We start from the raw sequence: 288,358 nt of genomic DNA, 5'->3' as shown, positions 1-288,358 counted from the left end.
TTGAATTATAAATTTCACCCTATGAAATCCATCATAAAGATATAATACTTGAGGAATTTCTTTTCCTTTGGTTTATTTTTCCAAACATTTTGAGAAAATGAGATGGCTATCTGCCGTTTCCTTATTTTTTTGCAGGAAAGCTAAGGGTTGTTGACTTCCTCTCCCCTCCCTTCCTTCCTTCTTTCTGAAGGTACAGAACTCATCTGAGAAAAGAAGAAAAAAACCCAGAATGAATTGATTGTTCCTGTTCTCTTTCTTAAGTCATTTGGAACACTCTCCCTCCACGTTTTCTAAATGCACTGCAGCTGCCACACGAGAAGTGACAACTTTGCCAATTAGGGAGCAATTACAAGCATTGGGTCATTACCATTGTCCGGTCAGCATCTGGTAAGTTAAACTTCCAAAATTTCTTAAGGCAGCATGTAAACTCTTAATAAATGAAAGTTGAAAAATCAAATACATGCTTCTTTGTGGGTCCCAAGCAATTCAATTTGGCAGGAACTTAGTATGTGTGTTTATGTATCTATGTGTGCATTCTGCAATTAGCTATGCAGTACTCCATTTTCTAGATGCCAGATCAAACAGTCTGAAATTTAAGAAAGAGGTGACAATTTTTACAACTACAGTAAACATTTTAGAGCCTCCTAAAAGCTGCAACCCTTTTTGTTTTAGTGCATTTCCTGATGCGAATGACATGCTTCAGATCTTCATGAAATCTCAAAATAATTCATCCGAAAAATGCAATTGCTTGTGGCCCTTAGTAGCTAATTCATTTAGCTGGGCTGCATAGGGGGCCTGAATGATCTCTTTAAAATTTTCTATTTTTAAGCAGAAGGTGGAAGCTATAATTACATGAAGAGGGCCTTGTGTATAAAGTGTTAATATCTCAAGTGCTCTCTTTCCTGAAAGTGTACAATACGGATGGCCCAGCCACTTTGCATCATAAGGAGCAAAAGATTCTAGAACCTATTTTAGAAACAAATGCCCCAAAATCTAGGCAACATTTCTGTTAAGTAAATTCCAGTTACAAGTTTGTTCTGTTCAGTCATGTATTGTATCCTCCCAGTATCTTGTTGACTGCAATTTTAGCTGTATTTTTTAAATTATACGCCGAGACACCTAGGAGTAAGCCTTACTTTCATACTAAGGTGCAGTAACTTCCTTTCCTTCATTCTGAAGGCAGAGCAATGTTGGTACTTAGGTTTAAATGTGAAGTTTTCATAGCATACCGAAGACCCAGTTTTCTCACATCTAAGCTGTCTGGAAATTATATAATATTTATCCATTTTCGAAATGTGTTCCATTGTACAAAATTGTGGTTATTTCTCAATAAGGATATGTTGTTACCAGCCTCAATATTTTAAGTGAAGAGCCCTCTTTCTCAAGCTCCAATCCTGTTCAGGCTAATCATTGTTGAACCAATTGCAACAGTTCTGAAGAAACATACCTAGAATTGTACTATGCACTATGTACTATGATATTTGGGGATATCAGAATTGGGTTGCAAAAGTCTGAATTGCCACTAAGCAAAGAGATACAAGAAAACTTTAATTCCACACTTACTTCTTAGTGATTGTCTAGATTTTTCCAGCCTACACTTTCTGGTCTTAACTAAATCTGTGCTTCTAAAATGAGCCCTTTTCCAGAATCCTTTTCATATTTTGTTGCCTAAAGTTTGTCAAGAATTCGTAACTGCCAATTTGCAAGAAAGACTTCAAAAACAATTTATTCACAACAAGAATGCATTTGATTGTTCTGACTGAGATTTTATCTGAACTGTGACTTCTGTGCATTTTTAACAAGTGCTTTGCTGGGTTTTTGTTTTAATGTTGGTTTTATTAATTGTTTCTTTTATTTCATACATCAGTTTTGCTCTTCCATGAGCAAATATAGAAATATTTTAAAATAAATAAATAAATCTCCCCAAAGTTTGGGATTAAAAACAAGTCCATGGCAAAGTGGGAGGGTTTTTTCCACATATGACATCATATGTCATACAATGTTTTAACATATTTGTTGGAATTTTTAAAGGTATGTATGCCTATTTAATTGATGGACTTATTGGCTGTCTTTCTAATGAAATTTCCTTTGGTTGAGGTAAGCGATACAGGAGAAGTTAACATTCTCAGATGCATAATTATGACCTGAGGCATAATTCAAAATAACTGTAATCTTTGGAAAAGTTCATATATGGGTCAGTGCTTAATCTATTAAGAGTTATATTAATCTTTAGATCATATTTTATATTTTTAAATATAAAGTAAAAAAATATTCTGGTAGCTAGTGCTTCGTGTGATTCATTCTGCAGGTTGTTTTAGAGTGAGAATTGACAATTCAATGACAATCAGAATAGAAATAAAATAAAACATTCAATTATTATGTTATAAGGAAAAAATAACTTCTTCAGGCAGACAATTTAGTGTGCTTTTTTTGCTGAAAGATGTGCTATCATGCCTTTGTACCTTTAAAAGTTCAAAAATACAAAATTAGAAATTTTAAAAAATGAGCAAACATTGGAAACTTTTAAATGAGCAATAAAAATACAGTATATAAATGTTAATTGAAATAAAGTCCAAAATACAAAGCCATATCAAATAGCAGAGAGAGAGAGAGAATGTTCAGTATTACATGCAATATTTAATTATTTAGTGAATAGGAAAGGCTCTTTCAAACAATGTTGTTTTCAGTTAATTCATAGTAATCTTCAAAGGTAATGCTTTTTTGGATTTGCACACTTATAGTTAAAGCTGCTTGGAGAGTTGGTCTTTACACCTTGGATGAACCCAACTGATTAAAACTTATTCAATAAATTAGGCTTAAGCAAAACACAGTTTAGCACAATGTATAAGCCAGAGCAGTGGCAATTCCCAGTGTTCTTGATAATGGTTATTTATCAATACAATTTCTAGCCCACATATTCCTTGTTAACGAGTCATGATGAATAGTTTGAAAAATAATACCATAAAGCATTCTTAAAATGATTACAAGAAGATGATGGTGAGAGTTCTCTGAAAACTCACACTGCTAATGATAAAACCTCTAACAACCTTCCTACTTAAAATCATGATCAGCTAGTGTTATATTGGACCTAAGCAGAACTGTAGTAGAGAGTCTATTTTAAATAATTTGGCCTTGAGTCAACCCTGAAATGAGTCCATTAAACAGAAAGAAGAAGATTGTGCTTAAAGGAAGAGGAAGATAAACCAAGAACTAGATGAATTTCCATAAAAGTGAGAACCACATTTGAGGTTAAATTGGCAGATGTTTTAGGAAATTCTCTGAAGATCCATGTAAGTAATTACCTTCTGGTGTAGGTTTCACTTCCCCTGAATTAGTCATGTTGGTGAGCAATAGAACTGCATCAGAGTATGAAGAGACTATGCCATTATATCATTGGAGTCTTCTTTAGGGTTACCAAATCTGGACTTCAAAAATTCAGACAAATCCTGATTGTGAATAATATTTAAGAGGAGGAGCTTTCTTAAACATTGGCAATGATGATACCTGGAGATCAGAGACCAGGCAATCAAGTCACAACTACAATATAATCAGTGAATGATGGGCAGAAGTGATATGTATATGATCTATGTAAGAAGGAATAGTCTTAGACGTGGTCACAGGGCTAACCTCTGCATCAGAGATGGTGTTCAGCCAGTTCTCTCCAGTTCAGGCTCCGCTCACCCACTCCAACGGAATGCACGAGCAGTGCACATGGCAATGCACATGTGCAGATGCACATATGCTCACATTTATGAACCAGTAGGGAAGATAAGTGAATCTCACCGCTACTCTGCATCCATGTGCATATCAGTATTGACATAGCTAGCACTATGCCACTGCGAGAGGAAAAAGACTGTTTTCATATTGGAGTGCCTCAGCTAGACTTTGTCGTACCCCGAGTGCCTAGCTGGTACAAGATGGGCACTGCAGTATGAAGTACAGTCATGCTTTCCATGAATGTTAAGTGAGCTGTCCTTATGCCACAGCAGACGGGTTATGTAGATGTGGCTTTAGTCTTCCTCAGAGTCTCCCAAGTTGCTACATGAATCTGGAAATTACATCAGACAGTACACAAGCTCCTTACAGAAATGGAACGTATACTGTAAAACTCAGGAAAAAAACTTCCATATAAAAGGGACACCAGGTGGGTGGGTGGGTGAATGGGGGAATAATGAATAGCCTGTGGTTCATTTTTTCAAGATTCTGTTTACTAACTGTTTATGATTGTTTGTTTTCCTATCATGGTTTTATACTTTTTTAAATTTGGAATTTTCTTGATTTTCTAAAAAATAACTCTTTTTATCCCCTTAGCTGGGATAATACTTGCAAGCAACTCAGTGGGGATCATGTCCTTAATATATGATATTGCAGTGTCAAATGAGGACAGCATCTATTGTCCTTACTCTGAATTGTCTTCATAACAATGGCTATATTAGGATAGGATGAAGTTGGTTGAGAATGAGAGCAGTAATTTTCCATCTCTTGAACTTGGCTATGTGGAATCATTCCAAAAAACAAATTCTACTTCAAGAGAACGATAGAAACATTCCTTTTCTTTGAATTGCTGTTAGAGATTAATCATTTCTGTGCCTGCCTATAATTCATTCTTTATAGATGACCAAAATGCATTGTTTTGCGACGTGTAAAAATGTTGAAAAAAGCCACTGCTCATCCTAGCTCAGCTTGGCCCAGAGATGTCTAAAACATTTTAGATTGTGGCTGGTATATTCACTTTGTGTCAGTAGCTGTCCTTCCAAGAAGCAGTACAATACAGGCTTGTATATCTTGAACTCTATGGGTGATAGCTTTGCTCTTCTGCACATAGACCCAACCATGAACATCAGGGCTGTGCAAAACTCCAAACTGAAGTCAGAAAGCTTCTGCATCTTCTTAAACCAAGCTCACATTTTCCTATGAATAGGAAACACTCTATTTGTTGAGGGTCACCAGGAAATTCCAGAAAAAGAGGCAACTACTCTAAAGACAGATGGTCTGGGAGCCCTAATACACTCAGTATGTTCTAAAACAGTGGCCCCCAACCTTCTGGCACCAGGGACCGGTTCTGTGGAGAGAGGTTTTCTGAGGACCAGAGGAAGCATGGTATCATGTGCTGCCTGCATTCCATAAATGGGGCTTTGCTTGTTTCCAGGACCCGGTTTCTGGCATGCTGGTCCACAGACCAGGGGTTGGGGACCCCTTTACTAAAACATCTTTTCCCCCTCTAAATTTGAAATTCTGCAGAGCCCAAATTCATGGAGTTATTGAATTGCCAAAGTAGTTATTCATCTTATATAAATTTGGCCATGTTCTATGTCAAACTTTAAAAGGGTTTTCAGATCTTCGCTTCCACTTTAGTAACTTACATATAAAGTAAAAGAAAAAAAAGGAAGTGATTTATGCTGGGAAAATACTTTATGCTGTAGCCTGAATCAATACCTGAAGGTAATTTCCCATAGAGAACTGAGATGTTAGTCTTCCTATGTGCACATCTAAGACATGGCTGAGTGGTGGACTCTTTTGTTACTTTCAATTCATTCCAGGTAATGATTATTGGCAGCTTTTAATGCAAACAAAAGTGGAAGTAAAATCAGAAGCATAGCAGCTGATTCACTTAGCAACTGCTTCGCTTAACTATCAAGTTGTCAGTTCCATTTATGGTCACAGAATAAGGACTACCTGTAGTTTAAGACAATACAGACTAAGTTGCTATGGGGGCTCAAATAAAAAATTTGCATGCATAGCCTTATAGGCTTATAGAGTGCTGCTGTGAGCTGGGGGGGGGGACAAAAACAGCCTGTTTTTTGCTCATTTCTGCCCTCCCCAGCCCCCAGGAGCTCTCTGAAAGCCTCCATAAGGGTATTCACAGCCATTTTGGTCAAGGGGCGTGGCTTTGGGTGGCAAAACATGCTGTATTTGGTGTATAAGACGCACCCAGATTTTCAGCCTCTTTTTTGAGGAAAAAAGGTGTGTCTTATACTCCGAAAAATATGGTAGGCTTATAACACTTCGTGTAATTACTTTTCAGAGATTTAGACACATTGTTGAGTTATTATTTTGTCTATTTTTCCTGTCTGGCTATAAAATCCATGCATGCATTTAAATATAAAGTGAGAGGCAGTGATAAGGCCCATGTCCTCCATGGATGTTCATACATTGGGTGCAAATTCACCTGTGACTTTGCCATAATCAGAAACTCCAGTGTAACCAGGTTTGTCGTAATAAAGGATGCTTGGTCAACTGACTTACAAAGCCATTAGGATTATAGGTGGTCCTCATTTACCAACTGCCTTGTTTATTGACTGTTCACAGTTACGACGGTGATGAAAAAGTAATTTCCTGATGAATCTTTGCTATTACAATTTTCATAGCTCTATAAAGCAAAGCAAACTGAAATAAAATTTTAAGTGCAATCAGGGTTTCTATTAGATACTGCCCCGTTTAATGACTGAGTTGCTGGTCCCAATTAGGGCCACTAAACAAGGATTACCTGTACATCCTCCTCCTTCTGACTTTTTCAGCCCTTATGTACGGTAGCTAAATGGCTAAAAAGAGTTAAATTTCTGATCCAATCAGATTTAGAATTACTTTGTAGGAAGAATGTAGCATAACTGTCTTCTAGTGATATTTCTTATACAACAGCAGTAAGTTAAACCTTGAAAGTTTGGGGCATCCTAGTGACTGGGGCCAATATTTTTATGGCTGCTAATGCAGAACACACTTCAATATGATAACACGTACCTAATGAATGTGCATATCTGCAGCTATTCTTATTTCTTTAGATAAAATAGAATCTTTGCTGTAATCTTTACCGCCTAGCCCTTGCTGGAAAATTTTTCTATTTTTTAAGAAAAGCTCAGGACAACACCTGGCTAACTTGGCCTATGTTGTGCAGGAAAGCAGCTTCAGACTTGGTTAATATTAGGATGGGAAGACATCAGGAATTCTAACACTGTGAGCTATGGTCAGAAGTTAGAAAACTTGAGCGAACCACATCTGGATTAATGAAAAGAAAATAGAATTCTTACGTTCATACATTCTCAGGCTGAGTTGAGGTCAAACAAGAATAGAATTTTTAATCTGTTTAAATAGATGCAAGATATGTCCATTCAGGATTACGGGTTCTGTGGTGGGATTTCTAGCCAGACAAGAGGGGCAGTGTAAAGAGGCTGTCTAGCTTGGAGCTGCTCCATGGGAGGAAATGACAGAGATCATACTCTTGAAGCCTTTATCTACCTTTCCCAAGAGAATGCAGTTAGCCTGGTGAAATTCTTGTAAATAGAAGAATAACAATAAAGAAACTACTTTGGCCTATTCACCGAATTGTTCTGTTTCTTTGCACCTGACAGGTTCTTATTAGTAGTGCTAATATTACTATTAGGGATGCAGTGGTTCAGTGGCTAAGACTCTGAGCTTGTCGATCAGAAAGGTCGGCAATTCTGCAGTTCAAATCCCTAGCGCCGCGTAACGGAGTGAACTCCTGTTACTTGTCCCAGCTTCTGCCAACCCGGCAGTTTGAAAGCATGTAAAAGTACAAGTAGAAAAATAGGAACTACTTTAGGTGGGAAGGTAACAGCGTTTCTGTGTGCCTTCAGTGTTTAGTCATGCCGGCCACATGACCATGGAGACGTCTTTGGACAGCGCTGGCTCTTTGGCTTTGAAATGGAGATGAGCACTGCCCCCTAGAGTCGGGAACGACCAGCACATATGTGTGAGGGGAACCTTTACCTTTAATATTACTATTAATTTCTGTAAACCTAGAACTCCTGACAAAAGTTCCAGGGGCTCTGGAGAGCGGGAATCTCTTTGAAAACGAGTGGAAGGAACTAGCCAATTCTGGAACTATTTTGCCATAGAGTTAGAGTGTTGCATCATTTGTCCATATCTTGCACAAAATGACTGAGATTATCTTTGGAGACTGGCAGAGACATTTTCAACATTGAAAAGGATTTTCAAACAAAAAATAAAATTGGAGACATCCCATATCTCAGAATGGAAGGTGGGGGTACAAAAAGTCAAGATGGCTGTTGTGACCACATGATCAAAGTTATAATCCTTTACATGATTGATTGCACATAGTGCCACAACTTTAGTTATCTACACCCACACCAGGGGTGGCTTCCTGCCAGTTCTAACCTGTTCTATAAAAGAGGTTCCACAAATCTACCGTGCCATTTAGAACCGGTTCCAGCTCCCTTCCCCAGCCCATCCACACCACACTTGCCCTGCCCGCTGCTCACTGATTGGCTGGTTCACCAATTGCCCCACCCACCTCTAAGAGTCCTATCTAAACCTTATAGTCTTAAAGCTGCCACTTTTAACATCCCTGGGTTTTTTTTTCTATAGGGTTAGGGGTGCAAGGGTCTTGTAACTTGACAGCTTTAAGACTTGCGTGCTTCAAATGCCAGTTTCTGAGCCAACATTTTGGTTGCTAAGAAAAAGCGTTGTTAAGTGATTTTCATCACATTTTACAAGCTGGCCACGCCCACCCAGTCACATGACTGGCAAGCCACTCCCACTCGGTCACATGGCCGGCAAGCCACTCCCACAAAGCAGGCCACATCTACAGAAGAGGTTCTAACAATTTTTGAAACCCACCACTGACCCACACCCAGACCCACCCACCCACACAACCATTAGACCCCCCCCCTCCCGTTCCATTCCATTCTGCTGGGAAAGGGATTAACAATTTCTCTTATGAAACAATGCTACCAATATCAAGCTATTCTTTATCCCTGCCACTTTGGTCACGTTAGTTTCCCTTGTTCATCATGCTTTACACAATTTACAATACAAATTTGGTTTTTTAAGGAAGCATGTTTTAGGAACAGTGCCATTATTTTTATGAAAATAGATGAGGTGGGGAGAAAAAAGTAAGGTTCTGCTTTAATTTTGTATATTTCTCAGATCTGAATATTTTAAATTAAGTAATCTGTAGCAAAATATTATTTTAATAATTTACATTATATTTATTACTTAATAATAAAGAATGCATTTTCTTATTTCCTGAAATTTGAGGGAGATACAGAAAGGCTCCATTCCCTGTCCAGCATATATTTAATTTGAATTATGTATTTAGTGCATGATTTAATCTGTTTCAAAACAACAGAGGCAGAAAGAAAATAGAGGATGTGTGTTATTTTATGCACTGTCAAATACAGATGAAGAGAGAATGTTGTTCAGCAACAGAAATGAGAGTATGAATATCCACATTCAGATCTGTTTCACCCCCTATTAAACCATAATGCAGTTTATTTGTTTATTTGAGGATAAATCAGTCTTGACTCCTAGCAACTGCCTGGATAAGGCCCTGTGGTTTTCTTGGCAAGATTTTTAGAACCAGTTTGCTATTGCCTGCTTGCTATTGCTAACAAGCTGGCTTTGTGCTTAAGTCACGACTAGAACTCATGGTCTCCTGGTTTCCTAGCCCGGTACACTACACCAAACTGACTCTTTTTATTTGTCTTTTATTTTATATTAAACAAATGTAGAGATTGTGGTAGCATATACTTAATGTTATTTATGCAATGCATTTGTGTTCTGCTGTTTGTCTGGAAGCTCAAGGCAGTAAAAAGAGGAGACTTCTCAAGCTCCTCACATTTATCACCCTTAAGACAGCCGCTAAAAACATCACACTTGTAGGACTCAATCTGGGTCCATCACCGGAACCAGAGGTTTAGTCTTTTGAGTTTCCGGACTCAAGCTGGTGCCCATCCTAAGAAAACTTCTCTCTACTTGAATGTGTGTGGCACATTCCTGTAGAGAGAAATCATTTGAGGATGGCTCCAATATGAGTCTGAAACAGAGGTGGTATTCAGCAGGTTCTGACCAGTTTTAGAGAACTGGTAGTGGAAATTTTGAGTAGTTCAGAGAGCCAGTAAATACCACCTCTGATTGGCCCCATCTATAACTGTTCTCTGCCACCTGAGTCCCAGCTGATCAGGAGGAAATGGGAATTTTGCAATAACCTTTCCCTGAAGTGGGGAGGGAATGGAGATTTTGCAGTATCCTTCCCCTGGAGTGAGGAGGGAATGGAGATTTTTCTGTATCCTTCCCCTGGAGTGAGGAGGGAATGGAGATTTTGCAGTATCCTTCCCCTGGAGTGAGGAGGGAATGGAGATTTTGCAGTATCCTTCCCCTGGAGTAAGGAGGGAATGGAGATTTTGCAGTATCCTTCCCCTGGAGTAAGGAGGGAATGGAGATTTTGCAGTATCCTTCCCCTGGAGTGAGGAGGGAATGGAGATTTTTCTGTATCCTTCCCCTGGAGTGAGGAGGGAATGGAGATTTTGCAGTATCCTTCCCCTGGAGTGAGGAGGGAATGGAGATTTTATAGCATCCTTCTCCTGTCACGCTCATCAAGCCACACCCACAGAACCTTTAGTATATATTTTGAATCCCACCACTGGCCTGAAAGCTTGGAAAACTAAACCTCCTGTCCCTGTGACCGATCCAGATTGAGTCCTGCAACATTATCATAGGACATGTATATTTGCCTTCATTTATCGAAGTCACAGTGGTTCAGTATTGACTTTGCCTTCGTAGAAATAATTTACTACAATTGATATCTCCTTTATGCTTGGTTCAGGCTAAAGTGCATTGAGTGATGGCTTTAGAATTAAATGACTCTGAATTTCGGGTGAAATGGACGGCAGGATTGCTATGTCCCATAACATTTGATTTCTCATAGTAGTAAGAAATATATATATATATATAAAGATTCCTCTTCTGTATACTTCAGAAAACTTGAAACAAAAGATCACGCATGGACTCTTGTACTTTAAATCATTCTAGTGCAGATAATGATTTTGGAGATATGATTTTATCAAGAAGCATAAGAAAAGCTGTTGTATCTCGCTGCTAACTTTTCAAGGTACAGGAAGCTGGTCTTCCCTTGCTATTGCACTTGGCAGCATTTTTAGTATTTAACACTTACTTCCTACACTTAGAAATAAGAACGTTGTGTACAAAAGGAGAGAATGGAGTTCCAGTCCTCTAAAAATGATAAATAATTACCTTTTCTTTTGAAAAAGTATAATAAAACAACATTTTCAGTGTAGATACAACATTTTCTTCTTGTTATCCAAGATAAATGTGATTCATGCTGAAGTCAACTGCTATTCCCACTTCTGTGGTGTTGCTCATAGTTTAAAATACATTAAAATTTAATGTGGATGTCGCTACTATTCTTTTAAAAGGATGACAAACCACATAAAGTTAAAAACAACTCAAAGTGCACAAAAGCTATTCCTCATTTTACACTTCTCTCTAACAATATGCAACATGCATAGATAAACACACCAACCTGCAGCCTTGAAGGGCTAAACTATATACCAGTGATGGCTAATCTTTTCCTAAATATGTGCCAAAAGTGTGTGTGTGCGTGCGTGCTATCGCGCATGCACGCATGCCCACTCACCTGCGCATGCACGAGGGACCACCCACTGGGGAATTTTCACCCTCCCCAGGCTCTGGAGGCTTTCCTGAAGCCTGGGGAGGGCAAAAACAGCCTCTCCCGGCCCTCCAGAAGGTCGAGAATTAGCTGGCCAGCACGCGCATGCACACCGAAGTTGAGAGCTGACAAGGGCTTCCATGCCAGCAAATATGGCTCCACATGCCACCTGTGGCATGCGTGCCATAGGTTTGCCATCACAGCTATATACTATTAGGGACTTCACTTTGAGTGGAGATCCCCGTCTCTTTCTCTCTCTTTCCATCTCAGAAAGCAACTGTAGAAAACATTGATTTGGATGGTGGGGGGGCTGTCACCCCAAAGGACAGAAGTAAAGGATTTGCCCCAAAGTTAACATGGCAGAGAAAATATGCTAATATAAATATACATGAAACTCAGCAAATCCTGGTGGCTGCCTGGAAAAGTGCTGCCATTTTCTTGTCAAGATTTTTGGATGGTTTGCCATTGCCTTTTTCCTGGAGTTGCCCAAGGACATCTGGCTGGCTTTGTGCCTAAGACAGGACTAAAATCACAGCCCCCTGGTGCCTATCTTGATGCCTTAACCACTACACCAAACTGTTTCTTTGTCTCTATTTCCTAATTCTATGTAAAGAATAGAATTATAGACAAGCATGCAGAAAGCCCATAAAATTTCTCAGACTTTGTCCTCCAGCTGTCTATTGGGGTATACAATAATATAATAAAGAGTAAGAAAAACAATATGCTCTCTTCTACAAAAGCTGCAATTTAGTATGAAGTGGAAGCAAATGCAGTATCTACTTCAGAAACATGGTACAATGGTGAGAATCTTTGGTTGCAGTAGTCACATCAGGTTTACTCTTTGGCATGGGAAGTTATATACATAGTAGAGCAGGTTTACATATTGTAATTTCCACTTCAACAAAGGGCATGCAGTGGTGGGATTCAATTTTTTTTTTACTACTGGTTCTGTGGGCATGGCATGATGTGGCTTGGTGGACATGGCAGGGGAAAGATACTGCAAAATCCCCATTCCCTCCCCACTCCAGGGCAAAGATACTGTAAAATCCCCATTCCCTCCCCACCCCACTAGCCTGCTTTCCAGCTCCGTTCTCCTGTGCAGAGCAACAGAAGACCCAGCCGATCAGCTGGGACTGTGATCAGCTGGGACTAGAGAGGCAGCGAATAGCTGGGGGCAGAGCCGAACTGTTCAAAATTTCCGTTACCGGTTCTCCAGAACCAGTCAGAACTGACTGAATACCACCTCTGGCATGCATATGGTACACTACCTTTGTAAGGTTGTTTAATGTTTTAAACTCTCTCCCCCCTCTCCCTCCCCCTCTCTCTTTCCCTCCCTCCCTCTAACTAGTTAACTAGCTTGGATTTGACCCAAGTAGTTCAGGGTCCAACTCACAGAGCAGGACACACACTCAACCTCGTATTTCTTTCAGGGCAGTGGAGACGTGAGCCTTCTCTGTGGCTGCTCCGACCCTGTGGAATCAGCTACCCCCAGAGGTCCGGACCTTACCCACTCTCATGGCCTTCAGGAAAGCTGTTAAAACCTGGCTGTTCCAGCAGGCCTGGGGCTGTTGACCTTAGTGTTAAGATCCAGCCCCGATTAGAACGAATGCGTGTTGTGAATTTTAATCTATTCTTTTTGTTTTTCTTTTCTTTTTTTCCCTCCTTCTATGTAAGCCGCCCGGAGTCCTCCAGGATTGGGCAGCCTATACATTTAATTAATTAATTAATTAATTAATTAATAATAATAATAATAATAATAGCTATTTTAGTTAGTTAGCTATGTACCTCATCTGTCTGTCATCTGCAAATAACAGTGACCTCAAATTTTTCCCCCCAGCTATGCACTAGAAACCAGCATGGAACTTTGAATGTATACATTTCTATCTCTACCATGACATATTTAAAGAATGATCTTTCTTTTCTCTGTTTATTATGCACAGATGTCTAGAGCTCATGCAGATGCATTTAAAGCCCATTTGGCCCAAAGGTGATGATTTAATGTGAGTACAGATGCTGCACTATTGATCCTTAAACCTTAAGGTTATGTATTTGTTACACATTTATTGAACAAACATAAAAGAGGCTAAATAACTAGTGGATAAAAAGGTCTGAATGAATTTGTTGGGCAGAATATAGCACTGAAAGGAATACCCAAAGGTCCTAAATTCAGGGCACCAATTGAAGCACACAGCACCCATCTTTCATTGTCTGCTTGCTAGTTTCTGCAGCTGGTAAGAATCTGCAAAATCAATACTTAGGCACGTACAACATTTATTTATTTATTTATTTACTTACTTACTTACTTACTTACTTACTTACTTACTTACTTATTTATTTATTTATTTATTTATTTATTTATTTATTTATTTATTTATTTATTTGACTTATATACCGCTTCATAGGGCTTTCAGTCCTCTCTAGGTGGTTTACAGATTTTTAGCAAATTGAGTCAGCAAATTGCCCTCACAGTCTGGGTCCTCATTTCACCCACCTCGGAAGGATGGAAGGCTGAGTCAACCTTGAGCCGGTGAGATTTGAACCGCTGAACTGCAGATAACAGTCAGCTGAAGTGGCCTGCAATACTGCACCCTAACCACTGTGCCACCTCGGCTCTTACCTTTACCTTTCACTGCATTAAACTTTTGGTACATGTGATCCTTCTCAAAATTACTAAATTATAAATGTTACAGTGATAGAAAAAAAGTAGAAATAATGACATACATGGGGAATAAACACATGGTATGAATGCCATTTATTTGATAGTATTGTTTCTGCCCTGCTCGGTCCATTTTTTAAATTTTTGTTATTCTTATATTTGGGGACTGTGACCTTCTACTCTTCTACTACTCAAAGACTAAAAGTGACCCACATAATGTGATGGCAGATCTTAAGGGGATTCCAAGAGAGGTTTTTCCCAAGTTTTACCTGGAGATTATAGACCTTGACATGTTCTGCATACAAAAGAAACATCTAGCTATGCATGAAACTTAACAGGTTTCAGGACATGACTTACTTTCTCTGAAACTAGCATTACTAACTAATCCACCAGCTAGCAAACCAGTTAAACAGCTTAGTAATTAAGGCAAATTGCAACTGGCCACACTAGGATATTTTGAGTGTGATCTCCCCCCACACCTCCCCAGAGCTGTGACACATTTTGCCACTGAATACTGAGTTTTAACTGATGGGGTAAGGCAAGCTACGAAGTGCTTGCTAATAGCCATATGAACTATATTTAATTAACTTAATTGCAACTGACATTTAATTCAATCAAATAGCATTTGGGTATTTTGTTTAGGACTGCCACACCCTTTTTCCTGTGTCCCTAGGATAGTAGTCAGAGCCTAAGTATGGTTCTCGGCCCAAAAGGAATATACAGCATGAATTGAGGAGCAGGATGGTGGCCTAAAATAGTTATTTCCAATTCTATGATCTTAATGAACAGGAAGCTGAGTATGTGTGAACTCTTTTGACATTGAAAAGCACATCTAAATGCAGCCATAGTGGGGCAGTAGAAGTAACCCTTATCAATCAGTCCTTATCAGCAATAGGAATAGCTCTTATCGGCTTGTCCTCATTTTTTAATGCATGGAAGAATCGTGTGGGGTTACATGGCATATAGCTATAATAAACAACTACATAAGGTTGACCAGATTTTTCATTAAAAACCACAAAGACTGACAAATGACAGAACCCAGGTTTCTGGCCTAAAAAAGGAAACCTGGGGCTAAAAAGAGAAAGCAAACAAAACAGGATAGAACACCATATTTTGTGTTAAACTGTGATTCCACTCAGTTACACGTCACATCAAATAACAGCAAGCAAGAACAGGATTGTTTTTAAAAAAAATGTTATTTATTATTTGAAGGAAGCTAGATCATCCAGGAGAACTTCAATGCAATGAAGAAAGAGGACACACATTGCAAGATGGACAATGTACAAACCTTTTCCTTTGCTCATTGCTTGGATCCTATCGTAAACACCAATATAGCTTCGCCCCTCAGTGAGGAATTCAGGACACAGCTTGCCCAATTTGGATACAGTCCTCCCACAGACTTAGAAAACTTCAAAAGCTCTCTGGAAGGGGGATCTCGTAAACGTAAAAGTATGCCAACAAAAGTGTCTTCCACTGCCCCTCCAGGAGATCCCACATCTCAATTGGAGAAACCGGAAGAAAATGTTGATGGAGGTTCTCCCAGCCCCCCTTCAATATTTCAGCACGAATCCACACAGCCAAAGTACAATGGTCACATGATCGACCTCTGCAACCTTGGCTATCACTTTTATAGGACTCTGGAACATTTTGGGACACAGCCTATCAAAGAAGAACCAATGAAGCCCCAGGTTCTATGGCCTGGCCCCACCACTTTTCTGCAGGCTCCCTATTCATACTATCCCAAAATTCATCCTACTCTAATGTTTCCTTTTATGATTCCCCCAGATTTGCATTTTAGAAATCCTTTCCCATTGAAAAGGCCCCCAGAGCCTCCCTTTAAAAGGGTTGAGTTAAATGAGCAAGCTGAAAAGAAGCAAAAGGTGGAAAGAGTAGACGTCAACATTCAGATCGATGACAGCTATTACATTGACGTAGGAGGGGAGCAGAAACGCTGGCAGTGCCCCATGTGTGACAAGTCTTACACATCCAAATACAACTTGGTCACCCACATCTTGGGGCACAGTGGCATCAAGCCCCATGCTTGCTCTCGGTGTGGCAAGCTTTTCAAGCAGCTGAGTCATCTGCATACCCATATGCTGACTCATCAAGGCACTCGACCCCATAAGTGCCAAGTGTGTCACAAGGCCTTCACCCAAACTAGCCACCTGAAGAGACACATGATGCAGCACAGTGACGTCAAACCTTACAGCTGCAGGATTTGTGGAAGGGGTTTTGCCTACCCCAGTGAGTTGAAAGCTCATGAATCCAAGCATGAGAGTGGCAGAGAAAATATCTGCATTGAGTGCGGCCTTGACTTCCCGACTTTATCTCAGCTGAAGAGGCACCTAACCACCCACCGAGGTCCTGTTCAATACACTTGTACCGAGTGTGACAAGATATTCCAGTATCCAAGTCAGCTGCAGAATCATATGATGAAGCACAAGGATATTCGCCCTTATATTTGCACTGAATGTGGCATGGAATTTGTGCAGCCACATCACCTGAAGCAGCATGCCTTAACTCACAAGGTAAGCTAATGCCAGGGATTCTCCAATAGTTGTGCTGGAGGGGAGGGGACAACACTTTTTTAAGGACCTGCTAAAATGCAAATATTTTTAAGCACTTCTAAACTGAAAGTAACAGAGAAGTCACTTCCAGATTACCACCATGTTTACTTCTCCCTAACCTCAGAAACACTTTCAGTCTCAGTAGCAATGATCCTCACTGCAACCAATCTTGAAATTTCAAGAACAGCATACTTGTGGCTGCTGTCCAATAGATGTCTACAAATTGACATCTGGACAATTTCACCCTCTGTCCTTATATGCCAGTCTGCTTATTTGACATTTTTTTTTGAAACACCTGACTGTGCTTTTAATTGTATCATAAAAGAGAAGCCATCTAAACTCAATTAAAACCCAAAACAAAACACAGCACAGCATCACAGCAGCAAGCCCGCTATGGGAAAGGAAGAGAGTGAAGGAACGCTACGGTAGATAAAATAAGAGTTCCCTTAAAGGGAAAACAACTGAACCCAAACCCCAAGGTTTGCAAAGATAGATTCCTTTTCCACTGTGGTTGAGCCAAAGTGAATATTCTCAGCTGCCCAACAGAGGAGATGATCTTGATGACAAGCACAGCCAATTCAGGTTTGGCATAGGTACCACATGTGGAAGACACTTGAGGCTCCAACTTTGCCCACATATCTGGTAGAAAGCTTCACAGAAGCCAAAAGATCTGAGCATGTCCCATTAGATCCAGCAGATAGGACATGCTTTGCAAGTTCCATCTGCAAAAGAATGAGTTCAAGACAAGTTGTGCCTTGGCCACGAAAACCAGCTGTGTGGGGTTTTGTGCAGAAAAAAATATAGAAAGAGAATGTATTGCATATGTTTGCTCCCTTGAGTTATTTTTAAAAATAATAAAGATGGGATATAAATCAATACAAAAATAACATAAAATAATAAAGGACCTACTTTGATAGGTGCCAGAGAGTGGACCTCCTCTGCCTTGATACCCACTTTATATAACATTCTCCCTCCTGAAGCTAGGTTAGCTCCATTCCCATTAGTGTTCAGAAAATCCATCAAGACCTAGTTTTTTCTAGGGAGGGAGAGAGAGGGAGAGAGAGGGGGGGAGAGAGAAAAAACTTAAAACTTATAGCCATGACCACCGGAAGTGAATACTATCCATTTGGATAGTATTTCCTATTGGTGATCCTGTGAATTAAAACAATAATTATTGAGAGAATCAGGCAGTAGGATACGATAACATTCCAAATATGTTCTGTAATAATTGAATTAAAATAAATATTCATTATAGAAACAGGTAATTGTGAGTGATAATTAAATTGCTTCTTTTTTTGGTTTATAGAATAATTTTAAAGTAGAATTGATGGAAAGCTTAGGGACAATAATACTATAATTCTCATTAGTCAGTATTATTTTCTAACTATAGTTATGAGTTTTTGAGCCAAGGTAAAAAGTTTATTTCTTTATATTGTACTTTTGCAACAACAACAATAACAACAACAAACCAAAACGAGCAGAACTTGGGCTATTTTAGCACAAAGATTTGTGACATTTGTCAATACTGTGGGACGTTTTATATTTTATTCCTAACACTGTTTCCATTTCCCCTTAAACATTAGTAGAATCTATGTTACTCCACTGAATAATTGACAGTCAAGCTGAAACTAAGTTAATCAAGTAAAAATAGCAAATGGGGAAAAAACATTTCCTCAGATTTTCTTAAACTGCCAAATAACTATCCAGACCTAGTCCACATATCAAAGGAGAAAGTCTGTAAATACAGAGTTAATTAAAATGGTCTCCCAGAGGAACTGCATGTTTCCAAAAATAAACATCATAGATGACATGTACCTAGCCACACCCACACCCATCAAGTGTCACCGTTAGGCAAACCTCTTTGCTTTTAGAAATAAATAATTCTCTTACCTCACAGTTTTCTGGAGTTCATTTTTATTTATTCTTGTGCAACTCTGGCTCAAGTTGGAGCTCGAAATTATTTTTCTGAGAATACGCTACTTATTTATTTAATAAGTTTATTTTTCAGAAACTAAAAAACCAGCCAGCATAATAGATAGCAGTCTTATCTGATCTGCCATCCATAGTTTATTTTATTTATTTATTTCATCAAGAATGGATTAGATATCAGATATAAGTGTAAACATGATTATGAATACATGAAATGAATACGAATACAAGGGAATATAAGTTCTGTAGTTCCGATTTGTTCTGATACAAGGGAAATCAGGTTCTGATTTCAAATTAAGGCTGGGAAGCACTTTGGATACATTTCCAAAATAATGCTTGGTACACAGACACCAAATGCTACCACCAGAACTAGAAACATGTTAATAAGAAGTCATGAAAAAGAAGTAACATCTTGATATATGTAACGGGTGAATTATTAAAAAGTTTGAATTAGCATATCATTGGTTGGAGTCAACATATTTCTTAGTTTTTTTCCCCACCAGACATTATTATTGCAGACTAAAGGGCAATCATGATCACAGAACTGAAATAAAAAGCAACCCTAGTAAAAACCAAGATCAAATTTAAAATAGAAAAATTTTCGGGGTTAGGAATCATCACTTACTTCATTCTTATGTTTTTCAAGGGTGTGAAAGAGCACAAGTGTGGAATCTGTGGCCGGGAGTTTACGCTACTTGCCAATATGAAAAGACATGTCTTAATTCACACCAATATCAGAGCCTACCAATGTCACCTCTGCTTTAAAAGTTTTGTGCAGAAACAAACTCTCAAAGCCCATATGATTGTCCATTCAGACGTCAAACCTTTCAAGTGTAAGGTGAGTATTTTTTTTACCTAGGTACATAATCAAATGAACAAAAAGGTACCAAAATGTTTTTTTTTAAGTCACTGGTGGAGAAGACCTGAGACATTCATTATAAGTTGCATGATAAACAGCAAAAACAACTTGTCATAAATATTATTATGTATGTGGCTAGCTGACATTTGCACTAATACAGATATGTAAATATCAATATTATTGAATTCAGAGCACATAGATGATTTAATAAGACCTCAAAATAGCCCTTTTCATACATCATCATACAAACCAGTATGATTCACTTTCATGATGCCCCACATCTGCTTTCCTATGCTTGCTGGTAAGTTTGACTCTTAAAAGGAAGGAGATAAATTCATGTTTAAGAAAATTAGAATGAAGACAGTTTGTTGAGCTGTACCACACAGCATTTGTTTCCAATAACTCTCACCATGCTTTAAATCAGGGGTCTCCAACCTTGGCAACTTTAAGCCTGGCTGGGGAATTCTGGGAGTTGAAGTTTGCCAGGCTTAAAGTTGCCAAGGTTGGAGACCTCTGATTTAAATCTAACCAATAAGTCCTCCACTTTGGTGTGAATTTGTAGTTTACAGGAACTACTGTACTTTCAACCAACCATTGTTCAGAGAAAGCTAGCCAATACCAGAACACTAAAAAGACTAGCCAGTCATTGTTCACTTGCTGTCCATGCCTGAGCATCCTCCCTTCCCAGCACTCCAATAATCAACAACAGCCCCTCACTCACTCTTTAAAAAAATATTTGTTTGGTATATAATGGTGCTATTATTCTAGCAAGGCCTGAAAAATGCTTTGTCCAAGAAACTCCTGATTATGGATCAAGCAGCAAAGCTACATTTGAAATCCCAATGGTGTTTTTTCAAGAGGCAACTGGACTTTCCAGTTTTTCTTTGAAGATGGTTCAAGAAGGTTGGATGAGAAGTGAAACATCTTCAGAGAAAGATCAGAAAGTCCAGTTGCCTCTTGAAAAAGCACCTTTGGATCAACCATGACCTGGATGACTGAGAATCTCCATAGACATTTAGCGATACACTGCATTTGAAATCTTTTCCCAAAATGGATTTACTAAAACAGGATAAGTGTCACCTGTAGATGACATTAAAAAAAAGCTTCCCCCCCCCAGCACTGTGGAAATAGACCTAGGATATTACAGCAGATCATTGTTAATTTGCTATTAACATTGTGTGACAGGATAGAGATCTATAAAGCAACGGAAGCAGGAGAAAGTCAGTGCATTGCTTCTCAACCTTAGCAACTATAAGACTTCAACTTCCAGAATTCCCCATCCAACATGGGAGTTCATTCTTCATTATTAGAAAAGAGACATTAATGAATCTTAAGCTAACATATTTATGAACTTTCTTCCTTATCATCTGGTGTGAGTGATCTCTAAGTATTTAAAAGAAGTATTTAAAAGAAACAAACCTGAGCAATTTCTCATATCAAAAGGTTGGGAGCAGAAGCTGAACTACTATTTTACTAATAACAAAAGAAGTACTTATACTAGACCAGGATAATCCACTTGTTGTGTTTGTCATTCAGTGCCAATCCACAGCTAAGGGTAAACAAAACAAGCAGTGGTTTCTTTGGGGCATTTGAGGGAGTTGCAAACAGCTGCCATACATAATTTGCCAGGTAAAGCCCCACTCCTATTCTGGACTGTGGCATGACATTCAAATCTACAATACAAGAAACGGGGCTTGGATGGTTTAAAAGGGATCAAGATTAGGCAGCAAGAATATAGAGTCCGCGCTTTTGCGGATGATTTGGTCATAATATTGGAACAACCGCAGGAATCTAGTATGGTTTTAATGAATATGATTAATCAATATGGTCAAGTGTCGGGCTTTAAAATAAACTTAGGAAAAACCAAAATATTAGCTATAAATATGAATATTAAACAAAAGGAAGAATTAGGAGTGATGCTAGGATGTGAGGTAGTTAAAAAAGTCAAATATCTTGGAGTTAACATTTTAACTTCAAATGGGAAATTATATAAGCATAATTATGAACCACTTTGGCATAGCATACAGACAGAGATGAAAAAATGGGAGAAATTACAGTTATCTTTGCTGGGTAGGATAGCGGCAGTGAAAATGAACATTTTACCAAAATTTTTATTTCTCTTCCAAATGTTACCTATACTTAAAAAAGATGCGAACTTTTTAGAATGGCAGAAGGGTATCAACAAATTTGTGTGGGCAGGAAAGAAGCCGAGGGTAAAGATGAAAATAATGCAAGATGTACGTGAGAGAGGAGGATTGAAACTACCTAATTTAAAAATATATTATGATGCAGTGGTATTATCTGTAATTAGTGATTGGATTCACTTAACCAATGATAGAATATTGAACATTGAGGGACACGATCTGGTATTTGGTTGGCATGCTTACCTGTTATTCAACAAAAAATTGGATAAGAACTTTAAAAGTCATATTTTAAGAAATGCTTTATTGCGGGTCTGGAAGAAATACCAATATAAATTAAATGACAAGATACCCATGTGGGCAATTCCTAGACACGCAATTGAAAATATGAATACAGCACAAAAACAGGACAGAATTACCTACAGACAGCTTCTTACCTCGGAAAGGGGGGTATTACAATTAAAATCTTTAGAGGTATTAAAAGAGGAGAAGGTAGTTCAAACATGGTTCCAGTATGGGCAATTACAGGCTAGGTGGAAAATAGATCAAAAAATTGGTTTTATTCAAGTTGAGGATAATCTGTTTAAACAAATAAGAGATCAAAGCTTAATGCATATAAAGAGGATATATAATGTATTAATACAGATGGATTCGGAAACAGAATTAGTTAAAGATTGTATGATAAAATGGGCTCAAAATATTGAGGAACCAATAATGTTGGATACATGGGAAAGAATCTGGGTAAGAAATGTGAAATTTACACAAGCTCAAAATCTGAGAGAAAATTTTTACAAGATGTTCTATAGATGGCATTTAGATCCTAAAAAGTTGGCTTCTATGTATCCGAATGTACAGCCTAAATGTTGGAGGTGTGGTTCTCTCGATGCTACATATTATCATATATGGTGGACCTGCCAAAAGGTTAAAGCATTTTGGATAAAAATATGGTGGGTCATGCAAAATGTTTTTAAAAGAAGGATAAAGTTTAGTCCTCAGTTATTTTTACTAGGTATATGTACTGACTTTACAGTGGTAGAGACCAATTTGATTCTGCACCTGATAACTGCAGCAAGACTGTTGGTGGCGCAATATTGGAAGAAGGAAGACTTGCCTACAATTCAAGAATGGACATTGAAAGTAACAAACTTAGCTGAAATGGCTAAAATATCGGCATATCTCAAAGATCATTCAAATGAGAGATATAAACGAGACTGGAAAAAATGGATTGACTATATACAAAATAAATATGGGACTAAGAAATTCCAGTTAGCCTATGCTTAAGATCAGAAATGATTTAAACTGTTAAAAGTCAGTTCAGTAAGAAGAAGCTAAGGTCAATCTAGAATGTCATTAATTTCTTTATTTCTTTTTTCTCAATAGATTTTAGACTGTGTTAGTTAAAAATCCATACCGTGTACGGGTTCTGGGAAGTCGGGGGGGGGAAGGAGGAGGGGGGGTGGGGGGGGTGGAGGGAGGGGTACACACAACAAAAAAAATTGTACTTCAATGTCTTAATGATTGACAAATGATGACATATTTGTGTTTTTTTTTAAAGAAAAATAAAAAAGTTCTGTTAAAAAAAAAAAAAAGAAATGAAACCTACAAAGACATGTGCCTATACACAGTTGTTGTGGCCCAGCAGAATCTGGTTGAGCTGCTGATGGACTCGGATAGCGAGGAACCATTTGAGTCTGCCCTGGAAGATGTGGAGGACCCTGGGCAGGGTTTAGACTCAGAGAGGGACTAGAGAGGCTGGTTGGCCACCAGGAGGCACCTGAGGCATGGAGCAGTGGGGAGGATCAAAGGGAGTTTGTCCCTGATGCTAGATTGAGAAGGGCTGAGAAACGGAAGCAGCAACTCCGTAGGCAGACTCACAAAAGATGATTAAGCACAGGTGGTTGTTGATTGGCCCCTCCCAAGAGCGATTATAGGTGAGGCGTTGGGAGGGGACATTTGCAGGAAACAACCGTTCGAGTTAGTAGTTAAGAAAATCTATCTGTGTATTCTAGCTGTGTATGTTCATTTGAACTATCTGCGTTGCTTCGTTTGAACTATCTGGGTTTGCTGCAGAGCTACTCTATTGAACGTGAGTTGCCTGGGCTCTCAGCCAAAGGATTCGTTATCTCAGTAATTGAACAGTGGCAAACAGCCAAGCCTGTGTTCTGGTTTATTCACAGGCCGGAGGGGTCAGAACACACGGTTATACTATTAATTTGATTTTCCAAAAAATATTCACTTCTGGAATACATAGGCAAAGAGAAAGATTATATACTACTTAGCATGATCAATAGATAATGTTAATCTGTTATGTAGGTGATAATTCAATTTTTTCCCACTTTTCTGGAGATGAAGTGGACTCACGAAATAGAGCCATAGTTTCATTGTGTCATTCTTTGACTCTCCTGTTGCTGCACTAAATCTTTCTCCACTCTTCTGCAGTGTTGGGTTTGCTGTTCCCAGAATTCTAAGTGTTTAAGGCCCTATTTGCTAGGTATTCTGGGAGCTACATTAATAATATATTAATTAAATATCAAATAGGAGAAGACAGACTGAAATGAGAAAGCATTAAAACTTGAATGTAGACTTTGTCTTTGAATTTGGTTTTATTCTTCATCTTGAGATTGCATTTCATAGCACTTAGTGTAATTGCTAGTCTGCTGATGATAAATGTATCTGACATTTGTATTGCACATTTCATTCCAAAGGGAGGTCAAGGATATTTAACAATTTGATATACTGGCTAAACACATGAATCAGTCTGTGCATGTTGCCTTTTTTATCAATACAAAATATCAATTATGCCTATACCTAAAGACAGAAAATATATTAGCAACACTAGAGGACACAATGTCACATTTTAAGTAGGATAATATTAATTGAATTCCAGCATAACTCGCACAACCGTGTCAAAATGACTCTATTGCAAATGCCATTAGGTTTTCAAGGAAATAGCTGAATCTTCTGGCAAGCTGCAGAACTTTCCCTGTCTTCATCTTTCATCATCAGCACCCTCTTGGATGGCAGCTGTTTTTTTATTTTGTTTATTTATTTTAGTTTGTCAAACATGTAAAAGATAACAGGTATAAGTATAAACATAAATATGAACACAGTAAATGTGTACGAATAAATGGAGACCGTAGGACAGGGATGGTAGGCACGCTGGTGCGTTTATGGACGTCCCTTACAGATCTCTTAGGAGTGGGGTGAGGTCAGGGGTGGGTTCCTGCCAGTTCTAACCTCTTCTATAGAACCTCTTCTACAGCGCCGTTTAGAACCAGTTCTAGCTCCCTCTCCCCGCCCGTCCGCACATCATCAAGATGAAGAGCGAGAGGAGGAATTCTGGGAGTTGAAGTCCACAAGTCTTAAAGCTGTCAAGTTTGAACACCCCTGGGTTTTTTTTTCTAAAGGGTTAGGGGTATAATGGTCTTGTAACTTGACAGTTTTAAGACTTGCACACTTCAATGCCAGAGTTCCTGAGCCAACATTTTGGTTGCTAAACAAGAGCGTTGCTAAGTGAGTTTTACCACAGTTTACAAGTTGGCCATGCCCACCCAGTCACATGACTGCCAAGCCACTCCCACCCTGTCACATGTCTGGCACGCCATTCCCAAAAAGCAGGCCATACTTACGGAAGAGATTCTAAAAATTTTTGAAACCCACCACTGGATGAGGTCAACAGTAGACAGTAAAAGATTGAAGCTGTAAGGGTTTGGGGATGTAACAACAGAGTCAGGTAGTGCATTCCAGGCATTAACCACTCGGTTGCTGAAGTCATATTTTCTGCAATCGAATTTGGAGCGGTTTACCTTGAGTTTGTATCTATTGTTTGCTCATGTATTATTGTGGTTGAAGCTGAAGTAGTCATTTTTCTAAAGTAACTTTTAACGTAAATTTTAAAGTAAAAAAAAGTATTTTTTTCTAAAGTAGTCATGTTTCCAAAGACCTCCAGTGCCACTTAATCTCCTGTTTATTGAATGAGGTAAAAAAAAAAACCTTTTACCTCAACTGTGAGTTCAGGTTAGGATTGCTTTACTCCCCCTTTTTTTTTGCCCTCGTAGCCATGTGCCCAGGATGAGCACGTGGCTGTAAGAAGAAATAAATATGAACTGTTACTAGGGCATTGGTGACACACTTTGATCATTTCTCTCCTTCAGGAAAAGGGGAAATACATTGCAGGAATGGAATTCTCATTAGGCTTTTGTGAACAGGCCAGACTCTGCTCCTTTGGCTCCAAAGCCAACACTATTTCAATGCCATCCTGAGGTGCAACAATCATCTCATTGCTTCATTTTTGGCTTCTCCTCAGTCTGGTCTGTTGACAGGAGGCCTCTGATTTTCTCCTGGAGGTCCTGGAATTGCTTTTTGGGTGAGACTTTTTCAACTGGACTTGCTTTGGGAGGCCCCAGAATTGAAGCAAAGAAGAGCAAAGCAGAACAAAGCAAACTTTAGTGGAGTTTTTTAGCATGGTATCTTTGACAGGTATATTTAATTCAAAACAATGGGCTGTTTTGAGCAGCAGAGTGGGCTGACACACAAAAAAATGATGGAAGATAGATGAAGATTTAATAGTGCAAATACTGCAATTATATATTTGTGTCATTGATGGGATTATCATCATGAATGCATCATTTGCCCCTCATCCTAATTGATGCTCTAAAAACATCCATTGCTTGTAGTCCTGTCAAAACGAATCACTTTTTCAGTTTTTCATAGGGATTCAAGCAATAGAATGAATTCCACTTATCATATGTTACCACCTTCATAAGAGAATGGCTACAAGGTTGGGGAGAAGTGCTTGCTCACCTCAAAAAATAAGCAGGACCAAGGCAAAACCTAAAATTCATATGCAAATTAAATTAATTAAACACACAGGATTGATCTTCTTGTACCTAATCAATTCCACCTTCCAGGATATTAAACATTGTACCATAAATTGGGAAAATAATAGTCCTACTGTATTCTGCAGTGATCAGGTTCTTTGAGTATTATATCCAGGGGTGGGCATCAAAGCTAAGAAATGTTCAGGCATACTAGAGGAGGTGCAAAGAAAGGCCATGAAGAGGGTTAAGGACAGAAGCAAAATTATGCAGGGAGCCATTGGGATAGAATGATAAAACACCATTCCCCCCCCCCAAACACCATGCAGCCATGATGGAGAACCTATGGCATGCAGAGCCCTCTTTGCCGGCATGGCAGCCATTGCCCCAGCCCAGCTGCACTGCGCATGTGCGTGCACCTCCCGCTGGCCAGTTGGTTTTCGGGTCTCTGCCATACATGCGGAGAGCTGCCTGCATGGGAGGTGCTCACATTGCATTTTGGGACCTTGTGCAGCACCTCTGTGCCCCATTTTGGCTTCCAGGTTGGTGCAGGAAGTCTTCCAGGCCCAAAATGGGACACGAGGGGCACACTCCCCCCCGTGCCCCATTTTGAGCCTTGAAAGCCTCCTGTGCCAACCTGGAAGCCAAAAATGGACCGGGGGGGCAGAGTGCATGCATGTAGGGGCGTGGGTGGGTCGTGTGCATATGCGTGGGGGGCGGGGCATAGATGGGGCAGTCAGGCATGCATGCATAGGGGGTGTCGGGGTGCACACGGGGGGTTGGCATGCAATGACAGAAAGGTTAGCCATCCCTGCCATATGGTGTCAGAGGTAATCCATGGTGTGTTTGCTATTATCCTGAAATGGGATAATGGTTTTAATTACAGGGGGGCAAATTTAATCTGAATGTGACAGAAAAAAATACTAATAATGAAAAGAAGAGAATGGTGGGTTTTCCTTTCCTGGAGTTGTTCACGGAAAGGCTAAACAACTGTCTTTAGAGATGTTTTAAACCAGATTCCCATATTGAAATGAGAACCAAAGTCCTATCTAAAGTCCTAAATGCCCTTTTCTAAGGCTTTGATTCTATGATAATCACTTGTACCATGGAGGAACTTTAGAAAGTCATATGAAACTCTGATGTTTGCCTTTGAAGCAGACAGTTGGGAAACAGAAAGCACAAGATATACTGCAACTGTAGTTTACTATATTGATAAATGCTATAATAGCAGAATTTTCAAAGCTTGATAGCATTTATCCTTCCTTCTTACACTAAACGAGGTCAGTCGTGAGTTTATTCCTTGCAATTTTCTGTTTTCTTGTCTAATTTCATGTTTTGTTACCTACTTTTTTGAGGACATTTCTGTTCTCTACTACACATGAAACCACAAGTAATGACTTAACTATAGAAAAGTTAAGTATAGAAAAACCAGAAAATAATCAGCCTTTTGAATATATCTATATTGCACCAATTAACTTTGTCAAATGATTAAGAAGGATGGGGGCTTATGCAGAGATAAAATGGATATCCAGTGGGGGGCAATTTCTGAGGCTCCAAAAACCTTGCGCAGTCCATTCCTAATGCCTACCTGGAATCTACCTGGCTGTGCACTTCAAGCAATTCCGGGCAGCTGGGCATAACCACTGCAGCTGTTCCACAGCAGTTTAAAGCAATCCTATGACAGAAATATTTGTAATGACTTTTAATTGGAGAAGGATCTAGATAGCCAACACTGCTGTTGGCATCAAAGTTATCCCTCTGGAACGAACTCCCCATGGAGATTCGAACCCTCACCACTCTCCAGGCCTTCCGCAAAGCCCTTAAAACCTGGCTGTTCCGACAGGCCTGGGGCTAAAGAACTGCTGCCCCCGTCTCGAATTGGTATGACTGTTGTGTTTTAATTTTGCATTGTTTTTATGTCGTTTTAAATTCTGTTTGTATCCCCTTTCCTGTTGAGCTGTGAGCCGCCCTGAGTCCCCTTCGGGGGAAAAGGGCGGCATATAAATAAAATCAACATTAACATTAACATTAACATTAACATTGTTAGCAAACTCACCATGGTCTACTGGTATGAGAAGATGCATACTATATCAATATCAACTCTTGTCTAGAACATCCTCAACCCTGGATTGGGACTAATGTTTTTAAAAGTATAATTTTATCACTTTAAAAACAATATTCCTTGTATTACTTCTCATGTAAGGTACTTATATCCTTGTGATTCATGCATTGGATAAAGATATCTGTGCAGGAGGGAAGAGGAGCGTGATGGCTCAGTACTTAAGATACTAGTTTTGTTGGCTAGAAAGTTAACAGTCCAGATTTGAGACCTGAGCACCGTGTGACGGGGCAAGTTCCCATTATGCACCACTTCCTGCCCACCTAGCAGTTTGAAGGCATATGCATATGCAAGTAGATAAATAGGTACCACTTCGTTAAGAAGGTAACAGTGCTCCGTGTGTTTTGACATATACTCATGCTAGTCACATGACCATGGAAGGGTCTTTGGACAAACCTGGCTCCCTGGGCTAAAAAATGGAGATGAACACCACCCCCTAGAGTCAAACATAACTGGACTTTTACCTTTTTGAGGGAGGGGGAAAAAAGCATAGAATCAACCATCTGATCTTTGTTGCACTGAATGGTCAGATCAGTGGTCCCAAACTTGGCAACTTAAAGACTTGTGGACATCAACTCCAAGAATTCTCCAGCCAGCTACATGGACTTCAACTCCCAGCTATGCTGGCTGGAGAATTCTGGGAATTGAAGTCCACAAATCTTAAAGTTGCCAAGTTTGGGGACCTCTGGGTCAGATGGAGACAAAACTAAGATAGTCAATAGAGAGAAGGAAATCCCATGGACTGATTTTAAACCTTGAGAGTTTTGTTCCTGAAGAGTTTCAACAGGCAGAAACTGGCCACTTGGAGAAGGGGATCGGCCTGCTTTCAAGAACCCCTGGAGAATTGGCGCTGTTTGGCTGGCCTTCAGCAAGTTCAGGCAGTGACCAGATAGCCGCTTTTTGGCACCATGCTCCTCCTGAACAGAAGGAAGGATATCGCTGTATGAGTGGCTTGCTTAACAATGGCTTGCATGTCCCCAGGGAATGGCCTGCAAATAGATTTCATCTTGCTTTCTCTTGTACTTTTCGGAGCTTCCTGTTTTCTCACGGCCCTTTTGGACACTTTGCAGTCTTTCTCCCTCTCCCTCTCTCTCTCTCTTGCTTTCAGGAAAGGAACACCCTTCTTCTTAAACTGTCTTTTTAAAAAGAAGAAAGAAAACAAGGGTAAGAGAGCACAGCAGTGGCCTTTCTACCTCTCTGCAGGCTTGGGCTTTCTTGGACTTGTTTCTCAGAGCAAAACAAAACAGCCTGCTTTCCTACAGAGCTGATCACAAAGACCAGATGTGGCCTGAGGGCAGAAGAAAGACTCTGTCGCGAATATTTCCTCATTACTGGGATTTTTTTCCTTCTCCAAGGAGCAGTGCTATCTGCTGGATCTCATACTAATCCAGCCAGAGATTGCAGTGTTTAGCTTACAAATAATTACACAAACTTTCTTTCCAAGTGCACCCATGTAGCTAATGCTTGAATGTACTAAAACAACTGTCCCCCGTCCATGTCAATACACATATTTGTGCACGTGTAACAACCCCTCCCCACCCACAAACACATGTCTTTTGCTGTTGACTCATCTTAACTGTTGTCAAACATTTGAGATTCTTTGTTTGCTAATTTGCAAAAGGATTATAATTCCAGACGTTCAGGCTGATGCTAGAATGAGTCTTTATTCTATAATTGCTAGAGTAATATTTTCTAAAATAGAATGCTGAATTATATTCAGCAATGTCCCTCAAAATGTACTGAACAATCTGGGACAACTTTTATAATAACCATGGGGTTCCATCATAAGCTATTAATTTGTCCAAAATGTGCTTGGGTTAGTTTCAGTTGTAAAGCAAAGTGAAGACTTCATGGTTTAGCAATTAAGAAGGGCCTCAAATGACCTTTAAGAGAATGGTAAATCAGGAAAGCAGCAGAAGATGGTGCCAAATGTTCACAAAGATATATCAAGTTATACCATGAGTGATGTTGCTTGGCACAGCATCTTTTTTTCCTTTCCTCCATTTTAAACAACATTTCATAGCAATAGGACCGATTAGAATGGGTTGTCTATAAAGAATAGAATAGAATAACAGAGTTGGAAGGGACCTTGGAGGTCTTCTAGTCCAACCCCCTGCTTAGGCAGAAACTCTACACCATTTCAGACAAATGGTTATCCATTCTCTTCTTAAAAACTTCCAGTGTTGGAGCATTCACAGCTTCTGGAGGCAAGTCATTCTACTCATTAATTGTTCTAACTGTCAGGAAATTTCTCCTTAGTTCTAGGTTGCTTTTCTCCTTGATTAGTTTCCACCCATTACTTCTTGTTCTACCCTCAGGTGCCTTGGAGAATAGTTTGACTCCCTCTTCTTTGTGCCAATCCCTGAGATATTGAAACACTGCTATCATGTCTCCCCTAGTCCTTCTTTCTATTAAACTAGACATACTCAGTTCCTGCAACCATTCTTCATGTTTTAGTCTTCAGTCCTGCCCTCAGGTGCTTTGGAGAATAGCTTGACTCCCTCTTCTTTGTGGCAGCTCCTGAGATACTGGAACACTGCTATTATATTTAGGATGCCTACAATTACCTAGATATACATTGTTTCATTTTGCAAAATGTGTACCAATATCATAGTTGGCTTTGAATTGTTCTAAAAAGAATTAAAACACTACTGCTAGACTGACAAACTTCTGCTGAACAATTTATCTTCTACAAATTTGTTTAGTAGAAAAGTTACCATATACTTAGGATGGAATAAAACGAGCCTTTAAAATGACATAATTGCTCTTACATGCCAGTGAGTATAGTGCGGTTTCTATTTAAAATATCTCAAAAGTTAGCAAGCAATCAATTCATATAAAATATATAGCCTTTGTGTGAACTACTCTAAGAATATTCCAACAGAAAAAGCCAAAATGCATTTCACTGGTCAACTTTCCTCATTGAGCTAGCCTGCTTTAGTATGATAATAGTTTTTCTCCCTTCCTTTTCTGGCTTCCCAGTAAATCCAAACGTTTGCTAAAGAGTCCATTAAATATTAGCTGGAAAGAAACATGAGCAAATCAAAGATTAAATAGGAAACAGAAACATGCTTGAAGAGGAAATACAGAACTTCCTTTTCATCTGTTTAGTTTTCCTGTAGCATTCCATGCATTTTCCCTTCAACAATAGGAATCCCAATTGTAAACACACACCATCTCCTAGAATGGTTAGCCCCCGACCTGACATATTCAGATATTGCATTCCCATCACACCATCTAGGAATGGCAACTGGGCAGGTTGGAAGAGACAGTCCATTCAACCTTGAAGGAACAACTTCCAAGAAGATAGTTTTAGAACGAGAGCAATCTGAATACAGTTGTATGATTTCTCAAATAGGCCTAAGACAATTCAGTAACTACTCTGCAATAAACTGAGTTTGTCCTTATATTTACTCAGCCAGCCTCCAATATGAATACTTGCCTGCTATATTTATATTTTTAGGCTATAATTTTGTTTCCAGCTGAAAGAATATTCAAAGCCCCCTATTCTATCCATTTTAGTGAGTACAACATTACATTTGAATGAATGAAAGAGAAGCACATACAATTTAGCTATAAAGACATTCCTTTTTCCTTGAAGACTTATCTATTTGTGATGGTTGAGTTTCATTCCTTATAGAATGAAATTAAGTGATCCCCCCATTTTTTTGGGGGGGGGATCTACACCCTATAGTCAGCCCTTAGATTCATATCTCAGACTTCATCTTTTTTGGCCAGGTCAAATATTTCCTAACTGACACATTGTAAAAAAAATACATTGGGGTAATTTCTGTCAAGCCTCTCAGAACCAGAAGCTTCACAGGCAACAATTTCAAGACATATTTTTTGAATAATTCATTTTATTTTCAAAACTAGAAAAGCCTAATCTGACAATTTAGAGAACTGTTCATTTTTTGATTGAGATTAAAAGGAGGCAATAGAAGAAATGTTGCAGATTTATGATTTAGAAAGAGAAACTGCAGAACTGTGGAGAAGTTGACTTGATGTAAACAGGCTACCTCTGAAAAAACAAAACAAAACAAAATCTCTTTGAAAAACAGATGCCTCACTTTGATTCTCATTGGTCTTTTGACAGCTGTGTGGAAAAGAATTTAACCGAATGCATAATTTAATGGGGCACATGCACTTGCATTCTGACAGCAAGCCATTCAAATGCCTCTACTGTCCCAGCAAATTCACCTTGAAGGGGAACCTCACCAGACACATGAAAGTCAAACATGGAGTCATGGAAAGAGGATTTCGTTCTCAAGGTAACTAGGTTTATTTGCATTGCATCCAATAACATAATGACATTATTTTGCATCTAGAAGTTGCTGAATTTCATTTGTGTAGCAGAATCAGAATCATGTCTTTAGTTGAACCAAATTTTTCCAAATAGAAAGAGGCTGTTTGGCAGGGTGTCAAACTCGCATCATCATATTGTCGTCACATGATATATCGCGACTTTACCTCCTTTGCTAAAATGGGGGTGGGCGTGGCAAGCACATCAGAGATGGCTTCCTGCCAGTTCGTCCTGGATCGGGTGAACCGGTAGTGGCAGCAGTCGGGGGCTCTGCCCATCCACACGGACGCTTCTGTGCATGCGCAGAAGCATCGTGCGAGCATGCAAGCATGAGCGAGTGCACGAGCGAACTGGTAGTAAAATACATTGAAACCCACTATTGCAGCATGTGATGCATCTGGCCCTTGGACCACAAGTTTGACACCCCTCAGCTATGTGGCTATGAGGTAGCAAAGTCCAAAGTTGGAAGCAAATTCTATTGGCTGGGTTAGCTCATTATATTTAGCCATAGTTAGCTTTACCACATTTGTTAAATTGATTGACTTCACATACTGCACCGTCATGGTTTACAAATTATAATGAAATTGCTTGATTCACACATTGTGCTAGAACAAAACCTATGAAATTCAGTAAGGCTTAGTGCAGTGGGTTGAATCCAGCAATTGTAACCTGTTGAATCTGATGAAAGATGAGTATAATGTCTTGTCCTTTTGGCTAAGATTGTATTATATCTGAACCAAAAGCAGTTAATGACCTAAAACGTGACTTGCTCTCAATTTTCAGGTGCCCAGGTGATTTTCAGCATTGTTGGAAATCTGTGTGTACAACAAATGCCTCACATTCATGATTATTCGAGCTACAAAGACATTAGTTCTAATGAGAAAAAATAATAATCCTGCTCCATTAAAAATGTTGAACCCTCACTCCTGGCAGTCATAGTTAACATGCTTACTAGGTCTCTTATTGATAATGAATATTGGGAATTGGATAGGTAGTCCTGGATTGACGACCACGATTGAGCCCAAAATTTCTGGTGCTCAATGAGGCAGTTAAGTGAGTTTTGTCTAATTTTATAAACTTTTTTTTGTCATAGTTGCCAAGCGAATCACTGCAGTTGAATAGTTAATAACACAGTTGTAAAGTGAGTCTGGCTTTCCCATTGACTTTGCTTGTCAGAAGGTCACAAAAGATGGGCACATGACCCATGACACTGCAACAGTCATAAATATGAGCCAGTTGCAAGCATCCAAATTTTGATCATATGACCATCATGGGGATGTTGCAAAGGTGAAAAATGGTCATAAGTTACTTTTTTCAGTGCTATTGTAACTTTGAATGATCCCTAAATGAATGGTTGTAAATCAAAGACCACCTGTAATTAACTAACATTTGGAAGGCCAAGTGAATTTTCTAATAATGTTGGTTCCATGAATAATATAATAAAATCAAGTATTATCTAGAATTTCTACAATAGGCCAAACTAAACCAATATTTCTGCTATTAAAAACTATTCAAAATTGCCAAGAATGCCAAGTGAAATTACAAAGAACCCCTTTTTTATCTTCCCTACCATAAATTGCAAAACAATCATGAGACACACATTGAATTATTCTGCACAACACTGTAGATCAGAGTCACTGTAATTACAGAATTGACACGGAATGGTAAATGTATCCATTAATGCATTTGTCTTCTTCAAAAACATCCTAGGTTTTACAAGGGAACAACTGAGACTATCACAAACAGATGCCTCAAGAAGCCTAGAACAGGAAGAACCTTTTGACCTTTCCCAAAAGAATCACAGGCAAGGACTTTCCTTTGATTCTGACAGGGAGACTGCAAAAGACAATTCAAGCCATGATGAAGAAGACAATTGCCACAGGGCAGAGCAGTATTCTCCTCGCATGCATGACAAAGGCAAAAACAGACTACAGGATCCTCCAAGCGAAACTGAAAATGAGGTTAAGGATTTCAGAGAGTCATACTGTGATGGAAAAGAGAAAAAGTTCAAAGACATCACTGAGGACAAACATGAAAACAAAAGGGAGCGAAGCCAGGTAGAGAGAGACTTTGTGAATAACAATGAGGAATATCACTTCGAAAGTAATAGATTCACTCAGTCTCTATCTGACTATTTGTACTTTCAACATAGGAACAAGAGTTTGAAGGAGCTGCTGGAAAGTAAAATGGAGTCACAAGCTGCTTTTCTGGGGATCTAAATGGACATCACTGAACAGATCTCTGGGGAAATGAAGGGTTTTCAGAGTTTTGGGCTAATATGAACAATAAAATTTACCAAGACTGGTAAATGATTGCAAAAATTATAAAAAACAAACAAACCCAAACACCCTAGCAAAAGTAATTTAAAACAAATATTCCTTTGTTCTTTCAGTTCTTCTGTTTTTACACAGTAATATTTTAAAGATTAATTTAATCTGTCATTCTCTTCCTAATACCTTGTCCCAGTATTTGGACCTGGTCTGCATGTTCAACAGAACAAAGTGGAAGAGTCCTGAGGTAGTAAGTATAATAGATGGTATACAAGATAATCTTTTAAAAAAATGTTTCCCTATGTGATAAGTTTTTTCCCCATCACAACTTTTTCCAGTCTGCACGATCCTTATTTTTGTTTGTATATTTATTTTGTTTGCAGGAAGTGAAGCACATGTGAATCAGCCACCTGAAGTGTTTAGTCTCTAACTCAAGATACCACCATTTGATTCTGCCAGTTAGGTTGCTCAGTCCAGGCCTCAGTTCCAGGCTCTTAATATTCTGTCACACTCTGGCAAAGCCAAGAACCAAGAACATGAGCAGTTCTGCCTGAGATGAAGAACTCAGTTTCTTATTCCAGACACTGAAAGAATAGGCTTAGCCCAGTGGTGGGTTTCAATTTATTTTACTACCGGTTCGCTCGTGCACACATATGTGCTCACATGACACTTCTGTGCACGCACAGAAGCTGCACATGTGCAGAAGCGTCTGGGCAGGTGGGCGGAGCCTCCCACCACCACCACTACCAGTTCACCCGATCCGGGGCAAACTGGCAGAAACCCATTTCTGGCTTAGACTCTTGGTGATGGTATCTGTTCTTGTTTCCTGTTTTTATACATTAATATTATAGAGGTTAATCTTTCCAAACTCTTTCACCATAACCTGTCTAGTTTAATAACCCACACTCTGCAGATAACCCTTAAAGGCCTTCTTTTCATACAAAAGCTGTCGGTTATAAAATTGCTCTTTTACTATATTAGGGGTCAGTAACCCATGACTTTGGAGCCACATGTGGCTCTTTCATCCCTCTGATGTGATTCCCTGTCACTGGTTGGCACCACAATTTTTAGAGGACCTTCTGGTTGGGGGGGAAGCATGGCGCACCAGGAGGAGACTCTATGGTGAGGGGCGGATTTTCTGGTCGGCTCCACAATTGATAGGGCTTTCAGTTAGGACAGGTAGAAAAATGATGCCACGCTAGGAGGAGACTCTATGGTGTGGGAACTGGACTTCCTTTCAGCTCCAGAATTGAACAGGGGGCTTCCTGTTAGGATCTCTGTGGCTTTGTGTGTTTTCTTTTCTGTGGGAAATGGGTCCAAATGGCTCTGAGTGTTTAAAATTGGCAACCCCTGTACTAGATCAATATATCCTACCATGAGAGAAAGAGAAGTTTATTTCAGTTCTGGAAGGGGTTTGTTTTGTTTTTTATAATACAGTTTTGTGTTCTGACTCCCTCCTCCCTCCCGTAACGAAAGCCGAGACAAGCTTAATTAGAATGTCCTTTAATACTTTGCCTTTTGGTGGGAACATGGATGGGCCTGTGTTGATTCCTGGCAACTGCCTGGACAAATCATTGAAGTTTTCTTGCAAGATTTTTGAAACTGGTTTGCAATTGCCACTGTCACCCATTTGGTTTCATACCTGTGGGAATAAATTCAGTCTCTTGGTTTCTAGCTTGATGTCTGAACCAGTGCACAATATGATAGAATTTGCTGTATAGCTGCAATAGATACTTAAATGGATTAGAGTGCCAGTCCATATCTTCATAATAGTCAAGTCCATTCAGTGACACACATACCTAGAAAAGCAGCCAAGGATGCAAGAATGCTGCATCATTGAATTGACCAATTATTATATTGTAGTTAAAGTTTGATTATTTTCTCCATACTAAAAGATGCACCCCAAAATATTTTCTTGACAGATCAACAAAAATAAGCATTTTTATGTAATATTGTGATATAGGTGGTCCTTATGTTTCCATAGATTATTTTATGTGGAGATAACTAATTGTTCTTCATGCGGGATAAGTATCTATAACATCTTCTAGGAGGTTGAATTGCCCTTTTAATGATTTCTATAGGCTGTTTGCTTTACTTGTAGACTATGCTATATTTGCACTGTAAGATTATTAAGGACAATACAATCTCAGCATGGGTTTGTTAACCTTAAGTGTCCCATATCTAAATTACATCAGCTAAATACCTTATTCTACTCTTCAAAAATACAATCAAGGCAACTATTGACTAGATCTGCATTACGAAGTTTCAAATCACTGAATGTGTCGTGACTTTACATGGGCTTTATGCTGGACAGTAGAACTTATGTGAAGTGTTCAAAATAGATCCTTTGCAGCATTTGAATGTGCGAGCAAAGCACTCCTATTCAAATAATTAAAGGAGATTTGTCCTCTAGAAGGTTTGCCACAGCTGCATTGAAGACTGTCCTTGACGATTTGTGTGTGCCTGTGCAGACAACTTCTGTGGAACTGCCAGTGAAGGAAAGTGACAGACATCTGGGACAGACTTAGAAGCAGCTGCATAGGCCTTCGAAATGATACAACTGCCTTATCACTTTGAGAAGAGATGCAAGCATCCTTTGCAGAGCACAATTCCAAACACTTTGTACGGCTATACTGGGGAGAATAATTTAGTGAGACAAAAACATACCCAAGAGCATTGCCCCCATTAAAATAATTTTAAGGGATCTCTGGACTATAAAATTTACTATATCTCATACATATTATATGAAGAAGGAAATTCTATACTGTTTTAGTAATCAGATAAGGAGAAACTTGCACACAGATCTCTGTGCAAAGTAGAATTGTCTTATTCTTTCAAATTGTGCAAAACCTAGCCATAAAAAGGGCAAGTGTTCTTTAATTAATTCAGATGTAGTAACTAGAAAATTAATGTAAAAAGATGAGCACTATTTTTTTTATGTATTTAAACCTCCCATTTTATGAGGGCAATCTTTACCAGTGTCCTTATAATCTCTGAAGTCTCATTTCTGCTCCTTAGTAATAATTCAATCCTGACCCTCAAGTGGTAGAAATAATGAGGGAATTCAAGAACGTAACCCTTTCTCTTCCCCTTTACAATAATTGATTGAATGAGTGTGGAAATATTTTCAACAACAGAAAACTCAGAAATATGGTCCTATAATTAAAAGTTTGTAGATATTCTCAGTCATCCCGGTCATGGTTGTCCCAAAGATGTTTTTTCAGGGGGCAACTGGACTTTCTTAGGTTTTTTGTTGTTGTTTGTTTTTTTTTCTCTTAAAAAAAACCCCAAGAAAGTCCAGTTGCCCCCTGAAAAAGCACCTTTGGGATATGGTCCAATAAGTTGTTTTTTTTTAAGAAAATGAAAATGCTGGGCAGAGCATTATTTGGAAGTGTCCATGTGCCCATATGGCCTAATAAGGCATAATAAGGTGCAATTTACTGGATGGTATAGAAGGGACGATAGCTTCATGGTACTTTAGTATTTGTAATTTGTAATATTGCCCATAGCAGCCATCTTGAGAAGTTTCCTTACACAGTATTTTGCAAGACTTCCTGCAACCTGATCATGAAAGGTTAGGGAAAACTGTTATAATGATTACAATGTACTCTGCTCTAACACTTCAGCCATTTAACATTATCAAGACACATTTGATTCATATACTATTAGTGTAAGGCATCTGGGTTGATAGGTAAATCAGAGGAGGGCAAGTAACAGAGTATGTATTATATCAGGGTACAAACTCTGCCCCTACTTATTATATATTACATCACAATGCAAATAGAAATAATGAAATTTGCAACATAACACCACAGAACGTGTTTTATCATTCTGGTGTCACTAGGTTTAGGATATTATAGGATCCTATGGCTATTAGGACTTGGAAAGTAAGTCATACAGAGTTCAGTCGACTTAGGGACAAACTAGAAATTATATGGTGCTAATACATTTCCTCCCCATTCAAATATCTTCAGAGAAAGGATTTCCCTGGTAATGGCAACAGGACAAGGAAAGGCAAATTGCTCTTCTCTGTTTATCTGATGAACCCAAAAATCATCAACTCATGCACCCATTATTTTCTTTTGCATTTTGAAAAATCTATATGGTATTTGTATGTAAAGCTACATTTACCATCAGGGCAAATTTGGCGTTTGCTTTAAAGTACAGAAATGAGAATTATGTTAGAATACAATTTTTCAATTGGTAACTTTGCTTCTGTGTTCAGTATGCCTTCCTTACATTATGTAAGTATGTGTGAATATGATTATGGCCTTAGTTTAGCTTATGGCAATAATATGATCTGCATCTTATTGAATCCCAGTACTTTGATATTAGAATGAGAACTTGTCTGTGAAAACGTCAACAATAAACAATAGGCATGCTTCTTTCGTCTCATTGGATACAAGTTGGAAAACTTTATTGTACAGACCTGTACTGGCTAAGGGTATGTTTAAATGTAGCTGTTCAATTAGGATTGTATGACTTTTTAGAGAAGTGGAGATGGTATTTGACCTTTGGTCATTGTGCTTGGAGATGCACTCTAATAACAAGCAGAAGACAAATACAGGCCAAAATAAATTTGTCATGGTGGTTTCTCATTATGTCCATGATAATTTTCCATAAAGCATTACATTAACATTTCAATTTGGCAGAAAAACTTCAGCAGTTGTACTTAGGCTTGGGAGATCAGCTTAATTTCCCCATTAAGTAATATGGAAACCTCCCTAACCTACAATTAAGGTGTGATAAATTTGCTTACAATTTTATTCATAAAACAAAAACAATCCTCCTGGCTAAATTAAACAAGTTTTCTATACAGACTGACCTCTTGCAAAGATGTGAGATACTAGCTAATTTTCTTATCATGTTCCTTTTGATCCTTGGTAATTGTAGTTTTGTGCACTCTGTAATAGGAGTAGATTCACAAAGCTATAGTTGCAGTATTCTTTATAGTAAATCTTAAAGGTATCCCTAAAAATAAGTATACGTTATAAAAGAACATGCAGTACCAGTAGTCCCTGACAAGTTGCTTAATGGCCATTCAAAGTTACCATGGTCTCAGGAAAAGTCATTTGTGACCCGTCCTTGATATTATGACTATGACATCCCGCCTGCAGTCACATTATCTTGTTTTGTAAAAAAAAAATGCCATTTTTTTTAGCAAAAAATGCCCATTGGATAAGTTGAATCTGGACTTACAAACACAGGATTCATTGAATGACTGCAGTGACTTGCTTTACAACTGTCATAAAGACAGTTGCAAATCAAGTCCTGTCACGTGATGACTGAACTTAAAAATGCAATGACTTACAACCACAATTCTGGCTCAGCTATGCTATTATAATTCAAGAACTACCTGCATGTGATACAGGGATTCTGGGGAGCTGCATAGAATCCTGCAAGATGCAGTGGTACATAGCAGGCAAGTAAAAATTGGAAAGAAATATTGATTGCCTCTCATTATAAGTGGATACAACTAAGACAAGAAACAGCATCAAGCAGCCTGGTGATCAATTAGCAAATGGCATTGGCCTCAAAACAGCAGACCTTGGAGAGCTCAGATATATTCAGAAAGTGGTAAAAAGAGTGTTCCCAATTAATGTTGAAAGATAGTCCCTATTTAGGTATCTCAAATCTTTTTGATTGCCTAGTATAAGATTGCAATTTTATTTTCACTATTAAGTATTAAGGAGAATGGTACCATAGTGAATTAAATAAGTTAATTAGATGTTGATAGTTATACATCTATATAATTTTTCTCAGCAATCAGGTGATTCCTATTTCTTCATCCCTTTATTCTGTTGAAATTTTTGCCCAGGGGTATCATCTCTGACATCTTACTGTTTTGTGGTGCTGTTCCATTTTGTGGGTGATGGTGCAAATCTTGAAAGTGTAATTTAAAATATAATATTTATATTAGGCCCATGTTATGTTGAATAGAATTCTGCTATTTGTTCACTGTATTGTGTTTACTAAGCTGAATAAGGTGTAACATTAACAATTTATATTTTATCTACTTAGCGTGAGCTTTATAAATAGAATTCAGCCAAAGTTCCAATTTACTCTTGATATCTAATAATTCATTTCAGAGTTGCATGTAAAATATATTTTGTTAATTTAAATGAAATAAAAAATAGTCAAATCATTGGTCAACTGTAATTTCTTTTAAGTACATACAGAAACATCAGTGATATCTTCCAGATATACCACCAGGCTCAGTTTTGATGTCCCATACTGCTTTCTTCGAGAAGTAAACGCATTCAGAGAAATCTTTTACTTGGCTTTATCTTCCATCAGTGACATCAGCATTGGAGATTTAGGAGATTATGACAATATTTTAGTTCATTTACTGAAGGTAGATGGAGATATGAAGCAATATGAATTGTACTGTCCATCTAAGATCTATTCAGAGAAGTCTGCACCAAAGCTCTTTCTCAGCCTTTCTACAAAAGTTTCTTTTGTTTCTAAAAATGCTCCTATTGTTTTTTTTTCTGCACATAGACCCCAAATTCAGCCTTTGCTGTGGGGGTGGAAAAGCAAGAAGGAATGAGTCATCTTCTCAACTATAGCCCTTACATTCCAAGCATTAGAATGACTTAAGAAAATTGTTGAGCTATCCATGAATAGAACTGATCATTCTGCCTACATCATTACTTTGTGCAGATGCCAGTATTCTTCTGGGAAGTTAATTATTCTCTCTGTGTGCATACAGACCTGAATATTTTTGATGCCATCATTGTAAAGATGCATAGATCTGATTAATTTACCACACTAAGACATTTGTCTAACCATTGTTTGTTAAATATTAACAGAGGACTGATGAAATATTTTGGGATTCCAGTAAAATAAACATGTTCTATAAAATTATAAAAGGAACACACATTTTTAATAATACTAATACGTGTGTGTGTGTGTGTGTGTGTGTAGGTACACACACACACACACACACACACATACACACACACACACACACATATATATATATATGTTATATTTATGCTGATAAATAAATAAAGGGAGACTAGTATAGATCTATTTCAAGCTATTTAGCTCTCATCAGCTAGCCATACCCAAGTTTGGGAATCGAACCTGTGCTCCATTGCCTCCCAGGCAGGGAGTTAACCATTTGAGCTACAGAGAACGACTCCTTATCAGCCAGCCAGGGTGGGAGGTATATACTTAAAGTCACAACCCCTGGTATGCCCAAGTGTGTGTGTGTGTGTGTGTGTGTGTGTGTGTGTGTGTGTGTGTATATATATATATATATATATACATATACATATACATATACATATACATATACATATACATATACATATACATATACATATACATATACATATACATATACATATATACATATATACATATATACATATATACATATATATATATATATATATATATATATATATATATATATATATATATATATATGTTTTCTGAGGTTTTTGCGGGTGTTAGTATGTAGGTCTCTAGTTGTTCGGGTTTTCTCCCGCGTAGAATTGGAGATGTCTTGGCGACGTTTCGACGAAGTCTCATTCGTCATCTTCAGGCGGCTTCAGACTACTTCAGGTTTGGTGTTTCCATATATATATATTTCTTTGTTCATACAAACAAACACCATCCAGAAACACTTGTTTATGAGATGGTAAGTCATATAAATATGATGAAATAAATAAATAGTCAAATTTCAGTAGAATTATAATTTGCAAATTAAAAATGCTAGATGTAGAGTAATCTTTGATAAAGATATACATTAAATCTGGAGACAGGAGAAACTGTCAGAAAAAAATCGAAATAAGCTTGCTTTGATTGTGTTTGGCAAACTCACAGTTTTCAAGTTTCTGTTGTAATCTTCTATACTATAGCAACAAAGCAGCAATTTTGTAATCTTAACTAAGTATTGGTAGATGCCAATACTTTATTGACCTGTTTTTCCTAAAAGTAACAAAGATTGAGCTCCTTAAAAAATAGTGAACATAAAATGATACTAATATAAATAATGACTGGAACACAACATGAAAACAATGTGCAACAATAGGACAATTTGGAAGGCAAAGGTTAGTAATTGTAGTTTTGTGAAGTGTTCATTTCAGGGAACAACATGAATGGAGAAAGGTTTTGATTGTGTACTTTGGAAACACTGTAAACTCGTCCAGCATGTGGAGGAAACTCTGTGCCTTTGATAGCTGGGAGGGACCACCATACTCTCATGTGGCTTTTAGTGTTTCCGCTTTGCTAGATGCAACAACAAATTTTAAAGGGGTACAAAAGGCTTGACCTTTTTATAATATATTTGTTTCAGCATCTTTGTTGGCAGTTGAATTGAGTTCCTTTTGCCTAATAGACCATCTCTGAGAATTCCCTATGGTCTAACAACTCGGTGAAGAAACAGACAGTACACACAGAATTTGTTCAATTAATACACTGTTATAATTTGCTTCTCCATGTTGCATTGCATACATTAAGGTTTACACAACCTACTAGGATATAACTACACACATTGTGTTACTCACTACATATGAATCCCACCCATAGCCATAGGACAATCCTCCAGATTGGTACCACCACTGGAGTTTTGCAAAACTGAGCCTATGACGTATGTGAGGCCTGTACTTAATAATTGGCATCACTACACTTGTATACTGGAGCACGCAGTCAGAGATCTTTGTTGGATCATTTCCAACTCTGTGGAGATGCTTGATCTTAACGCAATAATCATCATCCAGATACATTTTAAGCTGAAAAAGAAAAACCTTTTTCTAGAAAAAGGCATACTTATTTTGCTACTGACAGGCATGTATCGTATTTTTGCCTAGTGGTTAAGGCCCGACGCTAGAAAGCAGGAGATCATGAGTTCAAATCCCATCATAGCCATGAAAGCAGCTTGATGACTTGATGACCGGATATCTCTCTCAGTCCAACCCACCTAACAGCCAAAGCAATATCAAAATCTCACCATCTAATAAAATGATTACAAAAAGAATAAAGCCATCCTGTCACTACCATTCATTTTTTTCCTATGTCTGCATGGGGAGAATGTATTGGTTACAACAGGGGTCCCCAAACCCTGGTCCGTGTACCTGCACCAGGCCGCAACATGCCAGCAACTAAGTTGCGCAAACAACTGAAGCCCCATCTGTGGGATGCAGGTAACACACGAAATCACAAACCCACTGGTACATGGAAAAACTTATCTCCATGGAATTGGTCCCTGATGCCCGAAAGGTTGGGAGCCACTAAGTTAAAGAATATGATTTGCACAGAGTTCAGATCAGTGGTGGGTTACAGGCGGTACGCCCCGGTATGGGCATACTGGAGCCTGCCGGGAGCACCAGGTACCTTTCCGGTACGGTGCTCCGGAGGGCTCACCCGCCCACCCGGGCTCCTTACCTGTCCTTTAAGCATTTGGCACTTCCACGCACGTGCATGGTACTTATGGCCCATGTGCGACACTCCACCGAGCAGCTGGAGCGTCGCAGAGGCTTGCAGAAGACTCACAGGCAAGTACGATGCATGTGCATCCATGTGGGTGATGCTGGGGCCGTTCCAACCATACTGGTTGGAAAGGAATCCGGAACCCACCACTGGTTCAGATGCATTTCTTGATATCTTCATCTAAAACATGGGCATATTGAAAGATGATGTCAGAAACGCAGTCTGTTCTAATGTCTGGGTCACTTCCAATTAGAATACAACCCCATTGGGCTTCAGTATTTATTATACTGGATAGAGCTAATGGAACTGGAATCTAACAGCTGAAGGGCTTTAGGGTGCTCCACTCTGGGATGGACAAAACTGGACAAGACAGAGAAATATCCTGAGCGACAGAAAGCAGCTTCCTTTGTTTCTCTTATCTACACCCTGGCTGCTTCCTTGTGTAACTTCCCCTCACAGTAATATCTAGCTTTGTGCCCTGAAATTTTATAAGAAAGTTTTAACATCCTTCAGTTTAAGGGCAGAGGAGTAACTAAATCCCAGCACACAATTGTCCTATTAGTTATGGAACGGGATGCACCCAAAAAAGGTGTCTTGAGACCCTTGAACCTTGAAAGATCTATCAACTGTCAGATAATAAAAGACAATCAAATGTGTTGTGTGACATATTTCCGTCAGGTCTGTTCTTCTCATCCCACAGTTCGGCAGGTGATAACCAAACCACAGTTGTAGAGTTCTAGTTATAGACACACTTCAATACTTAAATGTTGAGTGGCAAACAGCCAATTTGCTACCAGTTGAGTTATTCGCACTGCAATAGGAAGCAATTTTTATGATGTGCACACTTCCTTCTTTTTTTTTAAGCCAGGCAACAATCATAGGTATCTATGAATATTATATAGTAAAAGAAACTGCACTTTAGAAATAGAAAATGTCCATTGTAGGAAGCTCATGTAAGTTCTAACCTTTTATCCCATCACTCTGAGAAGTTAGGATAGGAAGTTCTAGATAGCATTTATGATCTTCCTAACTTGTTAATATTAGGGTTTATTTTGTGGCCCAGCAGGAGCCGTTGGAGCTGCCACCAGACTCCGACAGTGAGGGGCCCTATGAGTTGGCTCTGGAGGAAGTGGAGCACCCTGGACAGGGTTCCGACTCTGAGCAGGGCGCAGAGAGGCTGGTTGGCCACCAGGAGGCACCTGAGCCTTGGACCAGTGGGGAGGAAACAAGGGAGAGTGAGCCGGATGCCAGCAGTGAGTTGTTCCTGGATGCACGGCACCGAAGAGCTAATAGGCATCAGGAACAGTTGCGCAGTTACAGGAGGTAATTGCACTCAGCTGGTGGTCATTAGGCTCCTCTCCAGACTATAAAAAGACTGCTTGTGCACAGCCTCTCTTGCAGAAGTCAATGCAGGAATTAATGTCGGAGAACATTATTGTGAGCTTGGTAGGCTGGATTGCTGCCCTTTGGGGAAAAGGGCGGCATATAAATGTAATAAATCCAATCCAAGCCTTATCTGTTCTGGATTGCTGCCCAAGCTTGTCTGTATCGGTTTGCTGCCAAGGACCTGTCTGTCTATTAATTAAATGCCGTAACTTATCTTTGGCTCGGAGTGTGTGTTGGTGTGGGACAAGGGGGGTCAGAACAGGTTTATAAAGCTAAAAGAGAGTCAGGAAGATGAAACTGCTTATTTCTCTCAACTGTATATTTAAAAACTACTATTTTCAGTTGTGCTTTTGCCAGTGGTTTTAGCAAGAGTTGCTTGCTAAAATTTGAAACAGATTTTCCTAAACTGGGATATTTAGTTAAGACTGTTATTGGCATTTTTTTTTAACAATCTCAGGTACTTCATTGTTAAAAATGCTTTTTTTCACACTTGATAAAAAAACGAGCACTTAGAATAGAACATAATAGCAGAGTTGGAAGGGATCTTGGATCTTAGTCTAACCCCCTGCATAGTCAAGAAACCCTACACCACTTCAGACAAATGGTTATTCAACATCTTCTTAAAGACTTCCATGTTGGAGCATTCACAACTTCTGGAGGCAAGTTGTTCCACTGATTAATTGTTCTAACTTACTTGGCTGCCCGATGTATCTCAACTCTCTCCCTAAATTGTGAAGTTTGCTGGTTGTAAATCAGTTTTTCATGGCATTGTAATTTTGAATGATTGCTAAATAAATAGTTGTAAGTTGAGTGTTACCTGTAAATATCTTAAATAAGATTTCAGCCAATGCAAATCAAACACAACTGGTTATCTCAGTTGGAATAATTTGAGAAATATCATCCTTTACAAGTTTCCTGTATTTGCATGTAGAACAAGTCAGAGGTGGGTTCTGGCTAATGCTACTGCCGTTCGCTCAGAGATGTGCATGTGCAGTACTAAAAAAATGCTTCTGCACATACGCAGAAGCAAAAAACAAGATGGCGTCAAGAGAACCAGTTCGGGGGCGTGGCAGGCTGAGTTACTACCTACTCAGCCAAACCAGACCGAACTGCTAGGAACCCATCTCTGGAACAAGTGCAGTGCTACAATTTCTGCATCTTACTAAAAAAGATTATACTAAAGTTTTGCTAGATTAGAGCCTTGATGGTGGGAGAATGCTTGTATCTATGGTCCCATCTGGGATGACTGTGGCATATGGAAGGTGGAGATCATTACAAACAACACCAGAACAAAGTAAAACAAAAAAGATATTGATCTTTTTTTTCAGACAAAGGATCAGCAAATGTGAGGTTAGTTTGGGGTATCATTTAAATTTAAATGCAATTGTCAGACTTTTCGATTAAAAAAAAGTTAGAATGGTTAGAAAATGATGCAAAAGAAAACTCTGAGTATTCATGCTAGAAACCATACTTTGAATGATAGATCTGTCATTAATTTTGAAAATCAGAATTACGCTTCCAAAAATCTAATATATTCATTTGTAGGATTTAGCTACATTCTTAAAATTGCAAATGATATTTTATACTATTGGAGAATTGAAGTTAAAAAGGCCTCTAAAGGGGATCAAACAGGATCCCCACAGAGTGATATAAAAACGATAAGGGAATTTGGCTGCTCCCTTTTAGTAACATATAAGAGGTCTTTTGAAAAAGGGATATCTGTAGCATATTATGATGTTGGTAAAGTTCTGTGAGCTATTATCCAAATTACCCTTATTAGATGTAGATCTTAAGATATGACAGCTGCGTTTACTACTAAAAGCATTACTTTCAACAATTAATGTTGCACAGTTTTGATCTATGAAAGCACATCCAATCTCCAACAATATTAAATGATTTAGCATTGTATTACAATAATAAAATAGAAGCAATAGAATGCTTCTTTGGAGATATAAAAAGTATTTGGCATAGTACAACATAGGCTATAAACAAAGGGATTTCCATCACATTTTATTTTTTGAATGAAAAGGGAATATTTCATATTAAAACTTGGCAAAGATGCTCCTTATCTCTTAATATTTAGCATAGTGCTGGAAACATTGGTATATTTAAGAAGTCATCCTGGGCCATTCTGGATATTTGGACCTCAGCAAATGAATGTACGATATTGCTATCAGTAATGTATTGGAATGAAAATAATATAGAAAACATACTGTTACAAGCCCAGGGAGTTATTACTTGGCAAAATTGAAATCTTGGCAAATACTTTGACATTATATAAAAGTAGTTATGTTTGTTCCATTTAAGAGAGTTATAGATATTGAGGACTTATTGCTAAGAAATTAAAATTTGTCTATAGTTTTCATGAAAAATTGATTAACTGAATTACACACACTCACAAATGTATTAATCTCCAATGGATTCCAAAGAAAAACAATTACCAACCCTAATCCAAAGGGAGACTCCCCCCAAAAACCAAGACACAGAACAGGACAACGGCATCGCCCTCCTCCCTTACATCAAAGGCACCACAGATAAAATCAGCAAAATTCTCCACAAACACAATATCAAGACAGCCTTCAACACTGACCAAAAAATAGCCAACATCTTAAGAAACCCCAAAGACAAAATCCAGCTAGAAAACCAAGGAGTCTATGAAATACCATGCAAAATCTGCCCTGCAACATATATAGGACAAAGAAACAGGAGAATAAATGCACGCATCACAAAACACAAGAACGCAGTAAGAAAAAAAGAAAAAACTTCCTCCCTTTTCCAGCACTTTAAAGCTACAGGACATGAAATTCATTTTGAAGGAATCAAGTTAATCTCCAAAACAGAACAGTTCAACAAGAGAACAATTATGGAAGCTATCGAAATAGAGAAACATCCCCACAACATGAATAAACGTGATGATACCTCCTGCCTACTAGACATCTGGAAACCAGCCCTTGTCAACAAACGAGCCCCACCCACCACCCAGGTCATTACAACACAAAACAACAACGGACACATAGCCAGCACCAATCTACTAATCATGATACAACCACACAACCAATCATTCCACTTATTGAAACAAAGCCAGCACTCCACACACACACATCAAGATTTATAGAAAGACGGCAGCTCCGACCATGCTTTAAGCCCCTAACCCAGCCTGAAGATGTCAAATGAGACCTTGCCAAAATGTTGCCAAGACAATCTCAATCTTACATGGGAAAAGACCCGAATACAATAAGACCAGCATACTTACACCTGTGAAAATCTACGAAAACATATATGTCGGCCCAGCTCAGCTCCGTCGTGCATGTGCATGCACCTCCCGCTGGCAGCTGGTTTTTGGGTTTTTGCTACGCATGTGTGGGGGTGAGATGCATGCAAGAGATGCGTTTACATGTGTGTGGGGAGTGGCACACACTGGGAGGGTCGCATGTGCAGGGGGCAGGGCACATGGGGAGGGTAGACACACATTGCATTATGGGTGTGCATGTGCACTTGTGCTTTTGGCACTTGCCGCCAAAAAAGTTAGCCATCACTGCTCTAGTGCATCCCATGTTGGAGAGCCTCAGCACCAGGAATGAAAACTGGAACAACTGCAGAGATAAAGATTATAGTCTTTGCCTCTATTATACAGGAGATGGTGGGTGGGAGGTATCAGCCTGAGGTTAGGAGTTCACATAACACCCAATGTTAGTTCAGTGGGTAAAGTTAGTTTAACTCCAAACAATGTGGGGTCTGTTTTTAATTAAATTTAGCCTTGGCAGGTTTTGTGGAAACCGTCACTTAGCTCCATTTTGGCGTTCAAATGACAAATTTGTCTCACATCCAAGACTCAGTTCAGCATGTTGTATGAATGGTCTTTGTATTAGTAAGTCTTTTTTTCAGTTGAACTAGGTTGCCGAATTCTGGTTATTGCTCACAGTTACACTGGCACTTTCCATCTCATTTTTTTTCACTCCAAAGTGTGTTGGGCTGTTTCTCTAAAAGCTGAAAGAAAGGGGAAACATCTGATTATGATGTCAAAATAAGACAACATTTTTCAGAACTTTCATGTTGTTGGCTTCCCTGAAAGACACTCAAAATGAATAGGAAAGAATTTCCTGGGGAAAACGCTGGAATGCTTAGATAAAAAAGAGGAAATGACTGAAACAAATCGTGGCCTCTCCAGTAATGGTGAGCCTGTGATTATTGTCTCTTGGTACAAAGTTCCAAAATGGTTACAAATAAAGGTATTCTGTGTGACTGGTGTGCATAGGTCAATATATGCATAACTATACTATTGAAACAATTGTGACTTATGCTATTATGCTATTCATCTCAATGCCACACTGACATGCTGGCCCGCAATTCAAACTGTAATCCTGATATTCTCAGGTCTCCTGAAATTTCACAACTTAACTTTTGCTGGCCTAAAATATGGTAAAGTGCATGTGGGGTGGGGTGGGGTGGAGTGCCAGAAACATCTCCTGATAAATACAGCAAAGGGGAGCTGTTCTCATTCCGTGTACAAAGTACACTAACCATGCTCACAACAGCCTCATTTCTGCAACATGCACAAGCCAGCCAGCCACCAAATCAAATATTCCCATAACGGGAAACTGTACAAATGGTTTGATAAGAAAGACAATGAGAATTAAGATATATAAATGAGATATTTTATTGACTTAAAATGACTTAGGGAACAATTTAAAAGAGATTATGATGTACAAAGGCTAAGTAACAAATGAGATAAGATATATATTAGAGATGAGAATTCACCTACAAGTAATATCAATAGACTACAGTGTTGAAAAAACTTCGACGATCTGATAGGAAAAATCCGTTATGAATACCTGCATAGAATTAGTAATCTAGCTTCATACTGTTTCTTTTTTTCTTTTCTTTTCTTTTTCTTTTTTTCTTCCCTCTTTTCTTTTCCCTTTCCTTTATTTACTTACCTTAGGTAGATATGTAGATAGGCAAGATGAGATGAACTATGTATATATATGTATGAATTTTTGTCATTTGCGTTGTAAACATGTAATGAGTTCTATTTCTTTTTTTGTATTTTGTAAACTTTGCTTTTTTACAACCTTTAATAAAAATTTTTGAAATCTTAAAAAAAAAAAATTTCCATAACAGATGCATAATATCTGAGTCATTGGTTTGAGACCCACTGAAATCTCATCTACTTTTTCAGAAACTGACTTTTTATCCCTTGCATTAAATGTTATGGCCAGGACATCATTGGTCACTTCTCAGCATCCAGACAGGCAGGAGGAGGAGGAGCTTGGCTTCTGCAGATAATACCTGTTGGGTTGGGAAGTCCTGCCTAATCTTGGCAGATATTTTTTTTTTGTTTTAGAGGTTTTTGTTTGTTTGTTTGTATGTTTGCTTGTTTGCTTTAGTGGAAAGGCATGCTCTGTGATAGAGCAATGCTCTTTCTCGCCTTTTAAAAAAATGCTGGTATAAAAATTGGGTTGATGCACAGGATTCAAACATTCTCATAAATGATTAATTGAACAGGGTTAAATTATTTTGTGCATGATTGAGAGTATTTTGGGCTAATTCAGGAATCTCATATTCAAAATTATTATGAGTGCTACTTGGGGATTTAGTTCAATAGCTGGACAGAAGCATACCCTACTTTCTTTGGATCTTTTCTTCTCCTTCTTCTCCTTCCCATCTTGCTTGCCATCTTTCTCACTTGTCACCCAGGTGCTAGTAATGGGACACCTCTTCCTTCTCCTTTTCCTGGGAGGGTTCCACCCTTGTAGTCTATTCTCTCTTGCCAGGCTTGCTCCTGCTCCTGCTCAGTATGCTTGTCACTGCCTTGAAGGTGGATCTGCCATGAAGGATGAGAATGAATTGGCCTTTCTACAGAGCAGGACAATTGCCCAGTGCAGCCAACCAGGACTATTAAATGCCAGGAGACTCATTAGGCTGGATTCGTATTGTGGCCCAGTCTGTGCATCTAACATTACTAGGCTGTGTCCTACAGTCCAGAAAGTTATTTTAAGGCCACAATAAATGTCTTGAAAAGTGTCCATGCTTGTTTGGGGGTCCCCAACTAAATGTGGTAAGATACTTGACTGATTTAACTTATTTCTTTTCGGTGTTTCTACAACCATTGTTTCTTCCCTCCACTTCCAAATGACCAAGTCGAACATATTAGGAAAATAGGACGAATGCAAAATATTTTTAAAAGTGTAGAGAAACAATAACAGTGCTCTTCTAATCGCCACACAGTCTGGGGAGTCTGCTCATACTTATTAAGCAGGTCACACATCTGTAAACAAACCAGATTAATATTTTAACATTTGTTCAGTTCCCAAATCTACACCTTCATCCTACATTTATAACTTTCCTTTCCTCATTTATTTCTACTCTACACATATAATTCTTAATACACTTCTCTAAAATACCCCAACATTTCCTCACTTCAGTTTCATCCTCAATCATTTCACCAGTTTTATTTTTAAACCTTTTACTCTCCTGGACGTCTTGTTTGATTTTATTTGTTCACTTCTAAAACAATTTCTCTTTTTATCAAAACTGCTCTGCAGATTTTTTTAATTTTCATTGTTCCTTATCCTTTTTGACTATATTACTTGAAAATGTCTTTTTCTTGTGACTGGAAACCACTTATGGACTTTTTGTCTAAATGAGGAAAATAACATGATGTATGGTTTTGAAGATTAAATAAGATAGATTATACAATGTCATGATGTAACCTTAGAGAAAGAGATAAATATATAATAGTGCTTATAACTATTGTACAGATGAGAAGCCACCTCTTTCCAAGGTGGCGCAGTGGTTAAATGCAGCACTGCAGGCTACTGCTAGATCAGCAGGTCAGCGGTTCAAATCTCACTGGCTCAGGGTTGACTCAGCCTTCCATCCTTCCGAGGTGGGTAAAATGAGGACCCAGATTGTTGGGGGCAATATGCTGACTCTCTGTAAACCGCTTAGAGAGGCCTGAAAGGCCTATGAAGCGGTATATAAGTCTACTGCTATTGCTATTGCTATTTTCCTTTATTTTCTAATTTTCTATTATTATTATAGCAATAGCAATAGCAGTTAGACTTATATACCGCTTCATAGGGCTTTCAGCCCTCTCTAAGCGGTTTACAGAGTCAGCATATTGCCCCCACAGTCTGGGTCCTCATTTCACCTACCTCGGAAGGATGGAAGGCTGAGTCAACCTTGAGCCGGTGAGATTTGAACCGCCGAACTGCAGATAGCAGTCAGCTGAAGTGGCCTGCAGTACTGCACTCTAACCACTGTGCCACCTCGGCTCACATTATGTGGTTAATCTTTGGTGAGATTCACAGCCTTTGGGGCTAGTTGGTAGCTCAACAGCTCGAGTCCTGACTAAGGGCCTAGGAACTGTTAAGGTAACGTCGGAGGATATAAGCTGTTCCAAGTAGGGTGGTTTTTTGTAGAATCAGAATGTTCAAGTCTGATAAATTTAAAAATTCCAAATAGCAAGGTAGCCCTTTGGGTATTGCTCCAAGGGCTCCAATTACAATCGGGACAATACATGATTTCTTTTTCCACAGTTGCTCAACTTCAACTTGCAAATCCCAGTATTTTGTGATTTTTTCTTGCTGTTTATCTTCAATTCGTGCATCTCGGTATTGCAATGTCAATGAACCATACTTTTTCTTTTCTTTTCAACTATTGTTATGTCAGGTGTGTTGTGGATCAAGTGCCTGTCATTCTGAATTCTGAAGTCCCACAAGATCTTAACTTTCTCATTCTTTAAAACCTTCTGAACCTGATGTTCCCAGTGGTTTTTGCTGAACTCAAATCCAAACTTTTGGCACAATCTCCAGTGAATGATCTTAGCAACGCAGTCATGGCGTTGTAGGTAGTCAGTTTGTGAAATTTTGCTGCACCCACTGATCAAGTGGTTGACTGTCTCGTCTTTCTCATTAAAGAGGCGACATTTGCTGTTGAGTTGAGTTGAGTTTATTAGACTTGTATGCCGCCCTATTCCCAGGGGGACTCAGGGCGGCTAACAAACTAAAGGGGATGGGGGTGGTAACATGTTGAATTATTGCCTTCATGTAGTTTGTGGCTAGGGCTTGTTCTTGAGCTGCCAAAATAAAGCCTTCTATTTCTTTTTTCAGTGCTCCTGATCTTAACCAGTTCCAAGTTAACTTTTGGTCAGCTTTGCCTTCAATATTTTTCAAGTATTGGCTATGCATAGCTTTGTTTTTCCAATTTTCAGCTTGCTTCTCAATTACTTCTTTCTTATATTCAGCTTTTGACTTAGTTGTCTTTAAAAGGCCTCCTTTATTTACTTCCTTAATCATTAGTTCTTCACTTTTCTGGATGTAGTCATTAAAGCTGTGTTTTTCTTCTTCCACAGTCTGTTTTACTTGTAGGAGTCCTCGACCATCCTCTGCTCTTAGTAGATATAATCGATCAATATCACTTTTAGGGTGCAAAGCATGATTCATTGTCATAAGCTTCCTTGTTTTTCTGTCCAAATTGTCCAACTCCATCTGGGTCCAGTCAATTATTCCTGCAGAGTATCGAATCACAGGTATAGCCCAGGTATTTATGGCTTTTATGATGTTTCCTCCACTCAATTTGGCTTTTACTATCTTGTGAATTTGTCGAATGTACTTGTCTGAAGTTAATTCCTTGACTTTATTATGCATTAAATCTGAGGCCTCTAAAATCCCCAAGTATTTGTAGCCTTCTTCTGGTTTTACTGCCTTTATCATTTCTTCATTCTCAAGTTCTATTCCATCATCTTCTATGACCTTTGGTTGCCATTGTTGCACATTTGTCAATTCCAAACTGCATACCAATGTCTTGGCTAAATTCTTTTGTGCTTTCAATTAATAAATTCAGTTCAGCTTTTTTTTTACCAAACTGCTTCAAATCATTCATGTACACCAAGTGTGAAATTTTCAGTCCTTTCTTTGCAAGTTCATATCCATAGTTCATCTTCTTCAAAATGATTATCAGGGGTAGCATTGAGAGTATAAAAAGTAGGGGTGAAATGGAATTGCCCTGGAAAATGCCTCGTTTAAGTTCAACTTCACCCAGTACTTCTTCATTAGCTATAAGCTTCGTTTTCCAGAGGTTCATTGAAGTTTCCATGAATTTTTGTATGTTGCTGCTGATGCCAAAGATTTTCAGGCATTTCTTGATCCAGCTATGGGGAACTGAATCAAACGCTTTCTTTTGGTCTATCCAAGCCATGAACAGGTTGGTTTGTCTTTTCTTTGAATTCTTTAGGATTAATTTGTCAATCAACAGTTGGTCCTTTGTTCCTCTTGAATTTTTGCAGCATCCTTTCTGTTGTACAGGAAGCAAGTCATTTCTTTCCAAGTATCCATAAATTTGGTTTGCAATGATACCAGTAAGGAGCTTGTATGTTATTGGTAAACAGGTGATTGGCCTGTAGTTTCCAGGATCCTTTCCTTTTTCTTTATCTTTTTGGATCAAAAATGTCCTTCCAGTTGTCATCCATTCATTTCAGGTATTTTTAAGAACTGGTTCATTTGGCCTGCCAATCTTTTGTGCACACTTGTAAGTGCCTTTAACCAGAAGCCATGTAGCTCATCTGGTCCAGGTGCACTCCAGTTCTTCACTTTTCTTGACTGTCTTTGCACCATTTCTTTTGATATTTTCATCTCTTCCATTTTATGCACTTTAATAGAATCCTCAATCTGTTTGATCCGTTTTGCATTTCTGTTGTGCTTCTTGTTGTTTTCCCAGAAATTCTTCCAGAATTTCAGAGCTTTCTCTTTATCAGGCTTTTCATTTGTTGTTACTCTATCTACACTTTCTTTTCAGTTGTTGTTACTCTATCTCCACTTTCTAAGCTCTTGTAAAACAGGTGCTGATTTGCTCTGAACTGTGAGTTTTCCTTGAATTGAATTATTTGGTTTTCATATCTTTTAATCATATTATTATTATTATACAATTGTATCACAGCGGCCAGTTGTTTTGCTGGATTTGGCATTGATTACTAGTCGGGCCCCACCCAGGGGCCTAGGACGTTGTAACGTATTTTCGTAATATGCATGCAGTTCCAAGCAGTGCGGCTTTTTGCATTTGACTGATGGTGATTTTGTCAATTTTTAACTGTTTTAAATGTAATTCCAGTGCTTTTGGGTTAGCACCCAGTGTGCCAATTACCACTGGAATTACCACTGCTGGTTTGTGCCAAAGTCGTTGAATTTCAATTTTTAAGTCCTGGTATTTTGCGATTTTTTTCATGTTCCTTCTTAGCGACCCTGCTATCACCTGGTATTGCGATGTCTATGATTGTGACCTTATTTTTCTCAACCAGTGTGATGTCTGGTGTATTATGTGCCAGTATTTTGTCTGTTTGTATGCGAAAATCCCACAAGATCTTGACCATCTGATTTTCAGTGACTTTTTCAGGCTGATGTTCCCACCAGTTTGTTGCTGTTTTAATATTATAATTTTTGCACAGATTCCAATGGATCATTTGTGCTACTGAATTGTGCCACAATTTATAATCAGTCTGCGCAATTTTTTTACAGCAGCTGAGTATGTGATCAACAGTTTCATCAGCTTCTTTGCAAAGTCTGCATTTGGCATCATCAGAGGATTTTTCGATTTTGGCCTTAATGGCATTTGTGCGGATAGCTTGTTCTTGCGCAGCCAGGATTAGTGACTCTGTTTCTTTCTTTAATGTACCTGTTGTTAACCATAACCAAGTTTGTTCACTGTCCACTTTATCTTTTATTTTTTCCAGAAATTGGCCATGCAGTGCTTTGTTCTGCCAACTCTCCATTCTTGATTTTATCACATGTTTTCTGTATTCTTGTTTCGTCTATTAGGCCTTCAGTAGTTTTTTGTTCTTTACTTCGATTAATAGATGTTCTTGACTTTCTTTTAAATAATCAGCCAGTGCATGTTTTTCTTCTTCAACTGTTTGCTTCACTTGTAATAATCTCTGCCACCTGATTTTCGGGGCAGGTATAATCTATCAGTATCACCACGTGGATGTAAACTGTAGTGCATTGTCATTAGTTTCCTGGTTTTTCGGTCCAAAATGTCCAAATCAGCTTGTGTCCAGTTAACTATACCAGCTGTGTATCTTATAACTGGTATTGCCCAGGTATTTATGGCCTTGATTGTATTTCCACCATTCAATTTAGATTTCAAAATTTTCCTAACTCTGTTGGTGTACTCTCCCCTGGCAATAGTTTTTACTTCTCCATGCTTGATGTTATCCAACTGCAGAATGCCTAAGTATTTGTAGGCTTCATTTTTGTTGCATTTAATTAGTTGGCCATTGGGCATTTCAATTCCCTCACATGCAGTGATTTTGCCCCTTTTTATGGATACAGTGGTGCATTTTTCCATGCCAAACTGCATTGAAATATCTGTGCTGAATATTCGGACTGTATTTGTCAATGATTGGATTTCTATTTCTGACTTTCCATAGAGTTTCAAATCATCCATATATAGTAAATGCGAAATTTTTTCAGCTTTTTTGGCTGTTTGGTAGCCTAATTTCATTTTTTTTAAGATTACTGATAGTGGGATCATTGCGATGATAAAGAGAAGAGGTGAAAGTGAGTCACCCTGGAAAATTCCTCGCTTGATATTAACCATTCCGTAGATCTCATTCCCTACTGCCAACTCAGTTCTCCATTGTTTCATTGCCTTTTCAGTAAAGGATGTAATATTTTTGCTAATGCCAGTTGTTTCTAAGCATTTTATGATCCAACTATGTGGCAGTGAGTCAAATGCCTTTTTGTAATCAATCCAGACCATATTCAAGTTCGTTTTTCTGTTCTTACAATTTTCTAATATCATTTTAACTATTAGGAGCTGATCTTTTGTGCCCCTGCTCCTTCTTTTGTTGCCTTTTTGCTCTACTTTTCTTTGGTCTATTGAGCCACAGCACTGGGGTTTTACGGGACTATTGCCGTCTTGGAAGGAGAGAGAATTTATAGGGCCAGCCCAGTCCCTTGCAGGGGTCGCCGTTTCTGGACGCCCCCGGTCTCTACAACTTTGGGGTTTTGGGTTCCGTGAGCTGTTTGCATTACTTGGCGGTGGGAGGAGTAACATCACGCCGGCTGCAACGGTGGTGGCTTCTGGCCTCTCTACCTGGCTTCTCTACCTGGCTTATCGAACTTTTTCTACCAGGCTTATTGAACTGCCTCATTGGGGCTGTGTGAGACCATCATCATCTTGGAGGGAGAGAGAACGTATCGGAGCAGTGTGGGGACTGAGCAGAGTGGATGGGTGGCTTCCCCCGACGCTGCACCAGCCCCTCCGGATGGCCCCTTTTTCCATCCAGCCTTACTTCCCTCCCAGCATTGCCTCCTCCCTTCTTTATCCCTGCCCAGTCAGGTGGCTCCCTGGATGCATTTTATTTCCTGCCTCCCTTTGCTTCGGTGAGGCTCTGCCTTGTGTCTTCCACGTACCATCTGGCGCCCCCTTATGGTGGGTTTTTAATTTCCAGCCACATCTGATTGTGGTGTTTGGTTACCCAGACTTGCTAGCCAAGTTCCATCTGTCTTTGGTCCTGCTATCTCAGTTCCATCTGGTTCCAGACCTGCTAGTTCAGCTTTATTTGGCTTCGAGTACCATCAGCATCATTACCTACCACTATTATCCTGGGAACTCTATTTGGAGCAGCACTGGTGGAAGACGACCTCCTATCCCCTTTATTTATTCCGGACTCTTTGGACTTATCCAGACCAACAGAAGAGGGGAATACGAACTACCCCCCCGTATACCTTCTCCGGACTATAACTGGACGCTAATCACAACATCTATTTTAATTACTTTAATTATGGAGAGCCATTTGGCTCGATCTGGACTCGCTTTTTAACAACGTAATAAGTGCGCAATTCTATTTTTTTCTTCCTTTTTCTATCTTTTTCTATCTTTTTCTTACTGTGTTTGGGATATGTTAGGAGTATGTATGAGATTGAATGAATGATCCCACTTTTTATCATTATTATTGTTGTATTTTTGTGTTTTAATCACCACGTGGGGATTGTTTGAGTGAGTGAATGAGTATGTATGATTCGGAGGACCTGGTGGGATTTGCGGGGGCCACCGGAGTGGTTGGGGGAACTACATCCACGGGAGAGGGTCGGAGCATTGCGGTCATAACAGGGAGAGGCAGATACGGCGGGGACTTTAGGGCTGGCCATTACCGGGGAAGGAGGGTTCGCTATATCACAGAGATCCCTCCTTCTGGCCCTATGAGTCCCACTCCAAGGTCAGATGGCGCGAGTAGTCAGGACCCTGGCCTCAGGCTGTTGTCGCTAAATGCCAGGTCTGTAGTTCACAAGGCTCCCCTCGTCCGGGACTTGATAACAGACGAGGGCGCAGACCTGGCATGTATTACTGAGACATGGCTGGGCACGGAGGGAGGAGTCCCCCTCGTAGAGATGTGACCAGACGGATTTCAGGTGCTTCATCAGCCGAGAGCCCAGGGAAGGGGTGGCGGTGTGGCTATTGTAATCCGGGAGTCTTTAGTACCTCGTAGGATCCCTGCTCCGGAGCTTGTCGGGTGTGAGTCCCTACTGGTGACACTGGACCTCAAGGGTCAAGTGGGTTTGCTGCTTACGTACCTGCCTCCCAACTGCGTTGCAGCAGCCCTCCCCTCGCTCCTCGAGTCAGTAGCCGAGCTGGCAGTTGAGTTCCCTAGGCTTATGGTTCTGGGGGACTTCAATTTGCCTTCGCTCGGTGAACACTCTGATGGAGCGCAGGAGTTCATGGCTTCCATGACAGCCATGGGCTTGACCCAGGTAATTCGAGGCCCAACCCACTCAGCGGGTCACACGCTCGACCTCGTATTCCTCTCAGAGCAGTGGAGTTATGATCTTGGTCTGAGGGGAAATGAGATCATTCCCCTGTCATGGTCAGACCACTGCCTACTGAGGCTAGACTTCCGGAGGCCAAACCCCCACTGTAGGGAGGAGGAACCGACCAGGTGGTTCCGCCCCAGGCGACTTATGGACCCAGTAAGGTTCCAGACGGAGCTTGGGGTTATTCCAGATGCTCTCGCCCACAGTTCGGCGGAGACTCTTGCTGCTGCCTGGCACTCGGCAGCATCAGAGTCTCTGGACCGGATTGCGCCACTACGGCCCCTCCGGGTCAGCGGCCCACGGAGGCCTCCTTGGTTCACCGAGGAGCTCCGTGAGATAAAGCGCTGGAGGAGACGCCTAGAGCACCTGTGGAGGTCCGATAGGTCCGAGTCGAGCCGGGCACTGTTGACATCTTGCACCAAGGAGTATATTCGGGCTCTAAGAACAGCCAAAAGATCACACATTGCCTCCTTGGTAGCGTCCGCCGAGTCCCGCCCAGCCGCCCTGTTTAGGATAACCCGCTCCCTCCTAAATAGGAGGGAGACGGAGAACCCCTTACAGGGTAAGGCTGAGGAGTATGTACAGTTCTTGGCGGACAAAGTTGCTCGGTTTCGATCGGACCTGGACTCCACTCCTGCAGATCCAGCCGAGACACAAGGGAATGATCTGGCAGACCATCTCTGGGTTGAGTTTCAGGATGTTGCCTCCGGGGATGTGGACAAGGCTATGCGAGCTGTGAGTGCCTCCACCTGTATACTGGACCCGTGTCCCTCCTGGCTGGTTGCCAACAGCAGTGAGGTAACACGAGGCTGGATCCAGGCGGTTGTTACCACCTCTCTTCGGGAGGGGCATCTCCCCACCGCGCTGAAGGCGGCGGTGGTGAGACCCCTCCTGAAGAAACCGTCCTTGGATCCAGCAGTTCTTAACAACTACCGTCCAGTCTCCAACCTCCCCTTTGTGGGGAAGGTTGTTGAGAAGGTGGTGGCCTTCCAGCTTCAGCGTACCTTGGAGGAAGCTAACTATCTTGACCCCTTCCAGTCTGGCTTCAGGCCCGGTTACAGCACAGAAACCGCTTTGGTCGCATTGACCGATGATCTCTGGAGAGCCAGAGATGGAGGCTATGCGTCAATCCTGGTTCTCCTTGACCTCTCAGCGGCTTTCGATACCATCGACCATGGTATCCTTCTGCGACGACTGCGGGAGGTGGGGGTGGGCGGCACTGTTTTGCAGTGGTTCTCCTCCTACCTCTCGGACAGGTCGCAGTCGGTGTTGGTGGGGGGGCAGAGATCGTCCCCGAGGCCCCTTACTTGTGGGGTGCCGCAGGGCTCGGTCTTATCCCCCCTACTATTTAACATATACATGAAACTGCTGGGCGAGATCATTCGGAGGCACGGGATAAAATACCATCAGTATGCGGACGATACACAGTTGTATCTGTCCGCCCCGTGCCAACTCAATGAAGCGGTGGAAGTGATGAGCCGGGGCCTTGAGGCTGTCAAAGACTGGATGAGAGCTAACAAACTGGTGCTCAACCCGGAAAAGACAGAGTGGCTGTTGTGTTTTCCTCCCAATAATTTGGCTAATGTTCCATCAATCAGGCTGGGGGGACAAAATTTATACCCCTCAGACAGGGTCCGCAACTTGGGAGTCCTCCTGGACCCATAGCTGAGTTTTGACCATCATTTGTCAGCTGTGACCAGGGGGGCATTTGCTCAGGTTCGCCTGATGCGCCAGTTGCGGCCCTACCTGAACCGGGAGGCACTCACAACAGTCACTCGAGCCCTTGTGATCTCCAGGCTGGAATACTGCAACGTGCTCTACATGGGGCTGCCCTTGAAGAGCATCCGGCGACTTCAGCTAGTCCAGAATGCGGCCGCGCGAGTGATCGTGGGCGCACCACGGTTCGCCCACATAACACCGATCCTCCGTGAGCTGCGCTGGCTACCTGTTGATCTCCGGGTGCACTTCAAGGTCCTACTTACCACTCACAAAGCGCTCCATGGTAGTGGATCTGGCTATTTGAGAGACCGCCTTCTGCCAATTACCTCCCTGCGTCCCATCAGATCGCACAGGGTAGGCCTCCTCCGAATTCCATCCGCCAGTCAGTGCCGACTGGCGACTACGCGGAGGAGAGCCTTCTCAGTTGCAGCTCCGACGCTATGGAACAATCTCCCCGTGGAGATCCGCACCCTCACCACCGCCCAGGCCTTCCGCACGGCCCTTAAGATCTGGCTATCCCGTCAGGCCTGGGGATAAAAAATCTTAGTTCGTCCCCTCCCGAATGATGAATGAATGTTGTGCTCTATTTTTAATATTATGTATTGTCTTATGTTTTTTGTCTTTGTACTCCCTTCCCCGTGTTTTGTAAGCCGCCCTGAGTCCCCTCAGGGAAAAGGGCGGCCTATAAATTATAATAAACATTCCAAACATTCCAAACATTACTGGCAAGATGTTGTTTGTTTCCAAATAATCCATCATGTTATCTGCAATAATGACTGTGAGTAATTTGAAGGTTGTTGGCAAGCATGTTATTGGTCTGTAGTTTTCAGGTGTTGTTCCTTTAGTTGCATCTTTCTGAATCAGGTATGTTTTTCCAGTTGTCAACCATTCATCAATTTGGCCCTTTTGTAAAATTTCATTCAGTTGCCTGGCCAATATTGCATGTAAACTGGTCAGATATTTGAGCCAGAAACCATGTAATTGGTCCTTTCCAGGTGATGTCCAATTCTTTACCCTTTTAACTCGATTTTTGACCATCTCAGTTGTTATTTCTAATACTTGCATTTGTTTGTTGCCAATGCTTTTCTCAAAGTCATGTATCCACTTTGCTTCCTTGTTGTAGTCCTTTACATTTTCCCACAATTCTTTCCAGAATTCAACTGTGGCCTGTTTTTCTGGTTTTTCACTTTTGGTGTCACCATTCACATTAAGACTTTGATAAAAATGCCGTTGGTCTGATCCAAATTGCTGATTTTGTTTATATTAGATGATTCGTGCCTCATATCTTTCAATTTTTCTAGCTGTTGCTGTTATCTGCTGTTTTACAATCTCTACAGCTTCATTGATATTTCTTGTATCCAATCTATATCTTCTGATTAGCCGATCTATGATTTTGTTGTTTTTAAGCCATTGCTCATGCATGTTCTTTAAGTTACTAGCATCTGCCCTTAATTTTTTGATTTTTTGTTCTAAACGGATTTTCCACTTTGGCTTTGATGCTTTTTCTGTTGTGTGACTAGGTACTTTAATTTTAATGCCTAGTTCATTAGTGACTATTACAGCTGCGCTGTACATTAACTGGTTTGTTTCCAAGATGGATCCCGGTTCAATTGTTGAAAACACTGCATTAACCATTTTCATGATAGGGGCCAAAATTTTCTTAGGCACAGTTTTTAGTGATGGTAAACGTTGCCTTTCCTCATTAAGCAGAAAATGCTCCATGATCTTATCCTTCAATTCTTTTTGTTTTTGAGTTAGTTCATCAGTTGGTTCAGTGATAACTGGTTCTAGTGGTGGTGATGTTATTTCCTCCCCAAGAGCTTCTTCTGGGAGTTCTACTATAATGTCTTTAGTTGTGTCTTGAATATCAGTTATTTCCACTTGTGATATTGTTTTTTGGATTTTGCAATTTGCCTGAATTTCCTCATGTTCAACTTCACTAAACACTTTATTTCGTATAATAAATCGCCGTTGGTCTGCTAGTCGTTGTTCACTAACATTTGAATCTGGATATTGTTGTTTCCATAATTCATACATTCGCTTTAAATAGCCTCTTTTTTCTGGCTCTGAGTTGTAGTAACAGGCCATTATGGTACGGTTTTCATCTGCACTATATTTTTGTCGTTTTGTTGGCTGGTCCACTTGTAGCCCACTTGTCGATGGATGTCCAGGGACCTCAACATCCGCCGCGGCCCTTGTTAACCCGCGCGACGACCGATGCGGTATGGAATTCTTATTTGTTTTTTTCACCATATTGTATGGGTTGGCGGGTTTTTTTTACGGGACCAGATGCCAACCTGACCCCAACCCTCCTCCTTTCTCATCCGGGCTTGGGACCAGCAACAGCGGAGTTGTTGTTGTTGTTATTATTATTATTATTATTATTATTATTTTCATCATCACTTTTAGTTCCCTGATTTTTTTATCCTACATTAATTTGTTTTAATTTTTACCTTTGATTTTAAAACTTTTAATAAAATTATATACAAGAAAATATAATTTTCTCTCTACAAATGTTATATGCCATCTTTTTTTCATCCCCAATCTTCCAGCATTTTCTTAAATGCATGTTCTTTTATTCACAATCTCTTTCACTTCAACATTTCACCAAACATTGTTTTTCATACTTCCCATTGGCACAACACAATTTTCCCCCCAATAGGTTTTAGGTAGCTTTCGCATCCTTTTTTTTCTTACATCCACTTTCTGTTCATTCTCTTGGGAAATCAATCTACTTAACACTTTTTCAGACAGGACTCACATTTTCTGTTCCTGAAGTCAAAACACTTTCACTCCTGTTGGTGTCACTTTTTAAGTTTTCTTCCATGTCCATTTCTCTTCAAGGTACATTCTTGGTACTGTTCCAAAATCAATACTTCAAATTTCCCTCATATTCTCTACTAAGGAATTTAAAGCAATTGTGTTTTCAGATGTAGTATATCTATTCTTTATCCTGTTTACATATGTATAGATGTAGTCTTAAATTATATACTTAAAACAAATGTAACTTTTTCTCAGCATTTATCACTGTCATTATCCTTAGACTCCAATTGCCCAATCACTTTTTCTGTAATTTGTTCATCTCATTCCAACCCATCCATTGAAATCACAACAGAAAAACCTGACTATTTGTTCAAAATGATCCACAATTATCCATCATATTCACATCTGGTTCTTTAGTTATAATCATTCAATGTCAACTAAAAAGCTTTTACACATAATATTTGAATTATCTGTTATATCTATTTAATACAGTATAATGCCACAAAGTCGTGATGCATAATAGATAGGAAATAGTGACAATCAATAACTATATGGAGAATGGTGTTGGTGTTATCAAAACAACCACAATTATGGATCAGAGAATTTTGTTCTTAGAAAGTCTGGATTTTCTTAAATCTCCATCTTGCAAAGTCCAAAAGTATTTATATTATAATTAAATCGAAGCTAAAACTTTTCCTTTTAGAACTAATGGATAAATACTAGTTAGAAAAAAAGCATGGAAATTATTTATATACCATTAATCCGGCAAGATTATTATATGCCACTTTACTGGGAAACAAAATTAGTTATTTCCTAATTAAAGAATGGCACTCAATTAACCATGTATTGTAAAAGAACTGAAGTGGTTGGTGTTAGCTACATACATTTGTACTGCAATTTATTTTAAATAGCAATATGCTGGTCTTGGTAAACATGATTAACCTTCAATTTATATGAAGATAGGCCAGTTTAGCTATAATTGTTTCTGCCTACTGCTTTGCTGTCTAGATACATTTCATGCAGTGTTTTCCCCCAAAAATATACTACTGTTTCACCTATTTCATTGAATGAAGTTCCTGAAAATGTGCTAGCTAAATTTCATGTTACTCACTGTATCTTATTAAAAGATCTGACCTTTGTGGTAAAAAATATAGAAATATCCATTTGTGGAAAATAAATGGATGTGTCCCTGTTTGATTCAGGTTGTATTACTGATTGTGGATTTGTGAAAGTCTTTCTGATCTGTTTTATTTAAATTCAAAAAGCTTGTTTATTTTTGCTTAGTAGTAGTATATGATAATTTTGGCAACAAACAGTTTTAAAACCCTGGTTTTTCATGCTGTGTAAATCCAACCACTCTGTTCAGTGATCTTACCATGTAAAAGGAAATCATCACTATATTTCAATGTTTCTATGATAGGGCAAGAGAAGATGGCTTCTAAATTAAGTCACAGTTTTCTAACTATGAGGTATTGAATAAAGCATAATTACCTAGGCTTACACAATATCTTAAGCCACGGTTTAGACTTAGAAACTATACAGTAATGATTGGATTCCTATGACACATTTAAGTATTTTTAAATAGTGGCTTTTAATTTGTATAAAGCAAATTTCCTTCATCATTTTGAATAAGCAGTTAGTTTTACTTTGACTCAAGGCCTATCTCAAGACTTAATCTTAGCTTTTAAATCCTAGTACTTAAAGTTCCACTTTCATCTGGAGATATTTGAAATACACAGAATATTGGAGCTGAGTGCATTTGCTGTCAATTGTTAAATCTAAAGATGACTGCAATGGCCTACTATGAATTATCTGAATTGGGGGCCCCAAGCCATTTCTCGCCAGGCTGGTCTACAACATAAGCATTTAAGGCATTTTTTCATACCAGTCATGAGTTAACATTTACAAATACTCTGTTTCAGAAAACATTAACAATAATAAAAGCATTAGTAAGTTAGGACACAGGACTTAAAATTAGATATTGATGTATCTGTTCATTTGAGGTGGCCCACCTTTTAAAAAAAGGTTTCTAAATTGAAAAAGTAACTATTTTTCATGAACATGTCAACTGCTAATTCCTTATTGGTCAGATATAAATGCTAAAAGTGAGCCAGTTCTTGGAAGAAAAATTGAAACTCTCTGAGTTTATGAAAATCATTAAGTATATCTTGGTTGAACTCTTTTGAGAAAAGGTGATATGTTTCTAGAAGGATATTTATGCACTGTAAGAGATTTTAAAAATTAGTTTAATGAAATTTGTCACTTCTTAGCCCTTCTTTTGAAGGAGATAATATTGAATAGTGTGACTTGATATGGTTCAAATATGTAATGATTCGAATTTAAAATGAATACTATCAAATTGCAGAATAGCAATATAATAGTAATATAATTTGTATATTAGAATAATGTGGTATTTTAATTAATAGGATTTTAAACGTTACTTTCCTTTTCTTGTCTTTTTTTCATCTGTTTTGTTTGGAATAATAATTTGTTTGTTTGCTTGAGGCTTTTACATTTTTAAAATTACTTTATATTTTGTTTTAAACATAATCTGTTATCTAATAATTATGAGAGACAGTGTGGTATAACAGTTAAGGTGCTGCACTAGGAATGGGAAGGACTTAGGTTCTAGTTCTTCCTTAGGCATGGAAGCTGGTTGGATGACTTTGGAGTTTGGACCAGTCTTTCTCTCACAACCCTACATTGGGAAGTCAAAAAAACATCTGTCTCCCAACCTATATTGAACCAGTGTGGTAGATAATGACCTCATAATTTTCAGTGAAGAAGTCTTCATCTTACAGTGTATTCATTCTGATTGATTATAATATGAATGTATGTATGTGCACACACATTCATTATACATTAGTATCAATATGTAACACATTTTAAGAAAATTAATTGTAATTGTTTAAAATTAAATTAAAACAAAAATACCAGTTAGGCTTAGATTTTTATGTCTAAGCTTGTCCCTATTTGTCTAAGCAATAATAGCACCAAATCAATCTTGGATGATCTGTAGGTAACAGCTGGTTAATATTTGGATGGAACCCATCCAAGATTATAAACTAGATTAGGAAATCAACCCCTCTTACTCCCAATTTTGAAGAATATTAAACTACGTCTGTATTGTTATCAAGAAATAGGGTTACAAAATATTCTTCTGCCTTTTTTGACATTAAAAGAATAAATCTTATTTCAATCTTCAGAAAAACCCATAAGACTTCAAAGCCACAATCTATCTTCATTGCTAATCCTGGTTCCTTTCTAAAAGGTAGTAAAAGTACAACAGAACATATTTTGCGGTCTAAATTTCCCCTGAAACTGCTTAACCACAGGGAGGATTTTATACAGGCATCACTCTTTTCTATTCCAGTTCTCTCTTTTTTTGGACACTCTGAAATGAGAACTATCAAAGTTTGACACATAAATGCATTCTTCCCAAAGAATGGGCTGCTTTATTTCTCTTCCTCCCCACAATGCAATTATTTTTAGAATGGCAAAACAAAGTTTCTGTTAAAATTTATATATTTATGCTCTACCCCATTAATCGATCATTTCCAACTGTCCAAATATTTTGGACGACAGGTGTTAGCAAGGATGGGTAGTCCTTGACCTATGACCGAGGTGTCAAACTCATCGCTTGGGGGCTGGATCTGGCCCATGGAGCCATCCTGGAAACAGTGACAGACCAGCCCATGGTACTTCTCCAAGCAAAAATGGGCTCCCAAGCTCCATTTTTGGCTGCCATGGCCTCCTACAATCCTCTGCCAGCTTGGGAGCTCCGTTTTCATTGGCAGAGGGTTGCAGGAGGCCGTGGCAGTCCGGAAACGGGAGCCCATTTTCGTTGGCAGAGCACTCGGGCCACCACAGGTCCCCGACTGGAGTGACATCAAGCTGGCCACACACCCCCTGGCCTCCTGAGGTCAAGCACAATCCTGATGCAACCTTCAATGAAATTGAGTTTGACACCCCTGACCTATGACCACAGTTGAACCTAAAATGTCTGTTGCTGAGACAATTTTTAGTGAGTTTTGCCCCATTTTATGACCTTTCTTGCCACAATTAAGTGAATCACTGCAGTTGTTGTTAAGTTAGTAAGTGAAGTGAATCTGTATTCCTCATTGCCTTTGCTTGGCAGATGTTTGCAAAAGGTGATCACATGACCCTGGGACACGGCAACCATTGCCAAGCTTCTGAATTTTGATCACGTGACCGTAAGGACGATGCAAAGGTCATCCTTTGTATGAAAAACGGTCATAAATCACTTTTTTCAGTGCCTTAGTAACTTTGGTCATTAAACTGTTGTTAAGTCGAGGACTACCTGCATTTGACACATTATCTCTTGCAATTTTGAGAAGACTGACATGCAATGGCAGAATAATCTAGGAATCTACTTCATATTGCTGATCTACTTTAGTATCGTCTCCAGTGATTGACAGCAACTTGCCAGTCTTGAACAGATAAAGTATTCCTTAACCTTAAGTGGATATGCTTGGATAAGCCAGGGATGTATTTGCAGATTTTTAGTAGTTTTTCAGTTTATCGCCATCCTTTCCTTCATCTTTCAATAAAGCATTTCCATTTGTACATGAATAAAATATGTTCTTGGGTCAAACTTGACTCCTGATGACAACAACCATGCAACCATTTTTTAAACAATGCTAAGAAATAGGTATTTCAGCTCCTCAGTACTCGGCTAGTATTATGAAGAAATATAGAAGCCCTTGGGTTGTTACAGTAGGCTTGTCTGATCGTAAGCCTCTCCTTAAATGACAGATGCAACTGAAGAGTGAATATCATTCCAAAATAGTGAGAGATAAATTCAAAAGGAGACAAAAGATCAACTCACTGTGATATCACCTTTTGCTGCTTTGTATATAAGCAACTGAATAATATTACTATAATCAGGGCCGGATGTTCCTATAGGCTAACTAGGCTTCAGCCTAGGGCCTCAAGATCAAGAGGGGCCTACATTCAAATTGTTAGCAAAATTAAAATTCCACTATTCTAAAAACAGTGAACACTAAAACACTGAACCGAAAATAAGGAGAAATTCTACGCGTATGACTAATAAACAAACATAAAAATGTATTGGTTAAGATCATTCCAGCGCAGCGGCAATTGGGGAGCCCGCCCATGTTCCCGGCATCGGCGGTCGGGCAAGAGGCGCGGCCGCTCCCAGTAGCCACCCCGTCGACACAGAGCCCACCAGCAGCCATGCAGGTGAGGGTGAGGGGGCCGAGCTGGGCAGCTGAGCGCAGCGGGGAAGGCGGCTGGCCTCGCTGCCTTTGCCGCAGAGCAGAGCAGCCCTCCGTCGGGAGGCCAGCTATATATATTGATATATATTGATATATCACAGTAATGATGTATTTTATTGACTCTCATGTAATTTACAAACTTAAAAATGGGAGGTGAAAGGGCCTTAAAACCTGGCTGTTCCGGCAGGCCTGGGGCTGATGAGTTCTCATCCCCGCTCAAATTGTGTGGCTGTTGATTCTTTTTAAATTGTTTTTTGTATTTTGTTGCTTGTCCTTTGTTTTGTACTATCCCCCCCCCTTGGTTTGTTAGCCGCCCTTCGGGAATAGGGCGGCATACAAGTGAAATAAACCTTTGAACCTTTGAACCTCATAAGTGGAATAGCCTAGGGCAGTGATGGGCAACCTTTTTGGCGTGGTGTGTCAAAAATCGGCAAAAAATCGAGCATAACTCGCGTTGTGTGTCACTTCGACAAAAACATAATTTTGCGCAATTTATAGTTTAAACTACAAAAATGTATAATTGCAATATATAATTGTATTTAATAAACCAAAAACAAATTATTTAACATACCTGCTTAGTAACTTCTTTGTTAAGCGCTTTTGCATGCTGAGCTATGGAGTGAGCAATGCTCAAACTTGCAGAGTTTAAATTTGTAGAGCCTTTCATAAATTTAAGGATGGAGTTAGATTGGCTCTTATAAAGGTGTAGCTTCTTGGAAATGTATTCCCTCCTTTCATCCTCACTTTTTTCCAAGAGCTGGGAATGATTAGATTCAAAATGTCTATTTATATTCCACGTTCTGTTTACTACCGTTTCAGTACATAGAACGCAAAATGATCTGCCATTTTTTTCTATAATGCCATACATCTCGCTCCATGTCTCTTGAAAGGGTCGGCCACTGCCACTACCACTCCCTTTACTTAACCTTTGTTTTTTATTTTTTGGGTGCTCCATCAGTGGGCCAGTGACAGCAGATAGAATTATAGATAGCCAATTAGGGGTTAACTAGCCTAACAAGCTAACACAACCTCCCCCTCACTTATCTCAGTTATTGTGGGCAATTACAAGTCCATGGCACCCCAATAGTTGCTGCTAATGGCGCTCACAGTTCCCGTTGGCACTCCGCTGTTCCCTGCTGTGGTGCGGTCGTAACCGACAGTCCCAGGAGTAGACTCTCTGTGCCGGCCTGACTGGAGAGAGGCGCGCACTGTTCGCGTGCTCCTCTCCTGCGGGTCCTCCCTCGCCGCGCTGAAGACGTGTGTGCGCACGGCACGCACGCCTTACCAGCAGCCCCTGCGCTCAGAAAGGGGCGGCGGCGATACATTGAGTGTGGGCGGGGGAGATCACACGTCCCGCCCCCCCATTCCTCCAGCACAGATTCTTTCATCCTCGGCGGCCGTGCAAGAGCCGAGGATGAATCGCATGAAATCCTGTGCATGTCACCCCAAATGGCTACGCGTGTCAGCACTGACACGCGTGTCATAGGTTCGCCATCACTGGCCTAGGGCCTCTTTTCATCTAAATCCGGCCCTACATCCTATAATTGTATAATTATTATATCTTTTGGTTCAAACTCAATTATCAGTTTTTAAAATAAGGTCTCTCTTTTAAGATGTTCTATTTTGGGAGGGGGAACTTTCACCCCCCCTCAATATTTATTTATGAATCTTATCTGACTTGTCAGCTTTATTTTAAACACTACCATCAACTGATGATGTCAAACTTCTCTTACTTGGAATGAACTCCTAAAAGCAATAAATGGGGGGAAAAAAGAACTTTGTGAGTGAAATCCACAAGTTCAAGGTGACAAAATATGAAAATAGGGACAAGAAACTACCACATGAACATAAAGGTTATGTTCAGTTCAGTGGTGGGATTCAAAATGTTTTACTACCAGTTCTGTGGGTGTGGCTTGGTGAATGTCACATGGCTTGGTGGGCATGGCTTGGTGGCGTGACAGGGGAAGGATACTGCAAAGTTCCCATTTCCTCCCAATCAGCTGGGACTTGGGAGGCAGAGAATAGATGAGGGTGGGGCCAGTCCGAGGTGGTATTTACGAATTACCCAAAATTTCTGCTACCAATTCTCCAGAATTAATCAGAACCTGTTGAACACTACCTCTGGTTCAGTTAGAAATCATGTTTAAAAAGATAGAGATAGTCCTTTTATTAGGCCCAATGGAGCTACATTGCTTTTTACCAGGTCTATCTACTAGGGCTGTATATAAAGTGTGTCTTAATGGGCAAAATAAAATACAACAATGGGAACCTCTGTGCATTCAAGTCTGCACGTACAGGACAGATACTTCATTTAATTTAGATGAAAATAGAGGAAGAAAGGAAAGCCCTTTTTGTTCTTGATGTTACTCAATTCTTAGGAATTGGGGAATCTTTGCTGAGCATGCTCCAATGCTTCTTACCACATTACAAGGTAGTTCAAGACAGTTGTATAGCTGATTCATGTCCCAAGAAACAATAGGCTTGCTCTTTTGGAGGTAATTACTGCCAAAGCAGACCTATTTCGGTTATTACTTTAAAAAGACTATTAATTGACACTGATAAGCGGCAAGTGGAAAACTAGTTATTTTGCAGCCATGCATGTTGTTTCTCAACATTCAGTATTTAGGATGACTTTAAAGCTCTCTAGTATGTTTTGTAAACTATTGAGATCGGTATTTCAAGATTATGGAAACAGATTGAAAATGCCATGGGATAATACAACACACTAAATAACAGCTTGCTTAATCATGGTTTACAGCATACATTATACTTATCTTGCTTTGCACAATGTGTTAAGCTATACCTAGGGCCTGAAGCAACCCGATTTGCACCCTCAAGGTCCCTGCAGACCTTGGGCCTGCTTTCCCATCCTTCTGGGTCCCATATTCTCTCCTACCCATCACCAATCACTTTTTGTAGATCTCTGGAGCTCATACTGGGGAACAACAGGCCACTCTGCCCCTTAGCATCCCTGCAGGTCACGTGACATGGCCCTGGACGAGGGTGCCATTTTTGGAGAAGCCACATTGCAGAACCATGCCTCATAGCCTGTAGGAATGTTGAGGAGTGGAGCAGCCTAGTGTTCTTCCCCAACATTTTTTCCAGAGCTCTACAAAAGGTAGGTGGCAACTCAAACCCTCTTCCCCACCCCTCAGTTTCTCATTTATCTTCTGAAGATCTTCAGAGCTCGCATTAGAGGAGAGCAGGCTGCTTCACCTATGTGAAATGTGGCTGCTCCAAAACTGGGGCCCACTACCTGGATGGAGCCATGCAGCCTAAGGAAGCTGAGGAGTGGAGTGGCCTGCTTTCAATGCGAACTCTGGAGCTTTACAGTACAGAAGGTACCGTAAGTGAATGATCAGTGATGGAGGGTGATGAGGAAGGTGTGCAACTCTGTGGGTTGGGAAGCAGGCCCAAAGGCTGCAGAGAGTTGGGAGGGGGGAAAGCAGGCCCAAGACATGTAGGGACCCAGCAAAATGGGATGGGGGAGATAGGCGTGGGAGATACTGCTGTAGCTTTTCTGTGGTCGGTCGAAAGGGTGAACCAACCCATATTTTGTGCAGGTGAATAAACTACCTTATTTTTTGGAATATAAGACGCACCAAGATTTTGAAGAGGCAAATTAAAAAGTTTTGCTCTGCAAACCTCCCCAAAATGGCCCATTTTTCACAAAAATGGACCCGTTTAAAAAAAGGGGGGGGCACGAATAGCCCTTAGGTGGCTTGTAGAATGTTCCTGGAAGGGTAGGGGGGATACTGAGTAAAAATGATCCCTTTTTTGTCAAAAAAGGACATTAGGAAGCTTATAGAGTGATCCTGGGGGCTGGGGGGGGCAAAATTGAGCAAAAAATGCCCCCTTTTTTCTTCATTTCTGGCCTCCCCAGGCCTCAGGAGCTCTCTGAAAGCCCCCTACAAGCTACATGCAGCCATTTTGATGAAGGGGTGGGGTTTCAGAAGGGAAAAAAAATGCTGTATTCAGTGTATAAGACACACCCAGATTTTCACTCTCTTTTTTGAGGGAAAAAGGTGCATCTTATACACTGAAAAATATGGTAAGCCTGGCTGATAAGGAATGTCTTCATTTTCTCTTAAAAGTGGAAAATTGGGACTAAATCTAGTTCTTGAGGGAATGCATTATTCCTGTTTGCAGGTAATGTGGCAAGTCCAAAAGATCTATCAGATAGGACACCAAAGTTATTATTTGCCTGAAAATGTGGTCTCACACGTGAAATTCAGAATCGTTCCACACCTAGAAACACACTCAGTGTATTTCTGATTTTATATTTAACTAATTTTTGTAACACGTTTATAACATATAATACGTTTTTTATATTGCCTCCAATATAATTTGCATTCACATTCAAATCAGATGAATTGTTTTACAAATGAATACTGCACCCTCTACTGTCTGTTTCAGTATTTTGACAAGACATTAAAAAAAAAATCAAAAATTCAGTTCCTACATTATCTCTTTTTTAAAAGTTAGTTTTAAAACATTATTTGAAGATAGGAATACATAGAAATATGTTTTGTTACTATATACAAATCTATCTAGAGGAAATTAATAAAATCTTGTTGATTTGTGTCTGAAACAGACATTACACATATAGTTCAGACTGACCCCAACTAGTCTTAGTTCAACAGTGCTTATTTCCACCTGAGACTGCTTAGGACAGTGTTTCTCAACCTTGGCAACTTGAAGATGTCCGGACTTCAACTCCCAGTTGAAGCTGGCTGGGGAATTCTGGGAGTTGAAGTCCGGACATCTTCAAGTTGCCAAGGTTGAGAAACACTGGCTTAGGATCTCAGCTTCCTGGATATTTCCATGTTTAGTATCATATTTATATCTACCAATCTGTCACTATAGTTTCTGCAGCTCTTGCTCCATTGAGTGTTAAGGATCCCTTTTCCTAGAAGATGACTCCTTATTAAGATATTATGAAATATGTTTCCTAAGCAATACTGAGGCAATTCTGAATTTTGGTAAACACACTCAGATGAAAGTAACGATGTATACGTGCTAAAAAAAATAAGGAACTCTCAATCCAAGTTAGCAAGACAATTTGAAATCAGGCAGGACGATGGAAGAATTTGTTATAAATTGGTAGGCTCAGGGAAAAGTGGAGGGAGGGAAGAACAGAGAGGACAGGCATTTTGTAAGGTCTTCCCAAATCTTTTACAGAAGTTTCCAAAAGGTTTGCTTGAAAGCATACAAAGCCCATGCCAAAATAACTAACTATGGCTATCTGAATGAGTCCAATGGTCTTAGCTCCCACTATACAATGAACCATAAATTAACAATATAAACTATATATTACAGCATAATGCCATATCATGAGCCAGTTTGCTGTACAGATAGTACTTGACTTGTAACTGTTCATCTAATGATAGCTTGAAGCTAAAAGTGCTAAATATGATCTGAGACCAGGGGTGAAATGCTACCAGTTCAAACCGGTTTGCCTGAACCAGTAGTAAAAATTGCAGGCGAGCTCGGTAGCAGGTTCTGCCCACCCAACTGGATGTCCACGTCTGTTTTTTATGCTCTGCGCATGCATGGATGTCCTGCGCATGTGCAGAGGTGTGTGCTCGCTTACGTTGCTATCAAACGGGTAGCAAAGGTTAAGTTGATTTAACCCCTGCCTAAGACGCACCCTCAAAGTTGTGACTGCCACCCCACCGCATGGTTACGTGATCACAATTTTTTGGTGTGACCTTTCCAGCTGGCTTCTGACAAAGTTAATTGGTGAAACCAGATTGGCTTAACGCCCAAATTTTTCAGTGAACAACAATCACTGAGGTAAAATGATTTTAAAATTGGATTCGGTCATGCAATGACTTGCTTTACAACCATATCAATTTATGATAAATTCTGGTCCCAATTGTGATTGTAAGTTGAGGACTACCCATAGAGGTAAAGGTGCTCCTTTAGAAACCAGTAGACTGAATTGTAGGCCTCTCTTAGTTGAATGATTGTAGGCTAGTCACTTTCAGTACCATTCACCTCATAAGGTGGCTATTGTGGGGAAAATTACAGATAGGGGTTTGAGACCGAGTGATCAATATAGGATAAAAACATAATAATTCACAAAATAATTATATTTTAGCAAACCACTTTGGTGAACTCAATCCAAATGTGTCTTATTTGGCTTTGATTTAATAGTTATGTAAATCTAGGCTCTGTGATTATAGTTTGCCATATTGAATAAATCTAGTTAATTTGGTTACTAACACAGTCATGCTTAAGTGACCATGGATGATTCCTGGTCCTTGTCCTGAAAGCCAAATTGTGCTAGATCTGATTTGTATTTATTTTGTATTTGAAAGTATGGCCACCAATCAATATTTATTCCCATTTCAGCCAAATTTTCCCTGGAATTTAGTCTATTTTGGTCATCTAACAGCTGTTTGTAAATAACATTTTTGTCAAAATTTATCAAATTTGGGTATATCAGGGCTTCCATCGGGGATATCCATTTGGGTAGTTGGATATAGAATTTCCTTCTAATTTCCAGCCAATCCTTAATCAGTACCCCTCTTAAATGGTGTCTTCTAAAATAATTGTGGACTTTATTTCCCTCACACCATAAGTAATTGTGCCACCCCCATTGCAAGTCGTGGCCCTCTATCGTTAGGATTCTTTTATTTTATTAGACTTATTAGACTTATATACCGCTTCATAGGGCTTTCAGCCCTCTAAGTGGTTTACAAATTTTTTTTAGCAAATTGAGTCAGCAACTTGCCCCCACAGTCCGGGTCCTCATTTCACCCACCTCGGAAGGATGGAAGGCTGAGCCGACCTTGAGCCGGTGAGATTTGAACCGCTGATTTGTTGGTTAACATTACCCACTCTTTTATCCACATTGTTGTTGCTGCTTGATGATATGCTTTCCATTCTGGTAGGCCCATTCCACCTTGCGCTCTTTTATCTTGAAGATGCTTATATTTTATTCTAGGCTTTTTGCCATTCCACACAAACTTTCGTACCATTTTATCCAAATCGTTATAAAATTTTTCTCCTAATTTGACCGGTGCCGTTTGAAATAAATAGAGTATTTTTGGCAAGACATTCATCTTGATTACTGCGATTCTTCCCATCAATGATATTTGTAGCTTCGACCAATTTTTAAAATCTTTTTGGATGTTTCATAATAGTTTATCATAGTTATCTTCTTTTATAGAAGAGCATTTCGCAGATAGCAAAATCCCTAAGTATTTGACCTTTTTAGTTACCTTTAATTCCATTGCTTTCTCTAGTTCTTCTATCTGTTTTTTGGGAAAGTTCTTTATAATCATTTTTGTTTTTTCCTTATTTATTTTTAATCCGGCCACACGCCCAAAGTCCTCAATGTCCTTCATTAATTTCGGTCCTGAGATTAGAGGGTCTTCCACAATAAAGACCATGTCGTCAGCGAAGGCCTGTGTTTTATATTGTTCTTTTTTTATGGTCAAACCCCTAATTTCCTGATTTAATCTTATCTGATTTAGGAGTACCTCTAACGACATAATAAATAGTAATGGGGAGAGCGGACACCCTTGTCTAACACCCTTTCCGATTCGTACCCTCTCTGTTAATTCTCCATTAATTATAATGTTTGCTAATTGCTGTGAATATATAGTTTCTATAATCTTAATAAATTTGTCGCCGAATTTCATCATTTTTAGTTGTGTGATTAAAAAATTCCAATCTAAGTTATTGAATGCTTTCTGCGCGTTGACAAAAATTAATGCTAATTGTTTCTCAGATCTTGTTTCGTAGAATTCCAAGGTGTTAATTATTATTCTTGTATTGTTCCGAATGTGTCTTTTAGGGAGAAAGCCGTTTTGGTCCGAATGGATGTTTTGATTTAATATTATTTTTAATCTTTCCGCCAAAATTGATATAAAAATTTTGTAATCCGTGTTTAACAAGGATATAGGTCTATAGTTTTGAATTTTACTACTATCCGCCTCTTCCTTTGGTATTAGGGTAATGAAAGCTTCCCCCCATGATTTTGGAACCTTACCGTTTTGTAGTGCCTCATTAAATAATTCTAATAATTTGTCTTCTACGGTATTTTGGAGTTTTTTTATAGATTTCCGACGGAAGCCCATCTGGACCAGGTGTTTTATTGTTTTTTTTGTTTTTGAATGGCCTTTTTCAATTCCTCTTGTGTAACTTCCTTGTCAAGCATCTCTCTCATCTCCTCCGGCAAGACTGGAAGTTTCTGTTCCATTAGGTATTTTCTGATGTCTTGTTCACTAATTTCGTCCGGTTCATATGGTTTCTTATAGTAGGGGGGGATGGTTTGTTTTTTTCCCCCCGGCGCTCAGTTTTCGCTTTCAAGGTGTCGCCCTTCTGTTGTCTCTATCAGTATGCCTCAGCACCGCCTCACCAGAGTTTTAAAGCTGATTCAAATCCTCGTGACTCGCAGATCTTTTCCCCCTTTTTCCCACGAGGAAGACAGATCCAACCGACTGTCTTTCTCTTCACCATCTCGCCCACTGTTAATCCTCCAAATTTAAATATTCAAAAACTCAGTCCTTCTCTATCCGATCTGCCACTCGGCTCTCTTAAATCTTTCCCTGTCCGTCTTTACTCGCCGCTTCAGCTCAATGCACCCATTTACGTATCCGTGCTCAGAACAATTAAATTATTAATTTCTTCAAATTTAGGTTCTTAAATCAAGGTCTTTCGTTTACCATCTTTCAATCCGATATGTTCCCTGCAGCTGTCTTTCCCTTCCTTGTTAAAGGCTGGCAGTCACGTCTTCTGGTCGGCCATTAATCAGCCGATCTCCTTTGCACTCGATCTGAGGGAGCCTCTCGCTTCGTGGGAGAGATCGCCTTTCTCCCTCCGCTGCTCCGATGCTTCCCCTCTCCACTGGTCCTCGCACCTCGAAAAGACCTTGCCTGCTACAGCCACGCTCGTGCAAAAGGCCGGGCGAACCGAGCAGAGGATCTGTCAGCAGCTCGCACCGGCGTGATGCCAAACCGGAAGGCTTTCAGGACAAGGACCAGGAATTGGATAAAATCTTAATAGGACCAGACGAGAAATTAATCTCGAAAATATATAACTGCTTGCTGATCCGACCATGGATGAATGTGATATCTTAATAGCCCCCAAAAGCCCAGTGAACTTTGAGGCTAAGTGCGGGCCTGAAGTTGCATCTCTCTAGCCCAAGACTATATAACACTATTTAACAGAGGTTCTTCCCTTTAGTGAATTGCTCAAAAGAACAGAACAAAGGAAAGTCCTTTCTGTCTTCTCCGTACCACTTTCTCTCCAATAGAAACCAATGAACATGACAATATGGAATCAAGAAAAGCCTTGATGAGCTTGTCAAACTCTAATTTTCCCTGCAGTTTGTTTTAACTGTTTTTGCAGAATGCCTACTATGAAGTTATGTCAGGTCTTTACATTATTTACTTGGCAATATACCAGCAAAACCATTCGTATAATTTATGAATATCAACATTCCTCCAAAAAATCCCATATTAAATGAAAATCTTGTAAGAGAGGCAGGCGTATTTTAGGAAAGAATTCCTGGTGGAGAAAGTGCGTTCAATCCGTTAGCAGAAACGACTGAAGAGGCTGTAAAGTTCGTTGACTCCGTTTTGTTTCTTTCAACAGCTGCATTTTGTACCCTTTGGGGTGAGGGACCTCACACAGCAGGTCATCCAGAGTCAGTTCATTTATCTGTCCTGAGACTTTTAACTTGTTGACAATTTCTTCAAACTGAATAATGAAGTCTGGATTGAGTTCTAGTTTTTCTCTGGCAGAGATTATCTGGAAGATTACAACAAACAAACCACGATCAATATAGAATTGTTCTTTTCTATGCCAAATCATGATAAACTTTGACCAAATGTACAGAAACAAGACCCTAATCCAGTGATGGTGAAACTTTTTCGACTCGTGTGCCAAAAGCACACACATGCACACTATCACGCGCATACATGTCCACCCCCATAATTTTATGCCCCGCCCTCCTGCCGTGCCCCTGTGTGCATGAACCCCCCACTGCCCCACGCATGGTTTTCTTGGAGACTGTGGAGGGCGAAAATGCCCCCCACCCCCCAGATTCCCTCCAGAGGCCAGAAATGGCCCATTTTCCGACTTCTGGTGGGCCTGTAGGTCCGTTCTTCTCCCTCCCCAGGCTCCAGAGGCTTTCTAGGAGCCTGGGGAGGGCAAAAAATGGCCCAACATGCAAACTCAAAGTTCAGGAATGGACTTTTGGATTGCCCTTTGGGCCGTTTTTCTCCCTCTGGAAGGCGAAAAACAGTTGAAAATCAGCTGGCTAGTGCACATTGTAGTTGACAGGGCAACACCTCACATGCCCTCAGAAATGGCTCCATAGGTTTGCCATCACGGCCCTAATCCAATTCCTCTTGCTGATTTGTTACGAAGGTGCACTACACCTGGGAAACACTATGCATCAATGCATATCTTGGGCAGCTAAAAGCCACAAGCTGCAGAAGTTTTAAATTTGTGGATATCCTAAAATATTTGTTAAAGGTAAAGGTTCCCCGTGCACGTATGTGCTAGTTGTTCCCGACTCTATGGGAATGGTGCTCATCTCCGTTTCAAAGCCGAAGAGCCAGCACTGTCTGAAGACGTTTCCGTGCTCATGTGGCCAGCATGACTAAACATTGAAGGTGTATGGAACACTGTTATCTTCCCACCAAAGGTGGTCTCTATTTTTCTACTTGCATTTTTGCATGCATTCGAACTGCTAGGTTGGCAAAAGCTGGGACAAGTAACAGGAGCTTACTCTGTTACGCGGTGCTAGGGATTCCAACTGCAAACCTTTCTGATCGACAAGCTCAGCGTCTAAGACACTGAGCTACTATATCTCTGTAAAATATGTGTTAATAGTGGCTAATTATGGTAGATAAGAAAAACATTCCTAAGGGTAACCATGATCAGCAAGCTCTATCAATATGTTAAGAAGCTGTTTAAACAAATGCTTATTTCAATTTTTTTCAGATTGATTTGTTTATAAATAAACGATTCTCACTATTTACAGTGTAATTTACTTTGGACTGAAAAATCAGGAACAGCGGTGTTTTCTACTGAATTAGTAATACTTTTAGCTGATATAAAGCAAATAAAGTATACAGTAGTACAAATCATCTAGCAAATTTCAGCGAGATGTGGGAAATAAGCACAACAGCACAGGTACATTTATTCCTGGTATAAAATGATTTCCAGTGATTTATTCCTTTGAGCTGCATTTAGGGTGACATTTCCCTGCTACATAAACAGCTCAAAAGAGAAATTAGTAATATAGTTCATAGTGCTTTCCGTATGCAGCAAAAAAGGCTACAAAAGTGGTGTGTGTGTGTATACACACACACACACACACATAAATATACATACATCAAGATAGCCATATATACATACATACATACATACACACACACACACACACACACACATATATATACACACACACATATACATATACATATACATATATATACGTACGTACGTACATACATACGTACGTACGTATGTAGTATTTGTGCTGATAAATAAATAAAGGGAGACTAGTATAGATCTATTTCAAGCTATTTAGCTCTCATCAGCTAGCCATACCCTTACTGGGATTCGAACCTGGGCTGTATTGCATATTAGGCAGATGTTTCAACCACTAAGCCACAGGCTCTGATCGGTTATCAGCTGACCCAGGGAGAAAGGTATATATTTAAAGTCACAACCCCTGGTATGCCCCAATTATGGGAGGAAGCTAACTGCTTCCATTCTCTGTCCATCGGCTCATCACAAGAGACCATCCAGACAGAAAGCCCAATATTTTAAATGTAACAAAGGCAACACACACCAAGATAGCCCCCCACCCTGCCTGAAAGGAAATATAGAGAGCTATAGTTCTAGCTATAAAAAAAGCGTGCTTCTATCAAATAATTTTCACTTACCACATCCTTACAAAAATTAGGTTTTCTCACAAAGTATGTATCAATTTTTGAAGCTTTTTCCAGTGTTTCCACAAGATTCTTTAGATTTCCAAAGGCAGCCAAAAGAAGAATCTTCAATACAAACACAGCAAAAGAATAATGCTTTAACAAGTTCTGGATTGTTTCAGAAGAAAAATCTTCCAAACAGGCAGGTCAAAAGTTTTAGTACCAGTAGCCCTGATGATGATCAATCAACTGCACTGTTCGTAAAAGATGGAGAATGTGGTACCCTTATGGATTCTACAGCTATTGCTGATCATCAATTGTGGCAAATTCCAGGTATACATTTTTCAATATAAAACTTGCATTATAAAAGTGACAATAAAAGTTGGGATATAGAACCTTTCTGTTTCTTTTATTATTCTATTCACAATAATAGACAGAACTAGGACTGCAAGGCAATCAAACCAGTTAGTCCTAGAGATCAACCCTGACTGCTCTTTAGAAGGCCAGATCCTGAAGATGAAACTCAAATACTGTGGCCACCTAATGAGAAGAAAGGACTCACTGGAGAAGAGCCTAATGCTGGGAAAGATTGAGGGCAAAAGAAGAAGGGGATGACAGAGAATGAGGTGACTGGATGGAGGAACCCAAGCAGTAGGCGTGATCTCAAATGGACTCCAGAGGATGGTAGAGGACAGGAAGGTCTGGAGGAACATTGTCCATAGGGTCACAATGGGTCGGACTTGGATACAACTTTGCAACTAACAACAAAAAGGGAAAGAACATGCTGGAATTGAAACTTTAGAGCAACCTTCTCCATGTTGACAATCTCCTCCTCAGGAGATTCGGCCCAAAATAGTGGTGAATGTTATGCTAAAAGGGCTGCTTAGGAACATTCTTGCTATTACTATGGAAATTACCATTGCCCTTTAAGTCCAAGACATTACAACAAACCAATAAAATTGGAATGAATGTGAGGGAGGAATGGGAAGGAATATGTGAAGAAGAAATTGTTTTGTTCCTAAATAAGCATTAGATTTCGGATTGTCTTGTATCTGCTGTCCCTTCCTCCATCTGCCCCTCTTCCTACCACTCCCATAGATTTTTGTATCTTCAATTTTAAGCAAATATATTTTGACGTAGTGGCTATGGCATCGAAACCACTAGAAACCGGAAGATTGAGTTCTAGCCCCGTATTGAGTCAATCACTTTCTCTCAGCCCTATGTAGGAGGCAATGGCAAACTACTTCTGAGTAACCTTGCCAATAAAACAGTATAGACTTGTCCACCAGGCTGCCTCCGAGAATCAGACACGTTTAAATAAATAAAAATGGAATACTAACGGCTCCTGTTTTCAATGGCATATCCTCTCTGAGATTATCTCTGCTTGCCCACTTTTTACTGTTCTTTCAACATCTTGTGTGTTATTTACTCCTACATTTGCTGCCATGGAATTTTTTTTTATTAACAAAAGATTTTAAGAAGATTCCTTTGAACCTTATTACTGATGTGACTTATAGAAATGTCAGCACATTTGAATAATTTAACCATTGATAATTTAAATATAGAGTTGATGAACAGTCAATGAAGAACAGCTTGTTTTTTTTTTCCCAGCATTGCCATAAAGCAAATTAAAACACTTGAAGAATTAAGGACATAAAGAAAACAGTATGGCAGACATATTTTAATTAGCGTTTGAATAGAGCAGGCTAAATTACTATATGTTGTTTAAGACAAGGAATATCCCCTCTCTTAAAAAAATACCATCAGAACTTAGAACACACAAATTAATTGCATTTACCTTTAGATTATCATATACTATACTTTCAGTGGGCTGCAACTGTGAAAAATAGTATTGGGCCTTCAAAAAGTCATTCTGTAGAAGGAAACAAAAAAGAATAATTACTAATGCTTTAAAATATTGTCTAACATTTTATTTAAATCCTAACATTCAGCTCTCACAACATCTCAATAATAAATAGACTTATAGTATACATATTGTTCTAAATCAGAAGTAGTATTTATTCAGTCAATGACCAGCAAATTTAAAAGAGTAACAAAACAAAGTAATACAGCATATAAGACAAATCACATGATATAACATTCATACCTCTATTACTGTATTACTACATTAACTGCCCAAGTAATGGTAAATTTAAAAATGTAATATAAATATCCCAAAGCAACTCATTAAAAATAACTACCTAAAAGTAGTATTAGGGATAAATGTGAAAACTTCTTAAACCAATTATTTCTTTAATTGCTGTCTTGTTTTCATTGCAGCAACATAAAATTTCACTAGTGGAAATAGTGGGTTTCAAATCGTGGAGAACATAATTCCGATAAAATTTATATACTCTAGCTAGGACCATTTCTATAAGGGGTTGACATATAAATAGACCTTATTTTCCTTTAAAATTTACAATATAATAATATGTGTAAGATGGTTTCAACTTTTTTATCACCATGAAGAAATGTGCTCCAGTATGGGTATTTTGTTTTATCTGTCTTGGAATAGTGCTGATGGAAGAATGTTGACTTTAAAAAAATCTCAATTTAGAGAAAGTGAAGTTTTGTAGGTCACAAGCTGACTCCCATGCACCCTTATTTATTCATATGCTATCATGTTGGGACAATCTGTTGACTTCCAACCAAGACTGATTAGCATTCAAAATGCCTTTCAAATAGAAATCCCCAACCCTGGCAATTTAAATGTATTAATCTGCTCTATGCCCTTCTACTCTCCATCCAGTGAGCAATATATTGAATCTCCCGATGGTGAACTCCCATTTTCCGTCACAGTTAGTCGTGTTGACTAAAACTGCTGGGAATTGGAATTCAACAATGTCCAGGGGTTGACTTTCACATTCATCACTGTTATATGCTGTTCAACTCACTCTAAGGCCACCTCAAAACTGACAATATTTGGGCCCTCTAGCTTTTGGGAGTTTTTCATCTTTATTCTGGGATGAGAAAGCATTTTCCCATTCAAGATTGACATAGTCTGAGGGTTATCTTAAACTTAAAGTGTAGAGGGAGGTTGTGGTCATAGGGCCTTTCAACAGAAAACATTTGGTTCTACCAGTTCCTGGATTTGGACACAGAGGCAATCACTGATGTTTTAATCACCTCAAAAATACATTACTGCAGTGCACTCTTCAAAGGTCTGCCCTTGATGTCCATGTAGAAGCTACAGCTGGTTTAGAATGGGCATGCTACAACATGTCCATGTAACTCCCAAACTCCACAAACTATACTAGTCACTAGTTGGCTTCTGAACGCAATGGCTCGTTACTGTCTAAAAAGCCCTTCATGGCATAAATGCCTAGTTAAAGAGACAGTCTATCTCTATGTCTATGCATCTGCTGAGAATGAGAAGAGTAAGTGCGCTGTGAGTCCCTTCAATAAAACTATGTTATCTACTGGAACCTAGGAAGTATAATTTCTTGTGGGTGCCTTTCTGGGGCAGCATCCCTGTTGTAACCCATATGCCCTCCCACTGATGATGTTCAGAAGGTTGTTGAAAACCTGTCTGTTCTCCAGGCCTGGAAGGTAGGATGAGGTTAAGCACCTATTGGATGTTTTATCTGTTGCATAGAGTTTGCCCGCTGGATTCTTACAACTTGTTTCCTTAGGTTTTTTTAACTGTTAATCCCTTTTTAAGCATAAGCCACAGTAGTAAAGTTACTGTACATACCAGTGGTGGGTTCCAGGTCCCGTTCCAACCGGTATGGTTGGAACGGGCCCAGCGGCATCCACATGGACGCACACAGGGTGCATGCATGCGTCTTAGCGTCTCCGTGAGCCTCCGTGATGCTCGAGCTGCTCAGGAGAGTGTCGTGCAGATGCTGTACGTGCCGTGCGCGGAAGACTTAAAAGACTGATAAGGAGCTCGGGCGGGCAGGTGGGACCTCTGGAGCACTGTACCGGAATGGTATCCGGTGCTCTGGGCTGGCTCCGGTACGCCCGTATCGGGGTGTACCGTCTGCAATCCACCACTGGTACACACACATCCAAGGATACAGCCATCAAACTGCACTGAGAGTAGAAATAAATAATCCTGTACCTGTTTCAGACCAAGTGCTACTATAAAATATTGTGTCCTTCTTGAAAGCTCATGTCCATGGAGATGTTTATCTTCAAGTAACGTATTCACAACTGTCCAAGCTTCTGGACTGTTCTGCAGGGTGCAAGATTTTTAATATATGTACAATTACAACACAGAGATGTTAGACCTTTACTGAATTTTAAGTGCTTGGGCTGTGAAAACTGCACAAAATTCTTTTAAAATTTTGTGCTAAAAAAACCATTCACTGATTATAAAAGCAAAACCAAACTGAAAATAGGCCATTTATAAACTCCTGTGGAAAGTGGAGCTCAATGGATACCCCAGTCTGTTTAATTGATTTGTGAACACATCAGGTAAGCTAATATTCTCTAATGGAAGGCCATTTATTTCTGGAAATCAATAGGTAGCAAACTTCAGCAAGCCTCTGTGTCAGACACAAGTAAAGGAAGAAGCATATCTCCTATTATTTCCAAGCTATTGAACTGTCTATTGTTTCTTGAAGGAGGAAGAGATCCGGATGGAGAAAGATAAATATGTAAATACTGTATGTACTTTTCCTCATAGAAAGCAAGTTTAATTTATTATTAAGATACTATGGACATTATTTTTTATATTAGTCAAAAAACCTACCAAATGACTGTGATACATACCTGTTTTGGTATATCCTTTATAAAGACTACTGCAGGATTTTATATTACTGAAAAGATCTGCTTTTGTGTCTCATAGTTTTATGTAACTATTGATAGCTGTGATGCTCTTTACACACTGTGTATCTGTGCTATGGTATTCACAGCTCATGTGGCAATTTAAAGAAATGATCCTTCTTCCAAGACAAATGGAAGAAGGATCACGCTGTTAGCAGCTACTTATCTTGATGGCTGAGAATTACCTCTCGAATTCCAGGTAGCTAATACATCACATAACAACGCCACCATAGATTATAAAGATTATCCTCCTTGAGTCATCTTTGAGTAAATCTCACTGGCTATATGTGACATTAAACATTGGTTTGCTAAGTCGTAACCTGAGGCAACAAGCCTATTATGTTCTTATGTCAAAATAGCAAATGCGATAACAATATTAAACACATTTATCTTAAGTTTTAATTTTTAAAAATCGTATTTATTTCTATTTCTTTGTCAAATTTAGATATTTTATATTCTTGATTCATCTACGTCAAGGGTGTCAAGCTTTATTTCATTAAGGGCCACATCAGGGTTGAATGGGCGTGGCCAGGGTGGGCATGGCCAGCTCAATGTCACTCATGTCGGGGGCTCCTGTGGTGGCCCGAGCGCTCTGCTTACAAGCTCCGTTTTTGGCTGTGATGGCCTTCTGCAACCCTCTGCATGCAAAAACAGAGCTTGGAATGGCTGCACACGGCCCTCCCAAGTCTGTTTTTGCTAGCAGAAGCACTGCGGGCCACTCCTTTGCTGTTTCCAGGACGGCCCCACGGGCCAGATCTAAGCACCCCACAGGTCGGATCTGATCACTGGGCCTTGAGTTTGACACCTCTGATCTAGAACTATATGCAAAATATGCAACTTTCCACTTCAGTAGCTATAAAACACCATCCGTTTAACTCCAGGGAAATCACCAACACAGAGAGAAAAAGAATGCAACCATTCAATGATATTCTTTTTATGTTTAGTCACAAGAAAAAGAAAGACTAAGAAAAAACCCCTAAATTAAAGAGGAAACATAGACACAAAATCATATTAAACACAATTTAAACAATATATATTATTACCAGTTTGTAGCATATTGCAAATGCAAGCAAGTAGGTGTCTTGATTGAATCTTATATTTTCCCTGTCCATTTTTAATAGCACGTTCAGAGCATCTGTGGAATATAATTTTAATTTTAAGCTTTCTTCAGTATTCATAATTAATTTCATATTCCAACTGTTAATTAATAATATTTGTAACTGAAATAAATTATTTATTTAAAAAAACAACACTTGGGAGAATCAATTACATACCACTAGATTCTTTCAGGGTTCCTTAGTGTTATTTGAGCATGGTTGCTTTGTTTAATTACCAAAACTAGGTAACATCACATTATCAGATAATGTTGCCTATTTTCAGTAAGGAAACATCTGCAACAAAACAACCAAGCTCAGAGAGCATCAAGGACTCCTCATTTCAACCATGAACTCCTCTATCAGTACTTGATTCTTTATTTTAACTCAGGTATTCCCAACTTTTTGGGCAAATAGGTTCTTTTGGGACATATGAATGCCTGTCATAGACACTCATTCAAAAATTCTGCCATAGTAAGAAGCTGATTTATACAATGCTTGCCATGGTGGGTGAGGCAGTTAAAAAATAACAATTTAGCAGGGGACAAACTTGGGAAGTTTTTCCTATAGTTATCTTTTCCCCATCTCTCAATAAAGGTAAAGGTTCCCCTCGCACATACGTGTTAGTCGTTCCCGACTCTTGGGGGCGGTGCTCATCTCCGTTTCAAAGTCGAAGAGCCAGCGCTGTCCAAAGATATCTCCGTGGTCATGTGGCCGGCATGACTAAACACCAAAGGCGCACGGAATACTGTTACCTTCCCACCAAAGATGGTCCCTATTTTTCTACTTGCATTTATACATCCTTTTGAACTGCTAGGTTGGCAGAAGCTGGGACAAGTAACGGGAGCTTACTCTGTAGTGAGGTGTTAGGGATTCGAATTGCCAAACTGATTACCTTTCTGACCAACAAGCTCAGCCTTAGCCACTAAGCCACCACATCCCACTTTCAATAAGCATATCTTTCAATAAGCAAGAAAATTTTCAGAGGAATCATTGGAATATATCTGCTTACCACTTTTACTTTCTAAGAATGCCTATGGGATTCAAATGCATTCTTGCAAGCCAAGAGGTTACTGCAATGCAATTAAAGAATGTATTCAAAATTACATTGGGTGGAGCAGGGACCTGGTAGGTGCCAAGGTGTGTGGTTATGAAGAACATTCTCCATTTTGGGGATGCAATTAGAACATTTATACTTAAATTCTAAGATTGCAATAGTTCAGTGGAAACCATACATATAACATAATAGTAAAGCAATATGCTATGTGATAGCAAAAAACTTGATGCATAATTCTGCACCTGAATCATGCTAAATATATTTCCAGAGAATCAGTGTCATTACAAAATGCTCAATAATTAAAAGGTGTAATAAAAAAATTAAAAACATTAAAAGTGATAGACATCTTGCAAAACCTCATGGCAACTTGTCTTGAGATTTGGAATTGTTATAAAAAAAGAATTTTGATTCCATTTTGGAGGTCCGTGAATATCTAGAAGTAAGTGCTGTTGTAATTTCAGTTTTAAATGTCATAAAGCTGAAATGCTATGCAGTTTCTTGGAATTAAGTCTTATTGTTAACTCTTCCTTTCTATTAGACATTTACATTCAATGTCATGTGCCATGGCAAAATTAATGTTGTGGTCTGACAAAATTCAATCTTGTCAAGGCTTAAAAGTTTCCATTCTGCCTCCCCCACAGAGTAAAAAAAAATTAAACTCCAAAAATGTATCAAGTATCATTATGTTCACTGAATGAAAACAAACATCTAATGAACAGAGACTTAAGAAAGCTACAATTATTTTAAGAGATGTATTATAGCTCTGTAATATCCAAAAGTAATCATGCAAAATATATTAGATCAAATTATTCAGTGACAATTGTATTATTATGTGATTAATATTATCTTTCCCTTTACCTTCATAATGGCCCTTTTCAAATAACATGTCCATTAATATATTGAATGATGTGTAATCTCCAAAGAAACCATTTAGAGTCTGAAAAGAACCAGAAAATATAACTGCGTTGACTATTTTCATCTAAATAATTGTTTCCACGGAAATAACTTTATTCATAATACTTGAGAAACACTTGGATAAAAATTCAGGACTTTACATTTCAGGATCATTTTCTCAAGCACGAGAAATGTCATCATTATCAAAATACATTTATCACCATAGTGCTTCTGAAAATAAATTATCCAATAGTGATTTGGTTTAAAGGTGATTTATTAGAAGACTGTTAGAAAAGTTCTTGGAAATGCAGATCATGGAATGTGTTCCTTTGGATTTTAATCATAGACTAGAGGAGGCTGTGCTCAAACCTTGGAGTAATCCCCAGTGAAACAAGACTTATTTCCAAGCTTGTAACTGGCAAGAACAAGGATGAAGAAGTAACTAGGATTTCAGAAAGGTATCTTTAATGTTAATCCGAGATAAGTACAAAATCTTGGAAACTCTTAAGAATTTCTCAATCTTAGTTATAGTGAATTGATTAATTTTCTTGAAATGCTTGTTCTTGTATCTATCAGCTGGTGGATGAGTTCCCAGTTATGAGATGAGCATTCATCCATCTTCTTCCCTGCTTTTCCACTATCCTTCACTCCAAGTATAGCATAGGAAAATCTCCAAACTTTTGTCAGATTCATTTGTATAACTTGAGGCTCAAGATTCCAGATGTTCCAGAAATTTAAATGGAGCCCAAACTAAACTGATGGACCTTAGAAAACTCCACTGATTTTAAGACGGTGGCATAGGAAAAATGAATTGCCCTATGGATTGAATTTCATGATTAGAATCATAGAAAATAAAAATAATTCAAAGATAGTCCTGAATTTCACCTGGTCTTTGATGAGTTCCAGTGCAACTGCTTCAAGGTCTAGTTCATAACATAACCTCATAAATATAGGTCCAAATCTGAACTCCCCAAAGGCTCTGTTGCTGTTCTCTTCGTGATACCTGAATAAAAGAGAGTTTTTGTTATGATGATGATTTCAGCCTAAAGATCAGACAGAGAGGATAGAGCAGGGGGTCACCAACTGGTGGTCCATGGGAAAATTTTGGTGGTCCACAGAAAAATCTTTGCATTTTTGCATTTTTTATATTGCACTAAATCAGGGTGTCCTCAAACTATGGCCCCTGGGCCGGATACGGCCCGCTGAAGAATTATTCCTGCTCGCTGAAGGGATGGGGTTCTTCAGGCACTTAGCTTGGCTGCCTGTTTAGTAGCTCCAACCCTTCCCTCCCTGGGAATCCAGGTGCTTGAGTGAGTGCTGTATGAAACTTTGGCCAGGCTCCTCGAAAGACAGCATTTGCGGGGGGGGGGGGGGGGGGGGGGGGAAGAGATCTAGTGCCCGGGCTGGCTACAAGACAAACATTCATTCTTGGCTGTATTTGAGATTCTTAACTGCAATGGACAGCAAGCCTAGGATTGTTCACCGACAAATGCACGAATGACAAAAGCGCGGCGAGAAAACTGTGATGTCAAAATCGCACCCACATAGGCGCGCCAACAGAAGCATGCCATCAACAAACAATGCGAAAACAACGTAAGACCCCTAAACCTAACCCTTACCTTAACCCTAATCGCGCTTTTGTGGGTGCGGTTTTGTGGCCACGCTGTCGACATTGCGGTTTTATTGGCGCGGTTTTGTTGCCGTGCTGTTGTCGGGTGCTCATTTGTCGGGTCACGACCTAGGATTGACCCCAGGCATTTCTCTTCACTAACAGGCAGCCAACTAAGTGCCTGAAGGGCCCCATCCTGTCACTAATTCATATTAGTGGTCCACGGGATTTAAAATTATGAATTTAGTGGGTCCCTGAGGTCCGAAAGGTTAGTGACCCCTGGGATGGAATATATTCATACACTATATTGCCAAAAGTATTTGCTCACCCAACCACATAATCAGACTCAGTTGTGAGCGAATACTTTTGTCAATATAGTGTACCTCAATATGAATCTTCAACAAGATAGGATCCAAGATGTTGGGAAATTTGATAGTTACTTGCTTAGTTTCTAGAAAACCTACGTCATTCAATACCATTCAACAAAAAATAGTGACAAGAGAAGAGTTTATATAATAGTCTCCCAAAAGTAGCTCTTTTCTATCAAATAAATTTTGTATGCTATTAAAAGATTCTATATGGTTTTCTTCCCTTTTACTATGTTGTGGTTTACATTATTTCCATAAGAATGAAATGTGAACAACCAATCCCTTGTTTTACTAATGTACAATACTGTTCTGAAAAAGACAAAAATAAATCATATGTAAAATAATTAAGAATAGTCTTATTATAAAACTTCCTGATTGTAACCTGATCAGAAATAGACCAAAGATAATACAAATGAATATATGCATTACTGAATGACTCTTACCTGTATATGGTTCTTTTGACTAATTCTATTTCATTTTTTGATTGACATAGATATAATACATTTATTAATTCGGGTTTGAGGATGAGGGCATTGTTTGCTAACTTTTTTTCAACAGTTTTGAAAAATGCATCTGAAATTGAAAACAAAATGTAAATTGTTTATATTGTATTCAATTGTATTTATAATCAACTACTCAGGTTACACATAATATTGCAGAATTGACAGAATAAAATGAAGCTGACTGTTGCTTTGGTTTATATCTAGGATGATGTAACTTCCCAGTTTATCTGGAACAGTCAGTCCCCTTTTGTAGAAAGTATCCTATACATCAGACACATTCTCCAAGCCAGGAAAATATGCTGGTTTCCAGACTTTGGCCCAATGCAGCAGGAACAAAACACAAACAGCCAGAAGCTCAAGTTTGCCAGAATAACAGCATGCTCATCTGAGTCACAGACCAGGAAACTGCATCTCTTCCCTGATCATGATGAGGGCTACCAAATATGGTCTACCAAAAAGCCTCTAGATCAGTGTTTCTCAATCCTGACAACTTTAACTCCTGTGTACTTCAACTCCCAGAATCCTGGGATTTTCTCCAAATGTACTGTACTATTCTGAATCTGCTGAGCATCAGGACCTGGCCAGTTTCCTAAAGCTAATGCCCTGTATAGAATAACACCTGGCTACAAACATCTAAAAAGTCCCATTAAGGACAATACCTGTTACAAGGTAACTTTTCAACTTGTAAAGCGTTTCCATGACTATTATCAAGTTGACATTGAAGGGAGAATTCCATGCGTACCTTCGGCCAGAGTCGGATCTCATATTTCTACAGCAGGCGTGTGAGGCGCAAAGGTTCATAGCCTGCTTCAGCACCTCCTTGGTGGATGTGATTTATGACACAGACTGAGGGGAGGGGTGACACAGGGGTAAAGTTCAGATGCCATTAAACGGAAATCAGATTTGGCTCCGCAGCAGAAGAAAATGCCAAAATTTTGCTCCTAATAAATGACTGGATTTCTTTTGAACTTTGGCTTGAGGCTCGTAATTTACTTAGGGCATCTTTTGGAAACTTCACACTGCCTCCTGGTTATCAATTAACAAACTTTTGTGTGAGTATTGAGTCTGGTTGTGATTTCAAAAGAACCCATGATATTTCTTCTGTGATTTGATTGCAGTTGGGACTTATCCATTTGATAGTACAAGATCTCAAACATACAAGAGTTATCATGCTTCAAAAATAATTTTAAAAAGTGCTTTGAACCTAGGATAAATATAATGCTTTTCTGCTACTCATTAAAACATTTGTTTCTTTTTTCAAGTTTCCATATAAACCCAAAAAGAGAACTGCTTTAAGAGTCCCTTTAAGGACTCCATTCACTGAAATAGCTACACTGTGTTTTCAAGCTTTTAGAGAAGACAAAGCTGCTTTAATAGTTAAGAGAGGTGTTTGCACAATATTTGAAGCATATTTTATGAATCACTTTTGAATAGTGCATATCTCTGACATATACCTAATAAAAACTTCCAAAGTATTTTGGTATTTATTTATTACTACATTTATATACTACCAATCTCTATTGGTAGTATATAAATATAGTAATAAATAAATACATTTATTCTTAGCAAGAAAATACAGTAGTCCTTGACTTACAACCATAATTGAGGCAAAATTTTCTGTTTCCAAAGAAGACATTCGTTACGTGAGTTTTGTCCCATTTTATTACTTTTCTTGCCACCGCTGTTAAGTGAGTCATTGCAGTTAATTAGTAACATAATTGTTAAGTGAATCTGGCTTCCCCATTGACTTTGCTTGCCCGAAGGTCGCAAAAGGGGATCATATGACTCAGGGACACTACAGCAGTCATAAATACGAGTCAGTTGCAAAGCATCTGAAATTTAATCGCATGAGTATGAGGATGCTGCACCATTTGTAAGTGTGAAAAAGGGTCATATGTCACTTTTTTTCAGTGCCATTGTATCTTCTAATGCTCACTAAATGAACTGTTGTAAGTGGAGGATTACCTGTACAGCATTGCACTGCATATAAATATTATTTGGGGAGGGGGGGGTTAGAAGCTTAAAGAGACAGGAGTACCTTAGCTATCATACTGGATGGATAAACAAAAAATTATAGACCCATATCATTACTTAATATAGATTATAACATTTTCACTAAAATATTAGCGGATAGGTTAATGTTGGCTATTCAGCAATTGATTCATAATGATCAAACAGGTTTTATTCAAGGGAGACAAATGAGAACTAACGTAAGACTAATTCTCAATACATTAGAATACCTGGGAAAGAACAACCAAATTCCTGCTGCGCTTATATTTTTAGATGCTGAAAAAGCCTTTGATCGAGTGAATTGGCAATTCCTGTTGAAAATATTGCAAAAAATGCAAATAGGAGAGCACTTTTTACAATCAATTAAAGCAATATATCAGGAAGAAACAGCTCAAATCATAATTAATGGGAATCTAACAGATTCATTTAAAATTGAGAAAGTTACAAGGCAGGGTTGTCCCTTATCCCCATTATTGTTTATTATAACTTTGGAACTATTGTTGAATAAAATACAAGGTTCAGGGGACCTACAGGGAATCAAGATTAGGCAGCAAGAATACTGTATGGATAAACAAAATTATAGCTTGTACATGGCAGATTAAAATTATGCTCCTTAATTTTAATTTGCAAATGATTATTTGATGTAAATACCTTTTTGTCCATATATTTTATATTCATTTTCCAACTTCTTTTCTTGAAATTTACGTAACTGCAGAACATCTTCTGTTAACAAGTAACGTTTTGCTGAAATTGGAACAAGAAAATACAGTAGTGTTTTATTTATCCTAAAAATAATTAGTTTTAACCTTAATTAAATAACCATTATTTCCAACTAGAAAAATAATACAAGATCTTAGAAACTTTTTCCTTTATGCAATATTAATCTGACATATCATGATTTTAAGCATTCTATTGTAATACTTAAATAGGTTTCCACTATTATCACTTCTTACATAACAGTAAAAGTCAATCAGCTTTTGCAAAATAAATGTGAATAAGTTCAATTCCTCAAAAAAAGTCAAGTCTCAATCATATAAACTCATCATTCTGATTTCTGATGCTCCCTGCCCGCTTCCCAACAAGAATCTCAATGGGGAAGCCGGCAGGAAGTCAAAAGTCACTCCACTCTGTTTCTCTATTTAGGTAAGGAAATATCTCTGAAAGGCTGACCCAACAAGGCACAGGTTGCCTTCAATAAGCTTAATATATATTTAAAAACAGAGAAAAAATATAAAAAGATTTTTAAAAAATATAAAAATAAAAAAAAATATTGTCCTATCTATGTGTGACCTGGTCTTATCCACTTTTCAGTATTTGTCTGCTAAATACAGTCTTCATGAAAAAAAAAAGTTAAGTGTGACTCCTGGACATTAAACACTGTCCACCACATCGTAATAATGGATCCAATTTATATCTTCACAATATGATCTACTAAATCCGTGTACACATTCCTTCGTTTATTCCTATTCACCCATTCCCATTCATACAATACATACTTGCCTAGTACTGTTAAACTTGTTTCTTGTATTGTTTGATTTTGACAACACATTATATAAACACAAAACATATTCTCTTTGTACTTGTGGATTTGCCTTCCCTAATTTGTCTCTCTCTGGATGTTGTTGGAAAAAATTCTCAGAGAACGTTATCAAAGAAGTTCTAGTCTGAAATAATAATTAGCAAATAATTAATATCCTCCCTCTCCTAAACTATATTTCCAGAATACACTCTGTGCCAAATTGGGAGTAGCATGAATGTTACCTTGAGCTACTGAACAAAAAGTGAGATAAAAAAATCAATCAAGTAAACACACTATTGGTATTAATCCAGAATTAGGCCCTGACATTTGGGGTTCTTATGCAACAATCTGTAACAGAACTGATTTATTTCTAGTTCAGTTGCAGAACAAATAAATTCACAGAAAGGGCAAACTTTTCATTGGCAATAACAAACTCTTGTATTTCCAGTAGTGGAAATGTTTGCCTCTTCTGACCTCAGGGGTTTCAGTTGATGCAGCATCAACTTCACAAGTCCTAAAGGGGAAAGGTGGCTTGACCACTTGGTTAATCCCTTGCTCATGACCACCTGAATGCACATTTGGTTGATTCTGCTGAGTCTGATTTTGATTCTATTTCAAAACAGAAGCCAGGATTGATCAGGATTATTCTCATTCTAGAGTTTTACAACTGTTCCCATGAGTATAGTAGAGTCTGGGGTGCAATGGAGCCTGGAATGAAATTGACACGAATCCTTTTTTTGCAGAAGACCTGGTTATCTCCTGAAGGATTTTGCTGTTAACAGCTGGCATTGACAGATATCAGGCAAGAAGAGTCCAGTAACATGCTCCCAGATTCAAGATGTGTCCATTTGTCCAAAAGGATGATCTAGCCCAGGGGTCTCCAACCCCCAATCTGCAGCCCAGTACTGTTGAGAAGTGGACCACACAAGCAGCGGGAGAGTGGGCAAAGCTTTATTTGCGCATATGTGGGATTAGGCTGCTGTGCACAACCATCCTCTCCCCCTTGTCACCGCTGCCGCTCCGTTGGGGATTGCTGATCTAGCCCAATCTAGACTTTTCTTGCTGATTTACCTGATCATTGCGATTACTTAGGTTTATTTTTCAAATGAGTTGTTGTAAACTGGATAAATGAAAGTGGCATTAGCATCAACTAAATATCAACAGAAACTCTTTAATATTTGAAGCATGCACATTTTTATTGTAACAGTCATCTACATTATAATTATCACCTGCTTAAAAACAAAAAACCCATGTAGAATTAATCAGTATGTGCATATTTCATTTGTATTCAAAGCCTATAGTACATAAAACATGGCCTTTTGTTTGAATAAGGTTGTATAATTGAGATCTGCATATGTGGATCTAACTGGGTAAGTTGTAGTGGTTCTGTTTTTTACTCTATTTCATTATGTATGGTCTTATTGTTTTGAATGTTGTATATTGATATGGTTCCCACTTAATCAATGCTTATTATTACTGTCACCTAGAAGTTTAGGTTTCAAAATTAGCATCTTTAAAATTATATTGGCATTTTAACAAGGAAATCTAGGTCTCTTTTTTAACTTTAGGAAAACATGTTTCTTTCTAATTAGCCAAGCCATTTCTTTTGGTATGTGAGCAACAGAGGGCACATTCTGAAAGTCCTTGAATACACTTGCAAGTTTTAAGAAAGTTACAAACCCAACTGGGAAAGAGTAATGCACACCCTTTAAATTTGCCGCTTGTGAAATGTTACCTAGAACGAATGTTTTACATGTAATTAATATCTTTTATTGTTTGATCACTTTATTTCTCATGTATCATATATATCCAATGTATGTATAATTTATTTCCTAAAAAGACTTCACTGCCCTACCCCTTTAATAATGCTTTTTGCTTGCTTGAATTTCTTGGTGATTCCTATTTTTAGGTGGGCAAAGAACCCTTTTGCAAAGGCAAAAACTGTCTCTCCCAAAGTCTTAAGCAGCTCCGCGTCAAATTCGGGGTGCCTGACTTTAGAAGCCACGGAGCTCGGATTGACTTGCTTCAATCATAAAATCACGCCTGCACAGGGCAACTTTGTCCAAGCACCTTCCAAGGAGGCAATATTACTTATAAGATTTTTATGGCCATCCGCCTTAAAATACATCTTTGGGCGGCTCACAATAGTGGTTGTTGTTATTTATGGATTATACATTAAAATCTCAGAGCTGCAAAGCAACCTTTCCATGTATTCGATCGCTTTTTAAAGAGGGACCTAGGATTTCCCACCCCCTTTCTTTTCTTAACACCGGTTTCAATGTACCTCCTTGAAAGCAGTTCCAACAGCCAACTCGGTCCGCAACCAGCCCGCCGGCCGCGGGATATTCGGCTGTCTTTCGCAGGAGTCGACCCGAGGTTCTAACTACCAGCGCAGCCATTTTACCGCCGGGACATACGAAGAACCGCTATAGGCAAGGAGGCGCTAACGGACCGTCCAAGAAGTGTGCTCTTCTTTCCCTTAGTACTCTATGGTCACATAGGCTTTCGCTTAAAGCAGGCGTGGGAAAACTGTGGCCTTTTTATGACATACGGACTTCAACTCCCAGAATTCCTGAAATCAACTATACTGGCTCAGGAATTCTGGGAGTTGTAGTCCACATGCCATAAAAGGGCCATAGTTTCCCCACCTCTGGCATAGAGCCTTTTAAGCCCTTGGTCTGGACCGCAGCAGCAAAGGCGTTTCTTCCCTTTTGCTGCTCCTCCCATCTGGATCATAGATGTGATACGCGCCAAAATGGCAGCGTTCGTGTTTCAGCGTGGGTTACTGCAGAGCCGGACTACGGTGAAACATTGGGCGGCGACAGGTGGGTCTCTTCAGATGGGATAGAAGATGGGAATCTGTCAGTTTCTTAGTTCTGGAGGGTTTTTTTAATTGAGGGGTTTACGGGTGTTTTTGAATCAGCGATTTGATAGCCAGTGACGATTTTTATAGACCATTTATTTAGGCTGACTCCTGGTTCAGGAGTCTTTATTCCTACTAAGAATCTTTGCATAGAATGAAGCTGCACGTCAGAATGTGCTTTTCTCTTTAATATCCACGTGGAATTGCTGAGGATGAAATCACGGCCAGCTTAGCCTTTTGATTTTCTTATGTGTTGTTACCTAGCCTTCTTATTTCAATAGAAAATATGCCACCCTCCATCAAAGTCAAATGTCTGTCATATTACACAACAATGCTAGATCAGTATCAGTAAGAAGAAAGGCCCCTGTCATGCTAATTCATCATTTGTTTTAATCACAGTTTGTTGAATATGCTATTGTGGTCTGGTTCCAACATTGCTTTAAGACAATGCTAGATTCATATATTAAGTTACACTAGTATGGTTTTTGAAGTGGCTTAAAAGTGCGAAAGAAATATATTTTCTTTTAGGATATATATCAAACAAAGTGTTTCAGTCAATGATCTTTATTGCTGAATGCTGAAATGTAAAACAGGACTGCTAGAAAGTTAAATGAGGGGTAAGGTTGACGTTGGTGTCTTAAACCTTTTGGGACAAAAAGTTGATATTATTCCTTTATTGATTTGAATTGTCATGGGTATAGTGAAACTTATGAAAAATGTTTCTTGAGCCAATTACATAAAATACTTTATTTTTAAATTTAAGTGACTTCCTTTAAGCCTATCAATATAATATACAGTACACTATATTGACCTATTTCATGTACGCTGAAAAAACAGCATAGTTCATCAGAAATGTTCAGAAATTAGTTTAACTTTTTTCATAGAGAGAATATGATCTGGGGAAATTTTCACCAATTTGGGTGTAGAACATTGATTGCAAGCAACTCTATGGGCTGAATAGTTTTTAGCGCTTTTACAATAAAAGAGTTAGGAGCATACAGAGCATTAATCTATTTCCCTCATTATCCTCTACACAACAGGTAGAAACCTTTGGGACAGGTGGCCACATTTGAAAGATTGAGAGTGTGGTATAAGTTGTCACACAGAACAGCTGTTGTGAATAATTTGGCCAATGCAGGGGGGAAAAAGCCCACCATAACAACCCAATAATCTATCTAATCCCTCTTTATCATTGTAATCCATCATTTTAGTAATTCATCTTTTTTGTTTTCCAACAATTGTATATACGCCATTTATGGGTCCCAAAGGTTTTCTGGGAAATAATGATCTTGTTACAAGGGGGTGCCTTGCTTTACAGTCTGTTAGCTTTCATCAATATTGTTAACACCTGAACAAAAGTCAGATGTGTAGGAGCTAGGTATACGCATAGTCCTTGGCTTGGGACCACAATTAAACCCAACATTTCTGTTGGTAAGTGAGACATTTGTTAAGTGAATTTTGCCCTGTTCTACTACATTTCTTATCACAGTTGCTAAGTGAATCACTGCAGTTGTTAAATTAGTTACATAGTTGTTAAATGAATCTGACTTCCCCATTGACTTTGCTTGTGAGAAGGTCATAAAAAGTGATCACATGATGCCAGGACATTGCAGCTGACAAAAGTAGGAGTCGCCAAGCATTTTGATCTCGTGCAGCAGTAGTAAGTGTGAATAATGGTCATAAGTAACTTTACAACTGCCATTGTAACTTCGGACTGTCACTAAACAAATATTGTACTTGTGTACATCAAAAGGGGTAGTGCCCATTTCTGGTTGCAGGTTTTAGACAGGGCTCCTTTATGTAACAATGTCAGTGATGCAATTCTGTCCTGTTTAAAAATAAATCCTATATTATTCCACAGAACAAGGACACAGTTTCTTCACATCATACAGAAAAGATAGCCTGGACATTGACAAAGATTTTTGTTTTTCATTTTTCTTAGAATATTTCTTAATTTAATACTTCTCAATATTGTATATGGATATTTTCCAAGCAGTGATATTATCTTATGCCCTAATTTTATTTGATTTGGAACCTTTTTATCTGGATCATGTGTGAACTGCTTAAATTTTCCTTGTAAGTACAGGTAGTCCTCAACTTATAACCATTTGTTTTGTGACCATTCATAGTTACAACAACACTGAAAAAGTTACATGACAATTTTTCACACAACTGTTGCAGCATTCCCATGGTAACATGATCAAAATTCGGACCCTTGACAACTGACATGTATTGCACTGTCCTGGGTCATGTGATTACCATTTGTAGTCTTCCCAGCCAGATTCACTCAATGACTACATGATTCACTTATCAACTGTAGCAATTCCCTTAACTGGCAAAAAAGATTGTAAAATAGGTCACAATTCACTTAACAATTACCTTGCTTAGCAATGGAAATTTCTGGCATAATTGTGATCATAAGTTGAGGACCACCTGTAACCATTCACAGCAAGCTGTATTGACCCTGAGTGGCAGCAAAAAGAGAAAGCAATCAGGTATTTTTGTGGCCCAATAAATCTGTTTATATTCACTGACCATACTGTTAGAGATAGTATGATTAGCTGCCAACCTAGTAGAAAGGAATTCTAATATGCTGTAATTTTTTACTGCGTCTGCCCCTTTGCAATGTAATAGGCCGAGGTATAAGTTATGGCCCTACTTTTGTTCAAGGCTGCCCAACAAGCTAGCAGTGCTTTGTTGGGAGCCCAGTGTAAACTGTACTGTTTGCATGTTGTGTCTTCAAAATGGTTTGGTTGGTTAGTTGAATTAAATTTTGGCTGCAAGATTTGATCCCCGTTTTATGGAATTTCTTTCTCCGCTCATATTGGCACTGCACTCTTAACTCCTCCTGTGCTGTGTTCATACTGTTTTCCAAATAGTTGGAACATAGATTAAGCTATAGCAACATTGCTTTTGGAAACTTTTCATGGACTTCACTTGGTGAAGGTTAAAATAAGATTTAGATATGTGTACATAATAAAGAGAGCAGGTCTTCAGCATATTAAGTCTTGCCTGCTCAAAACCATTGAGTATGTTATTTCAGAACTTCCCATCACTGCTTTCTGAATCCTCACTGAGTGCTTCTTAACAACTAGATTTTCACTTTAGGGTTTAGGATCACAGATTTTTTTTTTAACATTTTAACATTTATTCTAAAGAAATATTGGGAACGTTATTGGAAAATTAGTTTCTATATAAGGTGTTACTGGGTCAATTTTTTGCATTTATTAGAACTCTAGAAATAAACTGCATACATTTATTTATATCTTTTTATACTTTATTCCTATTGATATGTTTGTTCTTATAATTCATACTTTCTATGTTTTTATTCTGTACAATTTGAATTAAAAATGGGAATTGTATGTCATTCAGAGTTGACTTAAAATGCAGTAATTTGTTAGTCTTATAAATAAAAAAGCTTTTGTACCAATATCAGATGCAGAGAATTGCTATTTTGATTAATATCTTTTGAACAGATTAGTCTTTCAACTTTAATTAACCTTTTTATGGAAAATGCTATATAGTCATCATTGGACCACTTGAATAAATCATAATATTTATTGGGTAAGATCTATTGAATGTTATAGAAATATAATTTATGGTGAAATTGTGAGATATTTTAAAGCTATAGAGTTGACAGAGATTCTATCAGGGTTCCAATTTTTATAGAATCTGAATCCCAAAGGATGATAGAAATTAAACGATTTATAAAATAATAATTGCTACCATACAAATTATTATCTGGTACATTTAATGTAATTAATATAATGCATAAAAATAGATGACTAATGATTTTTCAATGTGAAAATCTTCTAAAGGACTTTCTTTGATCTCTTTTATTAGGTAAAAGATGTATTCTTTCAGCAGCATACGTGGACAGTACAACATGGGAACAAAAAAAAAAGGAAGAGCACAGCCTAGGTAAGGAAATGAATGTGTATTGTTTTTTTTAAACTTGGGCTTACATGAGTTAACATAATGGTGAACTATGATCTAGACTTAAATTTATTACTATTCCACATGCTGATTTCTCAAAGCAAGAGTGCCTGCTTCACTTTTTTTAATGTGGGGGCTAAATACTTGAGAAAGCAATGATGACAATACATTATGCAACAAATTTTAATAATATTCATTTCAGTCAGCAATGTTTTAGTTGTAATAAAACCCAAAGGGACGTGAATGGGACACAGGAATGTATGGCAGCTTCTTTCCCTTTTCTAGATAATATATATGTTGAATATTCTATATGTTATCAGGTCTTTTTGCATCTCTTTTTATCTATGGTCCGTATCCTTAGCTGTCTCTTTCATGGTAGAGGAAACATGCAACTTCCTGATACGGGGAAATAGGTTAATTGTTTTTCACATTACCAAGAGGACATTTATAGACAGCAGTATTGTCTCTTCTAGCCAGCAGCAGTTTTCCATCATCTCAACAGCTCCAATCTGGAGATGCTGCTGCTTCTGTTTACAGTTCAGTAGTCATTAGAGGCTAACAAATTAATTGTAGCAGAACTTTCATAAAGTTCTTATGTATACCAAAATATAACATTGGCAGCAAAATAGGCTGAAATATTAGGGGAAAAGCAGCCAAATTAGGACATTCGACTGATTGAGGGAAGATAAATTAGCTTGCTAGGTATCCATTTGCAAATCACAGTTGTGCAGTGTCTCTTACTTGAACGCAAGATGGCACTGTGTCTTTCTGAGTGGTAGCATTTCTCAGTCAAGAGAATCACAATTTGTCCAACAATGGCCAGTCAGGCTAACTTTATAATGCAGGGACTAGCTCTCTGCAAGAAAAAAAAATCTTGTGTGAAAATCAAATAAGAAAACTTAAGTTATCAAAAAAAAACTAGTATGAAGGAGAAAAATCCAGCGATGAGGATGCTTTCTGGTAATATAGAAGGCAGTCTACAATTTAGCCTTAAAATCCTATAATTCTAGCTGCGCTATGCAGGAAATCAGAAACTAAAGCCTGTAGACCTGGATGCTAGATTTAGATTGTTAGATTAAAGTCTAGGACTCCTAAAGTGCTGTTCTTAGAAAATCTACCTGTTCTACTTCAGGCCAGCTAGGCAACAAAACTGACAGGGCTCAGTATTTGGATTCTCCCCCCCCCCCCCCCCAAACACCATCACTCTGCTAAACAAATAATTCCCTCAACACTGTCAAACTATATACTAAGTGTGCACTACTGTTAATCTTCTCATTGGTCCTATTACCCATCTCCTCCTGCTTATGTCTGTATGACTGTAACTTTGTTGCTTGTATCCTTACAATTCATATTGATCGTTTCCTAATATGATTCAATTGCTTATTTGTACCCTATGACTATCAGTAAGTGTTGTACCTTATGATTTTTGAGGAATGTATCTTTTCTTTTATGTACACTGAGAGCAAATGCACCAAAGACAAATTCCTTGTGTGTCCAATCACACTTGGCCAATAAAGAATTCTACTCTACCTCTACCTCTACCTCTACCTCTACCTCTACCTCTACCTCTACTCTACTCTACTCTACTCTACTCTACTCTACTCTACTCTACTCTACTCTATTTTGCTCAGTTTAGGGCTGTTAGGCACAGAGAAACCTCTGGAGCAGACTAAAGGATGGATTCTTAGACAAGATGAAATAATAAAATAATTAATTATAATACATAATGATAAACGTGTGAGACTAGGTTTTTAACTAATCATTAGGAGAAACACTGCAAGTCTAGGAGAAAGAATGTAGTGTCTTCTTTGGTAAGTTATAGCTGTCTCAAAAAAAATACTATAAGAGTTTACCTAAATGCCAGGTTTTTATAGTGCATTTGCCCAGAGTAGGCTATTCCAATGAACTATGAAGGAGTGTTCTTATGCAGAGACAAAAGTTGTAAATTTCTGATTGTCTTTTTAAAAATGGGCTATTCTATCCTTTTACATTCAAATTGATCAGCGCTGATCAGTTTGTAATCCAGTTAATTTCAACATGATACTTACATACTTATTGCATTTCTCTAATGGAAGTGTCTGAGGAGGCACTATTATAAGGCAAAGGGTCACATTTGGAAATGGAAGGTGAGAATAAGCAGATTCCCGAAAGCCATATTCTGTAATAAGTTTATATCCTTCCAGTGTGGCTGCTCTACTAGATTTTTTCCTCCTTCATACATCTGAACTGAGATGGGTTTGCCACATTGCAGCAGGGCTGTTTCTTCAATGTGTATATAGAAGACTTTTATGATGTAGAGACAGTTTGTTGAGAGGGGGAGGGGGGAGAATGGTGTTTGGGCTTTTCATTGATTAAAAAAAGTAGGATGTGCTAAAAAAAAAAAAGGCATAGTAAAGGAGAACCAAAATGATTTATGAAAACAAATCATATCTGGATTTTTAACCCAGAAAAAGACACTTGGAAGCACTTTATACAGTTATAGATGATGCTGAGAAACCAAACAGTTATTCCCCCCCCCCTTGCTATTCTCATCATGAATTCAAGACAAAGAAAAAGGTTATCATGGCACATAGTTAAAATAAATTTAGGTTATAATGATGACTTCCAATATGAAGCGTAAGCCTGTCAGTGGCCATTAGCAAACAATGGGTCTTGCTGGCTCAAAGATCAGATGCAGCACGTTGTGGATACTGGTTCTGGGGAAACAGCTGAATGAGGAAACTACGTTGTCTTTTAAGTCTAAGATCCTGGACTTTGTAATCCTTGCTGGTTCAGACCAAGGACTGCTCTTATATTCTTAATCTGGTGAAGCAGGAAAGCTGCTACATCTTCCAAGGTTTTTATTTAGAAGATTCAGCAAAATACATTTGAGAAGTATGGCATATTAATGCTAATGCATTCAAATTACTTTTATGAATATTCTTCATTTAAAGGAATTTTCTGCTCTGAAGTGTCTTAAATACTGTAACACTTATGCAGACTTTATCCTACACTTTCATTGAATATTGACATCCTTACAGAAACGACTTACAAACTGTTTTTATGCTGATGCAGTTCCATTAAAAAATGCGCTAACAGCACTGATCTTTTTTGAAGAGTATGCCAGCAGCTATTACATAGTAAGCCTTTATTGACTGGTGCTGCCTGGACCTAGCTTTGAACCAGTAATTTTTGGGAAGTGAAAAGCTTTATCTCCTGTTACCAGTCCCTTGAGCCACTAATTTGTAAGAGCAGGAATCTTCTATGACAGCTTTAAGGTAAATTTAATCAATAGGCAATTTTAGATTTCATTATTTTAGGAGGTAATAGTTAACTATTGAATGGATGCCATTTAGAACTGGTTACGATTTTCTTTAGTTTATTCATGAGATTTCCATATAATATTCCAACATTTAAAAAAGATAAAATAGGCCATGTTGAGTTTTATACATCATGAAGCGGTTAAACTATTAAATCGTATTAAGCAGTTTTCCAGAATAGTTCCACTGACTTTACAACTTTTTCTTTTTTAGCTAGGTTTCTTCAAAAGAATACAAATTGAAGTGCTGTTTTCTGTATTCATTGGGTTGATTGATAAATTTGATCTTTGTGCAGGGCTGATCTGATCCTTCATCTCTTGAATTATTATGTTAATGGGAACTGACCTGTCTTCAGTTGCCTTTGAATACTACAACACAGTTTCTGGAAGTTTAACTGTATCAGAATACAGATATAATGTCATATATAACAATAGTTGTTTCAAGGGTTTTGTTTTAATCAAATATTTGAAATTAACAGTTGCTGCATTGGCAATCAGGAGTTCAAATTCTGTCTAAGCCCTGAAAGCTGGCTGGGTGACTCTGGGCAGTCACTCTCTCTCAGCCCAACCCATCTCAGAGACATAATTTTACATAGTGACTGCTTTGCTTAATGACCAAGCAAACTGGTGAGGCCCGCTGCCATTTGTTTTTTTTAAAAAAACAGACACAATAAATTCACTACTGCTAAACATTGGCACTGCCAGGAAGGATATACTGTGGCCATTGCCCCAACATATATGCTGCCAGAAACCCTCAGGCCTCACCTACATCACCAACTCCAGTGTTGCTGCTGCTGCTCTGCTAGCCGTCAAACAGCTAATTGATGCACCAAATATTGCTTTATGGCCCATGTGACTTTTTAATTCAATAATGTGACCCTGCCCCCCACCCCCAATGAATTGAGCAGGTGTGTTTATTCTCAGGCCTCGATGACACTTTATTGCATTGTAAAGATGTAGCACGAAAGGCAGTTTATTTAGCCCAGCTTTTGGAATGACTGTACTTTGTTTTCATTTCTTTCTTTCTTCATCCAATAACTTTAATGAGTAAAAACTAAAGATACTTTTCTGCCCCCCTGCAGCTGATTTAGCCAATTTGATGGACAGAACCTATGAAAAAAAACTACCGGTCAGCTCTTTAACATTATTTCGGGTAAGAACATGACATCCAATTCAACAAAAATAACCCAGATAAAATAAATATCTTGGTATTTTAAACTACTGTAGTATTTTAGTTGAATTGCTACATGCATATAATTGCTTTCAACATATAAACTATGAGCGTTATTTAAGATTTTGGGAGAAGTAGTTAGTTACTTTGACTTGTTGTGACTTATTGTCTCATATACTGCAGACATGGCTTTCCTTGGATAGATAGATATGTCTGTCCAAACCAAAGCTATCCAGATATGTGGGGCCAAGACAATCTCAATCTTACACGGGAAAAGACACGAATACAACAAGACCAGCATACCTACACCCGTGAAAAATCTACAAAAACATATATATATATATATACAAACACAAGAACGCAGTAAGAAAAAAATAAAAAACTTCCTCCCTTTTCCAGCACCTTAAAGCTACAGGACATGAAATTGATTTTGAAGGAACCAGGTTAATCTCCAAAACTGAACACTTCAACAAGAGAATAATTATGGAAGCTATCGAAATAGAGAAACACCCCCCACAACATGAATAAATGTGATGATACCTCCCGCCTATCAGACATCTGGAAACCAGCCCTGGTAAACAAACAAGCCCCACCCATCACCCAGGCCGTTACAACACAAAACAACAATGGACACACAGCCAGCACCAATCAGTACCAATCTACCAATCATGATACAACCACACAGCCAATCAATCCACTTACTGAAACAAAGCCAGCACTCCACACACCCCCATCAAGATTTATAAAAAGACGGCAGCGCCAACCACGCTTTTAGCCGAAAACACCAGCCTGAAGATGGCAAGTGAGACCTTGCCGAAACGTTGCCAAGACAATCTCAATCTTACACGGGAAAAGACCCGAATACAACAAGACCAGCATACCTCCACCCGTGAAAATCTATGAAAACAAATATATATGAATCAAAGCAATCCCCAATTTCTGGAGGTTCCTGAATTTGTTCCTAGTAATACTGTCGTATTAGTATTATGTTAGTATATATAGTAATAATAAGGCTAATATTAATAATTATCATCATATATACATAAAAGGGATGCATTCCTTATTTCAAGACTATTTCCTCATAAAAAGGAAGGTTAAACACAAAAAATAATATTTAGTCTAGTTTTTAGTCTTCTTTTAGGTAAAAGTAATAATTGCAGTTCAAGAGAAAGTGCTATAGTGATAATTTTATCTGTATGCCACTTTAAAATGATTTTTTTCTATATTGCAGTTATATCTGATCATGCTATGTTCAGCCATATCTGAGTGACTGTCGATGATGTATCTGGAAGGTCATCTCTAAACTATTTTTTCCCTTAGTTTATAGATAACATTTCTTCACGTGAGCATGTGGATCAAACTGAATATTATCTATACAAGTAAGCCACCATTTTAGTTTTATAACAAAATCATGTATTTTCACTGCACACTTTGTTCTCAGCTCTTGGCTTCAAGTAGTTAAATCATACATTGCTTGAGATTCTGATCATCATTCTGGATATCGGTGATGTCTAGGGATCCACAATGCACTCATCAATTGTCTGTTAGTAAGTATGATTTTGATCATGGAGACAATCTTCTCATTGTGGTGATTTCAGAATGAGAAAATGGCAGTGGTGTTCTCTAAAGCACAGGTCCCAAACCTTTACAGCTTTGTGGAGTGGAGGTAGGTTTCAGCAGGTTCTGACCAGTTCTGGAGAACCAGTAGCAGAAATTTTAAGTAGTTCTGAGAACCGGTAAATACCACCTCTGACTGCCCCTGCCCCCATCTATTCTTTGCCTTCCGAGTCCCAGCTGATCAGGAGGAAATGGGATTTTGCAGTATCCTTCCTCTGCCATGCCCACCAAGCCATGCCTACAGAACTGATAGTAAAAATTTTTGAATCCCACCACTGGGTTTCACACACATTCTGCTTGTGCAAATGCAGCTTTGCACGCTTGCCTGCCTTTTCCACGGCCTGATTGTCAACAGGCCCAGTATCAGGCTACAGACTGGTGGTTGGAGTCCTCTGCTCTAAAGCAACACTGAGCCTAGATGGCATTTAAACAACCATGACTGTAGAGGAAGCCAATTATTCATGCCCCAGAGTAACGCTGGATCTCAAGGCTTATCATATTACTAGAGATTCCTCTCACAACTCTGAAAAATGAAAAAAAAAAAAAAAGTTTGAGCTGCCTACCAAAGTCTGCTGAGATATATTAATGGTTATATGTAACAGTCTATTTGGCATGCCATATTCCTTCAAGTGTTTGTTCCAATTTTGGGGCTGATTTATTGCTAAGTATATCTGTGGCATAGTTATCAAATGCGGAATAATTGATATTTCACTTTGATATGACAAAGTTTAGCGTAAATGTGACAAATTTTAAGAGAGCCAATGTGACATTTTAAATGTGTTTAAAGTATCGGACTAATGAAATAAGCCAATTATCATTCAGAATTAACAATTAAGAGTTTCCATCTCATCAGAGAAAGCCTGTCTTTATTGGAACAGATCAGGCTAAATCTGACATTTTAAGAGACCCCAACTTCAGGTATTGTGCTAGTTCATGTGCAGAATTATAGTCCAGAAAGGGTTTTCAGATTACATTTAATTCCATGTCAGTCTTGTTTAACAATACAATTTATTTTTAAAAATTGATTGACGTCTATCCCATATCTAAGTCTGTAGTACTTCTAACGAAAGAATTATATGCAATTTTCACTATGAGCATGAGAATCCAGCGTCTACTAACATATGCAAAGCCACCCTGTATACTTGACAGAAATATAAAGGTTTGTAATGCTTAAGTGGGGACATGGTGGCTCAGGAGCTAAGACGCTGAGCTTGTCGATCAGAAAGGTCGGCAGTTCGGCGGTTTGAATCCGTAGTGCCGCATAACGGAGTGAGCTCCCATTACTTGTCCCAGCTTCTGCCAACCCAGCAGTTCAAAAGCATGTAAAAATGCAAGTAGAAAAATAGGAACCACCTTTGGTGGGAAGGTAACAGCGTTCCGTGCGCCTTCGGCATTTAGTCATGTGACCATAGAGATATCTTCCGACAGGGCTGGTTCTTCAGCTTTGAAACGGAGATGAGCACTACCCCCTAGAGTTGGGAACTACTAGAACATATATGCGAGGGGAACCTTTACCTTAATGCTTAAGTTTTGGCAAAAGGAAATGTTGATATTTGTTTAATTATAAATGAATCAATCTTCAAGAATTGTTGAGCTTTATGACATTGCCACCAAGTATCCAAACAGGATCCAAAGTGGTAATTATATTTCCGGCAATTTTTGAATATGAACACAAGTAGTCATCAACTTTTGTCCATTCTTCAGCTCTTGTTCAAGGTTATTGTGGTGCTGAAAAAGGAACTTACTACCTGTCCTCAAAGTTTTGGCCATTGCAGTGTCCCCTTAGTCAAGTGATCACAATCTGGGCATTTGGGTACCCAGCAGCTCAAGAGTGTGATTATTGCAGCAAACTGCATCATATAATCACCATTTGCAACTTTTCTTGTTGGTTTCCCACCAGCCAAGTAAATAAGAAATAAATAGGTCTGACAGCTGCAATATCCAGTTTGTTCTCCTCTTGTTGCATATAGCATATAAGCCGATTCTTTAGTTGGGAAGTTTCTGGCTCCTTCCTTTCCTCAAAGTAAAGTTGTCCAACATGAGGAACCACCTCTATTGTGTTCCTGGAAAGAGAACTGAATCACAGCCAGCAGCATAAAAGGGTGGGCAGTCTGTTTATTCAGCCTGATATGGGTACTGTATTTTTTGGAGTATAAGATGCTCCAAAGTATGATGCATCTAGCTTTTCGGGAGGAAAACAAGGAGGAAAAAATCTGCCTCTGCCTCCCAGCAATTTGCCTCCTTGCAGCAAACAGGAAACAGCAAAAAGTACAGACAATATACATTGCTTGTGGTGTTACATTTCAGACTATACTGGTACAGATGCTGTTAAAAGTGATGTGGCTTTCTGGAAGTATATGTTATTCTCTGCTATTTAAAAGATACAATCGGATCAATCATTTATTTAAAAAAGCTTCTTCATTTTGTTAAGTTGTCTAGAACAATAATAAAGCAGTCTTTAAAAAATAAGTATAATAATTTGAACATTCTATAGGTATTTATAGTTATTGACTTACCTCCTTGCAGCAAGCAGCCTATTTCAGTTTAGCCTGATTAGAAGAAAAAAAAATCTGCCTCTGCCTCCCCGCAATTTGCCATCTCGCAGCAAACAGCAAATTTCATTTTCAATTTCAGCACTGGCCTCCCAATGATCAGCTGTTTCAGGCTGCAAGGATTGCCATAGCCTATTGCCGCCTCTGCAAGCCCCATTTTCCCGTTTGCTGCAAGGAGGTAAATTGCTGGGAGGCAGACGCCAAAGGGTGGGCTGGTGGGTGAGTAGGGCTACATTTGGTGAATAAGACGCACCCAAATTTTCACCCTCTTTTAGGGGGAAATAGGTGCATCTTATATTCTGGAAAATATGGTAATTTCGGCAGACACTTCCTCCATAGGCTTTCTCTTTGTCATCCTCTGGTACCTGTCACTTCCCTTCACCTTCTTTCCAATCCCTACACTGACCTTTTCTTCAGAACAGCCTTTATGCATAGCAAGCACTGAGTCTACAAGCATTTAAAATTAGAAACTGAGGCTTACTCCTGAGGAGGCTAGTATTCCCTTAACCACAAATGCTATATTTCTGTATCAACCCCCTTCTGCTTTTTTGCTTTTCTTCCTTTGCTTGTTCATTTAAAAAATAATAATTAATTTTTAAAAAAACAATAAACCTTGTGATATATTTCCATACTCTTTTTTTCTTTCTTGAGTTCCTGGTTTTCCATTCCCAAATATCATGGCTCATGGTTTCTATAAAAACAAGAGTTTCAACTCTTAGAAAAGATTATGATGTGCAACAGTGACGGGTAATCAGCTATTCAACATAAGTCCTTAGAGACCACTGCCATTTGCATATCTTCTCAGCATCAGAAACTTTTAATTATTGCTTCGTTATTAGCTAGCTTGCCTATGTAGGAACAGCTGGTAAATGGAGTTGAGAAATTATAGAAAGGTCAGCAGTAGCTGAAAATTACAGATGGCAGCCAACGTGGTATGGTAAACAGTTCTGGCAATCTGCCTGCAACATGTATTGGGAGATGGCTGTGATTTTAATATATGCAGACACTGTGCATATCTCTGCATATGCTTTTTTTTAAAAAAAAAATCGAATCTTTCTTTTTTTCCCCCCCCTTTGTGAAGGCCTGCAATGTCATGAGGAAATTTAGGATTTGGTAATTACTGCATGTGAATTGACAGGAGGTATAGGATGGTTCTGATGGCCCCCAAATCATATCAGATTAACGAATGCTGGCTGAAATAGTCCACACAACTAAAAGTTGCCAATGTTGAGAAGCACCAGATAAAAATGGTTGTGGCAAGACATGGTCTTGTATGGAAGGGTTTGCAAGGCAATCCCCAAAGGATATCTGATTATCCATTACATGCAATGTTTTGGTCCTGTGCCTGCTTAGAAGAGTAAGTAATTTATACAATGCGTTAGTTTTATGAAACTCATTTTTTCAGTTCTACATCTATGACTGTTCAGTAAAAATGATTGTGAAGTGTAAGAAAGATGTTTTTTTTTTTTAAAAAAAAGCTCTCTATATTGGTGATGCTTATAAGTGGGAATGGGGTTGGGGCTGATGTACTGTATGAGGATTGTGACTTTGATTTTTCATAGGGAATGATGGAATTGAACTGTGGCCTACTGTTCCTTAACAAAAAGTTGTCAGCTGAAATATGGATGTTCCTTTGAATCCTAAGCTGCTAGGATTCTTTCCTTATTCCCCCCCACCCAATCTGAAAAATGGGAATAGTCAGATTCTGTTGGGCATTCTGAGGGATTGAGTAACAGACTAAGGAATGTATTCTGGGACGGGGCCATGCAAAGCCATCTGGTTACTCTGTCATATCACCTGAAAGCATGGTACTCATGGATATTTGGGGGGGGGAGGTTTAGAGTGGGAATGGGAACAGGTGGCTCCTAAGAAACAATCCCCATCCTTATCCTTTAGAGCCCCCAACTATTATCTTACCAAATTGATCTAAAGGTTCTAGAAGGGCATGTACTGGTTTTGTTATCTATGCGATACTCCCTTCCTGAGCCAAAATTAATTTTGGCTCTTTTAATTTCAAATATTTATTTGATCCTCAGTGAAGGAAAACAAAATGCTTGCTACTGTTGCTGCCAAGGCCCATGGCTCATGTTCAGGAATTAACTTCATTCAATCAAGCTCCTTTTTAATCTATTGTGTTCTAAAACTGGTATGTTTTTGTCCATTCAGATAACTTCTCTCCCTATAGCATAATGCAAACAATGCAACTTTTTTTTCTTTCTCCTTGTGCTCATAAATGTATTCTTTTACCCTGTATTTCATTCACTATTCGGTTCTTATGGACCGACTGCTTTCTCTTTCTTTCTTTCTTTCTTTCTTTCTTTCTTTCTTTCTTTCTTTCTTTCTTTCTTTCTTTCTTTCTTTCTTTCTTTCTATCATCATTATTATTATTATTATTATTATCTATCTATCTATCTATCTATCTATCTATCTATCTATCTATCTATCTATCTATCTATCTATTGTGAAAGTGGACCACTCTGTGGTGTTTCATCTTAAGCCACAGGAAAAAATATGTCGGTGGTTCTAATAACCAAAGAAGGCAGATGGAGCTAATTGTACAACAATTTATAGTTAGAGTCACTGCACCTCTTGGGTACAATCTAAGCAGAAAAACATGGCTTAGTACAGTAAGGCTTTTAAAATTAATTACATATTCATGAAATGTGGGCAATGTGACTATAGCATTGAGTTGCAGCACAGCTGGATGGTAGCCATCTTGGGTGCATCATTAATCAGAGAGGCTGATTTAGATAACATATTCATGCTGTGTTTCCAAGGGAGAGCTGTTCTTTTCCCCCTCCCTTGTGCCCCCCTGTGTGGGAAATTAAACATCATAAGCCTGGGTCCATGTGTTCTTAATCTGTGTTTGAAATGTAAAAGAGTATGCCATGAATTGTCAACAATATGTGTTTTTAATACAATGCTGTCATTCAGTTTTCTTGACTTTTCATCCCCTCCATTATATTTCTGACATTTTACATTTGGTGCTATGCTGGGGGCAGGCATACATTAGAGAATATGGTTGTCATATTGAAGAATTAGAAGATCAAATAGTTAGCTGTGACAAGTGCGGCGGCAGCTGCCTCACCTCATATTAATGAAGGAGGGAAGATGGGAAAAATTGCACTAATGTGGTTTAAACCTTGGGTGTATTTTGGATTAATGGCAATGGCTATTTCTCCTATTTTATTTCAGTGCCAAAGAGTTTTGTTTTTTTTACTTTACGAAAAACTTAAAATTTTCTAGGTGGTGTGCAAAGTTTTTTTTTTTAAATTTAAAAACAATGGCTGATGCCAGCCAAATTCAACTGTGTAAATAATAGAAGGGATGGAATGAACCAACAACCCAGCACATTGAAGCATTTCATAAGGGTTTCTATAAACCAGAATGCGTTCTAATCTTAAATAGTGGAATACAAACAAATATTTGTACTCAGGTGCACTGAGGGAGCTCAATCAATCTCATTGGACATATATGGTTGACTGACAATAAAGAAGAATTATTATTATTTGATTAAAAATGTAGTTGTTACACATGTAGAAATAGAGCATTTGAACTCAGTATCTTTTGAAGGATGTGGTGTTAAATATCAAAGTGGGTTAAGAAAATGTGAATTTAATTTAAAAAAAATCACTGTGATTTAGAATGGATGGAAATCATTCCATATGCATTATGTACGTTATATTAAGAACATGTTTCAAGATTTCTCATTCACTTACTCTTGCACTTTTACATAAACTTTTATTCAGTTTTCAAAGGCCTTCTTTAAATATTTCTGACATATGCTGGTTGATGCCACATAACATGTTTGCAATGTGAATCTTTGATTCTGTAGGTTCGTGTAAGCATTAAATTTGTTTACTGGTAGTTGGGTTATGAGCAGAAGTGCTTATTCATATTTAAGAGTAGCAGCACAAAATGTTTATCATAGCGAAGAACTGTTTAAAAAAACTATGGCTCAATATACTGGCTGGTAAACAGTGGTGGGTTGCAGGCGGTGTGCCCTGGTACGGACGTATGCTCCGGTATAGGCATACCGGAGCCTGGCCGGAGCACCGGGTACCGTTCCAGTACAGTGCTCTGGAGGGCCCACCCGCCCGCCTAAGCTCCTTACCTGTCCTTTAAGCCTTTGGCACTTCCGCGCACGTGCATGCGCAATGCTCCGCCGAGAAGCTGGAGCGTAGCGGAGGCTTGTGGAGGCATCACAGGTAGGTATGACGCATGCGTGCACCGCACGTGTCCATATAGGTGACGCCGGGCCCGTTCCAACCATACCAGTTGGAACGGGATCCGGAACCCACCACTGCTGATAAACCATAACCCAGCACTCCCCAACCTTTGTGGCTTGGTGGGGCAGCTGCGAGAGAGAGAGGGAAACTGGGCTGCGCGAGCAAGCATGAGTGGTGGCTGGCGGGCACATGCATGGAGACCTTGTGTGAGTGGCAGGGCAGTGTGCATGCGTGTGAGTGCCCACCAGCCTGCCTCTTGCAGAAATTGAGGTGTGCACATGTGCGCTCTGACAAGCCACTCATGCGACACAATTCTAAATAAGTTACAGCCTGGTATTGGGCCGTGGCCCAGAGGTTGGGTACCCCTGCCGTAACTCATCTTGATTGCTTTTACAGCTTATAGATATTAACTAAAAGATTTTTGAGCTTCACCAGAAATACAGGTTTCTGTCATGGCTTATGCAATTGTTAATATTGTGTTATTAAAGTTACAATATCATACACTATATATTCCAAAGTAGGAATTTAAATATTCTGAATAATTTGATTATAATAAGACAGCAACAAGTTTCATACTCTGGCTTATGGAATTTTTCCAACCCCTTTACTAGCATTTGGCCGTAGGAGGCATCTATAATTTCTTCCATATTTTGCCTGTATCTGTGTGTGCTTCTTGTTTCCACTTGGGTTCCATTTGTACGTTAGTGTATTTGTGCCCTGGAAAGCATGGGGCTGTTGCGCATGCTCTGCTCTCAGCCATGGGGACCAAGAGGAAGCTGGGTGGGGGGTTTATAATGGAGCAGCTGGCAACGTTCCAGGACCCCACCCAACTAGTTCTCCCATCAGGTTATGTTGATGATTTTTTTCTGTAATGTTTGTCTCCACCTGCCCAAGAGAGACCCAGCTCATTCTCTACCTCACTCTTTGTTGTTTTCTCCCACCATATAGTACCAAATTTGGACCTGTTCGGTTCAGTTTTGAGATTATCCTGCTGATGGACAGGCAGACATTATCCCCAATAATCTCATTTTACAAAAATTATTTCCAAATTTCTACTGAGTTGAAAAGAGAAGAGAGAGAGAAAAAAGCTTGATATAATAAGAGGAAAATTGTCTTGCTGGAATGTTACTTTAAAGTTACTGTATTGTGGTCATGCTGGGAGTATGTCTTACAAGGTTGCTATAGCAACAGCTCACCCCACTGTTCTCTAGTGCTTTCCTTGGTCTATTATAGTGCACATTCTAATACTAGGTTATTACAGGTTTTTTTTTTCCAAATCCAGTCATTTCCAATTAAATGGCATCAATAGTGAAAATCTTTATTGACTTTTTTTTTTACTATTAATAGATTTGTTTAAACCTAAATACTTCTCACTTTACTTTTGTAAAGCATTTCATGTTCAAGAAATTTCCCACGGTTTTCATTTTTCTTTGTGTTTTATGTTTTGATAATTTTTTTTAAAAATTGGAATTGAAAGAAATATAATGAAAATAGCATTGTTTGTATACAGGCTGGGGAAAATGCTTTTTGTAGTTTTTCGTTTTAAAATGAACTACTTTTAATATCTTTTTCCCAGAGAGCAATTATTATTGAACTTTTATGATATATTGATTGAAAAAAATGTCAATGACTATCATGATGAGGCAGGGGAAGGAGAAGAAGTTGCTTTTTGTTTGCCCTTAAAAAAAAGAAAAGAACACAATGTTTTGAGATTCCTTGTTTCCTCTTTCCTGCCTCAGATTTCATAGCTGGAGGGAAACAAGACTTTCTATTTCTCTCTGTTTGAAGCATCCCATTTAACATGCCTTTAAAAAAAAAGATATGTTACATGTGGGGCCTATTTCCCTAAGTGTAACTGGATTGTTTTAAAATAAACCTAGAATATGTTTCCTTTTCCTATTTTGTAGGGTTTAGAGTTACCCAGGTTAATAAGTGTAGGGAGCCTTTTATTGTAAGAGCTCATGGGTTGCAGAGACAAAGGTTTGAAAAGAAGTACAGGCACGTACATGCACGCCATACAAATGGGATGCAGGGTTGACATAGGCTAAGTGACAAAAGGAAAGCTTCCTTTAGTTATGCATGATTAAAAAGGAACCATCAAGGAGCAACCAGCTTTGGGAGGCAGTTTTCTTTGATGGAGATGCATGATCAGTAAGTGCCTCTAGGCTTTCTCCTACCGCTTAGAGCTTGCAGTGGCAGACAAAGGAGATTTCTCGGTGACATCCTTCCAAATCCTCTAAGTTAAGCCTGCCTAGATTCTATTTGATCATTAAGCTTTGTGCCTAAAAATATGCATGGAAGAAAGAATTTTAGCATTTTGAAGCTGAACCTTTAATGTGCCGCTTTGAATTGCCTTTGGAAAAAGGAGGCAAATCTGAATTGATCCAAGAGACCGGCTTATTTTTAGTTGTTTGGAATATATGTTTGTTTTCTTGTTTCTTCTCAAATCATTTTAGACTCTGAAGCAAACAAAAATGCTTTTTTTATGAAAGTAAATGAAATATGTACTAGGACTGTGGAAAAGTACAGAAAGCCATGCATTTTGTACATTAGCAAAGTGCCCCTCCTCACAGCAGGGAGACAGCTGTAAGGATCTGGATCCATGGAAGGATCAGCACAGCTGTTTCAACCATTGTCTAGACTGTGTGTATGTGCACAGACAACACTGCTATCGATAATGCTAGCAAAACAGTTGTGCATTTATAAAGATGTGGAGGCTGGAAAAGTCTTCCCAAAAGTCACATATGGCTTTCTGACATAGCCACTTGAGTGCTTCAAAGAGGAGCATTTTGTTTGCAATAGCTGCTTTGAAAAATCACATCTCCAAATGCTGCACATAGGCAAAGATTCATAATGAGCATAAATTGGAGTGGTTCTACTGATTTATATTTCACCTTGAATGCATCTTGCTCATATACTTTCTAGATTGGACCAGACTATAACATGGACACAGCACATATACTGTATGTTCTCAATCTGTGTCATTGGATGTTTTTAAAAATAGTCTCTCCCTCTTCTTTAATTTCAGTTAATTTATGCAGCATTTGAGAATGGAAAGAAAATATTAAAACCAGAAGTAGTACACATGTATTCCTGTATGTAATGTTGTTGAAATTGATGGTACATAAACAATTGTATTTGAGCGTATCAGTACAAAAAATTACCACATGGTGGCACCGAACAAAACTTTTAAGTTGCATATAAAAGAAACATAAGATGTATACAAAAGAAACATTTCCCCGTAACTAAATCTTATAATCATTAGCTGAATTTACTTTTGTATTTACTTTTAGGTGAGGTAAATGACTATATTGACTCGTAATTTCATAAAATATTTCAGTTTAAGAATTAGTAACAAAACATAAAAAAACACACCAAGTTGCTTTAGAACCTTATTTCAGGTTTCCCTCATTTATTTATTGCTTAAATTTAAAATAAGTGTATTAGTTTTCACCTTCCATTAAGATGGCACCTCTTAACTCATTAGTTGATTTGGATAATTATTTTCTTTGGATCATTCAACTGGTAGTATATTGACATCTTTTTCCTAATTTAAATAATAGGAAATGACTATCATTTTTCTCCGCATTGATATCCTCTGTGTTGGATTCCCTAACCTAGACATTCTCCAATCTAATTTTTAAAACTCTTCACTCAGTAAACCTATTGCTAAGAATTGTGGGAAATTGAGTCTAATGAATGTTTACGGATTGAAGAAAACTTCTCTATGTTAGCACCATAAGTAATTAAATGTAAAAAAGGATAAGATCTTTCTTATCTTCCCTTGCTTCCACTTTACACAACTTTGTTCCTCTTTGCTGGTTATCTCTTTTTATTCTGTCTCTGTTCTTCATTGGTGCTTTAGAGAGCCTTTCTTGTCTTCCTTCACTTCAGTTATTGTCCCTTACACTTTCTTCTCCTTCTAGTTATATTGTGAATAGCCCTCTGGATATGGAGCATTGTTTTTCCCTCCCTATCAAGAGTCAAATAGCTGATGGCATTCTTTCTGGGAACATTTCCATTGAAAGTCATGCTTGGAGAAGCTGAAATTGAAACTGGTTTTCCCTGAAAGTTCCTTAGGTAGTTCCTTCAAAAGCCCAAGGAAGTTGCAATTTTGCTTTTTCCAGGTATTCCTACCAATGAAAAAAACAATAGTAATTGCAGGAATTCTGGGAATGCTATCTATTTTATCAGTTGGAGAATGCTTCAAGGATCCTCTGGCATGCATATGTTTTTATGCACCCGATTCTGTGGCAGCTAGTGAACTGACATAATTGTTCTTCATGAAGCACAAGGTTAGAACACTGGACTGCAGATTGGCAGGCTTGTGTTCGAGACCCATCGCTGCTGCAGGGCAGGGTAAGCTGCCATCATACACTCCAGCTTCTGCCGACCCAGCAGTTCAAAAGTGAGCAACTGTGAATAGATTAATGGGTACCACTTCAGTGGGCAACTCCATGGGGACCCGAAAGGAGCCCACTGGATGCCCCCTGGACAACAGTGACATCACTGGCAAATCTTTTCACTACAGATGCATTTCAGTGCTTCCGACACTTCATGCTTTCATATCTTCCTTTCTCAGCATCTAAAGAGTTAGCTGTAGTAGCAAGTGATTACTGTATGCCTATTTTAGTCATTTATCCAGTCTCATTCAAAGAGCCAGAATGATCTAGTGATTAAGATATTAGGCTAGAAACCAAGGGACTGTGAGTTATAATCCCATTTTGGGCTGAAAGCCAGCAGAGTGAGTTTAGGCCAGTCACTCTCTGTCCTACTCGCCTCACATGATTATTGTTGTGAGGAAAATAGGAGGAAAGGTTTTGGGATATAAATGGGATATAAATGAAAAATTTATATCCCATTTAGTGGGATATAAATGAATAAATGTTCTTTCCATTTTGAAAACAGTACATTTGTTACAATATCTTGCCCTAATAATGCTCAGGAATTATTAAACAGGAAATGGGCTTTAGTACCATGGATAGTCCTATGCAAATAATGGGTGTCTGAAATTTAGTTACAGGTAGTCCTCTAGTTACAACCATAATTGGGATCAGAATTTAGGTTGTTGAGCAAGGCAGTTGTTAAGTAAGAGGTGCCCAATTTTATGATCCTTTTTTGCCATGTTGTTAACTGCAAATCATTGCAGTTATTAAATGAATCATGTTGTTCAGTGGCTTCTCCCATTGACCTTGCTTGCCAGAAGCCAACAGGGAAGGTCACATATGGCAATCACATGACATCAGGATACTGCAACTGCCGTAAATACATGTTAGTTGTCTAGTGCCCCAATTTTGAAGGTGATGCTCTGATAGTTGTAAGCACAAGGACCAGTCATAAGTTACTTTTTTGAGTGTGGTTGTAACTTTTAAATAATCATTGAATGAATGATTGTAAGTTAAGGACTACTTGTACTGTATACTTTTTTGCTGGCTTGTGATACACTATCTTTCCAAGGTTCTCTTCTCTTCCAAGAGTAGGGAGCTTTCTAAATATAGTTATCTGAAGGTTTTAGATCTCATTGTATATGGGTCTGAAAAGCTGCACTATAATGTGTGTGATGCGTGTCATTTAACCGTACTCCCTTGCTAAATAAGGAATTTAAAAAATAACAATCAGTTTGATGGTTCTGAGATGTAATGTATCAGTTTGCTGGTTGTTAGTATTAAAATATGCTTGATCTGATCTTCTAACAATAGATTATTAGAAATTAGAGGGGTATAAATAGCAGAAAGCCACAGAAAAAGCTCCTGATTGTCCCATTCAGCATATAAAATGTGGTAGAGGCTGTCTTTTCATTCGATCTATGTTTACCCTTTGCCTTGATTCATAAACGTAAGATACATTCTATATTCCTAGTTATTGTAGATTGAATGTTTCTTTCTCCTGACTTGAGGCCTTGAACACAACCTAATTATACCCTATTCAACAAGCAGAGAGACACTTTAATTATATCCTGTTTTGGAAGGGAACAGAGAGATACTTACTACTTTGTCAGCTGATTCTGCGTTTGTGTGCATGCAAATGTGTATGCAAAATATCTGACATAGCAGTTACTGAACATTGTTTACATAAAATCAAGATAAAATAGAAAACTTTTCAGAAATGGGAATGACCTTGGGAGACCGAGTAAAGAAACACTACCTAAGGAATGGAAAGCTAAGTGAAAGCATAGCATATGACTGCATAATGAGCAGAACAAGAGGCTAAGATAGGGCCTTCCTTAAGTTATCAGGCTGTGAAGATGATGGTGGGAGAATTGTACATTCAGACTTCCAAGATTCTGTTAATATATCTTTACAATAAAGTAGAATTAGCTTATCTGTCGGTGTTTCCTATCTGGTCTCCCTGGTAAGGCTGAAAGAAACTCACTCTGAATTGAATATTGGTTCTGTAGGGAAGACTGCACATCCTGAGAATCATATTAGTAGTAATCTGGGCGCAGTAATGTACAACAGACCTCTCCAGCTTGCTCCTATCCCAATGTGTTATACCACTTTATCACTGAACTTTGCCAATCTGGCACCACCAAGGATCGTGAATTGTGCCATCAATATGTGTTGGCAAAATAGCCGTTTTCAGAATAAATATTTTTTTTCACCAACGTTTGAAACAATTTTGACAAATCTTTCCTCAAGAATCCCCCAGATCCCTGCTTTAATGCCCACCCTCCAAATCCAGAAATAGAAAGGAAAATAAATGCAGTCTCAGGCTGGATTATATTTGCCCAATCCTGAATTATATCTTTCTTCCTTACTCCCAGACAACATAGCATCTATACCAACTGGGGAAAGTTGGATCTGTATTTCAACAGATCTGTGCAGTGCCAGTTGAGGGAAAGCATCTCTATCTATGATAAATAAACAGACTTCTCTTTCAGCTTTGCTTATGTGGAGCCAAATTGAGAGGAATACTCTCAGTCCAAACATCTAGTGGGAAGATTGGAATTACAAAGCACTATTCATCACATACAAACTCTCAGCTATTTACCAGAATTCTTCTTCTTACATCTTAGTTAAAATTGTAACTGATTTTATTTCTAACTAGGTAGTGATACAAATTTGTTTTAAAACAAAAAAGACTCTTGCCAAATGCTTTAAAATGACTGAAATTGTGTTATGAAACATACTTTGTAAAAACATATCGTACCAGAGAAATGCACAGAGTAAATATTATATGTTGTATAAATATTTCAAATAGTTAAACATATTTAATATGAAATAATATTAAATAATAAAAATCAATGAAGTATAATTATTTAAATGTTACATTCATAGGCATTCAACTTTTTGCTTTGAAATTATTCACATTACACTACTTGAAAACCTCTTAAGAGGTGGTGATCCAGTAAAAGGCACACCTCTTACATTATTTACAGGCCAGAATTTATGTGTTGAAAGGAATCATACAGCAGCAAAAGTCTTGAAACAGTTGACTCTTAAACAAAGGCTTGAACCAGTTATCTCTAAATATTCTCTTTTTCAGTGCCTGAACTGTGTTTTTTAAAATGGAAAATTATGAATAGTCCAACAATTTAACCTTAAATAAATCACTATAGTGAATGGTTTGTTTTACGTGTATACATATATACAAGGTATAGATTTTTAATCATTGCATATGACCTTTACATACATGCAGTTGTATACATGCCAATAATTTAATTAGCTATTTCTTTTCTTGTATCTGATCCTGCAGCAACTGAGATTATGATGTGTAAATTTACCATCCCCTTTATAACATCTTTGTGTTCTCCAGTGACTTTTGGGATCATGATATTCTTTCTGCTTTATAACTGTATTCAGTTATTCATATTTTAATCATACTGTGTAACTAGCAACTCAGTACCAATTAGATAACTGATTCATCAAATCATAATTCAGTTTGATGGTATATAACTGATGTTTCCTTCAAGCAATCTTTAAGCAGTCCTCTAATGAAAACAAATATAGAATTTTCTTTGTTCTTAATACCATATCAGAGTTCAAGTGGAAGTGTGTGTCAAGCAATTAGATCAACCAAATGGAACTTTATAACTTGATTTTGACTGAGCCTTTTTATTATAAAATTAATTTGAAAAGAAGGAAGGGACAGTGATTCTCTTTAGAAATTGTGTGCATACAAACAATTCCATTGTCAGTGCTTTCATATCATAGCTTCCTTTCTTGGGAACAGAAGAAAACAACTTGGCTGTGTATCCAACCACTCTATTCACTGAACAACATACCTCTTCTCCCCTTGGTAATATATGTAGCCTTCAGCCATAAGGGACAATTCTGAGAAATTCACTTGACAGTAGTGAAAAGGGATGGTGGCTATAATAATCTGATAAATGTTCTGGAAAGCATGCTCATTCAGATGGAAGAATCTTTCTTGTTGTTAAATAGTGCTGCAGTTTGGCTTCAGGCTGCTTTAGCATCTGTGGATTAGTTCTGTTCATTCATCCTGATCTTCTGCAAAAAAAGGGATATGGACTAAGGCTCCCTGTCATTTAGAAGCAGGGATTCCTAGACCTTGTCATTCATAGTTTATATTGATCTTAGAACAATGGCAGAAAATGCTCTAGTTTATAAGATTATTCTGACTTTTACTAGAATCTGTGGAACCATCATAACTGGACATTCTTAGAATTAAAGAAATTTGAAGTCACAAATTAGCTCTGAGTAACAAAGATGAAAGAATATTAGACCTTCTAGCTAATGCAACACCATGAGTAATGGCTTTTTGTCCCTGATTTTGGCAATATAATTTAAAGTAAAAGAAGTGAATTTTTTTTTGCTTTAGAGCAACCAAAATTGAGAAATTCTGGTTGAATTAGCTACTTGGAGATTGATCAGTAAATTCTAATTTATTTTTACCCAGTTCTAATTTAAAGGCTTCGGTCAGTGGGTCAGACAATTATAAGGTATGGTTTGGAATTTTGTTTTCTGCTATTACAAGTTGTTTTTTGTTATTAAATTGGATGTTTCCTATTTTTAAACTGTTGTCTGCCCTGAAAACCTTATGATACAGGCAGAGAATGACTAGGAATACACTCTACAAACTTACCATGTCATGTTGCTGTCACATGACATTTTGCAACATTTTTCCCATTCGTGGAGCTGGAATGGGTGTAGCCTGCGCGTAACGCATCCTGCCCACGGTCTCCCAGTTTGATACCCCTGTTCTAAACATTTTACCATATTTTTCTAGTTTTAAGATTATGGAATGATAAAATCCTTTAGAAATGTAATAAGAGCATGAGAGTTCATGAAGAAGAATTAGAACATTTAAGATAATTGTACGTTTTTTGTCTTCCTTTTCATAATCCAAGTTTGCAAACCACTGGCATTCATTGTAAAATAGCTCTGTAGCCTTAAACTGTTGTGGTATTTCATCAGTTCAGACAGTGGTATTTTTCTTTTGGTTCACTTTTGGCAATAAATTAAAACTTTCTCTGAGAAAAAAAGTTCATTTGTCTAGATTGTATCCCAAAGATTTTATCATTTGAGCTTGCTTCAAATGGTTTATACTGAACAATTTTAGACTATCCATATTTGGATGCTTCTATCAAAAAAAATATTTCATGCTTGGGACCTACAGTATTTTACAGATTTATCATCATTTTCTTTAGAATTATCTTCAACAGTGTTTTTATTGATCCTTGGTTATGCAGGTGAAATGTTTTGCAGCCATTCTATATCTTGAATATGAATTTTAGATTGGTCATTTACTTTGCCATATACAATTGAAGCCACTTTAACAAAGTACAACTTTAATTTACTTTTTTACTCTCCAGCTCTCACAAATTAGTTTGAAGCTGACTCCTAATTCTGTTCATTTCTGCTGCCCTCAAAATACTGAGAATGAGTAGGAAGCACTACAAGCCTCTCACTTTTCTATCTGGATGACTTACAGGAAAGCTCAACAGCTCAAACATCTTGACCCACTAACAAAAATTCCCATCTCCCCAGAAAAATAAACTCTTAGCACCATTTCCCCATTCAGTTATAAATATATATTTCCCCTGTTGAAAAGCTGCCATTACTACTGTTTCTCTTAAAAAGTATCAGCTCTCTTTGGCTGGAAGGATAGCAGGATGATACAGGTAGTAAGGACAGGTAGGACAATTCATTTAGTGACTGTTCAAAGTTACAATGGCACTGGAAAAGTGATTTATGACCATTTTTCACAACTACAGCGTTGCAGCATCCCCATAGTCATGTGATCAAAGTTTAGATGCTTGGCAACTGGTTCATATTTCATGTTCTCCTTTTTTGCACCACCTCACAAGCAAAATCAGTGAGGGACGCTGGATTCACTTAACAACCAGGTTACTAACTTACCAACTGCAGAGATTCACTTGTGGCAAGAAAGCTCATAAAATGGGGCAAAACACACTTAACACATGTCTCACTTTACAACAGAAATGTTGGGCTTAACTGTGGTCGTAACCAGAGGAGACTCTATTTTTGCAGCCAAATTCTTTTCGATATAACCATATACATAAGTTGTAGATGTTACCACGAAGACTGTAGAATTGTAAAACACTCTGGAGGATGAAGATAGGACTCAGTGATCAGGTTGCCTGTGTTTCTTCTCTAGCATAGGTAGGTTGCTGCAGATACTGACCTTGGGGCATGCCTGCCCGCAAGAACTGGAAGGAGTGAGGAAACAACATCAAAGCCAAGGCTAACTGTCAGATTTAATGTACAAACACACACACACAAACAAAGAAGGACACAAAAGACTGGGAAGTCTAGAGCCAAGCTAAGAGCAGCTCAAGGCATATACAGAGTGAGCTTCAAAGACTGCTTGCATGTTATAATTCCTATCTAGATGCTCTGCTCTTCTTCCCAAGATATAATCAGTCATGGACAATATAAAATAAAGAGAGAGTTGTATTTTATGTTGTTTGATTTTGCGGGAGGAAGTGGTTGAGCAAGATGCTTTCAATTGCCTTGTTTTCTTAGTGTATCCACTTCATTCCTTTGCTGCTGTTGCCATGGCTTATTAGTTTGCCTTCCACTAGGATCACATCCCACAAGTCCTTAGAAGCAGAAGACGATATCTGGAGCGCTTAGAATTCGTTTCCTTGCTCTTCTCATTATTAACTTTTTTCAGTGGAAGCAGCAACCACAAGAAGGAGAAAGTAGCAAACCAGAGCCTAGGCAAAGAGGTGACCGGTAGTGGATCCTTCCTTGAATAGGGAACCCCTCTAGCAACTGCCCCCAAATGTCATCTCTGCAGCTAATGAAATCAATAGATGAAACAGTAGCTCGATTTTTGTGGTGCAAAAGCTAATTCAATAAGATTTGATGATGTAGCCCAGGAGTGCCCAACTCAAGGACCAAGGCCCGGATCTGGCCCACAGGGTATTTAGTTCTGGCCCGCAGTGCTTCTGCCAGCAAAAACGGGCTCTTGGGCTCTGTTTTCGGCTGCAACCCTCTGCCAGTGAGCTTGGGAGATCTGCATGCTCTGTTTTCACTGGCAGAAGGTTGTAGGAAACTATGGTAGTCGAAAACAGAACTCGAGACCCCATTTCCGCTGGCAGAGTGCTCAAGCCACACAGGCACCCTTGACAGGAGTGATGTTGAGCTGGCCATGCCCCCCTCTGAGCCCCTCCCGAGGTCAAACATAACCTAATGCGGCCCTCAATGAAATCGAGTTTGACACTCCTGAGGTAGCCTATTTATTTTTCTTCCATTTTGGGTGGTTTTGCCCAACTTTAGCTTCTCAGGTTAAAGTTGAAATCCTTAGCAATCTAGCTTCTTACCCGTCTCTTTGTGCAGTTGAAAAAGCTGTTTTTAGAGCTGCTTTTTTGCACTTCCAGAACAGCTTATTGGAGAGCATTTCTCTACTCTTGAAGAGGGTCCCTAGGGGACCTCTGGTCAAGCAGAAGCTCCTCTAATGATCATACATTACAGAGAACTAATTATTTCAGGGCGGATCCTTCTGCAACCATAACAACATCATTATCACATTAGGATGTTTGCAGAACATCCTCTCTCTGTGTCTCTTGCATTTTGATAGCTGTCAAGTTCCATATAGTTGAACAATTCAATTTAAGAACATAAATTTCAGAAACACATTCTTTCCGCCAGCCAGTGATAAAAGCATCATCTTGAAAATTGTAAAGAAATCGCCTCCAGGCTGACTTATGCAAGCTAATTAAACATTTGAAATATTTGCTCCCCATGTCTGGGCTATGCTGCCTCCTCTGACACAACTGAACTCTTTTCACCTGCTTGTCACAATGGGGATTAAAAGCAATTCCCAGCTATTCAATACTATCCAGGGAGGATTAAGCAATTATGAATGCTACTGGTACAAAGTAAAATTGAATGGAATATTTCAGATGGAGGTTGTTTGTTATTTAATTCATCTGAAAAAAATAATAATTGCAGAGGGTGATTGTTTTAATATGAATAATAGTTGGTTTTGGTAGTGAGTCCCTGAGGAAGAAAGCTGCTTTGAATCTAGCTTGCTTTTACATGTTTTTTTTTCCCCTGCAGTTTTTTTTCTGGTGGCTAATTGTGACTTTCTGTTGCATTGTATCTGATTATTCTGTTCATTTACATTTTAGAATTTAAACGGCGCTTCAGCTGAAATATAAAGTGAGAATGTGACAAAAGATGTTTTGAACTGCATGTCTCTCAAATGCTGTAATTTTCTTGATGGGCAGAATTGATTGTGATTGCTAGTTGACAGCTGGCGCAATTGGATTGTGAAGTATGAAATGGCCCAAGTAATTAAAACTTTAAAATTAGGAATTTGCAAAATGTTATTTAGATATTTCAAATCCAGATGATTTACATTTTGAATAAGTAGCTGTTTCAGTGTTTAACTGAGAATTATACGCCTTTAAAAATTAGAAGCATTGGCAGTATTGAGCTGAACCAGTTATGGGTAATAGGGATCACAAATGGACTTAATTATCTCATAAATTGGTACTCTTTAAGTATCAATAAATCTTTCTTTTCATACTGCTTATTTATAATTAATGTACTATACCTTGCAATAAATATACCTTGCAATTCAGCATTAACCTCCATAATTCTAGATGTTTCTGTCATCACTTAGGTTTCGTCACAGTCCTAATTGCTTTTATTTAAGAGACTGGATCATCCACAGCTGGATTAGGAAGTGCCTTAAGTTTGGTGCACAGGATAAAGCTTTGTACACTCTACAAAACAAGGTTTTTAAATTTTATTATATTTTATTTTGCATGTAAAAAAAGGAAACTAACGAGAGAAAAACAAATGTCTTTACAAAATCATACTTTGCTTATGTACACATCAAAACTAATGTTACATAGGAAATTCTTGACATTTTATTTATTAAATTTATTTATTTATTAAATTTATAGGCCGCCCAATCCCGGAGGACATGTTACACTATTAATTTTTATAACAGTCTTCTTAGCATGCCTAAAAAATTGAAAAGAAAAAAAAATGGAAATGTTTATAAACATTATGTGCAATCCAGAATTTGCAGTCCTCATATTGGGCTTCCTAGTGAGAGCAAATCTGGTCCAAACAGAGCAAAAAGGAAGTTGATCAGGCCATTATATAATAGATGAGAGAATCATAAAATTTTTACAACCATGAGTGCATATGACTTCTATTTCCATTTGATTCTTTCCAAACCATTAATACTTAGTTCAAAAGATCCAGAATATCTACAAAAGAGAATAATTCTTTTAGAACAGTATTAATATATGAAATAGTTGAATAGAAGGGACCCCTTGGCACAGGGCCACATTAGGTGAGTCTCATATCACGTCAAAACATATTGATTACCATATCTGCAATAATGATCTGTACCCATCTAGTTTTATATATGTATGCAAATGTCCAACTGACACAAAATAGTGATTTTTTATTTAAATATAACTTTAGAATTAGAGAACTGTGACACACAGATACCCAAATAGTCTTCCATTCACATTTGAACACTATAATTCCTTTCTCCATTTCTCTTTATGCTTTTAAATTTCTCAGTATATTCTAACAAGGATTCATAAATAGTTATTGTAGGCTTTATTTGCAAAAACATATTAATCTTTTAACATAAACGTTTAAAAAGGGGACACATTCTGTAGCACTTAAGCTATATATCTGGATGCCAGGAAATATTGTTATTCAAAAAATTGCTAATACTTGGATTGCAATTACCATGTTTTCCCGAAAATAAGACAGGGTGTTATTTTCTTTTTACACACAAAATATGGCTTGGGCCAGGGCACCTCCTCTGCCACCGCCTGCCGCCACCGCCATCCCAGCATGGCTTTTTCAGCGGCTTCCAAACTGAGTCTTCTGGCTTTGGCCGCTCTGGGCGTATGCTCTATAGTTGTACGCTCTGCTGACAGCCAGCCCACAACCATAGAGCGTACACCCGGAGCGGCCACTGCCAGAAGACTCATTTGAAAGCTGCCAAAAAAGCCATGCAGTGGAGGTGCTCTGGCTCTGCAGCGAGAGTTGGGCCAGGGCATCGTGAGACTGGGAGGCGTGCAAGTGGGAGCAGAACAGCCGCTCACGTAATCCCCCTCTCCAGCCGTGCAGAACGCCATTCAATGGCATTTGAAAGGCGGCAAGCTGCGAGAGCTGGGCAGCGGAGAACAGGCACTCACATGGCTTGGCGATACCCCTAGGTCAGTGAATGGTGCTGTGCCCAGCTGGAAAGGGGGTTTGCCGGGTGGATGCTGTGCCCGGCTCTTTGGGAGTTCGCTCGCAAGAGAGCAGCCATCCGGCAACACCCCCTCTCTCTTCAGCCAGGCACAGCGCTGCTCACCAACCTAGTGGTATCTCGAAGGCGCCAAGCAACACGATCACCTTTGCCACCCCCACCCCCCAGTTCCCGCGGCTTGGCACCTTTGGGATACTGCTAGGTTGGTGAGCGGTGCTCTGCCTGGTTGGAGGTGGAGGGGTTGTCCAGGGGGCTAATTTGCGGGGGAGGGCTTATATTTTTGCCCACCAGAAAAATGTGGCAGGGCCTTATTATCAGGATATGTTGTATTTTCGGGGAAACATGGTATTCAAATAATGAGCATGTCTGATTTCATCTAATTAATGAATGTATCAATAGCAATAGCACTTAGACTTATATACTGCTTTACAGGCTGAGTCAACCTTGAGCCTGGTGAGATTTGAACTGCCATATTGCAGGTAGTCAGCAGAAGGAGCCTGCAGTACTGCACTCTAACCACTGCCTCACCGAGGCTCTAATATATTAATACATTCCACACTGCATCTGAGTTCCTCAATAAAAGGATTACCTTGCTATTTTAAAATTTAAAGTAAGAGTTATTTTTACTTGGTTTTTTTATAAAGAGCATTAATTAGTTATGCTGAAATTCAGAATAGATACAGCACTTCATTTTATATCCTCTTCCTTTTTTACATATTACGTATATGATCTGGCACAAGTAAAGAAATACTTTCTTGATTTCAAGAAGAGTAATTTAACCTCTGCTTAGGTCTCTCTCACTGAAATCCATCAGTGAATACCGTTAACACTTTTGCCTAGACTGCGATTAACTTGTGTATTAAGGGATTTGATAAATAGCTTGATTTATTTAATCAGACTGCACACACTACAGCAGGGGTGTAAAACTCATGGCGCTATCATGTGACGTATCAGGACTTTCCTCCCCTTCGCTAAACATAGCATGGGCGTGGCCAGTATGTGACACATCCGTTCCATTGGCTGGAGGTTTGACAGCCTTGCGCTACAGTAAGCATTTAAAGGAATGATTTCTATTTAACTGAAAACTGTTTTGAACAAAAACAGAAATATCTGTCTGAGCCACTTGCCTGTGCTCCAAGAGCCACATTCCTTGAAGTACTGTCTTATGCTTTTGTCTGGCACTCATGTTAGATTTTTGAGGTCTCCTGCTTCAGCAGTACAAAGATACTTCAATGTCAATGTGCAATTAAAGGAAATGGTTCTTATTGCTAAATATTTTGAAGGCTTGGATGAAAGGATAAAGAAACATGTTCTTCTTTCCTGGTGTGCCAAAGCTTAGCAGGAAACAAAAGGAAATGGCAGAAATTTCAGACTACCATCTCTCCTTAGCTTGGAAGGCAAAGGCCATTTATATAGTGTGTGTTGGAGAATATAATACATGCCCCTGTGAGAGCTCATGTCTGTGATTAATGAAAAATAAGAGTACTAATTTCCCCGTAAAAGTTCACAAGTAGAAAGTGGCTGGGTACATTCACATAGCCAGATGGTTATGTGTCCTAATCTCCAATGATAAAAAGAAAACATAACATGAGGTCTGCTGGATGTATAGTTCAGCCCCTCTTCTTGATTAAAAGATTAGCTTAATGGAAGGGAGGTGGGAAAGCTGTCATGGATTTCCTGAAGCATAAGTCAATTAATGCTGCCTCAGCTGAAGTAGCATTTTTCAAACTTGGTAACTTAAAAGATGTGTGGGCTTCAGCCCCAGAATGCCGGGAGCTGAAATGTACCAAATTTAATGTTGCCAAGTTTATAAAACACTGATCCTGTGCTAGCCAGCGGGTACAACAACTGTTTTCTTCCAGCACAAGCTGCTCTGCAAATTCTTTCTTATGTTCCCATGTCCAGCTATGAAAGCGAAAACGAGCGGAATGCATACTGATAGACAGCTCTTTAGATTTGCTCAGCCATGTCATGCATTCAGGCCACTATTCAGAAGTACTAGAAGTACGGCATTAACACAACTTTGTTCTCTTTTCATTTTTTTCCAGGTCCAGTTTGGAATAATTCCAGATAGTTTTACCTTCAATTTATTATTGGATTCTTTTATAAAAGATGAGAATTACGAAAGTAAGGAACAAATATTTATTGAGCATTAGGTATTATGTATATTTCAAGTGTTTCACCCTTAATGTGTATTATGCATTTCTATCTTCCTGGACATGGCCATTTTGGAGCCTATTTCTTTATAACTAATTTGCCATGATTTTAGGAATAGATTTTTTTTTTAAAAAAGGAAAGGGATAATAGAAGTAAAGCAGGTGGCAAGACTGTATGCAATGACTGAATTCTTCTCATAAAAAGATATATAGATGGTCCTCAAAATATAAACATTTGTTTAGTAACTGTTCAAAGTTACAGCTCTGAAAACGTACAACTGATTTTTGCCCCAGAATCCCTGCAATTACATGATTAAAATTTGGGCAACAAAGTTAGGGATATTAAATTAAACCAGAATAAAAGTGCAAGTGGTGCAAGTTCATTTCATATGTTGTAAGTGTCTCCCCATCATTTTGCACTTCCAAATTGACTTTTTAAATATTACTGAAAGAATTAGATCAAGTTGTAAAAGTTAGCAGATATTTCAACAGAATATTCTACCATTCTGCAGTTTTAGGGATTCAACTTCCCTTTGCCAAACCAGCTTTCTTTTTTTCAGGTTGTGGGAAGGCCATAATATCATGAATAGGGAACAGAATTGAATTTTCATTCCAATATCTTCCATACTAGAAACAGTATAACAATGAGTAAATGGGACTTCTCTTGGAGGGATTGCGTGATCAGTTTATAATGAATTTTGGATGTGATCACCTGGATTCTAGAAAAGACAAATCAAGATGTATGCCCAGGAATAAAGCTGAACAGCAGGAAAATTAAAAACTTCAAAATCAGATGACAATGATAGTTTAGGTAAAGAAAACCAAAATATTTCTCTTTCCTTAATTAATAAATCTGATAAATGGTATTAGTATAGGTATTTAATTTGTATATTAAAAGTATTAATGTGTGAATTCAGTCAAGTATATACTGTATATATCAGTTATGAAATGATATTAATTTTACATTCTCTTTCTTTCCCTATAAAGTCACTGGGATTTTTAATTATTTGTTTATGTCATGTTAATCTGAAATAAACATATGTTCATTTCTATAAATACATTGGTGGGATAATTATTGTAATATATTTTAAGCAACCATTTTAATGCTTGTTTTTATTGTTTTTAGATGCTATGGCTGCAGTGACTGAGATAATGATACAGGAAGATTTTACTAAGGTGTCTACCCAACTTCTCTCTCTTTATACCATGTACAAATATTTGGCAACCAAATCAGAACTTACGGTAAGCTACTTGCATAATGAAACGTTTGTGGTTATGACTAAAGAATAATATGATTCAAAAGCCGCATGTCTGTACTTTCAAAATATGATTTAAAGCCAAGTTGAAGAGATTTAGTGTTTTTAGGTGTAATTTAAGTTGCCAAGCTGTGCCAGCTGGTATATGGCCCTTGGTTGACCCCTTGGTTACTCTTCCTTCTCCCCAAACATCTTGTTTTCATAGTTTTTTTTAAAAAAAACCGAACTAAAAAAATAGTCTTGTGTAAAAAAAAATCCTGAAAATATATACTCTCTTCCTAAACTCAGTGAAGCTCAGTTTGTATCTGAGATTTTAAAGAAGTCTTATATTTACATCCACAAGTGAAGGAAGTTGCTGTTTTGTGCCTGTCGCTGTTTTCGCATTGCTGTCCGCGTTCTCTGTGGGACGGAGAACAGGTATAGCGAGAAAGGGAGGAAAGAAGGGAAAAGAAAGAAAAGAAACGTTTCCAAGTTGAAGTTAGTTCCACATGACATTATGGACATGCCATAAGTTGTCATAGCAACAGTTTAGAACTGCTTTGACGTGAGTTCATCCATGTTTTCTTTTTTGAACTTCAGAGCAGGGGTGTCTAACTCTGGCAACTTTAAAATTGTGGCGTTCCCCAAATTGGCTGTGGAATACTGGGAGTTGAAGTTCATAGGAGTCTAGTTTACAGCCCTGATATTCCCTGAAGGCTACCTACCCAAATATTAACTAGCCTGCTTAGAGTTCAGCAAGTCCTCAAATGATACCTAAACAAGACCCCTGCCACTTGCTGAAGCACATTACAGATAAGAGAGATACTTTGGTTAACAGAGAATTGGGAGGGCTGTATAACACTTTTCGACTTTCACATTTTTCATGCAATATTTCCTATTTTCAGTGGGAAGAAGAGAAAAATCTTGGAGCATCTCTGTTGTTAGTGGGCCTCAAGCAGACTAACACTATAGGATTTAGTTCTCAGCTATATGGTCTTGCCCTTCTTGGTAAGTTTTAACAAATATTTAATTAAAAAATATTTCTGAATTGCTTTATTGGTTCGTTTGGAGTAAATGGAATTTCTTCAATTAAGTACTATTATGCCTTGATGCAATACAAAATAAAAACTAAATCAAGTTAAGCATATTGGCAGTCAGTCCACATAATGCAAAATTCACCTGGCTGGCCAATGTCCCACTGAATATTTGAAAAGCCTAAAAGGTAGGATCTATCTTTCTGTCATCCTCTCAACCACCTTCCCACAAAAACATTCATCTGAAAAAGGGGATAAGTGGTAACAAGTAAGCATTATTCTTTAGTTATATATGAGGAAGTCTGTTGCTATTTTCTAATTAGAGCCCCAAGATTTTCTATGTAGCATTATAGATTCCTTTGCTGAACCCTCAAATTCACTTACTAAGAACATTACTAGGTATTGGTTTAAAGCTGAAGAGGGCCTGGACCCACCTTTAACTGGGGCCAGACTGCTCAGAGAAAGATATATTTGAAATGTCTTCCTTGTAGCCCAGTTTCCTTAAAAATTCTACTTGTACGTGTGGGAAGTTATTTCTGTAAAATCAATTATTATTTAGTATGTATTAGGAACCATAAATTAACATTTAAAGAAGAGAGAATGTTCCCTCTAGGGTAGTCTCTAATCCTTCTATTCATTCTGGCATTTATCTTTTGATTAAAATTCAGCATACAATGTCTGAATTCCCTCTATTTCAGTGTCTTTTATATTTTACAATGGCTTTATTGTATCCATTAAAATTCCCTATGAATAGCTGTTAATTGGCATACTACCTTCAGGTGAGAGAGAGGCTTTATCAAAAAGTGTTAGATAGATACCCTTCTGCATGCATTGTTTCTCAGCTGTGATAAGAGCGAAGATGACACATCAGGATTAGATGCTGAACCTGATTTTACCTTATGGTACAGTTTAAAAAGTGGCAGTAGAGATCAAAATCGTAAACCAATTAGCATCACATTTTTATCCCACTTCGGTTATCCTTTTAAAAATCTGTCTTTGATTAGCATTATTCAAATCTTTAAAATACATCCCTGAACAGTTTAAAAAGGAATTGGCTTTAGCAAATCGCTTTACTTCTGTAGACAAAAGATTCACCTGAACATTCTGAAGGTCAGAAGCTATTTTCTGTTGTGCTATATGCATTTTGCAATTATGCCAGATCTAATGGAATATATTTGTAAAAAGAATAAAAGATGATCATTTATTTATGAAATGTATATGCTGCCCATTTCACTTTCAAGCAACATTCACGTGCATGCAGGGACCCCTTTTTAGTTATATTGGTGATTAGAGGTGGAGACCCTGTGAGAGCTGTATGCAATGAAATTTCACTTTAATGTATGCCGATTAGTGTACATTCAAAGTGACAATAGTCTAAGTCTATACCTGGCTTATAATATTACTGTATATTTTAATTTTCCAATGTTTGTAATTGTTTTTTACTTTATTTTAAATCTGTTTACCACCCAAAGTCACTAGTTGAGATGGGAACTGTATCAATCAGTCAAATAAATAAATAAGAATATAGAACTTAATCTCAACCAGGCCAAGAAATACTTATTGAAACCAGACACTCTTTCCAAGAAGAACTATGCAGATGTTGTTTTAACATTGTTTAAAAGCCCTTTTGGTGAATTGTAGAGAACTATGAAAGGAAAGGGAGACACTCAAAAGCATTCTGAATGGATTTCTTGACCATCCCTCTGGGAATTTTGTATAGCAGGGGTCCCCGACCCCCGAGCTGCGGATTGGTACCAGTTCATAGCCCATTGGGAACCGGGGTGTGCAAATGGCGTGTGAGCGCACAAAGCTTCATTTGTGCATGCCCGGGATCTAGGTTGCTTGCAAAAGCATACTCTCCCACTCCTCCCCACCACTGCTGGTCTGAAAGGTTAGGGACGGCTAATATACAGTACCTCCTTCCTGCTTTGAATCTAACTGCAATAATAGAGGAGGAGATTTTGTTGTTATTATGGCCTACATAGAAGAAGGTGTTAAACTATTCCTTTCCATATGCTATAATTTCAGTTAAATTTTCTGCCAACCCACTAGGACTCCATATTCATTTTATAAAGAAAATGCTGACATACTTTCTAGTATCATATTCATCACCACATCTTTTTGATCCCATGCGTTAGCTGTGTTTTCTGGTTTAAGCAACAGAGTAAACAGCTGTTAAATCACAGGTAAAGTGGAGCTACAGAAAGGATTGCGAGCTGTTTATCACCTAATGCCGCTCATGTGGACCCCGGGATATCTGAACAGAGCCTTGAAAGTAATGGAGGATGTGGCCTTGCTTCCTGAAGATGTGAAGCTTTGCCAGGAAGCAGTAAGTGAAAACGCATTTAACCAAATGTGTCCTGATCTATTTGGGACTCAGCAGCTGGGTCGCTACTATTCTTGGCACTGTTTTATATAGGTTGAATATGCATTGAAGTATTTCTTCAATGAATACTAATGTATCAACTGGGACTAAGAGTGTCATACAACCTTGGGCGTGGTGGTGGTGGATGAAAGTGCTACCTCTGCTTTTTCAGCTTTTCAATTGTTCTTTTAAATTCTGTTTTAATTATGTTTATTAATTATTTAAAACTATGGCTTTTATATGATTTTATTTATTTATTATTTGCAAATTGTCAGAATCATGTCAGAATGATGGGTAGTACAGAAGATAGATAGATAAATAAATGATTTATCCTTTAGAGAGAAAAAATTTCCAGAAAGCCCAAATAAATTATTTCTTCACCCTTACCTGATTGCTGCTTCTGCTTCTGACAGTTATTGATAATGCAACTGATCTTTCCTATTCCTTTCCTATTTCTAGTAACTCTTCCCGCAGTGCTATCAACTTCTGGAAAACACATTCAAAAACTCATAATACAGAGCCATTCAAATTTCCATCCTGACAGGCCTTTCGTTTACCTGTTATCAAAGAAAGGGCACAGGTACACGATTCTGTTGAAAATCATAGGCAAGCCTTCTGTTTCCAAAACAGGAATTCAGATAGAAATTATATAACATAATACATTGTAATCTCTTCTTGCAATTGTTGCAAAGATTCGAACTATTATCAGCAAAGAGCATCTGTGATTTATTTGGAGTCAGTAATAAAATCAATAATAATTTCAGAAAGGCCTGGTCTGCTTCATCAAATAGCAGTCTTCAACCATTACACAAACATGAAAAAAACCAAACATTCGTAAAATTTTCATTCTTTTAAAACTATTTTGGTCGTTAAATATTTGTTATATATTGGTGTTTTATATTTTCAGTTTATGTGCTTTCCATAATGTTAAGCCCTTTTCTGCAGTTAAAACCACGTGTTTTGGAAAAAACCAAAACCAAAAATTAAGGTATTACATCCTATTTTCAATCCATTCTGTTGTTCAGATTTAATTCCTAACTTTCGTTCGGCTTTTAATTTTAATGTTATGTTCACAAAATGTTAAGGAAGATGCACAAACTCTGAAAAGAAACCCACACACATAACACTTTTTAATGTTATTTTAAGCCATCCACGGCATTTTTTGCTCTTTTGCTGCAAAGGTTGATGTTCTGGCAGACATTTTGCACCCAGTACCTGAGCCCGAGGTTTCTCCAGAAGACCCCAAGGATTCAGAAGAAGCACCAAAGCAGATACCGCCAGAAGAAAATGAGGCGCTTCGTCTGCCTGAATACCTAAACCGTTTCAAGGTATGCAGTTTCCTTCCACTTCTGGGTTTTTTCCCCTCCTGAAGAAATAAGACTTCATGGCTACCCCACTAGTAATGGCACCAGGTTCTTTGGTATTGGTGCTGAGCTACATTCTTACTGTTTCAGACAGGAAAATCATGTTCAGTTCATTTTCTTATTACCTGGTTGCTGAGAATCTGTTTTTGCTTTTCACACCTGCCTTAATAAGTGAAACTCCTAATAATTAAAATGCAATGTCACTCCTAACCTCATGTCCTTTGCATCATATATCTACTGGAAAGTTTCCCCGTAATTCTGATTACATTATCGGATATAGAAAATGTGTATCACAGCATCATATTTATTCTTTTTAGATCCTCATCATCTCAGAATGCTTTAGATTTATTACCTTCCTTCCTTTTACTAATTATTGAATTACGTCTTTATGTAAGTGATTACATAGAGCTGATATAGCTTAATGGTTAGAATGTTGGACTACACCTCTTAGATAAAGACCCAAGTTGAAGGTCCGTTTGCTAAAGGACTTAAAAATGTTATCTAAATCTAATTTCTTCATACAGTAGATTCTGTATGGTTTCTCCTATGTATACTGTCATCTCCTAAGAAAGGCTAGATATACTGTACTCCATACTGTATATCTTTTAAGGCAGAGGTGTCAAACTCAATTTGATTTAGGGCTGCCTCAGGGTTGTGTTTGACCTTGGGGTATCGGGGCGGCGTGCCTGGAGGGGGCCTGGCCAGCTGAACATCACTTATCGAGGCTCTGTTTTCAGCCGTGACAGCCTCATACTGCCTTCTGCCAGCTAAAACGGAGCCCAGGCAAGCCACGCACAACCTCCCTGAGCTCTGTTTTTGCTGACAGAGGGCTGCAGGAGGTCATTGCGGCTGAAAATGGAGCCTGGAAGAGCCACGCACAGCCCTCCCGATCTCCATTTTCGCTGGGAGAGGCATCATGGGCTGGTTCTTCATTGTTTCTAGGGCAGTCCTGTGGGCCAGATATAAGCACCCCACGGTCTGGATCTGGCCCATGTGCCTTGAGTTTGACACCACTTTATTAAGGGCTCAATTGAAGTTTAAATAATCAGAAATCACCAGGATTCAGAAAGGATTATAAAATACTGAATGTTTTATCAGTGACTTAAAATATCTGCTTCCGTGCGCACAAAGTCCAGCTGACTGGCTCACATGTGTGCACAGGAACACAGAAGAGGAGGCAGCAAGGCCGTGCGTCCCACGCAGGATGGCCTTGCGCGCCACTTCCGGCATGTGTGCCATAGATTCACCACCATGGCATGAGGGCATTAAATTAAACCAAAAGAGTAAGGGTGGCAAAAGTCCCAAGTCCTAATATGCATCCAAAGATTAGGACAAAGAAAGCAGAACATAAAGGAGAATTGGAGACTAGGATGAGTTTTACACAATACGAAGTGTCAGTAGATCAGAATGCTGCTACTTCTGCACTAATACATGGCGATTGTGAAAGAAATAGGGAGAACTAGAGATCCCAATTCAGGAAAACAAAGACAAATATAAAGTGATGGGTATCATTGAAACATTGGGATGATAGTCATGATTGGCACATAGCCATGGCAGTCTTTAGTTTATTCAAAAGTAATAGGCCCAAGAGGAAAGAGGGAGAGATGCTACACAGTACATGAAAGAAAAATGTACTTGAACAGAAATTCAGCAGAGCATGTTGATAGGATCTAGGAATAATGAGAGAGAGAGAGAAAATGACACCACTTTGGGAGTTTTATATAGACCACCAGGGCAAGCAGAAAAATAAATAAATGACGCCTTTCTGCATCTGGTAACCAGTTTTCAAAGATGTATGCAGTAACAATGTTTCTTAGTTTTCCGTTATTTTGATAATCTGATGGGAATCTAAATTTGCCAAGAGTTAGAGGTCCAAATTATTCTTGCCCTCCCTTACTGAGAGCTCCATTGGGCAGAAGGTGGAAAAAACAACTGGGAAATTCTACAAAATGGTATATTACAAGTACAGACTCAAACAGTCACCACAAGAAAGAAAAACAGGAATGATTTAAAGAGGCCAGCATGAATACATGCAGACTTCACTAAAACATTAAAGGAAAAGGGGGATGGAAGGAGGGGGACGTACCTGAAGATGATTGCAAGATGGTCTTCTAAAATTGTAGGAATAGAATAGAATAGCAAAATTTCAGAATGAGCTAAAACTTGCAGGAGATATAAAAATAACGAGTGTTCTTGGGTATGCAGAACTACTTGACTCCTGTTTTTGTGACTGTCTTCCGTTAGAAGGGGAATGGAGCCTTAAGCGGTCAGAATTATGCCACGAGAAATAAGGGGAAACTGCAGTATAAGATAGGCAAAAGAGAAATAAATTAAACCAGGGTCAGATAAATTATGGAAGATACTAAGCAAAGGCGATTTCAAAGTCATTTTACTAATATTTGAGAACACTAGGAGTAAAATTTCAGAAGCTGAGAGGAGATCAAATGTCATCCTCATTTTCCAAAAGAGAAACTATAAACTACCAGCCTTCAGTCCATCTGAATCAATGAGAGTTATATTTTGGTGATTCAATTATTCTCTTGAATTCCTGGAAGAATTAAAGGTCATATATTAATATGATAGAAAATGATTAACAATGCATTTCTACAAAGAATTAAGAGTCCTTTATTTAGTAGGTTGCAGTCTAAGAAATTTAGAAGACTGGTTTACTGTGCATCTTATTTGACCATATTACTTTAGATAGTTATTAGTTTAGTTTATTGATTATCCCATAGGCCATATCAAAATACAAATTTCAAGCGAAATGATTAATAAAATTCTATCAAAACAGTTTAAAATGAAATTGGCATAAAATACAATGATTTAATTTATAGATAAGTAACATCAGATAAAATCATATTTCAGTATCACCCCTAAAAATCTACCATTATTAAATGTCATTCTTATTAAAAGCCAATGCCGGCTAATCCTTAGGTTAATGAATTATATTAATTCATTTACTGTAAGTATCTTTACTGGGAAAAAAATACACATGGAATTTTAAAATTGCTGGTGTTCAAATTTTCTGAGATAGTTTTCTTCTCGTTCTCTGGGGTGTTTCTCTTTTAAGGCAATTAAGTTGCCTTCTGAACATCAAGCTGTCCTATAAAATATCCCTAATTACAAATGACCCTGCATCTTAAAGCACTTAAGTGGATTTTTTTTTTAATGATTCATCAGTGCAGTGTGTTGCAAGAAATACTGCACCATCTATTTGATGATGGAATGTCCTGTCTGGCCAAGGTCCCTCCTTTCAGCCCACTCTTCTATACCCTGGAGGCAGGATGAAAGCATTTTCAACAGCTGCTTACACAGAGCTGAGCATAACTTCAAAATCACCTTTAAAGAAAAGGCCATATATAGGAATCTACAGCGCAATAGCATAGAGAAGCTGGGATCTCTTCATTATACAATTAATACTTTAATTATTCCCATCTGTTAGCTGTAAAGTTGGCTGAAGTAACTTGGCATAAGTCTTTGCCTCAGCAGGGTGCCTAAGGGTGGGACCAGAGAACTCTAAAACATTGGCATGGCTGGCAAGCCATTTGACAATTTTAGGGCAATGAGCTTTTGTTAAGCTTTGTTAATGCTTTTAGAAGCTCAGCCTACTCCAGTACTTAGCCAAACGAAAAACTAATAAATTTGGTCTCTGCTTTGTATTACTAAATAATATATTTTGGGTTTTTTTTTAAAAAAAGCTATATGTCATTGTATATGTTTATGTATTGGATTTATAGGGCTTTCCAATTCAAACAATGTGAATCTGGAAGGGTAGATTACAGCAAAAAAACAAAGATTAAACAAACACAAACAACAACAATACCCCATCGCATAATGCTAAAAAGCCTATCCAATATTTGAAATATAAACCATTTGCTTCATTTTTCCTTTTGGGAAAGGCTGAATGCTCATTTATTGTGGCCAGGGCGATTTTCCAAGAATAAATATGAATCAGCTGTAGTAGGCCTACTTACAAAATGTGAAATTCCAGTTCCAACGGAAGGAAAGATTATATGGCCCAGATTCACTGTTTCTTTTTCTTTCTCCCTCTTATGCCTACCATGACAGGAGCTGAATTCTAAACTCCACTCCCTTGGCAAGGTGGAATCTAGGAAGCTGCTAACCCTGACAACTCAACTTGTTGAAGAGAAACTACCAGCCTCTGAAGAGGAAGACATTACAAAATACAAAGAGAAACTTGAGGAGTGGGAGAAAGAAAAAACGATGCTGATTGAAAGGGAGCAAGAAATGAAAGAAAAGGCTAAGGAAATGATGGAAATTAGAAAAAAAGCAAATGCAGCCACATGATGCTTTTGCTGACAGACATCCATTATGCCTCAGATTGTCTTGGCAATAAACAGAGTCTCATCCCGTCTTGTACCTTATACAAACTTGGCCTGTCCACACATTAAATCTTTACACAATCCAAGCTATATGTCATCCCCTTCTCCAGAATCTATTATTACTACTGTTCCTCTGAAAGTATACATTACCTCTGTTGTGTCTGAGAACAAAGGTTTGTCATTTTATCAAATAGTTCCTTTCTAAAATGTTGAGGTGAGCAGTGGTGGGTTGCAAATCGCGTTCCAACCAGTACGGTTGGAATGGGGCCAGCGGCATCCTCATGGATGCGCGCAGTGTGCATGCACACACGGACAGTGTGTGCATGCGTTCAAGCGCTTCCGTGATGCTCCAGCTGTTCCATGGAGCGTTGCGGAGGCGCTGTATGCACCATGCGCCTGTGTGGAAGCGCAGAAGCCTTTAAACTCCGGTAAGGAGCTCAGGTGGGCGGGCAGGCCCTCTGGAGCACCATACTGAAACGGTATCAGGTGCTCCGGGCTGGCTCTGGTACTCCTGTCTGCAACCCACCACTGGTGGTGAGATAGTACATTCAGAAGAACCATTTCATTGTCAGCTTGTGCTATTTTTTTTTTATGATAGTTACTGACAAGAATTGCTGATATTTTAGAAATCAGAGAAAACAATAAATGTAATTTGAATGTGTACATATATTCATGCATATTTTGTTATTTCTAGATCAAAGGAGAATTTCCCAACTTTCCAACTTGGGAGTTAAAGAGTAGTTCAGAGAATCAGAAAAAATCTATTCTGCCATGATCTGTGGATATTAATCTGGATCAGTTCTTCTCAACCCTTGAAATACCATATTTTTTGGAGTATAAGACACACCTTCCCCCCCCCCCCAAAAAGAGGGTGAAAATCTGGGCGCATCTTATACATTGAATGCAGCATTTTTGGCCTCCCAAAACCCCACCCCCTTTGGAAAAATAGCTGTGCATAGCCTTTAGGAGGCTTCCAGACTGTTCCTGGGGGGCTGGGGAGGGCAACAATGAGTGAAAAATGGAACACTCTGGAAGCCGCCTAAAGGCTATGCATGCCCTTTTTTTGACCAAAAACGGGCCTGTTTTCGAAAAAAAATGGGCCATTTTTGGGAGGTCTGCAGAGTACAAAAACTTTTTTTAAAAATTTGCCTCTTCAAAATCTTGGTCCATCTTATACTCCGAAAAATACAGTAGGTCAGATTGCAACTCCTATTACTAATGAATATGAGAGAAAGACGCTGACCTGGACTCTACCTAGGAAGGCACTATACATCTTTTCAACAAAACATAGTAAAATCTCAATAAAATAAATATGTTCATTTTATATGTCAATCTTCTTGCCAAAGTTGTTGTTTTAAACCTCAAACTAAAAAACGCCACTAGGCGCTAATACACCTGGCGCTGTCCAAAGATGTCTCCGTGGTCATGTGGCGGGCAGGACTAAATGCCAAAGGCGCACGGAACAGGAATGCAATATATTTAGTTCCTGATCACTGATTAATTGGTTTGTTTGTTTTTAATTAGCATTTTGTATATCATTTTTATACCTTTGTTTACTGGTTTATTGTATGCCATACACTTCCTCATTGTTCAAATTGGGCAGCTATTTATAAACTTTAAGTATACAGGTAGACCTCTACTTATGACCACAATTGGGTCCAACATTTCGGTTGCTAAGTGAGAAATTTGTTAAGTGAGTTTTGCTCCATTTTACGACTTTTCTTGCCACAGTTGTTAAAAGAACCTCTGCAGGTGTTAAGTTAGTAACATGGTGGTTAAGTTAATCCAGCTTCCTCATTGATTTGGTTGTCAGGAGGTCGCAAAAGGACATCACATGACCTTAGGACATTGCAGCCATCATAAATATGAGTCAGTTGTCATGGGATGCTTAAATGACAGCAATAAAACCATCATAATTTATTTATTACATTTTTACAGTCCTCATTTCACTTACATACAGCAACTTTTGAGTGGTTTATGATATGATAAAAAATAAAAAAGTACTACAGGACAATTACAATTAGAAGAATTAAATAAAAAAGTTAAAAACCAAGGTAGCCTGGAAGTGGGAATCTTCTCTATCAGATGTCTCCCCTATCAGTGACCCAGACCAAGTGGCAAAACCAAGTTTTCAGGTGTGTGTGTGTGTAGACCTTGCCTCCAACAGGAGACTTCCTGAGAGTGGGGCCCACAACAGAAAAGGAATTGCCATCACTAAGCACTAACTCATCTGATGTTGCCCTTTATGTCCTTGATACTTAGCAGAAGGCAATTCCAGTTCCAATTGTCATTGTTAACCTAAAACTATCTGCATAGTACATTGTTGCATTATGTGCCAGGCAATCTTTGAGAAACATTTTAGAGCAAGAAGGCCACTAGGAAGGAACCTGTTACTTTCTAAGAACAATATTGCATTAGATGTTAAAGAGCAGCTAGGATAAAATCATTTGGAAGAAGTTGTTGCATCAGATACTGAGGTCTAACTTATACTGATTTATGGACTGGACCATAGCAACTACTAATGGGAATTGCCCTCCATCATTCTAGTTTTGTTGGAATTCCAACTTTTATCATTTATTACCGTTATGGTTTCTATCTTTTCTACCACCCAATTTGCCTTTGATGTCTTTTATTCAGTAAATGTCACAAATTAGCTGCTTCAGCCTCTCCAAACTTGCTTTCCTCATTCCAGATTTTCTAGAAATCTCTATCAAATTATTTGTTTTGGTTTTTTCCTTTTCCCCTCTATTTCCTGTCTTAGTCAAATGATTAGGCAAACAAACTAAAAAGTAGCCTTTAATCTAGTTTTAGAGAGAACCAGTTTAGGGTAATAGTTAAGGCAGCAGGCTAGAAACCAGGAAAGTGAGTTCTAGTTCCCCTTTGGCACAAAGCCAGCTGAGTATTCCTCCATAAGACACTCTCGGCCCTAGGAAGGTGGTGTTGTCAAGAAACCACATCTGAAAATCTTGCCAAGAGAGCCGCAGGATCTAATCTAGGCAGTCACCAAGAATCAACACTGACTGGAAGGTGTTTATGTACCAAAAATGTGTCTGCATTTTGGAAATGATGTCCTGCATAAACTATGAATTCAATTTGACATTTGTTGAATGAATGTTGAATGTTGATTTTATTTATATGCCGCCCTTTTCCCCCGAAGGGGACTCAGGGCGGCTCACAACTCAACCAGGGAAGGAGGGATACAAACAGAAAATTAAAACAACACAAAAACAATACATAATTTAAAATGCACAACAGTCATACCAATTCGAGACGGGGGCAATAGTTCTTTAGCCCCAGGCCTGTCTGAACAGCCAGGTTTTAAGGGCTTTGCGGAAGGCCTGGAGGGTGGTGAGGGTTCGAAACTCCACGGGGAGTTCGTTCCAGAGGGTCGGAGCAGCCACAGAGAAGGCTCTCCTCCGGGTAGTCGCCAGTCGACACTGGCCAGCGGATGGAATTCGGAGGAGGCCTAATCTGTGGGATCTAATCGGTCTAGTGGAGGTAATTGGCAGCAGGCGGTCTCTCAAGTACCTAGGTCCAATACCATGAAGGGCTTTATAAGTGACGACTAGTGCCTTGAAGCGTATCTGGAGACCAATAGGCAGCCAGTGCAGCTCGCGGAGGATAGGTGTTACATGGATGAACCGAGGTGCACCCACGATCGCTCGCGCGGCTGCATTCTGGACAAGCTGAAGTCGCCGAATGCTCTTCAAGGGCTGCCCCATGTAGAGCACGTTGCAGTAGTCCAGTCTAGAGGTCACAAGGGCGAGTGACTGTTGTGAGGGCCTCCCGGTTCAAGTAGGGACGCAACTGGTGCACCAGGCGAACCTGGGCAAATGCCCCCCTGGTCACAGCCGACAAATGGTGTTCAAAAGTCAGCTGTGGGTCCAGGAGGACTCCCAAATTGCAAACCCTGTCTGAGGGGCGTACTGTTTGACCCCCCAGCCTGAGAGATGGAACACTTGGCCAATTAGTAGGAGGGAAACACACCAGCCATTCGGTCTTATCTGGATTGAGTACAAGCTTGTTAACCCCCATCCAGTCCCTAACAGCCTCGAGGCCCTGGCACATCACGTCAACCGCTTCACTGAGTTGGCACGGGGCGGACAGATACAGCTGCGTATCGTCTGCATACTGATGGTATTTTTGCCATTTGCTTATAACTGAGGGAGAATTCAATTGTGCCACATCATATGACTAAAAGAAAATGTTATCGGCAAGATTTATGACTGTGACCTTATGATCAGTGATCACTTCGTTTGGTCTTCCGGAGGATTTTCAGCAATGGTTATGAGCTGCATAAATGCTACCAGTAATTGTCATAAAACCCCAAATTCTGTCAGCATTTCACGTTAGCTAGTATTGACTCTCAATTGTTAAAGACTAGTGCATATATTTTTCATGTCAGGTTAATAAGCAGAACTGTCAAGATTAGCTATTGTTGCACTGCTGACCTTAACACCACTTCTTCCAGAATATAATTCCTGTTTCAATTTTACATGTATAAATGGTTTCATGCAGTATTGATCTAAAATCTGTTATCGGAAACAAATGTATTGTTTGGCAGTTTAAATCTCACCAGGCTCAAGGTTGACTTAGCCTTCTATCCTTCTGAGATCGATAAAACAAGGACCCAGATTGTTGGGGGCAATATGTCGACTGCATTTGCTTAGAGTGGGCTGTAAAGCACTGTGAAGTGGTATTTAAGTCTTAAGTGCTATTGCTGTTGGTTGTTATGTGCAGTTATGTCCAATGAGTTAACACCCAGATAAATGTATATAGGATTGCGATTTGAATTTATCAATTCTTGGTTATCAATTTTTTTTAAAACAACATAAGCATCTTATATATATATGGAATTGCATGGTTGTGATTTTTTTAGATAGAAATTGCATTTTTAATATTCAAATGAAAGAAAAGAAAACCCAAACACACATGAACTATTTTAATTTTTTTATTGTGGAACTGAGCTTATTTCCTTTACATCAAATATCCTCAATGGTAGAGGGGATATTGCACACAAATATCATAAAAGCACTACATATTACTTTCACTGGAAACTAATTTTCTACTTTAGATATGACTTGATAGGATAGAGGTGATGAAGGATTATAAGACATAAAACCATACACAGCTGCAGACTGACACAAACAAGACCATTCAGAACAAGAGAGAGGAGTGAGGTGCTTCTCAGCCACGACAAGACTTTCTCTCCATGGTTTGGAAGAATCAAATGGCTGCAGGCCATCATGTGAAAGCATCCTGGACTTTTAGAACTGTGCTTTTTCTGGTGTGATTACAGCCCAGTCTTGTATGAAATAGAACAGTCGCTCTGGGCAAGTAGAGCTCCTAAACTAATTTAGTGCAGAGAAACAATTCCCCACAATTCAAGGTTTTGATGCTGCTTTCTTATTTTGTTATTTTTATAAGATCACAACAAATATTTTTGTTTAAAAAAATGAAGCAAACATCCTTAACAAGGCAAGCAATGCAGTTTCCAAATGTATATAAATAATTAGACCAATTATTGTGGTTTCTTCTACTATCAAGGAGCACTTAACAATTTTTTGGTAAATTTAAGTATAACATTTCCCCATTACTAATATTTCTAGACTACAAAATTTTTCTATTATCTGTGAGCTAGAACTTATGTATGGAGAAAATGGCTATGGCCATTGCGCCACTAGTGTCTTAAGCAAGATTTCATAGCATCATCTACATCACTGAAGTGCTGTAAAATCTGTCCTTATTGTTAATCATGGCACATCAATGTTGGGATGATTCTAGAAAGTGCTTGCTAGTGGAGAAATGACCTATGATGTAGGAAATGCAGAATTAACTCCTTGAAGCTAAACTGGGAGTTCTTGGAATGTTTTCCTTAACTAACAGCTTCTTAGTTCTCTGTTGCAAGGTTCCTAAACCGCTTAATCTATTGAAGACAGCTAAATATATTTGTATACACATTTGGATTCATTCACTACTGTATGTGAAGTTAAACACAAATCATGAAGAAAGATTAATTAAAAACGTAGTAGTTGCAGAAATTAGACCCACCATAGGAAAATGTAAAGGCATGCAAAAGTTTTGTTTTAAGTTTGAATGTGACCTCAACTAAACTGTTGTCACTGAATTTTATTCAGTGGGAAAGTACTATCATAACAGCACAATGAGGGGAATGTTACCAATGGTAATTTTTTCTGGAATGCACATAGCACTCTACTTTTGTTTCTTTAATTAATATTGAATTGTTAATTTAATTAATATTGAACCATGCTTCTAGTAATCTGTGCTGAGTAACAGAGCACAATATCGGTATTCATGGTACTTCAGATTGACTGTCACTATGCTATGTAGGGCTGTGACTAACACAACTATTAGTTCCATTTAATTTAGTCAAGAGGAGCTTCCTAAAACAACAGTAACAGAAATCCAGAATTGAGTGCCATTCAAATTCAGTCCTGATTGCCATTCAAAACCCTATGCCTGCTTGTTCAAAAACAATTGTTTATGAACTGTATAGCCAACTATTATAGCTTTAGTCAGAAACTTAAAAAGAAAATATAGGCTTGGATCTAAAAGGCACATCAACTCCTATGCAGGGCAAATGCCAATGTCATGCCCACTACATGTCCCTGTACTTTCAGAAGTATTCCTGAAATTTCCCTCAACTCTCAGGAGCAAGTTGTCAGAAAACAGAACATTAAAAAAAAGTTCTAATGCTAGAATCCATGATGCAAAATGAGATCTTTGAGAAGTGATGCAAGATGAGACTTTTGAGCAAAGCTATACAAACTGGTACTCCCCCCCCCCCAAAAAAAAACCCAAGAGTTATTAGACTATATATTCTTAAATTTTGCAATTGGCATGCTGGCTGACAAGACTGGAAATTGTAATTCAATGATTTGGACAGCAGTAAAATAGGTAAGGCTGTCACAAGAGAATATATATTCCCATAAAAATCAAGATTTGCCAAATTAGAGTTAGGTCCTTCCACCATTTGGAAGCATAAAGTAAAAAGGAAAGTTTAGAGACAGAAAAATCCCAATCTAACTATATTTCTGATTCTATCCTAAAATAATTACAAGAGGATCAATAATGTGCTTGAAGTGTGAAGGAGTGTCCAGGCCAAATTTGAACTCCAATAAGGTGGTAATCCTATGTATGTTTATTGGGAATAGGTCCTACTGCACACAACAGAGTTGATTTATGATACGGCATACATAATTATCTGGCATGCTGATTTCAGACAATTGCTTCAACAGACCTATTGATGTACTCATCTGCTATGTTTTTAAGTTTTGGAGACAGTAAATTAATTTCCCCTTTGCACATTTAAATATATATTTAATATTGTTTATTGAGTATGAAATAAAATAATCCTCAGGGAAGTTCAGTCCAAACAGACTGACAACTTCCATGATCTAGACTGTTTTTTGTCGACTTGTTCACATTTTCTTTCCTCTTTTTTTGGGCAAGAAGAAAATTAAACCAATTCCTGCTGGATAAATCCTTTAAATTTTGCTTAAAAACAGCAAACTGGGGGAAGTGGGGGGCTCATAAAATTAATTAATCTTGAAGCAATAATAAATGGAATATTCCATTTTTAGTTGGCGGAGCTGATTGCAATCGCTTGGTACCCACTCAGACTAAATCATCTAAGTCAATATTTCCATATTAAAGAACTTTCCAGATGAATTTCTCCAGAATTCCCCAGCCAGCATGGCCATTGCTAAGAAATCCAGATATTTTCAAGGTGGCCAACTTGGATAAGTAAAAGACAATCATTATGCTAACAATGTGGTAGAGTAACAGCTTTGCCCAGTAGATGCTTACATTTTAACTTTCTGTCAGTACTATCGGCCTGGGTCATCCAATGTGGACGAGCATATGGTTAGGACTTTATCACATTAGTGGATGATAATAGAATTGTATTAGAAATAGCAACTGTTGGGCTAAGAAAGGGGATGAGGTATGGGAGAATAACATTCATGAATATATCAAATAACATGTAGTTATTTCTGTTTAATGGGTACCAGGACAATGTTTTCCCACTGCTGCATTTCCCAAAAGCAGCATTCACAATTATGAATTCAGCTATCCTGCTTCTTTCAAAAATACATTTTTCCCAAGCTTTTCATTCCGCAATCATACCAGTTTTTTTTAAAACTTGGAATCCAACCCATCTATGCTGTTCCAAGAAAAATAAAGAGCTACAAGAAGAGAAGTGTTTTTTGGATAAAGGTAAAATAATAAATAAAATAGCATTGCTAGAATTGTCAAACAAAAACAAAATATTAGAATTTTTAAATCCACAAAACACAAACAATATTTCACAGCATTAATTGGGCTACCCAACCCAAATTAAAGAGGATCTAAAGTAATATTAAAAATATATAAAAATGAGCAAAATAAAACAAAAATAAACAATGCAACAATTAAAATAAATTACATAACATATAATAAACAAAATGCTGTAGTTGTCCCCTACTTGATGAAATCAAGAGCATTCTGAAAACATGGTTGGCATAAAATAATACAAATTCCTATTATAGAAAGAATGAGATTGTGAAAATTTTGTACACAGTTGCAAAGTAAAACATTAAGGATAATGGAGGTATTATTACAGGTGGTGATAACATGTAGTCTGGTCATGAAAATACTCTACCAGCATGAGAAATATTATTATCAGACCTCTGTTATCACACATTTTCTGATTTTCTGACTTTTCATTTCCATCTGTCTTCTAATTAAATTGTAGGCTTCCCGGAAGAGGTGGTCTTGAACATTAAAAAAAAACGCAAGTTAAGTTTGCACTAGGCCAGGCACATGTAATTTGTTTGGATAAATGGAATGGTGGCATGTTTGGGAAGATGAGAGAAGAACCAGAGAACCCTGCAACCCTAGCAGGTGCTGTAAGTGGCAAGGAGAAAGTAGTGTGGTTGCATACTGTTTGGTATGCTAGTATCACCACTCAAATTGCTACTGCTACAAAGCCAAGTGGAACAACGTGTGACCAAACAACCCAAACTCAGTCACACATAAAACTGATTCCTGTAATCTGTAGACATTATGCATACCTGAATAAGCTTTGCATACTTTGTTTTTCTGTGTGCTAATTTGAAAAGATGCAGAATATTAAATCCCATCTGATCCCAGCTGCTCTCCTTCCTGTAATTCTAGGAATTAGAAGTTTTGAATGACCTGGGAGCTGAGGTTCTCATCAGTTAAAATCTGTGGTCAGGATTACATTTTGCATGTTTTTATGATTTCACAGAATCACATTATATACAGTATACCCTGTTCTGGTTTTACTTTGGGGAAGGATCCTTCAATTAATTTTACTTAAGACAGTGTAGGATAAAGGAATACCTAGGAAAATTAAGTCAAGATCTCTGCTGCCCAACTAACACTGGAGGGTTTGACAGGTGTCTCAAAGGACTGCTTGTAATGTCACAAAGCGTGGTTTGATGCAACCCTCCCCCCCCAGTCGTAAGCTGTGTTCATTGGTACTGTGAAATTGTGCCATCACAAATGACTCCTTGGATTGCATAAAGCCATGGAATAGCCCCCAATCCAAAGCGAACTAACCTTTTCAGTCCTTAGTTCTTTAATCACTAACACATAACGATATTGCTAGTGTGCTCTCTGCAAGATAATCCTTGGCAGTCAGCTACGTTCAATAAATATGGTACTGTTTTATCGTACTTCATTCTCACCAGAACTCAAAATAACACTATGTGTTGTCTTACAAAACTACTAAAAAATTAGCCTTCACCTGGGTTTTTTTCCCTGCATTTTCCTGTAAACAAAACATGTTTTAAAAATTCATCTATTAAAAGTTCGTGCACAGCTAAAAAAATTCTGTACATTTGTCCCCATATTCACTCTTAAATTAACAGTCAAACTAATGTAAGACGAAAGAAAGCTTCAAAGACTGTACAGATGTGTAGACAACCTTTTTGTAGCATCCCATATATTTTTGTTATTTTGAATTTCTGGTACTGAACACCTTTTCTTTCATGCCTCCAGGAAGCAGGAAAAAAGAGAGGGGAAAAATAATGATAACTTCAAACAAAGTTTGCTGTTCAGGTGCACCAATGAAGTGTTCAACTTAATACATAATTCATAGCACCAAGCTGTTTGACCAATCAGAGAGGTTTCCAATAGCACGCATGCACACGCATAGGTCTGTACTGGTGTAACTATAATCCTACACAGATGTTTTATAAACTTGCTATCTTGCATTAAAAAATAAGTGCATCAAGTATCTTTGTACATTCAAGTCACTTTCTAAGGCAAATTGTCTACCATAGGTACTCCCAACTGCTTTGGTATTTTGCTTCAGTAAACTTGTCAGTGACCCGGGTGTTTTAGCATGCAAGTTTGTCAAATTTGAAAGAACTCTGAATTTTCGCTGGGAGCATGCCTTAGACATGTCCGCATAGTAAACTGAACGCGGTTCAAACTACATGCGTATTTTGTCTAAGAGAATTGTATTACGTGACAATGAAACACTGAATGGGAAGTTGCCAATAGCAAGTGTTTCCAATGCAATGTTCCTTCAAAACCACATTCTGTTTCACTTAATGTTCTAGCTAAGATGTCACTAAATTAAATATGCCTACTCTGGGAAAAAAAACAAATATTTCTTTCTCTAGGATGCTAGACTGCAGGAGGTAAGTCACTGACTGCTTTGTAACTAATGCAGAATTAATTATTTTATTCTCCTCTATGCCATCCAACTCATCTTCCCCCTCCCCTCTTCTCTCTCCACCTTTTCTCTCTGTTTCTTCCAAGGGCAAATGCCCCCAACCTGGCAGAAGTCAGCAGTGTTTGCTAGTGCATGGTTTCCTAGTGTTCAATGAAGATGAACCTGAATCTGCAGGTTTTGCAGTAATCTGAACCCTATGGTGGGAATACTGTTATTTCCCGTAGCAATTAGCAAAGACTGAAAAAAAAATAGTGACTTGCATCACTCTGATACAGTATAGCATTTGGCAGGTATATATAGTTCAGCAGCTGAATTAGATGGATTATATTTTTAGAAAAAGTATTTTCAAATTCAAGAATTTCTGGAAACAAAGTTTAAAGTTGAAATGCATTGCTTTTTTTTGTTTTTACAGTTCAATCTTGCATGCAGGGAAAGATTCATCTTGCATAACAACGGTGCTACTGCTTGCCAAAACCATGATGTTAAGATCCTGTTGTTTCTCGTGGGTCTCTTGGTACCATTCCCTCATCACTTCTGAGTCATGCGTTGGGATTAATGTCACCTGTCATACAAAGAGTACATTAGAGGGGAAATTACAAAAGGAAGAACAATGAAAAATCTTACTACTAGTATTGACATTCCATGGATGTGCACAACCCTGGAATGGGGAATTATTTGCTGTGGGATGATTCAGCAATTTCTGGAAGCGAATCCCTTCCTTACAACATCATATCAGCAAGGAACAGAGCATTCTGAAATTCTCTACACCATGATATTCTCAAACTGGGAGCTTTTGTAAAGCCCTGTGACTGTACTCCTAACCAACTAGTACTGTGATGGCGAACCTATGGCACACGTGCCACAGGTGGCACATAGAGCCCTTTCTGCGGGCATGCAAGCCATTGACCCAGATCCACCATGCACGTGTGCAGCTGGTTTTCGGGTCTCTGCCACGCATGCGCATGGGGAAGGATTCATGCGGGGATGCACATGCATATGTGGGGTGCATGTGCGGGGAGACCACACATACGTGGGTGCGGGATGCATATGGAGTGGGTGCATGCACAGGGGGAGCACGGTGGGTCGCAGGCACATGCCTAGGGGCAGAGGGAGCGCAAGGGGGGGTTGCTCATGCATTGCCTTATGGGTGCGCATGTGAGCACACACTTTTGGCACACAGCAACAAAAAGGTTAGCCATCACTGAACTAGTATGTCTTAAATACCTGTGTATAATCTTACCAAATTTGGCATCTTTTAGATGTGTTGGCATTGCAATCATAATATTCTCAGACCAACACATTTGGAGAATGGCCAATTGGGAAAACATCATCAGAAGAAGAAATAACTGGATGCAGGGAAGACAATTAGTTGTTACTAGACAACCTGTGACCATTGGATGATCCTTTCAGAGATATTTCCTAACCACTCTCTTCAACGGTTTATACAGAGTTCATAATGCATTGCCTTCACTGAAAAAGTTGGGATGCATTCAGAGGTGGATCTGCATTGAAAATAGTCCATATTGAACTATACAGAACAGTCAAACATTGGCACAGAATGTGATATAATGTTTTGTATTATGTCATAAATTGCTTTATGTTAATGTTTATATGATAAAATATTTTATAAAATCTGCTAAATTTCAATCCTATAGGAGTTATGGCTCCCAGATTTTGGACACATTCTATGTTAGTCCAGGGATTGGCAACCTTAAACACGGAAAGAGCCACAAAGGTCCTAACCTCACATTCAATTCTGAAGCTGACTGGAAGTCTGGTTCCCCTATCCTAGCGCAGTGTCCTTTTTCGTCTACCTGTCCTAGCTGAAAGCCCTATCAATTGTGGAGCCGACCGGCAACAGGGAGCTGCATCAGAGGGATGAAAGAGCCACATATGTCTCCAGAGCTGCAGATTGCTGACCCCTGAGTTAGTCCATTTGAGGTACCTTGGCTCAGACATTTTTTCCTCTATGATGCATTGTTTAGCCCAGTTAAAGATTATGGGAAAGAGTATTTTAATAGTATATGGATGGATTTTGAAAAGCAGATCAATATCTTAGGGCACCACCATCCTTATTATATCCAGAGAAATACTACTGAGAATATATTGCATCTATTATTTATGTACTTTTTACACTTTTATATCACAGTGTTCCACAAACACAACAATCCTTAGATAGGTTTTTCATTTTAGTACTTTTCAAAATTTCAAAATTCTGTTACGTAGTTATTGCTAAAATTTTAATTAACCATTATTTTATAAATGTGAAAGCCTCTTTTTTATAATTGGATCCTTCCCTGGCACAGTATTTGGGGCACAGAAATTTTGGGGGGGATGTATGCAACTAAGTAGATTTTTAATATATGTATTGTATTTATATTGCATGTTGATTCATGTTACTAACCAGAGTCACACTGGTAAAATGAGTGGCCATGTAAGTAAAGATAAATAAATGTAAAAAAATGCAAGAAGTATTTTTTAAAGGCAAAAGTTTTTTGCATATGACCTTAGAAGTTAGGTTTATATCACTAAGCAGTAGAAATAAATTAATTATGCACACATGGAGACAAAATTTGATAAAATGTAAGTCCATTTCTTCCATTTGAGAAAAGCAGCATAAACATTATTCCTTCACATCATGATGCTCTTCAGATGTGTTGGGTTAGATCCGTTATTTCCAAACAAGTTTATATTTCAACACAGCTAGCGAATGTACATGATGGAAAAGATCAACACAACCTCTTTTTTTTCTGAATTCTCAAAAGAAGGCTTTTCTGTTTGGGCTATTTATTTTTAGTACGACTATTTCTATGCCTGAAAGAAGTTGCTGTATTAGCAGAGTTATCCAAAAATAGTAATGAGAAGGGAATGTAAGGCAAGACATACAACAACCCTGCTGGACTAACATACAACTACAGTCCCAATTGAACATAAGCTTTTTCTAGGCTTATGTTCAATTTCTCAGCTGGGCTATCAAAATAATTCAGAGCAAGTAGCGAACAATATAATGTAGTAAAGAGGACTTGCAATCCTCTTGAAATTCCTGGATTAAACTTCACATTATAGTGGTTTGATGTTGATTTACGTTTCAGTGAGATCACTTCCATTCTATATAGTTTTATTTTTTACAGATCTATCTTTATTTCCTTTTAAACTATTTAGTTAACTAAGAAATCATACTGTTGCTTCCCTTTCTAAAGTCCTGCCAGCAACAAACTGGCTAAGTGGGAGTAGAAAGTAGCGTTCACTATCTTGTTTTTTTTTAATTCTCTTCTTCAGTTGAAAAGGAAGTCTTTTCATTTCCTCCAATGGGAGTGGAATCCATCTAGATCCATTTTCAAACATTGGGACCAGAGGTGGGTCCCTACCAGTTTGCACCTATTTGGTAGAACCGGTTCGTCAAATCTACCGAAACGGTTACAAGAGGTTCCACCAGTGGATCTGGAAAGCAGGCCACACCTACAGAAGAGGTTCCAAAAAATTTTGAAACTCACCACGGCCACACACACACACACATACACAGAGAGAGAGAGAGAGAGAGAGAGAGAGAGAGAGAAAGACAGACTGACAGAGAGAGAAAGGAAGAAAGAAAGAAAGAAAATGAGTGAGAGAGAGATGAAAGAAAAAAGGGACAGAGAGACAAAAGGAAGGAGAGAGAGAGAGAGAGAGAAAGAAAGAAAGAAAGGAAGGAAGGAAGGAAGGAAGGAAGGAAGGAAGGAAGGAAGGAAGAAAGAAAACACATGGCCGGCAAGCCACTCTCACCAGGTCACATGGCCAGCAAGCCACTCCCACAAAGGAGGCCACACCCACAGAGTAGGTTCCAAACTTTTTTGAAACCTACCACTGATTGGGACTTATGGTGAAAAGTTAGCAGTGCTGAGGATCATTTGGCTCTTCATTGATCCCATTCTGCTCTAAGCACCAAAACTTTCAAATTCTTCTCAATATCAGAGTTTAGGGATGTGGGAACACTGAGCACAAAAGTAACCAGGGAAGAGGAGAGAGCCAATATTTTATTTATTTTCTTTTATTTTTCGATTTTATTTGCTACCCATTTTGCAGTTCCGTTTGGAATCCCATTTTGGGGAGTGGGGAAAAAATGAATATTCATTTTGCCCCAGGAAGTGCTGTCTCTATGATCATGGTATGTCCCACAGAATACATGATTAATCAATTACAATTATGCAATCAACTCTCCTGAGTAAAAAGACAACTGTCGAAGATCTAGATGTACCACTTTTCTTATCTTGTGATTTTAAACAAAAGTAAGTTCTTCCCCTTGAGGTTTTGTTACTGAATTCAGGTAACTAAAAGATGATTCTTAGCATTTTAATGGGCTTTTCTTTACTTCATTGATTCTGGAGAACGTACCTGCATATTGCTTCCCCACTGAGCTTTGCCTTCCAACAGGGAATCCAAGACAGCCCTGCTTGGTTCTTCAGCAGCAGGATCATTCCCACTCACAACATAGTAGGATGATCTCACCCTCTTGAAAAATTCTATATCAACATTCTTGCTATTGCTGTGGTTGGGAATATAGACCAGGTCCAAATACACAGGAGGTCCTGGAGGCACAGCTATAGATTTTGTTGGTTTCGCATTTCCAGGTCCTAAAAAAATAATGGATAAATAAGAGACTTGTCTCAGTTTGTGGTAATAAACGTTTATAATAAATGATAAACTCAAGTTGGACGGACTGACACATCACGCTTCAGCTGTGATGTTCATATATTTTTAATGGTTTTGAATTATCCTGTGGAATTTAAGCAGTTGATAAAATCAGATATTTGTACCATAAAAATGTACTTAGTGAACAGAACAAGATATGCACAAAAAGAATAAGCTATTAACCATAAGTGTGTATGTTCACACTATGTTCATGCCTGTTTGTGTATTATGTATGAATGCATTCATTTTATTTTATTACAATTTTGGGGAATACAGGAACACAAAGCAGCATGCATAGTGCTCCTTTCTCCTATTTTGTCCCTGCAACAACTGTGAAAGAAATTGGGCTGAGGAAAGAATGACTGATCCAAAGCCATCCAGTGTGCTTTCTTACCCAAGAGGGACCAGAATACATCCGTACATATATCCATACACACAAACATAGTGTCCCTGCTCATAGTCCAATACCTGACGTACTACACCACATAGGTTCTGAATTGAAGATAAACATCAAGAAAAAATCACAAAGTACCGGGACTTGCAAATTGAAGTTGAGTGACTATGGAAAAAGAAATCGTGTGTTGTCCGATTGTAATTGGAGCCTTGAAGCAATACCCAAAGGGCTACCTCGCTATTTGGAAATTTTAAATTTATCAGACTTGAACATTCTGATTCTACAGAAAACCACCCTACTTGGAACAGCTTATATCCTCCGACGTTATCTTAACAGTACATAGGTCCTTGGTTAGGACTCGAGCTGTTGAGCTACCAACCAGCCCCAAAGGCTGTGAATCTCACCAAAGATTAACATAATAATAATAATAATAATAATAATAATAATAATAATAATAATCAAATTTATGGATACTTGGAAAGAAATAACTTGCTTCCTGTAGAACAGAAAGGATGCTGCAAAAATTCAAGAGGAACAAAGGACCAACTGCTGATTGACAAGCTAATCCTAAAGAATTCAAAGAAAAGACGAACCAACCTGTTCATGGCATGGATAGACTATAAGAAAGCATTTGATTCAGTTCCCCATAGCTGGATCAAGAAATGCCTGAAAATTGGCATCAGCAGCAACATACAAAAATTCATGGAAACTTCAATGAACCTCTGGAAAACGAAGCTTATAGCTAATGAAGAAGAACTGGGTGAAGTTGAACTTAAACGAGGCATTTTCCAGGGCAATTACCTTTCACCCCTACTTTTTATATTCTCAATACTACCACTGACAATTATTTTGAAGAAGATGAACTGTGGATATGAACTCGCAAAGAAATGGCTGAAAATTTCGCACTTGGTGTACATGGATGATTTGAAGCTGTTTGGTAAAACAAAAGCTGAACTGAATTTATTAATTGAAAGCACAAAAGAATTTAGCCAAGACATTGGTATGCAGTTTGGAATTGACAAATGTGCAACAATGGCAATCAAAGCAGGCAAGGTCATAGATGATGGAATAGAACTTGAGAATGAAGAAATGATAAAGGCAGTAAAACCGGACGAAGGCTACAAGTACTTGGGGATTTTAGAGGCCTCTGACTTAATGCATAATAAAGTCAAGGAATTAACTTCAGCCAAGTACATTTGATGAATTCACAAGATATTAAAGTCCAAATTGAATGGAGGAAACATCATAAAAGCCATAAATACCTGGGCTATACCTGTGATTCGATACTCTGCAGGAATAATTGACTGGACCCAGATGGAGTTGGACAATTTGGACAGAAAAACAAGGAAGCTTATGACAATGAATCATGCTTTGCACCCTAAAAGTGATGTTGACCGATTATATCTACCAAGAGCAGAGGATGGTTGAGGACTCCTACAAGTAAAACAGACTGTGGAAGAAGAAAAGCACAGCTTGAATGATTACATCCAGAAAAGTGAAGAAGCAATGATTAAGGAAGTAAATAAAGGAGGCCTTTTAAAGACAACTAAGTCAAAAGCTGAATATAAGAAAGAAGTAATTGAGAAGCGAGCTGAAAATTGGAAAAACAAAGCTATGCATAGCCAATACCTGAAAAGGCAAAACTGACCAAAAGCTAACTTGGAACTGGTTAAGATCAGGAGCACTGAAAAAAGAAACAGAAGACTTTATTTTGGCAGCTCAAGAACAAGCCTCAGCCACAAACTACATGAAGGCAAAAATTCAACATGTTACCACCAACAGCAAATGTCGCCTCTGTAATGAGAAAGACGAGACAGTCAACCACTTGATCAGTGGGTGCAGCAAAATTTCACAAACTGACTACCTACAACGCCATGACCACGTTGCTAAGATCATTCACTGGAAATTGTGCCAAAAGTTTGGATTTGAGTACAGCAAAAACCACTGGGAACATCAGGTTGAGAAGGTTTTAGAGAATGAGAAAGTCAAGATCTTGTGGGACTTCAGAATCCAGACTGACAGGCACTTGGCCCACAACACACCTGACATAACAATAGTTGAAAAGAAAAAAAATATGGTTCATTGACATTGCAATACCTGGAGATGCACAAATTGAAGATAAACAGCAAGAAAAAATCACAAAGTACTGGGATTTGCAAATTGAAGTTGAGCGACTATGGAAAAAGAAATTATGTGTTGTCCCGATTGTAATTGGAGCCCTTGGAGCAATACCCAAAGGGCTACCTCACTATTTGGAAATTTTAAATTTATTAGACTTGAACATTCTGATTCTACAAAAAACCACCCTACTTGGAACAGCTTATATATATCCTTCAATGTTACCTTAACAGTTCCTAGGTTCTTGGTTAGGACTTGAGCTGTTGAGCTACCAACCAGCCCCAAAGGCTGTGAATCTCACCAAATATTAACATAATAATAATAATAATAATAATAATAATAATAATAATAATAATCACTACAGTTTACATCCACGTGGTGATACTGATAGACTATATCTGCCCCGAAAATCAGGTGGCAGAGGATTATTACAAGTGAAGCAAACAGTTGAAGAGGAAAAACATGCACTGGCTGATTATTTAAAAGAAAGTCAAGAACATCTATTAATCGAAGTAAAGAACAAAAATCTACTGAAGGCCCAACAGACAAAACAAGAATACAGAAAAGATGTGATAAAATCAAGAATGGAGAGTTGGCAGAACAAAGCACTGCATGGTCAATTTCTGGAAAAAATAAAAGATAAAGTGGACAGTGAACAAACTTGGTTATGGTTAAAAACAGGTACATTAAAGAAAGAAACAGAGTCACTAATCCTGGCTGCGCAAGAACAAGCTATCCGCACAAATGCCATTAAGGCCAAAATCGAAAAATCCTCTGATGATGCCAAATGCAGACTTTGCAAAGAAGCTGATGAAACTGTTGATCACATACTCAGCTGCTGTAAAAAAATCGCGCAGACTGATTATAAATTGCGGCACAATTCAGTAGCACAAATGATCCATTGGAATTTGTGCAAAAATTATAATATTAAAACAGCAACAAACTGGTGGGAACATCAGCCTGAAAAAGTCACCGAAAATCAGATGGTCAAGATCTTGTGGGATTTCCGTATACAAACTGACAAAATACTGGCGCATAATACACCAGACATCACACTGGTTGAGAAAAATAAGGTCACAATCATAGACATCGCAATACCAGGTGATAGCAGGGTCGCCGAGAAGGAACATGAAAAAATCGCAAGATACCAGGACTTAAAAATCGAAATTCAACGACTATGGCACAAACCAGCAGTGGTAATTCCAGTGGTAATTGGCACACTGGGTGCTATTCCAAAAGCACTGGAATTACATTTAAAACAGTTAAAAATTGACAAAATCACCATCAGTCAAATGCAAAAAGCCGCACTGCTTGGATCTGCACGCATATTACGAAAATACGTTACGACGTCCTAGGCCCCTGGGTGGGGCCCGACTAGTAACCAATGCCAAATCCGGCGAAACAACTGGCCGCTGTGATACAATTGTACAATAATAATAATAATAATAATAATACGTTCCAAAAGAACTAGAGCATTGACAAAAATCATCATCAGTCAATTACAAAAGGCAGACTTACTTAGACCTGCTTACTATCCTGTGATGATACCTATGATGATACAAACTTCAAACAGCAACATCTGCCTATCCCTTTTGGAAGAACTTGATTGATAGATAAAAATTTCAAATCCAGTCTAAATATTTGGCTGATTGTGTGACAAAGCATAATGAAGAAGATTCATTACCAGAAATAAAATATTCAGGGAAGCAGAACTGAGAGACATTTAGTTCTGAAAAATTGTGAAAATGAGAGATTCCCCCCAAAATAGTAGAATAGTCAAAGAAACTCAGTAACAATAATTGGAAATATAAAGGAATAATTTATATAAACTACATGAATGATAACTTTCAACCAAAACAGGCTAGTACTGAAACAACCTATGAATTCACCCCTAAAAAAAGAAGAATTAAAAGAGATTATGGCAAATGGGGTTTGGTTTATTACTACCTAATTGGATCAGCACATGTTTGGAAACAAATGATGTCAATAAAAACATTAGAAAGTTTAAAGAAAAAATAATGCAGCAGAATTGGAAATGGTGGTTGGAAATGAACAATATGGGTTTATCAACATTAGGGGAGACATCTTCCATTATTACCCTTATTTGTCATGATCCCTCTTTCAATTATTTTGAAGTAAACAAATCCTGGTTATTAAAAAGCAAAAAAAAATGCTAATTAAATCTTACATATATTTTACATGAACGATCTGAAGCTTTAAAGAAAATCAGAAATCTAGATCCAGTCATTGACAAACACTAAGAATTTTAAAACACATAATATGGCAATAACATTTTGCTTATAAAAGAGTGATGTAGTAGCAATAAAATGGGGTAAAATCACAAATAGTACAGTAATGGAATTAAAATGCTGAATGGCCAAACCATCAAGAACCATAAGGTTGAAGCCCAAGTATCTGGAAAATTTACACTTGGATAACATCAAGCATGGGCATGTTAAAAATGAGATTAGTAAGAGATGCATCCAAGGAATGGGCAAATTGCTAAATAGAAAATTGAACAGTCAAAGCCATATCAAAGCTATCAGTACCTAGGCAATTTCTGTGATACGATATGCTGGAATTAATTAACTGAACAAAAGCTAAGAGACATAGCCATTATTTGAATTATTTTTCAGTTTGGACTGAAAAATAAGAAAAGAAATGACCATTCACTTATCACATAACTGATTATAAACAATAGCATAATGCAAAATGATTTACTGGAACATCTGTAGAAGTTATTATGTACCAGTAATGAAAAAAATGGTGGAAACGTAACAGTTGAAAAAGTAGTAAAAAATGAGTAGGTTAAAATTTTGTTGGCATTCCAAATAAAACTGATGAAGTCTTGGCTCACTAAAGTCTTGACCCTAACAATGGAGGTTAAAAGAATACTGATGATAACTATAAACTAAAACCTAGCATAACAGTTGACGATTAGGTTCCAGTTCCAGAACTTGGATTTGTCTGTGAAGGAAATATGGGTTTTAAAATCCCAAATATCTTGAAATGAATAGTTAGAGAATGATAGGCACCTCAAGTTGAATAACTACCATCCATTCAGCATATATTTTTTTAGTTTTGCTATACTAGGCAAAGTTCAAAAGGATTTCCGTACAATTTTCCTGTAACAACATATTACGTTTATTTATATTCCATCTAATCCCAACTTGAAGCATGATTTTTCGAAGAAGGAATAATATCAACCATTATGACAAACTTTGATACCTTTTTTTAAAATCCTAAGAGTTGTGAGGTGTGTAAAATGATCTGTAAATTTAAGTTCTAAAATTCATTCTGACTTTCTAGTCCTTTTTTTAACACGAAAGAACTCTGCATTCTATAATTATCTTGATTTGACTAGGGAAACTTCTTGATAGATATTTTTCTTTCAAACTATAATGTTTCTCATGAAAGGGGTCTAAGTTTGTTTTTGCTTCTTTTTACACCGCTCCCCCACCTCTTTTAAAAGATTTCATGAAAAATCACAGCAGTAATATTTTTCTACATTCCAACTGCCATCGTTAAATTGAACTAGCTGGAATGTGTACTCCTTGATTCTTATAAATGCTAGCATATTGTTCACATGATAAAATGTTTATTGTGGGGATTTTGCTTTTGTTTTGTCTTGCACAGCTACACATTATTCTAAAATATTGTTTAGAAACACTGGTAGACAAATATAAATGTTTCATTAAAAAAAACCCAATGTTTTTCCTAGCAAGTTGAATCATGCCAAAATCATTAACGTTAACAAATCTGAAATAAACTAACTTAACACTATTTCAATGGTCCTCGTGTAAAATAATGGCTTTTAAAACAGGTAGGTTTAAATACAGCTATAGAAAAACATATCTACACTCTCTTTGGTAATTTAGTTACAGTAATCCAGTTGTTTCAGAATTCTTGGCCACCAGTTGCCAATGAAGGCTGAGAATTTTGAGTGCTGCAACCAGGTACATCTCAAAGACAGTAGGTTGAAGGAAGCTGATATATGAGATAGCTTTACAATTTATCTCACCTGTAGTTGTGGTTTTTGCTGACTTTGATGTTGTAGAATTGGCGGCATTCTTAGTTTCCTTATCTTTCTCTTCATTATGAGATGATTTTATCTCTGGAGTAGAGATATTTTTGGCAGCTTTCTCCACAGACTCCTTCTTCTTTGGAGAAGCTGTTCTGGAAACTTTATCTAATGATTCCTTCAAGCCAGCAGGTTTTGGAGAAGCTACTTGCTTAGGTTTGCTATCACTCTTCTTGGCAGGAGAAGAAGATTTGGTCTTAGTCCCCTGCTTTTTTGTTTTTGTTTTTTCTTTCAGATCTTTTTTCAAAGGCTTCCCTAGATTCTGGTCAATAGGTAATGTCTCTGGATCTACCATGGAGACATCTGGGTGCCTGGGTGAAGGGCTGCGATCTTGAACAGGGACTGGGGGAGGGTCAATGTGTTCATATGTAACCGTTTTATCTGTCGGTATCGTTTCAGATTCATCTTCTGAATCAATGTTAGCATCTGCTGTAATGGAAGGACACTCTTCTGTTTCAGGGGGTACATCCGAGTCGGTCTGTGATGGAGCAGATTCACTTACAGAAGTTGGGGGTGTTTCACCACACAGTCGAGCTTGCTGCTTTCCTCCTGAGGGTGGTGGAGCACCTCCGGATTGAATTAACAGCTTTTCTTGGTCTTGAGATTGTTCCTCATTTGCAAACCATTCTAAAGGGTTAGGATTTATAAAAGAAGGTGACAGTTCTGTTTTAGGATGTTTGTACTCGCAGGATGAAACAAGGCATAAATCAACATCTTGACGGATTTCAGATTTTTCTGAAATGAAGTATTTGTCATTCTCATAGCTATAACTTGAAATGTCAGGTGATTTGATAGCTTTCTCTGCATACTCAAATGGATAATGGACAGACTCTGATGGTTTGGAGGATTTTTCATAAGAATAATCAAGGACTTCTGGTGACTTGGTGGTTTTTTCAGTCTTTTCGTAGGAATAACTATCTGCCTCTATTGATCTGGTGATTTCCTTTGTTGCAGCATAATTGTAATCAAAGGTTTCAGGAGATTCAGTGACTTCCTTTGTTTTTTCATAGGAATAACTTACAGTCTCAGGTGACCTAGTGGTACTTCCAGTTTCCTTATAAGAGTAAATAAGCGGTTCTGGTGATATGGATGTTTCTTCAGTATCCTCCTGATCCTCAGATGCTAGAAGCTCTTGGCCATGTTTTGTCTCAGGATCTTGAACTATTGATGTATGATAGCCAAACAGTTTGTCTGGGGATACGTGCAGTGATAATAGTGATGACTGAGAAGCAGCCATTGTTTCTTTCATTACGGGTGGTGAATCTGAAAAACTAGGTGAATACAAAGGAGAAGATTCCCGTGGTGTCAATGAAGATAAATCAGACTTTGGTGAGAGTTTCTCTCCCAAGCTTTGCATTTTTTCTGATGGAAATGCAGAATGTAATGGCATATCACTAGGCTGTGTAACAGCTGATAGGATTTCTTCTTGCAGAGGAGAACTCGCCTGTGAAGGTGTATGAACAGAGGAAGTGGAAGGTGAAGGTGAAGCCTCTATTTGAGAAACTGAAATAATTTCTGAAATATCCTTCTCGTTGCTAAAACATACTTGTTCCACTGGTGATATTTTATTTGGAAATCCATGTTCCTGCATGTCTGAAGGGCTAAAATCAACTTCTGTGGGACCATTTTCAGATATATGGTGCACACCAGCACCTACTATGGGTTGCTCAGGCGACTGTCTGCTAAAATCCATGGCCAAAGACTGTTCAGGTGAATCTTGTCCAAATTCTACTGACATAGTCAATTGTTCAGGAGATCTATGATCTAGTATTGGTGTTCTTGACTTTGCTGTTTTAGGAGAAAAGTCTGGTGGAGAAATAGACATTGGTCTTGGACACTCTTCTTTAGATGGAGACATTTCTGTTTCTTGAAATGTAGTTGGTGTTTGTACAACAGACACAGAAAGAGAATCATCAACTTCAGTAGAATGAGGTGATCCAACCTCAGCATGTAACGAAGGAGATACATCATCAGTGGTTGGTTCTGGAAATGAACTAGTAGCAACAGATGCTGTAGAAACAGACGCAACTCCTTCAATATGGGAATAAGTATCTTCTGCTACAACTTCATCAACAGGAGTTGCAGATTTATCAGAGACAGTACTTTCAGATATTGACATTTTAGTGTCCTCTTTGAAATAGCCTAAATGACTAATATCCACCTGAGTAGGAGAAACCTCTGCCAACTTCCTCTCATCCAAAACTAATGCGGAATGAATTTCTGAAGTTTCTAAATCATCCTTTTTCTTTTCTAGGAGAATGTCTGATTTTGGAGGTGTCAGCTCCAAATCTTTTTCATCCTGCTGCTCTTCGAAAATGTTTGTCGAAGTAATTTCAGAAACTGCGCTCTTCTGCAACACAGAATCATCTGTTTCCCCTTTCTTTTCAAAGGTAATTTCAGTTTCTTTGAGAGATTTTAGATCAGCACTTAAAAATGTGTCATAAGAACATTCTGTACCAATAAGTGGTGGACTTCGTAAAGGTGAAAGCACTTTCTCAAAAGGCGATTCAGAATCAGGCACTGGTTCATCCATTGGGCTTATTCTGTGTTTTGCAACATTATCTTTGGCTTCACTAACTTCAACACTGATTGGTACTTCAGTTGTTTTTCCAGGAATCTCAGTTGGAAGTTGGCTTGATTTTTCATCAGTGGGAGATTGGTAATACGGAGTGTGACCAGCACTTCCAGCAGCTGATTGTGAAGGGGATACCACTTCTAATGTTTTATCATCAGGGCTGGGGCATTGTTCTTCCTGGGTTTCGTGATGTTTTTCTGGCAGTGCTGTTAGAGATATAGGCTCAGTTGCTGTTTTAATCTCATTGGGAGTTAGGGAAAAGTTCACACTACGCTCGCTAAGAGGTGTTTTAGCAACTGGTGATAGTGGGGCTGGACTTTCATCTATAGTTGGGCTAATCTTCTCATCCCAAGTTTCTGAAATGTCTAATTTAGTAACAGTTTTGAATTCATTTTCCCGATGATGATACAGATCCTGGAAGGAAGTTTTGTTAAATTTATCTTCCTCTAATGAAGAAGGTGGTGAAATGGTAGAAGCTGAAACATTATAGTCTTTGCCTTCAGTAGCATCTGTTTTTGATCCTTCGGATGCTCCATTAAAAGCATCAGGAAGAGGAGCAACTTTAGGTCTAGCAAAATCTTGAGAATAGAGTGCTGACTCATATTTAGTAATGTTAACATATTCTTGGGAAGGAGATTCACTTTCTTCGTTGTTTGTTTCATCACTCATTGCATCTCGTGGAGTTGACATTCCATCCATTGGAGTTGGTTCACTGGATATTTCAATAGTGGACTGGGTATAACCTGAAGTAGCAGTGAATTCCTCAGGCTGGTCTTCTCTGTTTTCTTCATCTGAAACAGTTGCTTCACTTTCTGACCCACCAGGTAGAGTTTCATCTTGGATTGAAGATGCCGGTTCCTTTGCCGGAGATGGAGATTCTGACAATTTAGTTGGAGTAGTTATAGGCAAAGCATATTTATCATCCATTTCAGCAGCTTCAGCAGCTTTGTCTACTACAGCCATGACATAATCCCCTTCAGCTTGTATTTTTTCAGTTTCCTCTTCATCTTTGACCTCCTCAGTTTTGTCTTCCTCAATGTCTTCTTCAGTGTCTTCTGTTTCTGCCTTTTCAACTGTTGTTTCTTCTAAATTTTCCTCATAGTGATCTTCATACTCCATTCTAAATTCTGCTTTTTTGTCATACATTAACCCTTTCATTTTTTCATTCTCGGGTGCTTCTATCATTTCTTTTTCAATCTCCTCTGGTTCAATGACATCCTTTATGCCTTGCTTTTTGAAACTTGTTGGCACTTCTTCATTGTCCCCTTGTACTTCTGCCTCCTCGGTCTCAGCCTTTTCTTCATAGTCACCTGCCTCAGAGGATTCTTCAAAACCTGCTCCTTCCTCTTCAAATTTTTCACTCTCATCAACCTTCTCCTTTCCCACAGACTCCAGCTCTTCAGGAGTTTGTTCACATTCTCCCTCAGGTTCTGCAGCGGTGATATCTTCATCAGGAGAATGAGTTGGACCTGCTATTTTTTCCTTTTGAACTGTATAATCTTCCTCTTGTTCTATGCCAGTTGGCTGGCTTTCATTTTTAACTTTATCTTCCTTTGTTTCCTTCACAACTTCAACTTCTTCTGCTTTTAGTTCTTCAAAATCTTTTGTTAAGTCTTCTGGTGAGGACATAAGTGACCTCTCAACTTCAAGTTCTTTCCCACCGACTGCTAGGCTTCCAGCTGCTACTGCTGCAGCCCCAGCTCCCAAAACAGTCACTGCCGCAGCTGATTTTTCTGCCACTTTGAGCTCTTTCTTCACTGGCTTGCTTTTAACTTTTTCTTTGGGTTTTCCAGCAAGTCCACTTTCTTTTTTAATGGGTTCTTCCTTCTTCTGTGGTTTTGACTTTGCCGTAATCTTCTTTGATTCAGGCAAAGCAGCAGAGGTCTTCTTTACCTCCTTAGGAAGTTTCTTGATTTCTCTCTTTTCTTCCTTTTTCACTTCCTTTTTCTCTTCTTTTTTGGATTCTTTTGCAGCAGCTTCTTTCTTTGGCTCTTTTTTAGATTCTTTCTTTATTTCTTTCTTCAAATCGTCCTTTTTAGGCTTTTCTTCTTTCCTGGCCTGGGATTTTTCATCCTTCTTAGGCACCTCTTTCTTTGACTTCTCTTTCTCCTCTAGTTTTTCTTCAGATTTTACTTTCACTTCCTTTTTCACATGCTTCTCCTTTATTACTTTCGGTTTCACATCGGTGGCTTGTTTTTCAATAGTTTCAGATTTCACCATTTGTTGCTCCTTTGCCGTTAGGTCTTTTTCAGTGACAGAGAGCCTACTTTCACTTTTTGCTGGTTTTTCTTTTTTTACGACGGGTTTTTCTACTTTTGGAGCCTTTTCTGGTGGGCTAGATTTCCCTGTGTCAGAGGCCTCTTCTTTTGATTCTTTTCTGAGCGTCTTTGTAGACAGCGTTTTAGTGATTGGCTTGAGACTTTCTTTACTGTCTGCTCTCTGCTTCGGTTTTGTCTGCTTCACTGCTGGACTTGTCAGGTTACCACTTAAGTCTTTTTGTGTCACTATGGGTTGCTTAAGGAAGTCCAAATGTTTGAGCTTCTCTAGGCCATCTAATATGCTATACTGTGTACTGTTCCCTGGGAAAAGAACTCGGATGATTTTTTCAGCAGGGTTTGCTGGATGCCATACAATCAATGATGAGATCGAAGTCAGGTAGGAAACTGGGATGTCTATTTCTTGACCATTTGGTAATACCAGTTCAGTTTTATCTTTGTTCGTACCCGTCCACTGCTGCATGAAATATTGCATTTCTTTGCTATTTTTGACTGGGTTAAGCACATACATTTCCAGTTTCCCTACACCCATTTTTTGAAAAAGGATAATGGGCTCAGTGTTGTTTCCTATATTTCTAAAGAGAGGTTCTGGTTTCATGGATAGCTTGTTTAAGTATTGCAACGTAAAACAAGCCTCTTCTACGCTTCTTTTTAATTGCAAATTAGGATCAGGGTTTCCTAGGCTTTCAGGAACATTAAGAAATACCACTCCCAAATCAGGTGAAATTAGATTTTTCATCCAGTCGCTATTGGTAGTAGAGCCTTGAGACTGCTCCTCTTCCAATTCTGCCATTTTCCTTTGCAACATGCTGTTGATTCCTGGCAAATTATCATCTCCAATGTGAGTGAGCAAAATTGAATCTACTCTGTCCAAATGCCTGATGAGTTTCCAGAAACAAGATTTTCTCTCTGATCCTCCGTTGATAAGCATGTTGAACCCATTCACAGCAAACAGTGCGGAATCTCCTCTTCCACCAGGGAAAATGTAACAACAAGGCTTAGAAAGTTTCAGAAAGCCTCCTGAGGTTGGCGGCTCCAAAATATCAAATGGAGATGGTACTTCCACTGACTCTGACAAGTATTCTGTGAATTCAGAAAGCCCTTCCATTTCAGGCAAAATCGAAGAAGAATTCAGCTTAATGTTGATGAAATCTTGAAGGTTGTGTCTGTCAAGGTTTGAATTCTTCCAGTCCCCTTCCTCAGGACAGAAAAGTGTTAAACTGGCTTTGTTGGCAGGGTGAGTAGTGCTCAATAATTCTCCAATCTGAAATTGAAAAAAACCCAAGCAGAAATATGATATGATTGTATACACTTAATTCATATTTATGTCTCAAAATTAAATCAGTAGAAAGTGGATGTGCTTCCTGAGTTAGAATTTTGCCTTTGGCCCCCATAATTGATTTCAGTGTTCTAGTACAAATCAAAGTAATTATGCTGGTCTAAAATCTTCTTTTCTCTAATATACACTGTTATCTCCAAGAAAAAAATAGCAATTATATACAGGCTCAGTGCCAATACATTTCCATATTAAGAAAAGTTGCTTTTATTTCAAAAGTATTTATATTCTGGTTTTAGCCATGGAAATATCTCAGCTGTGTTCGCTGACTTCCTAGAAAGATTGAGCCAATTTAATGTTATTGTTTTAGGCTTGGATAGTAACATTACCTACATTTAAAGAGCAAAGTAAGCATGAAGAAGGCAGATATACTGGAACAGGGATGTCAAACTCCCGTGGGATGCCTACATCTGACCCATGGGGCCAACCTGGAAACAGTGAAGGACCGCAGTGCCTCTGCCAGGGAAAACAGAGCCCAGGAGGGCTGTGTGCTAGCAGAGGAGGCCGTCACAGGAAAGTTGCAAATCACAATCATGTGATTGTAAGGTGCTATAACCATCATAAATGCAAGCTGGTTGCCAAGTGCCCTGATCGTGATCACGTGATCACAGGAACACTGGAATAGCCAGAAGAACCAGTTTAAGATCCAGCTGTAACCACCGCTAGTTCAGCACTATCATGTTTTAACAATTTCTCATTAACTGAGAATTAGCTGTATACTCTGGCTTTATCGATTTGCTTTGTTGCATATCATCCAGAAACCCCTCAGGTTGGAGATGGATATAACAACTGTAAGCAAATAAATAATAAATTATTCCTTGTCCTGCAGTCTATACAATATTTTTAAAATGTATCTCATGATGGACATCTATTTCTGATTTTTTTTTTACTCCTCTTCAAAACATTAAATGACTAAATCTGCTGTACAATCACAAGTACAAACAAAACTTCAGCCTCAATGAATTGCAGAGCAGCAACAATTAAGAAACAAACCTCTTGGTCTGTGAAGATCTCAATGAAATTCTGAAATGAGAAAGATCCTGACTGAAGAATGAGTTCGCCTGTGTTTTCAAAGTTCTGCCCAGTTAGTACCAGAAGTTTATGTCGTGCAGCATCTGTTATCATTAAACGCACCTGCAGTAGAAGATACAAATAATCACTTTGAAACATCTTTTATACTTCATACTTTCTTTAGGGGGGGAAATTAATATGAATAACCTCAAGGAAATTATAGATTACCCTTAGACCATATTTATCCAAAAAAAGGAGTAATGATTGTGTTTCAGTGAGGGAAGAAGATTGTTTTGTAAAAATACAAAGAAGCCCAACATATATTAGAAAATATTCAAATACTTTTGCCACTTAATGAGAACAAAGGATTCACTGGAGAAAGCCCAATGCTGGGAAAGATTGAGGGCAAAAGAAAAAGGGGATGACAGAGAATGAGGTGGCTGGATGGAGTCACCAAAGCAGTTGGTGTGAGCTTAAATGGACTCCACAGGATGGCAGAGGACAGGAAGGTCTGGAGGAACGTTGTCCATGGGGTTGTGATGGGTCGGATATGACTTCGCAACTAACAACAATAATATTAGAAAATGAAAGGGGAATCCTATTTAAAATCAAAATTAATCAAATTAATAATGTTAATCCAATCAAGTTAAAAGAACAGAATAGCAAGTCCAGTGAAAATTAAGAAGTTTGGGAAATTTGGAAAAATAAGCATCTATGGTGTTATTCACAATAATCCTAAACAGTGGATTTGGTCTGTGCAATGTTGGGACTACCAGATTGCAAAGATCTGGATGATCATTAGAGGAAATCAAAAATAATGTTTTGTACTTCTTTGCTATCATCTAATAAGTCATCCAGGCTTTTTGATGTTAATGCCAAGGAAAGCAACCACATACGTAATTGATTAGCATGATATATGACCCCAGAATTTACCTTGCCCTCAAATGGAATATCAGTAGATTCTAGGTGCGCATTCAAGGGAAGAGACTTAAACAGATACATTTTCATGACAACAAAGCCAAATGATTCCAAGATATGTATCAATAATTTGGTCTGAAACTAAATGTGGTATATTAAATCTGAAATATTAAATAAAAGCTTTAAAAAGACACACGATTCATATGGTTTATTTTCATAGGATATATGCTATATTCCAAAGTAAACATGCATGGAAAAGAGAATCCAAAGTTTAAGTCTCCCTTCCATGTGAACACTGGCTTTGTCTCCACAATCATCATCAGCATCTTAATGCCTTTCAGTAACCTCACCCTTCCTTTCCCTGACACAATTATCTAGCCACCCCTTTGTCTGGTTTATGTGGTAGCGCTAACCATGGCAATTAGCTAACATTCATCCTCTTCTCTGACTGCAGTTTGCAGTTAAAGAGAAAACCGCCCATCCACTGTGGGTAGATCAACAAAAGCATTCTGTGGAGAACATATGTGGAGGATATGGAATTGTGACCACTGTGCCTTATTACCTACCAGGAAAGGGAAAGCCACAGGAGGTGGGCCAAAGTGGGTGATTCTAGCAATGGGAAAATTAGTTCCACACAGGAAATGCTGTAAAGTGGATTTCCTGCTGTTCTCTCTGGATTAAGAGCCAGGCTATTAATTTCCTTAGCTTTCCAAATTCTAAAAAAGTCCCACAAGACCACAGGGCTTTGAATGACACCAACCTGAGATCAAAATAGCCCCCACATGTGTGAGGGGATCTAATTTTCATCAACAAGAGATAGTTTTTAGCAGAGAAAAAGTATCTCATCCTCATACCTGTAGTTGCGGGAGAAATCGAATTAATGATCTTTTTAATGCTATGTTACCAAAAGTAGGAAATCATGTGTCAGAAATATAGAATTACAGGTACTCCTCACTTAACAACTGCCTTGTTTAGAGATCATTCAAAATTACAATGGTGCTGAAAAAATATCCCCCCTTTGAAGTATCCCCACAGTTATGGGATCACAATTTGCATGCTTCACAGCCAGCTTCCAATAAACAACTTCTCAAAGGAGAAGCCAGAAGTAAAATCAACAAGTTGTGATCATTTAATGCCTCACTTAATGACTGTGGGTGATTTGCTTAATGACTGCAATGGAAGTGGCGTTATAAGCCCGTCACAGTCACATGGCATCTTGCTTAACTACTGTGCTACTTAGTGATGAGTTGCCAGTTCCAATTATGGTTGTTAAGTCAGGTCTATCTTTATAGCTAGCGATGAGAGTAATTTCTTCAGATCAATAATAACACAGTTTTCATCTTGTCTTTGATTGTCAATAGATTAGAATAGGCCATAAAAAGACAAGTATCCCCACAATTTTGATTTCAATGTATAGGTGATCATAGCTATCTGCAGTGATGAAAAAATATCAGTAATGCGCTTCATGACATTATGATGCAAATCCCACCCTTTCATATTTGTGTCCTAATGCCCAGCACAAATATAGGTCATGGAACTGAAATAATAGAATATTTGTAGCTCAAGGTTGAGCTATGTAAATTCTGATTATGTTACCTAGTTTGGCAATGAAACGTCTGCAAGAAAACAATCAAGCTCAGAGAGTATCAAACACCACACATGCCATGGAGTTTGCATTGGGACAACATATGTTTTCTCATTTGCTCCTCCCTTCAGACACATGAATTACCTTTTATAATGAGTTCTGGGATAATCACTAAAAGCTTAAGAAACAGAAAAAAGCAAATTCAATACTGATTTAAAACTAATTATGCTGGGAAATAAAAATATACCTTTACTTTTAATGGGCTATTCTCTTTCCTGTTTATCATTATTATTAAACAATGTGATTAGTGTTTGACTATCTCATGAATGTCACTTAAATTTCATCCCTTTTAAGTGCACTAGATTCATAAAAACAGACTTCTCTTCTTTTATTGGTACTAAGGCTCTAGAAAGGCTGCCAGCATATTTTACAAAGTGAATAGCTTTTCCAGGAAAAACAGACAGACAAAAATATTTCACTAATATATGGTTTCTGCATTATAATCCTATATTTTATGTATTTAAGAGGATGGCATGCAGAAATTGGCAAAAGTAAGAAATTGACAAAATGATTGCCAAATATCATTGAGAGAACATTGTCAACTCATAATGAGGAATATCTATTATATTACTGTAAAAAAAGAAAAAGACCTTTTTTAGAAATAAAAAACTTCTCAGATAAGATCAAAATTAATTTTAGCAAAACAACAAACAAAAGCAGCCCATTCATTCCCCTCGCATATATGTGCTAGTCATTTCCGACTCTAGGGGGCAGTGCTCATCTCCGTTTCAAAGTAAGGAGGCAGCGCTGTCCGAAAACATCTCTGTGGTCATGTGGCCTGCATGACTAAACGCTGAAGGTGCATGGAGCGCTGTTACCTTCCCCCCAAGGTGGTCCCCATTTTTCTACTTGCATTTTTAAGTGCTTTCGATATGCTAGGTTGGCAGAAGCTGGAACATGTAACAGGAGCTCACTCTGTTACACGGCGCTAGGGATTCAAACTGCCGACCTTTCTGATCGACAAGCTCAGCGTCTTAGCCACTGAGGCACCACGTCCCCTCAGTCCATTCATTACCACCCCCACCCCCAAATCAAAGAGAAGTTTAAAAACACAAACAATTATTTACAGAAGACTGAGTATTGTGGCTTAATCCATTTAGACAGTACTAGCATAGGGTAAGAAATAAACAAAAACAGTAAGATGTAAAATAATTGTGATTAGTTTGTAGAGTGACTTAAAATCAGAAGGGAGCCTGCAAGTAAAGAGATCAGGATTTTGGATGATAAAGAAATTAAAGATATGTTAAAGAAAGACAAGGATTCAAGGGTTCTCAAATTAAAGATAACAATTGGCAATATTTTACAAAGATATAGAACATTCTCCAGAAAATTATTTCCATGAAAAACGGGAAGAAAATAACCAATCAAATGGTAATTTTAAAAATATCCAAAAGGATCCAGAAATTTATACATGCAAGTTGATATTGGTGGGAAAATATCAACAGGATATTAAATATTTGGAAAACTCGTAGAAAACCATAAGAAAAAAAATGTCATAATCAGAAATTAATTTAAAGTAAGCAGTAAAACAGGCAGAAGAGCTTTAATCAAATTGATGAATATGCACTACCCTTCAAGATGGTTTAGATGAATGGGTGGGAACAATAGGAAAAGTGACCTGTCTCTCTGAGTATTTATAGATTTGTCACAAGCATTTGATTGACCGCTGAGAGAAACAGGATACTCCCATCAGTCTGCCATGCATGTTATTTTATATTGTATTCACATCATTTGCTTTTTCCTCATAAATTATAGAAGAAGATTTAAATGTCACCAAGGAAATGGAAGGGTATATGAAATATCATTTATTTATTGATTCATATATTTAGGGTTTATTTTAATCTAGGAGTGGATGAAAAAATGAGAGATAAGCATGAAACTGAAAATATAAAACAATTAGACCACAATATTAATATACACTATTATTGTACCTGAATATAATTCACACTAAACTCAGTGGAACTTTCTTAACAGTAGACATGCATTCTATTTCATTTTGAGTGATACAGATAAAATAGATAAATAAAAATATCAGTACCTCTAGTCTAGTTGCTTTGAGGTATTTTATGCCCATAGTATGTAATTTTGATTAAAGTATATCAGCGTAGGTATGATTTTTTAAACTACTTTACCTCAGTGCTGACAGCTTCATCTGAAGGATTAATCAGCACAACAGTTTCTAAAATTTCACTTCTGTGGTGAAGGATTTTCTGACCTGTGAGAATATGGAAGAAAAGAAAAATGAATTTTAAATCCTGCATTTTATGTATTTATGGTTTTCCTATACACATTTATTCTTCTAAGCAAACTATTTTTTTACAGAAACATTAAAATAAAATCTATATGTTAATGTTATAAAAGAATTGTTATCATGCAACATAGTTTAAAAACCAAATCTTTTGATTTTTTTTTTTTCATATTACCGGAAATGTGTTTATTTCTCAATGCAACTACCAGCCATAGCTTTTTCTAACTTTCCTTTTCTTGGCATCATTCTGATGGGTTTTTCTTTGTTTGAGGGAGTAAAATTAATTAGCAATTTAGACTGGGATTATGAAGGCAAGGTCACTGTTTAAGCACCCAGGGCACATTTTATTAAAAAAGCATGCAGAGAGAAAACTGTTTAATTGACAAGTTTCTTAAAAAATATATATTTTTCAGTTCAACGTACTTCAGTACGTAATTTGTACTAGTAAAGTTATAAAATTGAGCTTTTGGTATTAGTAATGATCAACAATATGTCATCTACGCTTATTCAAATGCAAACTTGTCCTATAAAGTTCTTTTCTCAAAGTCGCCTCTATATTGTTTGTACAAAATCACTAGCAACACAATATTTAATAGATTAGCTACATCAATTAAAGTTAATCAAGTTAAATTGGCTGGGTTAAATATACATACATACATACCAGAGGTGGTATTTAGCAGGTTCTGAACAGTTCTGGAGAACCGGTAGCGGAAATTCTCAGTAGTTCGGAGAACAAGTAAATACCACCTCTGACTGGCCCTGTTCCCATCTATTCTCTGCCTCCCGAGACCCAGCTGATCAGGAGGGAATGGGGATTTTGCAGTAACCTTCACCTGGAGTGAGGTGGGAATGGTGATTTTACAGTATCCTTCCCCTGCCACACCCACCAAGCCATACCATACCTACCAAGCCATACCCACAGAACCTGTAGCAAAACATTTTGAATCGCACCACTGATACATACATACATACATACATACATACATACATACATACATACATACATACCAGTGGTGGGTTGCAGGCGGTACACCCTGGTATGGGCGTACCAGTGCCTGCCCGGAGCACCAGGTACCATTCCAGTATGGTGCTCTGGAGCAGTGTTTTTCAACCTTTTTTGTGCAAAGGCACACTTTTTTCATGAAAAAAATCACGAGGCACACCACCATTAGAAAATGTTAAATTTTTTTAACTCTGTGCCTATATTGACTATAGGCGGGTGTTTTTCCCACGGCACACCTTACACTATGTCATGGCACACTAGTGTGCCGTGGCACAGTGGTTGAAAAACACTGCTCTGGAGGGCCCATCCAGCAGCCTGAGCTCCTTACCTGTATTTGAGCTCTTTGGCGCGTCCGCTTCCACGCACAGAGCGCACGCCACCTGCGCAACGCTCCGCCAAGCAGCTGGAGCGTCTCAGAGGCATTGCAAGAGGTAAAGACACATATGTGCATGCTACGCACATGTACACGGGTGATGCACATGTTCATGTAGTGGATGCCGGGTCCCATACTGGTTGCAACGGGTTCCCGAACCCACCACTGATACATACATACATGTGTATCTATCTTTTAGTCTTTACAGTATATATAATAAACTAATATGACAGCAATAAATTTAGAAATCTTTCTCTACAGTTAGGTCATGAACTATTTAGAAAATAAAAGTATATGCTAACTAGCCTGAATGAGAATATTTAGAGTTAGGGTTTCAATACACCTAGAGGGCATGTTTATAGAAGGCTGTGCTATCTCTAATTATTCCAGTTCTGGGATAGTGAATAGATTAAGAGGGCTGATCTAGTTCTATATTGATAGCACATGGATTTCCCCTCCCCCTGTTTTGCAGCATCTGTCTCTGACATCTGTCGCCCCATTGATTAAATAAAGTCCTTTTGAGCTACAAAATCTGGGCTGCAAAAATCCAGTTGATCAGAAGATGGAAGCAAAAATTTTAGGGAATTTCTTTGTTGGCATACAGATTTTTGCAGCCTGAATCTGGGATCTCTAGTTGAAAATATTTCCTTCTGGCATAATATTCTACACTTGCACTGCACCCTTGTTAAGAATTTCTTTTGCTCAGAATGTTCTTAGGGCAAGTCAGATGGCCTAGTAATCCTTTACAGTGAAATTGATTTTATCTTCTCTGTGCTCTAAATATCATTTGTTTTGTATACAAGACCATTTATTTTAGATAAAGTTTACTTCTGAAATAATAAATAGAGGTATGGGTAAATAAAGACACCATTACTTTGACACTATTTCCATAGTAGCAACTTCGATTGATATTAAATCACCATATCTTTCAATCACAGATCTATGAAATGTTCAATAAATTAGTCAAAATACGTCGCCATTATAGCATATAACGATAATTTGCTTCTCTATTTTAACCAAAATGTTGAACATAAAGGGTCTATGAAATGTCTGCTAGAGGTTCCATGAGTGATATTATTTTAAAAAAAGATTCCATTTGATATAATTTATGGGAGAGGCAGACATTCAACATTTGAGAAAAAATTAATAAACCCTTGCTTTTCAAAATAACTATGCCTGTGGAATTATAATCCAATGCATGCTTATGTGAGAATAAATCATACTATAGTTGAGAGGGAATTAGTTCTGAAATGCATAGGACTCCACTTAAGTTTCCCTTTTATGATATAAATAATACATTTACTGCAGATATTGCAGTACAAGGCACTTAACTTATGTCACATGAGCAATTCTTTCTAATGAACCTTCAGTTGAAAAACAAAGACAAAAATGAGCAGGCTGGTAGATTTTCTGTATCTTTTTGCAAATTAGCTTAGAGGTACTTATAAAGTCCAACTTCTTTCTGTCAAATGGAAAATTTGTGTGCAAAAATAGAGTCTATAAAGAGCCCTCATTTGAAAATAAGGAACAATTTTGTTTTTAAAGATTTATTTGAATCTCAGATATTTTTTTAAAAAAAAGTGAAATAGAACAAATTTTAACAGAAATGTTTAGTATGGTAATTAGGAAATGAATTCCTTGCTTTAACATTTTCATCCAAACAGGAAGTTTGCTTTGAGTAGGTTGTTAACAGCAAGCTACTCAAAGCCATTCACAAAGCAGGAACCAAAAATATATGTGTTTCAATCACTAAATTGACCACTCCTCAGGGAGGAGAACATTCTGTTCATGGCCTCTGGACCATATGTTTGTGATTTTAAAATTTTACCCAAAGGGACAGTGTCAATTGATTAAAAAGCAGCATACTTAGGATAATATTTACAGAATATTCTTATCAGCCGCCATTTACTGAAATTTATTTTTACTCGCAACAATAAAATTGTTTAATATGATATCATATTTATTATTTTTAATCCAATGGAATGAAGGAAATAAGATATTTAAAGGTTTCTGCCTATCCCTCAACAGCATAACTCTGAAAAAACAAACAATACACATTCAAATATCTCCTGAAAGAAAGAAGGGAGGGAGGGAATAAAATCCGTATGGTACATCTCCATTGAAGACACAGTTGGCCGGTGCTTGGAAAAGTGCCAACACTTCCACTCTAAGCCCTTTCAATTCCTTTTGCACGTTTCCCAAAGCAGAGCTGCTATTAAGGATTTGGGGGGGGGAGGGAGGGGGTTCAGAAGGCATATTATGCATGCTTTCTATATCTTACTAGTTTTAATTGGTGAGTTATTTATCACTTTTAAAAAATACTTCATATTTAAGTTTTAAGCAATAGTAAAGGACAAAAACAAAAATCAAATTAAAAGAAAACAATGGAAAGCAAGAAAAATGCAGAAAGGAAAAGGCTTTTGAGAAGGTAATGGTTCACCCCTTCCACAAGGGGCCACTGCTTGACCCTGATAGTCTGGACAATTTTCATCCAATTTCCAATATTCCCTTTGTAGAGAAAGCTATAAAAAAAAGTGATTCTGCTGCAGGTCAGAGGACTCTGGAAGAAGTGGATTATCTGGGATTTTCAGCTGGGATTCAGTCATGTGTATAGGACTAAAATGGCATTGATCACACTCTTGGATGGCATCTGCTGGGAGCAGGAAGAGAATAGTGTCTCGACCCTTGCCCTTGACTTTTGTCAGCCGCCTTCAATACCATCAATTATGGTATCTTCCTGGCCTGATCCAAGGGTTAGGGTGATGGCACTCTGTTGTGTTGGTTCTTCTTTATCTGGGGTTGGTTCAAGTTGCAGAGGAAAGGTCCAGCCCACAACCAGCTCCTTTCTTTCTCCTCCCCCTCCTATTTAACTATTTATAGAAAGCTGCTGGGTGAAGTCATCCAATGATTTGGAGTGAGGGGAATCTGTCTCCTGGCTACACAGATGATTATTGGTTTTCTCAGCTACTGTGCATTTTTCATACATGTATATTCGTTTTTTTCTTCTTTTAATCAACTGTTGTTGATTTAGGAAGTTATATAAATTAAATTAATTAGCAATGGGCTGTTAAAAACAATTCAGATTAGAAAATTACAAAATGAACATTTTCCAACAATATATTTAAAGGTTCTCTGACAAAAGTAACATCAGTTTCTAATATGTGTTTCTAGCGATTTGCGTTTTGTAGTTTGCTTCTCCTACAGCCTTTATTTATCAAAGCCCTTAAATCCATTTTGCGATGTAATTTTGAGCATACTGATTTTTTTCCAGAAATAGAAGTCTGAGTTCAATAAGACCTGAACTGAATAAATATATTTAGAAGAATTGCAGGCTATAAAGCTTTTTCCAAAATCCAAAAATTGAACTGAGAAAATATTTATCATTAATTTAAAAAAACACAATCTGCCTCCAGGTATTTTACTAGATACTATTTAATTGCAAAGCAAAATCAAAATCAAATTGATTAATACATACAAAATGTAAACATTGGTTTTGGTGGGGGGGAGGGGTGGTATTTCAGTTATGGCACTTTTCAAGAGTTTTATTCTTATTTGCTAATGATGAAAAATATTTTGAATTATCTACTGTATTTTTCTGAGTATAAGACACTCCAAAGTATAAGACACACCTAGTTTTTGGGGAGGAAAATAAGGTGAAAAAATCTACCTCTGCCTCCCAGCAATTTGCCCCTTGCAGCAAACAGCAAGTTTCACTTTCAATTTCAGTTCCGCAAGCCCCATTTTCTCCTTTTGCTGCAAGGAGGTAAATTGCTGGAAGACAGAGACCAAAGGGTGGTGGCCGATGGATGGGTGGGGCTCATTTGGTGTATAAGACACACCCAAATTTTCGCGCTCTTTTAGGGGGGAAAGGTGCATCTGATACTCCAAAAAATACGGTAGTTGGAACATCTCTAAGGAACAAATAATAATTGCACCTAAATAGCAGTTATGTATCCAATAAAGATTTGTAAATCTAAACTAACCAATTATTTATCTGAAATCTTAAAATAAGTTTGGCTTGATACTTGCTGGTAAATTTTAATAATGGATTGTTTGTTCTACCTTAGCTTCCAAGAAGAGGCATCAACTGTCTCATGAAAATATAATCTACTTGGAATTGTTCTATTTACTGCCTATCTACCCAAATACTTTGTGGGGTCTTTTGAAAACTCAAAATAATTTTGTAGGAAAGTCTCTCAAGTAAACTGTTGTCTTAAAACAAGTTGTGTGCAACTAATGGTGTTGGCTATATAATCACTATATATTGATTTGTTGTATCATTTGCCAACTTTGTGTGACATTTAATTTGCTGTCAAACTACTCCCATTAATCAACCACAGATAAACAGCTGACCTTTTGCCCTTATTATTTACTAGGGCAATAAATGTTTTTTCAAAACTGTTCTATATATTATACCTTGTCATACTGCTTCTATTTATGTTTTAATAAAGCTGGAATTCCAAGGTAACTGCTAGAACCATTATCTAAATGGTCACAATTGCATAAATATATAAATCAAAAACTCCTTACTTTTCTTTTCTTTTATGGTTTGAATGCACACTTAAAGGCCTTAAACTGTTGCTTAATGTACCCTGGTCTATATCCATAGTAAAGATTTGTTTTAATTTTAACTTGATTTAAACATATTTAATTAAATATCATTAGCTTTAATTTAGTTTAATAATTCTACAGTTATAGACCATGCCACAGAATAACAATCTGATGTTTTCCTTAATGGACTAATACTAGCTTTATAATTTACCAAGTTATAATTCATAAGTGCCTAAGATGGATTTATCTTCCTTAATACTGATGTACAAATAACACCAAGCAATTGATGCTCATAACATTCACATTATTCCTGCATCAAAAACACACCTGAATCAATAAAACTACCTCAAGGGAAATTAGCTTTCCTTTGTGGAAAAAAAAGAGGGAAGCTGGGGCTTGAGAAAAGAGGCCAGTAAACTGTCTTAGTTACATTGTTGGCAAGAATGCCCATCTTAACTTCCAATAAATATATATATATAATTCTAAGCAGAGGGCAACAAAAAAAGAAAGAGAGAAACAGTGCTTCAATGGAAAGATATCATTATAAATGCTTTTGTAGTACATGCCAAGCCGAAACTAAGCGAGATGTCATTTTCTTTTCCAGATTCTCACAATGCTGTAATTCTCAATGACAGTGTGCTACACACAAAGGTGGAAGATTAGTAGGGAAAGAGATTATTGCCAGCAGTGATATTAAGTGGTAATGATGTATTCCTTTAGTAGCATGTTCATTAAATAGTTTAACCCATAGCACTGGGTCAGGACTTCCCACTATCCTCATAGAAAGAGCTGTGAGAACATTGAGAACAAGGCGGCTGCGGGGCTAAATGTAGCTGAATATTTAATCCTCTTTGGTACTGTATTCTTAACTTCTGCAAATCTGCTGCTACTGCCCCCAGGTGTGCATCCTCGATAGTGTGTGAAATGAAATGAACAGCCTGAGTCTTAGGCAGCCAAAAAACAGCTCTATACTAGTCTCCTGGGTAATGTACCAACATCATATGCTGAATAAACAAATCTACTGCTACCTCAGGTATTGGTAGCAAGAAGGAGGGTCTCCAACAATCTGCCAAAGTTATGAGTTCGGGCCAGGATCATTGCTGATCAGCAAAATTTTGTCTGTGGAGGTAATCCTCAGTGACAAATTAAGGTAAATGGAAACACAGTATTCTGCTTCATAACATCCGTAGCAAGTCAGCATGATCAACATTTCTTTTTCAGATGATCTACTATAATTTATCTACAAAGCTGCTTTTAAAATGTTGATTAAGCTACTCTTCACAGATAAATGGAGAGAGAGGGGGGAGGGAGGAAGAGAGAGAGATAGAAGCAGCACTTGATTTGGACTCCATTAAGTTATGTGACAGTCAGTTTAGAATAGTGGTTGTGGCATCAGGAAATTGTGAGTTCAATCCCACCTTGGCCATGAAGCCTGCTGGGTGACCTTGGGCCAGTCACTTTCTGTCAGCCTTATGAAGGAGAGAAAGGCAAACCACTTCTGAAAAAACTTTGCCAAGAAATATGTGCCTTAAGAACTTTTGAGTAAAGGCAGAATGTAATTTATCTTCATAAACTATTAAAAGTGGCTAAACTGGTATTTCTCTGAAAAATGAAAACGAACCTAAATTATATTTCCTAATGCAAAATTTTGTTCTTCGCATCCTGTTTTTACAGTAAGTTTCCTACTTGTCTATCTCATATTAAAACACTAGCTTTATGGAACATAAATAATATATCATAAGAGCCAAAAGATTCTTTGCATTTTAATATCTTTGGAAAGGTTTCCTCCGACAGTTTTATAGACTCTAATACAGTAATTTCCTGAGATGTTTAGGGGACACTAAGGAGTAATCATTGTGATATTTGTTTTCAACCAAACTGTCTCAAGAAGCAATTTAACATATTAAAATAAGGTTATAAATTAATCCTGACTCCTTTGTCTATTTTAGCTGCTCCTACTAGTAGCTAAATATTGTGATACTATAAGATATCTTGTAAACATTATTTTCGTGCCATTCTGGTTAAATTACATTTTTCTGTGCCATATTTTGCATATTCTAAAAAAAGTTAAACATATTTTTCATAACACTTAAATCATTTAGGAAATCCTAATTCTTTCAATTCTCCAGCTGAATTTATTTAAAGACAACTAATACTTCCTGGCATCAATGATTTCCCATAATGTTAATATGTTTAAACTTATTTTATTAACTGATATGTACTGCTTGCAACAACCCTAAGTTATCTCCTACCATGCTTTATATTTTAGAATATGGTCTGCATATTAAACTTGTTTGAAAAAGATTGTCCTTGAAAAAGATGCAATAGGGTAACAGCTACATTTTAATTAATGAGTATATGGTGGCTGGCCCTGAATATTTAAGATGGTTTAAGAAATTGTCAGAAACAGCTCACAAACAAATACCAGGAATTCAAATGAAGTCTCAGCCTTAGTCACTGTCCTGAATAATAGGAAATACTGTTGGAAAAATGCAGTGGTTTTCTAGCTTGGAACAGCAAGAATATAATGGGAATAGTATCAAAAGTACATACCATTTGGTTCAGTCATAATAGAATCTCTGTGTTAAAAGATTTTTGAAGCAATACCAGCCAATAACAGAACCAATTCAGTAAAATAAACGGCCACTGTTATCCAAGGCAACATCACAATACTAAAGAAAGAATTACTTATTCTCCAGACAAACATTTTCAACGCAGCGTGTTCCATATATTTTGGGGATACAACTATTTACAGTCAGTATAGCTAATTTTAGTCCCAACACATGGAGAACTGCTCTAAATCAGTAATTTTTCAAACACGTCAATTGTAAGATTGTGGACTTCAACTCCCAGAGTTCTCCAGCTTGATGAATCAGTATTCTATACACTATACCAAGTAAGCAGAGGATTTTAGATTCAGAAAGCTTTTTTTAGAACAGTGTTTCTCAACCTCGTCTACTTTAAATTGATTTTAGAGCATGCTGGCTGAAGAATTAATTAATTTATATCATTGAATTAATTATAGAGCTAATAATTCATTCCTTCCAGTCTAACTAAATTAGAACAGATTTCCTTGGTGGGATTACATTGAGGGGCATTCCTTTAAAATGGATTCATTCCAGTGGTGGGATGCAACCAGTTTAACAACCAGTTCGGTGAGTGCGCATTTTGTGCACGTGTATGTAGCATTCAAAAAACAACCTTTTAAAGTTTCCAAACGTACCTTCTATGTCAGCGCCTGTGGGTAAAACAGCTGACACACAGCAATCCGCTGTGCTAAAAAACAGGGAAATATAAAAGAGGAAAGCACAGGGGCGGGAGGGAGGGATCAAATGCTCACCAGAACTACTGATTCACCCAAACCAGTCCAAACCAGCTGAATCCCACCCCTTTTGCATTCTCTCCAGAAGAATGTGCTGTAAGATTATTTGATATCTTGAATGTCAATCTACAGTGCCCCACAGGATTCCTACCTTGCCTCCCATGAAACACTGAGATAAGTTATATACAATTTTGGAAATGGGTATTATCAGAATGTCCATGACACTCGGCTCTCATGTTCCTTTATAACCAATTCTAAGGAAGTAAAGCTGTCTTTATTTAATAATGGCCCCTGTGAAATTAAATACAAACAAGGCAAGGATGATAAACAGGAAAGTGGATTCAGGAAAGTGGATTCTGCCTGAAATCCAACCTGTTTGGAATGAACTGTACTCCCTTTATCAAAATTGTGGTGATCACAATGAGATGCACCTTGTTCAGAAGGGTTCTACCATTAAGATTATTTTAGCATTTCATTGCTAATTTTAATTTGTATTTTTTTAAATTACATCCTGACTTTTGTTTATAAATTTTGTTACAAAGGAAGGGTGAAAATATATCAAATAAATAGTTTGATAATGAAATGAAACGTTTATTCCCCAACAAAGATGATGCTGTAAAATATAACCAGTCTTCTTTGCCTGATAACATTTTGAAGTATCCCTGTTAAATTGGAAAAAGAGAGGAGGAAGATAAGAAAAACTGAACATCTAATGCCTTCATTGCTGCTTCTGTTACTGTCTCTCTTCCATTTCAATTCCAATTAGAGCAATTATAAAAAATAAAGAACATTGTCAACTATCCATCCATCACTTAGAAAGACTAAGGATGTGTAGATGATGACATTTATAGGTGCAGGCCCCAATGGGTTTGTTTTGCCAGAACTACTGTTATATTTTATGAGTGAGGCTTTCTTTTTCTTCTGACTATTGAACTTGATCCACAACTTTATAACGCACACTGTTCTGGACCTCCCTTATTTTTCTTATATTTTTTTTTCTACACTTAGCCCCTTCAAACTCTTGGTACTATTATTTAAAGTTCCAGTGGTCAGCCATTTCCAACAATCTTATCCAGGGGTGTGCTGCTGGGAGTTTGCAGGGGTTTGGGAGGACTTCTAGCTAAGATTCTGTGCAGTTCGGAGAACCCCCACATCCAATTCCTGGCTGGCCCTGCCCACCTTGTCCCAAACCTCTCAGGAGTCCCCACGCAGCCCATTTTGGATGCAGGTAAGTGTTTGGGGAGGGCGAAAAACAGACCTATTGGAAGTTCAGGAAGGCCAGAAACGGCTCCGGAGGGTCTCTGGAGCCTGGAAAGTCCGTTTCGCCCTCTTGGAAGCTCAAAGAAAGCCTCCAGAGTCCCGGGAGGGCAAAAACATGCCCCTACCATGGTGGACGTCGACTAGACCATGCCCACCCTGGCCACGCACACCGAGCTACCTGGCAGAGAACCACTTGCTAAAAATTTTGAAGCCCACCCCTGATCTGATCCTGCTCTTGTCTTGATATGATTCTATTTATACAACATTATACAACAAGAGGCTTTTTTCCTATTTCCTTTTCAACTTTGCTTTATCTCATTTGCATGGTTTTAGGATCTGGGTTTTTTTATTACAAAATTTCCCAGTCCCATACATTTCTGCATGTATTTAATAAAGATTTGAAAACATATTTACTCATTAAAGCAAACTGATTAGTATAAATAGTTCTGAGCAGAAATATATGAGGTCAGAAAAGCATGTTTAAGATACAACCTAATTTATGTTCTCTAGATCTATAACTACAATGTATTCATTGAGTATATTATTTAATGTGTTATATACACTGATGAAAGGTTAAGAAGACAGAAGATACAAATATACAACTTCTGAAATTATGTCATCATCTGAATAATGTTTTTATTTGATAGTTTAATGGTTTGGGTTATATTTTATAGTTATTGGATTTTATTGCTGATATGAGCTGCCCAGACATGTTTAAGATGGATGGACATACACATTTTTAAATCAATTCATTCATCCATCCATCCATCAATTTGAGTAATGTTCTTTCTTACATGAATCTGAATAGAACAAATCACATATTGAAAAGAGGGGGAAATAGATAAGATGTCAACATTCTTTTTAAAAAGATTATACTGAAATGCCAATATCTCAGAAGTTCTAAATATAGCATAAATAATTGCTGGGCAACTTTGGGGCAATCAAATTATAATTATTAATTCATTTTAATATAGAAAAAAAATTCTTAAAATAGAATATTGTGTTCCTTTGAAATTTATTGCCTGGGAATTATTAACATTTACAGGCTGAAGAGTTCTGCTAAGGTGTTTGGTAAATATATTCAAATGTACAACAGGAATATAATTCTAGTGTTTGGAAAATTAATCCCTGAACAGAATGTGTCTTCAAAGATCCCACATTTTACATTATAACACCTACAGTTGGGTTTTAACAAAGCTGTTCAGCACTTCAGCACTATCCTTCCTTCTTTTTTTGTAATATATAAACATCTCTTCAGTTTGCTATAATGTATACCAACTATACTAATCCAGACATTCTTTCTATCAACAAAAGGAGACACATAATGGAAACACTTCCAGAGGTAAAGGCCCGAAATGATGTTTCCCCATTGGCCCAAACCAACTTTTCATTGTTTCAGAGTGTCCAAAAAAGCAATTATTTCCCAACAAGAGGAACAAGAAATGGGAGATAGGAGAATTCACCATAAATGTCTATCAATTCAATTATTCAAAATTAATAAAATCTTCAGTATGCATTAAATTATTTCCAGTCATTTTTATCCACGTATGATTTGTGGGAATGCACCATTTCTTGGGAATCAGTAGAAGATAAACACATTTAAAGTTTAAAACTGATGGTAATTTGTGTGTTTGTTTCTTATGCTTAAGGCATAAAAGCAACAGCAGTGCAGTTTGATAAAAGTTTAGTCTGGGTCAAGCTATATGTTACTGTACAACTCAATACTATTTAGAGCAGGGGTGTCAAACTCAAGGCCCTGCGGCCAGATCCGGCCTGCAGAGTGCTTAGATTTGCCCCATGGGGCCATTCTGAAAACAGTAAAGGACCGACCCACAGTGTCTCTGCCAGCAAAAACGGAATTAGGAAGGGTGGCCTTCCCGAGCTCCATTTTCACTGGCAGAGGGTTGCAGGAGGCAGTCGCACCCGAAATGGAACTTGGGAGACTGTTTTCGCTGGCAGAGCACTCAGGCCATCACAGGCGTCCCGACACGAGTGACACTGAGCTGGCCACACCCACCCCGCCCCCCCAAGATCAAACACAACCTTGATGCAGGCCTCAATGAAATTGAGTTTGACACCTCTGATTTAGAGGATCAAATGTCATTTGGAACTCCATCTACCACATTAAGTTTGGTGGCTCTTACTTCAAAAGAAATGTCCATACAATTGCAGCCTGAATTAGTTGTATAAATATTCCATTATCATGATTGGATATAGATTTATTACAGAAGCACTTCCAGTCTTTCAGCCCAAAGAGCATGGCAGGGAAAAAAAATCACAACTGCTTTTAGGGGGCTGGGGAAGGCTTTTCATCTTCCTAGGAAATGTCAAGTTGGATTACATTATAGCATGGCTAAAGTGCTATTTTAGAGATGTAGCCTTCCATATGCCGATTTATATATGTGCTGTGTAATTAGTTTCATAAATTTCATCCCATCAGAATGACAAGGTGTCAATGTTGGAAAGACTTTCAATGACTTAAGGAAAAGAAAGCTTTTAAAATCATCATTGGTCAGAAATAGGAGATGAATGATAACAGAATGCTAATTTTGCCTATAAACGTTTATGTTCTTTAAAGGAATATAAAACTGTATTTCAGGTCATGTTGCCATTAGTTAATAGGTTAGACTAATTGAGTGTTCCAATTTTAAGAATTCTTAACAATACATTGTTAGGGAAGGCTACAATACCTCCCAAGAAGGCTTTTTGTTTTAACGTTTATATTCTGCTTTACACAATGAACTGTCAAGAATTTATAACAAAACAATAAAATTCATACTAAAATAGTACTTTAAAACATACAATATACAATAAAATATATTTTAAAAATTAAGGAAGATGAAAAGGAAAGCAAAGAAAAAATATTTTGTCAATATTCCTAACAGGAAGTTCTTAACAAAAAAAGTAAAATTTTAGCATGCTATAGCAGCTGCCTCGAGATTAAAAAGTGGGTAGCATTCCTCAGACAGATATTACCCCCAAAGGAAGCTGGCAATACACACCCCTAGCCATGGAGTTCTCTAGTCACAATTGTGACTATAGGAAAACCTACAAAACCACTATTCTATTTGAGAGAGTACAATCCCATTTAGACCAGAGTTACTCCCCAGTTTCCAAACTAGGAAGCCAGAGATAGGTTGCTCCCAGTTCAGCCTAGATCAGCTGAACCAATAGTGGTGGTGGCGGGAGGCTCCGCCCACACACCCGGACGCTTCTGTGCATGCAAAGAAGAGTCATGCGCACGCACACAAGCGTGTGTGCAAGCACAAGCAAACCAGTAGCGCTGGGATTTGAAACCCACTTTTGCAGGAAGCTACTCTCTAACACAGGGGTCCACAACTCCCGGTGCGTGATCCAGCACCAGGCTCCAACATGCCAGAAACCGGGCACACAAAAAAGCAAAGCCCCATCCATGGGATGAAGGCAGCACATGAAACCACATCTTCTCCAGTTGGTGGAAAAATCTCTCTTCACGGAACAGTCCCTGGTGCCCAAAAGATTTTCTGTCTTGTCAGGATTCCATTGTAATTTACTGATTTTCCTTCAACTTTGCATTCCATACAACGGATTAATAAAATATTCTCATTAAATCTGGAGCCATTCAATTGTTGTAATACTAATAATGTAAATCATGTTGGATTTACACTTTGGCAGAATTAAAGGTGAGACTTGCAAAGAAAAAGGTACATATGTTCAAACTGACAGTAGCAACATAAATTATTTTGTAGAGGTAGCCATCATCCTGTCAAAACAACCTGGTATCATTCCCTGATTATGAAATGCAACATAGTCAACTATATTACATTGTAGGATATTGGATTAAGTTGAAGGTGACAAAAAAACCCTAACAAAACCACGTGACTATGTTCAATATAAATGTCAAAAGGTTTTAGTAATGAGAAGCATTTCTGAACATTCCCCAAAGTTAAAAGAAATATGAAAATCAAGTAATCTGGGCTTATCCCGAGGACATATCAGACCCCTCAGTAAGATAATTATACTCCACCGATCATGCATATCATATACTGTAAATTAAACTTCCTTCTATAACATAAATATTTTGGGGAATCTAGAGATCCATACTTTATATGAAATACTTTATCCTGATTTAGAGCCCTTTGTGCATTATGTTGGGTTCTAAGAATTATAGCTATTTACTAAAAGGGAGAGAGCCGAGGTGGTGAAGGTTAGAGTGCAATACTGCAGGCTACTTCAGCTGACTCCTAGCTGCAGTTCGGCAATTCAAATCTCACCGGCTCAACCTTGATTCATCCTTCACCCTTCCAGGGTCGGTAAAATGAGGACCCAGATTGTTGGGGGCCATATACTAACTCTGTAAACCGCTTAGACAGGGCTGTGAAAGCACTATGCAGTGGTATATAAGTCTAAGTGCTATTGCTATTGCTGTCCATGCAGAAGTCTAGAATTTTAGGGTGAAGGAAAAAGCAATTGAACAGTGGTGCAAGGGGAAAGTTAAAAGAGAATGGACAATCTAATACATCAAAGTAAATATTTGATTGACCAAGTACATTTAATTGCTAAGGATAAGAGACTTATTGAGGAACAAAAATTTCTCTTTAGAAGGTGCTACATTTTATTAAGCAGGCTTTGCAATAAATACTAATTTAGTGTCTTATATTGATTCTGATAAATATGGTATTCTACATCACCTAATCACATAGTGCTATTATCTTGCTTTCTAAAGATGAGCCAGAATCTGATATTTTTCAAATCACATGTCATTTGAAAGATCTGCAAGGGGATTTTGTCTAAAAATAAATGTATGCCTCTACATCCATTTTCCAAATTATATTGAAATCAACCTCTAAAATTTTAAAACTGAAAATTTCTAATTAACCTGCAACCTGCAAGATACATAGTAAGGCTCGTGGGAGATGACTATAGTCAAATGTTTCTGGTCCATCCCAAGAGCTGAATGCGACTTTGGCATTACACTGAAGTTTAAAGTTTTGTCAGAATCTCTGCTGCTTTGTTGATGCATTATGATATGGACACCTTGTTGCTTTTCATCTTAGATCCCAAAAGCAACCAAAGCCACATATTTCCAGAGAAGCATGGCTGAGCTTAATAACCAGAAAAATACTAGGGAAAAAAGTAGTAGTAGTAGTAATAGAGGCGAGAAAAGTTCTACATTTTCAAACCTCAACAAATAGAGATTAAATCAATTATAGGCATGATACTTTTTTTTTTAATTTCCAAGGAAGAATTTTTCAAAATTGGGGGGGACGGGACTACTCTCCCTTCAAACCCATGATCCCATTTCAATCCAGTGAACCTGAACAGAAACCTAGAACAGAAAGTATTTGGAAACAACTTTAAGATTTGAAGAGGTAAGTAAATATCAGTTTCTGGTGCCTCACCATAGGAGTCAGTGGTGAGTTTCAAATTTTTTTAGAACCTCTTCTGTAGGTGTGGTCTACTTTGTGGGAGTGGCTTGCTGGCCATGGGACCAGGTAGGAGTGGCTTGCCAGCCATGTGACTTGGGTGGGCATGGCCAACTTGAAAAATGTGGTGAAACTCACTTAACAATGCTCTTGCTTAGCAACCAAAATGTTGGCTCAGGAATTCTGGCATTGAAGTGTGCACATCTTAAAGCTGTCAAGTTACAAGACCCTTGCACCCCTAACCCTTTAGAAAAAAAACCCCAGGGGTGTTCAAACTTGACAGCTTTAAGACTTGTGGACTTCAACTCCCAGAATTCCTCCTCTCGCTCTTCATCTTGATGATGTGCGGACGGGTGGGGGGAGGGAGCTGGAACCAGTTCTAAATGGCACTGTAGATTTGTGGAACCTCTTCTATAGAAAAGGTTAAACTGGCATGAACCCACACCTGATAGGAGTGTAACTTAAAAAAATACATATCTAGACAGAAGCTGGCATGATTTTCAAACCAGATAAGAGTAAGCATAATTTGGCAAGTAATAATACGGTTCAGACGCCAATAATATTTGTAAATGTAATTTTTTACTTGGTGTCACAGTAACTTAAATGGCTGCCATTCATTCATGTCTAGGTTAGATGCAGGGTACCACATGCCTCAAAAATGTTGCAGTGAGATTAAAACCTGCATCCCATACATAGCTTAAGAGGTTCAACTCTTACCAACAAGGGTCTCGGCATATATATGTCAATATACATTAGAGTATTTTTGTTGATGATGATAATTATCACTGTTTTATGTTAGACCAGGCATGCAAGGCTGCTAATGTGCTGCCCAATGCATCGGTGCTGTCAAAACCTGAATGAGCAACTTCAACTGGTCCAGCAATGCAAACAGTGGTGAACCTGCCTTGACATGGCCACATGAAACATCTGCTTTGCAAACTATACTGGTTCCCGGAATGCTTCTGTATATCATTCAAGGTGCTGGTTATCACTTATAAAACTTTATAAGACATGGCATAAGGCCAGTTATTTCAGAGATCTCCTGTCTCCCATAGTTTTTGCCCAGCTGGAAAGAGCCAATAAAATGGCTATCTTCTGGATTCTCTCAATCAAAATGTGTTGTATTTTAGGGTGCAAGAGCCCAGAAAGTATAGTTTCTCTACTGTGGTGACTGCCCTTTGAAATGAGACCATGTGTTGTGGCCCAACAGCAGCCAGCTGAGCTGTTGGTGGAATCTGACAGCGATGAACACTATGGGACTGCCCTGGAGGCTGAGGAAGGCTCTGGGGGTGTTCGGAGTCAGAGCAGAGACTAGAGAGGCCTGTTGGCCACCAGGTGGCGTCTGAGTCAAGGAGCAGTGAGGAAGAACAGAGGGCGGCTATCCCTGCCGTACGTATGCGTAGGGCTGCGAGGAGGAGGGAATAGCTTTGGGGAAATAGGAACAGGTGGCTACTGATTGACCCCTCCCGTAGAGTTTATAGGTGGGGTGACAGGAGGGGAATTTTGCAGAAAACAACAATTTACTGATCCAGCTGTAGAGAAAGATGAGAGAATTTTGTGAGTTCAAGCCTTATTTCATAGAGATAGCTTTCTGGGCTCCTAGCCAAGGGGTTGCTTATCTCCCTCCTTAGTTGTGGCAGACAGCCAAGTCTGCGTCCATATATATTGTAGAGGCTTGGGACAGAACACCATGTAACTCTCATGCTCTGGGCATTTGCAGAGCCCTAGCTGTCTTCTCAAGGTAGGGTGGATGAAATCTTTCTCTTAGATATGTACGTTCACATATGTTCTGATGTACGGTACTTGCCTCAATTTGCCTTTTTTAAAAAAATATTCCTTTTTGTATTTCTGTTTATTCTGGTGTATTTTTGTTGCTATATATTTTAGTTGCTCAGAATCAGCCTGGAGTTGGGTCCCTCTAAAGCTGAAACAAACAAATAAATAAAAACTCTTCCTTCTCAATCACAAAACTTATCACAATTTACAATCAACTCCTTATCTACAGAAGTAAACTGCCACCACAGAAGTGTAAGGATTACAATAATTTACTTTCATCCAGACACAGAAGACATTCATTTTGATGGGAGATGATGCATGCAAGCCATCATACGACTGGTACCTGCACTTGTTATTTAGAGGTTTGTAAATATTTTTAAGTCCTGTATATTTTAGGATGAGTTCATCTAAGCACCCTCTATTATTCTCCAAATTACTTCAAACTAACATAATCCAAATGACTTATTATCATAACTACCACCCTTTACTAAACTCTTATGTCACACAGTGACCTTAATTATTAAGTAAGGATAATAACTGCCCTCCTAGCAGTACCAGTCTAAAATTAACTTATTTTACCAAAGCTGAGTTCACATTATTTTTAAGAACCAAAATAAAGACAATATTAAATTCATTGCATATAGAATACAATACCTGGGTAAGGCATCTTATTTAAACTTAAGTTGTACAGGAACATTACCTGCTATGTGAATGTACCTATGTATACAGATAGATAGATAGATGGATGGGTGCATATATGCCTACATGGTGTATGCACAGGGTGGTATTCATTTACCTTCTATTGGTTCACAGATGTGAGCGTGCCACATCCATGCATGCGCTCAGCCTTCTGCGCATGTGCTTTGGCTAAAAAAGTCCCTAAATGGGATGCCCTAGAGCCAGGGCAGAGGGGGAGGAACACGCAATTTCCCCTAGCAGTTCGGGCGAACTGGTCTGAACCAGCAGAATACCACCTCTGTGTATGTACCTGTAGAACTCTTCCTTCATTAGTGAATATTTGTAAACATTTTTTCTAATGCCATATATTGATTAAAAAGCAAAAGCAACTCACACATGCCAAAGGAAATGAGGATAGAATTATAATATTAATCCTACAGAGGGGCTGCATTTGAAGCAACAAAAACTCCATCTCAAAAATATAAGGCTGCAGAAAATACAGAAAAGGAAACTGAATTTTCAGCAGACCAAAGCTTTCTCTTCAATAATGGTCTGATTTGAGTTTTAATCAAACCGATTACTCTGTACTTGAAATTAAAATTGAATACACTGACAAATGGTGAGGGGGGGGGAGTGAACAAGTGCTATTTTTCTCCTGCTATTATCAGAGAACTCAGGGTAATTCATTCCTTAATAAACCTGGGACAGAAGAACTGCCTGTTGATTGCAATTTTGTCTACAGACTTGAACACCATTATTAGGGATAAAGTCATCTTCTTCACTTTAGAAACCCACAGATCCATTGAACCATAATTCTTAGTACAAGAAATCCTGATACATCTGGACTACACCAAGTTAAAGATGATCAAGCTAAAGTAGGATGATCAAATAAAAATAATGTGCCTGTGAAATGCCAACAGAAGGACTTCTAAATTCAAGCCCTACTTATGGGCTTTCTGAGAGAATCCCAATGAGCACACTGGGAGTAAACCAGAAATCAACCGTGTTCTTCCCATATAATAAAATCACAGCAACAGAAAGGCCCAACCAGTTCACAGTAATTATGCATTTAACTGCTACAGTGCATTCATATTCTGAGTGACAAAATGTTATGAGAAAGGAATTAAAAACTGAAAAACAATTTGTTTTCAATGTACAATCATCCCAAGAGTATGTCAGTGCACTTCTATTTGGTAGGATGTGGTCAAAATCTTTTTTCTAATTGATGAGATGTGAGCAATAATAGATTTGCTTGCAAAGTAGTCTCTGGATTAGAGATCATAACAGAGTAGGATGAGCCAACAATGACAGACTGAAGACTCTTTGGTGAGCGTCTGCTTAGGAAATGGTCTGGTTGTTTCCAATACCCTGATTTAAACATATGTCTAATACACTTACACATGGCAAAGGAATTAATGTAGATCTAAAACCATGATTTTTTGAATAGTCTGGAATGGATCATGGTTAAAGACAGATACGAAGAAAAGGAAGTGGAAAAAATAAAATAATGCTCTTACTGTTCTTCTACGCAAAAGCAGCAAGAGTAAAGCAAAAACTACAGAGTATTATATTAGTTTGTTAAGCATGCCCGGAAAAATATTTGATGGAATACTAATTGAAAGAAAACAAAGATGACAATGATTAAACATTTGGAAAAATGCCTTGAAACTTTATGCTGGGCAGCAGTTGTGCAGATTAGATTTTTGCTTTTCAACAGTTAACTGATAAATGCATGTGCATGGGAAAGTTACTGAACAATTGTTATTTTAAAGAAAGTTTATGAATAAAGTGAATAGCTGGGGTTATCACAAAATCATGGAAACTGGAACAGAGGGCATGCAGTCCAATTCCCTGTTTGACACGCAGGTTCTCATGTATTTAGGATGATGGCTCTCTAGCTTTTGTTTGAAGATTCCCATAAAATTTATTGGGTCATAAATTAATGTGTATTTAACAAATGTAACGTAAGATGCAGTGGTGGGTTTCAAAATTTTTTAGAACCTCTTCTGTAGGTGTGGCCTGCTTTCCGGGTCCACTGGTGGAACCTCTTCTAAACGATTCGGTAGATTTGACGAACCGGTTCTACCGAATAGGTGCGAACTGGTAGGAACCCACCTCTGGTAAGATGCAAAGTAATTGATTGGAACAAAAGAAATACATTGAAGTGGTTTGATAATACAGGAAGAAATATAGATTGAAATAGAAAACAACAATAGCTCATTGTTGAAGGAGAACTATGAGAAAACCATAGTTGGATGAGGTTGAGGGGTCCTTGAAAAGGATACAGTACCATATATCAGCTTAGGTATGGAGAGGTATAAGAATGGTGATTGGGTAAAATAATTTTAGCTACCATATTTTTCGGACTATAAGATGCACTGGTGTATAAGACACACCAAGATTTCTAAGAGGTGAGTAAGAAGAAACGTTTTTGTTCTCCCCAGTCCTTAGGAGCATTCTGTAGGCTTCAGCAGGGCTCAAGAATGCAAAACCACCCATTTTTGTGAAAAATAGGCAGAAAACAGGCTGTTTTTCACAAAAAACGGAAACATTTTTGTCTTCCCCCAGCCCTACTGAAGCCTGCACAGTATTTCTGGGGGCTGGGGGAAGGCAAAAATGCCTCCGTTTTTGTGGAAAATGGCCCAGTTTTCACCCATTTTTCACAAGAATGGGATGCGGGGTGGGGCTGTATTCAGTGTATAAGATGCACCAACATTTCTACGCTTTTGGGGGGGGAGACTGCGACTTATATTCTGAAAAATACAGTACTTAAACCCCACTTCCTCCTTTTATCTATTTTTTGGGTTACTATTTTTACTCCTTTTATGTGCTTACATAGCCTTGCTTATTTCAAAAGGCAATAGAATGCTAGGTATGTGTGTATAAGTACAGAAACCAAAGTGAAGATTTTTTTTTCTCCTTTCAGTTCACTTTACAAAGGAATTTATCACTGCCAATTAAATTGCAAGGTAGAAATGTGGTTCATTTTCATTCTTTACTTTGCTTCGTTTTAGCTGTCAATTAAGAAATAAAACTTGTGAGGAAAGACACAATAGTGCGAGATATGTCAGATGTAGGCAATGAACTCAAAAGCTCAGGATGTCAAGGCATATATTCTACCAAACGAAATAGGATAATAAGCAATACACTAAGTCCCATCCAGCACTGAGCTGTAGCACCTGCAGATTGCTTCCTGTCAAAGATAGCCAAATTGAGATTAATTATCTTAAGGCGGTACAGCTTTTGAACAATTCAGCAAAACGAATTCATTAACAGAAAGGCCCATGGTGCACACGTGCTGGAGAGAGGAAAATAACATGCTTTTATTTTATCTCTTGAGATTAAAGAATTGTTAGTCCTATTGAAAAATATGTTGGCAATACTAGAAAACAGCTTGTGACTTTTGCCAGAGATGGAAGAAGCAATCCATTTGCAAAATAGAAGCTAGTCCTTGGAAAGAACAAGCAGCAGTTTGTTACTATTTTAAATTTGAGCTCATATATAGAAGTAAACAACTTTTACAATGGGATACGCTATTTCCTTGGTTAGCCTGCGATTTTTCAGGCTTTATTCAGATTCTACTCATTCAGACGAGTGCTAAATTTGGTGACTGGTTTAGAAGCATTAGTTGCCTATGCTTTAGGCAGAGGCTGTAGAGCAGGGGTCTCCAACTTTGGCAACTTTAAGCCTGGAGGACTTCCAACTCCCAGAATTCCCCAGCCAGCAAAGCTTTAGAAATATTTTGTCTCTTTTCTATGGCTTATAATTGGTGGGAAATCTACATATTTCCATTAATTTCAGTAAACGGTATACCCCTCTGAATCATTATGAGATGAAGGAAATCGGATTCTCCTGTTTAACATAAAATGACAGCACCAGCAGGGTGTTCCTCTTCTTTATAATCCCCAACTTGACATGCAATGACATTATCCCGCAGAAGGCAAAGGCAAATTATAATTCTTGATGTAATTACAGGTTTAATGGGAGGGGGAATTGTTATGGGCAAAGTAGCCCTTCCCAGCAGGTCTTTCTATGAATACAAATAGAACCACCAAAATCTATACTGCGATTTAGCCCCAAAGAGACAATTCATAATGATGCATTATATATGAATACCAAAGATTAAATTTTGACATTGTCTTGTTATTGATGACTGCTTTGATTCTCAAAGGGGGAGAAAAATCCCTCGCCAAACTTCTTTATTTTTAAAAAGTGGGGAAGACAATATTTTAAACTTGTATATTTTTTATTTGTGGAATCCTCATTAGGCATTATTTAAATCTTTTAAAAAATAATCTAGGGTCTGCAGTTTCCAACTGATAATAACAATCTTAATATTTCAATAGACATGGACAAATTACTGTCAGTAATTTAATTATTAAATTAAACTTTATTAATTTAATATGTGTTAATTTTATTAATTTAATATGTGTTAATATTAAATTAACACATTGCTAAATCTTGCCTTCCTATACTTTACAGAAAATATGTCTGAAGGAAATGTACCCAAAGAGCTATTATTGTAACCTCTTTCTATATCTTTCAGACAAGGTAGTATTTTTAAAACACATTTAACAGGAAGACTTCAAAAATGTAAATAAAACATTTTTACTTTCAAAACTTTGTATCTTTTAAATTCAGCAGGAAAATAAAACTGTTAGAAATTTCTTTATTCTACAAACAAAAGCAAAAGAGAACATTGCAAAAACATTAGGCATAGTTCTTCCATGTGGGATGATTTAAAATAATGTATTTACTGCACTGCTTTCTCTTGCTCTGTATATTGAACATATATTATTCCCTTTCAGTTTCAACCAAGAGAGATGTCCAAGCTTAACTTTCTCTTATTATTCTGAACAAGGCCTTTTGAAAGAGAGCTAGAATCTCCTTCCACCTTTGTTTTTCAATAGGACACAATTATCATGTCAAGCCTGCAATTATATTCCTTTTAGAATTTTGGCCTGCCACACTTTCTCTTATTTCATTATGCTATTTCAATAGTATAGTTGATGGGAGGGGGGAATAGACAGGAGTAGGATTGTGGAATGTATTGTTTTCATTCTTTTCTAGAAGCCAAGGTCATCTTTTGTCTCCGCACTTTTACACCTGACTGGAAGCAGCTGGGTGTGGAAGCCAGTGTGGAAGAAGAAGATTGGACCATGTGATGGATTGAAGGTGTGGGGACAAGATCACGAACTTTTAACTGGGTGGAATTCTGATGTCATTTCCAGAATTGGGATTAACACAGGTGTGCTAAGATGTCTGCTTTATTAAATTGGAACTTTAAGGATCATTTTGCCCTGGACTCTGATTTAATTCTACATGATACTTGGAACGCTGACATATCATTTACAACATTAAATACTGCAACCATAACTTGAAATGTGGTAAACCTCTTCAAAGTATCAGATACATTATTCTTGTATCTATCAGAAAATTAGTAAAAATAACAAAGCAAAATTTGCATTAATGCATAAAGCTAGAAACTCGAGAGAACATGAATTCTAGTCTTGACTTTGTCACAAAGCTGGTTGATCTTAAGACAGTCTCTCAGCCCTAGAAAGGAGACAAGGGCAAATTACTTGAGTCAATAGAGACTTGAAAGCCAGTCTCTCAGAAAAAACAAAACAAAACCAAAAAGATTAAGAAGGGCAGGGGGGAGTGATTTCTATGATTATCCTGGGGGTTATTTTTTATTCTTCTGTTATAAAACATTAAAGAAAAGTTGTAGAAGTCTCCAGTTTCAGAATGTAAAAATGGATTCCTCCCAAAATAAAATTAATGCAAGTACCAACTAGTTTCTTGCCAAATGTTGAGCTATAGCCAATGAAGACAGTTCATACCATATAAGATACTTCAGAAACATCTTGTAATTCAGTATTTAACCAACTTCAGATAATACAATAACACTAAGGATGTAGCATTGCAACAGGAAGTTTAGCAGAATGTGCTTTTCCCTTTCCTGCTCCTCATGTTTATCTTCCTCTCCCTATGGCTGCATCACAAGCACCAAAAACTAAGCATATGGATCCCGATTAAAGAATGTTCTTTAACTACTATGAATAATTAAACTTTCAAATATAACTAGATTAAAAATATTTGCAATTCATGAATCATTTATTGATTAGAATTTTTTACATCAGTTAAACATAAAAGTAGCTTCACACTTGGTGGGATATTTGGTAACCAAAGTATAGAATTTTGCAGGTAATTAAGCTTGGAAAAACAAACTGAGAAGGAACAGCATTCCATACTGAAAATGAGGCATATTTATAATAGTGCACAGCTAATAATTTGTTTAAAAATATTTTTGTAACATAATTTTCAGTAAGCAAATATTTCTGTTTGAGAATTTAAAGTTAAGGATCAGAATTAAGAACTAAGAACCTCTTCGCCCCATCCCTCCCGATTCAGAAGATAACAGTTGACATTAAGAGCAATTTTACTGGTTGGATTAACTGTGTTTGGGTTGTTCTTCTTATAGAAGTAAACACAATCAGAAGGCTTTTAAGATAGCTACATTGTGAGCCTCATTGTTACTGTGCATCAAGGGAGTGATGCTATGGCACAGTTGCTAATAGCAACTCCTCCATGGGGAAGCTAAGCATTGATCCATTTGCATGAGTCAGCCAAATTAAACTAACCTCCTGCCTCTTTGTCTCCATTTTCTTTTCTTGCTAAGAATAACGAGTATAACAACTAACTCTGAAACTTCAGCCGCATTAACAGGACAGACATCCAGAGTCCTTGTAAGATTCTGTGATTAATAGAAGGCTTCCAAAAGTTTAATCTGTACTCAAAATATTACAGAATTGCATTTCTTTTCCAAACTGAGAAACTTTCAAAGCTTATAAAACTGCTGTGCCATTTTAGTATTGTGCTTTTCTGTAATGATTAGGTGTGACACCTGTCATTTGATTGGAGTCTCCTCCCTCCCTTCTATCTGTATTTGTGTGTATTTATATACTTACAAAATCTACATTGTAACATGAAAAATACTTTCACTTCAAAATATTGTTTTGTGACATTTGTATACTTTTCTGTAATGAAATTCCTATAAAGTTAGTAAGAAGTATAAATACTTAGAAGAACGATTAATAAGTTGTTAGTTGGAAGAGGTGCTACCACACTTCTGATTTGTGGCGGCCATAGACTTTATAGTACGACTCTCCTACTATAAAATTTATAGTGAACACAGAAAATATTTAAAAACTTTATATATGAAATATTGTAAAGCTTTAAATAAACATAATGATCTACCAATCCCAGGTTGGACTGACTACTGACTACTAGAGTTGTCAGAGTTGCAGCGCTCCAAGAAGCCCCTTTGCATCACGCCGCTAGGTCAGGCTGGGGTTGGGCTTCACACTACAATTGGCTCTGTGCTGCGATGCATCTTGCAAACTACTTGCAGTAAGAGCTGCAGTGCATCAAGAAAACCCTTTGCGCTGCACTGGTGAGATAGGTTGGGGCTGGCCTTAATGCTGCAATGCAGCTCAGGGGCTCCTTGGATTCTGAGCAGTAGACTGCCAAGAAGCTCTCTGCTCCACACTGCTGAAATGGGCTGGGCTTTGCACTGTGGCCCGGGGATTTCTTGCAATTTAGCACTACTTGATGGCCCACAAGACAGGGTACAGGATGGCCAAAAAGGGCAGAGATAGGCAGGGGTGAAATGGAGGAAGTCTTTCATCTCACTGAGGCTTGGGGCTGGGAGCAACCAAGCTGGGAACTGTTTGGATTGGGGTGGTCCTCCTCTAACCACTGGGTGGACTTTGGTTAATGACAGCAAAGGGAAGCCATATGTGTTTTAAATACTGCTTCCTATAACTTCTTGTTTAAATAGCACAGGTTAAATAGTTTTAATATCTAATCTTGGAATAATCTAGACCAGGGGTATCAAACACGATTTCATTGAGGGCCACATCAGGGTTGTGTTTGACCTCAGTGGACCGGGATGGGTGTGGCCAGCTCAATGTCACTCCTGTCGGGGACGACTGTGGCGGCCTGAGTGCTCTGCCAGTGAAAACAGGCTCCCAAGCTCCATTTTTGGCTACCACGGCCTCCTGCAACCCTCTGCCAGTGAAAATGGAGCTCGGGAGCCCATTTTCACTGGCAGAAGCACTGCGGGCCAATCCTTCACTGTTTTCAGGGCTGCCCCACGGACTAGATCTAAGTACCCCACAGGCCAAATCAGGTCCCCGGGTTTTGAGTTTGACACCCCTGATCTAGACTAATTTCAGGTCATCCAGCTAATGTCTAAATACACCCCCCTATATATCTTACTATTGTGCACTTAAATTTTACTCTATATATTTGAACAGAAGTAGAGACTTGCATTATACGATTTGAAGAGTAGATTTAGTAAAGAATTATTTAATATACAGTATAACTGAAAACCTGTATCTTGTGTAAAGATTTGGAATCTTAGATATATTCCAAGAAAGTTGTATCTCAGGAAGTTTCTGTGATTTCTTTTGTATCAGGAAAATTAATATAACCAATGTGGGATCTAGAACAGTTGTATCCTATTTACATCTGTTTAACCCAAATCACATTAAGTGGAGGCCAAATATTTTGGATCAAGACTATGTTCCTAATGCTCTAAATACCCTAAAATTAACTGTGGCACTGCATATATTTTTTCTTGAGAGGCAAAGAACTATGAAAAATTTCCCTAATCTAATCCTCTAGAGATGTTGCACTGTAAGAGCCAGCATCACCAGCCAACAGAGAAGAAACTGGTGTATTATCCCACCACTGAACTGGGTTGATCCTATAAAGACCTAGGAATGTAATGCTGGGTCTATACATGAAGTACAACAAGATGGTAGAGTGAATTGAATCACTGCAAACTTCAATCCTTCTTTCCCACAAATTTTAATAAATGGGAAGAAAAGGTTGTTCCCAAGATTTATTTTTATCCTCAATGAAAATTGGAACATTCTTATCAATGAAGGGGATTCAGGGTCAAAATAAAAACGTAAAGCCTCTGCCTTATTTTCTGAACACACAGACATAAAACCATGGAAATTATAGTGTAAACTTATAAATTCCCATTAATTAGCAAAGTCTATCCTTAAATTCATGAAAAAGAGATAATCCTAATTTCACTCACTTTGTATCACCTCCCCTTCACTGCCGTCTTCACCAATCTCAATTTTAAGGGAGACTTCCTATTGGTCTCCGGACGCGCTTCAAGGTGCTAGTCGTTACTTTTAAAGCCCTTCATGGTTAGGACCTGGCTACCTGAGAGACCGCCTCCTGCCACTTACCTCCCAACGACCAACAAGATCGAACAGGTTGGGCCTCCTCCGGGTGCCATCAGCCGGACAATGCAGGCTGGCGACCCCCCGGGGGAGGGCCTTCTCTGTTGCTGCGCCGGCCCTGTGGAACGATCTACCTGCAGAGATCTGGACCCTTACCACTCTCCCGGCCTTCCGTAAGGACGTCAAGACCTGGCTGTTCTGGCAGGCCTGGGGCTGTTGATTGATATCCAGCCCCGCTTAGATGGAATGGGTGACATGAATTTTAATACTGTATTTTTATCTCTATTTTTTAAAATTAAAGGTTTCTTGTCTGTTGTGAGCCGCCCAGAGTCCCTATGGGAGTGGGCGGCATACAAATTCTAATAAACTTGAAACTTGAAACTTTCAGCTACTTAAAATTTGCCCACTCAGTTCTAAAATAGGAAGACCCATTATTCATTCTGCTGTGATTAAGCTAAGAAAACTTTGTTTGAGTAAAATCCTATCTTAATCCTTCCTAAAAGAAAGTGTGATTCCTATACATTTTGAAAGGATTTTATAACAGATAATCTGCACATTAAACTTTGGACATGTTGCATATGTGCAAGGAGTTGGAAGCATTTTATAGAATTTGAGCATCTAATATAGGTAAATATGTAACCCTCTATATAGCAAACATACAAACTTTGCTTAAAACTTTGCCTGGGGATAGGAAAATGACATAATCATCATAATCTTTGTTCTCACCAATACCTACAGTTTTTTAAAGCCAAGATTCAACAGCTTTTGTAATTTAAAAGGAATTACAACTTATTCTGATCCCACAGAAATATTTAAGAAAACATTAATCTGCAATGAAATTGTGCCCTATTGCTTCAGAGAATTGCATTGTCAAAATGTCTATGGAGATTCTCAGTCATTCAGGTCGGAATCATCCAGGTTTGAAAAAAGCACCTTTGGGAGTACATTGTCAAAAGGTAGCAACTCACATCAGATTATTCTTTTATTGGAAAACGGTAATGTATAATTGAGTTATCTTAAGAACAGAATCCTTTTTGCTCAGAACAATATACCACATGATTAGTGATATGCTTATAGCCCAACTAAATAAATTCCTGTGAATTGATTTTCACTGATCTCATCAACATTTACTTTCCAGTAACTAAGTCTGGAATTATAGCCACTGGCTGTGACATCAAGCTTACATATTGGCTTTGTCTGTTGTTCTCTATAAGGCTTTCTTTAAAAGAGAGACAAGCAATTTTACACTGTGAGTGACCTTAGATATATTAATCCAAAAGAAAATCTCAATTGACTTGCTCTCTGGAATGTGAATATAGGATTACAACTGTATTGTCTTAATGTAGACCAAGACCTATTGTGCAACAGGTGTTTTAAATTAATCTCCACCAAACACAGGCAATAACAGAAAAATAAGCCGTACCTCTCACATCAGGAGAAAATCGAGCTGAATGACGAGACACAAAAAGTTTAAGTTCTTGATCCAAGTTGCATTCAATGAGGTTTGTGTCCCATGATCGGATACCTAGACGTTAAAACAAAATAAACACGTAGTCAGGGATAAGTACAAAATTATTAATTACTATTGTTACCTTTCTTTTTCCTTTTACCTCCAGGAGCTCAAGGTGGAAATCTTAGGACTCCATCTTCCAATTTCACCTAAAGGTAGGTTAGGCTGATAGAATGGCCCAAAGTTAGTTGGATTTTCCCACAAGCACTGTGATGGAATAAGGCTGGAGTCCCAGTGAAGCTTTATGTTGATTCATTCTCTATTCCACTATTTCTTTCATATTAATGTAGCTCTTTTCCTGCAGCGAGTTGATCAAAGCAAGTTGGACCTCAGCACGTTGGCCATGGTGAATTGTCATAGAACCCACCTACCCCTCTCTTTCTGTATGAGTGTGTGCTTTGGTGGCAGCATCTGGGTTTTCTGTGATGGTTTTTATGCTTTGTACTGTTTTTGTTCTGGTTTGTAAGCAACCTAGCATTATAGTGCATAAGATGGGCAACTATATGAGTCTTTTTAATAAGTAAACCAATTCAATGGCTTAAATATGGTTCTGAATGTGAGTCTCCCAATCCTAGTCCAACATTTAACTCACTCTCAGATTATCAGATTAGACATATGGGTACATGGATACATTTAGATTTTAATTTTAAAAATACACCTGTTAATCCTCTACTCTAAACACATCATGCTTTTAAAATCAGTTTTTTTTATTCTACTTACCAGGCTTAGTCCTTTATCTCCCAGAGTCTCTAATATATATTTAGTTCTTTAGTTACTGACTTCATTTAGAACTCTATTCCCAGCAAGGCTAGCCTTTTTTACTTGTTTTATTAGGGAGCAAGTTTATAGGATGGTAATGTGGCATTTACAAAAAGATGATGTAGCTAACCAATTTGCAACATGCTATAAAAACACTGAACTAATTGTTTTATGCTACTTGTAAAAACACTTTCTTTAAATCATTACGCTTTAAATATTTATGAATTCATGTATGTATTTGTAAATCAGAATTCCTTCTCCCTACAGAAACACTCAACGACATTACAAAAAGTGACAAAATTAAAATAATCTGTCATTACAATCACAGAATGTCTATCACTACAACAACTACAAGCAGCACAAAGAAATAAAAATCAAACAAATCTCTCCAGAAATAAAAATGAGTGAAAGAACAGCTGAGTGAAGACAGGCTTTGCTGATCTAAATTTTGAAGGAGGGGCAGTGGTGGCAAGATAAATATGGGAATCCATTTGAACTTGGGACAAACACTTTGCTAGTAGTGACCAGGACTGTATCCCAGAAAAGGCCCTCATTGATGTGCTGCTCAGATTTATGTACCCAGCTTATACGGTGTACACAAACACTTTTTGTGCAGATGTGTTTACTTGGAATTTCAAAAACATGTTGTGATCCTGCCCAATTACCAAACAGCTACCCCGGGAGACATAGCCTGTTGCAACGCACCACTGATCAAAATGCTACCTGCTCCACAAAATTTTCCTACCCTGGTTAACTTTGCCCTTTTTGTGCACAGTTCCAAATGAAATGCTCATCTTTTTTGTTTTATAACACATAAAGACAAGAAACACATAGGGTTCTGGCAACTAGTCTTCCATACATCAGTACTGCTATCACTCAGGGCATTCCATTAACAACTATATTAATCTCTGTAGATGGATATATGTAATGTAGTATTGCTTAAGAATTGTCTGACACTAATCATTTTCATCTCTCACCATTATCTTAAGCCAACTGGGCCGTGCAAACAGTGGGCATGTGTGCAGAGTTCCATTTGCTTTCACCAATAGAAAAAGCCAGCTCTAGAAAACTGTTTTGTCTGATCTGAACCAACTATCCCATCGGGGAATACTGCTTTCTTCTCATTTAACCTCACATTTGTCTTGAATCACCTCATTTTTCTCAGTCACATCTGTACAATGAGTGTTAGCTTTATGGCAGCCTTTCACAAACCATCCATTTATGATCTATCTAGCCATAATGCCTAGTTTGGAAATGTATTCATTCCTGGATTCCACCAACCCACATTCTCTCCCCAGGAGCTCAGAACAATATACAAAGATTTTTCTCCTCCATTGTTTCCCCCACAACTACCTTTTGAGGTAGGCTGAATTAATAGTGTGGTAGGATACAGATATTACTTCGCTTTCTGCATACGGTTAAGATACAGAATACCAAAGGCCAGCCATGTTATTTAGGCACATAAGGTAGAAAAGACCACATATTCTTTCCCCATATCTGCCAGTAACCATAATATAATTAATTAAATACCATTTCATGACCCACATAAACTTTGTAGCCTTTTTCATTCAGCCAAAGGTACAGTTATTCTGCTCACACCCTTTAGCCTGTGTCAACTACAGCTGTATCCAGCACACATTTCCAAACAGATCTTCTGTATGCTAATACATCTAGCAATACTTCAGGTTCCTAGCTTCCTATCAGCAAGGCCTGACATAAGAGAAACTAAATATGGGAGGCCAGCCAAGATGATATATTGATGCTTCCTTTTATAAAGTCTTGCAAATTTTGAGTTTACATTTTTATGTAAATAGCAGTAAACTTAATTCAAAGTGTTACACTGAAACATTGATAGCAAGGTATTATAAATTAAAAGAACATTATTTTTTATATGACACAGATTCTAGGTATTAAATGCATGCAATCATCTTAGATCATTTTTAAAATAATGTTTGTTTTTAAAAAGGAAGATTACAAACAGAATAAATGCAAATGTTTGGAAGCAAATCCTAATTATTGCATCAATTTTAAAGAAGGTCACCTACTTCCTCCCTCCTCGACTGTTTTATTGGTTCGGTCAATAAGACAATGTGAATTCTTCTACAAACCTGTATGCATGTGACATTTATAGCTCTGTACACTGTACCTGAACAGCAGGTGTCAGCTAATTAAAAGGGAAGTGGAAACCACAACAGTGCAGTAATACCAGAAGGATAGGGCTATACAATATTTTTCTGGTGGGACTATATTTGACCTATGGGGCCACCCTCCCAATGTGGATTAGATAGGACAAAAAATGTGTTTGACCTCATTGGATTCAAATTGACTAAATAACTTACATTACAATGTATAAGATTGCTTTCCAATTTTTTCCCCTTATGTTACATTTGCAATCAGTGTTGATGTTAAGTTTGGAAAGGCTCTGAGGCCAAAGGTGAGGATTTTGGGAGCCTCAGGAGACCCCTGCAAGAGGAGTTTCAACGAGGTCAGAAAATAACCACTGCTTTTCAGGATCTGTAATGGGCAAAAATTTAATTTTGACATACAGGTAGAAGACCCATAACAAAGACAATGGTCAGATAAACCATTTATTTTCCTGAAAATAAAGGAAGGAAGGGAAGAGGAAGTGCATTCAGACTTATAAGGTTCTGTTACTATAACCTTACAACAAAAGTAGTATTGGTTGAAATGATTTTAGTTCAGAGTCTGGTCTATCTTGGAGGGTTGACAGCATCCTTAGCAAAGCATACTTCTTATTTCGGGTTGAGATAAATATAAACAAATTTATCTGTTATACAATTAGAAACAAATGGCTTATAAAATTAGGCAAAGTTGTTAGAAATTCTGGGTAAAGAGAATTTCAAATTCAAAAAGTTTAATTTCTTCTGAGTAATTTAATGTTTGAAACACTAATTACTTTCAGCTGCAGTGGAATAGAAGTGTTTGTGTCTTGGTAATAATACTAACCATTTTACAGCATGTTCCTTCTGCCTTTTATATAGTTTTTTTATAATATGGTTTCTTATTACAAAAGAATGTATTAACAGGATAAGAGTTGGAAGGGACCTGGGAGGTTTTCTAGTCCACCCTCTGCTTAAGCCAGAAACCTTATACCATTTAGACAAATGGTTGTCCAGACTCTTCTTAAAAGCCCCCAGTGTTGGATCATCCACAATGTCTGGAGGCAAGCATTAAATACATGAGATCCACCAAATTTTATATATATATATATAAAAAAATTTGGTATATATACACACACACACATACATACATACATACATACATATATACATACACACACATACATATACATATACATACATACATACACACATACACACACACATACATATATATATATACACACACACATGCATACATATACATATACATACATACATATACATACATACATACATATACATACATACATACATACATACATACATACATACAATTACTTAATCAGGTTGTAGAGTTCATCATCTGAATTAAATGTAATGGTTAAGTGAAGTTTGGAAAAACTGTGACAAACAGATTTATTGACAGATTTATTGTCAGGCTCTATTTCAACAATAATTCTGTAAGACTATTTCCAAATAAAGTGAGCAATGTAATGAGTGGATATAAATAAATCCAATTATAAGCTTGTCTACTGGTGGAACAATGTTTAGTCTGTCCTGTTATATCTGCTCCAATCACTGGGGATCATCACCCCGAAGAAGCAATTTGAAGGCTGGAAAAGTTCAGAGGTGAGAACACAAAGTCCTGTCACATGAGCAAAAGACGAGTTCCATGACACTAGATTGAGCTGGAACTGTTTAAGGTGAGATTACTGTATGAATTACAGAGCATCCAAATTCCCAACCTAGCAAAGCAATAAGGATGTGCTATAATTAACACATCAACAGTCTTCAGTACTTCAGTAGCAGATCTGCTGAGTTGACTTGTTTTTGTTGTATTTCAACAAAAATGAAAATATTTTATAAATAAATGTTCAATAAAATAATTAAATCATATTCATGCTTCCTCCAAATTATTTAATTCTAATTGCTTCCAGAATTATTAAAGATACATCAGGCTGGGATAATTTTTTAAAAATTTGTTTTAAATCAGCCAAATTAAATTATATTTTAATCGACTGAGTTCACAATTTTGGAAGTGTGCCTTTTTGAAAATTTCCAAAAGGGAATCCATATTATTATATTAAATCAATCAGTTTGCTTTTATCCTGCTTTTAAATGAACTCTTGAAATTCAATAATGGCCAAAAAAAAAGTCCAAAGAAGAGTGATTCCTACTTCAGTTTTCTCCACTTCAACTATGACATCATTAGTAAATCTCTGCCAAATTTCCACAAAAGGTCTGACTTGACACAAAGCAACTTCTGCCTTGATTAGGAATGTAGGACGTCACTCTATATAATGTCAGAATTTATGGTCTCTTGTGACATGCAATACTTTTTATTGGAAGATCTTCTCATCCACTAATGGACAACGAATGGCTATTTTACTGGAGTTGATAGTTCTTATCTAAATTCCAAAGGTTAATCCCACACCTACAGCATGAATCTCTTATGAGTTTGTCTGGAAAATTGACTCAGAATTTCTTATACCTGATGCATGTATCATATCTTTAAACCTTTTTCTCTTGTTTGACTTCAAATCCTCTAGTATAAAGCCAGGTTGATCTAAATTGTGCAGGGAGTTTGAAAAATGACTTGGAGGACCTCTGATTAATATAGAAAATATAGAAAATTATTCTGACCTACTACAGTTATTATTTTAGCAGATTCAGGTTTGCTATCTGTTTTGTATCTTATCTTTATTTCTTAATGCATTTTGTATCATTTCCAGGTATACAAAGAGTATTTAAGTGTTTATATTTTATGGGAACTAGCTAATAAAAATGTTTCAGAATGAGAAACATATGGATAATGTATTCAGGATAATTCACACAAATATGACAGAACTCAAATATTTTCAGTCTGTATGAAAGATTTAGTTGGACATTTCTGAAAGATTGCTTTGTATCAAATCTTATAATCCTTAGCTACCATGTTTGAGGGCAGCAAGTTAGGAAGATGTTGCTGAACATTTGGTAATCAAATTCAGTTATTTTTAGAATACTGGCTTTGCAAGAATTTTTTAAAAAAAACAGATATACATCATAAGTTCTCAAAAAGCAAGCCTTGTTTAAAATTAAATATGGAAGCCTATTAAAGATCCACTGTTAAATCAGTCTACACAATAGAGCTCTGTGAGTCAGCATTTCTGACACAATTATCACACAGAATTCTACACTAAAAAGTAGAAAGATTGGTCTGATATGTTAACATGAGTGATTAATAAAAATATACTGAAAGGAATTTTTATTTCCTTCAAAAAAAAATTAGATCTGTCAGTCGTTTCTGTCAGTTCAAGTCTTTATCAGCAATTTGGGCAGACTCACAATTGTTAGATTTTCCATAGGTTTTAAAATACTGGGGATGTGGGGGGGAATGAATATATGGAAATAAATATTGTAGTTTATTTTCTATAATTATTAAATAGCTCTCATCTCTAAATCTCATTTGGTAATATTAAAGAAACATTTTTCAATTCATTCAAGATAATCTTTTACTACGTCATCCATAGATGATGGCCTCTCAGATTTCTCTGCAGTGATTCATATTAATTGAGCATCTTCCAGGGTGGTGTCCAAGGGCCAAAACTAAGAGTGCAGAATCATGAAACCAAGAAGGCCTTGCTGTAAAAGCCTTGTTCAACTAGACATTTAATCAAGCTGCTGTATATTTTAACAAAGAGATACCTAGACTTTTCTAATCAAGGTTTAAACCACTGACATGGGTAAATCCCCTGAATGTTTATGTGTCATCATTTTTGTGTTCAGAATCCAGTATCAAGAATGCCACAATTGAACTATGCAGTAAAAAACAAAACAAACAAAACAAAAATCAATATAGGAATTTTGCTTCTTTTTCTTGAAGCAAAAACTGTCAAACACCTTAATATTATTAAATTATTAATCAAAATGCAGCAAATTCAGACTTAATCTAAAAATTTTAGGTGCAGCTGGAAAGAACATGACCAAAAATCATTTCAAGCAACTTTTGGTATGATTACAGGAATCAATGTATAGTGCAAATTCACTAGAATACAAAATCAAAAACAAATCCCAAAGTAATTATGAACCACACCTACATGTAGCCAAGGGTTTCTGACAATGGCTGAAATCCCTTCTAAGGAAAGAATAGTCAAAGAGAGAATTTGCCTAAAGTTTACGAAGATAACCAGCTTTGATACTCAAAATACGTATCATTTTATTCAACTTGTATTGCAAAATTCTTCAATTTACGGTACTACGACTTTTGAAAGAAGCTGTAATAATCTGTAGCCAAGCAATAGTAAGATATAGCAAATAAAGTGCTCCTTATTCTATAATAATTTCTGTCTGTTATTTGTCTTGAAAAAAATATCTCTCCAAAATCTGCACTATACTCAGAAAGCTTGAGGGGTAAAAATTCCATATCACTTATGGCTGAAAGTTAGAAACAAAAGAACCTCCTGTATTTCTGTTCAGAAGTGGCGTATTTTGCAGCCCCAGTGCTCTCTAAAGCCTTTCTCCTCAATTTTCAGGGAGCAAAAGCAGACAGTGCGCAAATGGATCCTAAATATAATTCTCTTTTTCTCCTTGACTGTAAAAACGCCCTTTGTCAGCTATGGGCTGCCATAGGGACCGCACTGCGGACTGCACCACGCCCACCACGCCGCCGGTATCTCTGGGCAGACTCTCTAGCAGCAGCATAGAGAGGTGGGAGGAAAAAAAAGAAAAAAGAAAAAAGGAGACACTGTTGCTGGCAAGCAAAGACTGGAACGACCTCTGCTCTGAGCCGGAGTGGGGGGGTGGGATGTGTGTGAATGATGACAATAGGGAGGGGAGGAATGACTCACAGAAGAGAAAAGTAAAACTCAAGATCAACTGCACCTTCCTTGTGCCCCTTGGTGCAGCAAAAATGCCAAAGTCAACTGCAGAGCTGTCTGCGGAAAGGCAAAATACTCCCAGCACCCAACATGTTTGCTGTTTCAGAAGCAGAGGCATCCTTACACATCTCCAGGAAATGTACTTTATGTAGTAAAAATCATACAGTATTCCCCTGGACATATTACCCCTCCCAGATCTCATTTCCTTCTGCTTCCTGTCCTACATCTCTGGAAATATGGATGAATTGAAATATCCCCAGAGAACAAGATGTTCCTAAGAACGAGGAGGGGATCAACGTTTAAACTTCTTCTTGTTTGAAGTCAACTATGGTTAAAAACACAAAACAAAACCAAAGCCATCAATTACAAAGGTGCCATTTCTTCTCCTCTCACCAGGAGAGAACTGCTTTCTCCACACCCTTCAGTGCCTCCCTGCAGCTTCTTTCTTTCTTCTGGGCACAAGGCACGCCTAGAAGTGTGAATCTCTCTGGAAAACGGGGTTGGATGGGGGTTAAATATTGACACGGCTGCCCCCCCCCCAAGTAGCACTGCAGTCCTAAAGAGAGAATCCTCACCCCTCCTAGCACAAGCATCCACATAAGAGAAAGGGGGGAGGGGGGAAGAGAGAGAAGGGAGTGGTTGCATCAGATTTTCCTTTTTGGGATCTCCGCTGGGCTGAACTAGATCAGCCCAACGAGTCCCCGAGAATTGCACCATAAACAGGCAAGGAAGAGAAGTTGCGATGGGGACGGAGGGGGCGGCGGGTACCAAGGTCGCAGGCAGAATCACAGCTCGGGTAACTGCAGCGAACTCTCCTCTCTCTCTCTCCACCACAAGAGACGGTGGCAGCAAGGACTTTTGTGCAACCTGTAGGCTGCCTCCGATCTCTTCCCTTTCCCCTCGGCCAAGCCAGCGCTCGGGGGCGGCGGGGGGGCGGGGGGGATAGAGAAGGGAAGGGGGAAAAAATGAAGTTCCCCTTCCCGAAAATCCTGCAGGAGAGACGGGAGAGAGGAGAAAGCGGGCGGGAGGGACGCCTCCGCCTTACCTCGCTCTATATTGCTTATGGCTCTTCTCAGATGCTCCTCTGTGACCAGCTCGCCCACCACAACCAGCAGATAAAATTTGCTGTCGAGAAAACGGTGCGACAGGCTCGGCGAAGGGGGGACCGCGGTGGGAAGGCTACAAGACGGCTCCGACTCGGGTTCCAGCACCACCGTCGCCATCCTGGCAAGCCCGCCTCCGCCTCCTCCTCCCTCCTTCGCAGCGCCTTTCCCAAAGCTCCTCTCTCGAGGCGACGGCGGAGAAAAGAGGGGAGGCGACGAAAGGGTTTAATTCCAAAGGCGCCTCCCTCTGCAGGGAAGAGGGGGGTGAAAAAAGAAGAAGAAGCGCGCCGAGAGGCACCGCCGCGCTCCAGGCAGCTGGGAGAGTGAGGGAGGGCGGGGAGGCGGCGGGTTTTTATACCGAGACAGTGCGGGGCTGGGACCTGGCGAGAAGGCGGAGGGAGGCGGCGGCGGCGGCGGCGGCTGAGGAGGAACAGGCGGGTGGGAGGGAGACCCGGCGCAGCCACGCGCTGCTGCCGCCGCCGCTTTGCCAACAGCCACCACAGGCAGCAGCTGATGTCATTTGCAGCAAATCATTCCCATCGCTGCTTCCGGAAGGAGGAAGGATGAGGTGATGCCCAGAAAAGCCCCGCCAGGAATGAGGATGGGGCCTGCTTGGACTCCCCTAGCCCCATCCGACCCCCCCCCCCAACCGTTGATTCTTCATCTTCAACATCTCAATCCAGAAAGTAAGGATTTGTCTGTCCCGCCGAGGAGGCGCAGCCACACAGAGGACACACAGGCCACAGGCGGCCAAGAAAAGTCCAAGCAAAAAAAGTAATATTTGACCGTGGCGATTGCCAAAGGCAAGGCAAAGGTGTGTTTTCACATTTACAAGCCACGGAAGATCAGCCAATGGGTTGGCCATTGCTTTTCAAAATTATTATATAGATAAATTCGATAAGTGTATTTATTTAGAATGAGGTGGCTGGATGGAGTCACCGAAGCAGTCGGTGTGAGCTTAAATGGACTCCAAAGTATGGTAGAGGACAGGAAGGCCTGGAAGAATGTTGTCCATGGGATCGTGATGGATCAGACACAACTTGGCAACTAACAACAACAACAACAACATTTATTTATTTAATCACATTTGCATAGCTGCCTATCCTTCTAAGTGACTTTGGGCAGTGTACATCATAATAATAATAATAAAAAATGTGCAGAAACTGTTAGATCAGGTAATGGAGAAGCACACACAGGCTAACAGTAACAACAGCTCTTTATTAAGTACAACAAGTGAGAACAATCCAGCAAAGGTTGAGTCTGACAGCAGCCCTTTTATATGGAGCTGTCAGACCCTTCGACCAATAGGATTAAACCTCTGTTCCCACCAGAACAGAGGACCTTGGTGGAAACGACTGCAGTTAAAGCAAGTATCTAACACCCCCCCCCCCTTGGATGGAATAATCCTACTTGTTACCTAGTCACGCAGGTAGGCGGGCTTTTCGGTAGCTCTGTCAGACCTACGCAGTTCAGTAAAAGAGGTTTCCTTGGACAGGTCGGACGGACCTGTTTGCTCCACAGCTCCGCTTGGTGGAAGCTCCTGGAACCTTTCACAGGTCGCAGCTGGAGCTTCTAGAGCCAGTTCGCTCGGAGCTCGCTGCGGACCTGCAACATAACCAGATAAGTTTCCCGGTACCCTCGCGCTTGAGCTGGCCATGGAAGGAGAGAGTGTTTGCTCTGTTTGGGTAGGGCTTTGGCTAACTCGTGCAGGAGTTACCTCTGGTTGTCTAAGAGTGGAGTTGAGAAGCGGCCACGGAGTTGGTCAATGTGCCTTCTCCAATTCCGACTGTCCTCGAGCTTTAAGAGGTAAGAGCGATGCCCAGGGATACCTACCACTGTGGCAGGAATCCACAGAGTCCCCCCGGTGTAGTTGTGGGTGTATACCGAATCCTTTTTGCTAAAAGTCTGAATCTTGCTAGTGGAGTCAGGGGGCGATGAGGCAGAATAGTTTGGGTGTAGCCAGTCTAAGTGGGACCTTAGCCGGCGATCCATGAGAAGCTCGGAGGGGCTTCTCCCTGTAGTGGCACTGGGTGTGATGTGCTGAATTAGCAAATAGTGATCAATCCATGTTTGCCAGTCTCCCATGCCCATCCTAGAGAGGGCCTCTTTTGCAGATCTAACCATTCTCTCTGCCTGACCATTGGGGGCTGAATGGAATGGCGCAACCAGGGCATGTCTGATTCCCTGTGCTGCTAGGAAGGTCTCAAATTGTATAGCTGTGAATTGGGGCCCATTGTCAGAGACCAAGACGTTGGGCAGGCCGTATGTGGAGAAAAGTCTCTATAGCACCTTGATAACCGCTTCTGCCATAAATGAGGTCATCAGGACTACCTCTAACCATTTCAAGTAGCCGTCCACAACTACGAGAAATGTCTGGCCATGAACTGGGCCAGCAAAGTCAATGTGCACCCTAGACCACGGTGCTTGAAGTCCCTCCCACTCCTTAGCGGGCACCTCTGGGAGAACTGGTCTGGACTTCTGGCACGGTGTGCAGGTAGCCACCCATTCTTCAATCTCCCTGTCCATGTTAGGCCACCACATGTAACTCCTAGCCAAATATTTCATCCTGACAATTCCAGGATGCCCTACGTGTAAAGCCTTTAATACTGCAATGCGCAGTTTGGGTGGAACAATGACTCGGTCCCCCCCACAGTAAACAGCCATTTACAACCAATAACTCATCGCTTTTGGTAAAATATATTTTGAAATCAGCCCAAACAGGCCCCTTGGGCCACCCCCTCCACACCCAGTTCAAAATTTGTTTGATGTTGGAGTCCTTCGCAGAGTGACGGGCAACGTCACTGGATGAGACAGGCCCAGTCTCAAGGCAGTCAATGAGGAGGACTGGCGTGTCGGGGGTATGGTCAGCGAGAAGTTCAGGCAGTGGGCAGCGGCTTAAAGCGTCAACGTGCCCCAAAGTGGAGCCTGGTCGGTGGATGAGATGGTAGGTGTAGGCAGCTAGGAAGATGGTCCATTTGGTCATCTGCGGTGATAATGACACTGGGGTAGGCCGGTCTGCAGCCAGTAAGCCCAATAACGGTTTGTGGTCTGTAATTAGTTTGAAATCACGGCCATATAGGTACTCATGGAACCTCTTTACTCCAACCACTGCAGCCAAAGCCTCATGGTCCATCTGGCTGTAGTTCCACTCGGCAGCGAACAAGATCCTCGAGTAAAAGGCTATGGGAGCCTTGGTTCCGTTGGGCATGCAGTGGCTGAGGACAGTGCCGATGCCGAACGGGGAAGCGTCACAGGTCAGCACCATCGACCGCGTCTGGCTGTACTGTACCAGAAAGGTGTGCCCCAACAGAGCCATCGATTAGGTACCCTAAGAATTCAACCCTTGGCACATTAATTTGGCATTTTTCTTTCTTGAGACAGTGGCCTTTGTCTCTAATTCGAGCCAAAACAGTTCATACACGTTTCAAAAGTTGTGTCTCATTTGCAGCCGGTACCAAGATGTCGTTGAAATAGGGGACAACTCCTGGAATGCCCTGCAAAAGCCATTCCATGATGCTTTGGAATGTCCGGGGTGATACTAATGCCAAATTGCAGGCGGTGACATTTGAATGCACCACTGAGCATCACAATGGTTTGGGCCTCTGCTGTAGCTCCATCTACAGGCAATTGTTGGTAGGCCTGCACCATGTCCAATTTTGTGAATATTTTTCCAGGGCCATATGAATTTAGTAGGTGCTGTACAATGAGTACAGGATAAGTGCTTTGTTGTATTGCTTTATTTATTGTGCACTTGTAGTCCGCACAGATGCGGACAGACCCATAAGATTTGACAGGTGTCACAATAGGGGTCTCCCAGCGTGCATGATCAACTGGATTCCCTGGCCTACGAGCTTGTCAATTTTGGGGCGGAGAGCAAAAGGTACTCTCCTGGGTTTTAGCTTTATTGGGGCTATGTTGGGGTCCAAACTAAAGGAAATTGGAGTTACCCAGACCGGTGCCGAAGACGTCCTAGAACTCCTTAAAAATGGCTTCGGCACCGTCGTCTTTCAAGGCATTGATATCAGTGACTTCTAGGCCCAGGGCTTCGAACCAGTCAAGCTCCAGGAGGCTCTGCAGGTTGCAGCTGACCACCATCACTGGGAGTTGGCCACTGAACTGCTTGAATTTCACCTGGAAGGTGCCTTGGTCCACAATGGGGACCTGGTCCCCCTGATAATCACGTAGGCGGATGTCAGGGGTGCGTAGATTTTGTTTCTTCAGGCTAGGAATAGCCTGCTTGAGGGTAAATCATAGCATGATGGTCAGTGACACCCGGTGTTGATCTCCATCTCGCATGGAAAGTCCTCGATGAGCACTGTGACCTTCAGCTTTTTTGGATGCCAGGTGCGGACTTGGCCGATTGACGTATGGTAGGTGACTCTAGTGTCACCCTCTGAGCACCATGGTGGCTTCTGCCAGGCCCTTGGTTGGCCTCGGTTGGCAGTTTGGTGCACTTCTAGGCTGCCAGGTAGTAGCAGGGAATTCGCTCCGGCACACCTTAGTGATGTGCCCCTTTCACTCGCAGCGCTGGCAGGTAGCATCGCAGAAATGGTAAGCCAGTCTGGCATGGTCTCTGCAGCTAGCACAAGGCAGGAGATGTGGTTTGAATTTGCGTGCCGGCTGGGTGCGGCTACTGAGTATGTGGCAACTGCCATCTTCCTCGCCTTCTGAGCTCTTGGGCTCTGCAGTTTCGCAATGTACGTGTGTACTCTTTCATGCGTCTTGTGGAGTGCTTTGGCGCTGCTGAGTTTCAGTGGATTTGATGGCTGATTTGGACGCCCTGGCTTCGTCCAAGGCAATTGGTAGAGTGAGGTTAGATTTAGCGAGTAACTTCCTCTGTAGGTTAATGTCCTGCATGCTGCAAATTATGCGGTCCAGAATCAGCTCGTCCAGGTCTCGTAACTCACAGTACGCTGCGGCCTTTCATAGCGCAACATACTCATTAATCGATTTGCCCTATTTCTGTTCCTGATGTTAAACTCATGCCGGCGAATGTGCTTGAATGGCTTGGGTGCATAGTGGGTCTTCAGCATCTGCTGGAGCACAGACCAAGCGACTGATTGTAACAGCATTGGCTCAGAAAGGTCTTTCGGCGTTTCGAACACTTCCCGGCCACAGTATCCGAGGAACATGTTCTTCTTTCGGCCTTCAGAAAGGCCCATGAGGTTGTTGATCTTGAGGAAGCAGTCAAATCGTAGCATGTACGAGTCCCAGTGCTCGGTGACTGGGTCATATGGAGTCGGTGGTGCGTGCATGGCCATTTTGTGTACTGAGGGTGTTTTGAGTTTGCTGCTCAAAAGTGGCTGCTCGAAGCTGCGTTGAGCTCCAGGCTGGATGTACTTGCTGGATTGCTATGCTCTTTTTGGTTCACCTAGTTGCCTTCCAATCCCACCTTCGTTGCCAGTGTTAGATCGGGTAATGGAGAGGCACACATAGGCTTAATGGTAACAACAGCTCTTTATTAAGTACAACAAGTGAGAACAATCCAGCGAAGGTTGAGTCTGACAGCAGCCCTTTTATAGGGAGCTGTCAGACCCTTCGACCAATAGGATTAAACCTTTGTTCCCACCGGAACAGAGAACCTTGGTGGAAACCACTATAGTTAAAGCAAGTATCTAACAGAAACCATTAAAATAATAACAAAAAAGCAAAGTGACAGAAAAATAACTGTATTAACAGAACCATATTAACTTTAATATGATTATCTAGCAGATTCCATTCTAGCACAGTGCCCCCAAACTAATTGATAAAGCCACTTTTTAAGGGCAGTTGTAGGCTGTAGGATGGAAATAAGATGGGTAAAAATTTTTGCACAGTAGACAACAAAAGCAACAAACAGATTTTATACTGTAGCCGTTACCTGCCCAGTCAGTCATAAAACTGAATCCAGCAAAGAAGAAACAGTGAAGCCACTAAAATCAAATAGCTTATGAATAACAGTCGTGAAAAACATCCCTTCCTGCTATTGGATTCATCCAACGTTTTAATGTAAATGCTTGCCAGTGAATACTTTTTGCAATCTGCTTGCAAAGTTCCAATGAGCAAGCACAGCAACATGGTTTTTGCATTGCAGTAATCTGAAAGTTCAATAGCATACCAAACAAAAAAAGTTACATTTACACAACTGACACAAGAACGACATTACATTATATCCATGAACTCTTTAAGAATACATGAATGGTAATTGATAAGAGAATAAAAGAACATGGCTGGAGTTTATAGAATTGTTTAGGTAAGATACTTTTAACATATTACATATTTATAACATAAACATCGTTATTATGGCACATTCCCAAGCACAATAAGCTTGTCCCCAACTTTACTTTACTTTCAGTATCAAATGAAATGCTCCATCCCAAACATTTTAAAACACTAACTTTGAAAAGTCATTGTTCATAGATTGCTTATTGCTCTTCTATGCCTCTTTTGATTATCCCTCTTTCTGAAATTTCTTTTAGAATCTTGCATATTTTACTCTGGTATTTCCTACAGGTAAAATAACAAGTTAAAAAAGCATAAAAGATGTCTCATAGATTTACTGTGTGCCACTTTTTTCTCTCAAGACAGATTCTCAATTTTAAAAATTATGGAGGAGCCCCAAAGAGCTTTTGTTTGTATGGATTATATTTACCAATATTTGAAATTGATGCATTTGCTGCAACTACCACTTCTTACAATTGTTTGATGGGATTTTATTATTGTATGATTTTTCAATATAGGCTGATAAATAATTTATTACAAAAACAATGATTTTGAGGATCCCTGAAAGGATCCTAGGACTATACTTTAAGAAACTCTGCTCTGTGATATGTGCTGTGTTATTCTCCAGCTAGTACCAGATGCCACTAAATAACATTTCTTTAGAATTTGTATTTGATTGGCCACAGAAGTGAGTTACTCTAGCAGGGGTGAAATTTAGCAGGTTCTGACAGGTTCTGGAGAACCGGTAGTCGGAAATTTTGAGTAGTTCGGAGAACCAGAAAATACCACTTCTGGCTGGCTCCAAAGTGGGGAGGGAATGGAGATTTTGCAATATCTTTCCCCCAGGAGTGGGGAGGGAATGGGGATTTTGTAGTATCCTTTCCCTGCCACGCCCACCAAGCCTTGCCCACAGAACTGGTATTTTTAAAAAAATGAATTTCACCACTGCTCTCTAATAAGTTTAGATGTGGGGAGGATATTGATCAATATGAAAGTGGCCATGTTGATGGTGACACAGCTTTCCGAAAGATACTTTCATCAAACCATCTTTGTTATATGTTTGACATCAGATGAAGATATGGAAAGCCTCTTAGTAATGTGTGTGGTTTCTGTTTGGTTGTTTTTAGCTAAGACCACCCAATTTCAAATGCTATGTTCTTGTTTTACCACACATATTGTTTGCCTGCTTTTTCAGTTTTAGTCTATATTTATTGAGGGGCTACCTTTATATAAAGGTTATAAAGATGTCTTTATTAATTTTTAGGACCAATGTTGTTTACAGAACTTATACAATGCAAAGGCATTATCAATACTGTTATATAAAGTAAATTGCCAAATTCATATTGTTTTCTCTAAAATAACAAGAAAATGATAGAAATTCCCATTTCTATCAATCTGACTACTGCTTAAGATAGGAAGAAAAGTATGACCAAGATAATTTGCTTCCTGGATAGTTATGTCAAACATTTTCTAACAGCTTATTTAATCTGAAATATTATTGGGAAATAATAGCAAATCCTAAAATTCAGGTAATAGATTTTGTGTTAATGAAGTGAACTGAATAAAAATGCTATGTCTTCAAGCAAACAAAGGTCAACGTATCTTTCAAATCTAGCTCAACTCCTGATTACTTTTAGGAACAAATCTATTAGGTTTTTCTGATTATACACCATACTTCTTGGCCCCATGTATAACACTGATCCATAAAGGTGGACTTCCATCCATATTAATAACCAGGCCTACAATCAAGATGTGTTTATTTTTAAAAAAACCAAAAACCATTATTTTATTTTTTTGACAAGCATTTTTCATGATGCATATTTTAAGGAAAACTTTCCCAAAGTGAGCTCTTTGAAAACACATAATTGTTGCTATGGGTATATGAACTTCATTAGTATATTCTCTTTCATTTTCTGTAGGATGGATTGGGGTTTTTTTGTTTTGTTTTTTTGTTTTGTTTATAGATTTGGGATCAGATCGGACTTTTGATTCCATCATTTATTGCTAAGTCAAGTGAAAATGTGATGTTTAAAATAATTGCTGATTGTTTTTTTATAATATACATCTGTGCATGGCATAAGAATAGTTCCCAGCATTTTCTGTGACATCCCATAGCATTTTTATTTTATTTTAGTGAGCTATTGTAATCAAAATGGTCTAATAAACTCAACCTTCAGAAAACAAACAGCACATGACAATACTGAGAAAATGCAAGTGATGGGTATTTTATTGTATGATAAGATAAATAAAATGTTTTTTTTTTATTCTACCAGAAATGTTTTTGTTAAAATTTGTGTTTCAAAATGTATGTCTTCTACCAAAGGTTTTCTTGTTTCAATACTTGACATATTGTTTCTTTATGTGTTGCCACATGCACTGTTTTACTCATGAGCATTTCCTTAGTTCCCCATAATAACAAAGGCAGTGAATTGATTATAATTATTTGGTAAGAATACTGACAGTATGCTTTCAAAATTCCAAATATCCTCATTGGTCCAACATTCCAAATCTTTCCAAATCTGCACTCATCAAACTATGGAGCAAGTAGTGTTTTAATACAGGAAGTTGATATTTTCAAAGAAAAGAGTAAAGAAATTGAGCATCTATAGTCATATATGACTATACAATATTTTGAGAAAAGATATGCTGCTGTTTCATTCATGCTGTTTTTCTCTGATTATGCTCCTTATTTCCAAGATGTGGGGCCACCGAGGTTTTGCTGCAGCAGTAGTACTGATATAGTAACAATATCTTGTGCTGTAATAATTCTCTGGGGGTTCCTGAAAAAATTGTAAACATGTTCCCCAAAAAGCAGAAAGGAAGATGAACTACTACTAATATAATGAGAATATACCCCCTTCACACACACACAAACCCTGGATCCTAAAGTTTATCAGTGGCAGCTGATTTGGTCCAGTGGTTAAGACTCCAGGCTAGAAATCAGGTGACAATGAATTCTAGTCCCATTTTAGGCATGAAAGCTAGCTGGGTGACTTTGGCCCAGTCATTCTGTCTCAGGCAAACTCACCTCACAGGGCAGGTTGTTGTGAGGAAAATAGGAGGAAGAAGTATTTGATATGTTTGCTACCTTATTTATAAAAATAAAGGTACAATTTAAAAAATCACCTGCTATAGAAGAAAATGTGAAGCCACCAGCAGTCTAGATTAGAGATGCTATTTTGAAAGATATTTAAATTATACCTCTGCCTAGTAGGCACTCAAACCTGTATTTAAACCAAATAAAGCAACAGTAATTTAAATTATCCTGGCCCCAGGATTTTAGATGTCAATATTACCCTCTTGACTTTAGCTTGGAAGTTAATCATTCTCTATAAAAAGCTATCTGCACCAATCATATTATATAAGTAGCATACCCTAGACATACATATACATATTTTAAATATTTTGCTGCTACATTCAAAAGGTTTTTAAAGTTAGATTCTAATTATATAATATTGTCTTAATAAAGTGATATATAGATCCTCGGTTTCCAGCAAAAATATTGACATAATTTTGTTGATTTTAAATGTAAACATTTACAGAGTAGAATCTTTTTCTCTAAACCCAGAAAATTGAAATGCAACAACAACAACAAAATCAAAGCACTGAATGGAATCTTTAAAAAGTTTAAATACCCATATTACTTGCTGGAATGGTATTTAAGGGCCTCAAGTACGTGATCAGCAACGCCATATCACAGGTGGAGAGCAGGTGATGAAATGTGCATCCATGACTTTGCAGTGCATTTTCTACCACTTTAAATACTTGTGTATGATACTGCAATACAGTGCAAAAGAACAGAGCTTGTGTTGTGATGTCATGATGCAGGTCTTGTCATTCAGTCATTCAACACAATGAGGAACAGACACTGATGTACCACATTACAAGTCATAATTTTAGAGCTCTACCATAATGGCATCAAAGGGAGATAAATTCATTTGGGCTTAGCATGTGAATCTGCTACAAAAATGTTTTTCAAAGGCTATACAAGTTACCAAATGAAATGAAAATATATGCTACTGATAACAGTAAATTATATGTTTTGATAACTCATTAAAAAAATAAAGGATTAGGCTGATCTCACAAAGCTAAATTCTGCTTTATTTGTACTTGACGAAAGGCTGTCAGTAAATACGAGGGCTATTTCTGAGTTCTTGTTAAATAACTACATTTACATGCTCTTAAAATTACCAAAAATCAAGGTAAAGAAGACTTGTTTTCCTATTAACCAAATATATTATAGGAGAAGGAGTGGAAAAACCTGGAGGTGGTTAAAAGATGAATCAGCCTAGAATTTCTATGTAACCACAAGCAGACTAAGTCCAACCCCCTTTATCTAAAACCAAGAGGGTTCTAACTCTTGTTTCAGAAGATTCCTGTGAATAAGCTGTTTAGCAAAAAAAAAAAATATCAGTTTAATTGGACCTTCATATTTTGACCTGATCTTTTATGCCTGACAGTTATTTCATTGTTAACATAAATCAGATTTACATTTATTGATAATACATTTCACTTTTTATAACTACAATTATTTCTTAATTAACATCTTTATAATTTAGAATTATGAAAGGGCATACCAGACTTTAGGGAAAAATATTTATGCATTTTCCTCTTTGTTACTGGTTTGATTTGAGCCAACTATTTTAGGCCCAGGGTACCTGCAAGACCACCTACTGCCACCAGTAGCCTCCCACTGTCCAGTGCAATCCCACAAAGTTGGCCTCCTCAGGGTGCCGTTGGCCAGAAAGTGTCGACTAGTGACCCCCAGGGGGAGAGCCTTCTCTGGGGGAGCGCTTCCTTCTGGAATGAGCTGCCCCCGGCTTTGCGTAATCCCCGACCTCCAGTCCTTCCGACGCGCCCTAAAAAGTTGGCTTTTCCAGCAAGACGGCCTGGCCTGAAGGAGAATAAAATAAATGATTAATTTAATTGTTAATTTTAATCTAATTTTTAAAATTTTATTGTTAATATTAATTGGGTTTGTTTTTGGATACTTTATTTAATTTTTTTAAAACTTTTGTAATATGTTTTTTTTATGTTGTATGCCACCCTGAGTCCTTTGGGAGAAGGGTGGCATATAAATCCAATTAACAAACGAACAAACATATAAATCCAATAAACAAGCTATTTTAATCCTCCTGCCTCTTAATAGTAACTGAATGATTGATGTAATATTAATATAATGTTGATATTTATTGGGTTTTTATATTATTAAATGACTTACTGTTACACACATTTATTTGAACTTTTGAAATGTTTTAAATCAGAAAAATGTGGCCTTACAGATATTGCTGAACTATAATTTCCATCAATCTTTAGACAGTTGTAGCCTAAAGCATCTGAAAGACTGTACATTACTCATTCCCATTCTAAATTAATAAAACTATTAATTTCATAAATTGTTAAGATTATATTGTTCTAGTATTGCAATATTAATGTATTATCTTTAGTGTGTTATTGAATTTAATCTCCAATTTTTAACACATCTTAAGCAAAATGTATCTCAAAATGACAATTATTTTATTCCAAGTATAATAAAATACTGAGATAGATCTATAACTGAAAGAAACATAAATTTGGGTAAAAGTTAACTCTTATATAGCCAATCACAGGATTTTAGCATCTTAAACTAAATCTCTTTAAATTAGCAATAGCTGTTATGGCAAAAGAAAATGGGCTTTCTTGTGGTTTCTTTTTTTGACAAAATTTCAGCAACATTTGAAAGCTTTATAATAAGATACAATCATATATTTAGCTCCAATGACATTGTTATCCAAGCAGCCGAGTGATAATAATAGAAGAAATTGTTATCACCAAAGACTATTTTGAGATCAGAACTTTCAAACTTGAAAATAGATTACTAGGAAATTTGAATGACTAATGCTCTCAATGTTGCTGAACAAATGTTAGTGGAATGCAATATTACAAGAAAATATATTTTAATAATCACAGAAATACTTACCAATTTACCAATTCTCTGTTCTGTTTGGTGATTTCCATTATTATTACTGCTGTTGTTATTATTATTATCACTATCATTACATATTTCTATAAGAATTATCAATTTTGTTGTAAAGACCATCCTAATTATTTACAAATATTAGGGTAGAGAGATAAATTATATTTTGTTGTTGTTAGCTGTAAAGTTGTGTCTAACCGATCCTGGACAACGTTCCTCCAGGTCTTCCTGTTCTCTACCATCCCCCAGAATCCATTTAATCTCATGCCTACTGCTTCGATGACTCCATCCAGCCACTTCATTCTCTGTCATCCTCTTCTTCTTTTGCTCTCAATCATTTCCAGCATTCGGCTCTTCTCCAGTGAGTCCTTCCTTCTCATTAAGTGGCCAAAGTATTTGAGTTTCATCTTCAGGATCTGGCCTTCCAAAGAGCAGTCAGGGTTGATCTCTAGGACTAACCGGTTTGATCACCTTGGAGTTCAAGAGACTCCAGCACCATAGTTCAAAGGCCTCAATTCTTTGGCGCTCAGCCTTCCTTATGGTCAACTTTCATAGCCATACATTGCAACTGGGAAAACCATAGTCTTAACTATAGACACTTTTGTTGGCAGGGTGATGTCTCTGCTTTTTAGTATGGTGTCTAGGTTTGCCATAGCTTTCCACCCCAGGAACAAGCATCTTTTAATTTCTTGGCTGCAGTCCCCATCTGCAGTGATCTTGGAGCCCAAGAAAATAAAATCTGTCACTACTTCCATTTCTTCCCCATCCATTTGCCAGGAATTGAGAGGGCCGGTTGCCATGATCTTTGTTTTCTTAATGTTGAGTTTCACACCAACTTGCACTCGCCTCCTTCACCTGCATCAAGAGGCTCTTTAATTCCTCTTCAGTTTCTGCCATTACAGTGGTATCATCTGCATATCTGAGGTTGTTGATATTTCTTCCAGCAATCTTAATTCCAACTTGTCATTCATCTAGCCTCGCCTTTCTCATGATGTGCTCTGCAAGCCCCTTTGCCACAACAATGCAGTAATCCATGAAGGGAGTAAATTATATTCCTTTATAACAATGTGTTGTAGTTGACAGGCATAACCCAAATAATAAAATAAGTAAGCCTCTTGTCATAATTTGTAACAAATCACATCAAGCAAAATAAGTGTCCTTTGAAACTAGTCCTCCATCAGTTTTAAATGAGTTTCTACCATGAGAATGTATTGCAAAACCAGGCATTGCAAACAATTGTAACTGAACACAAATACCACAAAAAAAACTAGCACACATTTTAAATGCCACTTGTAAAAATGCATTCTGAAAGTATCTTCCTGGCATCCTGTTGTTTTGTCCCCACCAAGTATGTAATGGGGAAGTTAAAATTTAAAGTATTTATAAATTTTGGCAACATGAAGAGTATTACATTGAAATTTGAAGATAATACAGAGAAAACGCACCTCTGCAAATGATGTACAGTATAAGCAAAGGATTGAAAAAAGGAAAGGGATTGTGAAAGCAAATTGAACATACTGGATTAAAATCTTTAATCAAGGGAAATATAAGGAGATCCAAAGATACTAGTAAAAATCAGATTTTATAAGTGATTATCCCCAAGATTATATTGTGGAGTACTTATTTGGATATACAAACCTTGCATTTGTACATGTACTTCTTTGTGTGTGTGTGTGTGTGTGTGTGTGTGGTTGTGTTGTTGTTGTTGTTGGAGTTGCATTTATGAAGAATATCAACATTTTCATATTGAAAGCAAATGCATACTGTCTAAAAGCAAGTGCAAAATGTACTGTATATACTCGAGTATAAGCCTAGTTTTTCAGCCCACTTTTTGGGCTGAAAAAAGCCACCTCGGCTTATACTCGAGTCAGTGAAAAATTTGCCCGAAATGGAGGAGAAAAAGGGGCAGGGCCATGCCGCTGGGTGACACTCGTGAATGGCCCAGTGCCCCTGTGAGTTTCCCCTCCCTCTGTGTCAGTTTGCCGCGCAGCGCGCACCGCACCATCCCCCCTCCTCACGTTCTAATGTAATGCAGGGCTGTCTTACGATTCCCCTTCCTCCCCCTCCTGCCGCTCTGCAACGATGTCCCACCTCCTCCTTGTTATGGCAAGCAGCCACATAGCGATGTCCCACCTCCTCTGGTACAGTGATCCAATGATAGGAATCACTGTGCCGTGTGTCATAGGAGGCGGGACATCGCTCCCGCGGCTGCACGGGACATCATCATCACAGCGGGACATCAGCATCATGAGGTGAGTGAAGTATTTCATTGAATACACCGCTAGTTTACTGTTTTTCTTTGAAATAAATATTCAAAAACATTATTGGTATCTATTTTTATTTTTGAAATTTACCGGTAGCTGCTGCATTTCCCACTCTAGGCTTATACTCGAGTCAATAACTTTTCCAGTTTTTTGTGGTAAAATTAGGTGCCTCGGCTTATATTCGGGTCGGCCTATACTCGAGTATATACGGTATGTTATTCTACAGTCATCGTGTAAAATGTTTATGTATTTAATTTGAAAGATTCTGTTAGTGAGACTTACAATAAATAGAATTAGCTCATCTGGTCACATTTCCTACCTGGAATGCTGATATCAATCTTTCAAGTATGGGAATATAAATCGTACTCCATTTCAGCCTGATAAGATAGGGAGGTTCCTTTCTTTCTTTTTAACCTCTAATGTAGCTGCAGGCTATGCCCTCTCTTCTATTTTCATTCCTTTGACAACATTTCTTCCTCCCATCTCCCAAGGTGAGGTGATTTTTTTCAAGAGGCAACTGGACAAGAGCTGAAAAAGCTTCTTGGATGAGAAGTGAAATATCTTCAAAGAAAAACAAGAAAGTGCAGTTGCATCTTGAAAAAGCACCTTTTGGACAGTTATGACTTGGATAACTGAGAACCTCCATATGATGTTGGATAACAATTTGTCAGAAGTGGTGTAGGATTTCCTGCCTATGCAGGGGTTGGACTGAAGACCTCCAAGGTCCCTTCCAACTATGTTATTCTATTCTATTCTATTCTATTCTAATACATCTCCCAAAATCATTTCCACACACCATAATAACCATGGAGTCCAATTATATTTTCCTTCTTACTATTTCCAACTTTGGCATTCCAGTTCTTACAAACAGCACATTTTATCAATTGAGACTGAATTCTATCAATTGAGATTGAACTTGACCATAAAACTCATCACACTTTTCTTTCTTTCTTTCTTTCTTCCTTCCTTCCTTCCTTCCTTCACCCTCTCTTCCCTTTTCCCTCCTTCTTCCTTCCTTCCTTTCTCCTTCCCTTCTTTTTCCTTCCTTCTTCCTTTGTTCCTCTTTCTTTCTTTCTTCCTTCCTTTCTTTCTTTCTCCATTATTTGCAACAAAAACATGAGTAATCATTTTATCAAAGAGTTATCTGTGAAATCTAATTGGTCATTGATTATATTATATCCAAGAAGTGTTTTTGTTAAATCCTTCCTGGCCATGACAGGCAGGCCATCCTTCTTTATGTTTAAAGTCATGAATAGCAAATAGTAGGAACTTCTGTCTGAAAGGGTCCAGTTTCAATCCATCTCAATTCATGGGTGCCTAAGATGGCGTAAATTGACTATACATTAACAATTTTCACCAATTTTGAGCTTTGCCATGTTAGTGCTTCTTACATTCCAAATTTCTACTGTGATTCTATCTTGACAGCTTCAGATTTTCTTTTCCTACATGGCAACATCAGTGACTAGATGTCCCAGAGGCTTTATGGTTGCATTATAAACACATTACTGCTCTGAAAGAGCCTCAGCCCCTTCCCAGTAGCAGGTTGAGTGCCATATGAGCTGGGGGAGCCTATCATCCAGAACTATATTCTCTACCTCATCTATGTAGGGTGGGTTTTTTTTTTCAAAATAGAGAAGTAGTTTATCGCTGCTTTCTCTATGCAACATGAAATGATGCCTTTGGTGTTGCTACTAAAGTTATCATCTGCCTCCAGCTGCTGCCCAATATAGATGTCTGCTGGCTTTAGCTGGATGCCTTGCTAAGATTATATACTTTTGGTATACACTTTTGCTGTTCTTCATTCATCTCTCCCCAGAAACTCCCCCTCTCTTTTCCACGATAAAGCATTATGCCAGGATATGAGAAGGTATATTTCAATCAGAACATTTGGAATGATGTCATTAAAAGAGGGCTAACCATAAGGCCCTGCTGAACCCTCAGGAAAGTAAAGCTCTTTCTGAAGTCCCATTTTCTAAATTGCAATAGGCAACTTTTTTGCAAGTGAATGGATGAAATGATGATGCTGAATGGGTAAAGCGGTATCACTGGGACGCTTACAAGATTTTTTTTTCCTCCTTGTGTTTTTTTTTTCTTATGCCTACTTATGTTTTCAAATAGGGGTGGGTTTCTACCGGCGTACTGCCAGTTCTGTGTTCGGCAACCCAGTCGCAATTTTCACTACCGGTTCGCCCAAACCGGTGCGAACCGGTAGCAACCCACCTCTAACCCTGAGAGATGGGATGGGAAAGATACAGCACTGCCATGATATTATAAAAATGGACTTCCAATATTAGGAAATCAATCTTTTCTAAATCTATTTTGGTGAAGTTTCAAATAATTTTTTTTAGAGTTTATGACATTCCTAGAGTCTTTGTCCCTTTACTACAAAGTGGGTCTTCCATTTCTATACGGTATATTTTTGTGCCGATATTTAAAACATGGAATGTGGAAAATGGTACAATGTCCTGTAGGAATGTAGTGGTATGAGGAAATGACCTTGGGAGATGGAGGGAAGAGCCACAGCCAGAATAACAGTTGGATAAAAGGCAGCTTAGTCCACACTAGGAATGTAGGCATGGCAAATGTTTCAGAAGGTATCCTCCCTAGTTTCTTCAGCTGTAAAAGCAGATGAGAAATGTATTTTCAGACTTGCAAGATTCTGTTAATGTAACCTTACAATAAAATAGAATTTGTTCATCTGACTCTGCATATGGATTAGGGTAGTTGTACTGTAAATTGGAATAATCTTTGAGATTTAGGATCTGAAATATTTTTAATCTTGATTTTCAGACCTATTCTTCCTATGTGGTATAAATAACTGTTCATTATGCCCTTGACTTTGCTTTAAGAATTTCCTTTTGAAATATAATCTGCTCCTATGGAAATACTAGTAGTAGACTGTGTTTGGTTTTCCAAATGCCAAATCCATACAAAGTGTTTTCCACTTCTTTATCTGAAAAACTAATTGCATATCTGAGTATTGAAATCTTGTTTCTTTTTACTAACCAATAAGCAAATTCTATTCACATCTACTTGTCTCATTTAGTATTTTAACTTGAATTCTTCAGATTTGTCTGCATTGGTTGAAAATAAATATTTCCTATTGAAACAAGTAAAAGCTACTCCTTTTTAACCAGCCTTTACTAATGAAGAGCCTTCCAAAATATTGATTTTCTTATTTATATCTTTTAACTAATATGACCTAAATATGTTGTACTATTTAGCTGTGTTTTGTTTTCTTCTTGCAAATGTTTTGTTACCAAACTAAGTGCCATCAATTGTACTTTGACAAAAAGGACGGGGAGGTGTTGGCTTCAGTAGTATGTACATATACACATACATACATGCATTAACAGGCAAGCTGTTTTTAAGAACAGGGCAATGTATTTATAAAGGTAGAATGAAATTTGGTCTCAAGCTTCAAGCACAGCATTTACTTCTCACTGCTTCCTTTTTGTATACATAACCAGGGTTATTCTCTTAGATTTTGCTATCATAACAAACTTCAGCTCTTGCCTTAAACATTCAATGTTTTTCTTCCCATAAATCAGCCAATCCAGCAGTCAAGGTTAACCAACCAGCTCCTAATTATAGTATTGAATGGAATTCTTTATGTGAGAGCAAGATCTCAGCTGAATTGTACCACAAAGAGCTATGTAAATATACCGCTCCAGAGGCTCCAGAACATCTGATCCAAGTGGCCAAATATGTTGCTCTGAGTCTGCCTCTGAAAAACACTGAAATCAGAGCCATCTAGGAAGGTTTTCAGGTTCAGGTATGCTAGGATTGAAACTGAATTCCAACCTTTTGAGGATTGAAATACTTAGGAATGATTGAATTGTGAAAAAACAACCATGGATTTTGGGTGTGATTATTTGTCTGTCTCATAACAGGTTTTGCCAGCCTTCACTGCCTTTTCAGCTCTTTGTCCAGCCTCTCAATGGCATCTCTAATGCATTTGTCAAAAACTACAATTAAGAGTGCTAACTAAATTAAGTTCTGTGGGGCAGAGGTTGGATTACTAGGCAAACACTGCTGAAACTTGGTTCAAGATCATAGGGCTTCTGTTCTGTCAGGTTTCTTGTGAAGAGTTGACAGAATGTTACTAAATTCAGAACAACTCTTCTCATCTTCATGGCAAAGAAACTGAATGTGTCCAGTTACTGCATGGCCTGTAACTGACAAAAACTCTACAGTTTTTGTGTTTGCAATGGACTTAAAATCCTATATTAGCATTGGGAAACTTGAAGCAGCTCCAAATTCTTCAGATGTTAAGGTCTGTTCTGAGTAATGACAGATAGGATGAGGCTAAAGACCACACTCCAAGATGGGCCAATGACTCCTTAGAAAGCGGTAGACCAGAAGGGCAAAGAGCCAACATCAAAGCAAAATAAATTCTTCTTGCAAAATATGTTATACTTAAGTTATAGTACACATAGAAATTGCTATAGAGGCACATATTTATTTTTGTGTTTTTCTGAAGTTTGGGGAAATGGAAACTCTATTATACACATCCACAGGCATGTGTGCCATGATTTGACATACTAGGACTGAAAATGATAGCTTATTATATGTTTATATTAAATGATTAACTGTAATGTCTGTAATGAACAAAACCTCTACTTATTAACTGAAATATCCAGTGTGGTTCCATCCACAGCTCTCATTTAGATATTTTTAATTTATTTTTTCATCACAATTTTCAAAAAAAGGTCATCTACAGTTTCTTACATTCTTTATGTTGCTATTGTATGCTATAGCTTAAAAACCATTAATATTTATTTCTTTTTCATAGAACATCGCATCTTCATGAGAAATGTGATTCCCAATATTTTATCAAAATTTCAATAATTTGTCAATGCTAAATGGTCAGATCAGTTGAAATACCTAATTATACCTGTGCTATGTAAGTTCAGTTTGTATAGCTCAATCATTTTCTGTCGTGCATCAGCTTAGCTGAATTTTCCAGTATCTCATTGGATCTATAAGGAAGTTTTTGCCTTATTCCATACTTGAAATAAAACTATTATGCTTTTTCTTTATGATACATACTTCTTTAACACATAATTAAACCAGATACTAAATTTGCTTTTTGTGTTATTTTTGTATTGATATTTTATCTATGTAAGCTACCCGGACTCACTGAAGGTGAGTTGGATGGTCATATGAATTTTCTTAAATAAATAAAATAATTTTCCCTTCTTATTAAAGTTGCTAACAATGACAATAACTGACAATGCTGCTCCCCTACAAAGTGACCTTGACTATGTGTTTGAATGGTTGCCTAATTGGCAACTCCAAATTTCAACTAATAAATGCTCTGTCCTACACATTGGTAATAAAAATCAGAACACCAAATACATGTTGTGCAGAAACTCTCGTAGACGACCCTCCCTCTGTCAAAGACCTAGGAGTACTCATCTCAAATGATCCAATCCGCAAAGCTCACTGTAACAGCATTGCTAAAAAGGCATTAAGAATTGTTAATCTGATTTTGCGAAGCTTCTTCTCTGGTAACATTATATTGCTAACTAGGGCATACAATAGCTTCACCAGGCTGATTCTTGAATACAGCCCATCTGCCTGGAACCCACACTGTATATCGGACATTAACATGATTGAGTGGGTTCAGAGATACTTCACAAAAAGAGTACTCCACTCCCCTACTCACAATAGAATTCCCTATGCCACCAGACTTGAAATTTTGGGCTAGGACAATCTGGAACTGCACCGCCTGCGGTTTGATCTAAGCATAGTACACAAAATTGGCTGTTACAATGTCTTGCCTGTCAACAACTTCTTCAGCTTCAACCAAAATATTACACAGTCAATCAATACAAACTGAAAGTAAACTGCTTCAAACTCAACTGAAGAAAATACGATTTCAGCAACAGAGTAGTCAACACCTGGAATGCTCTACCCGACTCAGTTGTTACAGCCTCAAACCCTCACAGCTTAAATTTCAAACTCTACCATGGACCTCACCCCATTCTTAAGAGGTCCATAAGGGGGCCATGCATAAGCATGCCAGCGTGTCTACCGTCCCTGTCTTACTGTCCCCATTTATCTGTATTTACTTCCTTTGTTCATGTTTATGTTCATACCTATACTAGTTATCTTGTACATGGTTGACAATAAATAATAAAATAAATAATCAACAATTCATTTAATAGATGGCTTTTTAAAAAGTCAAAGTTAAAATGTCAATGCATGTTGCTTGTCTGAGATTAATTTTTTGCAAAACAACTAGAATTATTTCATTCTATTAATGGAGATCAACCTCATTTTCTTAAGCATTTGCAGTTGCCTTTTTCTAGCCACTTTGGTATTTCATCTGCTTAATTATAGAAAGGGTACTGATTTAGAAAGCAACGATCAAAAGTAGGGTTATAGATTAGTGATGGACTGAGACAAGTTGATGGCCATAAGCAGAGTCAAAGGCAATTAACCTCATTTGTCCAGAAATCCCCAAGCATTATGTATCCTATTCTGATCTACATATTGCTTTTTTAAGGGGGGAGGGATTTGGAGACTATGCACAAGCTACAACTGAATAGTTTATGAAGGGGGAGAGGAGCACAACATGACAGAGAAAGTATGTCACATATTTTGACCAAAGTGGATTTCATTCACAGCAATATTAAAACAATCTATCAAGGTTAAAACACCTGATTGACTAACAGATCTGTTTTAAAACCTCCATTTCACTCTGTATAACAGTGCTTTCCTGTGTGTTTGTTTATGCCTTGCTTTTATATGCATTATTTATTTATTTTAAAAATGTAAATGACCACCAAACTCACATAGTGATCGTAGGCAGTTCACAACTGTCTTTAGTTATTTCAGTCACTGGAATGTTAATTCTAAATATAAAAATATAACTATTTTTCAGTTAACATTATTGTTTTGCATTACAAAATGTATTTGTCTAATTATTCCCATTCCTTCCTCCATATTTAAATAAATTAGCTGTTATTTTTATCCAAATACTAATACCCGTAACAATTATACAGTGATTTCATTTGGGCGAGGCAGATTTAGAGACAAATTTGTTCACTGCATTACATGTAGACAATGCATTAGATATACACTTTTCTCATTAATTTATTCCCTATTGTAAGCAATAGAAAGAACTAATTTATTTATTTTTTCTAGGACTAAGAGGACTTATTCTATTCATGACATCTTCCTGATCTTACTAAAAAGACCATAAAACTATAATCTTGGGAATCCTAAATATGTGTATGTGTGTTTGTGTGTACATTAGCGAAATTAGCAAACTTCTATCTGCTGATAGCTCTAACCTCTACATCAGTGTTTCTCAACCTTGGCAACTTGAAGATGTCCGGACTTCAACTCCCAGCATTCGCTGGCTGAGGAATTCTGGGAGTTGAAGTCCGGACATTTTCAAGTTGCCAAGGTTGAGAAACACTGCTCTACATAAACATTATGTTGTTGCTACATAGGGATCAATGGGCAAAAGGCAAATTCTAACAACAGGAATAAAAATTTGTGGTCAAAATAGTAACAATTTTTGATAGTCAGACGATTCAACTCAATTTTTTAAGCTGAAATTTAAAAAAGGCTTAGAAGTGCTCATTAATTAAAGTGAAAATAGGAAATGAAAATTATTTGAATGTTGTTGGAAGAATTAAGTAAATACTAAAGACAGGCTAGCTTGGTGACATAAGCTTGACTTGATGGTGCACAACTCACTTTTAATTCATAATATCATCATCATAATCACCAGCACCTAAAAAAATCCTAATATTCCACAGTACCAACAGAATTTAAGATTTTTGCAAAGCAGATTCCAATTCCTATATATCAGCAATGATTTCTTAATAAATTCATGTATTTTTAGCAGATGAATTTATAGCTAATAATGGGTAAAAGGAAGGTCACAACTTTTAGCAAAGGCACCCCTATATAGCACATGTTTAGCTTTAGTTTCCTTCAATTGGGCACTTATACCTTGCATTGATCAATTTTCATTCCAGCTCATTAAATATTGCTGATGCATGAGATCAAGAGAAAGTGAACTGTCTACAAAGGACTAAAGGATTAGAATAGTTGCTACCAAACTGACTGCTTTAAAATAATGGCATTTATAATAGGACCTTTATGCAGAGCAACTCTCTATCCCTTATATGATGGACCAAAACCAGCATATAACCCAGGGGTAACTCGCAGCCTGTTGGTTACATGCGTCATGCGCTGGTCATACCCACATCCAGTTTAGCAATGGCGGGGGAGTCACTAGACGTCACATGACAATGCCATGATGACATGAGTTTGGCACCCCTGATATAACCTGATATGCATTTTATAGAGCTGTGGTGGCGCAGTGGTTAGAATGCAGTATTGCATTCTACTTCTGCTGACTGCCGATTATCAGCAGTTTGGCAGTTCGAATCTCACCAGGCTCAAGATTAACTCAGCCTTCCATCCTTCGGAGGTCAATAAAATGAGGACCCAGATTGGGGAAAGATGCTGATTCTGTAAACTGCTTAGAAAGGGCTATAAAAGTACTGTGAAGCAGTATATAAGTCTAAGTGCTATTGCTGTATATGTAGTATCCATATTGCTGTTGTATTGTTTTTGTTAAAATGTGCTGTAACTTATTTTAGATAATGTCAGACTCAGTCTCTATTCAATGTATACATGTGATTGCAAAAAGAAATATTATTTTGTTATTGTTACACATTTCCCACTTAATAAGAAATTTCAGGGATTCAGCACTTACCCTATGCTTAGTGTCTTTATAAAGAGGTACCTCAAATGTATGGGGTTTTTTTCTGTCCATTGATATTAATCTATCAGCAGGTCACCGTAATGGTTTATAACACTGTCTCTTCCTGTTTTCCATCAGGTATCTAGGGAAGCATATTACGCCAAATACAGCTTTTTGTCTCCTTTTGAGACCCAGTTCAAATGCAGACGGTCTTCCTGGGATGGGCCATGTGCAGGTCTCACTCTCCATTTAGGGGTTTATTTTAATTAAAATAAAACACCAACTGAAATTTAAAAAAAACAAGGCTCTGTGAAAAATGAAAAAATACATTATACATAGGAATAAAAAAGGAAGTTAAGTTATAAAAAGATGCAAGAGGTTGCCTAGAGAGGAAACTTTGGTTTAAAAGAAAAGAGTAGGTTGTAAAAGGGTTGGAATGTAAAATAAATGTTTAGGGGAGAAAAATCAGAAGTTGTAATAAGTACACCGTAAGTATCTAAGCTAGAAACAATTCTTCTCTTGTTGCATTAAAAGTTATTTTTTTCATACTTTAATGAAATATCTAACAAAAACAGAGAGTCTAGTCATGAACAAATCATACATTAAATCTCCATATTCCTCTCAAAAAGCACCGTGATGAAAAATCCATGATCAAATGATCCCTGTTTAAAAAACAGATGTATCAACCACTCACCTTCTGTTTTCCTTTTCATATATCCATCTAACAGATTTCAAGGAAGAGTGAAAACAATGTAATCACTTTCTCTTTATCAGTATTTCTATATGCCAGAGCGCTCATAATACTTTGGTGAAGTATGGATTCAAACTGGGCAATCCAAAAAATCCTCCCTATTATGGCTTAGCCACAAAAGCTTTCAAAATCAACTCCGTTCATTCTGGGACTCAGGAAACAGCAGAATCTTAATGCACATCCTTAGCATGATCAGCATTTTATTTTCCATTTGAATGTGCAAAGACATCAGAAGACATCCAGTAATCTAAAGCCATGGGATTCAACTCTTAATTACTCTGCTCTAAAGGGCAATATATGAATGGAAGTTGCTAAAACGAAGACTTTCTATTGTAGTTTCTAGACTTATTTAGAGACTAACTAGAATCAATGTAATAATATTTTAATATAAAGAGCTTTATCATCTAGTAGTTGTCCAGATTTTTTGCAACCCAGATATGATAGCTCCAGTTTTTGCTACAAAAGCTGATCAGTGGCTTTGTAATATATGCAAAGTAAATGCAGTTCCTCCTGCTGCTGTTAAAGAAAAGAAGTACTGAGGTATATATTTCAGTGTTAAGGTAAAATTTAAGAGCCTTGCTTGATAGTTAGATAGTTTTTGTTTTTTCTATCTTCCCAATTCAGAACATTAGGTCTTTCAGATCAGTATGATTTTCATCAAGAAAGCTAGTGGAATGTAGAATCAATGAGCCCAAACTCTGGGCAATGTGAAGAATGCCTAAGCAAGCTTTGGAAAGTTGGTTAAACAGGATAGTTTTTATCCAATCCCTTTCTTCTTCTTAGGTTCAATAATAACCCTGTGACATTGTCAGCATTTTTATACCATTAGTGCAGTAACAACAAATATAGCTCCAAGGCAAAATAATTTAAGTGCCAGACTTATTCAGATAGGGGAAATCAATAACCTTCAGATATAATGTGGAAGGTTAAGTAAATATTGAATAAGATGATTGTTACATTAAACAAAGTGTAAAAAGCTACAACTTATATAAGAGAAAAATTTATTCAGCTTGTTTTGTAAAAGCTACACGCTGGATTGTATTATTGTATTATATTCACAACTATATTAATATCTGTATATTTAATAATTAGAAAAATTATGAATAAATTCTCAAGGAGGAATGGTTCGGTATATCACAATATATAGTATCACTTTCAATAACTGTCTCAAATGATATGAAATTAGCAGTGGATATGTTTTTCTGCTATTTTAATATTTTAATTTCAGATAGCATGTTAAACTAAACTATGAGCAAGAATATGCAAGCCTTCATAGATCATTGATACAAGAGGAATACAAGAAACAGCTTATATTAAATCATTTAAATAATTATCTATGCTGTGCTGAGCAACAATGTCACTTATGGTAGATTTGTCAGGCAAAAATATTGTGAGACATTCTGGGGAGGCAGAAATAGGAATCTAAGGAAAATGAAGCATTAACAAACAAGACACAGAAGAAGAATTTATTGGGATTTTATAAATGACAACTCAGATCAGGTGGCAGGAAATCTTCAGAGAAGCATTTTTTGATTATCCAAAGAGACTCCAGGTAAATGAGCTCACCATAAGTGAAGCTGGGAAAATTCTATTCCACGACTATCATTAAAGGTATCTTGTTGAAGTCTTTGTCATTCTTGCTTTTTGGATCTTGCCAAGCTAAGTAGGGCTGAGTCATAATCCAGTCTGAATAGTTTAAGATACATAAAGTTCTACAGTAATAAGATATTATTGAGCCAAAGCAAAGTTCATAGATTCTTGAAAGCCATGGTTTGGAATTAACCCAGAAAATGCAAGATTGGGCAATTATGATTTGTCCAGCACTTTGCTTTTTTCAGATAATTTTGTTTGTCCTAGAAACTCCTATACTCTGCACTTAAAATGTAAGCATAATTGCCATAGATCATAACTGCAAAAGTGGGTCCTCCAGGAACAGTAGCTTTTCCCCAACTAGACGCATGTCTTTTTCAAACCACCTCACATTCATTCACTTCTTATGCCCTTTGGGTTTCTACATGGGCAGACTGAGCAGTCAAGTCTATATAAATAGTACTAAAACCTTAAGTTCAGAATCGGGAGCTGGGAGGTTCATAAGGTCTGCCTTCTTAGAATGAAGACCTATTTGAGAAGGCTCTGATAGTATAGCCTATTTTATTGGTACAGTTCTTTATAGATACGATTTTCAAACAAGAGTTTTTCCATAAAAACATAAAACCTCTTTGAAGTATGCGTTTTGTCACTGAGCCAATATCTTTTGCATGATAGACATGCATTATACAACATTTGTTGTAATCATATTTCATATTTTTAGAAAAATACTCAGAAATACATAAAGCACTTCCACTTACACAAACTGAACATTTGAATTTGGCAGATTATTCTCTCTAAAGTAGTTCCCATAACCTTAGTTACTCTCTAAAACAACAGAGGGCCAAAGGGGGAGTTAGGTAGGATGAACTCGCACAAAGAGATTGTGGATCACAAAATGGCTACTTTTAGCTGGAACATAGGCATTATTGGATTTTGTGTGTGTGTCTATACTTTTGCAAGTTGTGAGATAGCAAATTTTTTGTTCTGACTCTAATCGGATAATTATTTGCCTCTTTTATCACAGGAGACATCCAATAAAAGCTATATGCTTAATCCTAATTAATATCTAACCTTAGCAATAGCAATAGCAGTTAGACTTATATACCGCTTCATAGGGCTTTCAGCCCTCTCTAAGCAGTTTACAGAGTCAGCACATCGCCCCCACAGTCTGGGTCCTCATTTCACCCACCTCGGAAGGATGGAAGGCTGAGTCAACCTTGAGCCGGTGAGATTAGAACCGCTGAACTGCAGATAACAGTCAGCTGAAGTGGCCTGCAGTACTGCACCCTAACCACTGCGCCACTTCGGCTCTTACAACCTTCCTTTGTTCATGTCTAAACTAAGCATCTCTGGGGGAGGAGGAAGTAAAAGAGAATACAAAACTTTAAAATTTGCCCAATGAAAGCAACCCTTTTGTGAATTAAATGCTGGAGACTCCCCCTTTCCATTTGGGCTCACCTGGCAGATTAAGGAAGAATTGCTTGGTGCTGTGACAGTTCAGAGACAATTATTTAATAAACGTTCTTTGAAGTTTATTGTGCCCTGGCATCTACCCTTGGTGTTCTCATTCTTTGGCATCTGTCCTGCAAATCCTAAATTAAGTTTGACATGCAAACTAACAGCTAAATTGATAAAGCAAGTTTCAATAAAAAGAAGAGTGGTATGAGTAAAACCCATTGAATCAGCAATCATACAGAACCTCAAGTAGGCACTTCACCTGTGAAATACAGCATTAGGTGTTTTGTACTTTGATAAACTACAAAATGTTCCATTAAAAATCTTCACTGGTGAATTTATATGATGGATGACTAAACCCACAGTGCCCACAAGGAACTAAATGTTTCACTAATAGTATAAAGACACTAGCAGCATCTGAAAGGTTAAATGTCATCAAATTCTTTCCCAAAAGAGAAAATCCACTCTAGAATTAACAATGATAAATTACTGTTGTTAATGATTTAAAAAATTGCCAAGAGGCAGAAATAATTAGCTCAAATGCAATTATTCCATGACTACTGACAGCTCAGTTATTATATATATTTGAAATTATTAATTCTGCATATAATGACAAAGAGAAATATACCAAATACATAGGATTATTAGCTCATATTCAGCCAAGAACACAGTATAAAGGAATATTGTATGTTTTCCAGCAGGTTTGAATAGCTATGTTTGACTATTTTAATCAAGTGGTGTTTTTTAAAAAAGAGCCTTAATTTTTCTACACTTCAAGCTTTAAAAAAATGCTTGGAGATAAGATTTCTACTGTTCATATTATTACATTTGTTATTCTTTTCAAGCTTTATGTCAAGGAAAAAATGAACTGATGGAAAACAATCCTCAAGTGCATAGTTTTCAATGAATTAATAGGGCTTAATTTTGTGCAATCTTGCATATTTTATTTTAACATGAATCATTTTTCTCCGTGATAGATGTGCAGACAGATTCAATGCATATATACTATTGGCTGTATTTGCAACAGTTTTAAACATGTCAGTTTAAAACATTAGTGGCAATATTTATATAGCATCCAATGTTTATGTATTGCTTATACATACTTGCTTATTTGTTTCTTTATTTGTCATCTTTGCTTTTGTTTTTACTTTGTGCAGTCCCTTTATTACTTTTTTATGACCAGTTATGACTCATTCAGTTTTGACTCATGCAATCCTCCCATTGGATGGGCAAAAAATACAAAAATTGGGTATCATATTTGCAGTGATATAATTGTCAGTAATACTATCACTCTACCTTCTCAGAAAGATATTATAAACAGAATATGGTATCAGTTTGGAAAAGTTTTATTATCCACAAACTTTTCAAAGATATTAGCTACCCCCCCAAAAAATCTCCTAAATTTCTACTGTATATAGTCAAAAGATCTTGGAAGTGAATATACAACAGGAAGTAAATAGTTCCAGACTGAATGTTCTCATTTTATTATTGCTCTGCTTTCAGAAAATGAATAACTGCATTTCACTTTAAACTGCAGTTGCAATTAAAGAAGAAATGAGATGCTCACTTTATTGTAGCAAAAACAGGCTGTGAATAAACAAGGACCACCGCAGTGGGGGGGTCGCAGTGGCTCATGTGGTAAGATGCTGAGCCTGCACTCCGCTAAGGTCGGCAGCTCGGAGGCTCAATTCCCATGAGTGAATAAACCACTTAGGGACAGGAAAGGAGCCTCCCCCAATTCCCTACTGGCATTCAGGCATCCCATGGGTAAGATAACACCACCCGAAAAAAATTATTTCACAGAGGCAGCCAGCCACTTGGGTGATCCTTGGCTAACACACGCCATACACTTAAAAAAACCAAAAACCAATGGTGCTCCTGTTTTTTTCAATAAAGAGAAGCACTCTGGACTAATGCAAAAACTCAGATGCAGCAGGTACCCTGGGAAAGGCGAGCTTTTAAAAAGAAAAACATTTAATTTTAAAAAATGTTCAGAATGAAACTGAATTTGCATTAAAAGATTTTAATGGTCTGATTCTAATGCGCTTATGTGGTTGCTGTCAGTATTTGCACTCTTTAAAAATATGCCATTAAGAAGATACCGGTAACTGTATGGGCATGAGTTAGAAATACCACATATTTATTTAAATTACATGGGAACAATTTAATGGAAAAGATTAAGTGGTTTAAAAAAAATTAACAGAAATCTCATACTGGATGAGCAGAGAAAGCAGCTAAATTCAGGACCCCGGTCAGCTCAGCATAGAGAAGCCAAGAGAGGCTGGCTGCATGTAAAGATAAATCCAATCAGCATATTAAGCAGCTGCCTGAATCTTTAATTTTAGACCTTTAATTCTCTTGCAGATGTTAAGAGTCCATAATCATCTATAGATTTATTCTAAGGGCAATTATTGTACATTAAAGAGCCATGCCTTGTTCTTCAGGCAAGTATCTAGCAGGAACAGAGTTTTCTACTTCTTGCCATGGTTGAGACTACATATTTGAAGGGAAATGGTCATCTTGTATCACAGACAGATTCAAGGAGTTATCCAGGAAGCCAGAAACAGAGTTTGTGCAAATCCCTCATATGGAAATGTTTGATAAAGCAAATATTTCGGGAGTTTTCTCCAGGTATAATTCCTTCCCTAATCTTTCTCATTATATCTATTTTTCAGGGACTAAGTCTAAGTCTATGACATCTTCATCATTTAATTCATTTCAGTTTCAGAAAGCTGCACTGGTTTCCTTCAGATTAATAAGCTTTCCATCCCACTTTCCTCATTCAGTATAAAAGCTTAAGATAAAGATGAAAAATACTAATAAATGCAGCAGATATTTCTGTCCATTGTGATTTTAAGCATTGGTTTGATTATATGCTTTCTTGCATACTGTCTGCTGCAATATACAGAAGTGCTATTTTCATGGTAGCTTTTTTTGTTCAATATCTGCATGGACAGAACATACTCAGCTGCAAATGATTAAGTCAGCACACCTAGAGACAAGGGACAAAAATAATTCCTCAAGGCATGTTTTCCAGATCATGTGAAAGGAAGAGAACCAGATCTCTAGCTCTACTTTCAGTATTAAGAATACTGAATTTCTTGTTGAGAATCTATTCTGCTAGTGGGGTCCACCACTGTATTGATATCCAGTGTGGTGTAGTGATTAAAGTGATGGACAAAGGCTGAGAAAACCCTGGTTCAAGTCCAATTTCAATTATGAAAGCTTTGATTTGGGTGTTGTAGGGAAAAAAATGAAGGTGGAATGTAATCTTGATGCCTTTAGATCTTGGAGGAATATTTAGGATAATAAGAATAGGAATACCAAAGGAAGTTCTAATTTAAATTTCTTATAGCATCATTAATTGGTGTTACATTTGGGCATTGTGAAAAATTAAAAAGTGACTCAGACTCAGGTGCCTGGCATTTAATGTAATGCTGAGGCCATTACCTACTATGTAGTTCCATTCTAGGAAAAGTTTCCAGCACAGAAGAAACCTAATGGGGATAGCTAAAGTCTCTGTTGGATTCAGCCCTGGATGGAAAAATAATGCTTGCCTATAATCTTTCTGAATAGCTGTCAAATACAAGAAACACATTCTTCAAGACCCTTTTTTAAAACCTCTTTTAAAAAATACCTTATTATTCACCTTTAACAAGAATTGCTCAAATGAGTTTTTTTTAAGTGGATATATGCTAAAACATAAAAATTGTCCTGGAAAAATATATATTAATCTCCTTGGAATGAATCATTTGTCCAGGTATCTTTAGTTCCTGATAGTCTACTGTCACTGATTGATTTTCTTTACACTAGAAATGTATGCCTTCTTTGCTGTGAAAGAATCCATCAGCAGATATAAAAGATAAAAGCAGCAATAAGTAGTAAAGGACACATCAGGGAGTCCTCTGTTCACTGGTTAATGGTGGTTAGGAAGTTAAAAATATTCTAATGCAAAGTTGGTGCTGTGGATATTGACATTTCGGCTTCCTTTTCTTCTACCTTTGTTGTTTTAAGTGCTGCATATTCACTTGAAAGTGACTTCAGAAAGGCACTTGATTCATATTAAATATAAACATTTTGTTCCTATTAACCTGCAATATGTTTACTTATGTAAACATGTTAAAAATGTTATCTGCCTGCAAACAATATTCCCCCAGCCATGGGTTTAATAATTTCTATAGTACCACCGAATCTGAAGATTATGGAAAATTAATCTACTTCTCTTACAGGAAACACGGGAAGATTAGTTTTTGTCTCTCGGTTCCTTGAAGAACAATAAGTTAGATGCTGTTCCACAGATATGGGCATATAACAGTAATGAGTTCGAGCTGCAAACCTGAATAATTGATAAATGCAGCAATACGTTTAAACAAAGAGCTCTTGGTATAGTTTAAATATATTATGTTTGGCAAAAACAGTTCTTATCTTTGATAGGATATTTGTCCATGTTTTCTTAAAATAATTTTCATTGGGTAAAATGAGGTTTACTCCCAGACTAAGTTGGAACTGCTGCCTTGTTGCTTAATCTTATGTAGGTCCATTCATAATCAAGTGTGTCCCTTAGTTTCAAATTTTAATATTTTCCTTCTGTGTTTTACATGTCACTTCAGTACTGAAGTACAGTTCTCCATTTATTTTTATTTTTTTTAAAAAAATATTTTAAACATAAAAGACAGCATAAAAATATTATCATCCATTACATACAGCATGTCATTTGGTTACAAGCATTTGTGCATCCATATTTTCAATTACATATACAATCACAGATTTTCCGTCTAATATAACTAGATGCCTCACTTTCATTGTACAACATATATTCAATTACGATTATTTCTTTCTTTTCAATGAACCTAATTCCCTTGCATTCTTGATTGTCTATTTAAAAACAATATATCTTTATGTAATAACTTATCTCATTCTGAATATTTTTACAGTGTAAAAGAATTTACCAACTATTTAAATTTATACATCACTACTTTCAATTATGCATAATCCCACCAATCATCCATCAAGTATGCTTATGTTCATTGTTGTCCTTGTACATCATACATTCAAACAAAAATGTTATTCCTTCATTTTTAAACAAAGTATTCTAAATATTCACTTCATATATATACCAATCTTTCATTACTTCCTTATTAAAACTATTTATCAACAACAAGATATGCATAATATCACTGATCCTCTATCAAATGTACATAAATTCATTATTATCCTTATCCTTCATTTTAAAACAAAATATTGTAAATTACTCAATTCATATATATGTCAGTCTTTCATTGTAGCGTTATTAATCTATTTAACAACATAATTGTATTATCACTTATCTCCTTCAATTAAAACATAAGTAAAACATATTTCATTTCCAGATTTTTTTTCCAGCCACTGATAAAACAAATCCCACATCTTATAAAATTGCTCATCTTCTTGTTCTCTAATTTCAAATGTCAATTTCCTCATTTCAGCACACTCCATTATCTTTCGGATAACATCCTCCTGTTTTGGTATTCTTTCATTTTTCCAATTTTTTGCAAATACGATTCTAGCTGCTGTTAAAACGTTTACAATCACATATTTCAAGTCTTTATTGTAAATTTCTGGTATGATTCCCAATTAAAAAAAATCTCTAGTTTAAGGTCTATGTGTTTGTGTATCATTTTCTCCAACCATATGTGAATTTTAGTCCAGTATCTTTTAGCTTCAATGCAAGTCCACCACATATGGTAATATGAGCCCGGTGTCTGATGACATTTCCAACACTTTTCCGATTTATTCTTGGCTATCCTTGCAATTCTCGTTGGGGATAGATGCCACCTGTAAAACATCTTATACAAATTTTCTCTATATGCAGTTGACATTGTCATTTTATAATTTTGAGACCACAATTTCTGCCATTTCTCTAAATCAATCCCATGCCCAAATTCCCCCCCCAAGCTATCATAGTTTCTTTAACTTGTTCCTTTTGTAATTTGACCTCTAATAAATATCCATATAGTTTTTAAATTACTTTTTCATCAATACCTGTTAAACTTTTATCTAGCTCAGTCATTTTGTTGTAAGGACCTTTTGATTTTCTATCTTCATTATATCTAGAGTGTATCTGCACCAGTGGTGGGATTCAGCCATCCGCACCTATTCGGGAGAACCGGTTGTTAACTTTCTAAGCAGTTCGGAGAACCGGTTGTTGGAAGAAATCTCTTTTTGTGTTTTTTTCCACTTTACAGGGCTAATCCTGTATAGAAGGCAGGAAGAAACATTCTGGTGTTGTTTCTAGCCTCATCTTTATTACCCTGCTTACAGAAACTGCCTCTCTAGTTAACCCTTATTACATTGTAACAACTAAGGCGAAGTGCCCATTGACCTGAGTGACATTGAGTTGGCCACGCCCACACAGTCACATGACCGAGCCACGCCTACCCATCTGGTCATTATGGAACCAGTTGTTAAATTATTTGAATCTCACCACTGATCTGCACATATGAATACTAATTCATTTCTATTCCTTCTTGTTTCAACTCTTGGATAGATTTGAGTTCACCCTCTTCATTCAGTATTTCAACATATCTGTTTGTTCTTTTTTATATATTATTGGATATGAAAATGCTTCAATGGTTGATATCCAGACTGGAGTTTTTAAGTAGTGTAATCTTTTAACCTTTTCCCAATTTGATAGCAAAACCTCCCTTATATAATGTCTTCTAAAATAATCATGTGCTTTAGTTCCCTTATACCATAAAAAAGCATGCCATCCCAACAGTAAATCATGATCCTCTACATTCAATAATCTAGAGGTTTTTAGTGTTATCCACTCCTTAATCCACATCAGGTTTGTTGCTTGATATAACTCCCAGTCAGGTAAGCCCAATCTTCCTCTTGTTCTAGCATCTTGTAGCAATTTGAGTTTTATTCTTGCTTTTTTCCCTTGCCAAATAAACTTCAAAACTATTTTATTTAGATCTTCAAAAAAGTCCAATCTGATTGGGATTGTCTGGAACAGGTATAAGATTCTGGGTAAAATGTTCATTTTAATTGTAGAAAATTTTCCTATCATTGATAGTTGTAGGTTTTCCCATTTCATCAAGTCAGTCACAATTTGTTGCTTTAGTCTAGTATAATTGTCCTCCTTAAGAGTGCTGCATCTAGCTGATAAGTATATCCCCAAGTATTTAACCTTTTTTGTGACTTGAATCTGCAAAGCTTCCGCCAACTCTTCCTTTTGTCTTAATGGTATGTTCTTTGTCAAAATATTTGTTTTGTCTTTGTTTATTTTCAAGCCTGTTACTTTTCCGTACTCTTTCTAACAATTTGGGTGCTGTCTCTAGTGGATCTTCAAGAATAAAAACCAAATCCTCTGCAAACGCTTTAGCTTGAATTCTTCTTTTTTAATTTTCATTCCTTTTATTTCTTCTTCTTCTCTAATCTTTCTGTTTAAAACTTCTAATTTTAAGACAAAAAGTAAAAGTGATAGTGGGCAACCTTGTCTCTTACCTCTCTTTATTTCAATAGAGTCTGTCAGTTCTCCATTTACCGTTATCTTTGCTGTTTGTTCATGATATACCATTTGTATAGTTTGAATAAATTTCTTACCAAAATTCATCTGTTCCAATTGTAAGAACATAAATTTCCAATTAACATTATCAAAAGCCTTCTGTGCATCAAGAAACATCAAAACCATTTGTTTTTCGGGATGGGCCTCATAATATTCCAAAGTATTCAAAATCATTCTCATATTGTCTTTAATTTGTCTCTTTGGTAAAAAAAACAAAAAAAAAACCACATGTTGATCAGAGTGGATAAAGCTATTTAAGTACTTTTTGAGTGTCTCTGCTAATATAGATGCAAATAGCTTATAATCTGAATTTAATAAAGAGATTGGTCTATAGTTCTTGGTTTTTGTTAAATCAGTCTCCTCTTTTGGTAGCAATGCAATGTATGCTTCTGACCATGATTTAGGTATTCTACTCTCAGACATCACTTCATTCATGACTTCTAAGAGTGGGAGAGACAAGGATTCTTCAAATTTTTTGTAGAATTCCACTGGTAATCCATCTGGACCTGTGGCCTTTCCATTATTTTGTTTTTTAAGTGCTTCTGTTAGCTCCATCATTGTTATTTTACCTTCCAACATTGTTCTAGTTTCATCTGATATCTGGGGAAGATTAGTGTCCTGTAAATATTTTTGACTCCTCCCTCTTCTATTTTCTCTTGTTCATACAGCTTAGCATAGTAGTCTTGTATAATTTTCTTCTTCTCAGCATTTCCATACTGAATTTGTCCTTGCTCATCTCTTAGCTGCAATATTTTCTTTGCTTCTCTCTCTTTTTTCAGTTTATATGCCAACCATCTGCCTGGCTTATTTGCATTTTCAAAGTAGCTCTGTTTGGTGCTTCTAATTTTTTGTGCCAGTTTTTCCTTTTCCAGTAGATCCATTTTATGTTTAATTGTATCCATTTTTATTTTAACATCTTTTTTTGTGGAGATCTCTGTAACTCTTTTTCAAGTATTTTATAATTGTTGCCTAGGGCTTTATGCATTTGTCTTTTCTTTGAATTTCTCTTCCTTATGTAGTCTATTATCAGACCTCTAGTAACAGCCTTCATTGTATCCCAAAGATTCTGCATTGATGCAGAATGCATTGATGCATTTATTTTCTTTAAAGAAAAAGGCCAGTTCTTTTTCCATTTTCTGTACAAAGTCTTTTTCTTTCAATATGATATTATTTAGTGTCCATCTAGATCTTGTTCTTTGGCCTTTCCATTTGATTGTAATTGGATTATGATCCGCCCAAGAGTTTTCTTTCAATCTCAATTTCTTGTACATTACAAATCAATTCTGTTGAGGCCCATATCATATCAATTCTGGAGAATGATGAATGTCTATTTGAGTAAAAAATATATTGTTCTTTTGTAGGATTTCTTTCTCTCCATATATCTTTTAGGTTTATTTCATCTGTCATCCTGAAAAAGGATTTCAGAAGCAATTTTCTATTTAACTTTGTTGTTTTGTGTGTTTTGTAGTCCATGTTCTGGTTTACAATGCCATTGAAATCTCCCATCATACAAATATCAACGTAGTCCAAATCAGAATTTTTTTTGTGGAGTTTTTTTGTAAAATTCATCTTGCTTTTCATTAGGAGCATAAATTGCGATTAAGAGTATTTTTTTAATATTATCCATAATTTCCACCATCAAGATTATTCCCTCTTTATCTGCATAGATTAGTTTCACTGGAATATTATCTTTAATATAGAAGACCACTCCTCTTTTCTTACAATTCGCCAGTGTAGTAAACATTTTTCCAAACTTTGGTTGTGTTAGTAGATATTCATGTCTCTTTTGAATTGAACTTCTTGTAGGCAGATTATGTCAAGTTTTAGCTTTTCTAATTTGTGAAACATTTTCCTTCTTTTAATTGCTGAGTTAATTGCTCAGTTCTCCATTTATGACCACAATTGAAACCATAGTTTATCTTGCTAAGCAAGGCAGTTGTTAAAGGGGTCATGCCCAATTTTTTGATTTTGCCCCCCACAATTGTTAAGCAAATTATTGAAGCTGTTAAGTGAATCATGCAGTCATTAGCTGTAACTGGTTTTCCCTATAGACTTTGTCACAAATTGGCTGGGAAGGTCCAAAATGGTTATCACATAACCCTGGGATGCTGAAACTGTCATAAATACATGCAGTTGCCAAGCAACTGAATTCCGATCCTGTGACCATAGAGATTCTGCAATGACTGTAAGTGCAAAGACCTGTGCCATTGAAAAACATAATTAAACTAATGGTTGTATTGTAAGTCAAGGACTATCTGTAAAAACATTGTTTAATCAGGGATGTCAAACTTGATTTCATTGAGGGCTGCATCAGGATTGTGTTTGACCTTGGGGGTGGGGGGCATGGGCAGGAGGGCATGGCCAGCTTGACATCACTCATGCTGGGGCACCTGTGGTGGCCCGAATGCTCTTTCAGCAAAAACAGGCTTGCAAGTTCCATATTAGGCCGCAACTGCCACCTGCAACTCTCTGCCAGTGAAAATAAAGCTCACGGCCCTTCCAAGCTCCGTTTTCACTGGCAGAGGCACTATGGGCTGGTCTTTCATTGTTTCCAGGGCAGCCCCGTGGGCCAGATCTAAGTACCCCACAGGCCTGATCCATCCTCCGGGCCTTGAGTTTGACATCCTTGGTTTAGATTATACACACCCAAATGTATAAGCTCTATTCCAGGTAAAAAGCTGAAGTCATACTGGAATGATTTTCTCCCAAGAGAGTTAGTGTAAGTCTGAAAACAGTCTGAAAGTTTTTTCTGATTGCATGTTGATTCATTTTCTTTATAAGGAGTCATAATGAACTCCATGCATTCATTCATTATGTAGCAATTTACCAAGAAGAGGAGGGGGGCTTAAGCAAGGAAGATGTGAGTTCTCTATTGCTTGACATTGGCCAAAGGCATTAGGCTTTCTTAGGCTTGCAGCTTCAGTTTTCTTTGGATTACTTTGTTTCCTATTCTTCAAACCCAGAAAGCACGAGCGGAACCCCCCCCCCCCCAATTTCTGAATTCCAAGTATATACACTGCTACATCTTCCTGCAAATTATATTTAAATAATTGTTGCAATACACAATAATGCTAGTTAAGCCCTGTAATAGGAAAGCCAATTAGAATTCTATTGCCAATGTATCACTTTCATTTTTATTACTGGATTTATTTCTCTATTTGGCAGTCAAGATGGCTTGTAACTATAAAGGAATATTTAAAAAACATTAAGACAATTGAAATCTAAATAAGTTAACATAAAATGAATTCACAGTTGAAATCTTGCAGGATATCTGTGTGTGTGTGTGTGTGTGTGTGTGTGTGTGTGTGTGTGTGTGTATAAATCAGGAAGCATTGCAGTTTGTGTTCCTGTTATTGTGAATGTATGTTCCTTGTTATAGCCACCACTTACAAATTCAATGACAGGGAACAAGAAACAGGTCCAGATTGTGAACCTGCTTCTTCTGCAGGATCACAGTTCTATGCAGAGCAAGCATCACCTCAGCAACCAAGATGCCGAGTTGTAGCTACCCTAACATCATCTTTAAGCTTAAGTCTACAGGAAGAACCATAAACATTACAAAACAGTACCCCAAAGGCCAGTCTCATCCAAATGATATCATGGCCAGCGATCCTGAAAGCTGCCAGACTCCAATTACATCTCTAATACATATCCCATACTGCCATGCAAGAAATGAAAAAAACCAGTAAAGAAGCAGATTCATCACACTTCACTTCATATTCTTCATAAGGACAAGCCATAAGCAGAATGATATCTAAAACTCTATAATATCTAACTATGATATATAACTCTATGATATCTAAGAAATATCAGCAGCACCCACCAGCTAGTAAATCATCTTTGCGAACAAAATATCTGGGTAAAATCCCAGACAGCTAGATGATAGCATAACTTTAAATGGAATTTTCTCCATTTAGCATAACTCTACCTGGATCTATTTAGGAACTTAGTTGTGCAAAGACCTGGAGCAGATGTTGTTTGCATAGTTTCTTCCTCCCAATGGGAACTGACCAAAAACATCTTAAGAGCCTGGTTTTATAAACATTGTTTTAAATGCAGTTATAGTTTCATATTGTAAGATAACTTTATGGCTACACTACCATTTTAAATCTGTGACCTGACAAAAGGGTGAACGTCAAAACCGCGCCCGACTAAACATCGTCGCTAAAACTGTGACATCATCAACACAGCAACAATAGTGCAGAGACAACAGCGCGGAGACAGAAGGACGCTTTACAATAGCGCGGAGACAGAAAGCCGATTTAACTTAGGTTTAGGGTTAGGTTTAGGGTTAGGTTAAGGGTTAGGTTTAGGGTTAGATTTAGGGTTAGGTTAAGGGTTAGGTTTAGGGTTGGGTTTAGGGTTAGGTTTAGCATTAGGGATTAGGTTTAGGTTTAGGTTTACAGTGCGCTTCTGTCTCTGCGCTGTTGTTGGCGCGATTCAGCGCTTATTCATCGGACCGCTTTAGAACATGCGGTTTTATCACCGCAGTTTAGTCAGGCGCAGTTTTGTCGTTCGCCCTTTTGTTGGTGAACCTTTTAAATCTGACTTATCAAGCAATGCCTTACTACAATTGGTCCAGTGTGACAAAGGAATGAAGAATTGGCTTTTTAAATGAACTCATATATTCCATTTAACAAATAGTAACTTTTCATAGTTTGTAGGCAACCAATTTACTATGTCCTTTCATTGTAACAAAGATGTCATCTGCTGAACACAAGCAAAAAAAAAAAAAACAGGCTACTGGAAAAGTTGTGAACTACCACTACTTTGAAAGATAAAATAATTGATAGTTTGTTCATTTATTAAACTGCTCAATAACCAAAATGAGCTGGCTGGTTTACAATAAAACACATTAAGGATAGAATTTGAATAAAAACATCTGCAGTCAAATCAAAGAATATGCAAAATAAAATTAGTCTGCTAGCATACAGAATAGGTAGCAGCAAGACAGCCAATTAAACCTCCAAACAGTACAAATTAAAAGCCACTTAAAAGACATCTTAAAAGCCTGAGAAAATAGTAAGGTCTTCACCAGGCACCAAAACGATACTAATATGGAGTAATCAAGCCACCCTGGGAAGAAATTCTGTAAACTGGGTGCCATCACAGACAACGCTCTCCCCCTTCTACAGGCCCCCTCACCTCCTTTGGAGAGGAATCTGAAGGAAGGCCTCATTAGAATATTTTAAAGTCTCGATAGGTACATAAAAGAGAAGGTGCTCTTCCAGATAAGCTGGCCCTCAGCCATGTAGGTCTTTAAAGGTCAAAACCAGCACATTGAATGGGTCTGGAAACAGACTGGCAACGGTATAGATGGCAGATACAGTCATATCAGCCAGTCCTAGTGAGCAGTCTAGCTGTTCTTTTTTTTTTTTTTTTTTTTTGAGCTAACTGAAGTTTCTGGACTGCTTTCAAATGCATACATACATACATTATAATGTATGTGGCATCCCCACATACATTATAATGACCCAACCAGGAAATTACCAGAGCATGAATAACTGTTGCAAGGCTGTCTCTGTCCAGATAAGGTTGCAGCTGGTAAATCTGCCAAAGCTGATGAAAAGCACTCCATGCCACCAAGGTCACCTAGGCTGTGATGACAGTGATGGATTACAAGTACCCCCAAACTGCAAACCTGCCTTTAGGACAGGCAGGGACTATTCAGCAGTCAGAGGTATCTCCCACAAACACTATCATGCATTACTAAGTATGACTGGCCATTTGTTAACTAATGACTTACCTCAAGCTATGTAATCCAGTTAGAAATAAATCCATCTCAGCTCAATGAGGCTTAGTCTAATCTAAGTGTATGTACCCGATTTCCTCAACCTGGTGCCTCTAGGTATGTTGCACGTACATACAATGGGCAAAGCTCCTAAAGTAGTTGAAGGATTAATGATTATATATTTTGTACATAACTTTTCAAAAAGTTATCTGAGTGGTTTACATTGATTATATTTTATTTCATTAATATTTCAATGCATCTTCCTAATAAAACTGTAGCAACCAGGGACTTTCTCTATGAAGCCTCAGCCATAACTGTATTAAAAATAATATATTAATGTCATATATCAAAATTATCAGCGGGATAGAGTCTTGTATAGTATCAGAGGATTCTACAATAAAAATATGCTATAAAGTCTTTTTACAAAATATTAAATATTTTGTAAAGTCAGTGGGATACAATAAAATACAGAAGTTTAAAATTCACAGACAGTTGCATGCCAAATGCTTATGACAGGTACATCCTAACAAGTAGGCAAACCTACTGAAGGTTTTTTTTTGGCCATAAATTTATTTTTATGTAGCTTTATTGCACTCAAAATAATGTCAGTATTGTATAAGCAGATAAGACAATAAATATTGCATAAAGTAAACATTTGATAGGAGTTTATAAAAATGTGATCCATTGATTTAAATGCCCCTTATTTTTGGTAAAATTATCTTTCCTAAAAACCAATATAGTGTGTGTTTGTGTGTATTAGACATTTATTAGGTATTTCAAACCTGTAAATTCTACCAGGAACACCAATGTTTTCAACTGCTAGTACAGCAAATGTTCCTAGTATTTACAACAGTAAATCCTTAACACCCTTGAACAGCCCTCTCTTCTGTCTATTTATAAAGGCCTCTGAGACAGGTAGTCGCATAAGGAGGCACAATGTTATACAGGAAAATGCAAATCTGTCTGTGACAGACCCCAGCTAACCTCTGACTAGCTTGCCACGTTTAAAATCTTCTCTGACTGCTCTATTTTCTCCTTCCCTCTAGTCACACTGCCTCCAACATCCATCTGCAAAGGTGAAAGGCTTTCCTGACAGAGAAGTTGCCGCTTGGTATGCTCCTTCTCACCTTCCTAAGTAAACCTAACAATAATTATTCCCACTGAAGGTGGTTTTTCTGCCTATGCTGTATGTACTGTTAACAATTTCCCAGAAAAATTATCCGTCAAAATGAAGTCATTATATTTAAACTTAGCCAATTGCTCTTTATGCCTGTTCTTGATTATTTCTAAGATTCTGTGGCTAATTTGCTGAAGTAAATAGGATCTATCCATGAGATGTTCTTTTTTAAATTATTATTATTTATTATTTTTTCTTTATTTTTATATATTTATAAATTTATAAATTTATAATTTTTTTTAGTTTTTATTAATTTATAATATGACATACAAAGAGAATACAAAAGTAAATATTAAAAAAATTAGGGAAGGAAAAAAAGGAAGTGGATAGTGGGGGAAAGCAAGGGAAAAAGGCATTGATTTCCAATTCCTTTGGTGCAGTAAAATAAGACATTACTATCTATCCTCAACTTTTTACTTATTCATAATAATACAAACTAGCCATTCCTATAACAACAGGAGATGTTCTTGATTTGGCATATTTAACAATTTAAACTTATTGGAGCCTAACCATGGGTCACAGATACAGCTCAATCAACTATTTGATACAAGATTTTATTTACTTCTAAAATTGTGTGTATATCGTTCCTTCTCTCCAGTTTTCATTATCCTTTTTTTTTAAGCAAAAGATGAAGTGGATAGTTATACCGCTTTACAAAATGGAGTGCTCTCATCCACTTAGTCTGTCCAGAAACATTAACCACGCTTGCGTAGATGTGCCAGAACACAAATAGTTGGAAGCTGGATTGCAGTCAACCATCTCTTAGGTGGACACTATGCAGTTGTTCTGCATTGCTTCTGCATTGCTTCTGATTAGTCCAGCCAGTTGTCCAAAGATATGGAGAAATATATTTTCATAAACTTCACCATGTGATTTAAAACCTAGTTTCAGTGCTTCAACCTGCATCTAAATCCCGGATAAAAAGAAATCTATGCAATCATCCTGTTTTCATCTTCTTGCATTCCCTGCCTCCCCCCAATTAGTTTGCACGGCAGCCCCGAAGGGAGGGGCAGAACATGCTCCATCTGCTAACTTTGGTCACAGCAGGCAGATAGAAGAGACAGAAACAGGAAAGAAGAAAAGTTGTAAGGAGAACAGATTCCAAGAATTAGTAATGGATCCCTGCAGGGATTTGAATCCTGACAGGTGCTGATGAAGCGAGTCTCTGTCAACAGTCTATTCCTGTTTTTTTTTAAGTCACAATTCCAGCCACAATTAATAAGAATGTAAGCATAATGACTACAAATTTTCCTGGAATATTTACACATTGAAATGAGAGGGGAGACTTTTAACCTTTCCCAAGTATTATATTCCACTAAAATTGCTCTCGGTATTTTTCCCCCCTCTGGGGAGAAAGATACATGAGTATAACATTCATAGCTGAGTCCTATACATGGCTTTTACCAAGTTCACCAATCATTCCTTTCTTAAGTATTCCTTTGTTCAATGCAGTCGTTTCAGTGCAATTCATTTTTATAAGTCTTGCAATACAATTTCCTTGTTCTGCTTTTTTATATTTCAACATTTTCAGAATTAAAAGTGTGCTTTTGCTTTTCCATTGCCTTCAATAGCTTTTAAAAATTAGCCAGAAAAATAGGTTATTCTGTAGAGACATAGATGGCCTCCAACACTTTGTGCCCAGAGCTCTTGCAACAGTAATCAAAGTGTGATCTCACAGCATGCTTACCCATGATTACATTAATCATGTATACTCAATTACAGCAAATTCTTAATTTGCATCATACCCTGAACCATAAGGAAACTGCAAAGGTTGTTGCTGATACATTTTCAGTTCCATGTGCCATGTAAATATAATCAAGAGATCTGTAACTATTCATTCAAGCTTAGATATATACATACCACATTATTTTATTTTGGGAAAAGAAATGCTATGCAAAGCACAGAAAAGGAGTGGAAAAAGTAAGCAAAGAAAATCAAAGATTGTGATAAGAAAAAATATGGTAAATATTATTCCTGGGTATCACCATTTCCTATACTTCATACATTTCCATCTTTGCAAGCCAGGTTTGTTTTATCACATTCATCCATTGTCTTTTGCTTGCAAAAATTACATCTTTTTCTTTTGTGGGATTCCATCAGTTCCATCCAATTGCAATTTTCTCAATCTTCCTTTTTTTCTTGACTCATTCACTTTCACTTCACATACTTGTTTGGCAATTTAATCCTCATTCATTATCTTTATATGGCCTTACTTCTTCAGTGTTTCTATCATACTGGACTTTCATTATGAATTGCATTCATGTTAAAAATAATAATATATTTTAGAAAATATTTATATTTTAAACACCAGGCACAAAATAATAGGTAAGTTTCTATAAACATTTCTGTGTTGCCCAACTAAAAGTGAATGTAAAGAATATAAATATATATGTGGTTCTGTGTATACACTTCAAAACACATTCTGGACATATTTTCAAAATAATCTGAACCTTTGAATAATCCTACTGAACCCAGGTTGAAATGCTATTCAATATATTTTTCTTTTACAGTGAATAAAAATAGAAAGAATTACAATTTTGGTGTAAAAGCCTATCAGTTGACTTTCAGATACAGTGGAACTTCATCATTCCTTCTTTTTTTATACAATATGCTACTATTGTTCTGCTTTTGTTTTATTATTTACCATCCAGTGGAAAGGGAGAAAAAACCTTGATAGTTTCCCTGCAAAGCACATGAATGGTTTCCTATTCTGTTTGTGACAGAAGTTATCTTCTTTTTAGGATTGTTTAGCATGTGCTGAAAGCATACAGCTCCAGATTTGCCTGCTGAGCTTGTTCTATTGTGGCCTTGATATTGCATTAGTAGAAATTTCTCTTTAGATTCTGCACATTGGAAAGGGTGCAGGTTAGCTATCCTGCTTTCTGTTAATTCACAATTCTTTTAAAAGGCAAATGATAGGAGTGAAGAAAGTCACCGTTATTGCCTCAGCATAAAGTATTGCCCTTGCTTTGAGTCTTCAGATCTGAAGGAGAACATGGTTTGGCCTCACATATCAGGCAAGCAATCTAGAGCCTCCTAATCACTCACCTCTTCCAGGAAAAGAATCATAACAAAAGAGAGATCAATTGTTGGCCAAAGTGTTCCTACAATGTAGCTTTTTTTATTCCCTACTCATTCATTTCCCCTTTTATACTAGGTTTATTAGACTGTAAAATGGGAATTATCATTTTTTCCTGTGAAGAGATTTGCAGCTCTCATCCAATTGTCTGAATATACATATACATATAAAGAGAGGGCAGTAGGAGGGGGAGACACACACACACACACACAGAGGGAGGGAGGGAGGGAGAGAGATATTAAATTTTAGCATATCCAGTTTATTGCTGTTCCAAAACATATTTCTTGAAAACATTTTGCAGGAACCATTCTGACTTTTTAATTAGTGCAAGATTTCTACAAGAAAAGTTTGCAAACAGAGTGACCTGTGCAGTGTTCTATCACTAGCTAACCTTAACAACATTGTATTGTACCCCACCAAGGCCTAGTTTTTTTCCCATTTCTTTACTGGCACCAACAATTAGGGAAAATTCCAGATGCACTGAACACACCTACTATAGATTATCATCAACTTTGCCGGGGTAAATGCAACCCGCATTGAGGAAGAGAAATGGAATATCATTGGAATCAGAAATCTTCTGAATGCCAACTTGCTGGAATAAAGTCTATTCCTGTTTGTCCCTATCCAATCCGTACTAGCTTCCATGTACCAGAAAAGAATATTAACCATGTATGCTGTGTCTGGACTGATAATGATACCTAATGCCTTGCTTCTAGGTTCATGTAGCTATTAAATAAAAGGAGAAAGAGCATTGAGCTTGTGGCACACTTACAGTGGATGACCCTGAAGTTCAACTACTCCCCAAACTATCACTGACTGGAACAGCCTCCTAAGGCAGCCTCCTACCATAAAATAGTGCCTCCCAGTTCCCATGATCAATACTATTGAAAGCAGCTAAGAGATCAAGCAGGACCAGGATGATCACACACATAATAATCAATGTGGTCTTAATTCTGATCTGATCCCACACCAAAAAAGACCCAGATAATTTCTTTTCTCCAGCAATCTCTATAACTGCATGTGTGCCGCGCTGCGCACGCACGCGCGCATGCACACACACATACACAAACACACCCCTTTATCAATAATCAACCTCAAGAATGGCAATTTGAGTAACAGTTTTCCAGAATTCTTGAGTTGAGCAACTGTTTCCTGAAGAGAGTGTATGCTACAGATGAAATAAGCTCGGAAAAATATTGCTGCTCTTATCACCATGGAACAGGCTTCAACCAGTGCTCTGTCTGATGGTTGGTCAAAATCACTACTTGTCTTCTTCCACCATTACTATAGACAACTATTGCTTAATTTTTGCAGTTACTCAATAAATCATCGAAGTTTCCTGAGATAAGTCCATAGTGTCCCTGGATCAGCAAACAGAGAGAGATTGCTCATTATAATCTTCACTAAGGATGGTACTACCTTCACATTCCAAGAAATGACCACAGCCTTTTCAGAGCAGGCCATCATAGTCTCAAGAAAAATGTTAAGTACCTTCTAGAAACCAAATGGGTCTATTAGATGCCTATTGTGGACCAATGAAATTTATTCCTCCTCCCTCTAAAGTTAGTGGAACTAGTCAACTCTATAGTAATCAGAGAATGTTCTGATCATGGCAAACAACATATATTGATTCCCCCTACCTCAGATCATGTTGTATCAGACTCAGTGACAAAAACCAGAATGAATATATGGTCCTCCACATGAAGCAAAGCCAAGGTGCCTGAGATAAGTCCATAGTGTCCATGAACTTCTAAGTTTCCTCTGATGCTCTCCTAGTAAATTGAAATCCTCCAAAATTATCAGTTTGGGAAACTGCATTGCCTGCCCAAAACTGAGATCAAACAATTCAGGAAGGGGTGACATGATAGCAGTATTCCGATATCTCAGAGGCTGCCACAAAGAAGAGGGAGTCAAACTATTCTCAAAGCACCTGAGGGTAGGACAAGAAGCAATGGGTGGAAACTAATCAAGGATTTGTCTGGAATGGTATAAGGTTTCCTGCCTAGGCAGGGGTTTGGACTAGAAGACCTCCAAGGTCCCTTCCAACTCTGCTATTGTATTGTATTGTATTAAAGAAGCAACTTAGAACTAAGGATTTTCCTGACAGTTAGGTCAATTAATCTGTGAAACAACTTGCCTCCAGAAGTTGTAAATGCTCCAACACTGGAAGTTTTTAAGAAGAGATTGGATACCCATTTGTCTGAAGTGGTGTGGGATTTCCTGCCCAATCAGGGCAGGACAAGAAGACCTCCAAGGTCCCTCCCAACTCTGTTATTCTATTCTATTCTATTCTGCATAATGGAAAACAGTACAAGAATAGTAGTCTCAATGTCAACAGAGCCCTTCAACAGTGAAGCTTCCAATCTGGTTACCTATAAAACAGAGGACCCTGGATATCAATTTCCACACTGTCTCTCCTTTCCTGAACTCATGGTTAACATCAAATCCAATCCTCCAATGGGCACATTTTTTTCTTTTGAGGAAAAACGAAGAACACTCTCTTCTTCTTCCTCACCTACTAAAACCTCAGAAATACAGTATAATCTGCAATCTCATTCATAGGCGGTGAAGGTGGAGCAAAGTATTATGAACTAAAATACCCAGAAGTTAGACAGTGTAGTCCAGGGAATACAGCGTCCATAATTTTTTTTTGAGGTCTCTGATGAGTGGCATGAAATCGGCTTCTTCTTGCATTACAACGAAGAGCATTTAAAGTGGAAAAATGAGTGCAGTACCTATTACAGGCAGTTCTTAGCAACCACCTCAGGCAACAACTATTGGCAGTTACAATAGTGATGAAAAAGTAACTTCGCAACCAATGCCTGCATTTATGTCTTTCGCAGGTTTTTAAGCAAGAAAAGATAAAGTAAGATATTAAGCACACTCATGGTCACATGATTTTTTCACCTAGCTTCACTTAATAACCACAATGCAGGTCCCAATTGTAGTTGCTGAATGATGCCTACTTGCATATATGTATTCGATGTACATATTTAGTTCTTAAAATTCCTGAAATGGAATCTCCCAAAATGGAATCATTCTGCATGTCACGCATGTAGTGGTACAGTCTCACTAGTGCAGTCCTTGAGTGATAGAAATGCGTTTTGGATCTCATCCAACATCCAAGAACCAATGAATTGCCTTCAAAAAAAAACCATGGGCAAGCTAGAGGGAAAATAGCAAGCTAGCTTGTTTTGTTTCATTTCTTCTTTCAATCCTTTTCTTACTTCCTGTAAAGAATTTTGCATGTAGCATTTCATTACTTAGCAGCAATTGCATCCGTCTTGGCTTTCATCCTTTTCCAAATACTGCTTACTCTAATACAAAGGGCAAGCACTGCAATGCTTAACACCCACTTGGCAGCAAACTCTAAGACATTATATGAGTTCAAGAAATGGGAAGGAAAAAACTTATGTCTGGCTAATTGCTGTCTGGAAATCAAAGCGAGTGAGGCAATATGTCCTCTATAATAGGAGTCAATGTCAAAAGCAAATTTAAAGCTGTTGATTGATTGAAATTATTTTCTATACATTTTTGCTGAGTAGTGAATATTCAGAGAGGCTCTACTAAATTATACCAGAATAAAGCAAAGGAACAGTAGAGTAAAAACAAGAGTAAAAAAGAAAAGAAAATAAGACATTCTTTCTGATGGAGTTTTCTGCTAAGCGGCTAATAGAAGGTGACACAATATCTGAAACACATCAAGATGCTGATGATTCACTTCTTGTTGTAATGCCAAAGTTTGGAAGAGATCCCATTAATGACCACAATAAGGGCTACACTTAAATTGGGTAGAAAACATGCTTGTGAGTGGGAGCTCATGTGGGTTTCCTTTAAATATATCAGTTACCCTTATAATCAATCTTACAGGCTTCCATTGTCCTTTTGTGTAAGTTTTGCAAAACTCCTTGGGAATGCATAATCCATACCAGATGTTTCTAACCCAGTGTCTGCTGCATTGCAAAAAAATATAGCAATTAAAAACTAACACAACTTTTCTATATCTAAAGAAATAACACATTTGTTACTAAAATTGCAAAAGTTGTTATCAGCTTTTCATTTAAAAAACTTTACATTATCAAACTTGTATTTTGTTATTAATTGACAGGGAAGGAAACTAGGTCTGTTAAGCCAAGTAAAACATTCAGTCCATTTATTATTATTGTTATATATTAAAGGAAATACACACTGGACATGCATTGTTTTGCTTATGATTTTGTATCATGGACACAAAATAACAGTCCTTTAGCCAATGTATTCTATTACGTTATAATGAGATACTTAATGTATTGAGGACTTTATGTTACTTATGTCCCTCAGACAATCCTTTTTATTCCAGTTCCTGGAGATTTGGGGCTGTCCACTGAATTATAGAGATAGAATTGCCCACCAATTTTGAGTGGAAAACTGTAAGAAATAGATATACTAAGCTATGGACATGCTTAATAACCCTATTAATATTACCTCCTACCAAACAACTGAAAATTCAATTCTGTGTTGTTACAGAGATCATCGTATCATTACTTTGTCTCTGAAACCACCAAAAGAAAGTGTTTTTCAAAAGTGCAAACCTTTTCTAAATACTCAATATAAATAAAATCACTTTAGCTAACTCGTTTTCAAAGCCAAATGAAAAGCTGAATATATTTCAATCTGAGCCTGCACCTGGGGCTAAAACAGATTTATATTTATCAAAAAGGAAAGACCGTATTCTGTCCCTTAATTTTCTGCTCCGCATCACATATTTATCTGAAAGATTACAGCGATTTAAAAGAAACATCACACAGTTCTCAGGTTCAGACTAGAATTGCATTCACTCTAAAAGTCACACCTCTGCAGTATACCTGGCATTGTCAACAAGAACAATGGAAATCAGTATTTTGGGATTCAAAACCAAAGGGAATTCAGAGGAGAAAAAGAGTTCTTGCAATGGAGAGGAAAAGTCACTGTCAATGTGTCAAGACTAGCTTATTCGGATTACTTTTGATGCTGACCACACTATCAGGTCTCTGCTAGTAGGATCAGTCCTCCTGTAAGGTCAGAGTTACTGAGTTAACCAAAGAGATTGAATGATCCTGCCATGAGTTATCTTTTGTTTCTGTTACTTTTCTTTCTTTCTTTCTTTCTTTCTTTTTTCAGGAGTTACCACAGGTTAATCACTTCTAACCCAGAATAGTTCCGTCAATGGGTGTTAATAATATACTAAGGATTATACTTAAACAATTTCCGCTAGGCTTTTATTTACACTACCTATTGCACTGCTTTATTACACCACCTATTACACTGCTTAGAGCAGGGGTGTCAAACTCTTTGTCATCATGGCATTGTCACATGACATATCATGACCCCCCCTTCGCTAAACTGGGCTTGGGCTTGGGCTCGACCAGTGCATGTTGCATCTGGCCCCCAGGCTGAGAGTTTGACAGCCTTGGCTTAGAGTAAAAGTTGTAATTAGGAAGCAACCCAAACTCAGTTATCTCTTGGTGCTACAATCAAGTGACCAAACCATGGTGGGTGTACAAACCTAGATGTATGTTTTACTAGGTTAACAGAACTGAAGAGAGTCAGATCTACCTCAACCACTTATTCAGTTTCCTTCTGGTGGAACCTAGCATTAAAAATTAATGGTATATTTCAGTGTTTTCCAGTTTTGGAATAAAATGAATTATCTTTCCAGCTAATCAAGAACAGCCTCCAACCATTTGGACCCATATAATTGTTGAGGGCTCACCTGCAATAAGGATTCAATTGTAGACATCAGTTCCTGGAAAGATCTCATTTTGATGCTGCAATACATGTTGCAAAATGTTTTGATAATAACAGCTATTTCTTCCTCCTCCTCCCCTCCACTTCATCACAGGGCAATGAAAACAATATAATACCACATCCCTTAGAATTACAGCATCTTTCATTGCAGAATGAATATCATGCAATTGTTACGATGACATTTGTCATTTTCATGGAATTTTCTTGTGCTTCTTGGAAGATGGCCCACAGGGCTATGCAGATTTGTCACAGAGTACTTCAAGAAACAAAAGTTGGGGAAAGAGTTTCTTTGTAACTCCTTCATGAAGCAAAGCAACCTCCTCTAAGATTGAAGTGACATGGTCTCTCGCTGTAGTCAGCCAAGCCTCCACCAGTTTGCAATATCTGGAGGAAATGTTAATGGATAACCTTTTCAACTTGACAAGGTGAATCAGCAAGAAGTGCCTGTCAGGGCAAATCATAGCTGCCTCACACAGGCTAAAAACCAAAACTTCCAGCTAGCTGAAGCTGGAAATGAGTCTAAATGTGGATCCAGAGAAGTTGGAGCACTCTGTGTTGACAAGAGATTCACAATTATTTGAACTGCTTTTCTCCACCTCTCTTCTCCAATTACATTTTGTTTCCTTCGCAGTATTCTTTATTCACAGAGTTCTGCTCATTTCTTGACCAGAAATGAATCAAAATAATTTCAGGTGCATTTTTTAATAGATTGAGAAGAATTGGGAGACAGAATATGTGATTTTAAATCAGAAAAGGCAAATCTTTACACTGAAGCACCTTGTTGAATGAGATGCACATTATAATATTTACTTACAATATTTTATTATAGTTATATGTTAAATAGTATATTATAATATTTTAAAGAGACTATTTTTGTATGCAACGTTTCCAAATATACAGTTGTTTGAAAAAAATAGTTAATTTTTCAATAGAAATGACAAAGTCAGATTTCCTTAATTGTTTTCTGTTCAGATTGCCATTGAATCCATTTTGGTAGATTGTTTCATGTGACTTTCACTTTTATAGCTTTGAGCCCTGTTAAATCTTTTACTCTCACTTTTAAATTGTGTCGCTAAGGACTTGCATTGTGTACTTGAAGTTCTTCTAATAATGCATGAGCCAAGGTGGCGCAGTGGTTAAATGTAGCACTGCAGGCTACTGCTAGATCAGCAGTTCAGCGGTTCAAATCTCACCGGCTCAGGGTTGACTCAGCCTTCCATCCTTCCGAGGTGGGTAAAATGAGGACCCAGATTGTTGGGGGCAATATGCTGACTCTCTGTAAACCGCTTAGAGAGGGCTGAAAGCCCTATGAAGCGGTATATAAGTCTACTGCTATTGCTATTGCTATTGCATGTACCTTAGCTCGGAAAATGGTCATTCCCCCGGGAAATAGCAGGGCAGAGCCACAGCCTAATTGAATTCTTTTCTTTTTTTAAAAAAACAACTTTACTAACGTTAGATTCATGCTCTTGAATAGTATTGTATTCATTTATTTATTAGATTTTTACATAGAATAAAGGCAAGAACAAAAAGAAAATAATAGAAAAAAATAAAATATACAGTTATGACTTCCATCCTTCTTTCTACTAAGTAGTTGCACCTGCCTTTTTTTCTACTTACTTTGGAATTCCTGTCCCTTCCCTTTTACCCCTTTGTATTCTCCAAATCCACAAATCATCATTTCAGTCTTTTCTTCTTTTAACAAACAGTCCATATAAATATTTATTGTTTTCCCTTCCTCCTGATCAGTGGTGGGTTTCAAAATTGTTTGAACCTACTCTGTGGGTGTGGCCTCCTTTGTGGGAATGGCTTGCCGCCCATATGACTGGATGGGAGTGGCTTGCCATCCATGTGACCGGATATGAAGATGCCGACGACACTTGTCAGAACCACCTTAAATTACCTCACACGCAGCACTGGCATGCATAAGAATATGATGTAAACTTGTTTTTTAAAAGGCATCTTTGGTTTGTGTTAAAACAACTTCAACACATGCAATGTTCTGATTGCACCACAAACGCAGTAGTCATCCTTACCTTTCACAGAGGCACTGAGTTTTATAAATATGAGCATGATAGTGTAGAATAATCATATCCAAGGACCAGTGGTGGGTTTCAAAAAATTTTGGAACCTCTTCTGTAGGTGTGGCCTTCCGGCTCCACTGGTGGAACCTCTTCTAACCGGTTCAGTAGATTTGACAAACCGGTTCTACCGAATAGTTGCGAACTAGTAGGAGCCCACCTCTGCTCCTGTTCAAACTGATCAGCTTTGGTCCATAAGCTCAGCCAATTTTATATTCCAATATTTTATTATAACATGGAATATTTTGTATGAAGAAAGAATGTGTGTTTTTCTTATTCAGGATTTTTCGTCTCCTCTTTCTCCAGTTTAACATTAAATATGAGTTCTAGAAAAAAAAGAATGTATTCTAAATAGCAAGTGTGAGTTTCAGAGCATACAGTCCTTTGATAATCTATCAAAAAAAATTATTACAGATAATGCAGTCTTTTATATTTTGAACCCATTGTACCTGAGATATTCTGTCTAAAGTTGCAATTTCTTTTTTAAAACACACAGTAAAAAGTTAGATATCTGTGAAGAATTTTGTCTCAATATAGATACACTTTAAAACAATATGCATTTCTAAACAAATTTATATAAAAATAAACAAAACAGCAGTTTGGAATGAATATGCTTTTGTTTTGTGATGGCAATTTCACTGTAAGATACAGAAGAATGAGAATTTGAATGCATATTGTCCTGAGATGAATGATTGAAGCCTGGGTATTATTTGTCTTTGGACACATCAAGTATAGTGTGCCTGTGTTTATCTAAGTTAGGCAATAACTGGTTCCATTGATAATGATCATAATATGCAAATCCTGCAAAGCAACTAAAGCTGTTTCAAATGAGCCTCCCACTGAATTTTCTCATTCATGAAAAAAGAAAGGCCTTCTGAGTTTAGAGTTATCAGATGTGTTGATTTCTGGCTTTTCTTCCCCTGTCTCATTATCAAAATATTTAAAATCACAAACTTTGTGACTTTCCAAGTCTGTCATATCCCATCAATAAATATTATCAGCAAATTCTGGGGATTTACAACAGATCAAAATGTCCGGAAGGGAATTCATCCTTCTTAAAGGGCTTCAAGCAGGAGAACTAGGAAAGTTATTCAGACACCATCTCATCAGGGCTGCAGCTGATTGTCTACTCTACACCAGAGGTGGTATTCAGCCTGTTCTCTCCAGTTCAGGCAAACCAGTAGCGGTGGCTGAAGGAGGCTCCGCCCACCCGCCCCGACAGAATGCACAAGCACTGTGGTGCACATCTGCAGATGAGGCGCATGTGAGCAAAGCGAGAGAGCGCTCATGCGCTCATATTTGCGAACTGGTAGGGAAAGTAAGTGAATCCCACTGCTGCTCTACACTATTCAAAAATCTTTTGTCAGGCTAGAACGAATGCTATGTCTGCTTCCCTTGATGCTACCTCCTTTTTCAATGAAGTGTGTACAAGGAAGTGCACATGCCAGTCAGCCAGAGTATGTTTGCTTAGAAGTTCTCATTCTTATTCTTGCTCCTAGTTCAAACTCATGGCCCCTGGTTTAGTGAAGGGAAAAAACTCATGATATGTCACATGATTACTTGAGTTTGACCCGCCTGTCCCAGATAGACTTGGGTGATCTTATAATCCAAATGCAATAGAATTATAAAAGGGGAGGGGCTTTGTGCAGTTGTGACCACCATCTTGACTTTTTTGACAATATTGATGCCCCTGAAAGATTTTTGATCTCACACTATGGATGTCCCTGAAAGATGCACTAATTATCTAAAGCAGCTCACACTGACAGTATGGTGATCAGCGAGTTTTAATATCCCTTCTCTCACACGTTTCCCTATCAACACAATGGTGAAAATGCTACCAGTTCGGACTGGTTCACCCAAATCGATAGCAAAGATGCTAGCTGTTTGCCTGAACACATGATTTATATTAGCTAGAAAGCAGGAGTTTCTGCTTTATAGCTAATCTAAATCATGTGGCACAGTGGATTTCCCCCCTGCTGTTCGCTTACCTCACTGTTCACTTACTCGTTTGCCAGGCAAGCTTGATAGTAGACTCCGCCCACCCCCCCAGACATCACTTTGGTGCTCTGTGCATGCGCGGAAGGTTACATTGCTACCAAACTGGTAGCAAAGGTAAGTGGATTTCACTCCTGTCTCAACATACAGTATACGAAAAAGTGGAGATTTCTTTACAAACATTAGCTATTAGGTTTGTGTTAAATGATAGCTTGCACCTTGAACAGACTGTGCACGCTGTATATTCCTGAGGTGTGCCCACACACCATGATGGCATGAGCACATTTCCTCTGAGCCTACAGTGATTCATATTTGCAGATGAAAAATTTATGGTTTTTAAAATGCATGCTGTTAACGAATAAAGGAGATTCATTTTTTATGTCTCTCAATAAGTGATCTGCATTTATCAACGTTTATTGTAACTTGTAAATTCTGCCTTGAAAAAGATACATTTAACAGCTTGTATGCTAGAAACATTTGTTGAGCTCTTTTCTTTGAAGGTAAAAAATGAATTCTTGGCAATATTCTGCTATACATTTAATGGGGATGTTGTCCATTATAAGCCATTAGAAAGAGGCCACTGCCTGAATTATTGCAGTGAACAAGCCAGGAAATTTGACTCACGACAGCTGCTGGAAAAATGCTTAGGCAGCATCATTACTCTTAAGGACTACATACATACTGCACTACAAAGTCATCATGTGGGCTCTATTAACAAGATAATCGATTATTTTCTTTCACACCTAATACATTCACAAAACAAATTATTCCCTCTCACCCTGCAACACTTTTAAGTCTTTTAAATGAACATTCCTTGCAAGGTTTTTCTCTTTCTTGCCTCTAATGCAAATTTTACAAACACATCAAGAGTGCTGTTTGAGAAAAATGTTGTAAATTCAGTATTCAGTTTATTAACTTTGCTTTATGAATGAGTATAATCTCACTTCCTTCCCATCCACAGTATTCTCTAGGATGCTACAGATCCTCCTCATGACCTGTTTTCCTTGTAACTTTAGGGGAGGAGGAGGCTTCACAGTATTGGAATCAGAACATCTAGATTCAGTCCCAGTTTTGTTCCATATTGTATCAACCATTTTTCTTGTTGTTTTCATTGATTGCGAGCCACCTAGAGCAGTGGTGGGTTCCGGATTCCATTGAAACTGGTATGCTGCAACAGAGCCAGGCGTCCACCACGAGCACGTGCGCAGCGCGTGCATGCACACCCACCACCCGCAATGCTCCAGCTGCTCAGCGGAGCATCGCACAGGCACCGTATTCTCCGTGTGTGTGCACAAATGGCCCAGTTGGGTCAAATACAGTTAAGGGGACCGGGTGGGTGGGTGAGCCCTCTGGAGCACCGTACCAGAACGGTGCCTGGTACTCCCAGCAGGCACCAGTACGCCTGTACCGGGGTGTACCAGCCGTAACCAACTACTGACCTAGAGTGTTCTCTAAGTCAGATGGGCAGCATATAACTTTAATCAATAAATCATATAATATAACTAGCTGATTTTTTTAATGATGCTATAAGAGTTATGAAGGTTACAGCAAATAAAAAAACAATGATTATTGAAAATGTGATCTGTATCTTAGAGTGATATGTCCGGACTTTCTCGTTTAAAACCAGTTTAGATTCTTGTAATGCAAAAATGTACAGTGCAGCAGCCTTATTTAAAAACAATCTATGTTTGATTAGAAAAACACAAAAAAAGAGGAGAATCTACTAAGATTTGTAAATAGAGCCAGAAAGATAGACATATTGGACATTTTTATAAGGGAAGGCAAAGGCAGAGGCAAGTGTATGTATGTAATGAGAAGAGAATTAGTAATGGACTTTGGCAAGAAGATGGAATGTTTTGACTCATAGTTTATGTCTCTTTTCTCCATCCTAGCTGGATATTATTGTGCCACTAGTATAAAGAGGGAACTGCAGCTCAGGATAGACAAGGGCTAAAAAAAAACCTTCCTAATTTAAATAAATTTGCATTTCAAGTCAAGACCAGATAAATTACACCCTAGATTACTGACAAAGTAATGGATGTGATCACAGAACATGGAGAACTCTCAAAGAATGACAAAATCCCAGAATACTGGAGGAGAACAAATCTCCCCGTTTTCACCAAAAAAAAAAAAAAGGAAAAAACTTAGTCTTGGAAAATGACAGACTTGCCAATTTGATATCTATTCTGAGCAAAATGCTTGAGAAAATTATTAAAGATAATATTTGTAAGCACTTAGAATACAATAATCAATGAGAACCAGAACATGTAACAAAAGAATTATGTCAGACTAAACCTATCTCCTTTTTTATTACTAATTTAATAGATTGGGGAAACACTGTGGATATAATGTCTCTTGTCAAACCATTTGTCAAAGTATTTCATGATAGTGTAATTAATAAAATGGTAAAATATGAGCTGGCTAGAACAGGTGGATTCATAATTGGATGCATTACATCCATAAATGACTCTATGTAGGAATGGAGAGCAGTATTAAGTAGAGTGCCTCAATGCATTATTCTAGGTTACATGCTGATCAGTGAAATGCTCTTTCAAGACAGTGACTGATGTTCCAGAATTTACAACATATGTCTTTGAAGAGATGATCCACAGATCAAAGAAACCAAGATGGTGGCTACAATCCTATGCACAAAGCTTTTAATGCTTTGCCAATGCAATGCATATTTGGAAAAGAGGAAGGCTTTGACCATGTGACTGCGGCAACCATCTTGGCTTTTTTTGCCTCCATCCTCTAATGGTCCATGCTCCAAATAAAGAGCAAATTGGGCTAGGATCTTATCACAGCAGTATGTTGGCAAGATTAGGAAAAGGAATCTAAATTCAGAACTGCTGGTATAGCCATGATAGGAATATGGAAGGCAAAGAGAAGATTTAAGGGTTTTTAGAAGTAGTATCTTTACTACTACCTTTGTTCACCTGACTTTCCTTCAAGCTGTCTCTAAGATTTTACAGCAAAACAAGGGACAAACGTTTCCATGCAGAAAAACACAAAAAGCACAAAAACACTTCAGCTTCAACCGCAATAATACATGGGCAAACAATAGATACAAACTCAAGGTAAACCGTGCCAACCTCGATTGCAGAAAATACAACTTCAGCAATAGAGTGGTCAACACCTGGAATGCTCTACCTGACTCTGTTGTTACATCCTCAAACCCCCTTAACTTCAACTTTAAACTGTCTACTGTGGACCTCACCCCATTCCTAAGAGGTCTGTAAGGGACATGCATAAGCGCACCAGCGTGCCTAACGTCCCTGTCCTACTGTTCCCATTTATTCATACCCATTTCCTGTGTTCATGTTTAGTATTTAGTATTTTAGTATTTTATTGTCACTTATAGGCCGCCCTTTTCCCTGAGGGGACTCAGGGCGGCTTACAACTCATGTTCATGTTTATATTTATACCTATTATCTCATACATGTTTGACAAAATAAATAAATAAATAAATAAATAAATAAATAAATAAAAAACAAGCAAACAAATAATTAGTTAGAGGATGCATTACTATACTTGGACACCAAGGCCAGACCATTCCAGCAGTGATATCACTTTTTTTTGCTAAAGTGATATTCCAGCATTTGTTTTCCAGAAGACATTTATTCAAGAACAAACACAGATATACTATAGCTTTATTAGCAACTCAGCTTACATTTTGAACTAATATATTGTCTTATGATAGCTAAGGCTTTTCTACATTCCTTGGTACAATATGGCATGCCTTCCTTTGAGTCGAAAAGCCAAACCACAGTGCATTCTTTATGGGAGCCATTGCTTTAGCAGTCTTACTTGTTACTTGCAATGTGGCGCTTTAACGGAAGACAATACTTGAATGAGAATGCAGTACTAACCTGGTGCTTTAACTAACTTCAACTCCTATTCTGCTTACACGGTATGTCTGAGAGCCATTACTGTACACTCTGGTACATAGGTGAAAAGAAGGAAAGGGAGCCTGGTGCAGACATTTTCTAGTCTCTAATGTTTATTCTCCATTGTGCTGCTGCTGAAATTAGCCTTCCTTTTAAATATGTAACAAAAGCTCTTTTATGCTTTCAATTCGAGAGCAGCAAATGTGTCTGTGTAATGGGGGGGAAGGGGCAGGGGAATCCCACCACCCTGCCGGTTGCTTTAGCTTTTTTGTAAGTGCTTGCTGAGCTTTCCAATGAAAGGGAGCAGTCACTATAGAAACTGACACATCACATGGCATTCAGTCTGCCTCTTAGATGTGAATTACCTTTCTAATGAGACTTTCTTCCTGCTAGTTTTCCCTTTTCTATCCCCCAAGCCTTTCCTGCTAAAAATCCATCTTTAGCCATCTACCCAACTTTACATGTTATTTATCAAGCTTGTTCAAACAGAACCCAAAGCTTATCTAGCCAGACAGAAAAATACCGTCACTGCCTTTTAAAATTTCCCTTTGGAGATGTGAAATGATACGTATCTAATCACATTAATTTATTTGAGCTGCAGAGAAGCAATGATATTGAGTCCTTTGACTCTGCATAAATAGGGAAGGATGAATAAAATTGTGTAAGTCCTTAATATGAAACCCACAAAAAAAGTGGGACCTTCCTAAACTGTTCTGAGAGTCGTGTTATTGGACTCACTTGCTGGAATGGATCTCGTTTTTTACATGCAGTTAAAACAACAAATTTTTGGAATTATAGTGCTATGACCATACAATACTACTATAGTTTCTGTGTAAGATTTTGAAAACAGGCCATTGTGTGTAAGGTTTTTGATTGACATCCAAAACGTTTGATAGTGGAATCTAGAATTAGAAATTTCATATAGCAAAAAAGAATAAGAAAATGTACCCATATATTTAAAACAGGTATACAAAGAAATCCAAATAATGATGGTGTTAATAGCTGCATATTTTTAAAAGTAAATATCTGACATTAATACTTGATCTGTCCTAAACCTCTTGAGCTTTAATCATACAGCCCTGAATAGGTAGGATATTCCAGAGGCCTGGTTCTTTCATCATATGTGTATAATATAAAAAAGAGAAAATATTGAAAGGTAGAGGTGCAGCTTATAAAGAAGCTTTTATTTCTGCTAAAGATGATTGACATGCCAAGGAAGTGGCTTTATGCATTATATTTATAATACATAAAAAGAAAAATCTTGGGAATGGAGTCCAAATGAAGATTATTATTATTTAAATAGATAACATAGCTTTCATTTATTTATTATTTTACCATGTTTCTGAAAACAGACTTGAATAGTTCCATCTGAAGAAGATATCAATAAAGTCTGCACTTTATCTCTTTACAATGTTTCTAATCTTTTTACACCTAAAATGATTTTAAAACAGATCTGCCTCTGGCAGTTTGATTTTCCTGATCATCTCTTTTGTCTCAATGAGTATGTTGTTCACATTCATGCTCTGACCTCCCACAGCAGCATTCCCCATGATTTTATGCTGCATTTGTAAGCTAGAAAGGAATGTCGGGACATACTAATGAGTGGAATTTTCCCAGAGGGAAAGAAAATGCTGAATGCTACAAGGATAATGGTGAAAAACAATCCAATCTTTCCCCTGGCCTGTTTTACTCCTTACTTAAATGTGAAACACGCAGCTATGCTCTGAAGCCACAGCTATGGGCTGCAATTTGAATAATGCAAGTTCTACCAACATTTTGTTTTATGCCTCATAGATTTCAGCAACATGATATTAATGGATAGAAAATAGCTAGCAGATAGTTTTAAATAACCATATCACCGAAGACCAACCATCTAATTGCCACAGGATTCCAGCCTCATCTGTGTAGGAGATATTATCATGGTGGAAAGTTTATTGGTGTAACTAATTTATGTAAAGCAATAACTCACCTCCGGTATATTGATCTGTCAGAACAGTTTATTTAGTTAGCACATATTTCTGTAATGTGAAAGTGATTTGGAAAGATGACATTTAGGTTTGTTCTGAGACAGAGAAACCTAAAGTAATTTCAAAGGGCAGTATTTCAGTTCCTTCTGTAAAACTGAATTAAATGTCTAGAATTAATTATACAGGAGAAAAAAATAAGGCGACAGATAAGCAAAAGCAACATAAGTTTATCAGATCTTCAACCAGTAGAAGAGCTGTCAACCAGCTAAAAACAAAAAACACCACAAGCATCACACGTTGCTTTTAACTTAATATGTTGGAATTTGTAAAGCAATGTTTAAGGCTTACTACTATGGTTGAATCTAGTAAGAGATTGTGAATTCTAATCTTTAGGCATGAGTTCTAAACTTTAGGCATGAAATCCAAGTGGGACAGTCACTTTCTCTCAGCTCAACACATCTCACAGGACTATTGTAAGTAAAGTAGGAGGGGAAAGGAGTACTGTATATGTATGCCACCTTGAGTTATTTTTAAAAATAATAAAAGTGGGATGTGCATAAATCAATCAATAAAGTAGTAAATAAAAATAAACCATAATTTAGTGCAGGGCTGTCAAACTCTTGGCCTGCAGGTCTGGTACATCATGTGCTGACCATGCCCTCACCTGGTTTAGCGAAGGGTAAAAAACTTGTTCTACGTCACGTGACGATGCCATGATACCATGGGTTTGACACACCTGATTTAGTGTAATGTGTTAACCTAGCCTACATCAGCATTTTAACCTGGTGCCCTCCTGAAGATTTAGATTACAGATCCACAATACCCAACCAGCACCTTTTTTGATGAAGGAGAACATGGAAAGAAAATTTGACTAATGTAGCAGTTTTAGATAATATCTGATATGCTTTATCCCAGGGGTGTCAAATTCAAGGCCTGGGAGCCGGAGCCGGTTTGTACGGTGCTGGGATGTGGCCTACAGGACTGCCCTAGAAACAGCAAAGGACCAGCCCAAGGTGCCTCTGCCAGCAAAAACAGAGCTCAGGAGGCCTCCCAGATTTTGTTTTCAGCCACGACTGTTTCCCTGAGCTCCATTTTCACTGGCAGAGAGGCAGGAGGCTGTTGCGGTTGAAAATGAAGCTTGGAAGCCCATTTTTGCTGGCAGAGTGCTCGGGCCACCACAAACGCCCCTGGCACGCATGCCGTGAAGCTGGCCATGCCCATCCCGCTTCTAAAGTCAAATAAAACCCTGATATGGCCCTCAATGAAATTGAGTTTGACACCCCTGCTTTATCCCACCTATGTTTCTCTCATTTAAGATAATTCCTTACTATTGCACATCTTTCTTCTAGAAAGATGTAACATATAAAATATATTTATATTCTAATAAATATTCTAGTCAAATTAGCTTTACAAAATTGTCCAAAGAACATAATTATAATCTAGAAAAGCTGCTTAAGTCATGGACTAAGTAAACATGCTTTAAAATTTTTATGTAATTTATTACAAATATTAATCCAGAATGCTAACTGGAATACCTGAAGTGATATTTAAACTGGATTTTTATTCCAGCCAGTATAAATTTAGAGGGGGTTCATTAAAAAAGCTAACAAATAGTTTCATCATCACTTATGAAAACTCCAACACAGGGCCTATAAAAATACCCTGAGGTTTCATATACCAATGAAATGAACTTTTTAAGTGATTTGTCTTTGTGTCAGCAATCATGTCAAATGCAGACTTGAACTGCAGAAATACAAAGTTCAAATAAGAGTTGTCCTAGAGTTGTATTAAAAGCATTACCAGTGTTGATTATTTGAATCCAGCAGAAGAACTTATTAAAGGACATGCTTCTAAATATAAGTAGAGTGCTGAAAAAATATTGAATAATGAATTTGCAGAACATCTCATTAAAAAAACATGTTCACAATGGAGTTGTCTTGGATACAGAATAAGGGCTTTGCCCATCTATATAACAAACATTATTTGTACCTGAAGCAAAAGTTATATGTATTTTAAAAATGCATAAAGTTTTAAAAAAGGTTTCATTATTATTTAAGTGTCTGTGGAGATTCTCAGTCATCCAGGTCATAGTTGTCTCAAAGGTGCTTTTTCAAAAGGCAACTGGGCTGTTTCTTTTTCCCTTGAGGAAAGAAAAGAAAATGTTTTGCTTCTCATTCAAGAAGCTTCATTAGTTGTGGCAGCCGAAGGAAAGATACGGTAGATACTGCCAGTCTAGTTGCCTTTTGAAACAGCATCCTTTGAGATTGCTATCTAAGCTACATTTTGAAAAGAAGGATGCATAAGAAAGCGAGAGGGAGTTATATCTTAAATAAAGAGATTCATAATCTAGTAATAAACCAGATGAGAAATGATCTCAAGAATAGCATGTAAGATCCCTCCTATTATCTATTTCCTGCCATTTGCCCCAGTGATCAATATAGGTACAAAGAGCTCATGCAACATCCAACACCACTTCTCATCCTTCCAGACACAAATTCATATCTCCCAACTTCTTTCAAAGAAACTAGAAATAACTGGTTAGCACATCAGATGCCCAGTGATAAATCCTTGTTAATCCTATTCATTAATGAGCTGGCAATTTTTGGATATCCAACCCACCCTCCCTTCCCAAATCCTCTGGCTCGTTTCCTCTTGCCCATAAATGAATTCCTGCTTACAGGGATCCTAAACTCCGCTTCTGAAACTGAAGCAGCTTGAAGTTGTGGTCTCGGATCCTGATTTTGGTTTATTTATTTTTTATCAGTAGCAGGCCTTGCTATCTTATCATAGTAAGCCACACTCTGTTTTCTAATCCTTTGAGTGGACAGATTTTATCTTTCTTTAGCTCTTGCTTGCATGACCTGTAAAACAGTCATATTAATCTCTATATCTTTGATTCTTTCATCTCCCTCTGTCATTTTGCCATTCAAAAATAATCCAGTTGTCTTTCTATTATTTGTCAGTTTCTCTTTTGTCTTATTCTTATATTGTGTGAATGAGGCTTCTTCGTTATATGGACTGATCTGAGATAGCATTTTTGCGGTTTAACTACTGCATATAATACATATATTGTATGGTGTATATAAACATACACATTTTTGAGACACATTTTTCTTTAAAGAAAAAAATGTTGCACCAGCAGCACAGGAAACAACATTCTCTAAAGAGGTTAACTTTCCAAATAGGTAGGGGATTATAAAAAGATCAGATACATAGACAGCTGGCAGTAGTAAAAGTTTTCTATGTGACAATAAATGAATGAAATAAATGAAAAGAGAGAAAGGTTGTTCCCAGGACACAATATGCTTGGTGGTCCAGTTGTGATCCCTGTGCCTCTTCATTCCTCCTCTTATCTCACCTGTGTTTGTTGGTGGTATAGTATCCATAGCTTGGCCTGCTAGAAGCAGCATCAATCACATAGTGTCTCATTTCCCCCACAAGGTGGCTTTTGGGGGGAGGGGTTAGGTACTTAAGAATCAGTAATTTAATATCAGGAATAACCCTCTTGGGAATTGCATCCTCCGAACTGGGTAAACAGCCTGCCTTGTGGTATTGGGGGAGGAGGGGAATGACTAGAATGGTTAGCTGGTTGCCCATGTGATCATAGGTTGCAATTACAATCTTTAGCCCTGTTTTCTGTTTGATTTCTGTCATCTTCTTTTCTGGTCACCCAATTATATATAATATACAATGATATACTAATATAATATTAATAATGATAACATCATGCATTATAATGTAGTATATTATAATTCAAAATATTATATGATATGATACAATATGATATATGATATGATATTAGGAGTAGAGTAGAGTAGAGTAGGACAGAGAGGCTGCTCACATAGTGAGCCAGATGTTTAGACTGGATTTAGCATTTTTGTGAGGCATGTGAAAGAAACAATATGAAATAGGAGTGAACTTGTGCAAAAGTTCCATTATCATTGAGGTATCCATATTCTGAGGGCGGTAATGTTATAGCGAAACAAAAAAAAATCTAGGTGAGTACCCAATGGGACAAATGAAGAGTAAGCTAGGAAGCTTGAGAGCTGCTGCACTTTGCAGAAAGTGAATTTTGGTTGCTTTTCATGCCAGTAAAAAAAAGTGATGTAAGAGAGGATACTGTATATCAGTTGCTATCTAAATCTGTCTCATATTAAATCTGTAAGGAAAGCAGCACAACCTGGTCTCCTGATTGATGCAAAGGTGGAGGAAGCAGAACATACTTTTTTGCTGACTCAAGTATGAGAGAAATGTACATTAGTGTAAACAAATGATTATATCCTTAAAGGACTGCATGCAGTTTTGAAGCCATGAATTAGGGATGGCTTCTTGTGACTTAGGATAGATGTGGCTAACATGCAGACAAGGAAATGTACAAATAAACAAAAAGAGAACTTGATGTTGGTAAGACAAGAGACCTGGCAAAATGAAATTGACGGAAATACTCATTCCTGATTGATACTCAGTTACAGATACTTCCACAATGTATATGTAGGTCGCATCAAATGTATTTAATATAAATGAGGGATGAGGGGGTGAAATCTTAATAGCTTCTTCTACTGAAGTCTGTCTTTTCTTCAGCTGAATTCCAGTTTTCTTATCCATAGGGAAATACATTTTCTATAATCCCAGTAGTAAGATGTAATAAACCAAGTAAATAAATGAATACTCCCACCTTTCATGAAATTCAAAATCTTTGCAACTATCTTTACTTTAATTGGTCTAATGGTAGTTCTGGCACAACTTTATGCAGAGTAAAGTACAAAGGATATAGAAAAAGCATCTTGATGACAATATATAATGGATTCAGCTGTCAAGATAATGTAACATTAATAAAACTCAACAACTAATAACTGTGGCTTGGATCCAGGGATGTTTTGAAGGGGAAGAAAGCATTTCCATTTATGTAACATAATCCCACTGAATTTGCCCATTTTCCATATTCTGGTGCACTGCCTGTCCTCTGATGTCATTATATCTATTCTAGGGAACTTTGAAGGGAATGTTTGAAATTTGAAATTGAAGGAGAGAAGTCAATAAAACTCCATTTACATTGTTACTTCCATAATTTGAATATATGTTGCACTATAGTTGAGTATTATGATTCAATAATAAGGTTCACACCGTGACCCGTCAAAACCGCGGTAGACAAAAGCGCGATCGACGAAAGCGTGTACCTGATGTCATCAGCAGCGCGACGAAAAAAATTAAAAATAAATTAAATTGAAATTAAAATTAAATTAAAGCAAGCCGATTCACATAAAGGTAAGGGTTAGGGTTAGGGTTAGGGTTAGGGTTAGGGTTAGGGTTAGGGTTAGGTTAAGGGTTAGGGTTAGGTTTAGGGTTACGTTAAGCGTTAGGGTTAGGTTTAGCGTTAGGTTAAGGGTTAGCGTTAGGTTTAGCGTTAGGTTAAGGGTTAGGTTTAGGGTTAGGTTTAGGGTTAGGTTAAGGGTTAGGTTTAGGGTTAGGTTTAGGGTTAGGTTTGGGGGGTTAGGGTAAGGTTTTCGCTTTAATTTTAAATTTACCGCTCACAGCGCGATGTTTTCGTCGCGCTGTGATGACATCACGTACGCGCTTTCGTCGAGCGCACTTTTGTCTACCGCAGTTTTGTGGTGGAACCGGTTCACACAATATCCTGCGAAACTAGATCAGTTTTAACAGTTCATGTTATATGTTAAATGGCAGGTTGGACAATGGAATCTTGTACAGTATCAAATATCAAGATGTGAGGATAGTAGAAACTAAGTGTTATGAAAGTGTACATATGAAAAGGAAGGAAAATTTTGTATTTTTAAAAGGCTAACACCATGATGGCGAATCTATGGCATGTGTGCTACATTTGGCACGCAGAGCCCTCTCCCCAGGCACGCAAGCCATTGCCCAAGGTCAGCTCCACTGCACGTGTGAGCGCCTCCTGCCAGCCACTTGGTTTTCGGCTCTCTGCCACGCATGCGTGGGGGATGGGGTGCATGCAGGAGACACGCATGCATGTGCGGGGTGCACGTGCAGGGGTCACACATGTATGCACAATGTGTGGGGTCATGGGATAATGTGTGCATGTGTGGAGGTCACACATGCATGCACATGGGGTGAGATGAATGTGGGGGGTCATGCATGCATGTGCAGGGTGTGGGAACGTGGGGGAGCACGCATGCATGGGAGCTGCATGGGGCAAGTCTTGCGTGCATGCGCAGGGCCTGCGGGGGGGCATTGTGTGTGCATTGATTTGTGGCTTTTGGCCTGCAATGACAAAAAGGTTAGCCATCACTAGGCTAACATATTACTGGAAGGGGTGCATTTATTTTCTCTTACCCTAGAGGGCAGGATTAGAAACTATATTGAACTTCCCTTGAATAGGGAAGTACAATAGATACAGGTATTAGGAGGCATTTCCTAACAATAAAAATTGTTAGTGGAATAGTTTGCTTCATTAAGTGAACATTCTTCACGAAGTCTTTATAGGCTGGATAGCCATCTGTCCAAACAGTTTAGCAACTTCTGCACAAAGAGGAGGTTGAATTCAACCCTATAAAATTGAAAGCAGAGTGACTGTGTTTCTACTCCCTCCCTATGCTCTGCTTATTACAAATTCTGAGAAGGAAGTATATTCTCTTTTTCTTCAAGGAAAATCCAGAGCCATGATATTTCACATTCAAAGTTTTGAAGCAGATACTTGACCTCAATAAGTCAAATATGGTATCTGCCACAATAATGAGGGGGGAAAGCCTGCTAAATTTGAACAGAAACAAACTTGAGAACATGCACAAATAAAATCTATTGTATATGAGGTGACCAAAGCACTTTCACATAATATGTTTATGTAGCTTCTGGGCCATCTCTGCCAACCTGTGTTCCGCACTGTCATCTGAAGCGCTTTACTTCATGGTAAGCTGATGAAAATGGAAGGACTCTGAAGTCAGTTGGAAATTCTGGCACCCTGCAGACTTCTTGGACTTACATTTTAGGTTGGCTCTTGCCTTAATCCTCCTCCTGAACTCCAGTTGTCCTGTCAGAGCTTTTAAAGGGAATGCTGCCTTCAAGGCTGCCGAGTTCCTTCTTAGTAACCCAGACAAAGGAAAGGGGTGAAATTCTGTTAGTGTTCCCCTGTCTCTTCTATGGGAGAGGAGTGCAAACACAAAGTGCTTTGTTTGTTTGTTAATTTATTTGATTTTTCATTTAATAGGGCAAAGAGGTTTTTTTTTGTTTTTTTGTTTTGGCAATTCAAGCAAAGATTTTCATTCTCTGTTTTCAGCATTTCTGACTCAGCAGAGGAAGATTGCAAGTCATGTTGTTTTTGAAATACAGGGCAGAAGAAATAATGGTGAGAGGAAAATTTCCTCTTCTTCAAGGCAATTCCCTTTTTTCCCCAAGAAAAGGCAGCACAGTTAAATTTTAAAGTCTTAAAAGCTAAGATTCAGACGTCTTTTTATACCCATAAAAATCACAGCAACCAAGGGAGTAAACATTGCAACTACAATGTTTAGATCAAACTGTGAAACTTTAACCCATTGATATAAATAAAAGGACCTAATACACTGGGCTCAAAGACCTTTTAAAACCAAGCAAATATTGGTAGACTGTTTTTCCCCACTAAAAGATGATTTAGGACACTAAATGGAGTGACATAAATGTTAACAGAAAAGGTTACAGGAAACAGGATTATGAGATAAACATGAAGAGAACAGCCATCAATCTGAGACAGAGGGTTAGTTAGGGATTGCAACATGCTTCAGTCGAATTCTGCCTGTCTGTTCCTGATCCAAGTACTCTTATCAACTGTTCAGGAACCTCTATGAAAACCGATAACATGCATGAAGCATATTTACTCTTTATCAGCACTTGTATATTTACAATGGTGTAAAAAATCCACACGTTTATATATTCTTCTATTGAATAATAATTTTAATGTGCTTCTCCATTCTCTCCCCATGAAAGTCTATAAAGTCTTTGAAGAAATAGCAGAGATTATTTTATAAAAATTATATGTTCAGCAGTATGTACAGCATTCCTTTAATAAAAATAGTGTGTAATTCTAAATATATTTCTATTATATTAATTGTGAGGAGCTCTGATATGTAAATGAAAAGAATTATAACATCATTTTTACAGAGCAATAATATCAATAGAGCAGAAAAATCTAAAATCCTTATCCAGTTCCCCCTTACAACATTAGGGAGCTGATATTCTGAATTTTATTGTCTTATTTGTTCCTATTTCTCTCATATCCACTTGCAACCAAGAGGGAATTACAAATGTATGTTAGCAATATTTGGGATCCCTTAATTGATCTATGGACATCATCTTGTCCATCCTATTTTGGTTTCCACTGTATTTAATAAATCAAATTTTCAGAATAGTTATATTGGAACTAAGAGCAGCATCACACCTCTATTACTTAAGGCTGTCACTCTTTTTCCTCAAAAAGAAGGAACTGATTAAATCAATGGCCCTGGAATATACACTAAGTCAGGGGTCACCAACCTTTCAGACCTTAGGAACCACTAAATTCATAATTTTAAATCCCACAGACCACTAATATGAATCCAGCACACTGCTCGCTGAAGCGCTTGGACTCCCAGGGACAGGACAGGGTCCTTCAGGCTTTAGCTTGGCCGCCTGTTTCTGCAACCTTAAACACTCAAAGAGCCATTTGGACCCATTTCCCATAGAAAATAAAACACCAGGATCTCTCATCTTTCACTCATCTCTTTCTCATCTCTCTCTCTTTTCTCTCTCTCTCTCTTCTCTCTCTCTCTCTCTCTCTCTCTTTTCTCTTTCTCTCTCTCTCTCATCTAACAGGCCAGCCAGTGTCTTGGGGTGGAGAGGAAGTTGCATGTCTCCTAGTCGTGCAGCACCAACAAGGGCCGGAAGAAACACCCATGAGATCGAGCAAGAGATGAAGTTTCACTCCCACTCTGGAATATGGAGTGAATCTCCATCCTCTGCTCTTCCCTTCTCAGGCGTGGTGAGAAATGAGTGGGAGGGGAGGGCGAGGGCTGGGCCAGTCAGTGGTGGGTCCAGCTGATAGGAAGCCACAGCAGGGGGACAAAAGAGCCACGGATTGCTTCAGCCCACCTGTGACCCTCCCTTGCTGCAACAGCACCATTACCTTGTTCCAGCCAATGACAGCTGCACTACTCCTTGCAGCTTGCACCTCCTGCAAAGTTGCACGTACCTCCCTTTATGGCAGAGATTTCCAGCCCCACCACGAGCTGCCTGACCGATCCCATATTTCAGAGCTCTAGTCACAGGAGTGGCCCATTGGTCATCCCGGAGCAGCTTCTCCACCTGGGTGTGCCGCAGACCACCAAAATTTTCTTGTGGACTACCAGTTGGTAACCTCTGCTCTTAGTAACAACAGAATCATAACCTTAGTTTGTGGGTCTCTAGCAAAGTTTTCAAAAGATGAATTATTTGAATCATCACCAAAGATCTGCTGTATTTGCTTGATGGTAATATCCAAAGACAATAAATAATGTATGAATGTACTTTTGGAAGCCCTTCTCCTACTATTTGTTTTTCTGTGAGGAAGTCTACTTTAGGCAGGAAATTATAAATAAGTAACCTTGTGATATAGCTCATTTTATGTCCGTTCAATACATGACTGAAGATAAAATAATCTTGCTCATGAACTCTCTCTTTGTAGCAACTAGAAAATCTCTTCATCTCCTTGCTAACCCAATATTGTTTAAATGAGAAATCACTGATCAGGTAATAAAATGTAAAATATTGTAAAGCCTCTATTTTCCTTTGTTATCACCTATTGTATGAGAAAAAACTACAGTTCTTTTCTATTTCTCTTCCATGAAGAGATTCCAAAGACCATTTCAATTAATGGATACAGCTCCTATTTTTTTAAACAACACCTATTTTATATGTTGTCCAATTTTTAAAAAGCAGTAATTCCATAATATAACAATATCATCAGCTTTTTTATATACATGACTCATTGTTGTGTAGTATTCATTTCTCAAAAGCAGCATCTATGTCAGAGAAAAGTTATTACACACACACACACTCCACCTTTTTTTTCACAGCAGGACAGAATGATGACCTGTGGTGAAATTTAATTAATATACTAGCAAAAATAATTCAGGGATTCAATCTAGTTGTTTAGCTGAGGCTGGTTGATATGTACAAGGAAATTCCCTGCTGCCAAACTGCAAAATCTGCCCTGACATGTCACGGTACTAAAATATAATTTATTGCAAAGTAAGGAAAAAATAAAGTAGAAAAAGATAACAAACTCTATAAAAATGGACTTGTCCCTGAAAAATGTTGGCTTTCTCCTCACAATTCATTTCTCAAACATAATTTAACCTTCAATTAACTAATATAATGACCCACAATATTCCATATATCCAATATATATGGAACTGTCATACTTAACTTACATCTAAGAGGCTTGTGTAACAAGTCACAGATGATGAATTCCTTCTAACAGGTCTTTGGCATGATTATTTAGGTTTTGATCTTCTAATTCTCTGTTGTTCTTTTTCCTCTATACTGTCTAAATATTATTTGTGGAATCTAGAAAAGTGAAGCATTCAATAAGATCTTTCATTTATTTCTCTTGAGATTTTCCATTACTGTTTATATTTTTGCCAGAGAATAAATCTATTAATGAGGGAAAGTCAGAATATTTGCAAACTATATTTTAATTGTTAATAACAAATAACAATTGTTTAATTGTCTGGTGAAAATAACTAAGCAAAAATCTGAAAGCTGCCTCACCAAATGATTTTTTTTTCACTTAAAATCATGTGCCCTGTACAAATATACAGTAACACATGAGTTCCTGTAATTAAAACCTGTGAATTAAGTGAAGCCACAAGCTTGATGAGTTTTGTTCTATATTTATAAAAACCTAAGCCAAGTGTGAGTTAAGGATTTCTACCATGTGGCATAAAGCCATCTGTTCTGTTAATGTTAGGTATATGCTATGAAAAGAGTATTGGGAATAATCCAACATAAATAATGCATTTTGGATCTTAGGCCACATCCTCACTGCAGGTGAATTTCTCTTTGATCACATAGGGTGACTTAAACTATATGCATTTTTCACAGTAGAGTTAAAGATGGTTTCTTCTTCCTTTTTAGAACAGATCCCTTAGAAACTGAGTGATCACGAAAGAGCCATGCATCACTCAGAAAAAAAAGTTATACAAGGAAAACAAATATAGAAATACTTCTACTCAATTTCCACGTTAAACTTATTTTAATGTAGGGATGGATACCAGGATGAAGGATCTACATGTATGATCAGTCTGGGATATAAAAACTCACAGTCAATGAAAATTCTATTCTTCCTAGTGGTTCTTTATTTGTAAATGTACAAAGAAAGCATTTTATATAGAGCATGTAGCTATTCTATTCTTTTCAGGTTCAAGCAAAGTCTATTCATGGGAACTTAAGTATGTCTATATTCATAAAAAAAATCATTTGCACCCTCAATATGCAAATGCCTTTTAGTATTTTGGAGAATAAGGACTACAGCAGTAGCAAAACACCATTCATCCATATCATTGATAGGTTCTTATTGCAGCTGTCAGCCAATCAAACTTTGTGGATCTAATTTTGGGTAGCTGAGAGTTGGAGTGGATGTGAAGATCATTCACTGTTATTTTTGGATTTGGGTGGTGTGGGAAGTTATCATCCAGCCCTCTCCCAGAAAAATGAAATATCCTAGGAAATATTGAAAAGGCAGAATATTTCTCTGGATGTGAGGAGAAAGAAACATGTTTTAAAAGACAGAATAGTTGCCTTAGCTTCCTGCCCATCCCCACAGTTAATGGGCCAGGCTAGCCCACTTTACATAATAAAGACTTCTCCACTGCAGCCCCAGGGGGGGATGGAGTAAAGGCATGATAATGTTGGAACTTTACTCAACTGACCACAAGGCATCTGAGAACTCATCACAGCCTAGAGAGTAGCCCCTGCATGGCCCCATGGGAGTCTGACAACCAATCAGAATACATTTCTTACACAGGAACAGAAAACAGAGAGGTGGGACTAAACAGGGTATAAAAAGCCTAGCAAGCCCCTCCTTCAGCCTTCATTTCTTCTCCACCAACATTTGAAGCATGTGATCACCCTTTTCTGTTCAGGGCTCAAGCCATGTGGCCCTGTCCAACAATAAACCATAATTCCAAGCAGCCTCCATGTCTCCAGTGTCTTTATCCCCACTCGGAGCCGAACCCAAAAGGACATTTCTTTCAACAGTGGTTTGCATTTATTTATTTATTTATTTATTTATTTATTTATTTTGTGGCTCATTGTTGAATGATATAGAGCTGTGAAGACGAACCCATGGCGGAGCTATTTCTGAGGGCAGATGAGGCATTGCCTTGTCAGCTCCAGCGCGTATGCCCCATGCTGGCCAGCTGATTTTCGGCCTCAATTTTCTGCTGTTGTTTGCCCTCTGGAGGCTTCCCCGAAAAATCACCCAATGTGCAAACCAGAAATAAGGATGTTTCTTAATATGTTTAATCAAATTCTATGCAAGGAATAGGTCATTTTATTCCTATCTTCATTCATTTTTAGACTTCCTTTATTCCTATATGCCTTCCTCCATTTACTCTGTTGCATACTTCCAGAATGTAATAGAAAAATGAGGATATGTATATTAGAAGACGTTATGAATATTGGTCAAGTTACAAGGAATATGGAATTACTCATATAGAAAAATTATAAAGAAAAATCACACAAGATTTCAGATTTTAACAAAAATAAAATGATCTGCAATAATGATCTATGATAAACAGAAATATTTTTAAATATTTTAAAGGGTTTTTTTTTAACAGAAAAGGTTTACAAGATCCTATAACTCTCTTATAGATATGAAATCAAATGAAGCAGGGCATATTTAAGAGATACTGTAGAAAATGAACAGACTAATGCTAAAAATAAAAGATTAAGGAGATACAGAATACTATGCTACATGGGATAGATTCTACCAATGGTTAGAAACACAAGGTAGAAGTTGGAATGTGAAAGAATCTGGTTAGGTGGACATGGAAAGAAATACTATGTATGTATTAGAGTGTAGGTACTAGAATGATAAATAAGTAGAATATGATAGTCAGAAATTACTGTAAAACACTAGTATATGTTATTTTGTTTTTACCTTTGTATTATGGCAAAGTGGAATGCCAGGACAATTACACTGTATCCAATATACTTGGATGTAAACAATAAAAATATATTTTAAAAAAAGAACATACTGTAGGAAATTGCAATTTTTTTTAGGAATTGTAGGATCCATTGATTGGGAAGAGTTACAAAGAATGATATTGATTGGCAATACATCTAAGACAACAACCATCTCTGTCACTCTCACCTACTGCACAATGCTAGACATTTGTCAAGTAGTCATCGAGGAAAAATAGAAGCAATTACTCAGGGTGCTGAGCTATATGATGTGGGATATTGCAGCTTTGTGTTTCTAACAATAAGAGTAAAGGGCAATTATATTTTTTTTCTGAATCTTCTAAGGGCTTAAATTAAGGTAAGTTATCAAAAAGCATGTTTTTTAAAAAAAATTAAAGAAATTAGGAGGCTATTTTAACACAATGCAAAGTAGATGCCACAATTCAGAGCTTATGGAACTTGCTGGCCAGCCATAGATAATAAAATATATTAATTATTATCTAAGATTATAAAATTCCAGAGAACTATAGGTTTCTAGTTCTTATGTTCACTGCTCAGTCACAATGACAGCTGTATAAATAACTATAAGAAATAAAAAATATGAATTTCTGAAGCTCTGATATGGTGGCCCTAATGCAATCAGAATATATGAAAGGGACAAATGATCTAACTTTTTCCCAAAGCAAAAGAAAGTCCATTTCTTTTTCATATTGCCATTGTAATTCAATTGATAAAGTATTAAAACTTGCATTATTAGATAAGTGTTATACCACATTAATCAGCTATTATTTTTCCATTATTAACATAGAACTAACAAAGGTTTACTAAACAGTTCAGTTAATGTGGAACATTTCAAATTAATGATTTTTTAATTGATTATGTACTATCAAGTCAGTTTTTAGCAACTACATACATAGGTCCAGGCGGATCTGTTCCCAATCTTCAGATCTTTCAATTGTATTCTCATTACCACTGTAATTGAGGCCATTGACATTTAGACATCTTCTCTACTTATCTTTCCTTT

The 288,358-nt window shown here is 37.9% G+C and overlaps 4 protein-coding genes across 5 annotated transcripts; 2 read left to right on the top strand and 2 right to left on the bottom strand.

The window, feature by feature from the left end:
* The first annotated feature begins 15,328 nt into the window (after positions 1-15,328).
* On the top strand, positions 15,329-35,227 carry ZNF366 (zinc finger protein 366). The gene is made up of 4 exons (XM_032214231.1): positions 15,329-16,630; positions 19,245-19,436; positions 32,631-32,805; positions 34,548-35,227. The coding sequence occupies exons 1-4, from the start codon at positions 15,347-15,349 to the stop codon at positions 35,054-35,056; spliced, it is 2,160 nt and encodes a 719-aa protein (XP_032070122.1). The 5' UTR covers positions 15,329-15,346; the 3' UTR covers positions 35,057-35,227.
* Positions 35,228-78,726: 43,499 nt separating this feature from the next.
* PTCD2 (pentatricopeptide repeat domain 2) lies at positions 78,727-97,672 on the bottom strand. Of its 2 annotated transcripts, none has more exons than XM_032212695.1 (10): positions 97,494-97,672; positions 94,342-94,434; positions 91,621-91,750; positions 90,086-90,203; positions 89,165-89,243; positions 87,199-87,290; positions 85,449-85,562; positions 83,184-83,258; positions 81,401-81,511; positions 78,727-79,250 (listed from the first exon to the last, which is right to left on the bottom strand). In XM_032212695.1, exons 1-10 carry the CDS (start codon positions 97,606-97,608, stop codon positions 79,026-79,028), a joined length of 1,152 nt encoding a protein of 383 aa, XP_032068586.1. In that variant the 5' UTR covers positions 97,609-97,672; the 3' UTR covers positions 78,727-79,025. The 2 variants fall into 2 exon arrangements, with proteins under 2 accessions (XP_032068586.1, XP_032068587.1); XM_032212696.1 differs by lacking the exon at positions 97,494-97,672 and adding an exon at positions 95,191-95,315.
* Positions 97,673-97,881: 209 nt separating this feature from the next.
* On the top strand, positions 97,882-142,122 carry MRPS27 (mitochondrial ribosomal protein S27). Its single transcript, XM_032212694.1, has 11 exons — positions 97,882-98,034; positions 101,916-101,993; positions 106,389-106,459; positions 107,798-107,856; positions 127,935-128,049; positions 131,588-131,666; positions 132,822-132,937; positions 133,836-133,938; positions 136,151-136,293; positions 137,511-137,657; positions 141,762-142,122. Exons 1-11 carry the CDS (start codon positions 97,965-97,967, stop codon positions 141,999-142,001), a joined length of 1,221 nt encoding a protein of 406 aa, XP_032068585.1. The 5' UTR covers positions 97,882-97,964; the 3' UTR covers positions 142,002-142,122.
* A 4,876-nt stretch (positions 142,123-146,998) lies between these two features.
* MAP1B (microtubule associated protein 1B) lies at positions 146,999-214,260 on the bottom strand. Its single transcript, XM_032214519.1, has 7 exons — positions 213,945-214,260; positions 205,072-205,173; positions 175,899-175,981; positions 171,186-171,326; positions 163,946-170,120; positions 157,116-157,354; positions 146,999-153,306 (listed from the first exon to the last, which is right to left on the bottom strand). The coding sequence occupies exons 1-7, from the start codon at positions 214,120-214,122 to the stop codon at positions 153,151-153,153; spliced, it is 7,074 nt and encodes a 2,357-aa protein (XP_032070410.1). The 5' UTR covers positions 214,123-214,260; the 3' UTR covers positions 146,999-153,150.
* Positions 214,261-288,358: the final 74,098 nt, after the last annotated feature.

This window comes from Thamnophis elegans, chromosome 3, assembly GCF_009769535.1.
Source record: "Thamnophis elegans isolate rThaEle1 chromosome 3, rThaEle1.pri, whole genome shotgun sequence".
NCBI lineage: Eukaryota > Metazoa > Chordata > Lepidosauria > Squamata > Colubridae > Thamnophis > Thamnophis elegans.
This window is presented reverse-complemented; position numbering and strand designations above follow the sequence as displayed.

Bases quoted from the DNA above. Each gene is read 5' to 3' on its own strand.
- MRPS27 (XM_032212694.1), top strand. From the start codon at position 97,965: ATGGCAGCGTTCGTGTTTCAGCGTGGGTTACTGCAGAGCCGGACTACG. The intron at 98,035-101,915 runs GTGGGTCTCTTC...CTCTTTTATTAG, and splicing joins GAAACATTGGGCGGCGACAG to GTAAAAGATGTATTCTTTCA. The intron at 106,460-107,797 runs GTAAGAACATGA...TTTTTCCCTTAG, and splicing joins GCTCTTTAACATTATTTCGG to TTTATAGATAACATTTCTTC.
- ZNF366 (XM_032214231.1), top strand. From the start codon at position 15,347: ATGAAGAAAGAGGACACACATTGCAAGATGGACAATGTACAAACCTTT. The intron at 19,437-32,630 runs GTGAGTATTTTT...GTCTTTTGACAG, and splicing joins TCAAACCTTTCAAGTGTAAG to CTGTGTGGAAAAGAATTTAA. The intron at 32,806-34,547 runs GTAACTAGGTTT...AAAACATCCTAG, and splicing joins AAGAGGATTTCGTTCTCAAG to GTTTTACAAGGGAACAACTG.
- PTCD2 (XM_032212695.1), bottom strand. From the start codon at position 97,608: ATGGCTGCGCTGGTAGTTAGAACCTCGGGTCGACTCCTGCGAAAGACA. The intron at 94,435-97,493 runs GTACATTGAAAC...TTCCAATTTCAG, and splicing joins TTGGAACTGCTTTCAAGGAG to CAAAACGTTACTTGTTAACA. The intron at 85,563-87,198 runs GTAATAATATAT...TGCACCCTGCAG, and splicing joins TTGCAATATGCTACAAACTG to AACAGTCCAGAAGCTTGGAC.
- MAP1B (XM_032214519.1), bottom strand. From the start codon at position 214,122: ATGGCGACGGTGGTGCTGGAACCCGAGTCGGAGCCGTCTTGTAGCCTT. The intron at 205,174-213,944 runs GTAAGGCGGAGG...TTTAACGTCTAG, and splicing joins CATAAGCAATATAGAGCGAG to GTATCCGATCATGGGACACA. The intron at 170,121-171,185 runs GTTTGTTTCTTA...TTTCAATTTCAG, and splicing joins AGATCTTCACAGACCAAGAG to ATTGGAGAATTATTGAGCAC.